Below are 286,063 nucleotides of genomic sequence, written 5' to 3' on the forward strand. Positions count from 1 at the left end.
ATATTTATCAATGGGTATTGGAGTTAAACATACACCACATTTGCTGAGTGGTGGTTTGAAGTGAATAAGCAGCATGAGTCTACCGTAGGTTAAAAAGTGATGGGGGGAAAAACAATACACCCTCCAATGACAAAGCCACACAATTCCACCCTGTATCCCAAGACCACAGGCGGTTTTCAAAACAGGAGTAAATCAAAAGAAAAACATATATCATCAGAGACTTCACACAACTTGATGTTCCACTTAATCAGCTTAATTATCTTGCGTGAACCCATATAGCATGTGTTTCTCAAAATAACATACAGTCACAAGATAGGAAGCAGCAGCTTTAGATGTGCACTCCAGAAACTCATCTAGAACTCAACATCTGGGGCTCAAGTTTCATATACAAACTTTACGTGGTGTAATCAACTGTGACAGTAAGCCGGTATTTGTAGATGATGTGAGTAAATGATTAATGTTTTCTCCTCTGAGTTATATATAATAGACTCTGTAAATGCTGGTTTTGTGGGTAAAGTCATGCACAGTTGGGTACGTTTGGGATTCTCTTTGATGTTTTTCAAAAGCAAAACGAATTTAAGGTTGATTCTAAGTTCCTTAAATTTCTGTGTTTTCTGTGCTACCTTTGAGCAAACATTTCAGCTGAGTCAAGGCATGGCTTTGACAGAGACCTGCATCTTTTCCACTCAAATGATCAGTTTAATATACAGTACAGACCAAAAGTTTGGAGACACCTTTTAATTCAATGAGTTTCCTTTATTTTCATGACTATTGACATTGTAGATTTGCACTGAAGGCATCAAAACTATGAATAACACATGTGGAAATATGCACTAAACAAAAAAGTGTAAGACAACTGAAAATACCCCTTATATTCTAGTTTCTTCAAAGTAGCAACCTTTTGCTGTGATTACTGCTTTGCACACACTCTGCATTTTCTTGGTGAGCTTCAAGAGGTAGTCACCTGAAATGGTTTTCACTTCATAGGTGTGCCCTGTCAGGTTAATAAGTGGGATTTCTTGCCTTATAAATAGTCATAAAAATAAAGAAAACCCATTGAATTAGAAGGTGTGTCCAAACTTTTGGTCTGTACTGTACAAACCAGAGATATTCAAGAGGCTGGTGATTACAATATGTGTCTATGACTGAATCTTTTAATACATGACTTTCATTTCTAATAAAGAACTAACAGAAATACAGAGATGGTTCTTCATGATACAAAAACTGACTGATAATTAATTCAGACATTGTACATTAACAGGTGTGCACTCTTACTATTAGTTTTCTTTTAATGTGTATGTATTTTTTATTTTAATAGGGTACATGTTTATTAATTATTTATTAATAAATTATAAAACAATTTTCCGTTGTGCATAGCAGATTGTTTATACATATGGAATTGAAATTTCAGAAAAATATATTGATTTTAAAAGAGTCATTGTTAAATTAGGTTTTGAACTTATAACCTAAAGTATGTCTATGTTCTATGACAAGACAGCAAAGCATCTGATGTGAAAATTCGAAGTTGTGTTATCAGAGACTTGAGGCTTGGCTTGGACTTGAAGAAAAGCACTTGTGAACATCGCTTCCCCAAGAAATATAATATCTACTTCAGTGTGGTTGTGTACTTCAATCTAAAAACAAATTCATGTTACATGTAGCCAATTTGCATCTGCAGATGAAGGTCATTTGAAGTAACTAAGACTCGAGTCAATCTTGGTCATCTTTTTCAGGGTCGTCAAGAGGCCAAGTAAAATTTCTGATCAGTTAAGAACTGATACATTCTGCAGCACGACTCTTTATTTTAATGTAGATATGTGATGTAATTCTGCAGCACACTGACATATCTGGGATAGAGTACTGAGATGTGGCGCTGTTCATCATTTTTAATCTTTGAAAGGTGAATATTCCTAAACTTGATGCTGCTCTGTGAAAAGTTTTCAAATGTAGAAGCAATTTGGACTTAAGACTTATCTTACAAAACGATTCACAGGTGTTAACAGCTGCAAAGATTACTGTGAAGGACTCTGAAATGTCAAAAAAATGGAAGAAAAAAAAAATCCCGCAAGGTGTATTCTGTTTTTGCAAATATGCAATACTGACCCCATCTGGTCATAGCTGATATATTTCTATTATTATATTCCTCATTTTTGTTTCACCCTCCAATAGTGGACAGGAATACTGCTATTACAATGAGACAAGTAAATTAGCTAAAATTATTCCTTTATCTGCAATAAGAGAATTACATCGTTGTTCGTGCCACATTCTTGTATTGATACAATTCATTGCAAGTGTAAACACTGTGGAGTCACGTTACTGTTCAGGATGGAGACTGATTTTGTGTCCGGGTTTTGGTATGAAATGTGCGAATCAACTCCAGAACTAAAGAGTTTGTGAAAAAGCTGGTAGCAGAGTGTCCTTATTCACAGTGACAAATAAAAATTAAAAATGTGATGTGTTTTTTTTATATGGCACATGTAAATAACTTTAATTGGATTTACATGCTAATTGTCAAGCTTTAAAATTTGGCAAGAAGATTCATATTTGTTCTTCAGAATCCTAAAAAGTCCATGTCTTGGCTTATTTCTTAGATTTGGAGTTCTTTGAAAATACTTCATGTTTAATGTAGATATTGACAAGTTTAAGTAAAATGTGATTTTCTCTTGGCTGACCAATAAAGGTTGATCAGGAAATGACCTTAGGTCAGATTAGCTCCACATGAATGACCTGCTATTCTGCTGTCTTTGACATTTTATTTTATTTTATTTTATTTTACAACATATGTCTATTGGTTATTTCTGCATTTTAATACAGACAAACAAGCAAAAAAGAAAGAGGCAGGACAAAATGCCATACAGTAACATCAACATTGACATTAACATTACCCCAGATCAGAAAAAAAAAGAAAATAAAAAGAAAAAAGGAAGACACATTAATGCAATATATTATGTAAGGCTACGTGAAAAAATAGCAGAATTATCCAGACCAGTATACAGTATAAAGGGATCCCAAATATTATGAAATATATTTTCTCTATTGTGTAATCTACTAGTTTGAAAGTCCAGCAACACATATTCAAGGACAGTCTGTTGCCATTGTGTTTTGGATGGAACTGTTATCCAGTTCAAGAGTTCACATTTCCTGGCACAGAATGTAAGCAACCTGTACAGGTGTTTTTCACAGTTCTTAAGGCTGTTGTCCGTTACTCCTAGTAACATATACATTGGATTACACCCAGTGCTAATGGAAACATTTTGTCCAACTTTTCCTTTATACTGAACCAGAATTAGTGAATTTTCCTTCAGGACCAAAGACAGTGAGTTATAGTAGATTTTTTGACATTTGACATTTTAAAGAAATGGGCCTTAATGTGCCCCCCCCCCCCTTCCCTCCCCCCCTCACACACACACACACACACATACATATATATATATAAATATATACACCTATCCGTTAGGTGGATTTCCTAATTGAAATCCACCTAATGTGAACTTTACGCAATTGATTTGAAAACTACATTTAATGTGGAGAAACAGTAACTTTTCTTTGATCTCCCCACTGATGACAGAACCAGTCAGCCTATATCTGAGACTGAGTCCAACCACCCTCCAAATGAGGGATTGCAATCTATCGGTCATGATCCCTGTCGCAGGGCCATAGGTGAGGGTTGGAGTGTAGCCAGACGGGTACATTGAGAGCTTTGCATTTGCATCATAAAGACATAAGGATTCCTTAGCACTGAGAAAAAAAAAGATGTCCGCTATTTTTAACCATGGGTTAAACTGAAGAGGTGTTCTCAGCTGATGGGCATTTTATTGATTTTATAAACCTAATGTGATGTTACCAAGGCTCCTGGTAAAATATATCCTGGGTGTTAATCTACACATACACTGTCCAGTATATCAAATGGTCTGTCGGAAGCAGCTCTCAACATGTTTAGCAGGCTTTTTTTTTATGTGAGTGACAAAAGTCTTAAGTGGATTGCCTTTGATAAGAAAACCTTGGCCTGATGGCTCAGAAATAAAAAGATGTTCTCTTGTGTTGCATTGAAATTTTCTCCTCTAATTCTTTTTGTGTTATCTGAATAGAGAAAATTACTGCAGCTTTCTGGTCAGTTAACATCTGCAGTGGCAATTTTGAAAGACCAAAAGAGTGAATTGGAGGCACTGCAGCCAAGCATAAAGCCTGCTGAATAAAAGATTCTGTCAGTGCTGTGTTCCTCTGTTCAGGAAAGACTCGTAGCAGAGCTGTAAACACACTCTCTCACGAACAAGCCATGACAGATGATATGAGAGTTGATCCTCCATGTGTTCCTCCACAGCTCTTCATTTATGTCTTTTCATCTTTTCCTGGTTAAATCAGTTGGGGCTCATCAGAGCTGTGCTATCACCACGCACGATGCAGTAGCAGAAAATAAAACGTACACAACTTGAATTTGCATAAATGTATATCCAGTCGATGTTTTTGTGTGATTGCTTAATTGCTTATTTTTTTAAATCTAATAGTCTTCAGTAAAGCTTATAAACATTTCCAGTGAATACTAAATTTCCACTCTCTGGGACAATAACGGCTAATTCTATTCTATTCTATTCTATTCTATTCTATTCCACGTTATCTCATTAACTCTTACCAGCTCCTTTGTACAAAAGGACGTCTTTAATCATTCATTCAACAGCATATTTTTTTTATCACTTTTCCATAAAGGCCAAATTGATTGTGGTTTTGAACAAAGAAAAAAAAAGAGATTTCTTAAAATTGTTTACTATTCTTAATGAACTTAACATTTTCCTGCACCTTATGCTATATGGTGCCAATGTATGAAAATGACATTGACCTTGTTGGATTGGCTTTATTTATTTATTTATTTATCATTTACTATTTTATTTATGTACTACGTCACTGAAACATTTTCACAGCCCTTAGGTGTCCTTCATGTCAGATTTAACACTCAGGAACAGAAACCAGGATTTGTTGCTGTCCGTTTGTTTGCTGAGATAATTTGGCATTTTAAGCTCTCTAAGTCAATGGACGTGCCCGCATTGAACCTGAATGGATTCTGATTTCATTGAATTTGACAATAAGAATCTGGAGTAAATGGGAAGGCATTAGACTGAAGAGGATTTAATTTGACTAATAATTGTGTTTGAATTGGACCTGTTTACTTTCTCTGCACAATCGTTCAGGATGACTTTTGTGTTGAATTAATTTAAAGAGAAAGCTAATGAAAACAGAGCAAATAAATAAAACATTCATTTGAAAAATAAAATCAGTTTTCTTCTGCCAGAGTAGTTGTTCCAGTAAATAGTATAAAGTTGATCCAAATGGGACTTCTGTTTTCTGACAAAGCTCAATGGGGACACCATCTGGATGAGATAGGATGTTCCAACTTGGAAGATCTGTAAAGTCTTTTACGTTTGCATTTTTTGATTGGAAATACTCTTTGTCTTGAGTCAAATAAGTTCAAAGTAATTGTAAAACTATGTGAATTATTACAACTCTTCAAACTCTTTAAGATATGTAATATAAAAATCTGTATAGGTGATATAAAGCCACAGACAAAAAAGCCAATCTGCACCATCCTTAGACACAAATCCATTGAGAGACACTAAATATATGATCTGACTGAGCAACAGACAGAAATATAGTTTCAATCATATTACTAGTTTTTGGATGGTTAATACTCATAGTTTGTTAAATTCGGAAGAGAAATAATTTTATTTCTAGCATATAACTAGAAGCTGCTCAGATGTGCACAGATGCCCAAGTTGATGACATGACTGGGAAGAAAACAGCACAACAAACTCTATGATTTACCAGTAGGCAGTCATGCACCTGTTCTTTTTTTTTTTTTTAAGCAGCGTTTTTTCTGTGTTTCAAAGGATAAAAAGGGCATTCTATTATTAATATGGCATTCTCTCCCTCTTCTCTTGGAAACATTATTCCTCTACACAATGTTGTTTCATGTTCTGCTGCAATAAGACGACGCACATAATTTCACCTCAAAAGCTCCATATTGTTTTTTGTTTGTTTTTTTTATTTGCTCTCGGAGCAGATGGCGGGATGCAGATCTCTGCTGCTGCCTGTGGAGGTGCTGATGATGTAGTCAGTTCATCTGCACCAGAAACCAGGAAAGAGCTTTTCCCAAACAGTACAAAGGGAAAGTTAGGAAGAAATACACACCTAGTAATTACATCTTATATCATACAATAGTCTCAATAGAAAAAAATTGGAAACCTGACCATGCTTACCATATCTACAAATATGTTTTATATCTCAAGTCCATTGCACTTAAAGGTATAAATATACTTTGCTCACATAATCACCACCGACATTTTCTGTTCAAAATGCATATTTCCCTGTCAAGTCTATGAATTTAAACAGCCAGATCAAATAAATTGCTACACTGTTTGCAGATAAGAACATCAATGGCAAAAGTTTTCATAAACCTAAAACTTTCTCACATTTTGTCATGTTAGAGTGGATGAATGTAAAGTAACGCATAGTAAGCGGAAGCAAAATAATTACTTTCAAGTAGGGTGAATGATTTAACAATTCTGTTTCATTCTTTAGTTCCTTATTACAAGCATCTGAATGTTTAGGTTTAAATCATTGGGCAAGAAATGGGTAAGGAATATTTTAATAAAATCTGAACTGATTTGCATAAGATGACACAGAAAGTTTAAATATAAGGAGAAATAAGTTCATTTTCACGGAAAACAAAGAGCAAAGTAAAAAGCTGAATGTGAAAATGGCTGAGTCGACGTTGAATGAACTACATTCATTAAACACTAGAAGTGCTCGGTCTACTATTCCACCCACTTCTCTTGTTCATTTTCTGATTTATTCATTCCATTGGTTTCAGTCGCTCTCCTCTCTCGCGCTCTTCAGTGAGCAGTTTAGATTTGAAAACAGAACCAATGCCACTGAGTGGGCTGTCATATAATCTTGTTGTCTCTCTGATGCCATCTTGCATTTCATCCATGATGCTGTGTTTTAAAGACTTGCCTTCTTTCAGACCTTTCTTTTTCATTTTTAATGTCACATAAAATCTTAATAAAAATACATTAAGGTTTGTGGTTATAGTGTGACAACATGTAGAAATTTAAAATGCTTATGAATACTTTTATAATGCTCAAATTTACCAAAAGAATAATTTTTAGAAACGTAAAGCCTAAGAGCTGTCTGTATATCTGTGAGTGGTGACATTATTGCCCTAAGTTAAAAGAAAGAGTAAATTGTGCACACACACACAAAAAAAACTGTAATTACTTTTATTAAAGGGACTTACGTATATCCACAATTGTGTTAGAGGTGAGCAGTAGTTCCTTAAATTTTTACTTTTTTCCACTGAGTAAAAGCAGAAGTTGGAATTTGCAAAGTTTTTCAGTGGATTACACCACTGCAATAAAAGATGAATTTCTCTGACATTTCTTTCCCATGGTAGCCAATAAATATGAAGTGCAGTCTCTGCCAAGGCCGTGCATCTTCCCAGAACCTTCAAAGCCTTGAAGGACTGAAAGATAATTTGGCAGTAACGCTTCAAGTCTGATGTTGACGTCCGTACAATAACCTCATAGATGGATGCAGAGCGCAGACTATCCAAATGAGAGTTCTGGTAAAAGATGAAGTACATTGGCATTAGGGCCAGGGAAAAATATACATTGAAAAAAATGACAGAAACAAAACCTGATCCGGAATTAGATTATAGCTTTTACTATTAAAATGGTTTTCATATTTTGTTATTTCAGAGTACATACAGTTTTCCCAATAGCCTTTTTATATCACAGATAAAGCAGAAACATGTTTAAGAGCTTTTTATTAGTATTCAGTCTCTCTATTGCATATCATTGCTGAGCTATGGAGCTCATAAACAGGATTTGTCAACTGGATCCTGATTTAATTACTTAAGTAACCAGGAGACATACAGTACTTATGTAGTTGAGACAATTTCATCTGAATGTTCAAGAGGATACAAAAACCTTTTATAGTGATGGAAGTTGTTGAAGAGTGCAGCAGGTCTCTCATGGGGAAATAAGTTGAAACCTCCAACAGATTTCTTAGATCTGGCAGCTCAGCCAACCTGAACAGGAGGATATAAGAGGCTTTGGCAAGCCAATAATGGCCATCATAAATGAGGTCCAGAGGTACTCTGCTGAGATAGGAGCGCTCACACCCATCAGGCCTTTATGGTACAGTGGCCAGACAGAAGCCATTCTGCACTAAAAGGCACATGAAAATCTTTCAGTCTAGCACTCTCTTTTACAGCTTAAATTCAGCAAGCGCTAAAAGAAAGAAAATTACAAATGAAAATGTGTTTTTAACCCCCAATAGAATAGAATAAGCCCTGTTTTATCCAAAAACATGTTTTGTTCTTCTGTTGTCTTAAACATGAACTAATCTGGAATTATGCTGGAAAGTTATGTTTTCAAAACTATGGCTTACAGCAAAATAAAACCTCACAATTCAGTTTCTCAGAAAATTAGGCTACATAAGAAAATAGAACAAGCACTTATAAATATTACATTCTGACCTGCTACTCCTACAAAATCAAAAGGAATACTGCAGTTGTCAATGTGAAACAGGAGGATAAGCCAAGGAGGTGGTAAGGACCTTTTTTTGCAAATACCGCCACATGAAAATAGTCTAATAATCAAAAGTTGAGTGGAAGAAAAATTTTGAAAAAGGTGAAAAGGCAACATGGATCATCACAGCTGTGAAGGATTGTAAACCAAATTCCAGTCTGGAGTTGCTGGAGTCACTGCAAACAGCTAGTGATTTATTCTTAACCCTGTCTGCTGGGAAGAAAAATAACCTTACTGGTGTTCAGTTGACCAAAGTTTTCTTTTATGATAAAAGTAAAATTCGCTTTTCACTTAGAAAATCAAGTTCCTGTTGTCTGGAGGAAGAGTGAAGAAGTCCAGAACACAATAGGTAGAATAAATGCAGTGAAGTTTGCAAGAGATAAGAAAAGGCAGAATACCTACTATTCTGAACCGGAAAGTTTTTGTTCCTCTACTTACATGGAATATAAAATTAATGCACTGAGCACAAACCTGTGATCTCTTAAAATGTCAAGCGGGTTGCTTGTTCTGAACAAAACTTCCATATCTGAAGACAAAATGTCAGGAAAGTGTTCTCTCTCCAAGATATTGTACTCTTGTCAACATGTACCAGAACAATATGTGTGTCCATTTGATCAATCAACATAAAAAAGGAATGTTTAAGTTAGAGTCGCCATATTACATCAATTTTGGTTATTTGTTAATGATGCCATTTTTTTGGGAATTGTTCACAAACTATTTCAGTCATTTCATTAAATTCCATTTGGTAATATTTGTTCAGTCTTTGCTGTTATTTACTGTGACAACAATATATAACTGGGTTCACAGAGAGATCCATTTAAAGTATTAATGTTTTGCTGCTGTTAATGTTCACATACACATATTCATGCATCACTACCTGTGTAATGAAGCCTAGGCGCAAATTCAAACTGGAAGACTCTTTTATCCCCACCGGGACCCATTAATTGAAGCGACCTGCCCACAATCGTCGACCTATCAACGCTGGACCAAGCCACGTCACGTCCAATCATCGACCAAGTCCCAGCTGATAAGGACCTTCATTCATGGCGTCCTTCGCTCTCCAGCCGAGCTCAACCCACCACCACCCCTTCTCCTCCATTCGCCCGGTCCTGAGGCCCGCACCCTTCTTCAACCTCCACCACCAGTGCCCGGCCCTGGGGGATGACGTTCCTAACAGCATCGGGAATGCTCATCTGAAGCCTATCGCTAACGCTGCGATAACCGTTATCCCCAGCCGGTGCCCGAGCGCCAAAGACTTTAAATTCTGTTTGTCAATAAACTCTTCTAATTGTCTTCTTATCTCCGTCTGAGTCTCTCCAGATTGAAATATTCTTGTATTTCTTTGTGACCATTTGTGATTGAGCTGAAGTCTGTCTCTGTCAGGATATTCTTGTAATAAGTCTTCTAATATAAAAGGATTATATCAAATGGTTTTAAAATAGCTGTGCGCTGATGTTTCCCAGCCAGTCTGCTGGAGCTTAAATGATTCTGGCAAGCAGAGTCTGAGAAACTTCCAAAGGAAAGGTGTGCCAAGCATGTAGAGGAAATCCAGGAAGACGTTAAACCACCTGCTGCCAGAAGGAAAAAAAATGAAGAGTCGGATCACTTACGCAAAGGCAAATGTACGTGTGAGAACATTTGAATAGCCCAAGAATATTATGCTTTTACTCCTGAAAACATGTATTTATTTCAAAATGTACACTGAAAAATTTTTTGTCAAAGCTCTGAATTGTGTACTATCATTCTATAGGCCCCAGGTATGCAGTTTATTAGGATACTGTGAACACAAATCCTTGGAGAACATAAAAATTGATCTCAAATTTAATCTCATAGGTTATTTCTTCAGACTGAAAGTTTCAACAGAAGCTTGGACTGAATGACTAACTGTTATCCTCCAGAAATAATGTATGGGTTAATGTTGTGAAGGTTGTTCCTAAAAATAAAGAAAAAGAAAACATGAAAAAATGTGTTAGTTATAGGAAGAGCGGGGGAGAAAACAGAGAAACAACAGGAGAAATAGAAGGGTAGCCTCAGTAGTGCTGAAGTTAATCCTAAGCTAGCAATTTCTTACAAACGCAGAGACAACAAATATGAAGCGTGAAAGGCTCCCAAACGTAATACATGCAGAAACAGAAAATAGGTGTTTTAATGTGCCTATGCGTTAGAATAACTCAGAAATATCCCAGTAAAGAAAACTTAGATCAAATCCAGAGAGTATAAAATGCCAAACAGATCCACGGAGTGAAGCAGAATATAATTTTCCATGGCACCAGAGTGAAAACTTAAGATCATACAAACACTCCAGCATAATTTACCAGCCGTGATGTGAAACAATATTTTCTTAAAGTTGTCCATGCCAACCCCAAGAGAATGCCACCCTAAACAGACAGTCACTTTGCACAGATTAAAAACTGCCACTGGTTTAAAGTATAAGAAAGGTTCCCTGTGGAGAAGTACATCCATGAGCATGAGAAGTTGAGTAACCTTATTTTAAACCACCAAAACCTGTTATTTGATCAAATAGAATATTTGGTCACTGTACACTTGTTTTGGGTTGCCATAATGGAATTTAAATGTTTATTTTATTTTATTTAATAATGCTCATAAGAATTTTTTCACAACTGGTTTTGACAACAGTGCAGTCTTTATTTATAATAAGTGGTACCCACAGACACATTGGAGCATAACAAGAAAAATTGAGCACATCCAAAACACTGAATGTAACAAAACAAAGAAAACACCTAGAATTAATCAAAAGAAGTATAAACAGATCACAAAAATTGATTGAAAGAGCAAGGAAGGTTTCTGAAGCCCTTTTTACAGCTTTGAGCTCAGGGTTTATTATAACAATGATCCATTCCTGGCAACAGTGATTGGCGGGAAACTCACAAACAACATCAAGTATTTGCTGAGGAAGCCTGTTATGTTGGTACACGAGTCTAGAGCTGAACTCTACAGTAGCTTTCATTCAGCCACTGAGCTACTTTACCTTTTATTGGAGAACATTAACACATTTGCATAGCGTATCTGGTGGAGGACGCTCACTTTGTTTTTATTGCAGTTGCAAGAGCTTCCCAGTGAAGCCTATGTTTTGGATCTGGAAGCAGCCACAGTGAATGTGATTACATCATTAAAGCATCTACATTTTCCAGTATACAAATATGTTTGTGCTGTTGAATACAAATGTGCTTCTAGTGCAGTTTCATGTGTAATGTGTTGCCACAATTAACAAGTAGTGCAACATTTAAGGATTTGTCCATGCAACAACCTATGTAAAACAGATTTTTTTTTTTAGTTAAACTAAAATAAATTATCTAAATGTGTTCAAACTGAGAACAGATAAAATACAAAATAAGTTAGATCTTCTGCAGTCCACCTGGTGGTGGAAAAGTAGCACCATGTCAGAGCAGACTTGCCAATTAAGATGTGGACAGTAAGGAAGTATAAAGAGAAAGTAGTGCTTAAAAGGACAAGTAAAACGATATCATGACTAGAGTTACTAGTGTTAAGTTTCTCGTGAAAAAGGATTTTAAATAGGGTGCCTGATTGTGAATCATACACTCTTAAATTTAGTGCGAAGCTGTAAAAACAACAATTATGGAGTGGACAAAAAGGTAATATTTTGTGGCAGTCATACTTTTACACTCACGCATTCTCAAAAGGTGAAATCCCAAACCAGCAGTGACTTATGTAGAGCCAAGCCTTTAGCCAAGGCTGGTGATATTGGAGCGACCACCAGGGGGTGCTACTATGCGGTGGCCAGACCTACGAGGGATGTTGTCGTCAATCTGAGCACCTACGGTAAAAAACAGACAAATTAAAATATATATATTAGCTACAAAAATCAAAATCTTAACAGTTTAGACAAGTTTTTTATTAAGCGGACTTCTGTCCAGTAATTATCAATAACCTATCAATTTACCGACAGTTTATGTATGCCATCACAGTGAGTTAGCGCTAACTCAATATAGCTTGTGTAATATTAAGTTTCTATTTTGTATAGAAACCGGCCCAACACAATTTAAAAAACTGGATAGATAAAACTGATAGCCTCCATTATTTCTGTTGTTTCACTGAGAAAACATCTATAAAAGGAAATAGTTAATATATTGTATCTCCCACTCATAAACATTTGAGTTGTTTTAAATAGCTAAAATCAACTAAATCAGGAATTCCATTTAATTAGCTGTTCGCTGCTTACAACTTCACTTACAAAAAATTCTGTATAAAAGATATAGAATTGTTATTTATTGGACCTGAAAGGCTGAAGTTGGATTGGTGAAGGTTGCGTATCGGTGGTGGTTGGTGAGAGGTGGGTGAAGTCTTAGCAGACGGAGAGGGGGTGATGTATTTGGGTGTAGGAACAACATCGTACACAGGGCCATCATATATCCCTCGGGTGACACCCTGTTTGCTCTTTACCTATTGGAGAAATATCCTCAAAAATTAGGAAATCTAGGACAGGGAAAACTGTTAATTACTCAAAATCACTCTACATGATACAGTTAATCAAAACACTGCAGTGGTATATTTCTTTGCATTTCCTTTATGTATTAATCTGAAGATCACTGAGTAAACCATGGCATTTTCTGATTACCATAAATATGCTAGTCTAAAATAATGCAAAAAGTTACTACTTCAAATTGCACACACCAAATTCAGCAGATTTTATTATCTTAATGTTAGCATGTCTTAGTTCTTGTCTCGTCCCTGCATAGCAAAGCACACTAAAACATTTTGAATGGAGATGCAGTGGTGGGCCGTCAGGGCCTGCAAGGCCTTCTCTGCCGGCCTAAAAATATCTGAATCACAGACAGATGTTAATTATATTTTGTCCATGAATACGTATTAAATAATTCCAAATGGTCTGTCCACTTCCTTTCATTGCTAGCCCCCTGGTTGCGCTGCTTCCAGACGTGTATTTTCATATTTAAGCATTTAACCAATCACATTTCAGCCACTATTTGTTGCCAGGGTCAAAGAAATCTGCCTGGAGGCCTTCACAATCAGTTCTGCGGGCCCTGTAGCATAAAATAAATGTCAATCAAACTGTTGCTTCAACCAATCAGATTTTGAGTTGGCGACACCAAGGCCCTCTAGCAGGCGTAACGTCAGCGTATTCACACGCTCTGATTGGCTAGTCAAAGCGTGTACTAGCCAGAGCTAGCAAACTGCATCTGTAGCGAGCTGCACAAGCAAAGATATTGTTGTGTTGATTTAATAGCTGTTTTGTCAACCCACAATGGGTGAAGGAGGAGAAGAAATGGATTTGGTTGGAGATTTACTGTCAAAGCCATTTTCAAGACGGACTTTTCAAGAAAAGCTGGACATTGTTAAGCAAGGTCGGGCAACTCCGAAGCTAGCGAGCCTGTCACAACCGGGAAAAGGATTTGTCCGCCACTTTCAGTCTACTAACTAAAACTTATGCCAGAAATACGACAGGGCAGGCTCGACTTTCAGCATTAGCTTCGATGGCGATAGAAAAGGACTTCTTCATGGAACTGAAACGCACGGATAATCTGCACAACAGAGTAATTGAAATCTTCTTGAGGAAAGAAAGGAGGATGGATTTTGTGTACAAATAATCAGGATTTTTGGTGAGTAAAATGTTGCTATATTCCTAAATAATATTGCAATTTTATCAGGTTATTTTTGATGCTTTTTTTATGTGTGTCGCAGCTGTACCTGCAGTAGAAGTTTTATAGCCATAAAATAGTTATTGAGGGTTGGATTGATTCAGACGGAGCACTACTGAAGGCCTAGGCGTGAAATGCACGGCCTGCCACTGTGGAGATGTAATGCCGTACTTACAGTGCTTAAGATGCAATCAATGTATAATGAATGCTATTCCTTTTAAAGCTCTATATTTTACCTGATTCCTACACTTGACCCGCTGGTAAGCATAGTCAGGGAAGGGCTTGCGTGGCAGAAACCGGCCAGTGCCCTGTTGAGCCTGTAGTTTGCCCCCTTCGTAAACTATCCGACCGTGAGTCATCACCAGTGCTGGGCCACCACGGCACTCCAGACCCTCAAAGATGTTGTATTCTGCAGCCTGTATTGGAAAAGAAAAAAGGAATGTCTTCCATCTTGCTTTAAAGCATGCATTTTGACAAAGGGGTGAAAGCGATAGGGGGGAGGGGATATTGTGTTAATGCAGGGAACGTTGAGGGGTGAATGGGGGATTAGTCAACTCCATTCACCCCTCAGGCTGGCTTCAGGATAAGAGGTCTTTTTAAGATCCAACATGCAGTCTGAATACATTAAAAACAGCATTGTGTTGCTCCGCTCAAAGCAGATTTGCATGTTTAAAGGGGTTCTGGTGAAATATTTTAGGCAGCTTATAAAAAGTACATTTTCCACAGAATACTCTTGCTTCATAGTTGTAGTGTATTGTTTCCTTCAGGCTTTTATATAGTTTTCGATTAAATATTTATTGCACCCCAATTTAAGTAGGAATAAACTGAACTTCCCTTGCTAAAGCTGTCGCAACCACATTTTCTGATAACTTACTGTTCAGACGGTTTAAATTTCTATTTCCCTTCTTAAATAATGAAAAGGTACAGACATCTTTAGAGTTCCTTTAACCAATTCAATTTGTTTTCCTTGAATGCATTTTAAAGCATCCGTGGTGCTTAGACTAAAAACATTTTCAACCCCACAAAAACATCTAACCTCTGTCTCCTACTTCTGGATCAGACTTTGTTCAGTTAGAGACAAGTAGGTATGTATTTTTACATCTTTTGGTATTTATTCATATTCTTACTGATTGCTGCAGTTTGGCTGTGATGGTTTTCACACTGTCAGGGTCCCATATGACGATATCAGCATCAGAGCCTGCGGCTATGCGTCCCTTACGTGGGTACAGATTGAAGATTTTTGCCGCATTGGTTGACGTGACTGCAACAAACTGGTTTTCATCCATTTTTCCCATGGCCTTAGTATGAAAATAGGTGAATTTAAAGAAGGTTACACACAAAATAAAAACCTTACAGTTGTGAAGAATATACTGAAACACAAAGGGTGTTATTGCTCACCACAGCCTTATCCCAGACAAAACCCATTCTCTCCTCGACTCCGTTGGTCCCCTCTGGGATCAGGGTGAAGTCTTCTTTGCCAATTGCTTTCTGGGAAGTGCTGTACGCACAGTGAGCGCTCCCCACCACCTGAAGGTCCCCACTGTAACAGGGAGGCAAAGAGATCGATGGACAAAATCAGAAATGTAGTGTTCCTTCTGAAAGTATTCACAGCCCTAAACACTTTCACATTTTGTCACATTAGAGTCGCAAGCTTCAATATATTTTAGCTGGTAGTTTTGTGAACAACTAGGTGTCAATATGTCCTATGTTTACTTTTCATTTTGATGATGAATTGAATAGTAAAGAGATTAAAACTTAGGATATACTTTAGCTCTGCTTTAAATCACTCCACAACTGTTTGTTCACCAATGTTCAATACCTGAATTTATCCTGGGATTAAATATCCAGAACTGTAGGTAGAGAGGAAGCTGGTCGTAGTAGATTTTGTTTAGGTGTGTAAGAGAAAAGAGGGCTGAGTACACATCAATGCCACATTTTGAGATTTGTATTTGTAAAAATGTTGAAAACCATGTGTCATTTTCCCAGGATTTTTACAATTACACACCACTTTGTTTTGATGTGTTGCATTAAATTCCAACAAAGTACATGTTTGTCTGTATTTGTGATGGGACAAAATGTGAAAAACCTTAAGCGATTTGAATACTTTTGCTGTGCACTGAATACACAAATTCAAGCTGATTCATCGCATAAATTGAGGAATTTTTTTGTATGTTGGCCACCAGGTGTCCTCATAGAGCCTCTGATTTAAGTGAATGTCAGGAAGAGGTTTGCAACATAAAATCAGCCAGCTGAACAAGTCTGAATAGTGCAATGTAGCTGCAGTGCCAACAGCAAGAGTATCATTTAATGCATAAATATATATTATTTTGGAAGCAGCAGAACACAAACACTTACTTAATCTATTTTTTTTTTGCACAAGACAGCAAACTCAGAGCACTTGGTTTAAAGTAAAACTCTGATGACAGGCATATTACTTAACCCTTAATTACAGTGATTATTGTTTGATCAGCATACTAATGCCAAGAGAGTGCTTATTACAGCAATAATAGTCCTCATTGAGAAATGGCAGAAAGTACTCTCGTCTCTGATGAAGAAGCTAAGAATATACTCTTTTCCCACTATCAGAGTGACAGCATGGAACTGCCTCAAGAAGCCGGAGATACACATGAAGTGCATAACAGCAGTGTGGAAGAAAGAAGAAGAGGGAAAACAAGAGGAGGAGGGAGGCACTTGGTATCCAAGGCAACAGATGATGAGAGCTTCTAGGCCCTGTGCTATTTATGGTATTGGGGACAGACAAAAGTGTGCAGCTGGAAGTTGCTGGTGGGTGTGTGGATGTCTGGGGTGAGAGCAGAAGTGGGTTTCGTCTCATGCCCTTTTCCCCTTCCTATAGTGGGATTCTAACTTTATATAATACTATATTCTGTATTGTATTTCAGTTTGACCTATTTCTAAGTGAAATTAATGTTTATAAGTAAGTCTTACTAACCTTGATCATCCCTGCCCTTTGCCTCATCACATGTTTTCACCTTTCCTGCATCTGTTTCAGTTTGTCACTGGCATTAAATATAATGTCTATTATACTGTATTTAATGCATATTAAGTATAATACACTTTATATTTAATATAATGCCAGAATAATTTGGTATCTCTTTTTATGTCACCATATTAATGCACAGTTGACATTGTGGTAAAGTCTTATATTAAAAAAAGAAAATGAAGCAGACCGTTACTAACCAGACAAACCAAATAGCTCTGCCCATTAAAATGCATCACAACTGATTCCCTCTTACCAGGCCAGTAGTGTGTGAAGGTGGTCTGGAGTCGTGGGATCAGGACTCAGTGGCGGAGATGTCACATAAGCAGCTGCCTTGGCCCAATTCTTGCTCCAATAATGAGAGCCATCGGTTGCCAAGCTTGCTGTGATCGGCTCCCCAAAAACTACAGAACCTTTAAGGAAGGATAAAAGCAGACACTTTTGAGAGCAACGAGTGGTATACTGCTAGTGTTAAGACTACAGTACCCTTAAAAAGTGTATACATCTTTTGAACTTTTATCATTAAATTTCAGTAAAACACAGTTCCTTTTTTATTTCACTGAGAATGTATGTGACAGAGCAGCACAAAAAAGTGTGTAATTGTGAAGTGGATGGAAAATTACTAGCAGAAATCTTTAAAGAAAAATAGAACACTTCCTCGGTTGCCTGGCCTTTGGTTAGGCCTTTGTAACACATGCATTTATCTGAATTAGGAATATCCAGCTCGAGTCTACAGGGGTGTTGGAACTAGAGTTGGAGAAACCTGATCTAAACCATTCAATTTAAACCGATTCCATGGCATGATGCTGTCACTAACATGTTTTACATTTAGGGAGGATGTGTTCAGGAAGGTATGCAATATTCTTTTCCCAAAACGCATATTCTTCTACATCTTCATTTTCATAATGCTGTTTGTTCACTAATGTTCTTTAAGCATATTCTGATTCCATCAAGAAACAGAAATTAACAGAAATTAAATTACACACCAGTGTTAGTCTATCACATAAAATTCTCATGGTATGTATAGACGTTTGTGGTTGTAATGAAAGACGATATGACAATCATTACTACCTGACCGTAATAACCTGAAAATAAGAATAAATGAAATAAAAGAAAAGTGTACCTTTCCTCCGGGCTTGAGTGATAGTGTCGGCTGCACTCTTGCTCATCACTTTGGTGATGTAGACGGGACAATTCACACGGTTTCCAAGAGTAATGGCACGAAACACTGCTTCAGCTTCCAGCTTTATGAAAAAAGAAAGACTTTAGAGTTTTTCAGTGAGAGACTGTTCACTGAACTAATACTAGTAAAAAAATTACCTCTTCAGGTCGACTCAGAGGATGGCCTTCAGGGCCAGTAATTCCCATCTCCAAGATTTTTCTCTGTTCCTGAAGCACAACATTTGTAATTATTCACATTCTCTCCTGCCACTCACAACATTGTGCAGTGAGTACTAAGTTCTTTTTAATCAATTAATCAATCAAGTTTATTTGCACAGTACATTTCAGCAGAAAGGCAGTTCAAGGTGCTTTACATAACAAAACCACAAAATTGCAAAGTTATAAAGAAAAGACCATGCAATCAACTATTGAACAAACATTATATTTTGATGACTGTCGTTACCAAAAAGTACCAATGACAGTTTTAATTGTATTACATAAGAAAGGCATTGAAGTTTGAGACAAAAACTTTGCTTCTGACAACACTATCTTCGAATAGTTTCTACTCCACATGCCACTTGTTTCATATAACATCTCAGTATGGCGATTGAGTTGACAAACATGCAAATAATATTTATAATTGCTCTTTTATTCATTTAAAATACTGGTTTGTCCTATTATAAATCACACTGTTAGCTACAACTCTTATCACTGCTGCATGCAGTGATAAGCATGCAGCAGTGAAAACCATCACCATTACTATCTTAATCACCATTACATCATCATCATTAGTATATTAAAAGTCAGCACTACTGCCAGCCAAAGATAAAACCTGCCATCCTCTGCAGCAATAGTAGCAGAAATAATCCTCTGATTCTCCTTTTGAAAGATGGTGAATTACATAACATGAGTATTTCTCAGCTATAGGGGAGAGGGAGGCTGCAATCTAGAATCTGCAGTAGTCACCTGTTCAATCAGGTCTCCGTTTTCAGCATGAACCAACACCACAGCGCCCAGCTGCTTTAGAAAGGAGAAAGCCTCATACAACTGAAGACAGAGAAAAACAATACAAGGAGGTTATAAAGTATTATAAACTCGGAGACCTACAAAATAAAAACATTTTATACATTACTGAACTTGTGAGTATTTAATTTGGGTTATGTCATTAATTAGAAATCCTACCTGAGAATCTGTCATCTGGTACAAATCTTTATAAGCCATGTACAACTGGAAGGAGTTGATGCCTGTCAAGACAGGATATTGTTTGATAGTGAGCAGGTGGGAACAACAACAACAACAATTACGACATACAGGTAGATCAATAAATCATAATATCATCAAAAAGATAACTTAGTTCAGTAATTCACTTCAAAAAGTAAAATCCTACCCTGCTGCTAACATACAAAACATGATATTTTTGAGGGTTTGTTCCTGATTATGGTTTTAAACAGATGAATAGTCAAAGTTTGTCAATATATTTGAACATTATGTATTGCTATTAAAGCAAACTGGGCTTCTTTAATACCTAAGGAGAGCCACAAACCTTAGGTAATGCTCTATTAAGACAAATATGGTTAAAAAAATACATAACAGATAACATTATTATTACCCCAATGATCGGCAGGTCATATTATTTCCGCATTTTATGTTATTTAACAAAAGTAGTTTAATTGTGTTATACAATGTCTGACATTTTTGTGCAAAAATACTATTTGTGTGTCTGTGATTACATATTATTTTTACTCAAAACTATTACAGTTGAAAATTATTGTTCTAGCTCATGCCTAATCCATTCTGATCAGATTTATGGTGCATCATTTATGACTAACATATGGGCCTAATAATACAGCACAACTTCACTAAAAAGAAACACAACACATTACTTTGGATGATCTGCTTTACAGCTGTACGCAAAGTAAAATGTTTGTCTTTGCAGAGTAAAAAGGATTACGAGAAAAGCTGCACAGTGCCACTAAAGCAGCATTGTGATTGAAACCTTCAGATCTCCACTGTGTCTTGACTGTAAGAGGATTGAGCATTTTAGCTGAACTGTTTCTAAATAGATCCCTGATGTTTATGAGAAATGTCTCCTAACCAAGAATTATGTGAAGAATTGCAGTAACAGATCATAAAAAAGTAACAAAATCAGCTGAATACCTTTGTCCTGCACCAGCAGTTCCAGCTCATCCTTAACATTCTCGTTCCACTGGGGGATGTCGACGTGCAGAGAGTAGTCACAGCAAGCCTTTTTATCTGCAGCCTCCTGCCAGTGCTCAAACGCCTCCAGCAGACTGTCACCGGGCTGAGGGGTCACGTGATCCACTGAAAAGGAGGGAAATATTAACGGTTATGATGGGAATTAACCTCCTTGTGATATGCTGAGCTGAAAATGTCAACACTCACTGATCATGGTGGTGCCGCCAGCAAGTGCAGCTTTGGTGCCCTGAAGGAAATCATCAACAGGCTGCGTGCCAAGATAGGACTTCATCAGGCATGTGTTGACGTCTATTCCCCCTGGTATTATCATACGACCATTGGCTTCTATCACCTTAACGCCACCTGGAACAGCCAGGTTCTCCCCCACCTGCCTGCAAAAGATGTGTGAAGGGGAAAAAAAGAATGAGGGCGAGGAAAGAGAAAAGCAGGCATATGAAGACAGTACATAAAAGTAATGGGCTTTCACGAGCCCATTACGGAAACCTATGAGCATCGCAAGTACTCATACTTCTTGATTTTTACTCAGGTTTTGGTTAGACAAAAGGAAATACAGCGACATATGATGGAGGCGGCATCATGTTGTGGAGTTGCAGGGGCGTGGAAGCCGGTCAGAATTGGTGGGTAATCTCACATAGCACTCTTCAATCGACACATTGGTAAGGCAGAACTGCAAATCTACCTGTATGAATCTCCACCCAGCATGGCAGGGAGAACATTAATCAGAAAAGCACCAAAAGGCCAATAGTAACTGTGCATGCACTTCAGAGATTCGCAGCTCTTGATGGGAATATGAGGTTAAGCTGGTGATTATATTGTTATAACATGGAAATATTCAAGAGGCGTAAATATTCTTACACTCTCCATTAGTCTACACAGAGAATAAGCAGTGACAACTGAAGATATTGTTCCTTGATACATACTGAATGATCCCATCCTCAACGTAAACGTCTGCGTAGAAAGACTGGTCATCATTAACAACCCTACCCCCTTTGATCAGTAACTTTTCACCCTGCAGGAAGAGCAGATCAGAGAGACAGGGAGGAGGAGAGACGAGAGGTTCAAACAAGTGTTGGGATTTAGATATACTGTGTTGTGCAATCATTTATGTAACAGCTATGTATATAGGAAAATTGATGCAGTGCAACACAAGATCAACAAAAGCATGCCCTAAACGAGCTATACATGGATAAAATGCTTGGCTTGAACCATTTGAAGTCTGATGTAATAGTTGTAGAATTTTTAAGCCTTTTATTGAATGCTCCGAAAAAAGACAAAAAAAACTTTACTTCTCCAAATATCACGTGCTTCTGGTTTTTTTGGATAATAACTGGTACAATATTTATGTATGACTATGCATTTACCATTTATTCCCAAACCAAAAAATATATGTTCCATATGCATCTAAAACACAACACAATTTAACAGGCTTTATTTCCCATGGTGGAGCTAGAACCTTAGCTCTTTAAGAAAGAACTCATTATCAAGGTTTAAAATTTGAAATATGCAAGAGAAGCTTTTTTCCGGTCATACTAGCGTAAACACCCTGTTCCACAATGGAGGGTGCCTGGCAAGAGTATGAAAAGATGCTGGGTCTCCATGGTAACCAGTGATTTACCCGTGGTTTCACATGACGACACCCTCCATGAATATCATCCTTTATATTTTTTAAAGGAACAATAAATCCTCTCTCTAAATAATAACAGCCCATGTTTTGATCAAATGTGTGACATATACAGTTATAGGACGATGCCTCACACCAGAGCTGATTTACTTTATTCCATGGTTTCGGCTCTCGATCTTTCCCGTCACGTCAGCTGCTTTAATCCCACAAGCGACAGGATTATGCAACACTATCCAAGCTAGAGAGAGACTATGAAGTGTACTTTATTAGACAGAGGGGGAAACTGTCAGCTATATATCTTCAATTCGCAATGAAGCAACATATACTGTACAAAAGGCCCTGGTGTTCTTTGCCATTCACTAAGAGTTTAATCCCCTCTCTGCCTTGTAGCGGGGATTTGTAGGTCTCTTACCGTCTGATGGGGGATGCAGTTATTCCCCAGATAGCTGCTCTCAGACATGCTCCCTCCGTCTCCTCTGCCCCCCTCAGGCGGCCCAACTCAAAAGCGGATCGGGCAGCGTCCAGAAGCCCCGGATATGTCCTGGATGGATGCGCCTCCTTTGACTTTCTCTCACTGTGACTTAGTTTAGACTTAATTGTTTCGGTGGACGCAGAGACGGAGAGCCGTGAAGCCACCACCGTCCGACCGCGTCTGCTTGCGTTGCGCACGTGAGTGACAGATCGAGTGACGAGATCGAGCGTGGCTTTGCGCGTGCGGGCAACGGAGTTACACGCAACAACTCACCTGACAGCAGAGCCTGACCAAGGCTGAAAGAGGCTCTGGGCAGCGTTTCATTTCGGGGGCTCACTTGTATAGTCCGCCACACTCTCTCAAGTTTCTTATAGTTATACTTAAGCTCTTTACATTCTGCATTTTACTGACACCTAGTGAGTCAATGATAGGTTATTGATTCCAAGACAAAATGTATTTTGCATGGTAAATCACTTGATAATCAGATGAATATCAACTGACTTACTTATTTTTCCTCAAATCAATGGGGGTTTGGGTCTGGCAACACTTTTTACAACTGCTAACACTGCTATAATAGTATAATAACTACTGCAATGAAGTTAGTAGCACATGATACTTTACTTCTTTCCAGAATGTAAGGTCTATTTAGCCATTAAATGTTTAATTCATAATCAGTGCATAATATTGTAATATTTGAAAACATGATTACTTTGTAAAACCAAATTTAAGTATGAAAACCAAATGTTCTTACAATTTGTTTTGTAGTAGTTAAAGTTTAAGCATCCATATTTAAAAAAAAAAAAAAAAGCTTTTGCACACTAATTTATTTATAATCAGTTAGGATAAATCCCAATGTGGAATTATTGTAAGACACATCCTTCACATTGCAGTTACTAACTAGGAAGTGTTTACTTTCAGTACTTTCTCTAGATGATAGCTACAGAAAATCTGCAAATTTTCAGACTGTTCCCACTTGAAATTACAGAAGATTTACGGGTTGTTTTATTGGTGGTCTATTAAGTCACTGAATCCAGCATTTCATTAATAGCTGCTACTGTTTGCAAATAAATGTGGAAAACAATACATAACCATGTTATATAAAATGCTACGTAATTCAGATTGTGCTGTTGCCACTTGCTGGGTTGTAATTTAGAAAATACAATAAAAAAAAAAAAGTAGGTCAGCAAAGTGTCAGCCTTTATTTGTAGCGAAGGTTTTGAAGATGGGACAAAAAATATTTATACAATATATATATTTTTTTAGTTATTTTGTGAAAGTATTAAAAGAAATACGTTTTAGGTTTTCCCTTGCTCTCCTCTACATGCATATTTTGATTTCCATGTACAGATTCTGTTAAATTAACTTCAAATTGCGACTCTATCAGAATAACTTTCAATATATAAAGATTTTCCTTATATGTAAAACTTGCATGGTTTCTAACATGTCCTTTGACAACTTCATTTCACTGTCTTTTCTCGGAGCACTGACAAATTTCACGCAATACCTCGAGTTGCCCAGCCTGGCAACACAGAAACAGTACCGTGGGGGGTAATGTACCATGTCGCTGTCCATTTCAGCACCACATATGTAGCACCTCTATCTGCAGCCTGCATCTTTTTAGGAGGGAGGAGGGTTCTTAAAGCCACGCAGGCGTACACTAAAATAAACTGCAATGCAGAAAATAGCTTATTATTTATGCAGATTGAACCATAGAATAAAATATAAGGAGAATATATTTATTTTTTTCTAAATAAAAGTGATTGAAATTTCTTCTTGCTTGAAAAAAATGGCTTTTCTAAATACTGTAAGGAACCAATAGGTCACCAGGCACTTTAAGAGGCATTAAGTGCTTTCGGCCTATTTAATGTTGGTCAATTGTATTTGGTGAAAAGCAACACAAATTATCGCCATACCATTTCATTAGGGCTTTCCTTCTCCGATGTAAATCGTACTTCCACGCCGCTCCGAGCATCATCTGCTTCCCCGCTCGGGCTGCTCCTCGATCCTTCTCGAGCCTCCCCGGGTGTCTTCCCCACAGGGTCACCGGTCTCCAAAACCCTCTCCCGGCTCCCGCTTCTCGGGGTGCGGCTCCCCTTCCTGCCCACCGCGTAGTTGTCGAAGTCAATGGTCTTGCTATCGAACGCCCCTTCCACGGAACTGAACATCCCGAAGGATTTGCGCTGGTTCGGCCCGGTGGTGATCGGACCGGCGAAGTAGACCGGCAGCTCATCCTCCCGGTTCCACTGCCTCCTGCAGTCAGACATGATGGTGGCTTCTTCTGTCTGAAGCGACGGAGACAATTCTGCTTTTTTTTCTCTTTTTTTTTTTACGTCTGTAAGCGGGTCACGGTCCCGCCTCTTCAGGCAGGCGCACTCATTAAGTGCTGTGATGTGTGAAATTGTTAACTAGAATATTTTATTTTTATTTTTTCCACACACACCAGTGATAGTGAAGCTCTCCAGTTTAAAAACAACTATTGGTTTCGGTACTTGAATTAACCAAATAGAGAAGATAAATAAAAGCACCAGAGGTCTCCTGTTCTCTTGGGTTGCGGATTAAAGAAGCATGTGTTTAACCCATATCTGCGGGCAAAATGGGGGATGAAGTGATCCATGTGCTTTCTGGATGAGTACGCACTGTGCAGCTAGATTGCTTTAAGTGACCAGAGAGCAGGTCAAGTTCATTCAAGAGGAGATTCCGCAGTGAGTTAAAAATAACTCTACTGCTTTGTTGACTCCAAATGATGTCGTCTGTAATACCCTAAAGCCCATAAGAATTTAGGATTGATAAATAATACCCTCCTTTCAAAAACAAATGTTTTAGTCTTTTAAATGTTACAAATACACTCCTCGGCCATTTTATTAGGTACGCCTTGCCAGTACTGGGTTGATAACCACACAGGTTCAGCAAATTTATTGGAATCACACCTAGGATGCAAATCTCCAGTTCCACCACATTCCACAGCTTCTCTATTGGGTTGATGGTTTGAACCTTGTGATATATTATCTTGTTGAATGCCATCAGAAAATGTGCACACTGTGGCTATAAAGGGACACCAATATGTCAAGAGAGTACCCCCCACACCATGAAACCAATGCTACCAACCTGAAGTATTGATTCAAGGCAAGATGGATCCATGACTTCATGTTGTTTACATTAAACTCTAACCCTACCATGAGAGTAAATGATCTGTCAAGAAGAGACGGATTGGGCTTTATTACTTGAGAAAGAATAGATCCGTGTTTTCACCAAAATGCTGCATATGTTCTATAAGTGTGGTTTCTGGTAGCTGTTTTTTGAGCTACCAGAAAAATGTTTGAAAATAATTTTTCCCCTGCAGTTACAGCATTTTTTTTTCCTCTACATGACCGCTTAGATAAATATTGTCTTTTGTCTTTTCCAAATTTGGGAATGGTGAGCATGTATGCGGGAAAAGGGCTGTAAAAATTGTTGGGTTTTAATCTTCCAATATGCTTCAGATTGTTTAGCAACATTTATTCATGTGTGAGAATCAAATCTCCCCCCAACTTGTCCTGGATCAGTTTTTACCCACTGGTGTTTTGTGGGGCGGAGCTGCACTTGATTAAATTCACAGTTTGACCTTAAACCATAAAATCTCCTTAAATAGTAACTGTTGCCAAGCTTTGAAGCACACAACTCTATCTGAATGTGGTGACAAAAAATTACAAGGATTAATAGTTGCGGGTATATTTCTGGTTTGTCTCTTCAAAATGGTGGAAATTTTGTACAAATGTGGAGCTCAGACATTAAAATAATTAATGAGATTCCACAAACTGCTTAGGACATTCACAAATAGGTTCACATAACTTATTAATTATTTAATAAGTTGCTGTTTTCTTTGCTGTTCATTGGACCTTCTAATATTGGAGAGCCTATTTTAGGAGTGGGCGGGTCATAAAGTTGTGATGTTGTTTATAGACTAGTCTGACATCAGCCTGTGAGTGTCTTCTTACTGGGAGCCTTCTTGTACAGACAGAACATGGAATCAAACATATGAATCCAGGAGGGCTAATCATGAACATTTAGTTGGTAAGTACTTTTTAAAAAAATAACATTGTGAGAGCAGCGTTGGTGCAGAAGTAGGTGGTTTACAGGCACTTTTATTAATTTGTGAAGTAGTGTCTCAAATCTACTACATACCTGTTCAACAAATTAGAATATTATTGACAAGTTAATATTAATACTCAATTCACTAAGTGAGACGTATTATACAGCTTATCTCCACACAGACTGAATTTCAGGCCTTTGTTTCCATTAATTATGATAAATGACATTTAATATTAGAATATTACACCAGATCACTAAAAATACATTTTTATGCAGACACGTGAATGTAATGAAAGCATATAATTACTGAATACGACTGTACATCTTTCTAAATTATATGTATCTCCCAAAATTCTAAACAGACTGTTTTTGTACTCATTTTTATATAGAATATGCACCTCTAACTCTTAACTCTAACCCTTGTTTATTCAATAAAATGTTAATTATGTAGTCAAAAATCCCTTGCTTGGGTAATATTTCTTACCAAAACAAAAGATTCAGTAATTAAAAAAAGAAGTTATTAGAGTTAAAAGGAAAATTTTATTCTCAAAAAATAATCTCAAATACTCCACTTATTCCATAGTTTAGCTGTTTCATGATTTTCTTTTTTAAAACTAAAAACATTATTTCATTATCTCATAAAACCTTTTCACACTCTGGATCTTCATTTATCTTCCTGACTCATGCTTTTGAATGTTCCTGAGTCTTTTAGGAAAAATGGAGAAGGATTCTGGGTCTCCATCCTCGTCTGTCAGCACCACGGGTTCGTGCCCTGTCCTGAAGGGACCCTCACCAGCTCCTAAACAGATTCCTTCTCCCCCTGCATCTAATAAACCTGCTGCACCTTCTCAGCCTAACAAATCAACATCTCCATCAAGTCCCGGAAAATTATCTGATTTCTCTTCATCATCCACACAAGCTATTCATTTGGATAAATCAAAGCCAGTGTCTTTTGCTGAATCTGTGTCCTCAGAACGTTTGTCTGGTGAGATAACTGAAAAACCTCAACCAGGTTCTTCCAACACGTCTGTCTCCAAAACAACAAGCATGTCATCTTCTGCAAAGTTTGAATCTACCTGTCCTGGATCACCTTGCTCTGGCTCCAACACTTCCCCCTCTGGAGCTACTTCCACAAAACGCAGCTTTGCCTCTGTGGCTAAGCAGGTGATAATGCAGGAGAGACTCAGGAAAGCAGAGGAAGAGGATGCAAATGATGAAGAAGATGGTGAGAATCCACTCAATTTCAGTTAGCGACGTGTTAACAAAGACAGATCATTATTAAGTTTATATAACAGTGAGGTGGATAAAAAATCTGCCACTGGGCCGTCATAAAGAATCCATTCTACCAAGTTTACTGTAGTTATTCATTTAGATAAATGGGAAACTATTTGGGCTATACAATTTTTTTTAAAAAAAACATCTCACAAAAACTATTAATCTAAGTCAAAGTAATTTTTGTTCATCTTTATACATTGGAATACTGTTATTGATCATGCCTCACCATTTGACCAACATTTGCACACACCGATATCAACATCATAGTTTTTTCTAAAGAAAAACTCACTTGTAATTATGTTTCTGACTGAAGTTGAAAGATTGTTTACAATAGTCTTTGCCCATTTCCATGCATACATACTTACCAGACTAAAATATATCATTACTATAATATCAAATTTTTACAAGTTCAGGCTAATTCATTGATTAATTTTATCACCAAAACAACAATTTTTCAGGATTATTTGAAAACACTCTGATAGTCTTTCTCAAAAGCTTCCCATTACATTTCCAACGGAGGTCTAAATCTGTTTCTGTATTTGTTATTTATATTTATGATGAAACTAAATCAATGCCAATAGAGTGCCATTAATATGATCAAATATAAGTCAAAACATTTCCCAGGGGTGCATGAAGAACAAACAATCTAACCAGAATATGGTAAACTATGCAACTAGTAAAGATGATCATTTGAAAGTTGGAATTAAGTATCCATAAAATTCATGACAATTATAAAAAGACAAAACAAATAGAGATTAAAACCAAAATTACATCTCATTTATAATGACTACAAACATAGTAGTAAAATCAAGCTACATCGATATAAAAATGCAGATCTCTTTGCTTTGCTTACTCGTTTTAAAGTGATACCGTCTACACCAGTCTCTGGGTGATAAGAAGTGACGTCTTTTTAGACCAACACAGAAACACCTAGTAGCAATTCACTTTGGTCAGTTTATCTAACACCCATGCTTTTGGACTGTGGGGGGAGGCTGAGTACCTGTAGAGAACCATGCATGCTTAGAAAAAACCCATAAACTGCACAAGAAGGCTCAGACCATCATTCTAATCCAGGGTCAATTTCTTGTTTAAAGTACAGTGATTCTTATAATATGTTATAGTTGGATACAGACCTGTGATACAGCTCATGGGCTTTATACATACGAATCTCTGGCATCTGAAGAAAAGACACCTTTGCGATGAAGCACATTCCAGAGACAGGACCAGTTCATATAATAAACATGTCCTGATGTAATATTTTAGCTGTCTGGTCATCAAGTTGCTCAAGCGCTTAACTTTAATCACATTATAGATTCTCAGGCCAGACATGTTTAAAGTTTCACGGATTCACATCTACTCCACCTTTCAGGTTTTTGATCTTGCGTTACAGGATGCTTATCTGACACAATTTGATTGTCACTTAAATTTCAGTCCAGAATAATCCATGCTTAGTAACACTGATACAAGATCAAACTACCTATCAGCTAACTCATGAAGAAATAGTTTCATAGAATTTACTTCAATGTCTAATAACCCTGTTTGTTGCCATTTAAGATGAAGAACTAGAAGAAGACGTGAGTGTGGCTCAGATGGAGGAGAAGGCCAACACTGGTGATGCCAGAGCTCAGACCCGGGTCTGCATACACACACAAACATGCGCACCCATGTACACACCCTGACCGACACTTGGTATTGTTGTCAATCTCGCTGGATGACTCAGTGGTGGGGTGTTTCTATTTCTGCCACCTGCAAGATGATCTCTGGATTCCAGTTTACAACACAACTCTTTCCCAGCTGATAAATCATTTAAAAAAAACTTGTTTGCAGAATCTTCTAAATTTTCACAAAGTGTCAAATACTTAAATTGTGAGTCACAAAGAAAACTGAAAGGCTGCAGATTGCTTGTGTTTTTCTATGGATAATTATCTTTCAGACACGTCTTTGCATACAGATTACAATAGGACAATAGTTCTATCAAAGTCTCATGTATTAAAGAATCTGTCATACCCTATAAATATGTGAATCATTGTTTATTGATATTTAGGTAAATGTGGTCTGGTTTTGTTAATTTATCTACGAGACTTGGTAACACTGTGTGAAATGATTTTTTTATCTGTTTCAGAACTCACTGAAAGGCAGAGGGCAGATTTGATGACAACTATGTGAGAAGAAAGTTATGTAAAGATGGTTAAGATTAGAAAACAGACACTTGATATGTCCTGGAGTGCTCAGCTGCCCCTGTTACTTAGCCAAGACAGAAAGACACACAGCAATGGGACTGCAGGATTTTGGGTTTCGAATTCATTTCTTTATGTGGCTCTGACATTGGCAACATTGGAACAAAACAATTAACCATAAAAGTTCTCCCTTTGCACAACCTTTCATATGTGTACAACGTGTTAATTGAAATCCTGTGGTGAAGCAAGAAACTGTAAACCCTCTTCAACAAGAGTAACTCTCTCTCCCCCTTTACCTTCCAGTTGGGTCAGCACTTCTTGATACTTGCTGAAGACAAAGACCCAGATCTCAACAACTGCCTGGCAGTTAACTGGCTAATCAAAGCAGCTAAACAGGGAAGAATGTCCGCAGCGAGACTTCTTCAGCGCTGTTGGATCCAGAAAAAAGGAGTAACTCCAGAAAATGAGGCTGACATGCGCAAGTTGTCAAAAGAGGGCAAGTTTGAGCTGGCAGTACGCAAAGCAGCCATGATGATGTACTGGAGGCTCAACCCAGACAGGAAGAAAGAAGTGTCTGTCTCTGAGCTGCTCCAAAATGTCAGCCAGGTCAACGCAGTGCCAGGTAGGTGACAGAAACAGTTGCAGAATATATAGCAATGCAATATCAGTTGTGTCTGCTGTACTCTTTGCCAAGTAATGTATCATACTATTAGACATTTTAGATATTTCAATGTTCGCAGCTGTCTTCAAGTATCCCACTGCATGCCCAGATCCATTCATTAGATTTGTGGGTATTTCTCACCAGCAGGGGGCACAGCAAGCAGAATCCCTGTTCCTACTTCAGGCCAGACCCAGAAAGTATTAGAGAGCATGGTCAGCACTGATGGTAAGTATACAAATAAAAAAACATTCAAGAAGCTACAGAGTAGTATGTGTTCTTTTGTATAATTGCATATTATGGACTTCACAGCCAAACAGCTGGTGGACCTGGATGACTTTGTTGAAATGACGAAAAAGTATGCACAAGGCATTGTCCCTAGTGTCCCTCAAAATGGAGGCCAGGCCTCAACAAAAATTGAAAGTCCTGACCTGCTGGATAGAAAAGGGAAGGTAAGGCTGCCTTTTTCCTAACAAATGCTTTTATATGTAGTATTTGTGTTAGGATGACAAACACAAATACTGTATACTGTAACCATACTGTTAGGATGTGTTTGTGTGATTATGTGTCAAAGGACAAGTCTGGGGTAGTTCCTAAAGAACATAAGAAGGTCCAGAAACATTCTTGGAGCTTTGGTTACAGTGGGATGCTGCCGGACGCCAAGCAGACAAATGCCATGAAGTCACACCTGATGGTAAAATGACTGGGAGAATGTGTAGAGACTTTATTTCTTTTTAATGAATTTCACTTTCAAACTCTTCTGGGTTTGTACATGACACTTTCCCTCTTCTTTTCTTCCTGTCCACCTCAGATGCTGCAATACCCACTTCATGCAGTTATTGAGATGAAAGAGCACCTCTTTGACTGGGCATCAAGGGCAGGCGTCCAGTGGTTGAGCACGCTCATCCCTACACAGCATGTCAACGCCCTCATTTTCTTCTTTATCATCAGCAACCTGACTGTTGACCTGTTTGCTTTTGTTATACCCCTGCTTGTCTTTTACCTCTCCTTCACTGCCATGATTATCTGCACTCTAAGGATCTTCCAGAGTAGCAAGGTTAAACTAAGACTTTCCTCTTTCATGATGGTGTATGGAATTCAAATGAATTAAATCAAATAAATGGACAAACATTCTTCTTCTTTCCAGACATGGGAGAACTTCAAAGCCTTGACATCCCTGCTGACTCGTTTTGAACCAGGTCTTGATGTGGAGCAGGCGGAGACCAACTTTGGTTGGAACAACCTGGAGCAATACCTTTACTTTATCTTTTCCGTCTTTTTTGTGATTTTCTCCTTCCCTGTTGCTGACAAAAAATGGATCCCTTGTTCTGAGCTCTCCACCGTGGCAATTTTCTTCACAGTTCTCGGCTATTACAGCCTCAGCCCAGCTGCAGCAGCATATGCACGTCGTGCAATCTTTATAGAGGTATCTGATAGAAGGATTTAAATCACACTTTTTAGATTAACTGCAAGTGTATTTAATGTTTATGAGGTGACCTTTAAAGCAATTATCTCACATTTAGATTGAACATTTTGCTTAATTTCTGTTTTAAGTTAGACCGTGCTTTGTTTTTTACAAGATGAGAAGTTATTCGGTTGATTGGCCACTAGATCAAAAATACTGCTGTACTCTTTCCATTCAACCTTAAACCTATTCACATTTGGTCGCAATAGAGCCACAAGCCATGTGTTCTAGTTGTGTTTTATGTGATACATGCATAGTTTTAAAGGCTCTAAGAGAACATTGGAGAATAATAAGTACCATAAAGACCAATTGAAAAAGCAGACAGGGCAGGGATCACTGGGTACCTCACAAAGTTCTATTCAGTCCATAATCAGAGAATTTAAAGTATAGAAAACAACTATGAACCTTTACATTGGTACCTAGACTGAAAGGCACAGGAAAGAAGCAACGTAAGGGTTGATAATAACCTTGGAGGAGCAGCAGAGATCTACAGTTTTAGTGGAATAATCTGTTGATATTTAGAATGTTAGAAAGGCTCAGTCCAAGTCCACACCTAAATAAAACAGAGAATCTGAGGCAAATTTTTGAAATTGAATATTGTGCTTTTATTTTCATAGCAATGTATTACTAAAATATGATTGTTTGTTCATCTTAGGTAGCCTCAAATCTGTGTTGCCTGACACAATTACTGCCAGAGGATATGACAGGACTTCGTTTTCTTGGTCACACATTTACCACAGTGCCACTTGGGGAATCTGTGGTACTGAAACTCAGCATCCCCTGCCTTCTGTATATCTACCTTTTCTACCTGTTTTTCAGGTGAGTAGAGTTTGACCTGACAGACAAACCTATTATGTGTACTAAAAATTGCCCTGCGTGGTTTGCCATTACTAATTATTTGCATATTTATTTCTTTCTTCTCACTGTAGCATGGCAAGAACCCGTGGATTTCGGGGGACCTACTGCTTCCTGATCCCATATCTTGTATGCTTCATGTGGTGTGAGTTTTCAGTGGTCCTCCTACAAAATTCCTCTGCTGTTGGATTAATCCGCACCTGCGTGGCATACTTCCTCTTCTTGTTTGCACTCCCAGTTCTGGTGTTTGGCCTTGTCATCATGCTCTTCATCCAGCTGTTTAAATGGTTCATAGAACTAGAGCTGACAAAGATGATTGTGACCCTGGTGATATGTGCAATTCCCGTCACTCTGCGGCTCTGGACACGGTTCAGTATGTCAATTTTGGATGTTCTGCGCTCATTTACGCACTGGGGTCCAGTCAAATTCATCTTACTCTGCATTTCCATGGTGATCCTGTTGTTTTCGGTATATGTATACCATGCAGAGGGACAGAAGGTGTATAACTCTACTCTGACATGGAACCAGTACAGCCAGGCTTGTGGGCCTCCAGCCTGGGAAAGCAAAGGCATGGCCCAGACTCAGATCTTCTGCAGCCACCTGCAAGGGCACAGAGTCACCTGGACTGGACACTTTAGGCACGTCCGGATTGCTGAGACAGAGAACGGTCCACAGTCTGTCATTAATATGCTGCCAGTGTTTATTGGGGACTGGATGCGCTGCTTGTATGGTGAGACATATCCCAAGTGTGATCCAAAGAATACATCACTGGCAAACTCAACGTCAGCAGACAGTACTTTGTCAGGTCCAGTTTCTCTGGCCACACTGCTTAAAATGCAAGAAGAAGAGGAGTTGTGTCAAATTAAGGCTTTAGCCAAGCACACCTGCCACGTCAAGCGTTTTGACAGTTATCGATTTGAAGTGACGGTCGGAATTATCCAAGATGGAAGCTCAGGAGCAGAGGATGCAGCGAGAGATATTATTCTTATGGCCAGCAATGAGTTTAGACAAGTTCTGCTCAATCTGAAACCTGGTAACATAGTAGAATTCAGTACTAAGCTGGATGGACGTTTAGGAGCAAAGGCTCCGGCCTTTGAGCTCAAAGCTATCCACTGCCTCGACTGTGCTTCTTCATGGCTGACTGGAGGCAAGCAGGTGAAGATCGAGAGAGACTTCAGGCGTACAACAGTTAGAGCCTTCAAGTTTGCATTTGACTTTTTCTTTTCACCGTTCCTGTCAGCAGAAATCCGTACCTGAGATTAAACAGACAACAAGAAACCTGAATCTTTTCTTGTGAAAGGATTTTTAAATATAATTGAAAATCCTAATTGGTTTGTGATTAAGGAATAAGATGCTTTTGGAAAGAGCAACATTTTAAACCTTAAGTCAAACCTTTCTAAGTTTGCATGCAAACTTGTTATGCAAACTTGTTATGCAAGCAATCTTGTCATCAGCATTAGTGCTGTAGCTAAGCTAGTTAAAGCTGCTAATTAAATCCTTCCTCCTTCTACAGAGAAACATTTGCAACCACCGGGTCTTATAACAGCTGTTTACATTTATTAAGTAAATATAATAATTTAATGTACACTCCATATATAGACATATCAACTTTATCATTACCAAAATGTAAAAAATTAGTAAATTCATAATTACATTTAAAATCTTTTACATGATTAAAATAATAATATTTCAAATGGTTCTGATAACCCTCAAAACATTTTTTTTATTGTGTGGTGTAGTTGAGACCTCTGGAGAGCCAGAGATGGTGGGTGGACATGTGTTTACATTAAAACATTACCTTAGTTGAAGTCAAACTTGTCAGAGTAATGATAATGCGATCTTTATCAAGCAATGTCTTGTACTATGGAGCAATGGTGGCAACCGAAGTAGGAGTTCGCCCTGCAAGTAGTTGATAGGTTGCCTGTTTGAGACACTGCCCTTCTATCTTTGTTGTTGGGTCCTTGGGCAAGACACTTTACCCACCTTACCTGCTGCTGGTGGTCAGAAGGACAGATGGTGCTGGTAAGGAAGCCTTGCCCCATGGTAACTGGCTACAATCCAGTAGCTAGTCATCATCAGCAGAATGTGAATGTGTGTGTGAATGGGAATGACTGATTACATTGTAAAGAGTCTTTATTATGAGCTTTCATAATAAAAAGCTAAATAAGTCTGATGTCATTTCAGTTAATTATTTAATATATCTGGAATCTGGACTGATGCTTAAGAATTTGTAATGAAATATTGAGGTGGTTATATAGATAACAGGTGACAGACATATGAACCTGAACCTTTAGTTTTGGCCTTGTGTTGATTATAGAATATCCATAATGGAGTCACATTTGTACACCTGTATTTAAACTGCTGAATTTTTTGTTGAAATACCATTAAAAATAGTCCAAATGTTTACTTTCATAACAATGAACACTATATTTAATCTTCTGGGCCAAGATTTAATTCTAAGTGGTTCAACATTTACTAACAACAAAGAGCCAAATTTGGAGTCTTGTTCTGTATTAGAATAAAAATATGACCCATTTAAGATAAACACCCAAACAGAAATAGACATGTTTTCAGATAGTTTTATTAATGCACATTCCTTTCATCCATGAATAAGGTTTTTGTACATTTACATCTTTTTTTAGTATGATAGATATACACATAAGAAGCACTGAGTAATGGTATCATGCTGCTGCTGCTGCTGATGTTGCTGTGACCCTAAACTTAATGTCTTTCCCAGCTGAATGGCAGTGGATATGACAGATTTACAAGTCACTCAATGACAACTTAAGCCATTTTGTGTGTGGTTTCTCACATTTGTGTTGAGCTGCTATAAAAAAAAATAATAATAAAAACATTTAATGCACATTTGTGTCCTTACTCAGAAACAGAAACAGTAAATGTACTGACAGATGTGAGAAACTGTTGCCCATTCAAAGCTCAGGTTTCAAAAAGATCCAAAATTGTTCACCACTTCTGCAATAATTTTGTTTCTCCTCCATATGTGGTCAACATGCAGACCGCTCAATAATCCTATCAGGACCAAGGTCACTTGAGAACAATGTACTGCACCCTAGGAAATAAAGCCATTCCACATCTACACGCTGTGTACCTATAGCTTTCATTTGTCGCAACCCAGAGCAGCACGCGGCACTGTGAGGTATCAACTATGACAACAATAATTCCTGTGATACACTATGATAAATTTAGACAATAAGAAGTTTTTGGACAGTAAAGATCTTTCAATGAATGCATATAATGAGCTATTGCACTGATGATGACCTCTGACCCTCGAGCGCCCTACAAATAAGAACAAAACAGTTTTCAGCTTTTATATAGCTGAGTCAGGGTTTTTTTTTTTTTTTTTTATAAACAATGTGCAAGTTTTCCTTGATTGTGAGATCCCTTTTTAAAATGTGCTTCTATGAACAAGGCTCATTTTGATTTTCACACATTATAACAGTTACATTTTTGTCTTATTCACAGTAGTTTGCCAAAGTAATCATAAACCTTGAACTTTTTCATCAATTTGTCATCTTACACCCTCACATGTCTATGCATGTGAAGAAACAACACAAGATAGTGCATGATTCTGAAATGAAAGGGAGAAGATGCATGGTTTTCAAAAATATATACAATTAAAAATAGTTAAAAGTCAGCTGTCCATTTATATCAAAACCATTTCCTTTTATATTTTTAAGTGAAACAAAGTGCAGTCAAATGACTTCAGAACTTCTCTAATCAATAATTACACTCCCTCTGTGTGCAACGCAATCTCAGGAAAAATCCAATTGCTCTGTGAAGGCCACAGAGGGTTGTTAGAGAGAATAAACAGCATCAGAAAGACCAAGAAACAACTAAGAAACATACCAAAGATATCAGTAGTAAAGAAGTTTAAAGTAAGGTAATCCAAGCTTTGGACATCCTATTGAGATGTGAGGAGTATTATCTAAAACTCTAAACCTAGACAAGATATCTGACCAAGCCATAAGAAGTTCTGTTTGCACTTTGGTGCAAACAATGTAGGGGACACAACAAATGTGAAAAAATGGGGTTTTGTCACATGAGACCAAAAATGAACTTTTTGCATTTTGCATCGTGCAAAATGTTGGACGCAAAAACAGGTAAGAGTTACTGTACATACAGAGCAATCCTGTAAGGAAACTTAACAGGCTGTAAAAGACTTCAGGCTGAGGTGGAGGCCCACCTTACAGCAGTAAAATTACCCTAAAAAACCAAACAGGGCCATCTTAGAATGGTTTAGTTGAAAATAAATTTCTGCTAAAACAGATCTGTCAAAGAATTAAGTCCATTTAAATATCTGTGAGAGGACTTAAAAATCAAAGATCACAAACACTCTTTTTACTACCTGACTACGTTGAAGCACAGAAAAATTGGCAAAATGTAAGTTTGTTGATGTGCAAGGCTGGTATAGATATACTTACATCTATAATTGAAGCAAAAATGCTTCTTCAAAGCATGGATTCAAAAGGGCTGAATTTTTTTTTTTTTTAAAAACCATGTATCCCATGCCTTTCACTTTATAGACATGCATTGCTTTGTGCTAACCTTTCACAAAACATTGGAGTTAGCGGTTGTGACATGACAAAATATAAAAATTTTAAGGTACCGAACACTTTCGCAGGGCACTATTTGTTTGAATATCATCAGCCTTTATCTGGGCATAAGTAGGAAACACAACAAAATACTAATAGTTGCATTATACTTGATTCACCAAGCCCTCTCCTCCATCCAAAACTTTGAATGTATTGCTACACAATAATAACCATGTTATAGATATCATAACTTTTCTGCATGAGATGCTCATTTACAGTGTACACAACAAAATCTGTTTGAAGCAAAGAGGTACTGTCTTTAAGAAATCAACACAGATATATACAGCTAACTGTAAAAAGTGTATATGTTACCTGTCTATAGAAAATTATCATGTTTTATAGCAGGAGTACCACTGAACTGTTGGTGATATTTATCTCAATGTGAACAGATCATGTATGAATTATGTGTATAATCTCCAAGAGCACTGCTCTAAAGGAGAGTATCAATAGCTGTTGTTATTCAGCAGAGAAAATAAAGATATTGCAAAGAAACATTCACTTACACCATTCCTAACATTCCACATTTTAAAAAAAACAACTTTAAATGCAATGTCTCGTAAAGTCATCCAGTTATGTCAGGAGCATCACACATTTCTTTACCGAAGCGCTTTCCGTTCTTTCCGTGAAAAGAGTAGATTAGTGAGCGGTGCAACACTGTGTGATTAACAGCACTGAGTCATTGCAGATGGAGAGGTGTCCCTGCACCTTCTTCACTGCTTCTGCAGAAGGAAATTACACAAACATCTTGGAAAAGTGGGAGTAGAGTGCAGCAAAAAAATGAAGTCCCAATTGCCACTAGAGACATGAGCACATCTCAGGGCTGAAAAAACTATTAGACACCATTCCTCAGTTATTAACTTCTTTTAGATCAATAATCAGTCTTTTATTTACTCATTAAGAATAAATCCCAATTTTCAGAGGCTGCATCTCTCACATGCACTCCTTAAACACTGAAATTGTTTCAAGTTTGCGTTTGCATTCCTGTTACTGCATCTGCGCGTCGGGATTGACACGATCCTGAAAGATGTATAGGTTGTTGGTGGCTGCAATAGCAATTATATTCTCCTCAGGGTGCCAGGCCATGTGCAGGATTTTCTTGGTGAAGTCCAGGCTGTCGACGCCTACGTCCCCACGGCGTCGCTTCCCGCCCGTATACACCCGGCGTGTCCGCAGCACAGCCCGAGGCTTGCTGTTCTCCCTCCATGCCTCAAGGGTTACGCCCCGGCCCGTCTCCCGATCGAACATCCGGAAAAAGCTGTTGTATGCCCCCGTCATGATCACACTGGGTTACAGGAGAGCAGGAAGAAAGATTTGTCATGGGCCAGAGAAGAGAGCAGCAAGGAAACCTGGAAGATTGATCTGATGTCTCCAAAGACTGTCTTCAACATTGATTGAGATGTCAGATAATGTCAGAGCCAGGCGATTAGTAGAATCACAGTGATTAGCACTGACACATTCATCTAATTTGCTTTTAAATGTAATTATTCTGCAAACTGTCTCCACCAGTCAACACTTACCTGTCTGAGCTGTTCCAGACACATTCAAATTTATCAAAGATGCAATCATTCTCATAGAGGGAACACAGTTTACTCCTCAGGTATTCGTGGACCTGGGAATGATAAAGAGTCAGTCAGCCACCGCATTCAGAAATCAGCATACGCAGAGCTATAAAACAGCATCATTCCTACATCATACACCAGATGGGGGGCATCTGAAATCAAAGTAGTATCATCTTACTTGGTAGGTTTCAACTGGGCCTTTGTCCATATTCAAGTCCCACACCTTAGCAGTCAAGTAATCTCTTGTTAGCAGGTAGCGCCCACTGTGGCTGAACTTAACATCCGACACAGAGGAAATAATCTCTGAGAAGAATGAACGGCTTCCGGGATCTTCAGGCTCCTCAAAAACTTCACAAACACAGTGCAGAGATGTAAACAACTAATCAGTTACACATATACAGATTTTTTTTTTTTTTGGTTTTCTGCCTGGAATTCTTTATCCCCTCTTCCATTGTTTACTGCAATAAATTTTTTTATTTACTGTACAAAAACATGCTCACGTTTGGTATGTCTGTCACAGAGAGCCGAGGCCCTCATATCGCAGAGGCGCAGGGTCCCCTTGCTGCTGCTGTACACAAACAGATGGCAGTGGTGAGGGTGGAACTCTGCTGCTGTTATCACCTCTGTCAGGTCCTCCATGTTGGCAGGTTTGATGTCTACAATGTCTGAGAAGAAGTTCCATCAAGAAAAATAAAAGCAACAAATAATGTTTTGCTATGACATGAATGTCATTTCTTTTTGATCCAGACTTTTTTATTATAATTGTTAACCTTAAACAACAACCAAATAATGCATCCCATTCAACTCTAACATGGCTGCACAATCTGTTCTTCAGTTTGTTCTATTTGTGTTGTAGTGGTCCTACGAGGCTCAGCAGAAAGTGTACTGCTGAGTGAATAATTCAAACTAGTCTTCCATAGATGTGTCTGAGATTTTCTAGGTCAGCTTCCATTTGAATGGTAAAATACCAAAGGCAGCCTGTATAACATGCTGCAACCTGCAATGATATCACAGTGTGTGCGGCACTCTTATCAAAACAAACACCCCATGGTATTATTACCGTATTATTAACATATAAACACAACTTTATGATGGGTTATTCTGCTAAATGTGGCTATATTTATAATAGAATGTGGTTATATTCTATAATAGAATAGAATAGAAACATAATTTATTGTTCCACTGTGGGAGAATTCAGGTGTCTGAGTAGCAAAGTGAATTACAAATGGAAATGTAGATTACAGAATTATTAAATTATAGGATACCTTACAGCATGAATGATTAAGTCTTTTCAAAGTGAGAATTTCGGCACATTCAGTAACAAAATTTGCTGTACATGTTGTCGCACTTGTGGTTTATTCAAAATGTGACTAACAAGATTTAGTGCGCACAGCTAAGTCAAACTTACTTATATCGCACATTTAAAACAACAACTGTTAAAAATGTGTAATGTTTGGGATAACTGTTTGTGCTTGTCCAGAGATCGTACCAGTTCAGAAGTTCAGGAAAATACAAAGGTGCTGCTAACCTTTGCAAAACCTTGAAAAAAGAAACAATTTTTGTAAATAACAATCATGTTAAAAATTTTTTGCTATTTATCATTATTTATTGTTGTTAATAATGTTTAATATAAATGCATATTAATTTAAGTGGAAATGTTACATTTATTAGGTTGATTAATACCTTCCCGTTGTCTTAAGAGACAGAGTCCTGACCCCATGTGCACTTTTACAAGGTTTTTTGTTTTGTGTGTGTCGTTTCGTAAACTGACAGTCTGACAGGACACCCCCTCGTCACTGTCCGACTCTGACTTTGGTTGTGGTTTTCCTGAGCTCCGCACGGGAGGGTTAAACAAAATTAATTGGTTACTGTAGTTTAAACACATCTGTTGCACTGATTTTGCTTGTCCAAATGGAAAAGAGATACATTGGTAAATTCTGAAGATTAATGTTAAATATTTATCTCTTCTTCAGTGAGAGATAAAGTGTCAAATAAAGATCTGAGATAATTTCCAAAGTAACCAATAGCAGTTTTTTGTAGTAACTTGGTAAATCAAATTACTACAATCATTTTGTAGTAATTTGGGTAAATTATAAAACAAACCAAGAGTGCAAAGGATACTGAAACTACGATCAGTGATGTCCAGATGCCACATATTGATGCGGAGGTCATCAGCAGACAAGTAGGTCTCCCCATCGCTATTGACGGAGATGGAGTTGATGTGGTATGTGTGTCCATTTGCAAACACCCGCCTGGGGCGAACTTCTACCATCAGATCTGTTGGTTTCAGCACCGGCACCTTAAACAGAAAGTTAAAGAGTCAAGATGGAAAAAATGTATGCAGATGAGAAAGGATGCACAATACATAAGAAAGGGCAGAACTAAAGAACACAATACACAAAGCACAAAGCAAGCTGTTTTTGCATTGAATGTGAAGCTAATACAAAACTACACATAACAGTAGGTTAGCATGTGTGTAGGGGTGTGTGTGCTTCGGTACCCTCAGAGAGGTAATGGTGGAAACATCCTTGATTCGTCCCTCCTCATCTTTCAGATTGTATCCTTCTGGTCTCTTGTCTCTCTCACTGACCTTCCACAGTTTGACGGTTTTATCTGCGAAAGGAACATAGCACATTCTCAGCAGTGATATGGAGTTTGTTTAAACAAAGCTGGCAGACCTACAGTGCCTTAAAAAGTATTCACACTGAAAATTAATTTGAAATATTTATCTCTTCTTCAGGGAGAGATAAAGTGTCAAACAAAGATCTGAGATAATTTCCAAAGCAACCAATAGCAGTTCAGTCATAAAGATTTTATTTCAGTCACTACCGACGATTAAAAGACTTTACGCGCTGTGGGAACATAGCTGTGAAGTTTGAGACCAATGCTGTGGTCTTTTCCTGTGACATTTAAAAAGCTTTCTGCAGAAAATCAATGAGATTTCCTGTCAGAGTTTGATCTGTTTCTTACCATTGGTGGAAAGCAGGAAATGTGCGGCATTCTGCTGCGGCAACCATCGGATCTTGTTGATCTTCTCCTCTATCTCCAGACTCTTCAGGTAATCAAAGTCAGGTTCGTGACTCTGAAACGTGCTGTAGACGTTGTACTCTCCCGAGTCCCCCACCTCACCTGCCTCCTCTGACACGCCCTTGGACTAAAAAGTGCAGAAAAGCAAGTCAGAAACCATTTTTTTGCCATTTGTATTGATGCATTATGAAGACAGTCCTGCATGCAGAGAGTTAGCAGTACAATAAGGTGACCTGACCTCGGTTTCTCTTTGAAAGATGACCACTCGGCCACCTTTATCCCCTGTTGCCAGCAGGTCCCCTGTTTGGTTGAATTCCACTGTAGAGATGACATCGGCTGGAAGGGACACAAGGAAAATGGCACCAGTCACTCAGGATGGTGGTTAAGATAAACACATAATGACTAAGAAGGATACGAAGACAACTAAGTCATAAAGCGCAAACAGACATGATAGGCATGGCAACAGACACAGGTATGAGATTCTTATGGTATGATACTCTCAACTAAAAATACCAGGATATCATAAACACTATAATTTTTAAACAAAAATATATGAAATGATTTAATAGTCGTTTTCAACACAATAACTTTTGCAACCAAAGATATTTCCAAACATTAGAATTTGACTATATTGTGAAGGAAAATTAGATGATGTTTCTTTCATTCAGCTGACTCACTTCTGTGATTCAGCCAGCCAAATAAAACTCTGGTCATTTTACCATATTCTCTGTCATCCCATTACCAGGAAATTAAGTCATATGAAAGGTAAATACACTTCCACATATTTACATGATAATGTCAAAATGTATAATGTAATTTAACTAAGGAGCACTCAATTAGCTTCCATTCCATTAATGACTTGGTAATTTGTGAATTGACATATTTTCAACCAAGTTTGCTCCAGACAGCTGGAGAAACGTTTGGTCAGTCTTGCTCTTCTTGGCAGGAAATATAGGGAGCTATATTAGAAAATTTGAGATATGCTGAAACTGTAGCTTTTTTAAGATGTTTAGATGTCTTGATACTGTTCCATATCTAGACCCAAAGGTCTGTGTTATTTGCAACTGGAAAAATGTCCCAAAACTAAAATTTTGCTTTCCTTTAAGGAAGGACAGCAGAGCAACAAGCCAAAAGTAGGAGAACAACAATATGTTACTCAATGCTCTGTAGTTTCTACAGCTGGAGAATTCGGACATTCTAGGACTTCTGTTGGCATTTAATTAAAAGAACTTTAAACCACAAGAAAAAAGGCATATAATGTAAGCAATTTTTCCAAAACATGCTACTAAAAGATAATGAAATACCCTCACGCTGATAGCCCATGCCTGGTTTTCACACAGTGATTTCAAACAATCAATTGGATTTTTGTTGCAGGCAAGAGAAGATACACTTTACCCACCTTACATGAAGCAACATGTGAGGAGCAGAGAATAACATTGATCTGGGAACCACTTTCTGGTGGTGTCTCTTATAAACCTAACCTAACTTATAAAAACTGTAAGACAGATTATTTTATGAGTTTTGGCATTAATTTTCTCAAACAATTTTATACCTTAATACTGAGCCCTGAATATTAGCTGCAATACAAATGAAAAGGAGAAAGAAGGTAAGTTTCAAATGTAAAGAAACATGAAAATAACATGATCACTGTGAACTCTCCAAGTCATAAAAGAAAAATCTAATTTCTGCTAAACATCACATCATAAATATCCACAAGTAATTTGAGAATAAGTTTCAAAAGTAATATCTGAAATCTAACCACAAAGTGGTGCCATCATGTTCTCCCAGACAGTCCTATTAACCCGTTCAATCTGTGATCCCCACCGAGAGAGCACTGACCCACCTTCTGTGACGTAGTCTCTCAGGAAGGTGTGGTTGATTTTGGGGCTCTCAGCGTCCTCGCCCATCTGAAGAAGAGGGAGGGTGGCCCGCCAGTTCGCCCGTCCTGAGGGGAAGGGTCCAATCTGTAATCTCTCTTCCCGCCCAGGCTCCGCCCATGCTGCTGGGGCCTACTGAAGCATCCTGAACCGAGGCATCCTGGGAAACCGGACAGCAAGATGGAGAAGAAGGGTGAGGAGGAGAAAAGAGGATGGAGAAAATGGGGTTTTAAGAGGACAAAGTGAATGGAGAGCCTGAAGAGAAAGATGTTTTTGGAAAGAAAAGAAGAACAAGAGTCCACATGTCAAAAAGTGTCAGAAATTTACTTCCTACATTAGATAAGTGTAAATGGGTTGCCAAGGCCTAACTGGTGCTGGAGTAAACCCATGCACTGAGCAGAGGAGCCATGATAACAAACAGCTCGAGCACAGACACAGAATACGAGTCGTTGTGCTGGTTTCAGTAAGCATGCAAAAATTTGCTCAGGGTGAAGACTGGGCAAATATAAATGCATTCATCCACTCATTCACCCAGAAGCTATGTCAGGAGTAGGAAATAATCTCAGGGTGTGGTATTCCTTCCTCTTATATCCGAACACACACACACACCCACACACACACACACTTTACAGTCAGATAGTCCTTGACGGAGATCAGAGGAGAATGCAATGTCTTGCCTGTGCTGCAGGAAGAGAGGTGGAGGATGGGGGGACAAGGGGGATCAGGCCCCAGCTCACCTACCAGTCTGCCCGCTGCTGCCGTTCCTGCTGGAGAGTGTGTGTACACGGCCCTCTGCTGCAGTGTGCCCCTGTTGAGGGAAGGGGAAAAGGAATAGATGGAGCAAGGATGGTGGTATGAGGAGGAGAAGCAGAGGAGGAGAAGAGAGAGAAAAGACGGAGGGATGGCAAGGTGGATGGAGGAGCGCTTGCTGCCGATGGTGTGGATGTGATCCTGTGCAGCATCCACCGATGTCATGGCAGCCTCCTCTTGGAGCAGCCTATCACAGCACAGCTGTCACCGGTGGATCCGCCCACTGCAGGTGGTGGGGAGCGCAGTTGACCAGCAGGGGGAGCCATTCACTGGTGAGTGCTTTATATGTAGTGTGTTGAATAAGATAAGAATTATTATAAGGTTTTGACTTTTTTGATCATAGATTTGATTTACACAGTTGATCCATTCTGATTGTAAAGAGAATAAGAATTTACATTTGTTGGTTAGTTTTTAGGTCCCGAAAGGCAGCTGAAAGCTGAAAAAGATCACCCAGAAAGTTTGAAAAATGTATGTTAACCCTATTTAATTTAGTTTATTTTGCACTCCATACTCCTGATGTATTTAGATGTATAATGCTTTCATTATAGGCGCTTGTTTCTGACAAGGCATATCTTAATGTTTAATGAAACTTTGTACAGGGAACCTACATTTTGAAATAAAAAATATTTATTTGTTATATTTATATATTGATTTTTTTTGTCACGTAATATGGCAAATGTGTTACTAGTGCAAACTAGTACTTTCAGTATTTACACTTTGCCAATAGAATTGGCCATGAAGTATGAGTAGGACGATTATTTACATTCAATTGTTTGTCAATAGAGCTCTTCTTAGGCTATTGTATATTTGTTCAAAGTGATAATTTTTTACTCAAATGATTTTGTGTATGATGACATGCTTAACATGTGCAAATTGCTTTACTTTCCTTTATGTTTTCAATCTAATTTTTCTAGTTATTTTTATTGGTGATCATGGTATACTGCAACAAATGTTATTTTGTTGGAAATATCAAAAATATATTTGCAATGAATACGTTCTTGGTAATTTGGTCACAACTTAAGCGAAGGTTTATTTAGCATTGCATTTATTAGCTTTCAAATTAGCTAGCAGAAGATTCGAAGCCTGTTCAGCGATTTCTGGCTAAAATAGAATCATAATTCCTATTGAAGCAAAGCCATCAGCTCTAAATCAATTAATGTTTTCTGAGCTGAGGTTTAAATCGGCTCCAAGTATCTAAACCTATGGGGCCAGACCGGTTAAATTAAGGTCAGGGGATTACCTTCAGACATCACCCTGCTTCCTGACACGTCATTAATCTGATCACTTAGCTGGTGTTTCCCATTTGTTTGTCTTTACGTGGAAGAAACCCTGAAGCGAAGGAGTCCATGGAGCCTGACAGCGGTACTCCCGGTGCGTCTCTGCCGGCTTCGGAAGTTGCTGGTCCAAAATGTTTCCGCAGGACAGAAGTGATGGAGTCTCTTTCCGTTCAAGGCGCAGGGTGGCTCTCTTCCCCCCTGTGGAGCCCCCGCTCCAAAGCGAGAAAAGCGAAATTAGACGGTGAAATGTCAAGCGACGGAGCGTGGCTGGATGACCACTCGGATTTTACCAGCGCGTACTTTTCACGCAGAGCGTCAGTGTAAGTTTTTGCTACTTCTGACGGCCGAGTGTAATTAATAACGTTTAAAATATTAAATAGAATGTCCCTTAACATTCACACGGGTATACAAAAGTATGGATTTTACTTTATTGTTGAAAGCTGAACAGTTTCTCAAAAGAAAAGGGTGCAAAACTCGATATTCTTAAAAACATTGTGTTTCTCCCAGCCAGTATCTGTTCTGGCTCCGCTGGTCTGGAGCTCTTTCTACTGCTCCAAACGGATCCACAATGACACCCATTACGCTACTAATGACTATAGAAAACGTTTAATATTTTATCAGAAACAACAAAAACTGGGCATTTCTCTCCCTGTTGTACTTTCAAACTTGGTAAGGGGTCTGTTAATATTAACACATTATAATACTGTGTTGGAAAGATTCAATGAGAAATTTTGCATAGTTGGAATTGTGGGGGGAAAAAGGAAATAATTATGACTGCAACTGTGAAAAAGTTTAATTGCAAGTCAGCCATTTTGGATTTTTGAGGTCAGAATTGATGTGAGGAGTCAAAGATGTCCCTCTTGGAATGCAGATTTTAGGGGACCCTTGATTTAGTCTGTTTTATTTTTTCAACCTTGAACATTTCTTCTTTTTTTTTTCTCAATACAAATAGAACAAAATGAAACTATGTCCTTCGACCAACACAAAGTCCCAATAGAAAAAAGATAGAAAAGGAAAGCTTTTGTGTGTTTATTTTGTGTTTATGACTGAAAACACCAGAAGAAGGCCATGTTTTGTTGTAATACTATTTTTGAAATGTCTGTTCAGACGGTAATATTTGGAAAACCCTACTTGTTATAAAAACAAGTTCCCGCTACTTTTTTAGGGGAAACTCTAACTTATTAGGGTTAATCAATTAATGATCAATTAATCAAATTATTTTTGATTAATTGATTTATCTTTTTCCCATTTCTTAAACTATGCTCAGCACAAGAGGCTCCAGACTTCTTTGCATTTGCAAGTTTGATGTCCATCACCTGTGCAGCTCCTGAATCAGCCAATGTTTACTAGCAGCTGTGCTTCAGTTGTTTATCATTACTTGGCTTCCTGTGTTTGATTTCAGGATCTGTGATCCTCAGGCAGATATGACACCAAGGTTTCTGAAGAGCATGGGAAACCTGGACATCATCTCCCACAAGGACAGATGTGACTGCCAAGTTTCTCATGACCTCCATGACCCTCTAATGATGGCTCCTCACCGCAGAACGTCTGTTCCCGTTACTCCAATCCTTAGTGCTCCTGATAAGACGGATTGCTCCTTATGGCCTTCAGTTTCTCCCTGTCCTCCCATTTGTCTTTGCTCCAACAAGTTGCCCTTTGCTCCTTATGCTCAGCCTTCAGTGGCTCCAAATAGTGTGTCCTGTGGCCTCGGAGAAGGCTGCCCATGGATGATAGGGCTCCTGGGAGGAGGGCTGAGATGGATGGGATCTGTGGCAGAGCTCTGTCAGGGAGCTCTCAACCATGCGGGGGAGCTGCTGGCTGCTGAGGGTGGTGCCCTTTCCCTTGTGAGAAAGGTCTACGGTGGAGAAAGTGATTTAGAGGAAGTGATATCCTTGACAGCAAATGGGTGCAGCCAGGCACACCAGAAAATACTGCAGGGTGTCATGGAGCTGGTTTTGGCTACAGGATCACCAATAAACCTAAGAGATGCTCAGAAGGTATTTTATTTTGCATAGTACCTTGAAAAGGTTTCTGTACCTCCAAACGTTTTCAGATTTGGTCATGTTGCACTATAAAAATATAGCAGCTTACCACAAAGAAAACATGTGGAAGAAGCTGCTTTTTCACATGAGACCAAAAAATTTACTTTTTCAATTGCTGTTTGGTGGAAAACCATCACTGACCGTAACCCTTAACACAACATCCCCTCTAAATATCAAAAATAGGATCATGGGATCAAAAATACTTTACTGATCCAATAAATGTTAAAAATTCTAACTTTGACTAGATCATTAATCAACTTAGCTGTTCATAGACTGAGTTTAAACTTTTTTATGTGTAACAAATTATTTAATTTAAAGAACCACCTATAGTGGTTTATATATATATATATATATATATATATATATATATATATATATGAGTGTAAGCATTTCATTTCCTTACACTCTCCAATTTGGGTTGATCTATCACACAAAATTTTATTGAAGTTTGTGTTGTTATGTTTTCCATGTGACATAAAGTGGAATAGTCATATTCAAGTTTGGAGTGAAAGATTTAAAATCTGAATTAACCCTATTTATGAAGATCATAAAGAGTTAGCCTCATGTGCCCTCTGATTTCGCGACATGTTTGACAACATGATCGTCTCATGGCTAGTGGGAAGCAAGTCACAAAATCCCAGATGGTGTAGCTGCTTTTAATCCTTTTAGACATAGTCTACTGATAAAGTGGTTTGCTAAGCTGAAGTAATTAGCAATTATGCTGTGCTTTCAGGGTGGCACCATTTGGCTCTAACCAGGTTTATTCACCCAAACATTCACTTAAAGCTGTTCCCAGTAAATATGTGAACAAAATAGATGCTGTACTTTCCTTTTCTGTAAACCAAACACTATAAATATACTGACATACATTTGAAGTTCTGTGTAATAACTATACTTGAAGAGGGTTTAGGAACCAAACTGAGAGTCTTTTTCCCAAAAACCTGCAGTGATGCAGTAAAATGTATGATTTACTTGATGACATTTGCACAGCCACCGTGAGGAAAGGTGGCAGAGGCCACCAAAAGACTTACATCTGATGCCCTCTCCAGCCCTCGTCTTTATGGCCAACGTCATTAGGGATGAGTTATTTCCTGGTACAGTTAGAACACACGTAATCCTTTGTCACGACGGATATGGAAAGGTATTCTAGCAATTCTAGCTATTCCAGTTATGGATCAGTCACAAGCATTCAAACTGTTGAAGTCCTTTCACATTTTGTTATTTTGCAACTACAAACTTCAATGTTTATAAGCTTGATGCTTTTCATATTTTTTGTTTTAGATAAAATAGGGAAAGTGGGGTGTGCATTTGTATTAATTCCTTTTGAGTCAATATTTGTTTGTGCTTATTTTTACCAAAATATCTCAATCTCAGCCAAATGAGATAGAGTATATGTGAACATCCATTTTTAAGCTTTGCCAAATGTTTTCAATTATATTGAGGTTTGTACTTTGACACTGTTCTATTCTAATGGAAGAATATGGTTTAATCTAAACCATATTTAGGTTTACTTCAAGGTTTGCCCAATATTTACCACTCCCCGTCAACTATGTACAGCTTCTCTGCATAGAGCTGTACAGAGAAGTTGTACAACTCCCAAAAGCATTAATTTTTGTGTTTGACTCCCAGATAAAATTCAAGTTAAATCCATCAGGGCTTATGGTTGTTAAGTGTTCAAAGCCTTTGCAAGGCTCAGTGTGCCTGCATACTGTCAAAATGTTTCTGCATGGAGGTTGGTTAATAAGTAATATATTCTGTTGCCAAATTACACAAATATCTAACACATGCATTTTTTCTGTACCTGTCTTACATGCATATGTTTTTAAAATAAGTGAGGCCCTTGGAAATAATATTGTAAGACTTGTTTTATTTGTTTACTTCTGCAGGATCCCAAGTTCAAAGTAGACAGTAAACAGTGCCTAAAGATTAGGACAGTTTTGAGTGTTCCTATCAAGAACCACAGGCGAGAGGTAACATTCATCACAGTTCTATTTGTGTATTGATTTTGCGCCTGAAGTTCTATCAATACTGCATAACAATGACTTATGTGATTTGTGTTTTAGATGTTGGGTGTGGTGGTAATGATCAACAAAAGAAAAGGCTGTGATTCCCATCCTGCTTTTACCTCCATGGATGAAAAGGTGAGAAATGGAACCAGTGGATGAGAGTCTTTGTTAGAATATGTATCAATTCCTGCCTGGAAAAAATGTTTATTAAATTTTATTATTCAGGTAACATCCAATCATATGGATGTGTTGGGGATGGTTCTGGAAAACATCCAGCTGTATGAGAGTTCAAGACAAGAGGCTAAGCGCAGCCAGGTAGCAACATGACATCTGTTGTGTGTTGACAAAATAAATCCCTCAATGTGCATGCATACTGTATATTTGTGTGTCTGTTAGGCTCTGATAGAAATGGCACAGGTGTTATCAAGGGAGCATCATTCTTTTGAGGTTCTGCTGAGCAAGATGGCCGCCACAATCATGCCTTTCACTCATGCTCAATACTGCACTATCTTCATCCCCAGTGACCAAACCTCAGTCACAAAGGATGATCAGGTTGATCTTCTAATTAACATCATATTTTGCATTTTATTAGTTGTTTGTTGTATCACATGTCAGGTTTGTATTATATCATACAACATTGTATTTTCTGCTGCTTTCTGGCTTTTACCGTAGATCATATTCTCATGTGTGATACACTTGGAGTGTGAAGAGCTTGGATCAACTTGCCAGATCTACAGAAGGTATGTCCTGCAGACAATGAGACCTTTTGACAATTTAACATCTTTCATTTTTAGATTTTTGGTTAAAAAAAGAAATCATGTGTCTATATATTTTAGGGAGCATGACATCAGTGATATAGATTTGTCACATGCTTGTGAAACAATGAGGGCTACAGAAACTGTTAATATGGCAAAGAGCGCTGTTGAATCAGAGAGGAGTATCGTCTGCTGTCCTGTGAGAAATGAAAGGTCAGAAAACGTTATTGGTAAGTTTCTTGAGTTTATATATTTATCACTTACTTTTATCTAAAATGATTGTTGAGTGATGATAAACTTTAAAGTATAGTTTGATCAAAAAATGGACAAAAAACAGACATAAAAATATGTCTGTTTTTAACTGGTTTTTAAAAAGACAACAAGTCACTAATCTGAAGTCCTAAAGAAGAGTTCCAGATTCTGGGAGCTACTGAACAGAAGGCTTTCCATTTTGATAACATGGACTTTCATGGCCTCTTCTACACCTTTACAGATTTATTCCCAAAAAAATTGATATTCACTGAAAATTCGAGTTCTTTTAACAATTCAAATTAAAAATTAGACTCATATTTGATGTAGATTCATTACAAAGAGAGTGACATATAACAGGAGCAGCATGATTTTCTGCTAAAGACTGAAGACTATTAAACATCCTGAGTTGCTCAGTGTCTGTTTTTCTGTCCTTTAGCTGTGTGCCAGCTCATAAACAAACGGACCAGAGACTCAGATGAACTGGAACCCTTTAATCGATATGACGAGCGACTCCTGGAGGATCTGGCTGTGTACTGTGGCCTGGCCTTGCAGTATGCTCAAGCTGTAAAGATCACTGAAGTGAGAAGGGCCAGCATAGAGGTTACAGAAGAGGTAAGAGACTGCTGTATGTTGTCCTCTTAGTCACAGTTTTCAGGTTGCTCCTAGTGACATCATTCTATCTATGAAACAAATATAATCCTAAAAGTTGTTTTTCAGGTCTGGTTTATATCAGTCTGGAAAAGCCTGGAAATTAATTTGAATATTTTTCAGGTCTAATGGGTCTGTGAAAAGAAATTACAGTATGCCCTTCCTTGTTTCTGTCTTTAATTATTTTTTGCCCTTCTTTTCCTCTTTCCTACCTCGTATTATTCTCTGCCCTTCCTGTTTTGTGTCCTACGTCCCCTCTTTTCAGGAAAGATGCACAGAAATATGTTCTTTCCTTCTTATATCCTTCTCTCTTTCCTTCCGACCTACTGTTCTGCTTCCTATGTGTCTATGTACCCTTCACCCCTTTCTTTTGTCATGCTACTCTTCCTTCTGTCTTTCCCTCCATCCTTAGATCTTTACATCTTGCCTTCCTTCTTTGCTTCCATCTTACCTTATTTCATTTCTTGTTTCTACATCACTTCCTTGTCCTTCCTTGTTTTATTCCTTTTTATTTTCCTGATGTTCTTCGTTGTTTTCTCCCTTGATTCCTTTCTTCTTTCATTTTTTGTTTCTCTATATAGTTTTCTACATTAAGTCTGAGATATGCAAGAAGATTGTTTTTGTGTCTGGTCAGTGATTTCTGTGTATGTTTGGCTATAAATTCACTAAAGACCTATGCCTTTTAAGAATGTTCTGACAGCTTTTAGAGGAATGCCTAACCGTTTAACCCTGGATGGTACAGTAAATGTGCTCAGATTAATCCATAAATTTGCCATACAGAGGTGTAGTTTTTGGCATTGTTGCCTCTCTTCATGATATGAAATATGAGTTTCAGAACGTTTTTTAATTGTGGTTCTGAGTATTAGAAAAGCATGTTTCTTACTTTGTTTCTAATTTTTTTAATTTACTTATATGGATGTTAATCTTGCAGATTCTTGCCTACCACCTCACTGCAGCAGAAGAGGACATTAAGGCACTGCAGGTGATTTCTTGTTTTGCTCTATCCATTCTTTCTTTCAAAGTAGAATCTACATGTTGACTGATGTGATATTTACAAAAAAAACTACACCTGACAAAAACACTTCCCACTGGCTATTAAGCAATGCTTTTTGATTACAAAAATAAAATGCACATTTGTTTTTGTGTGGTGGTGCTGGTTTTGCAGGAGACCACAATCCCATCAGCAGAATCACTGAATATTTTGGACTTCCATTTCTCTGATTTTGGCCTACCAGAAGACGCCACCACTCAGGCCACAGTTCGAATGTTTCTGGACCTGAATTTAGTGCAGGACTTCAACATTGATTACAAGGTATCTGATCTGCTTTGTTTCTATTAAAGCAAGCTTTATTTGTAAAGCAGATTTCCTTCTCTCTAAACCATAATACCAATATGTCAGTTATCTTTCTTTCCTGCATAGAGCCTTTGTCAATGGGTCCTCACTGTGAGACGTGGCTACAGGAGCCACCTTCCTTATCACAACTGGAGCCATGCACTGAGCACTGCTCAAAGTATGTTTGCTATGCTCATGGCAACAGATCAGCTACAGGTGAGTGAATGTATGAGTCACAGACTAATAAATATGGAGGGTATTTTTATATGTATAATAGTGTGTGTACAAGTGAAGTTAAAAGATGATTTTTTTCTTTGAATGACACTCACTGTATCCACTTTGACTAATTGTAAACTTGGACTGTCAGAGTTTACCATCAGGAGAACATTAGCCATTTTGAACATAAATCTGGTTGAATAACAGATGCGGCTTTGTCTGACTTTTTTCTTCTACTTTATTTCTATTGTTTGAAGAGCATCTAAATATTCAAATGTATTTTTGGGTCATTTCTTCAATAAACAAAGATTTAATGCAGTTATTATTGATTTACATGAATTAATAAGATGCAGATTTAGACAGCTGGAAATGGCAGGGAGTTTCTGGGGGCGGGGGGGTCTGATGTAAATAACATAAATAAAACAACAGTATGTATGTTTTTGCTCATCTCATTTGATCAAAATGTATACAGACTATACACAGAGATTGGCTCAAACATGAAAAGGAAAATATTTTCTCATACATGGGACAAGAAAAATTAAGCTGATTATACTCAATTATTTTGGTCTTCATACCTTCCTTTTAATGTCTTTGTGTCTCAGAAAAATTTTTCTCGGCTGGAGATCTTAGCATTGATGATAGCCACCCTGAACCATGACATTGACCACAGAGGAGTTAGCAACTCCTACATAGAAAGGTGAACTTTTTTTCATTCAACTCATAATTTATTTTTCAAATAAGCAGTGATATATCATAAATACTAATACTTCTTAAACACTTTCACATTTTGCTACATTATTTCTACAAAATTGAATGTATTTTACTGGAATTTGATGTGATGATGACCAACACAAATTAGAGCAAAATTGTGGAAGAGAAATGATTGCAGGTATCCCTATTAAAAAAATCTGCATAAATCTATATATTCTAAATCATAAATGCAAATCTGAAAACAGTGGTGAGCATTTTCATTGATCACCATGTTCCCTGACAGCCATAAATAAGATATTTGCAGCCAGTGAAGTTTGCTTGAATACCTTAGTGAGAAGCATCATGGAGATTAAGGAACACAATAGACAATTCAGAGAGAAAGTTGTTAGAAGCTTAGAAACATTTTCCAAAGTTCAACCTTCTATAGATGACTGTTCAGTGCAGATGACTGTTCAGTGCAGATGACTGTTCAATGTCTAAAGCCAAGACATGGAAGATAGTCTACAAATGGAGGACATATATACACATATCAGATGGTACTTAAGATAAATGCAAGAAGATCTGTAGAAAAATTAAAGGTGTGACTGAACCTGGTCATACAACATGACTATGACAGAAAACATACCTGAACATGTATAAAAGGCTAGCTCGAAATTATGAAATGGAAATTTATGGTCTAAGATGAACTCCAGGTCTTGATTTAATTGAAATGTTGGGAGATGTAAAACAGACTGTACATGCAAGAAATCTCTCAAACATCTCACAGCTGAAAGTGAGGAATAGAATAAGCTGACCTCAGAAGAATGTCAAACACTTATTGACGCCTATAAGAAGCATCTCAATGAAGTTTTTTAAATTAAAGTGGTAAAACTAGCAATTAGGGAGAGGGGCGTCCTAATTTTTTTCTCAGCCTCAGCTAAGAAATGCATTTTTGAGAAAACTTGTTGAACCCTGCAAAAGATTTAAGACCGTTTCAGAGGATCACCTTCCATCAATACTGAATTGCCAAAACCATGTGTACCCTTTGTCTCCACTTCACCATTATGCACTACTTTGAGTTGGCTCAAAATTGACAAAATGTGAAAACATTTAAAGAATCTGGATACTTTTGAAAAGCATGTTACGCTGTGTTCTTTCTATCTTGTAGGTCTCAGCAGCCTTTAGCTCAGTTGTACGGTCACTCCTCTTTAGAGAACCACCACTACAACCTGTGCATCTTCATTATGAATAACACCGTAAGATCTGATCTCCTTGGGGGTTTTTTTCCATTATTTTTTCAACCTTTTTAGTTGTCTCTTTTTAAATTATTTGTCTTCCTCTCTTAGTCTCTCTCTGATTTTCTTCTAGGGCAGCCAGATCCTCAGCAACTTATCAGATGAGGACCACAGATCTGTACTGCACATGATCAAAAGGGCAGTTCTTGCTACTAATCTTAACATCTATATGCAGTATGTCTGGAAAAAAATTGTCAAAGTAGGAAGCGGTCCGGCCTTGTATGAGAAGAATTCTAACCCATCATAAATTCCTTTACTGTGCTATTTGTAGAAGAAGAGGAGAATTTTTTTCTCTTGCTGAGAAAAGCAGGGTGAACTGGAGGAGTGAGAAACGAAGAGATTTGCTGAGGTGAAAGTGAAGATAATTCATTTGAGAGTAATTTATAACTATGCGTATAGTAAAAGAAAGTGAAGAGTTGTCTTTTATGTTATTAATTTACCTGACAGATCAATGCTGATGACAGCTAGTGACTTATCTGCTATCACAAAGCCTTGGCCCGAGCAAAAAAGGGTAGGCCTCAGAAAATTCTAATTACGTGAATAAACACAGTCTTTTTGATTTACTACTTGCTTTTACCTTCATTTCTTCTCCTTTCAGATTGCCAACCTTGTTGCCATGGAGTTCTTTGCACAAGGGGACAAAGAGAGAGAGGAGTTTAAAACCAAGCCTATTGTAAGTTGCACTTCATCAGGAGTTTCTGGTACAGTAATACTGTAATACAGACATTACTAACAAAGCTTGACAAATTTTTTGTATTGTTTTGTGGTACAATCTGTTAAACAGTTATTTATGAGATAGTATAGTAAACTGACAACATGGTGACTGTACTTTGGACAAAACTGAGTTAAAAGGATTTTTATTGTTGTATTTCAATGTTGTTTGTCTGATAGAATATGGATGTATTCTTGAAGAATACATCCATATTAGAAGCTGGTTTAACTTCTTCCTCATCAGGACGTAATGGACAGAGAAAACAGCACCCGTCTGCCATACATGCAGGTTGAATACATTGATGAGATCTGCTTCCCTCTGTACAAGGTTTGACATTGCAATTGATGTTTTAGGTACAGTGCTTTGCTCAAGTATGAGTCAAACTAAAAAAAATTTTTGTTTGGGTTATATTGTAACTACAAATTTCAATTGATTTTATTAGAAGTTGATGTAATAGATCAAAACAAAGTAGCAAATTTAATGAAATTGTAACTCTGGGTGTGTGTTTCTTAGTTGTTCGGATGGAAGGGAAACCTCTGGCCTAGTCTGAAGTTTTTTGCAGCCTCTGATGGATTTCCCCCAAGAATATACTGTATCTAGCTCCATCCATACTGAATCTAGCGCCATCCATCTTCCTATCAGCCTTCCTGCCTCTATGTGCAAAAGCATCCCCGCAGCTTGCTGCTGCCACAGTAATGTCTTAAAGTGAGGACTGAATGTTTAGGGGACGTGTAGCGTTAGCTTAACTTTACATAAAAAGTTTTGCATGCCAGTCACAAAGTTTGAGCTAATTGGTTTATAAAACATTGTCGGTCTGTCACAGAAAATTCCGATAAAGATTAGGGTTGCATTGAGACAAAATGTAGAATAGTTCAATAAGTATGAAAACTTTTGTGAGGAACTATATGTAAGTAAGATCTACACTCTTGTTACTTCACTCTAATTGAATCTTTACTTACCCATCCATCCTCTCTTTCTCTCTCTGTGTTCAACTCAGGCTGTGTCAAAACTATTCGACAGCTGCTCTCCATTGGTGAATGCTTGTAAGAAGAACAGAAAAAACTGGTTGCATCTTGCTGAAGGCACACGGGAAGAAAAGCTTGAAGAAAACTGCAGTTTATACTTTGAAACTGAAATACTTGAAGAGGAAGAGGCAGAAAGAGGAGCAGAACAATTGGCAAAAGAAGAAAACACATGATATTTTGAAGCATTTTTTGGACACATCAGAACTGAAAATGAATCTGGAACCCATTGCCAGTAGGCTGATTTTTATTCCTCTACCTACACCTGAATTTTGAGCTACAGGAATCTATAACAGAAAAAAAAAAAATTAACAAGTTTGTATGTGCTTTGATGCACTTTAAAATTGTGAAAGCCCAGATGACAATTACTTTGGCAAAGTTAATTCACAACATTTGAAGTAATGGGGGGGATGCTTCTGGATGTATTTTAAGGCACAACTTGGCACACTCTGAGTCCTTGTGTGAAATTATGTAGAAATAAGAAGAAATCGTTCAAGATATCATGAACAGAATTGAAGACTTGTTTGGTACAATTTCCAATTATTCAATGTGTCACATTATTGTAATCAAACAACTTTATGCAAGGACAAACACCATACGAATTTGCAGCCACCATACTATTTTGGAGTGAAACAGTTTTTTTGTCCCAGACACAAATGTGTTTCGGTGTGAAATGATCAAATCATTCCCAGAATAAAAGCAGAAGACCTTGTAGAGATGCAAACTGAAGCTGTGAGAGAGTGTCATTAATCATTTTGCAACGAGTTATTTACAAACATGGCAAACTCTTCAAAACACAAGGATGTTGAGAAATAGCTACAAATGTTTTGTCTCCTATTTTAAAAAGTGAGATTTATTGTAGAGATTCATTTCAAGCCTTTATTTGTGGTCAGTTTTATAATTAGAATTTGAGTGTTACATAATATCAATTTTAACAAAGCATTTTTAATGTATACATGTTAGGTATTGGTGATATTATAATCATAGGGAAGACTGCTAACTTTACACATGTCCAGAAGACAGTCATTGACACCCTCCACAATGAGGGTAAATTACAAAAGGTCTTTGCTAAAGAAGTTTTTTTTCAAAAAATGTTGCACCCAAGTGTATTGACAAAAAATTGAACAGAAGGAAAAGTGTGATAGAAGACGATGCACTAGCAATGGGGATAGTTGAGAGGATTATCAAACAAAATCTATTTAACAATTTGGAGGAGCTTCACAAAGACAGCACTGAGGCTGGAGTCAGTGCATCAAGCTACGACACAAACAAATCCCGGACAAAAAAAATATTGGACTTTTTAGAGATATCCTACATTTTATTATTTTATTTTTGTAGATGTACTTATTGATATAAATGTATACATATATATAAAATTATTATGAATATATAAAAAGTATATATAAAATGATAAAAATTTTCATGAATTCGCTCACTGCTGCTGCGGCGTTATTGCAATCCTCCATCCCAGTGCAATATTTTATGAGGAAAAAGTACTTACCCGAGCCAATCTGTTGGGGGCGCTGCACTTACTTAACTTAGGTTGCTGCTCCTTCGGTAAACCTGCTGAAGAAGACAACGCCAGAGAGACAAGAGGAAGAAAATGACAGGGCGCGCAAAAAGAAAAACCAAACCAAATCAGGTAATTTTAACCTCCTTTAACCACATTTGACTGCTATCTTAGCTATCCTTGTAGAAGATGGACTTACGAGGTTAAGACACATATTGGTTATGAATACAAAAATACTGAAACTGCATCTATTATTAAACGCAAATGGCAGAAGTGTGTGATGCGCTGAGTGAGCATCAGCGGTGGGAGCCAACATGGCAGCAGCTTCACTGCTCATTGGTGCTGCAGCAGCACTGGTCACGTCATCTTAATGGTGCTTCACACACTGTTTCACACTTGTTCGTGTTGATAATTACTAGATAGTCTCCCTTTTTAACTAGCTAATCTCGTCAATTAGCCTGTTGGATTGAGGTAGGGGGACGTTGCCATGGTTAATGTTATTTATCAAAGACTACGAATGGTCTGTTACGAGCTAAAACTTTTAAATGTATTAATACGTGTTCATAGGCTTCCCTCAACTCTTTCTAAGAAGCTCACATATCGGGTATATCAGAGTTTACTACTCTGAGCGCAGAGAGGCTACAGAGTTAAACCTGTAGTGTCTGGTATTTTGTGTGACAGACGAACCAAAGTGGCAAATAATAATAAAGTGGAAGGAAATAATGAGTGGTTTTACAAATGGAACACGTTCGTGTTGATACTTATTAAAATCCGCTGCGTCCGGCTGTCTTTAAACGTCACCTAATTAGTAAGCAGAGTCCACCTGTATGTAATTCAGGCTGATTGTTAGAGTGCCCTTTGACGGCTGGAGGTAGAGAAATGATGCAGACCAACCAGGTGTTTACTCCTAACACTGTGCAGATGACAGGATATGCAAAAGAACCCGTGTTCAGTAGGTTATGTGTGGGCTGGCAGAAGCTCACAACGATCTGGACCACCAGCTTTCTATAGTCCGCTACACTCTACATTCACAAATGACAAAAAAACCCCAACAATATCCAAACAATCAAACTTATAAATATTTTCCAATATTGGGAAAAATACCGATATTAAAAAAAACTGATTTCAGATTCTTGAAATGCACACCTCCATTTTCTTTGTTTTGTGAAAGGAGAGAGTCATCAAGCCTTTTTCATCGACTTTACACGTTTGTCCTACGGTGAGTTAATCTGTTGCCTAAAACCCTCCAAAGTTCATTGAATGTTGTGGTTGAAGTGTGAAAAAGTTTCCAAAAGTTCTGGACGCCATATAGCAACAAAACACATCCAACTAATTTAACTGAACGCATGTCATTGTGGATTTCTCTGCTTCTTCATTAGGAGTCACGCTCAGCCAATGGACAGGTGAAGAAAGCCCGAGCTGATGAACCTAAAGCTATGCTTTCATCAAGAGTCGACGCAGAGCAACGTGATGAGTTGGCTCAGCTGTATGGTTTTCACGTGCCAGAGGATCTGTACCACTTCTGGGACTTCTGCAAGGAGCTCAGTCCTGACAGCCCCTGTGGTATATGCAGTGATTAAATGCAATAGTTTATACTTGTGCTAAACCATTATTTTGCTTCTCTGGATGTTGTCAGAGACTCTGTCATTCTCCACAGGGTTTTTGGAATTAATAGTACTGCTGTACTACCATAGCCATTATTATTTTATGATGACTTGGACCACTCAAGGCCCATGGGCCAAATCTGGCCCGCCATAGCTTTCTACGCGGCCGTCGTGATATTAGTCTAAACATTAAGTATGCTTAAATATCATGTTATTAATCAAATCAATGCCGTTTTTATCTGTTTAATGCCAAATTACATCAATCAGTTCCTCCAGTTTTTTGAGAATTATTGTTGAAATTCACACAAAATCAACAAATTGCCACAACTGGCCCTTTAAGAGTATTCATAATATTAATTTGGTCCAAAACCAAAATGGGTTTGACATCCCTGACTATGTAGAAGCAAAATGATTTTAAAGATCCCTATTCAGGTCATATTTTCAATTCATGAACTAAATCTGTTCTTTACTCCTCACAATCAGCTGAAAGGGTCAACAAACAATTGAAAGCATAACACAGATCTGAAAAGAGGCTAATTCCTGAGCATATTTTTTTGGGGGTGGGGAGGAAATCAGTATGCTGTTTTATGCAAGTCTAAATTTAAAAATCAGAACTAGAAATTATTTTAGCTTCTCTGTCTGTGATCTTACGCTGATTGTCTCAATACACTTTCGATTAGGTGCCGTGAAAGACATGCTGGGTCTGCAGCTGGTCGGCCCTTTCGACATTCTGGCAGGAGCTAACAGAAATGCCAAGAATCCTCAGCCCAACTTTCATCTGCATTGGAGGTATTTTTATGACCCGCCAGAGTTTCAGACAGTTCTCAAAGGGAGTGAGGATACCCAGCATCACATGGGATACTACAGGTATACGATTTTACTAATAAAGTCTCGTAGCTTTGCAGAAATTATTATGTTGGCTAAAGTGAGACCTATGAGCAGAATAAGTTGTAATTATTTTAACTGTTCAACTGTCAAAACATCAGAGATAGCCCAGACTCTCTGCCTTCGTTTGTTGGGGAAAATCATGCCAAGAAGGGCTGCAACATAACACAGATGGGAGACAACATCTTTGCAGCTGTTTAGTAAGTAAATCACATTGTTCTCCATTTAATCAGCTGAGAAAAATATGTGATTTCATACGGTTTGTTTTTCATATCTATTTCTGTCTTTGAAATACTTCTCTTACATCTCATCTCTAGCCTGTATTTGCTGAGGAAGAAGAAAGAGAGAAATGGTAAAAGAGCAGAAGAAGAGGCTTTGGAAAGCCTGGAGTCGAAGCTGAGAGACAAGGCTGAGACGTTAGGCTTTTCTTTAGAGCAGAAGACCAAAGTCATGAAGCAGCGGGACAGAAAGGTGATTCTCAAACCAGGTTCTTTCATAGTCTAAAAAGTATGGAAGACTATTTTTTTCCAAACTCTTTTCCTTATATTGTCTAAATACTGCATCCATCAACCTTTTCTTACACTATCTATCCATTCTTTCAGATCTTGTTCATTCCTTCCCTTTTCATGCCTTCTTTTTCCTTTGCCTCATTACTCCAAACTTTCCAAACCTTACCTGTGCTTCCTTTCATTTATTCATTCATTTGTGTTTGTCATTTTCCTTCATTCATCTGTTTTCTTTCCTTCCTATTTTCTACTTTTTCAATTTCTTCTTTCTTATTTTGCCCCTTTCCTTTTTGCCTCTGATCCTTGCTTTGTTTATCTTCAGCTTTGTGTCCTTTCTTTGTTTCCTCCTGTGTTGTTGACCACAGCTTCCTGCTTTTTCTCTTCTTTCCTTTTTTGCAGTACCTTTTCTATTTTGTTCCCCTCACTCCTTGCTTTTTACCTAAGAATATTAAAATACTCTCATAGAAATAACAGTGGAAAAAAATATAAATATCAGTTAAAATTCTAATACTATTAATTTTTGGTTTTGCAAACATAAAGCGGTTTCATTGTCACATTAAATCAGAATTCTTGTAAAGAAAATAAATATCACAACAATAAATGATAGTTATTCCCAGTCATTAAAAGCCATATGTGTACAACCTTTAGAGCTCAGATATTAATCTCCTTTTCTGTAACACTGCAGGTTGTTACCAAGACCTTCCATGGTGCTGGTATTGTTGTGCCTGTGGACAAGAATGATGTAGGATACAGAGAACTGCCAGAAACAGATGGTGACCTTTTTTTTCTTTTAATTCTTTCTTTGATATGTTCTTTTTATGTGAACTTTTAAATGTATTTCTTTACACATCTTTTGACTAGCTGGTCTCAAGAAGATCTGTAAAGCCATTGCAGAAGCTCGGAATGATGAGGAACGTGTCAAAGCCTTTGGACCAATCCAGGAGATGATGACATTTGTTCAGTTTGCTAATGACGAATGCGACTATGGAATGGGCTATGAACTTGGAATTGACCTCTTTTGTTATGGATCGCATGTGAGTTGAGTAACAGCAACCCCATTACAACCTTGGAGTAATAATTTACTTACAGTTTAGATAATTGTTAACCTCATGTAGCATTAAAGTATTGAAAAAAATGTCTCTGACATAAGATAATAGTTTGAATTTCACTAAGCCACTAAGTTGTTAATCTTGTTCATTTTTTTTTCCTCCAGTACTTTCATAAGGTGGTCAAGCAACTTCTACCAATGGCCTACAGCTTGCTGAAAAGGAATTTGTTTGGGGAAATTTTGGAGAGCCATCTCAGCAGTCGCAGCCATGACAACTTGGACCAACTCTCTGCGCATTAAAATAAGACTCAGCAGTCCATTAGAAGTTCTCATTCTGGTTCCTATAAGCTTTCCTGCCATGTACATTTGATTACTGGTGTTTGTCATGGTTAATGCTTTTTAGTGATTCTGTTGCTGCTGTCGTTTATGGAATCATTTCAGTGATATATTGTTAAATGTGTAATAAAGCCTTTTTATATTTTTAGATGTTTGTTGTCTCTTGGTATCTTATGCTCGCTTGGTGAATACTTCATCTAATTGGGTAGGGAAATTTTATTTTAATACATTGTAATGGAAACGGAGGGCAGTGTTGAGTGGCCACATCTAAAATGAGCTTCATATTTGCCATCAAAATTATTGACTGCAGATGTCGTAGTGTCCCATAGTCTCCAACAGATCTGCCTGTTCTTTACAGCAATCAGTATTATGTTAATGGGTTTACTTTTTGCTTTGGTGCACAATGTCAAAATTTTAAAATTTACTTCAAACAGTAATAAACTTTAACCATAAAATATATGTGCGGCTGATTTTACTGTAGTGATTTTGAATTCAAGTAAGTTTGTTCCCAATCTGTGCATGAAAACATACTTTTTCCCACCAAAAGTGGCAGTTTAGTTTTCATGCAATTATTGGGCTAGAAAAAATCAAATTTTGTGGAGTGCAACCAATCACTGGTACATCAATACATTTTTATGCTTTATTATAAAATGTTCAGTTAAAAAAGAACCAAATATTTTCAAGTGGGAAAATCAAGAGTTATTAATGTAGCTCAACTTCACAATCCACCATGATTGCCCAAAACTATTGATGGCTGCAGTAAAGAAAAGGTCTTTGTAAAAACTAGACTGCAAGTTCATTATGTTTTGATGGAAGATGTCTGAAAACAAGCTTATTACAAATAATGTTTATAATTGTGCTGTCTTCAGTTGAATATTGTCAAAAATTTTATAAATTGAACAACCTGAAATGACCCATAAGTAATGACATTCTTACTAAATTCTAGGTAACTTAAAAACTAAAAGATGAAGTTGTTACAACCATTTTCAACATTTTTTTTTTCTCATCAGATATCTCCATTAAAAACACACTAAAAGATTAAATAAAAATCTAACTTTATTAGATTTTATTTACCAACTCCACTTTAAAGATTTTCTTACAGCAACATTGTATCATGATCGTTTTAAATGAATTTATACCCCCTTGAAGGCACGTTTTTTTTCTATGCTTTCAAGATCTTGGTATTGATCTTGTCAACCTTCATTAAATATGTAGCTTAGTGAAGAATCCCAGGCTCCGTTGGAGGTTGAGAAATACTAAGATTGCACAGGCTAAGCAAGTCCAACTCCAATTACAGTTTGAAAAGTGAACTCATAAACATTTTGTAATTTTACAATCACAAACTTCACTGCACAGTAAGTGGCAGTCTAACACCTGAATAGAGAAAATACAAAAACACGCTAAACCAGGATGCCATCTTGCTGAATTTAAGCAGCTGATAATGATTTTTTTTAAATTATAAATCCAATTGTTTTACGATATGCAAAGCTCTAATTTGTGTACAAACCTTAGTTTCAAACAAATAGGCCAAATAAAAGAAAGTTAACTACATAAAAATTCTAGGTTCCTTGACAATCGAAGGGCGTTAACGAAATGTCCGATTGTCTTGGAAGGCAGCACGAATCCTGCAGTTTCGGGAGAGCGCATCAGAAGGAAGCGCGTTCACGTGCGCACACACGTACATGCGCAGGCTCCAGCTGCACACCGGGAGCATCCCTGCGCAGAGAGAGCGCTCTCCTTGCTCTCACAGTCAGGAGCAATCGCTTCGTTTGTTATGTTTTTTTTTTTTTCACATTTTGTCATCACACAGAATCTCACTGACGACGCAGAATGATGCGGGGCCCCGCCGAGCTCTGTGCATGCTGAGGCCCGCACACATCCACCTTGCACCGGCATAAAGACCCTCACTGACCGCACCGATATTTTTTACTGGCAGTCAGACCAAGACGGAATGTCAAGCAGCCCTGAAGGAAGTCGCTCCGGGGGCGGCGGCTGCGCCTCCGACGGAGACTCCAAACGGGCCTCCTCGAGCAACACGTCCCCGGAGGGTGGACCTCCACCGCCGCTGCACCAGAACCGCATACGGCAGGTGGGTGTCTGTCCGTAGTCTGCTCTCTCTGCACTGACCGGCCCAGTCAGCCGTGTAAACATCTCTGCTGATGCTCTGCGCTTAGGCAGGGCTCTCCAAGGCGTTGCCGTGTGAGAAAACACCATGATCATCCTCGAACTCACTTTGCTATGTAATTAGCTGCTAATAAAACGGCGGATTTGTTTTGTAGAAGACGTAATTTCTTTTCACAAAATACTTAAATTGAGCTGCTTAAGTGCTGCTTAAGGCAATTAAAATGGGCCGTAGTTTAGAGCCGTGGAAATAAACATCTGCACATCTGCAAAATACTTTTTTAAAAATTACGGTAGTTTAATAGTGTTCAAACCGTGGTTTACTGTAAACATGTAGTTATTTCACACTTGTCACTTATCCGGACAGTCAGAATTTGGGTTATTTACTTTTCTGTCTTCATAAAGCAAATTTTAAGCTAATCCTGTCTGGGGACTGAACTGGAATAATTTTATAAAATTTTTGTTTACATGTTTCCCTCTGTTCTTGTCGGGATGCACAGTCTGTTTCGGCATGGTACATTATTTGTGTGTGTGTTTGTGTGTGTGTTTGCCCAATGGTGGTTATTGCTCGCTGCCAGAAGGGGCACCTTCTACGCCCCAGCCAGAATCCAAGGTTGTCCTAATGCAAAACAAAACAAAAAAAAGCTCTGAAATTGCTGATTGTTTTCGCAAATAGAATAAAAGTTTCATAAAACTTAAATTACATTTTCCATGCTATCTGTGCAGTGTAAAACAATCAGTCTAAGTATTTCAGATTTAGTGCCATAGTTGATCTGATGTAACCCCAGTTGCTGTATAAGAAGTGTCATAGTGCTTTACAGAAGCAAATCTGATAACAACTTTCGCCATTCATGGTGTACAGTCATATTTTCTTTCAATGCTTACATTGTACAGAACACTGGTGGGCGACACTACTCCCCACCAATAGGACATGCAAATAAACAATAGATAACTTGTTTGGGTTTGGGACACAACTGAAAGATAAAATTTTAACCAGAAAAAAAATGCCTTCATAAAAAGTCCTGAGCTGAACTCAAGGCTTTCTTCCCTGGTCAATGAACCATATTGCCCAAATTTAAACTACTGTATGGATTAACGTGTTGGCTCATGAGCGGAACAGCTTTGCTTTTGCTGAACGTTTAATGATCATTGTCAAGACCCATGTTATAGGTTAGCAAGTAATAGATCCATACATTAATTTATAATAAAGGTCAGATTTCAGTCAAAAAAATAACTTAAATTGAGGTCTTTCCATTAGGCATCAATTATTATGGCACAAATGGAGGCAAAGTGTGCCAAGAAAACCTTAACCATACTATTCACCAAAACCACCAGTCAGAAACATTGACCAAAGGATGATACATCCATTTTTTCTTGGCCTTTACACCCAATTGTGATACTAACATCTGAATGTTGCAGCTGAAACCAAGTGTAATCTGTCTAGTCAACATTTTTCCAATCTGTTATTATCCAGTTTATATGAGCCCTTGCTCAGTTTGAACTTCAGCAAGTTGTCCTCACCTCCTTCAGACACTTGATCTGCTGCCATGAGATTGACTGAGTTGCTATATCAATCATTTGAACAGGCATAGCTAATAAAGTGGCAGGTGAGTGCACGGTTTTGTTTGCACATTTGTAAGTCCAGTAAAAATGTAATTCTCCCCAACGGTTAGGGTACAGAAAGATTGGACCATGTCTAGTTCTCATTCACTCTTGATTGTGTAATCTGCATGTTTGGCTGGTGAATGTGAGCCAGGAGATGGTGAAGGTTTGCTTCCTCCCTCAGTGCACTCTCTGAAGCTAATATGATTTCAGTAATGGGATCTAGTGCTCACACACAGACACACACTTTTGGCTCTCATTACAGGGTGGGGTTCTTAAGATCAGACCCATTGATGGATTGCAATATCAGAAAAGAAAAAGCATAGTCATCTCTACCCTGACAGGTGTTCTGGTGAACTCCTGGGAACCGGCAGCTGGGGCATTTAGTTTTTGTTTCTTTCGTAGTAAAATAAACTAACTCAACATATGAAATCCTTTATCCAAAGTTGCTTTTTTATGTTAATGTCAAGTGGAAGAGCATCTCTGGAGGTCGAATACATTAAAGGAGTCAGGCAAAGTAAAAATGTCAAAACAGTAAAACATCTTGGTTTGAAGCTTGGAATGGTGATGCTTGGAATAAAGTAGGTCATAAGCTGAGTAATCATGTAACATATAGGAACATTTAGTGAAATATTTAGATAACTTTGTAGGAATCTAAGGTTATTCAAAAGCACTAAGATCAAATTTGTGTAATTTTTCTCTCTATCTTACGTATAGATACATTTGTTCTCCCTCTATTAACTTTTATTTGGGACTCTCTCCTTTGCATGATTTTGATTGTGTTGATATTACCTGGTTTGCCTGCAGATTTCATTTGGGACAGAAGAGTCTTGAGGAATTTGATTCTTTTCAGGTGGTGAAAATCCAATTTTGGCAGCTGATGCTGTTTTATCAGCGCATGAAAACAGAGCTTAATATGTGGGCAGATTACATGCATTAAAATAACTATATCCACCCCTTTTACATATGGTCATGTGACAATGACAAACTTTAATGTGTCGTATGTCTTGATCTAACAGAAAATAGCATATTGCAATGTGGAAGGAAATCAGTTAGAAATATAGAGCATTACACAACTGCACTTCTGCCCAGGCATGACAGTCCACCTAAACTGTCTGATCTGGTAACTCTGGAGGAGCAGCAGAGATTCACAACTCGTATGGGAGAGTCTACCAATAGAATACTTATTAGTTGTATGCTTCCCATTTGTAGTTTCTCACTAGCTACGTAGGTGACGCAGGGGTGGGCTATCCTGGTCCTCAAGGGCCGGTGTCCTGCAACTCTTGGAGGTCTCCCTGGTCCAACACACTTCAATGAAATAGCTGAATCACCTCCTAAGAGCAGTCAAGTTTTACAGAGTCCTTCTAATGACCTCATTATTCGACTCAGGTTTGTTGAATTTGAGATCCATCTAAAAGTTGCAGGACACCGGCCCTCTAGGCCTAGAGTTGGTTCTCTGTGTACAGTTTACCCACTGTCAGCATAAGGAGGTGTGCATTTTGACTCAATGACCTCCATTGTTGTAATTTAAAATCTTTTCTTATATTTTTAAGAAAAGGTCCTCTCATCAGACATTGGTGACCATGCGAGAGATGTTCACATTTTCTTCAGAAAATTGTTCAGCAACACCGTAAAATTCACCTTGTCATGTCTTGAATTTGAAGTGAGTATTTTTAAAACGAAACTCCAATTAAAATATTCTTCAGCTTTAGCCTTTTGGTTTTGAGTGAATTAGGTGAGACATGATTAGATATGTTTTTGCAGTGCAGGCCAGCATGTGAAGGTTCTCTAGCAGAAAAAGGAAGGATACTAAAATAGAGATTTCATTAAAGCATAATGTTGACAGGATGTCTGCTTCAGCTAAAACAGCTCTAGTATAGGTGAGACAAAAAGAGAAAATGACAAAAGAACACGTGACACGAGGATCTTACTCGCAGGTCTAAAAATACTGCCTGTCTCTAGTGAAAAATACCCTCTTTCTATCTGAATGTATCCACATCTCTGAATGGTTCTACATTACTGGGATTTCTTCAGTTTTTTTTCAGTTCTGGTGAAAAACTATTTTATCTACTCTGCCCTATCTAAACAAATGTGTTATGATTCATCACTTCCTCTGACTGTGAATGTGACAACATACTCATTGAGAACTAACTACCCCCGTGGTCGCAGCTCATCTTGCACTACATTCCCTCTACTATTTCTGGCCATTGTACCATTCATCTTTTCTCCACCAGAGCTGTAGATGTTCTCTCACTGCCCAAACACGTGACACTTTACCCCAGATTTCTCCTTGTCGTCCCAGCCATCATTCCTACCCATCTCCAGTTTCCCTGCAATGTATCCGCCCCAACATAGAGGTCCCGCCGCGCCAGTGGGTCGGCTTACGCTGCAGCCTTTGACATTTTCATCCCCCTCTTTTTTCTGCCTCCCTGTCTGTAAAATTTTTTATTTTTCTGTATCTGCCTGCTTATCTGTCTGCCCGTCTTTTTCCACTGGGAGTGGTAAGATGGGGCTGTGCAGGAAGGGAGTACTAATGGAGTCATGGCCTTCATTACATTACTTATGGGCAACTACATCAATACACCCCCACATTGGACTGCATCTGTCTTCCTGGATAGTGCCTAATAGAAATGTTGGACTGTAGGTTGCATCTTCAGGTGCAGTTTGAAAGAGCTCATCTTTAACCATCGTCCAGCATCATACATTGTGTTACACATCAGATTAATGCAGCTCTTAGAGCACTTTCCTGATCATAAATGCTTACATAGACACCTGCAAAGAACCACAATCACTCAACCCTTCTCCACCCCCCACCTCTGCATCTGCAGATGTTTACCAAAAGCATTATAATTGCTTCCTGTAAAATCTAGCTAGGGTGCAGCAATGTCTGCATTCAGACATGATCCGTGTCTCCATTTAGTTTCGGTTTTAATTTATACATATCTTCTACATCTTAAAAATAGTCCTCCTCCTTTTAATCAGTCATAGTCATGTACATTTCTTGAAAGCAGAAAAGTCCCAGAGATTCACTAGTCTGAGTTTTTACATCTGATTTTGGTCCATATTGACATATCACATGGTTGCTGCACATCCATCAGATGAACTCCATCAGATCCCAAAGATGTTCTTTTGGTTTTAGGTCTTGTTGGTATGGAAGCCTCTGGTGTACAGTGAAGTTATCATGGTCAAAAAATCAGTTTGTGTAGCCACCTTATGGCTATGTCAGGGTAGACTGGTCAGAAAGGGGTTAACTTAGAGTTGCATGGTATTTGGAAAACTCTTGATATCTAATAATGTTGGTCAATTTTAACAATATGACTTGGCATAAATAAGCAAATACCTAACTACGACATTAAGTCTTTCTATGCTCATGGCAAACAACCTTGTGACATTTAAAGTTACCTCACTCCTACCTCGTCCCCATTCTGAAAGAGTTGCGGCTTCATCAAGTGATTTTCACCACAGTTTTGCTCCTAAATGCAGTTGCTGCTATATGTTTGGTGGATTCACTGTGTTAATAAGCAATTAAAAAGGTAGATGTAATTACGTGGTTGTTGAGTGGATGCCAAAAACCAGTGTGCTACTGCATCATTATTAGTTTACCCAAGTTGTTGCTGCTATTATCACGTGCCTTTAGTAAATATCGCTGCAGACGAAGCTAAAACAAAGCACTTATATATTCTGTAAATAACCATATTTGGCTCTGAAAGCATGGCCTCATGCAATCTTCATATAACAGTCACATGGTGTTTTCTGGAGTTTCATATGTGTGTTTACATGCAATGTAACGCATGAGGTGTGTAATGGTGATAAGACTAAAAAAAGAGCACTAGCATTCGTGCCCCATTTCCAGATCTACATATAGTGCATCAGCAGATCTATGTTTGGATACAAACAGTGTCCCGACTCTTCCTTTTGGTCACTATGGTACTGCTTATCTGGCTGGTCTGTCCTACTTTTAAACCGACAGTCTCTTCCTGGTTCACTTTAAGGATAGACAGAGCATCTTTTGAAGAGTCATGAAGTGCTGGGTGCCTCGGTAAAGATGTGACTCTTAAAAAATCAGCTTTTATCTGAGCATCACAGTCTCATACTGAAAATCAAGAAAGACCTTTTGGGTTAGGGTTAGATGGTACCATTGCTGGTAGCCCATCTGTTAATACTCCATTTTGTCAATAACACAGGACTTAAGCAGTAGTGAGAGTAGATTATTTATGCTTTTACCAATCAGGCAAAAATGTTTAGAAACCCTTGTCAGAAACAGAGTCACACATTTAGGGTGCGTTAATGCTCACCTCATATAAGATGAAATATCTATCTGATTTCAAATTACTAATGTTAGCTTGCTTAAATAGTTAGCTTAGTACGCACTGAGATTACATGGCACCTGTTTTTGTTCACATTTGGTTACCACCTTTTATATCTTTGCAAATTTCTTAGCTGTGTTTTTCCTAAATCACAGTGAATGAGAAAGATGCAGCTAAATTATAACACTTAAAAAGCTGATTTTCTTTTTGATATCCAGTCCAGCCCTGTCGATTTTTTATATACGTAAAAAAGTGTTTTTTATACTTGAACATAAGCAGAGTGTCAATGTGAAGAATTACATTCTCAATGTAATTTATGCTTTTAAAAAGTGACACCCAAAAAAAAAAAACCAGGGCTCACAGCCGTCTACAAACTCTGGTATGTGGAAACATGGCTCTGGAATGGAGAAAACATAGGGAACTGAATCAAAACTTTATTTCAGCGTACGCACTATATAAACAACAATAAAATATTTAGCTAGCTAAATTTCTGACCTGAAAAAATGTCAGTGTAACATCATATGTACTGGGAAAAAAATCAGCCAAATCCAGATTTTTGTAGCATCTAACCAGACCAAAACGCTGCACCTCATTTGGGATGCAACAACTCAATGGCTGCTGCATGATCAGCTGTCACGATGAGTCCCTCTGACCAGAGAGAGGATTTAGTGACAATTGCACTTTTAGTGCATTCAAGTACATCTGGATTGTTTAAATACTGTAAATAATATTTATTCTCAAATGCCTGTACTGTCTGATAAAGCAAATCCTAAACAACATTAAACATTTTGAAATGGGTTCATTGTTGTATCATCCGTCCGTCCTTCTGTCCATCCATCTATCCATGCATGAAATTAGCTTTGACTTTATCTGTGCCCTCTGTCCTGCAGAGGACAGCTGTTGTTGCATGGGGGCAGTAAGAGGCATTTAGAGGTTAATTATTCATCATGCCCTGATGACGCTGCTTCCAGTTGGAGAGAAGTAGAAAGGGGAGAGAGAGTATGGGCGTGGCTGGTGATCAATGTATTTCTCAGAAGCTGAGCCCAAAAACCTTCCATATAAAAATCTCTCATTAGCTCCTTTCCATGTTTTCCTTCTCTGCCTCTTTCCTTTGGCATCAGTTTTAAATTTGTGAAAGTTAAATTTCTTTTTCTAAGAAAATCTCTTTGTCTGGTTTTTTAAGAGCTTGAGGCATAAATGCAGATGAATACATGGCAGCCGAACATCAGCCTGCCTTTTTCAGATGAATATGACGTAACCGAGGACCTTGGCTGTTGGAGAATGGTTTGCAGTGTACCTGCTCTAGATTATTTTTATCCCCATGCTCTTGCTGTATATTTATAGATGGATAGATGGATCCCATTATATATGATGCACTAGCATCTGCTAATTATAAAAAATTACACATTCTTCTCCCTTTCTGAGACAGTTATATTCAGTGCATCTCCTTGTTTTATTTATTTTTTTCTCAGCAGTACCAGTCTGAATGTGCTCTGCATCAAATTTCAGGTCACACGCTTCGTTCTTCAGAATACATTCAACTTGGAGTGAAATAATTTTTGCTTCAATACCCTCTGTGATGTGATGCTTTACGGAAGCAGCCATAAAATCAAAACAGATGCGCGCAAAAACATAATTTGTTGTGCTGTCTGTTGAAAATGTAGGTTTAAAAATAACTTGGCCACATATTTTAACAAAATCCCAGATTTTATACACAGTAGTAGATCTTATTTTACACTATACAGTTATATATTGTGTAGTGAAGTGTGCTTTCACTCAACTACAAAAACACAACTTGATGAAGAGTGATTCTTTATTGCAGAATTTCACAAGGATTGCACTGATTGTTTTTGTGCATATTCAACTGTCCCAAAACGAGTAAATGCCAAAATAAAGACAGATAATATCAAAGGAACTGTGATCAGTTGGTTTAACCCTTATGTGATGTAATCAGAGGGGTGTGTTTAAAAGCTTGTTTTTGATAGAATAAATTAGATTTTCTTTTAATAACTTAAAATAAAATGGCAAAAAAAGTGAAACTCATCATTCACTGGTTGTAAAACTATAACTAGTGAGCTTTTTTAGTTAACCAAAAATTCCTGGCTGCAGCTTTAAAGCTGCAGAGGGTAACTTTTACAAAAGCATGTTTTTTACTTTTTTGTTGGAACTGTTACTAATCAAGCTTATCTACCTCCTCCCTGTGGTTTTACTGTCATCTGTAAAAACACACTGCTCAGTTAGAAACAATAATGCTCATGTACACTCTGTTCATACTGTCCCTTTTTGCTCCAAAAAATGGAGTCTGCTGTAAAAGCACAGGTTAATTATTATGGCTCCGATGACAGTGGGTAAACAGCTTTTCTGTAAGGTTAGGTTTTTCCTCCACCATTAGCAGAGCTGCAGAAAACCAGCAATCTTGATTTTGTATTTGCTTTGCAGAGGAGAGTTAGGAGTGGTTTCATGAAAGAGACTGACAATGCCAAGACACTCCTCCAGACTCCGACTGGTTCTTTCTGACTGGGAGCGGTTTGTTTCTGCAGATGGGAGTCGGATCAGAAAGGAGGCAAAGGAACTCTGGTTTTTAAGAAATTATCTGTTTCATATTATACTATCAAGACAGTTTTAACATGTCAATTAACAGTGACAGTTTTAAGAAATGTGTGGAAAACATATTTTTTGTAGAAAATTACCTACTGCTGTTTCAAAACAATTGCTGCATAATAGACTTACCAAGGACTTCAAGAATTAAATCAGTTCTTTTATATACGACCTGTTTTTTTCTTTTCCTCTTGCACCGGTTTCTAGCATATTGAGTTGTGATGTCATTAGTTTATGCAATGTTTGGGTTTCATGAGGATGGATTTTTCTGTTGAAGGCCTCTTTCTCATCTAATTACTAGGAATGGCAAGCTGACATCATCTGTTCCCAGCAGACATGCTGCACTTCAAAGAGCATAAAATAGGAGTTGCCATGAATTTGAGCCTGAGTGGGAAATAATTCATGACTTTATGTTGCTAACCATTTGCATTTTAAGATGCATTTAAGAGTATTTATTGTTATGTATATTTCTAGCAATTAGTTAATGTAGCTGTGTTCTTGTATGTCTATCTATCTGGTTGTTTATGGTTGCTGCAGTGAACAACAAACGGAGCTGATTTTGTTGCTGTTAACTAAATCAGATTTTTTTTATCTGGTTATTTGACTTTAGACATTGGAATGTTTCAGTTGCAACGAGAAATAGGGTCTTGAATTTCTCCTCCTCTAGTCTACTTTCTCTGGGCATATTTTGTTACACTGTCAAGGTTACATATCCCCATCTCAACTAAACCCCCCCCCAGCCATCCTACGTCTCACTGTCCTTACTAGCTTTGTTTGGGTGTGGTCTGGTCTGGATTCTTGATTGCCTGCTCTTTGTGCTTGCTATTGAATTTGATTTTGCATGATTTTATTTAGTGAGGAACCAGAAGGGGGAAGAGGAGACATGTGTGATCCGCTTTATTGCTGTGACCTTTCTTAAGCAGTAAAAATGCTAGACGATAACTTGACATTACTCTATCCATAACTCACCCTGTATTTTGTCCATTTGGTCCTCCAGCAGCAATTAGTTTTGAAGCTACCAAATTTATTAAATGAGGCCAAAACCTCAGAAGCTTCTGAAAGATTGATCAAAATTCACAAAAACACTCTGAAGCCTTGTCGAAAGCTTTCCTAGAAGAGTTACACCTGCAAACAGTTGTCTAGCATTATATTGAACTTTGAAGATATAGATTAGGATAAGATAAAGACAAACCTAAGTTTGTCTTTACACACAAACTTAAGTTTGTGTGTAAAGACAGTTACCAGTCATGACATTTACTTAATTGGTTTTTCAGTGTGATTACTTTTTACATTAGCGGTTATACCAGGATTGACTTCAGCATAGATCTTCTCTCTCTTTTTCTTGTAAATTTTCCTTTTTTGATTCTTTTCCTTTAACACTTAACTCCAAAAAGGAGCCTGGGAGCCTTTCTAGAAAAGCTGAAGTGTATGCAGTGAGTTGATTTATTAGTTACATATTTTCTGTGGGTTAGAATGACTATCTTTTGTCTGGACTTTTTGCCACTGGAGAGATTTCACATTTCCCATAGAGAGTGAAGAAATCAAAAGAAAAACTAACAAACAAAACATTGTGATGTCACTTTCTTAAAGGAAAAAGACTGTGGTCTGTTTTTATGTTTTACCAACATAAGTAACAGCAGATCTTACTCAGTTTAAGCAATTACATTTAGATATAAAAAAACAATATTTTTAAGTAAGGAACAGTTTGCACATGACTTGAAGTTATAGTCAAACAATTATTTAATCATTAAGCAAATTACTTGTTTCATAAAGAAAGATAATCAGTCCATCTAATGTACAATCCATTGCTTGTGGCTCAACACGGTTGGCAAGGAAAATCTCTCGTCAGCACTGCAGCTCTATTAGCAGGCAGACAAATAAACAGCTGCCTCCATAACATTCTGAACACTTTGAAAACAAAGGCAAACAAAGTCTTGTAGTAGCACATAGATTTGTACCTTTTATTACTCTTTTATGGCTGGTTGGGAATCATTTTCATAGCACTGTTTTTGTGGAATTCTTTAGATTATGATAAATTAGTTCTTGTAACAGAGAGACAAACATAAACAGCAGCAAGGTGCTTGTTTATGCACAATCGATCAAACTGTGCAGAGACTTGTTTAACTGCTACCAAAGCTCATGAAATAATGTTAAGAGACAGCAACCAGAATTTTAAACCTGTAGCTTAATATTTAAGATATATAAATCTATATAAGAAGAACATGTTAGTTTCTTCCTTCCTTTTGATAAATAACCTGCATCTGTAGGTGTGATAAAGCCCTTGGTTGCATAGATTTACAGTTTGAAACACTTGTAAAGTACAGGGTTGGTTGAACATGCTGGTTCTTGCGTTTCTCATCTGGCTATCAGTCGAGTCTAATGGACCAAATAAAAGCCTCTGGATCTATAAACTGGACAGCAGAGCATTAACTCACTTCCCTAAACCAAGAGAAACAGAAGCTCATCTTAGCTTTCGCTTAGAATCTCCTGTCAGTGTAATCTGATTCCTAAATGGACAAAAACATATGCACATAAAAACACACACACCCTACTGTATTTGTATTATATAATATAGTCTGTAATCGATGGAATTATCCATTTTTATTTAGTTATATAGCTAAATCATAAAAGTCATTGACCCAAGCAAGATGTTGCTTTGAACATGAAGCAAACGCTTATGTTGCTCTATGTGTAATCCGCTAAAACACAGCTCTAGTGGTTTATTTAGACATGGTTTTTCTGACCAATGAAGCCTTTTAGAAGAAGAGTGACAATATTGTTTTAAGTCAGTTTGACACAATAGTTCAAAACAGGATTTAACTGTACTATATTTTAGTATGTTTTATAGTTTTGCTCTTGACTGCTCGATTACATTTTAAATCAACATATTGCATTAACCCCTCTTGCCAGCAGAGGGTGCTACAGGAAAAGTGTGCATAAAAAGGTTATGCGCTCTTAAGGACAGTGCCACTCCTTATGAGCGCACTAGAATAAGATATTTCTACCAGTGGTGCTACACTGAGGTATGATTCAGCATGTCTGTCTCATGCATTGATTTCTAGCTGGAAGAAATGTTGCTGCTGCAACTCACTCACAGGAGTGATTTTAACATTGTATGAAAATAAGGATGAACTTACTGTTCAAGTTGATGATAGAAAGTGTGAACAGAAATAGACGTGTGAGAAGGTGTCTCTGTCCTTTGTGCTGTAATTTCAGACTTCTACCATCAGCTGCATTAATGGAGAGAGGCCTTTGAAGCAGGCTGCTGGTGGTTCATACACATGCATGAACTGTAACATTGTGTTTTATTACCTGCTAATATGAAATGTGCAAGGAGCTAATGTGGAAAGATGCGTCTTGGCGCAGTTGGAACTGCAACAGTGAGCTGGCTGTTCTCATGCACATCTCCGTTGACTGTAGGTCACATATTCACTAACATTCACATTAAATGCTCAAATGTTCATGCTTGATGGTCTCACACACACACACACACCCCCACACACACACACACACACCCAAACACCGGAGTGGATTTACAGCTAAAGCTGTTCATACAGACTGAGATTTTCATGCACATCTGGTCAGGATAATTTCTCTGTGTGTGTATGCGTGTCTGTGTCAGAGTGTGTGTTGTGGTATAAGGACGGGTCTTTCTTTCATCATTCATCAGCCCTTCACAGTTCCCATCCTCTTGGTTGTTCTCTTTTGAATAGTTACTTTTCATTTGATTGTTTCACTCTTTGGTTCTCAATGCCAGGACCTTCAGCTGGAGAATACAATTTTTTTTGTTTAGCACAGTCTCATTTTGGATCTTGTATAAAGACAACTGAGAAAGGGAAAAAAAAGAACAAGAATTTGCATATAATTTTTTAAATCAAAAATAAAGTTTTTTTATTTTTGCAATAATTTAATCCAGAGTTTGAATTTTTTTCTAATCAGAGCGAGGGTTTTTATGGAGGAAAGCCCTATTTTAACTGTAGGTTAATATTTGGGAATTTTAATAACACCTACAAAGAGAGACTTTAGCAAAATAACATTTCTTGTGGCAAAATCCTTTTTACTTGGGACGACAAAAAGTCATAAGGGAGAAGTCATGGCACATGCTGCTGCTCATCTGAAGAAAGCTCGTGAGCTTGAGCAACATCCAGAATATAGAGCTCTACAAAAAGCCAGGGAAAGGCGGAGAAGGAAGCGGGAAAAGGCTAAGCGTCAGGTAAAATCTTTGCAGTTGAATGTCTTTTTCATTGTTGAGTTCATGTTCAGACTGGCTGATATTTAACTTGGTCTTGTTCTACAGGTCAGTACATACAGTACATGAGCTCTAGGTGTTTGACCATAGGCTATTTCCTGTTTATCCAACAGAGTATTGCAGCTAGACTTTGGCCAATATGGGATTTCAACGGTGTGATAACCTTTAATAGAAATACCATGGTTTATGTGGTACAATATTAACAGAAAGATTTAAAACTAAATTATGTAATGTAATCAGATTTTTCCCATTTAAGACATAGGCAATAATCATTCTTTTGTTTATGTAATATATAAAACACAAATTATGTCTAGCATGCAGCCCACTGGCTTTTTGCAACCTTCGTAATGCTTTTGTTTGTGTTGAAGAGTCAGGTAATGTTGGACTCTGTAAAAAGTACTTTGCCTTGTTCTTTCTTTGAAGTACAAGGCAAAGAAAGCCGCAGCACAGTCTGTGGCTGTGTACATGATGGAAATGACATCATCCTCTGGTGTCCATCTGATCTGAGATATATGTTGATCAGCTGAATTTTATGAATATATCCACCCTTACTGTATCAGTGTTCAATATCACAGTCAAAAGGCAACACTTAGACGCACTATGTGGTGAAATATTACAAATACTTTCTTTAATGTCAACACACAATATATTGTATATCATTAGGGGCTGAGATATCAAAGCTCACAAAATAAGACGGTGGGGATATTGTGTAATGGCAAAGAAAGAAAAGTACCAAGAAAATGTTGATTATTCTTTGTGATAATATTCAACATATCATTGCAATTTTTATCATGAGTGTCACCATTCGATATTTTCTTGATATTGTGCAGCCTAAATGCTGAGGATTTTGCCCAACAACTTTGCTTGGATTTAAAGTACCAAATGAATTTAAATAGGTGAAGGCTTTGTGTTGTAACCTATCGAGTTCTTTATTGTTTTTAGTGCTGTGAAGGTGTTTACTATGTGTGAGGTGTACAAATTGTTTTCCTGTCTAGTTATTCCAAAGTCTGAAAACTTTGCTAGGTAACAGCTAATGAGACATGCAATTTGCACATGTACCGACCCCTGTAGTTCACATTTGTGCGAAGTTGTACATGGAAAACTAAATAATCAAAATTAAATACAAATAACCTTCTTTTGGTGACAAGCTCATGTCTCCCCTGCACAATTCTTGTGTGTAGGGAACACCACAGACCTTGCAGTCCACATTCTGATTCAAACCCCAGCTGTCACACCATCCCCCAACCCTCCCAAACCCCCACACCCCCAGTAGCTAACAGCAAGGGGCTGGAGACGTGGTAGAATTGACGATCTATAATGATAAAAATAGCAAAAGCAAGAGCGACTGTGACGGTGAAATGTTTACGTGTCGAGTTGTTAACCTGCAAAGAGAGAGACATAGAGGAAGGCCAGACAAGACGAGCCTTGGATGCATGCAGGACGCATATTAGACAGAACCAAGTTGAGGAATATGATATTTACAATATGGAAAAGATTGAATGATGTCATTACTAAGAAGAAAGGATGATTTTGACTGACTTCAGCGTTTGGACGAACAATCTAAGTTGTTTCTGGCGGACTCATGCTGGGAAGCAAAACAAAAATGATTCTACCTAAGGATGTAAAGTGAGCAACTTCAGAACTAGACTTCCATGGACTGTTTCAGCAACGTGCTGTGTTGACGTTAGTGAGGGGGATTTATCTGTAGGTGAAAAATTTGATCATAATGGGTAATTCAGCATCATGTAAAGCCTGTGGATCAGATAAAACTTTAAAAAGTGATGGGAGTGAAAGTGACCCAAACCAACAATCTGAATACTACAAATATGCCGACTCTCTGCCTGAAGAGGTTGATTTCCAGGTAAGAGAAGACAAATTTTGGCTTCTGCTGCTGTAGATGTTTTTTTCTGGTCTGTACTGACAAAAGTTCTGCCTATTTTTACCTGACTGCCTCTGGTGTGTTTGTCTGTGTGTTATGACCTCGGTAGTAAGAGGTTTGACTTCTGACCTTACACAAGGGCTTGACCTCATCTCCCTTGTGCTCTGAGCGTACACCTTCCTACTTAGCATCCAACAGAGCCTCAGTGGCACCACCACCCCTTAACAACTGAAACAAGTTGTAGTTTGCAAGAAGCAATGTTTGAGACACAGAAAAACATATGGAGGAAGGTGCCCTGTTCAGATTTGTTCAGAATCAAATGTTTTGGCCTGGTGGACATTACCTAAATGCTCTATTCCCAGCATAAAATATTTTAGTAGGGCAGATGTTCCAGCAGGACGATAATGGTAAATGTACAACCACATGTACAATGAAATTATGTAGACATAAAACATAGCTAAAAGTTTCAATGGTCCAGGTAAAGTCTGGACCAAAATCTAGTTGAGAATCTGAGGCAATATGTAAAAATTATGACTGACAGACGTTCTCCCTCCAGCCTGAGCTATTTTGTGAAGAAGAATCTAAAAAATGTATTATTTGATGTGCAACACTTGACAGAACATACCTCAAAAGATTTGCAACTGTAACTGTAGCAAAAGGTGTTTCTATGGTATTGACTCAGTGTCTCATTTCAGATTTGCATATTTACAAAATTTAGAAAACCATCTTCCCTTTTGCTCCCACTTCACAAATGCTACTGTATATTGTTGTAATTTTGCATGAAATCTCAATGTAATACATTGAAGTTTGTGGTTGTTGCCTGACAGAATATGAAAAAGCTCAGAAAATATGGCAGCTTTTTCAAAATGCTGGAAGTAAAACTTTTATACATCTAGGTTGTGTAAGTTCACACTTTTTTCTGATAATAGGAACTTAAGCGAATACTCCAAGTCTTCAAGAGTTTTGAACTTTTAATGTGAGAAGAAAATATGTGTATGTTTGGGGGTGATGGGAATGCGTGTGTTGGTGTGTGCGTGTTGCTCATTTGAGCAGATGCCTCATGATTAAATTTAGAATGGCCTACTCAGACTTATCTTATGGATCTCTAACTTCTGCAAAACTGCTTACCTCCTCATTTAAAGCAATGGTATAATGTAGGCATATGTAAATGAAAATGATAGAAAAACAGAAATGTCTCATCAAATCAACACAAGTGTATATAAAACTGCTATTGCAAAAGAACTGCCTGGATCTGTTATCTCATAGGCTATAACATTTAAAGTGCCAACCAATCATATGTTAGTGTTAGCAGCATATTTAGTTGTATGGACTCTCAATACTTTTAAGGACAACTACTGATATAATGATAATGACTGAGACGCTAAAACTCACAGGAGTGATTTTAACATTGTATGAAAATAAGGAAGAACATGTGGGTTAACCTGGAAATTTATTGCATTTGACAACAATATTGGAGACGCATTTTTCTAATATTATGCAGCCCTTAATAAAAATCCTTGCAAGTGTTTTTTTTTTGTCTTTTACACCATAAAATAACATATAAATGCAAAAGTAAAGATAATTGTTTGCTCGTTAATGTTAATTAAAACAACTCTGTATCTGTCTCTACAGTCTGACAGTAACACCAGTTTTCTCCGGGCTGCCCGAGCCGGAAACACTGACAAAGTCCTTGAATTCCTCAAAAATGGAGTAGACATCTGCACCTGCAACCAGGTAGGAAAACTTGAAATGCCACAACTGTTTCACAACATTATATTGTGTTGCTTTGTTTGAGGTGCATAATTTTACTTTTTCTTAATGTAGCCATAACTAAAACCTGTTGATGCATATTGCCCACATAGCATGTGGGAAGCACTTTGTTACCACCTATTGGTCAGAGATATATTAAATTATGCCTAATTTTGCTAATTTTCATACTAAATAATTACATTCAAATTACACTATATTCAATAAAAAAATTATGTTCATTTATCTTTAATTTATCAGCAAAATCAAAAGCATTTTTTGAAAATAACCTTTAAGAAGCTGTTATTGGTCTGATGTATTATTCTAATCATAAATGCTTTGTTTTCATTAGTGAATATTTTTATATAGCATGCTTAAAGCATGCTTAGATTATAAAGCAATATCTCAAGTGTTGAACATCTCACAGAGCACTGCTCAATCATACAAACACTGACACAACATGGTCCAACTACACATCTATCAATCAGAGAAAAGGTGAAAAGGCTCATGGTAGCTCTGCAGGAACTGCGGAGATCAGGTGTGAGAATATATCAACAGGGCAACTGTTACTTATGCACAAGTCATGTAGGGGACACCGCAGTTATATGCACAGATAAGAACAAACTTTTTGTCCTACATATCAAATACTATATGCAATAGAAAACAGATTGCACATGATCCAGAACTCACCATTTAAAAATTTAAACAGGGTTGGACTGCTCCAATGTAAAACAAAAACATACAGTTTGATGGCTACTGCATGTTCATAAAACTTGGAAAGCTGACTTTTTTGCTGCTGTTTCATAATTTCATCAGAGAAGCTACCTTTGTTAATACACACCCAAACAAACGGTGCCATTGCTCCCAAACACATATCTAAAATTTCATCCCTCCACACACCCATTTCCCCCACCAATACGAGCAGTAAGGTTCTGACAGCTGCTCTCACCCCTACTGCCCACCCTTATTCGAATTCCACTCCGGAGGGGGAGCGTTCCAAGGGGGTCAAATAGCTCCGAATACAGCTCTGTCAACCCCTCTGTGTCATTGTGATTTGCAGCAGTCATGAGGCGTCTCACAGGGGGATACCGCCTGAGCCTACGTGAGCATGTGTGTTGTGCATGGGAGTTACTGCCTTATGTTCCACTTTCATGTTGCTGTTGGCCTTTTATAATTATAACGTGAATTAATTCTAATTATTTATAAACTGGATTGTAATTAGCTGGTAGCAAGAAAGTACAGATGCCCATCCATTGTTTGTTGCCATGGGCAGCAAGGGGTTACTTTGCACATTAGGAGGGGTGGTCGACTACACACAAACACAAGACCCTGCAACACGAGAGTCATGCCTTTAAAATTATTTCCTTGGGTCTGATGACCAAGTGTTAGATGTTGTCAGGTGACTAAAAGTATGAGTGACATTATAAGGCATATCACCACATCAATCATCTTTTTTGATATGTTTTATTTTTTGACTAGTTTTATGTTTGCTAATCTACATATTTATTTTCTTTAGAAGACCAACTTTTGGATCACATTACCATAAAATTTAATATCAATACTTAACATTGGATTAGGGCTTTAATCCTGATTCTTAAAGTGGCTTTAATAAGCCACCATAGAAAAAAAAAATTTATTGTCTGACATAAAATTACATAACTTTTCATATTTTAAGTCATATAGGATTAGAAACATTATTTGTATTTGCTAAATATCTTTGAATTTATTTAAACTGAAAAGCTTACCTACATTGTTTTAAATAAAACATTTTAGAAATTTGTTTTAAACATTTGTTACACCTTCTCACAGTAGTGAGCTTGAATCTTTGCCCACTCCTCCTGGCAGAACTGGTGTAACTGAGTCAAGTTTGCTGCTTTGCTGACACCCATCTTTACAGTTTTGTCTATTTGTGTTGCAAATAGAAATTAGTATAGTAATCCTAACTGATGTAATTATTTAAGCTTACTGAGAAAAAAAACTTGCATATAAATACAGTGTATGTTAATATCTGGTTTCAGCCACAGCTATTCATTATTATGATATTAAACACCACTGCGGTGCGTCATATTTTTAATTAAATTGATTTCTTTTTGTTTGCTTAGTTATTTTTTGCATTTTATCTAATAATATTATTTTGTCTAATGATAAAGACAGTTATGAATTCCCAATCACGTAGTTCTGAAAAAAATATTTTACTCATTCTGTACAATTGCTAGATACTCATAGAAGCTGGAACCTCAGCAATGAGTTCATTAATAACCGAAGGATCCGGTCCTAGAAAGCAGCATCCCTGCATGAACCTAAAGTCTTGTGCCAAACGTAGGGGACTTTCCAACTTAATAAAAGAGAAGAGATTTATTCCTAGCCTGCCAAAGCTACCGTCACCCTAGGATGCCTTTTGCACTGATTGGATGAATGAGGCAAACAAATGCAACCATTTTTTTGAGAGAGGTAAATTCATTCTCCTTTTTTTAAAACAAATTTAAAATTGCTAGAGCATTTGTGGGCAACTGAATCTATATGAATCAGCTTTATTTGCTTGAGCTCTTTTGTTCTACATTCTTACTGTCAAATTGAACAGACTTTCCCTCTAATCCACTCCAGCGTTAATCCTCGGTGAGTGATATTGCTCTTTAATCTGCATTTCCTCTTTTTACCGCCATAATTTTATCCCCATGTGACACTCGAGTGCCTAAAGCAACCCCAATTAACTGTGACCACTTAAGTGTGATCATAACAAAGGTCAGCGGTCAGAAGACAGATAAATATTAATCTGTGCTGGACGGAGTTTGTCCAAACTGGTGATGCTCACTGTCCATTAGCTAAATGAAGCTTTCACTTACAGCTCAGTGCAGTGAGGAAAGGGGGCTTTAGATCAGTCTGCGTGACAGAGAGGGTGCACATATGTGTGTTTGCTGGTGGACTTGCACTTTTCTCCTTGAATACATAATGGCTTAAATGTGATTGAAAGACTATAATGAGTTTGCAGTCTTTTTTTTTTTTTTTTAGCTGAGTCATGGTCCGCCATTTTACAACTGACACACGATGATTAAACCTCTTTTGTCGTCTGCAATATTACCAAAGTATGGCGTGTCCACTGTCAAAAGATATGAACTGGATAAACAAAGACAATGTAACATAAGGAAATGTTATGTGTGGACAACTGCATTTATGTTTTGCTTTAAGAAGAGTACAGCTCGAGCTTTAAAGTTGTTTTTTTTTACTTAGTAAGGAAACCTTTTCCTCTAATGAATGCCCCACTTTTTTTGTTGAAATGTTGGTATAATTTTAGTCACTGCTAAAAATTGCTACACTCTATGTTTGTGTGTGCCCCACATGCTCCCTGTGACAGTGCAGAAACTTGACTCTCCTGTTGGCTGTTTGGCATTTGGCAACTTGGGTAGCTAGAGTGAGATGCGTGTCTATTTTTTTTTCATTTGCCAGTGTATATTTGCAAACACCAAAGTTGTGTAAGACATACGCCCTTAGCAACATAACAGTTCCTCTTCTACATCAGATCCACCAAAGAACCTTCAGTACTGACTGGGTACTGACCTCCTCCTTCTGTGATCTATCCGACATAACCTGCAGTGGTGAGGAGAGTGGGTGCAGAAAAACTTAAAGGAAAATTAAACTCCATCGCATTTAAATCCATGTTGGAGTTCCAAATAATACAGAAGATCAAAAGGACAATCTGGTGGAAAAGGAATATTGAGCCTGAGAAGACTGATGATTTAATGAAGCACGGAATCTGAAGTGTGAACTGTACTTTGCCATTGTGTCTCAGATTGAAAGGAGCACCAAAGAGAATGGAGGAAAAGCAGGATGAGGTGCATTCTTCTCTTGGTTTACTAGTCTCAAAGAAGATACGTGTTCATGTGTGAGTTGTGCAGAGTGGATAGATTAGCTTTAAATTCTTTTATGAAATATCCAATTTGTTTAGTTTGGTTTTAATTAATTTATTGTCTTACTGTGCTGTTGCGATAGCACTGTTTGATGTATGTTTGTTTGTTATATAAAGTTGATCTTTACCTTGACTAAGAGATTTTATCTAGTCATAACTTTCCAGAGAGTTAATCTTTAATAATCATGGCTTAGAATGTTTTTAGACAATTGAATGTCTTGGTTCTCTAGAGGATGACAGTAGAACAAATTCTTCTGTGGGTTTTATATTGTCATTTATATATCTTGCATGTCTAAAATCGACTTGGAGGACTGTTAATAGTCACATAGCATAATGGAATGTATTACTGCCCTGTAGAGTCAAGTTAGTTTGCCTTATTTTGCAGAAATGTTGAGTCAACAAATAGCAGCATCCTTTCTAAAATAAAACTCTAATAATCCCATCCAAAATGTAATATCTGCAGCTGCATTCTTCAATTTCAGTATTGGTAAGTCAAACCTTAACAAAAAATAAAAATCCAATATCATTCCCAAAATTCTGATCAAGATATCTGTGGATGCCACATTAAGAAATTTTACAATGATTACCAATCATGATTTCTATATGAGAAATATGATATAAAAAGTTTCAAAAACAAAACTGAAAACATGTTTTTCAGCCTTCCTACTCTCAGCTATTACAAAGGAGACATCACATTGCATATAGCATGTTTTTACTGTAACACAATGTTTCTGTATTTATAACAACATGAATGTTTTTTTTACTGCAGAATGGTCTCAATGCATTACACCTGGCAGCTAAGGAAGGACACAAAGATTTAGTAGAAGAACTGCTGCAAAGAGGAGCCTCCGTTGACTCATCTACCAAGGTACGCTTATGTTGTGTTATTCAGTGTTGATTCTACAGATATATAGCACATGTTGACTGCTAATTAGTAATCACATATGTGAAATTTAAAAATGGAATGTAGGAAGAGAATATTCTTTCCTTTCTGCATTTACTTCAAGTCCCCAACTTCAAAAAGATCAAGTGAGTTTTTACTTGGATGGTAGTTCGTATTTCACATTCAGTGAAACAGTGTAAGTGGGATAACCGTAGCTGTGTAATATGCTGCTTGGCAATCTGTTCACTATGAGCCACTGAGTAGACAACATGAAATCTGTCACTATGCTGCTTGTGGGCGTGAACTGGCATGTATATCTGTGTGGAGTTCTTCACATGTCCTTGTAAATGAATGAATAAATAAGGTTTGATTCATGAAAAGGATACATTTAAAGGATCACGTTTTCCATGTCCAAAGAATCTGACTTTTAACTTTTTAATATATAATTCATTTTTCTCTGTCTTTGATATTTATGTTTGTAGAGCTGTAGCCTTTATAAGTATTAACTCTCTCAGTCTCTGTTGTTTAGTTCCCCCAATTTACTACTCAATTACGTCAACTGTGACTGGTTGTTGCCTTGTTAAGCAATATACAGGGCTAGTTTGTTTATAATATTATTTGCTTTAATTTAAGTAGAAACATAACAATCAGCATAGTTATCTGTGAAATAAGAAAAAAATACCAATAAAATTTGAATATTTAATCTTTATAGTGTTATATGATAATGTTCATGCCATATTAAATAATAGTTCAAGTTAAAATTAACAATACTAATTGTTTTTTCATAGAAATTCTATTAACCAACATAATCAGGATTATTCTGAAATGATGATTATTTCAAATGATTAATCAGTGAGTTTGGAAAGATATCCATATATGGTTTCTGGTTAACAGAGAATTGCCTTCTATTTACTGGGCTGAAAGAGTAATGGCTAAAATTGTAAAAGCAAAATAATAATAATTACTGCTCCTCACAAAAGAGCATCAGTTCTTGCACATCACAAGTTTTTTTTAGTTTTTTTTTATGACATCTGTGTCTTTTAATTCAAGTGTTCCCATACTGATTAACTGACTACTTTTGTATTCCACTTTTGTGATTTCCTGATCCTTTTATGTTTTGGTTGTTTCATACCCGATTTATTCTAGGTATAAAGTCTACGGTGAGAGATTAGGTACTGATAATATTTCCATTCATACCAAAGTTGAATTTGAAAGTTGAAAATTGTATTATATATTTATTCTTTTCAGGTATTCCCTCAAAAGTATTTAATTTCTGTTAATTGATTGTGGAAATAATACAAAAAACACACAAAACAGGAACTTTAAAGTTTGGGTAAATAAGACTTCTATTTTTAAGAATCCTGAATCATTATATTAACAAAATAATATGCTATGCTGCCCAAATTCTTCGGCAGAATTTTCATAATTTAATGGCTGAAAGAAATTGAGATCACCTATTGTTTCTGCTTTGCAGAAAGGAAACACCGCCCTCCATATTGCCTCATTGGCGGGGCAAAAAGAAGTAGTGAGGCTGCTGGTGAACAGAGGGGCAGATATCAATGCTCAGTCACAGGTGAGAGTGGTAGAGGTTAAATGTTATTAATGAACAAGTGGGTGATGTCAATGCTAATGTGTACTTGTATCTTAGGTGTGTGCATATACTGATGTGATGTTTCTGTCTGAGCAGAATGGCTTCACTCCTCTCTACATGGCGGCTCAGGAAAATCATTTGGAGGTGGTGCGGTACTTGTTGGAAAATGAAGGAAACCAAAGCATTGCAACAGAAGTGTGTATATGCTGGAAATTTATTTACGTTTTCAGTTATTCACATCAAATATTTAGTTGTAGTTAATTCAGCTTTCTTATAAATTAGTTTCACCAATATTTTTTCCACTTTTTATTGCTTTTGCAGGATGGCTTTACCCCACTTGCGATCGCCCTCCAACAGGGTCACAACTCGGTGGTCTCGCTGCTTTTGGAGCATGACACCAAGGGTAAGGTCCGCCTACCTGCCCTGCACATAGCGGCCCGCAAAGATGACACCAAGTCTGCTGCCCTCCTGCTTCAGAATGACCACAACGCTGATGTGCAATCGAAGGTATGTCGCAGAAGACAGGTAGATTTTGGTCATGGAATGGTTTTTGATGATTGTAAGATGAGTATATTTACAAAATGAACTAACAGAAGCAGGCAGGGTGTAGTGAGCAGTGCTTTACAACAGGACTTTTCAAAGAGTGGGATGTAGCCACCTGGAGGAGTGTGCAACATGAGCAAAAAATAAATAAATAAGTAACTCAGAACATTTAGCCAATTTCACGAAGCCTATGGCTGACAGATTTTTAGTGCATAAGGCTATGGTGAGTAAAGACAGAGCCTGGGCCAAACAAAATAAAAACAAGGAAGTATGACCAAGATTATTTGAAGTTGTAAGTTTGTTCTCTAAGGGGAACAAACAAACATATGCCAGTTTAATTCTTAAGACCCCTTGTCCTGCTCTTTGCCCCCTTGTCTTTGTGTGTCTTGAGCTTGTGTTTTATATTACAGTGTGAAGTCCGTTCCCTAACATTCCTACACCCTATTCCTCCTTTCTTTTTTGATGCCTCCTAACCAGATGATGGTCAATAGAACCACAGAGGTATACAGACTCGCCACCTCTTCATTTGATTTTGTTTTTGTCACCTATGGCCATCTCTTTCAGCTCTCTTATCCTGAAACTTCCCCAAATTTAATGGAACTTTTGTGACTTTCAGAATTCCTGCACGTCACATTTATGTACCGTTAATATGGATGCATGAAGGTCACACACTGCATGGCTAATAGAGAAACACTTGGTGTCTTACTTGATCCAAGAGAATGTTTGTTAATGAAACTCTACAGGAGCTCACATCACATTTTATTTTTTACCGTTAAAGAGGTTGAAAACTTTTTAAATGCCATTCTTTATTTTATAAATTTTTAATTGAACACTTAGCGGTAGCGGTATTTTTTCATTGTTCATGCTTGTTTTTATCAGGAAAAAACTTATGGCATGTGTACTTTCAGCATGTTATTATTGCTTTTATTCTCTGAAATACTTGGTTTATCTTTAAGTTAACTGTGTTTCTTAATTAAATTGCACCATGTCTATCAGAATGGGAAGGTAAGGAGCCAAACATACTCTTAGTGTGTTATGTAGATATGTTGGAGCTTTTTAATAGGATTCATTTGTCTGTCCCTGCAGAAATGCAAAGTTACTTTTTGTTGATTTTTTTAAAGTTCAGAAATAACAGTTGTAATTGTTGAATATTTTTAGCTTGCATGTTTTATGTCCAAGGGTTTAGCATGCAGAAAGCATTGCATGAGGTATTTTGGCATATGCTCCTTTATTGCGCTTCTTTAAGGCCAGTTTGTATTTTGACAGCATGCATATTTGTCATTACACTGCTTCAGCTGTCAGGATTCTTTTCTTTACCTACTTATGATAACTGCACTCATTCCGTTCTTCTCTGCGTTCTACCTGTCTGTTGCGAACAGAGTGGTTTCACTCCCCTGCACATCGCTGCTCACTACGGTAATGTGAACGTCGCCACTCTGCTGCTGAACAGAGGAGCTGCCGTTGACTTCACAGCACGGGTACAGTCTCAGTTTCTTTTCCTGAGCATCCTGTCTGTTAAGCTCTAGAACAGCATGTTTAGAGCAAAACATTAACTTTATTAGAAACCAATAAGTGTATTTCAGACAGGAAATGGGTTGAGAAATGGAGGATGTTGGGGAGATGCATCAAAGGTTCTGTGGTCAGAAATCAAGCTTTCAATGGCTGCAATGAGAACTAATAGTCCATATGGACGACCCACTAAATTGCTTCACCAAGCGCCACACCATTTTAGATGGATTGTTTTTATTCTTATTTGAACTTTTGTCATGAGTATACCCTAAATGACCAGTGGTCCAAGCTGCAAAGTTATATGTTGATTTACAGTACATTCATCTCATGCAAATTGCCACATCAGAATGTGAATATGTAAGCTTGATTTTATATTTTAACAATGTATTTAAAATATTGTGTTGATGGACCAGAGCAATTGTACAGAAATGTGTGTTGTAATGCAGTTTTAAAGACCCGTCTGGCAATTGTGATGAAAGAGTCAATAAAATTATCATACTCAAGACCGAGTAATTTGTTAATGATTGGCATGCCCAGTAATGATGCTAATTTGCAACGCACCTAAATTATTATTAAAATGTACAATACAGACCAAAAGTTTGGACACACAGTTGTGTCCAAACTTTTGGTCTGTACTGTATATGTGTTGTATGTGATATATTCGACTCAACAATGTTTTACTCAATTTAGCTTTTGCTTGGAAGCAAAAACAAATAGTTAAGTTTGTTATATAGTTGAAAGTAGATTAAGATAGCAATGGGTTAATTTTCATAAACTGTGGCATACATCGGTACCTATGTCCGGCTTCTTGTAGAATGCATATATAAGAATGTGTTCTATTTTTGACAGTCTTATTATTTTTGGTAAAATCTTATTTCTGTTTCCTCCTTTTTCTTGTTAGAATGAGATTACGCCTCTTCATGTGGCCTCCAAGAGAGGAAACACCAACATGGTGGCTTTGCTGTTGGATCGAGGGGCTCAAATAGATGCTAAAACAAGGGTAAGACGTTAATGAATTTTTTCGACAACAGATTTTATTGAATAAAACCTTATATTTTTGATACTAGCTTATAGAAATCATTGTTTCCACAAAATGCTTCTCAAATTTTCATTTGCTGATTCATTATTCATGTTTGTTTTACGTGATTGTTCAACAGGATGGTCTGACGCCTCTACACTGTGCTGCCAGGAGTGGACATGACACGGCCCTGGAGCTTCTGCTGGAAAGAGAAGCACCCATTTTAGCTAGAACCAAGGTAAAATACTGCTGTTCCTTTACTGTGTCCGTATAGGCATTTTCTTTGTCTTCTTCTTATTTACTTTTTGCATATATTCTTGCACCATACAGAACGGACTGTCCCCGCTGCACATGTCGGCTCAGGGAGACCACATAGAGTGTGTGAAACTGTTGCTGCAACACAAGGCGCCTGTTGACGACGTTACACTCGATTACCTCACGGCGCTGCATGTTGCTGCTCACTGTGGCCACTACAGAGTCACCAAGCTCCTCTTAGACAAGAAAGCCAATCCAAACGCCAGAGCACTGGTGAGAAATCAAATCAATATGGAGGCTGTCTTAGATTTTATGTAAGCAATAACTGCAGAGGAATAACAAAACAATTGTCTATTAATTCTCCCTTTGCCAGAATGGATTTACTCCTCTCCATATTGCTTGCAAGAAAAATCGAGTGAAAGTGATGGAGCTCCTTATTAAATATGGTGCTTCCATCCAGGCCATTACTGAGGTAAGTTTCTGCATGATTTTTTGGGGGAAAAAAAGTGCTTGTTCACAACTCTGTGCACTTTCACTTGATGCCAGTCTTTGCTCTTTTACCTCTCTGTCTTTCACATCCCAGTCTGGATTGACACCCATTCATGTAGCAGCTTTCATGGGTCACCTCAACATTGTTCTGCTCCTGCTGCAGAACGGAGCCTCTCCTGATGTCCGCAACATTGTGAGTTGTGGTTTTTACAAGTTAGTGGTCGGTTTTTCCTTCATCTTAGTGTTTTAATGTTACTAAATGTTGTGATTTTGCACGACAGCGTGGTGAGACAGCGCTCCACATGGCAGCACGAGCAGGTCAGATGGAAGTGGTTCGCTGCTTGTTGAGAAATGGAGCCCTGGTGGATGCTATGGCCCGGGTGAGTCGTTTCCCAATTTCATCACTTTACTTTGCTGTAAAACCATAATAGTGTTTCAAACTCTTACATTTCTTGACGTTCTCCATATTTGATATTTTAAAGACAATCCCTACTTTGTTTTATTTGTTTGGTTATGTGACAAACATACATAATGTAGAGCTTCATTGTGGAGAGAATAAAAACTAAAACATTGTTTTCATTTTGTTACTAATAGAAATCTAAAAAAACTGAGTGAGCATTTGCATTTTCCCACTGAAGAAAACCATCACCATAATATGATGCTGCCATGCATGGTATGGTAGTGGTGATGTGCAGCTTTAGTTTGTGGTCACAGATGGCATTTTACATGTATCTGACCAGAGCACCTCCCTCCATGTGTTGCAGTGTCCCTACATCGCTTTTAGCAAACTGTTAATGGGACTTTCTATGGCTGTTTTTCTGATACATCTTTTTTTTTGCTGCTTTTCCCAACAGACTAGATTAATAGAAAAGCAGATGGCCTCTTAGTTGTTTGATTAATTAATTAGCAAGCATTTTTTATTTGTTTTATTTTGTACTGGTTTATCACATATAATCCCAACAAAATACAGTATCATTACGACCTTTAAATGTGAAAGAATGTTTTGCTTCTAATATTCTGACTTTGCTAAAACACATTCTCTCTCTTTCTCCATCTACCAACAGGAGGACCAAACACCCCTACACATTGCCTCTCGTTTGGGTGAAACCGATATTGTCCAACTGCTCCTGCAGCACATGGCCCACCCGGACGCTGCCACCACCAACGGCTACACCCCTCTTCACATTTCAGCCAGAGAGGGTCAGGTAGAGACAGCGGCTGTGCTGCTGGAGGCAGGAGCCTCGCACTCGCTGGCCACCAAGGTGGGTGGAAGGTGGAGGATGATGTCTGCATACTGAGACGGTACTCAGCATGACGAAAGAACAATATGGAAATAAGGATTTTCTCCAATTCATTTTCCACAGAAAGGATTCACTCCCTTACATGTAGCAGCCAAATATGGAAGCCTTGATGTAACTAACCTTCTCCTTCAACGGAAAGCACTTCCAGATGATGCTGGGAAGGTGAGCATTAAATTTACAGCTGCAGTTCAGTAATTAGTTTGCATTTCTAAAATACAGTGGATTATTTTGCAGAATATTACTCATTATGATTAATCTAAATTTAGATAATAAAACTGCAAAGGTAAGTTATTCTGTTTTAAATATAATTTACTAGAATGCCTTTTTTCACAGAACGGCCTGACTCCATTACATGTAGCAGCTCATTATGACAACCAGGAGGTGGCTCTGCTGCTGCTGGATAAAGGGGCATCACCGCATGCCACTGCAAAGGTTAGTAAAAGTCACATGGTTTTCAAATGTAAATGTTCTGCAGCAGTTTATTTCATCATGAATTGTCAATCTTCCATCTTGTCTAGAACGGCTACACTCCACTTCACATTGCAGCTAAAAAGAACCAGACCAACATTGCTTTAGCATTGCTGCAGTACGGAGCAGAGACCAACGTTTTGACCAAGCAGGGAGTCAGTCCCCTGCACCTGGCAGCCCAGGAAGGACATGCTGAGATGGTCAGCCTGCTGCTTCGCAAAGGAGCTCACGTCAATACAGCAACCAAGGTCCCATACATAATAAGCTGATCCTGTTTGTTTTATTTACTGTTTGACGCATCCATTTTGATTGCTGTTTCTCACTGTGAGAATCTTGTGCTTTATATGTTGCAGAGTGGACTCACTCCTTTGCATCTCACAGCCCAGGAGGACAGAGTGAATGCAGCGGAGGTTCTGGCCAAACATGATGCGAACCTGGACCAGCAAACTAAAGTACGAACACACTCTTTGATGCACTAAAAAACACAGTAGCAGACAAACTACAGTAGGGGATGTGATGATGTAGAATTACACATAAGCTTATGTGTTGTCTACATGTTCTTTGTGTGTATTTCCACTACCTTGATTTAAATGTAGCTGATGTTCTTAGTTATTCTTAATTTCCTAAATGGAAAAAGTAATTGAACCTTAAACCTAACAACTGTCACAGATAAAGTAGAAGACTTTTAAGGTTTAGTGGTCTTTATAAGGTCAAACCACAATATCTCAATTGCATCCATGTGTAACAAGACACACAACTTCCAAAATGTTCCACTGTGGTCTCTGTTGGTCCACAGAATAGCTTCCCAGAATTTTGAGATATAGGTATCAACATTTTTAAGAGTTTCTTCTTTTTACTTGGTTTAGCACCCAAGCAGAATAATCAGCCATGTCTGGAAATTATTTCATCCTGTTCTCGTTCTCCTTCCCTTTGCAGCTTGGATACACTCCTCTGATAGTAGCATGTCATTATGGAAATGTCAAAATGGTTAACTTCCTGCTACAGCAAGGTGCCAGCGTCAATGCCAAAACCAAGGTAGAAATTGTTTGGGGTTTATATGTATGAAGAATAAAAACTTAGCTTAAAACAAAATACACTGACTTTATATTCATATTTGCTTTGTTGTGACAGTAAAGCCTTTGAATGTAATTGTCCTTTGTGTTTTTGTTCTGGTTTACAGAATGGTTACACACCACTTCACCAGGCAGCACAGCAAGGGAACACACACATAATTAATGTTTTGCTGCAACATGGGGCCAAACCCAACACAACCACAGTAGTAAGACTGAAATTTATGCCTTTCATTGACTCTCATATTTGGTATTACATTGATAATCCCACATACTGCTGCTTACTGATAATATTAATCATGATTCTGTTTTTTAATATTCTTGCCCCTTGCTCTGGCAGAATGGGAACACTGCTCTGTCCATTGCCAAACGCCTGGGTTACATCTCTGTGGTTGACACGCTGAAAGTTGTTACAGAAGAGATCATCACCACCACAACTGTGAGTTTGTGCTATCATTACACATCTGAAGCAAGTCTTTAGTAATCTAACCTTTGTTTGATGTACCATGCCTTCTCTGTGTGTGCCATGGCAGACGGTGACAGAGAAACATAAACTCAACGTTCCAGAGACCATGACAGAGATTCTAGATGTATCAGATGAGGAAGGTGAGTTGCATCAAAAGTCCATGTAACGATTGAAACCTAAAAATGAATTTAATTAACCAAGGCTACAGAGAAGATACAATCTGTGTTAATTTTGCCAGACAGAGAGGAATTATGTATTTATCAAGACATGCATTTAAAAATATATGTCCCATAGTTTTGAAGGTGGAAGATGAAGCATTTTCTGAGATGACAGTGACACTGGAAGGTACTATATGCTCTGTCAGCATGGTGTGCAGTGTTACATCAATTTTTTGAAGATAAACAAAATGGATTTTTAGATTGCTAGGCCCTGTAATACCTGGATGTGTTTGTTTTTTTAAGTTCTTTATATATTCACTTTTCTTCTGTGTTTATGACCATAATGCCACAGTACTAACTGCATATGAATTTACTATTGAATTAGATTTAACTATGAACTTGACAACAACAGATTATGGATTGTTTTCTTGTAAATTGGAGCATGAACTAATTTATACCAATTATATCTTTTCATGAGGTTTGTGTGATTTGAAATCAAATTTGGGATGACCACTAAACTTTATGGAATGCTCATAACTTAGAAGAAATGTTTGGCATTTGAAGAATAAGGACTTAAAACTGTGGGGGCATGCTGATGAAACTGGTTTGAGCTTTGTGAGAAAAGCTTTATTTTAACAGCAAATAATTTATCCTTTGTAGCATCCACTAGGTCTTTTTGCGCTACAGCAACATCAAATTTCCCATCATTACCAGTTTAAACATTCATTGATTAAACAGTCAATAAAAACAACAGTGTTAAATGTGGATAAAAGTAATAGTCCCAATCATATTTTTGTTGCTTTAGATCCTGAAAGGTTGTGCATTAGAGTACATAAATATTTCAGACACTGGTTAGTAATAAGATAACTAGTAATTCACATTATCATTTTTTCCATTATATGCTTAACAGTATGATTCTACCTCTGTCTCCAGGTGAGGACACAATGACGGGGGATGGTGGGGAGTACCTGAGAGCAGAGGACATATGGAAACTGCAGGACGACTCTCTGCCAGAACATTATCTGGACAGCTTCAGCTATATGAGCCACAACTTCGACAGGTGATAAAAACTGTAAATGCGGAATGAGAACCAATGCATGGAATGCCATGTTCCAACTATAGTCAAAAATTTTGGCTTTCCAACAGATCCCAGCACACTCCTATTCACCAAAGCTTTCATCAGAGGGAGGACGTTCTCTTCGAAGACATACTGACGAGCCACCAGGTGGGGGAACATGTCGCAACATCCTGCAAGCCTCTATTAGACTGCCTTTTTAAAAATCCAGTTGACCAGCTGATGTTTGTGTTTTAGGTATCAACATTGTCTAGAGAGAACGACAAGGAAACTTTCCGACTGAGCTGGGGTGCTGAACATCTCGATAATGTCATGTTGTCTTCCAGTCTGCTGCACTCAGGGTATAGGAACACACTACTTCACACCTAGAGATTCCCATGACTTACTGAATTTATGAAACTTTATATTGTTTTGATGTAGTTTTACAAAACTACATCAAATATATTCCTGTTCATTTTGTCAAAGTGATTACAGGATTTTCTCGGCCAAGCCATACACTAAAATTAATGTGTTAGCTTACTTTGCATCATTCTAACATGAGATCAATACACTTAAATACACAAAGGTATTTCTTAACACCAAAGAACAAGCTTCAAATACCAGCACCATAAGAACATTTATTTTAAAAAATGACCTAATGAAATGGTTCTAATTTTTTATTTAAATGTTCCAAAAGCAATACATGTCTCTACATTTAACCCACTCAATATCTAACAACATTACAACCTTTAAGTAACAGAGAGAACAGTACTTTCTATTAAAACATTCATTTAGCAATTATACATCTAGAGAGGAAACATTTAGATCTAATATAACGTTAGGGTTCTGATGTTGTATCCAGTTGCAAATGTTTGCTTTATTTTTGTATGTACAGCAACATGTGCAAAGGCCTGTCATATCAAAGCAGAGACTCAAACTATGAACATTACAAAGCTATGTTTCCTACCAACTCGTCAGGTAACCCAGTGCTCTGATGTTACTGTAGGGAATCACAGCTTCACAATTAATGTGCATGCAGTTTTAAAAGCATTTCTGCTGTTGACCGATGAATATTAAACTGGGTCTCAAATTTGGACCCAATCTTTGGTGAAAACGCCCCAACTTCTGTCCTAACAACATGTCCCCAGCATCTGGATTATGAAATAACCAAGCAGTTTAGATTTTTGGTGTGCTCTCTTTTTTTCTTCATGTACTAGTACATCTCAAAAAATTTTAATATTGCAATATTTCCTATCAGTCACTTCAGAAAGTGAAAGAATCATTTTATAAAGATTCATTACACATAGTAAAATATTTCAAGCTTTTGTATTTTGCAATTGTACTAATTGCAATTTATGGCTTACATGTAAAGAAAACCCAAAATTTAGTGTCTTGCAAAATTAAAATATCACATTAGACCAATCAAAAACAGATGTTTTAAGCACAAATGTTAGGCGTATGCAAAGTGTGCAAATTTCAGGCAATTCTTGGTTGGGTCTTCTCTTGCAAAGTAGCACAGAGGCGATCGGATTTTGACACTGTAGGTGTGATGGCAGCTCAGATTGCTTTAATAACTTTCTGCAGATCATCTGCCTCGTTGGGTCTGATGTCTCATCTTCCTCTTAAAGGTTCATATAGGTCAGAGGAATTTGAAGGTCAATTAAGAACAGGAACACCATGGCTGCCCAGCATTTCCTGGTATACGACTGCATTGACTGTGGACTTCAGAAAACACAGTGTACCAACACCAGCAGATGAAATGACACCCCAAACTATCACTGTGGAGAATTCACACTGGACTTTAAACAACATGGACTGTGTGCCGCTCCACTGTTTCTCCAGACCCTACGACTTTAATTTTCAATTGAAATGCAGAATTTATTTCGAAAACTAGGCTCTGGACCTTTCCACTGACTGTCTTCTGGATATGTCACAATCAGTGGAGTATGTCAATTATTTTTGACACAGTCTACCAGAGTGAGAAACTGTTTGGAGGCTCAGGAAATCTTTGCAGGTGTATTAAGCTAATTTGCTGATTAGGGTGTGACTTCATGTGTTTCCATAATTTTTTTTCATGTTATTCTAATTTTCTCTGACAGTAAATTTTGGGTTTTCATTATCTGTAAGTCATAATCATCAAAATTACAAGAAACGAATGCTTAGACTATTTTATTCTATGTGTGATGATTTTATATATGAGTTTCTCTTTCTGAGATGACTGGCAAGAAATATTGCACTTTTTGATGTGTGCTAGTATGCTTGTGTGTATTCTTGTGTCTGGTTGGGTTTGTATTCACTTTTACTCATTCTTTATTCTCTTTTTCTCTTGTTACTTCTTTCCATTGTCCTCTTGTGATTCTGTTTGGGTGTCTGTGTGTCACTGCTGTGTTCTGCTTCTAGCCGTTCCTCTCCATGCCTAGACCATGACAACAGCAGGTGATACTCTTGATTTTGTGCTTGTATCTTCAGTCCAGTTTAAATTACACTCTCACTCCCATCCTATTTTTGCATGGTTTATCTATGCATGGGTTTATATGACCTGGATTTAGGTTTAAAAAAAAATACTATAACTGTGGGGGGGGGGGTTTATTCTTTGAGTTTTTTTAATCTATAAATCTGTGGATATATGGTTGAAAAATACTATTTATATTTGTAGTACCTATAAAAATAATTTCTATCTTATGTTTATTTACAAAGTTCTCATACACGAGTAGTAATCAGTCATTTTCAAGTATAAAAACATTCAGAATTTAAAAATGTCGTGCAAGAATTTCCCAGTTTTTGAAGTTACAAATATACAACTTTAACATTTTACATAGACTGCATAAAAAAACAAGCATGACCTGTCTTTCTTCACTGATTTTTGTATCGTTTTCTTCAAGGGCAGAAGTGTTTTATACACTTAAACTGCTACACCTTCAAATTTGGAATAGCCCAGACAATTTCTGATAGGCTAACTCACAAAATATTACTTAATCCAAAGACCACCTGTAGATGTATTTTAAGACACCTGTTCTTCCTCATGTGACATCATGAAACTATTTAAGAAGGGTATTGGGTTTAACTGGTAAAACAATTTTATGTTTTATGCAAAGTGAAACAACTCTTCTACTGACAGGCTGAAGAGCCACTTGAAGTAAAAGCTATTTCTCCAAAAGCAACATCAAACAGTTTTCACATACATTCCAGGGACATATCTTAATTCTTGGAGTCCTGTGCTCTCATGAATCTAATATGAAAGTTTTTGGCCCTAATTACCATACATACATTTGGAAGACAAAGGACAAAAAATGGACAAAAACCTTAATCATACATAACCATTTAATTATGTCTTGTTTCCTTTGAGCTGCATGGTATGGGTCGGTGTGGTCAGGTCCACTATTTTATGTTCAGGTGTATTCAGGAGAGCATTTCCACCACCAGTTGGACTCTCACTCAAACACATGACGTTGTGACTTGGTGCAATGAAAAACGTAACACACTAGCATGTCTCATGTTTGTCACAAGCAAGGATGCTTTTCCGTCCCCTAATCAATGGACTGCTGTGTGATGCACCTGTCCATTCTGTTCCATTCAGCGGAAATTGGATGTAAATGACAACAAAACCAATGTTACAGAAGGGCCATTACAGAGACCTGATAAATCAGTAAATTCAGAGCTGAAAAGGTTTGTGTAAGCAAGGCAGCCTACAAACATGGCAGGGCAGTTTTGTCGGCATAAAAAATTCCCCCAAACTACTGAAAGAACCTTGTTTAAGGATTTCAAAAACGTCTCACAAAGGCTATACAGTTTGAAAGAGAATACAAAAGAAAATATTTGAAACTTCTGATTTTTACCTAAAACAGGAAACATCTAGTCTCATATAATCTAAGATGGTAGTACAAATAAAGTCATGTGAGTTTTATTCAGTATATGTAGATATGTGAATTTGAGCTGAAAATCTTTGTTTTCCCATTTGCTGTAAATGTCTCTATTTCTCCTCCATTCAATTTGTTTGCATGGAGATTTACCAACAGAGTAAACAACTGATGGAAATCTTATATATAAACTCAGTTTGCTCTTTCCTGGGCCCTCTATCTGTAGCTTCCTGGTTAGCTTCATGGTAGATGCCAGAGGCGGAGCTATGCGTGGTTGTCGTCATAATGGCCTACGGATCATTGTGCCACCAAGGAAGTGTTCGGCACCCACCCGCGTAACATGCAGACTGGTTAAGAGACATCGCCTGGCTTCCATGCCCCCCATGGTGGAGGGAGAGGGGCTTGCTGGTCGCATCATCGAGGTCGGACCGACTGGAGCTCAGTTCCTGGGGTAGGTGAATGTCGAAGTATGTAATGACCACAAACACTCAGATTTGACCTTCACAAAACTTTTGCTCCTTTTGTTGAATACCTAATAAAGTATAGTTGACAGACCTCTTAGATGAACAAGGTGGAGAGCAATGCTTCTCTTTTTTTTTTTTTGCTTTATTTTTGTGGAGTAGGAGAAACTGCGCTGTTTTTCGTTCTTTGGTTGGTTGGAAGGATATAGCTAATATTTTACTAATTAACCTCCTGTCATGACTTTAAAATGTTAATTGTTTTTTGTTTTTTTGTTGTTTTGGCAATAACGTTATGCTCAAAAAAGGTGAAAACTAGGTTTGTAATTTAATTCAGTTGAATTCTTTGAATGGGAAGTCACTCCAGGCATCCCATTCAGCAGCTCTTACTTCCAGAGCAGCTGAAGTAAGAGCTGCTCTGGAAGCTCTTACTTCAGGAGAGCTTCTGAAGTAAGCTCTTGTTCTGAAGAAGACAAAGAAACAGAACCAGATAGATGCTTTTGCCTAGCCCAAGTCTGATATACTAGATCTGGGTTGTGTAAAATGTTTTTGTGTTTGCTTTGTCACTTCTGTATATTACTGCATAACATTTCTACAAAGGTTTATGTGTTTTCCTCTAAATCCATTAAATGCCATGGAGCAATCAGTCATTTTGTTAAAGCACTTCAAATGATTCCAGATTCATAACGAGGAACGTACGGAGATTCCATAGCCAGTAACAGCAGATTCAAATTATAACTCAAAATTATCCTGAGAAACCGTTTCTTCAACACCAGACACCTAGTGAACCTTTGACAAAAGTGGAATACTTAGGAAGCTAAGATATACTGTTTGTGTATATGTTGTCAACATTATGTTGTGCTATTTTAAATGATTATTACTTCAATTTTTACTAGTTTAAGATGTGCTGTTTAAAAGCCCATCTAGAGACAAGTGCTGCTAATTAGCTCTTGCTATTGCACTATGACGTAAACATGTTATGTTCAGTTTGTCTGTCGTTATGTGTATGTCCCTATCAAATAAACTTAAAAATATTATATCTTGAATGCTTATTTCGTATTAATCAAAATTTCAAACTTATTGTTGTGATGTTCCTTTTTTGTTGTTTTAATATGTTTGTGGGATTTTTTCATTCTGATTAATCATCACATAATAGACTTCAACGCCTGGGTTTTCAACTTCAATCCTTGAGAACAATTGCTCTGCAATTTTTAGGTGAATTTCTGACTCAAATGAATGTTTCACTAAAAAACCTTTTCCAAACTTGGTGACATGCTGAAGAGGTAATTCAGTCATTTGAGTCAGGTGTGTTGAAAGAGGAATACACCTGAAAGTTATAGGACAGTAGCTCTTGAAGGCTGAAGTTGGAGACCCCAGCTTTATTGTAATTGGGAGTAAAAGTAAATACGGATTATTTATAATTATTTTGCTGGGTATATGAATCACTACTGTGGTAAACATCAAGAAACCTTTCACTTATTTGATGGAATTTTTCCCTTGGATAGGTTCTTTAATTCATCTTTCAGAACTGATTTTTAAAGATCGTGAACCTGAATTAGACTCATAACTTATGCAGATCATTGCAAATTAATCCACTACATGTATCTATGTGTGTGTTTGTTAGAATTTGTGTATTTGGTTGCATGAGTATGCTCAGTGGTGTGGTGTGTTCAAACTTTTCTTCTTCACTCCTTCCTCTGTGCTGCGTGTGGAATCAGTAAGCTCCATCTTCCCACTGCTCCTCCCCCTCTGAATGAGGGCGAGAGCCTGGTCAGTCGCATCCTGCAGCTGGGTCCTCCAGGAACAAAGTTCCTCGGGTAGGATCATGGGACGGGGGACATCCTACCACCTTGGAATCCTGGTCACATAAGCACTCATTCTTTCCCGCTATGATTACTTTAAGATCATCCTTTTTTATTTACAAAGTGTTTAAGTTCTGTTTCTTGATTTTCATTCTTTTTTTTTTACTCAAAACAGTTTCTTGTTGTGAGAGGATCCTGGGTTGCTCAGTTATTTCCATGTCTTTCTTAGTTGCATTTGCTTATCTCATATGGAGTTGATGCTGTCCGTAATCTTTCTTTTTAATTATTTCTTATGATCGTTTTAGCATGAAATCAAAATTCCTCAAACCTACATCGTGAATTCTTTTTTATTTTATGTGTTTGTTCATAAGATGGCTTATTTAACATTAATTGTACCTACATCCAAAAAGCCCTGTCAGACACCTATATTTTCTAATTAGATTTTTTCTCTTTTGTTTCACCTCTTGATTCCACACCAGGCCTGTGATTGTGGAGATTCCCCATTTTGCCGCTCTTCGGGGCACTGAGAGAGAACTTGTGATCTTGCGGAGTGAAACCGGAGACAACTGGAAAGAACACCACTGTGACTTCACTGAGGAAGAGCTGAACCAGATCCTTAATGGCATGGATGAAAGTAAGAAACAAAGACATTAATCCATATATCCTTTATTGAATGGGTAAAGAAAGTAAATACGAAGGAGCACCATTTGTCTCCACCTTTCATAGAGCTTGATTCCCCCGAGGAGCTTGAAAAGAAGAGAATTTGCCGAATCATCACCAGAGACTTCCCTCAGTATTTCGCGGTGGTATCGAGAATAAAGCAGGACAGCCATCTGATTGGTCCAGAGGGTGGCGTGCTCAGTAGTACCCTTGTGCCCCAGGTTCAGGCTGTCTTCCCTGAAGGTGCCCTCACTAAGAAGATCAGAGTCGGGCTACAGGTGCATTTATTTAAGGAGCAATTGTCTGGTCACTATATGATTTATGGCTACTTTGTGTTATCCACTAGGACAGGGGTCACCAACCTTTTTGAGACTGGGAGCTACTTCACGGGTACAGAGTAACACGAAGGGCTACTTGTTTGATATGGACATAAATTTTCTTGGCTCAGCCATTATAATAAGAGTATATGGTATATGATTGCATGCTGCCTGATCATATTAATGTTAGGGACTACTGACAATAGTTAGCAGTAATAATTTACCATGCAGCTATGGTTAATTGCTATTATGTGATCAGAAATTCTTAGTTCAGAGTTTTCAGTTTGATTCCCTTTTGGAGCTTTTCTGTGTGATTCTAAATTGCCCACAAGTGACTGAAGAGTCTGGATTGGTGCAGCTGAACAGATTTAACTTTAAATAAAAAAAAGAAACGTTATTGTATTTTGTTATTATCCAACCCTCTTTACTACTAACAAAATTGTGGAGAGAAGAAAAAGTTATTTTGTGCCACAACATCTTGTATGTAGCGCACATCAGTGTGAGTCTGTGGGGGTCAAAGGGCACGCGAAAACTTAAATCTGATTGGTCAGTTTGCTTTTTCTGTGAGCTAAAAATGATGAGTGGAGTTTGAATCTCCCATAGTTCTAAGATCCCACCTGAACTTTTTACAGTGTGCAGTTCTGGCGAGTCGCCGGTTTATTAGCTTTTTTTTGTGGTTTCACAAACTTAAAAGCTGACGGGTCACCAGCTGGCTGACACCAGCAGATGTCGGAAAAAAAACTGTCCGACAGATTGGAAGGTATGTACAAAAGTATCACTGCACCTGACCTGCAAGAGCACAACCACCTCTCTCATCATGTGGCGTCGCACAAAAGCCGCACAAACCTAAACCACTAACACTGCAATGGCCAGGTTTTCGATTTCTCCCCAGAATGGCTGAAACAGGGCCAAAAGACCCTGTCCAAACTGACGACTGATGGCTCAAATTAGCCTCCATTCATCCATTTTTCTATGCTTCTATTCTTCAATTGTAAATGTGGTCGTTGACCGTCAGGCCAGAAGGTAGGAGTCTGAATAGTCCATGTTGGGGGTGGGTATCTATGATACCAACAGGAGATCAGATCTCCTGTAGGTAATGCTCTTCAGTCTAGTTTTGAAGCATACATGAAGTGTTGAAATAAAGCTAAGAGGGTATAAAATGACAGTTTAGAAATAAACTAACCAAATTAATTGTGTTGAAGTCGAAGTCTAAGGAACAATTGTGCAACTGTGAGATGCGTTGAGGCCATTACCAGGGTACTTAAGGGTACTTAAGGGTACTTAAGGGTACTTAGGCCATTTGGCCATCTCTAGCCGGAATAGGAGTGTTGTCCAGGTGGACTACCTTCGGCCATTGCAGTGCTAAAGCAGCACACCCTTTTTTTCGTTTTACACAAACGATGCTAAATAATAAAGACATGGAAGCGAAGCCGACCCGTGTGATCCACGGAAAGAGGAGGATGTTGATTCCCAGGTTCAGGTGGTGTCAGACGTCCAAAGGAGGAGAAGGTGAAGCAACAATGTTTGCTTAATTTCTACTCTTTTGGGGAACGTTTCGACTAGATTAAATTGTTTAACTCGCAGTCTTAGCGCGACGCTCAGGAAGAGCAGCAGATGTCAGCCGACAGGTGACCATCAGCTCTCCAGGTCGGGAAACATCAAAGAAGCTCAGAAACCGACGACCCGCCAGAACAGACACTGTAAAAAGCTCCGCCGGGATCCAAACGACCGCTCTTAGAACTACGGGAGGTTCAAACTCCTGTCATTCATTTTTATCTTACAGAAAAAGCGCCAAGCCGCAAAATAAACAAAAGCAAACTGACCAATCAGATTTAAGCTTTGGCGTGCCCTTCCCCTCCCCCCACAGACTCAGACGTTCGCTACGTACAAGATGTTTTGACACATAAGATCTTTTTTTTTTTTCTCCACAATTTTGTGAATTGTAAAGAGAGTCGATAATAAAACTTACAGAAATTATTATTTTCATTTTTTACTTCAAGGAAAATCTTAAGGTAGGCAGAGTGGGTGCAGCCGTCCAGCTGCAGGCGCTGCTGCCCTCCGATAAAATCCTGCAGGCGTCTGCGCAGTACTGAACTTTAACCATAGAAATTTATGCATAAAGCAATTAATTTTAAATCTTTTTTGTAATTTGCTTTTAAAAAAATTCTAATATAAACAAATGTTATTAATTCAATGTAAAAACATTAAATTAAATAATTTTGTTGGCAGTGCTCCCTAATGACAATGGCTATTTTTAGAACTTGCTCTGCGGGCGACTGACAAGGTCCCCTCGGGCGACCAGGGGCCCGCGGGCACCGTGTTGGTGACCCCTGCACTAGGAAGTATAGGTCAGTATTTTTTAGCTTAGTTTATAGCACTATGAAATTCAGAATATACAACCAAAAATACCTAAATACCAGGCAAAAATCTTTAACTACATTTGATGTAGTTAAAGATTGAGACAAATTAACTTTTCAGATCCTATAAATTGCTAAATTTCTTTATGATGATGCTTGCCTATGGTGATCATAATATTTACCTGCTTGTATGCACACATTGGCATACTGCCTCCATATGCTGTATTACCATCGGTTTCTACAGTTTACACTGTGGAGCAGTAGTAAACCACTTCTTGTTTACAGAACACTATTAACACATTTTCCGTCTCTATTTTTAGGCTCAGCCTATTGATGTGGAGCTGGTGAAAAAGAGTCTTGGCAACAAAGCCACTTTTAGCCCAATTGTTACATTAGAACCCAGACGGAGAAAATTTCACAAACCAATCACCATGACGATTCCAATCCCCGAGAGCTCCAACACCGATGGACCAAATGCCATGTTCAGTGGGGAGACCCCCACTTTACGTTTGCTCTGCAGTATAACAGGTAACATGGCAAATAATCTGAGCTATTATAATAAAGTTCTTGAAATTATAACAACTTAAAACCTGTTAAAAAACATCTGTTTTATATATTGAACCACAATCTAAGCTATGATTTTAGGTGTTTTAACCTAAAATCACAACCTAGATTGTTTTATATTTATGTATGAACTGTTGTCTTTGCTTTTATCCATTAAAGCAAATTCTTTTTATATAACCATTCTATTATTAATAGCATCAAATATGATGTAACACCTCATGTAACTTGTTCTATGTTTTAGGTGGAACCACACCTGCCCAGTGGGAAGACATCACTGGCTCCACACCACTCACCTTTGTTAACCAGTGTGTTTCCTTCACCACCAATGTTTCAGCAAGGTAAATTGGTGTCTCTTTTGAAGGTTGTTGGTGTGGACTGAAGTTGTTTTGTAAGCTCAGTATGCTTCCTTATTTAGTCTTCTGGTTACTAAATGCTGGTTACTGACAAATTTGCAGGTTCTGGCTTATAGACTGCAGACAGACCCAGGAGTCTGTTAATTTTGGGACACAGCTGTACAGAGAAATCATCTGTGTTCCCTACATGGCTAAGTTTGTCATCTTTGCCAAAACGCTGGATCCCATTGAGGCACGGTTGCGGTGCTTCTGCATGACAGATGACAAGATGGACAAAACCTTGGAACAGCAAGAGAACTTCACCGAAGTAGCTCGCAGCCGAGATGTTGAGGTGTGGTTAATGAATACATAAATGACGAAAATGTTTGAGAAAAGAAATTATAGAAGCCAATTTTTATGGTCAACTAAATACAACAAAGATTTTTTTCCTAATGTTGTACTAAAAGGTGTTCATGCAATTGAATAGAGCAAAGATGGTGTTATATACTTTTCACATATTATCATATTATCTACAAACAGGTGCTGGAAGGAAAACCCATATATGCAGACTGCTTCGGAAACCTTGTACCCCTTACCAAGAGTGGACAGCACCATGTATTCAGTTTCTTTGCTTTTAAAGAGAACAGACTGGCACTCTTTATTAAAGTATGATCATACAAACAGCAAACATTTCTGAAATGCCTGTTTGGATCGCTATGAATGAGTCTTAAATTCAATGATGTCTTCATTGATCAGACTCGTGATACTGCCCAGGAGCCCTGCGGACGATTGTCTTTCACTAAAGAACCACGCACATACCGAAGTCTTCATCACAATGCCATCTGCAACCTTAACATCACTCTTCCAACATACTCAAAAGTGAGTGTAAATATCTAAAGTGAAACAATTATTATTGGTTTATATTCTAGGAATGCATAACTAGAAACAATGCAATCTTTCTGGTAGTATAGAGACTTAAATGTTTTTTTATTCTCCTTAGGAGTCTGACTCAGATCAAGATGGGGAAGATGAGGTAAATTAAGTGTTTTATGTACTGTTTTAAATTAAAAAATATTAAATCACAGAGCTATAACAGTGACTGTTAAATTCTTTCTTTTCAGAGTGAGAAGAGTGAGAAGAAATGTAAGTTTTTATTCAGTGATATTTATTCCAAATTTGAAAATGTATACATTAAATTTTTAGACAAAAACAGAAAGATTAGATACATGCCTTTAATTGAGACCAAATTTTGTTCAGTTATTTCTTGTAAAGAAATCTATTAAATACTAAATATAAGATCAGTCCATTAATTAACATTTCATTAACTGTTGGTAGCTAAATATGATAGAATAGTGTGAGAACCGTGCTTCTTGTTTGGCTCCACTAACACAGTGTGTAGTAACATGTTTTTTGATGGCAGCTATGCTATGGCTGTGTTCCCTCACTGCAGACTTTACTAACCCTCTCCATCTCTTAGCATTTTTCATTTTTCACTGATTAGATTTTTCTAACAGCCAATCATTAAGGTCAAAACAATACTTTTTCACTTTGGCTTAAAATGATTTTGATTCATTCAATTTAAGAGCTTAGTCAATTTAAGAGCACACTTATTTTGTGCTAACAATATATAAAAAGTATTCATTTTGGCCTCTTTTTGTTTGTTTGCATCCATTTATCTGTTTTATTAGCAGCATGTCAAAAATATGTATTTGCCCTACCCAGAAATTCAACCCCAAAATAAAAAAGCTTTCAAATCAACTCATAAAATAAGATTAAACCAATATAGTAATATAAGAAAAATTAATGTTACACTTACTTTAAATGATTTTACTGCACACTTCATTAACCTGTCACAAGACATCCTGGAAGATACTTGAATGGCCTTTAGTAACTGAATTACATTGAAATTCTCAGGTTGGACTTGCAAAACACAGTGGCAATACTCAAATCTAAGGATATTAGTAAAGTGGAGTTCTTTGTGCATAAGCAGTGGGCTAAGAAGCTAGTGTCTGACTATGCATCACGTTTGCAGCAGATCATGATGACCAAATGGTACTCTACCAAATATGCTTTTTATAAAGGAATTGAATAATTTTGAAACTATGGCAGTCATTCAAAGTTGCTAATAATGAAACTTTCTTTATTAGCTATGCTGAGCTGTTTAAATTATTATTTGACCTTTTATTGTAAAGGTTGTATAGTTTGCCAAAAAAAAATAATAATAATTGAACTGACATATAATCTTAATTTGTATCTATGTTGGATTGTTGTTGTGTCCAATGGCGTTAAAGTAAATGAAGAAATCGCCATTTAGTTGTTTAAAAAAACCCTTATTTTTCAATTTTCTCTAATTTTTGGTTGATTTTAATAAACAATACCATCTTGTTTGTTCTCTAATTCCGATTATGTACAAAAATTGTATTCTAGCTAACATCACACATTTTATCTAATCTTCCTTGCACTAAATGCTAGCTGCAAGTGAACATTTCCCCACTTTCATTTGTTTTATTTTACATTGCAATCATTTCTTTGTATGGGCCATAAAGTCACAAAACCATAACCTTTTTCAAATTAGCTATTGTCTAATATACATCTGCAGTTCTTCTAAATAAAAATATAACTATGCTTTTCACAATACGTATCAATATATGATACTACTTTTGTCTTGAGCTGAAATTGATACTTTAAAACAGCAAATTACCAATGACTTAAGATTGCTTGGTTTATAAATCACCTCCTTTTTCAGTTGCACTGTAATTCTCTTCAATTCATACTTAATAATGCAATGTTATAGTGATACATGACTATTTCAAAAGTAGGCTTGACGATGTTTGTTAATCTGTCGTGTCTGTTAATTTCACATGTGGGTTTCTTTGTTACATTCTGTGCTTTTTGTTTTGTTCATGTTAGATTCCAAAATGTGTAGAAAACAGATTGTCATTGTTCTTGTCCACATTTTACCTGCCTTATTTTTTTTTCTCCTGTTGGCTTTTGCTTATGCTGTTGCTCCTCTTTTTTTATTTCAAACCTTTCTGGACTACTACCCTGTTGGGCCTTTTTTCCAAGATTTTCTTATCTTCTACCCTGTCAGACTTCTTCTTTCACTGTGAACTGAAGATGGATATTTAATGGCATTGTCTTGATCACGATTTTCTAATGTCTCTCTTTCCCACTTGATTTGTCCCATATGTTATCTTCCCTTTTTGGTTATGAAACTTTTTGTCTTTGAAGATGATGAATCTGAGTCTACTGAGACATTCTCACTGAGAACTAATCAACCACTTGATCCTGCAACTCTTGCAAGTCCAGACATTCTATCAGACATATCAGATGTCAGAATATCTGCAGTATTTCCAATAGATGTCTATGAGGAGAGAGCTAGAGCTGTAGTGTTTGTTGAAAAAGAGTCATTTGCTGAAGTGGAATACTTTAAAGATAGATCTGAAATGACTGGAGAGATTCAAAAAGAGAACCTTATTTATAGCAGTGAGTCAGTGAAAGAAAGAACAGCCATGGTCTCAAAAGTCAACACAGCTATGGGAGAAAATTTTGAACCTGCTGTGAGACATAGTTCACAAGAAGACCTTGTCCAAGGCACATCTGGTCAAGGTACTATATTGCAAACAACACTACATAGCAAACAACGTCCCCCAAATATCAAAAAACCTATAAGGAAAAAGCTTAGAGAACGAGAGCTGTCCAGGTGTAGCAGCTCTGAGGGGGAGCTGGAAAGGGTGAGCTCTGAGGAATCTTTGGATGGTGAAGTTATTCTTGAAGAAAGCTTTTCAGCTAGCTCAGTTATTCAGCCCCCTGTTTCTCCTTTAATTATTGAGACACCTATAGGGTCCATAAAAGACAAGGTTAAAGCTTTACAAACCAAAGTTGAACAGGAGGACATGCAAAAAACTAGTCAAGGTGTAGCATGTGCAGAAAAATCTTCCATTGTTCCAATGAAACAAGATGATGTCATGCCAGAACTTCCACAAGTTCCCAAATCCCCTAAATCTCCTAGATCTCAGACAGAAAGATTAGAGGAGATTATGTCAGTGAAGGAGATAATGAAAGCCTTTCAGACTGGACAGGACCCATCAAAATGTACATTTGGGCTTTTTGAGCATAAGGCACCACTTTCTTCTCATAGTGAAACATTGAAATACAAGCTTTCAGATACCGAAGAGACACTTGGAACAGAGCAGAGTCCAACCTATGAGATTCCTGTCATTTTCAGTCAACATGAGGATGTGAATAAAATGGACAAGATGGACATGAGAGATGAACAAGTTAGCTCAATCAGAAACACTACTGAGAAAACCCTGTTGATATCAGAAAGACCTTCCAATGGTAAAACAGTAAAGTTTGCTGATACAGTTCAAGATGACTTTGGAAATGATAGCCCACTGGTAGAGTGCAGAAACAGAGAGCTGCAAGATAAAGAGACACTGTCTGTGAAGGATCGGATGAAAATATTCCAAACAGAACAGGATTTCCCACAAAATACCACAGGACTTTCACAACACATAGCCATAGCTTTTTCTAGCACACATTTTGCGTCTGAATCTGAATCCCAGGACCATGCTCAGGGCCTCACGGTTCTTAGTCCGCAAAGTGACAGCACAGAAGATCAAACACCAAATTTTGTGGGATGTAAATCTGAGAAAGCAGCAGTTTCAGACGGTTCTCTTTTTGGAAAAACAGTTCCACGTCCTGATTCTGTTAAAAGTGAGACAGTACATATCTGTTCCCCAGGTGAGGAGCAAGGTAAGCCCACTGTGTCTGTGAAAGAACTAATGAAAACATTCCAGGACTCTTCAGTTGAACATGGACACATTCAAAATATTAAAACCAATGATGTTCCAGCTCCTCAAGCACAAAAGGATATTCCAACCATTACTTCAGTTCGCCAAACAGTAAACAAAGAGAATGAGTCTAAAAGTGAATCTCAACAAAGTTCTGATGTGACCTATTTTAGAAATACTGATGAAAAAATGGAGAGGATTGATTTCAATGATAAAAATATTAGCCTTAAGAAAGAAGCATCAGATTTGTCAGAGAAAAGCCCAGGGAAAATGCAGTTAGATGGATCCTTCTTAAGCACTTTTAGGGTTTTATCTGAGGAAACTCAAATCAGCCCAGATCGCAGAACTTCTGAGGACTTCAGTGCTGACATAAAGGCTGAACTGGAAGAAAATCCCGAATATCAGCTGTTTAGGCAGACTCAAACAGTTTCAGATGTCAATTATCAAGTGTTGGTCCTTGAAGGGGACGAATCACCTGATGACTTTGACAGTCCTTGCTATGTGGGAGACATCAGTTCTGACCTTCCTGGGACACCCAAGGATGAAAACTTGACTGAATCTTCAGAGAAGAGTGTTGATTCCTCTTGTTCTAGCTCAGGAGAAATACAAACTTCTGACACCCACCAAAGAAGAAATGAAAAGACTTTTAGTCTTTCAGTAAGTGAAACCAAAGAAGAAAAGAATATTTTTGGGGCAGCTGAGGCAGATATATTGGCTGACTATGAAAGCAAAATACTTTATAGACAAATTGACATAGAAGAAAAGAAAACCATTATCAGGGAGCCAGGACTTCAAGATATCCAGACAGAGAAGAAAACATCTTACCAGGCATCAACAGCAGAAAAGGACATGCAAGGGACACTGTTGTTAATGGGAAAAGATTTTGATCAGTGTCCACAGATTAAGTCTTTTGAAAAACATAAAATTGATCAGGAGTGTCAAGAAACAGATGTACATGAAGAAATAGATGAAGACACTTTAGCATCACTAGCTAATGAAAACAAAAAAATATTGATGGGTGAAAGAACACAGATTTGGACAAATGAAAATATAATTATGGCAGCAGGTGACAAAAGAAAAAGTGAACTGGAAAAAGACCAAACATCTGAAACGTTAAAAGATTTCTCAACAAACTTTTCAGTCAGTGATGGTAAATTTTCCCCATACAAGGACAAGACAACATGTCAAATAAAAGAAGATCAAGATAGTGAAAGTAGTGCATCTGAAAACATAACAGAGGAAATTGGCCATTCAACGTTGATACAAGATTACAAAAGAGAAGGAGCAAGGTTACAACAATCTGAAACCAAAAAGAATGTGTCAGGTATGTCTTCACATCTCAGTTCTGATGTTCATGAATACATTAAAGAAGAACCAGTGGGAAGAAAAAGCCATCTGGAAGATGTTCTCCATGAGAACTTCAAAGAAGTAAAACTGTCTAGAGATCATTCAGAAGAACAAATTGAGAAAAAGAAAAACTCCCAGACTGCTGTAATTTCACCCAAAGAAGAAAGAATAATTTCAGTTTTGGAGACTCCATGCCAACAAATTCATACTGAAAGACAGATATGCCCAGAACATTCTGTATCTGAGAAGGATATGACAGGCATGTTATCACATCTCAGCAGTGACCTAGAAGAATATCTCAAAGAAAAGCCAGTGATGAGACAAAGTCATTCTGAGGAAGATCTAATAAATGATCAATGCAAAGAAAAAAAGCTGGTAAGAGATTTTTCAAGCGACAAGCTAGGCAGAGAGGAAAACTTGGAGACTCATGTAGTTCAAGTCAAAGAACAAATAGTGTTTGAACAAGTTTGTGATAAGAGAAAAGGAAGCCCAGAAAAGCCATCAATAGAGAAAGATATGTCAGGCATGTTGTCACATCTGAGTAGTGACCTGGATGAATATGTCAAAGAAACGCCAGTGACAAGACAAATACATCTTGTGGAAGATCTGGTAAGTGAGAGCTGCAAAGAAATAAAACTTGCAAGAGATAATTTAGAGGACAAGACTGAGGAGAACGTAAATGCTCAAACTGACCAGGTTGTAGTCAATGAAGAGACTAAAACATCTGACCTGGAGGCCAAAATTGAACAAGTTTATATGGAGAGAAGAGGAAGCCCAATAAAGCCAGCAATAGAAAAAGAAATGTCAGGCATGTTGTCACATCTGAGTAGTGATCTGGATGAATATGTCAAAGAAATGCCAGTGACAAGACAAATACATCTTGAGGAAGATCTGGTAAGTGAGAGCTGCAAAGAAATAAAACTTTCAAGAGATAATTTAGAGGACAAGACTGAGGAAAGCGTAAATGTTCAGACTGACCATGTTGTTGTCAATGAAGAGACAAAAACATCTGACCCAGAGGCCAAAAATGAACAAGTTTATATGGAGAGAAGGGGAATCCCAATAAAGCCAGCAATAAAGAAAGAAATGTCAGGCATGTTGTCACATCTGAGTAGTGATCTGGATGAATATGTCAAAGAAATGCCAGTGACAAAACAAATACATCTTGTGGAAGATCTGGTAAGTGAGAGCTGCAAAGAAATAAAACTTGCAAGAGGTGATTTAGAGGACAAGACTGGGGAGAACGTAAATGCTCAAACTGACCAGGTTGTAGTCAATGAAGAGACAAAAACATCTGACCTGGATGCCAAAATTGAACAAGTTTATATGGAGAGAAGAGGAAGCCCAATAAAGCCAGCAATAGAGAAAGAAATGTCAGGCATGTTGTCACATCTGAGTAGTGACCTGGATGAATATGTCAAAGAAATGCCAGTGACAAGACAAATACATCTTGTGGAAGATCTGGTAAGTGAGAGCTGCAAAGAAATAAAACTTGCAAGAGATAATTTAGAGGACAAGACTGAGGAGAACGCAAATGTTCAGACTGACCATGTTGTAGTCAATGAAGAGACGAAAACATCTGACCTGGAGGCCAAAATTGAACAGGTTTATATGGAGAGAAGAGGAATCCCAATAAAGCCAGCAATAGAGAAAGAAATGTCAGGCATGTTGTCACATCTGAGTAGTGACATGAATGAATATGTCATCAAAAAACCATTGACAAGTCAAAGTCATCTTGAGGAAGATCTGATAAATGAGACATGCAAAGAAATAAAACTTTCAAGGGATGATTCAGAAGACAAGATTGAGAAAATAGAGAACCTTGAGACTGAACCAGTTGTAATCAAACAACAAACACAAATGTCTGTAATTGAGAATGAATTTGAACAAGTTTATGTTGAAAGAAAAGGAAGTCCACAAAATCCGACAATTATGAAAAATATGTCAGGCATGTTGTCACATCTCAGTAGTGACTTGAATGAATATGTCAAACAAATACCGGTGACTCAACAAAATCTGCCCGAAGAAGATCTGGTCAGTGAGAGCTGCAAAGAAATAAAACTGATTGATTCAGAGGACAAGACTGAGAAAATGAAAAATGCTCAGATTGACCCAGCCATAGTCAAAGAACAAACAAAAACATCTGTTTCGGAGGCCCAAATTGAAAAAGTTTATGTGGAGAAAGAAGAAAGTCCACAAAAGCCAATAATCATGAAAGACATGTCAAGCATGTTGTCCCATCTTAGTAGTGACATAGATGAATATGTCAAACAAATACCAATGACAAAACAAAGTCTACTTGAGGAAGATCTGGTCAATGAGTGTTGCACAGAAATAAAACTTTCACGAGATGATTCAGAGGACAAGCCTGAGAAAATGGAAAATGCTCAGATTGACCCAGCCATAGTTAAAGAACAAACAAAAACATCTGTTTCAGAGACCCAATTTGAACAAGTTTATTTTGAGAGAAAAGGAAGATCACAAATGGCTGTTATTGAGAGAGATATGTCAGGCATGTTGTCACATCTCAGTAGTGACCTGGATGAACATTTCAAACAAATACCAGTGACAAGACAAAGTCATCCAGAGGAAGATCTGGTAAATGAGAACTGCAAAGAAACAAAACTGGCAAAGGATGATTCAGAAGACAAGCCTAAGGAAGAGGAAAATGTTAAGGTTGACCAAGCTGCAATCAAAGAACAAACAAAAACATCTCTTTCAGAGCCCCAATTTGAACAACTTTATGTCGAGAAGAAAGAAAGTCCAAAAAAGCCAATAATCATGAAAGACATGTCAAGCATGTTGTCCCATCTTAGTAGTGACATAGATGAATATGTCAAACAAATACCAGTGACAAGACAAAGTCTACCTGAGGAAGATCTGGTCAGTGAGAGTTGCAAAGAAATAAAACTTGCAAGGGATGATTCAGAGGACAAGACGGAGAAAATGGAAAATGCTCAGACTGACCCAGCTGTAGTCAATGAACAAAGAAAAACATCTCTTTTGGAGGTCCAATTTGAACAAGTCTTGATGGAGAGAGAAGGCAGTCCTCAAAAACTAATAATCATGAAAGATATGTCAAACATGTTGTCATATCTCACCAGTGACCTGGATGAATATGTAAAACACGTACCATTGTCTCAACAAAATCTGCCTGACGAAGATCTGGTCAATGAGAGTTGCACAGAAATAAAACTTTCACAAGATGATTCAGAGGACAAGACTGAGAAAATGGAAAATGCTCAGATTGACCCAGCCATAGTCAAAGAACAAACAAAAACATCTGTTTCGGAGGCCCAGTTTGAACAAGTTTATATGGAGAGAAAAGAAAGATCACAAAAGCCAGTAATTGAGAAAGATATGTCAGGCATGTTGTCACATCTCAGTTGTGACCTGGATGAATATTTCAAACAAATACCAGTGACAAGTCAAAGTCATCCAGAGGAAGATCTGGTAAATGAGAACTGCAAAGAAACAAAACTGGCAAAACATGGCTCAGAAGACAAGACTTGGGAAGAGGAAAATGTTAAGGTTGACACAGCTGTAATCAAAGAACAAACAAAAACATCTCTTTCAGAGGCCAAATTTGAACAAGTTTATATGGAGAGAAAAGGAAGATCACAAAAGCCAGTAATTGAGAAAGATATGTCAGGCATGTTGTCACATCTCAGTTGTGACCTGGATGAATATTTCAAACAAATACCAGTGACAAGTCAAAGTCATCCAGAGGAAGATCTGGTAAATGAGAACTGCAAAGAAACAAAACTGGTAAAAGATGATTCAGAAGACAAGCCTGTGGAAGAGGAAAATGTTCAGGCTGACCCAGCTGTAGTGCAAGAACTAACACAATCATCTGTTTCAGAGGCCCAATTTGAACAAGTTTATATGGAGAGAAAAGGAAGCCAAAAGAAGCCAGTAATTGAGAAAGATATGTCAGGCATGTTGTCCCATCTCAGTTGTGACCTGGATGAATATTTCAAACATAAACCAGTGACAAGTCAAAGTCATCTTGAGGAAGATCTGGTAAGCGAAAGCTGTACAGAAGTAAAACTTGCGAGTGATGATTCAGAAGACAAGGTTGCGGCTGACAAAAACTTGCAGACTCATGTAGTTGGTGTCAAGGAACACACACAAGCCTCAGTTTTGGAAACTCATTTTGACCAGGTTGATGTTGTGAGAAAAGGAACCCCAAAAAAGTCAATGACTGAAAAAGATATGTCAACAATGTTGTCACATCTGAGAACTGACATAGATGAATATGTCTCAAAAAGTCCAGTGATAACAAAAAGTATTTCTGATGAGGACCTGGTCAGTGAGAGGTGCAAAGAAATTAAATTGGCAAGGGATAATTTAGAAGAACAGATTGGGGAAGGGGGAAACATTCAGCTGGCTGCATTTGGAGTCAAACAAAAACAACAATCATCAGATTTAGAGAATGAGTTTGAACATGTTTACTTTGAGAGAAAAGGAAGCCCACAAAAGCAAGTGACTGAGAAAGATATGACAGGCATCTTGTCCCTTCTCAGTAGTGACCTGGATGAAAATGACAAACAAATGCCATTGACAAGACAAAGTTATTCTGAGGAAGATCTGGTCAGTGAGAGCTGCAAAGAAGTAAAACTGCCCAGGGATAATTTAGAAGATAATTTAAGTTTAGCTGCTTCCTCACATCTCAATATACAAGGGTCTTTTCAGGTTTCAAGTACTCATAGCACACTAAAACGACCATCTGATTTAGACAGCCTTCAGACTCAGGGGTTTGATGACTCAGATCAGGAATCATGCCATCAGGATTCATTAGAGGCCAGTCCTCTTATGGAAGACAGATCATCAAAGAAGTCTCCTGATTCCATTGAGCCAAGCCCCACTAAAGAATCTCCATGTCAAGACTCTCTTGAAGGAAGTCCTACTCAACCAAAGGAACAACAATTTCAAATGCCAGTACAGACAGCTGTGTATGAAGATTATGCTTCCCAGCTCAAAGCATGTTTTGCTTCTGATAAAGCCATTCATACAGATGAATCTGGCAACACTACACACGAAAACATAACTGCAATCCCACAAGTGGATAATAAAGTGATGGATGATCATTCTCCTAAGTCTACACATGAAGTAACTGGTATGTGGTCAAACGAGAGTGTTCACACACTCATTAGGCAAGACTCTCTTGGTAGTAATGACAGTGAGAATGACACCACCAATAAACAATACACTCCAGAAGAGGAAATGTTTAAAATAGCTGTAAAGATCAAAACATTTGATGAAATGGAACATGAATCCAAAATGAAGAAAGACAAATTGTTTGATGCCCCTTCTCTATCTGATGAAAGTGCAGTGGATCTCAAATTTGACCCAGCTGCAAAGGCTTCCTTAACAGATGTGCTACACCAAAGCTCTGAAAAACAAGTAGGAGAACGCTCTAATCAGCCAGTTGAAGATTCACTGTATATAATTACAAGTCAGAAAGAGGAACCTGAGAGAAGTGTCTCTGTGCCCCAAGTAGCAGAAATACATAAAGACATGACAGAAGGTGCGAGTTCTCAAGTAGCAAAAGAACATTTTCCCTGCACTGTGAGAAATGAACATACCTTACCCAGTGGCTTTGCAAATGAGTCAGTATTGACACATGATTCGGAGTTTTACAATAACCCCCAGGACTATGAAACTATTGAAGTAGAAGATGTCACATTATGTTGCCAGTTGTATGATAATGTGACCTTAAAGGAACATACTGAGGGTGAGCAACAAGTGCCTCTTGATGCTTTGGAGGACACAAAAACACCTGAAAAAATAATTGTGCAGACACCAGGTGGGGAGAAAAGCCCCAGTCCATTTCAGTTTCAGGAAGGAAAGCTATTTGAAATGACTCGGGGTGGAGCTATTGATATGACAAGAAGAACTTTTGATGAGGAAGAGGAATCATATTCATTCTTTCATGTCGGGGAACATCCTGTTGAGGAGGCTGTTTTGGAAACAACTGTTTCAGACACAACCCTTCAAGGGACCCCAAAATCAAAGGTAACTCCATATATCTGTGCTGTAAATTCCAGTCCTGAATCCAAAAGTACCACAAAACCCTCTCTTGAAAAGTCAAAGCTTGAGAAATCGCTTCAAAATGTTGATCTGTGCAGCCGTACGGACACCAAGCTTGGTTCTCCAAATGCTTCTAAGACTTTTACAGATATTTCAACAGAGGCTGAAAGTCTCAAAAACCTTGGGCTGGGCTATCTGGACAGCACAATAGCTGACCTTCAGCTAGACACATCTGCTGAATCTGAAAAGAATTCTTTAGATTCCTCATCATCTGATGATGATGAGCTTGATGAAGATGAAGACCAATGCTCAGTCATAGAAATGAGATATCATCAACGCTCACCCCCACTCCTGGATTTCAAAGAAACCCCCAACGATAGAGAGGAAATATCAGTGAGAGAACCACAGCTTTCAGAGCTTGTTCAAGTTCGAGAAGCAGGAGAAATCCTAACTTTTAGTCGTAGAACTAGATCTGAGGATAACACAACTAACGCCTTTAGTAAAGAAGGTAGGAGTTATTCTGAGAGTAGTCAACCCTCTAATATATTAAGTATTCTTTCTTCCAAACCTACTACCATTATCCAGGAGAAAGCTTTGGGTGATTGGATTTCTGCAAGTTCTCCTCCAATAAATGAAACATCTGTGAGGTCTTCTTTAGAGACCGATGAAATGAGCAGCACTAGTCACATGAGTTCAGATTCTGTTATATTTACATATGACATCCCAGCCTCCCAAAGTTCAGATTCTGATGGCAGTCAGTTGCCAGTTGTACATCCATCCTGCGGAACAGAGGATGTGTTTGAGTCCAGGCCTGCCTGGGATGACACAGTGGAAACTCAGATGCAGAGAATCGGTGATGATCAGACTCCAGAATTTACATCAGGTATGGTTTAGATGAATTAGGCTTTTGGTCTATCGTCTCTCTTCAGCAGCGAGATCCTTTTTTCTCTTTTAGAGAAGATTCTCTCCATTACCCATTTACTGTTATTTTTTTAACATTGGGATTTATTTCCTCCATTTTATATTGTTACCATATTTTGTTTGTGTCCATGTGCACATGGGTAATAGTGTATTACATTTGATAAGTTATTGCTGTGTCTGAGGACAAAGCAATTCTAAGATTGAAATTAGAAAATTTTGATACAAGTCTATTGCAATGTTGGGATTATGTACTAACAACCCACTTTTACTAATGTTAATCAACTCAATGAACCATTTGTATATATTGACTGACACATTAACAACACTGTTTACACTAATGGCCGAAAAGCATGTTTTGTTTATCTGATTAGGTAGTAACTATGCATAAGCAAACCAAGTTTTGTGTTATCATCCATATAGACATCACATGTCCTCATTGACTTTACAGCCTATAGCATAGATTCCTCAGGAAATTACATTTTGTATTTATCCAGAATGATATTTTATGTAATGTGTTTATACTGCATATACTGTTAAAAACAGTTGGTGTCTTCAATAGCTGGACATCCCCATTTATGTTTTGGCTATGATTGAATCTTTTAGCTGACTGGCAGGACGACACTGACCGGAAAGAAGAAACATTAGCAATCATTGCAGATCTTCTTGGCTTCAGCTGGACTGGTAAGCCATTCATTTTCTTCAGCTTACTGCTACAAAGAAACGTTGACAATGCATTGATAACAAACACAATAGATTCTTTTAAAAAACATATTTATGGATTCAGTAACATAAATGGAGCAGGGCACATTAACCCTCTGCTTTATTAACTAAACCTAACTAATACCAAATTAAGGCCCAGTCCCGTTTGACATCAGTACTGCTTTAATTCTTCATAGACATTTACAAAACACCAGAGTTTTTGGTCCATATTCCATCATAGCATCATGTTGTTACTGCATATTTATTAACTATACAATTACCATGATATTCTTGTTCCACCACATCACATACTCTATTGGATTGACAGCTAGTGATTGTGGGTCTATTGGATTACTGTACACTCAATGCCATGTTTAATAAACAGGCTTGAGAAGATTATAACTTTGTTAAATTGTGTATTATCCTACTGGGAGTAGCCATGTTGTAGATGAGTACATGATGGTTATAAGGAATGGAAAGGGTTTGCAACAACATACTGTCCATTTGCACCAAGGGACCCAAAGTTTGTCCAAAAAATATCTTCGCACCATTACATCATTACCAGCAGCCTGAGCCTTTGTTTTGTGCCTTTTTGTCCATGTTTAAGCTTTTCTTTCTGTTGTCTTGAACCAGTGTGCTCATTCTTCGTTAATGTTTGACATCAATAAAGCAAAACCAGCTGTTTCTACAATGCACAGATCAACCGTCTGGCAACAACAACCATACCAGCTTTAAAGCCCCTTAAATCCCCTTTCACAACCATTCTGATGCTCAGTTTGAACTTTCCCAAACAGCCTTCAACCTGTGTAGAAACTTAAATCCATTAGGTTGCTTCCATGTAATCTGTTGATTCATTATTAGTGTCAACATACAATTGAATATATGTACCTAATGAAGTGACCAGTGAGCCAAAAGTTGGAAAAAAGATGTTTACGTACACTGTGGACTTTTCTTCACTAATATTGGGTCAAACTAAATGTTTCATGTTTTAAGTTAATTAGGTTTGGCCAAATTATTTCTATACTCTAAATACTAGTCATGAAAGCCCAAAAGGATTTTGGAGAAAAAGTTTACATTCACTAAAATATTATGCCTTTAAACAAATTGGAAAAGCCCAGATAAAAGTGGCTTTGTAAGCTTCTAATCCTTCTGCTATTTTACAGCATTTGAATTGATTGGAGGGATATCTGAGGATGTATATATAAGGCAACATCTCAAACACACTGCTTTCTTCTAGGATATAAAGGAATATTAAAATAAATCTTTCAGATTATCAGAAAAAGACCTATGGACCTCCAGAATTCTGATTCATCTATGCATATAATTTGTAAATGGCTGAAGGTGCCGTTTCATCTGTAGTATGCAAGTAAAAAGAATATGAGAACACAGAATCGTCATAATTTAATTTTTTTCTAATTGTTCTGGCAATTAGTAACTACAAATAGAGAACATGAAATGTTTAATCTGATTTAATGGCAGTCAGTGAGTGAAAATGTTTGTTTTCATACAGTGTATTTCAATGTCTACTTTTAAAACAATGTCTTATCTATGTCCACATTACCAAACCAAAACTCATTGTATTTACTACAGGGATGGCTCTTTAACCTTTTTGTCTGTTTCTTTGTTTTTAATAACATCAGAGCTGGCAAGGGAACTGGAATTCAATGAGGATGATGTTCAGCAAGTCAGAACAGAGAATCCTAATTCCCTGCAAGAGCAGAGCCATGCCTTGTTGCAACGATGGGTTGAACGGGAAGGCAAACACGCTACGGGTATTTGCCTTTAAAAATTGTATTATATGTTTTAATTTGAACATTTGTAGTTGGGGGTTTTTTGCACAGTTATTTTTACAAACTTTAGGCACTGCACATTTAAGACATCAGAAGCCAGATTTATTAATTGGAAGGGTCTTGTTGCTTTACTGCTCAAAAAGTTATTTTTTCTTCAGTTATTTTTTAAGTCAATCTTGCCATTATTAACTGTGTGATGGCATAGTTAACAATGTTCCTTCTAATGTGAAAGAACATGTGGTTTCTTTGTCAATGAGAATGCTGTAAATAAAATTGCTAAACATTGTTAATGTGCACCAAACAACAAAAGCACTGCAAAGGCTTATTGGAGTTGGTCTATCATTATTATTTCCTGGCACCTAGTGAACACATACAGGAATGTTGTTTCTGTTTTATTACTGCTAGGAAATTGTCAAAAAATGATTTCTTAATTCATTATCCACAATTCTTAATATTTTAACAAAATTTCTGTTTTTCTGCAGAGGGTAGCCTGATCAAAAGGCTAACGAAGATCAATCGCATGGACATAGTCCATCTTATTGAAACCCAGATGAACAAGTCAGTTCAAGAGCAAACATCAAGGACATATGCAGAGATAGAAAAGACTCTTGACCACAGTGAAGGTAACAGAACCTTTAAGTCATTTCAAACACCAAGCTCTATATGTGTGTTAACATGTACTCTAATTCCGGGTCTATGTTTTCCAGTCTCAGTAGCTCTATCTTCAGTGCAAGAGGATACAGACAGCCCAAGAATTGTGAGGAGGGTAGAGTCAGACCACAGACCACCCCCAGCTGTGTCTGAAGAAGACCTCTCAGTTGCCTCCTTATTGGATATTCCTTCATGGGCAGAACCTGCAGGACAAACTCACTCAGAAAGCATGCACGGGGACTTATTGGAGGAGCCCGAAATCCCACAGTAAATCAATAATTAGAATTATTATTGACTCAGCAAAATTGGTTGGAATTTAAATGTGAACTGTTTCTACAGACCTATAGTATATCATTTAAGAAATCCAGTCAGACCCAAATATACAATTATTCATAGAAATTCAGTGGAGTGGCCACATTGATGGGAGTACTATAAAACACATTTTTGTTCAGGTACTAAACAATAGTTATTTATTGAAAATCTGAATATAAACGGTGTCATTAGTTAAAGGTAATATTTACTACTAGTGAAAAATACAGAATGATCTTATTGCTATGATCATACATATTAGTTCACTAAGCCTAGGTGGGTAATATACTATATATAAGTACAACTCAAAAAATTACCATCTGTTGATGGTGTTGACTAGGAAACATTTGCTTTGGACTTGTGTGTCACAGTATTCTGGATTCTGGAAAATAAATCTGTGACGGAGTGACAGGCTAACAGTGACAATGGATGATTTCTAAGCTCTGTTAGAACATGCTCAACTAACTAGCTGTTAGCATCTTAAAATTTTAAAACGCATAAGTTTGCAAGACAAACGTGCAAACAACGCAAGACAACGCATTAAATGTTTACATTAAATGTAAAGTTTTTCAACTTAGAATAATATTGTATTGTTATGATAAGCCTATTGTGGTCCATCCCCTCTCAAGATCTTAATTTTTCATTACATTTCCAGTTCTTATCTTTTAATGATGTTTGAATCTTGTAATCAAAACCATGTTGTTTTGGCCTATTCTTTTCTCCCAACAGTGAACTGAACCCTAATCTGTGGACCTCAGAGGATGTGATTACACAAGAATCCACTAGTCACTCAGATGAGCAAGTAAGTACACAAGTCAGTACAAAAGAAGCAACCTTGAAGAGCCAAGCATCTCAGGTGAAACATCAGCAAGTTTCAAGTTGTAATGAAGGTGATTGCCTCCGATCTGGCCAAACCGGCCTCTCATTCAAAGGTGACTGTTGTCAAACGTCACTGTTGATGCAGCGTGTTTGTAAGGATATGGAAAGCAAGTCACCTGAAGTTATGAAGGCACCATTATCCATATCTATCAGAGACTTCAGTTTGAGCCTGTCTGAGTCAGATATAGCCGAAAGTGACTTTACTGAGCTTTCTGATGAGTTCAACTGCACTCCCCTGCTTGGTAATACAGACGTGACTAGAACTAGCCTAAGAAGACTCTATGAACCAGTGTCACAAACCATGGTAACACAGTCAACTCTGGCTCAAGATGACACAGATGTAGCACAAAAAAGTAGGTCATCTCAGAAGGAACCTGATGATGTACTACGTAGTAATTACAAGATTCCACATGTTTCAAGTTTGGATTCGGACGTTAAAGCTGTCAAGTCATGCAAGAACAAAAATCCAAAAGACCAAGTACAAATGGATGATATACCCTTCATTGATGAAGATGACATTAAGTCAAGTGAATCTGTTTTCAGTTCAGTGAAGAACAACATGGTGAAATCTGACAAAAAACTGGAAATTCAAACTATTATGCCATATAATCATCAAAAGAGTAATTGCATTCGTTTGACATGTGACTCAACTGATAGATATACTAATTTATGTCCTTTTCCAGAATATAAAGATACTGACGTTAAATCTAAAACATCCCACACTCCTGAGCTGAATATTACCCCTTCAGGTTTTTTCTCACACATTGAACCTGAAAATGATAGAATAACTGAGACTTCGCAATCTGTTGTTTTAGATTTCTGCCCTTTCACTCCTAATTATTTGGTGTCCGAGGAACAGCATGACTTATTTTCACCGATTAATGAAGCAGACCCTTTCAAAGCTGATATGTGGATGACAAACACAAGTGTGTCCAGGCTGTCATCTCCTGAATCTGTCATGTCAGTTAGTGATTACAGAGCAATGTCACCTGATTCTCCACTAGGTACCAAATGGTTTTTACCTGCAGACTTTTCCAACACATGGGAAGGTTGTCGAGAACTTTCTGCAATGTCTGACAAATGTAGCTCAACAGATATTAATCAGATTTACAATGAGAACACATTGCACACTCAAACATCTGAAGATAAACAAAGGATTTGCCCAGAAGAGTTCACAGTGCCTGTGATTTCAGCTTCCTATTTTTCAGAGTCTTTTGAGTCATGGAATTCCTGTAGGCCACTGTCCTCAAACTCTCAAGCAGCTAAGCTTTGTGAAGCTGTTTCAGATGTTTCACATAAGAGGGCAGAAAGAAAAACTCTGTCACCTGTGTCTTTAGAATTTGAAAGTGATGATACTTTAATACAGTTTAGATTACTTGATAGAAAAGAATTTTCACCAGAATTATTAACCTCTAATCAAGGAGCACAGACAGATTGTAGACCATTTTCACCAGAATCTCAATCCTCTCAGTGCAGCTTCTCATTTCTTGATCTCATGTTCTCTGAACCAACTCGCTCCCAACTGAGGAGCCAATACTGTGATTACTTCTTACATTATTCAGGAGAGAACCAAACATCCCCACCAACAATCAAAGGTTTTCATGCTATTATGCCCAGTGAGGAGGTGTATCCAGATATATTCTTGACAAAACAATTAGAGAATTCAGATAGTCAAGCTCCAACAAACTGGACCATGTCAAATGGCAATCCTCCATCATATTTTCCATGTGTACAATACAGTGTTCAGAGATGTGTAAATATAAAATCCTCTAGAAGTGCTCCTATACCATATCTTAATGATTGGACTGGAGATCAGATAGAAGAAGAGGAAAAACAAAGAGCACCTGAGGCTCATGACAACATAAGTGAAGAAGCGTTTTGTGAAAGTGAAAAGTTAAAAACCTCATATTTAAGAAATGAGAAAATAAAACTCCAAACACCAAAGAATAGAAAAGAATCTAACATGTATTTCTGGAATTCTGTTCTTGAGCCACAGTCCTCTAAAACGGTATCAGTACTTGGTCAAGAAGAAAATGATGTGGCAAATATATGGCAAACAGGAGGCATGGATGCGCATCTAGAGGGAGACTCTACAGAAAAGAGAGCTATAAAGAAAGACACAATAGCAGAAAAAACGAATAATTCTATTGAAGAAGCAGCAGTTCAAAAACAAATAAAAGTCTTTGAGCTGATAAGAAAACCAAAATATGTCTTACATTTTCAGAATACACCCGAAACACTATCTAAAAAAAGATTATCATTACTTGAGAAAAATGAGGCTGAAGAAAGTGTTACCAATTTTAATCCTACAAAAATGATTGAAGAGATTGACAGCAAAGTGCATTCAACACTCTCTTGTTCTCCAGATTTAGATTCCAAATACTCAAGTAAATTGGTACCTTTCTCTCAACACAATACAAATACCGCGCTTTTGACATATGGACAGTCCAAAATTTCAGGTGTAACAGTAGTTTCTTCTCCACTGCTCTCTACACTAAGACCTCTGACATATGCAGAAGTTGTTCGAGGTACTTCCTTTAAATCTCAATCAGAACCGTTGTCGGATCTCGGGGAGTTGGATTCAGAAGATTTTTCATCTACTTTCCAAGCAGAGGAGCTATCCAGCCCTCTAACTGAGGATGATTTGGTATCTGAGTTAAGCAGACATTCTCCAGAATCAATGGGATCTTGCAATGACTTTAGGCTGGTGTCTTCAGATTTGCCAATTCCTGATTTCCGATATTCTTATGTTGAGTGCAGTGGGGAGTTAACGGGACGCAGATCATTTACGCCAGTATCTACATTGTCAGATTGGGAAGGCACTGAGTTATTTCTAGAAAGTCTTTTTGAGGACAGCAGACGAGAGTCCCCTCAGTCAGTCGTGTCAGACTTTGAACTGGATATGTTATTTAGCAGAACTTTGTCCCCAGACTCTTTGTCTTCTGATTTGGATTTTTCGCAGCTAAATGACTGGTTGGAAGATTTTAGAGCATCCTCACCAGAATCTGTAGCAACTGGGGAATCTCAGACTTGTTCTCATGTTTTTACATTCCGTCATTCACATGGTCAACATTGTAACTATTTCCTACAGTACCCAGGAAATAGGCCACTGTCACCTCTTTCTATACTTTCTGATGTAGAAGACTCTGACTTTTGTCTCTGTGACATGCTTGTTGACAACCGAACAGATTCACCAGATTCACTTCCTACACAGTCTAAACAATCAGGTGTAGTTGTTTCTCCACTGCTCTCTACACTAAGACCTCCGACATATGCAGAAGTTGTTCGAGGTATTTCCTTTAAATCACAATCGGAACCTCTGTCTGATCTCGGTGAGTTGGATTCAGAAGATGTTTCATCTGCTTTCCAATCAGAGGAGCTATCCAGCCCTCTAATTGAGGATGATTTGGTATCTGAGTTATGCAGACTTTCTCCAGAATCAATGGGATCTTGCAATGACTTTAGGCTGGTGTCTTCAGATTCGCCAATTCCTGATTTCCGATATTCTTATGTTGAGTGCAGTGGGGAGTTAACGGGACGCAGATCATTTACGCCAGTATCTACATTGTCAGATTGGGAAGGCACTGAGTTGTTTCTGGAAAGTCTTTTTGAGGACAGCAGACGAGAGTCCCCTCAGTCAGTCGTGTCAGACTTTGAACTGGATATGTTATTTAGCAGAAATTTGTCCCCAGACTCGTTGTCTTCTGATTTGGATTTTTCGCAGCTAAATGAGTGTTTGGAAGATTTTAGAGCATCCTCACCAGAATCTGTAGCAACTGGTGAATCTCAGACTTGGTCTCGTGTTTTTACATTCTGTCATTCACATGGTCAGCATTGTAACTATTTCCTACAGTACCCAGGAAATAGGCCACTGTCACCTCTTTCTATACCTTCCGATGTAGAAGACTCTGACTTTTGTCTTCATGACATGTTTGTTGACAACCGAAAATATTCACCAGATTCACTTCCTACACAGTCTAAACAATCAGGTGTAGTTGTTTCTCCACTGCTCTCTACACTAAGACCTCTGACATATGCAGAAGTTGTTCGAGGTATTTCCTTTAAATCACAATCGGAACCTTTATCTGATCTCGGTGAGTTGGATTCAGAAGATGTTTCATCTGCTTTCCAATCAGAGGAGCTATCCAGCCCTCTAATTGAGGATGATTTGGTATCTGAGTTAAGCAGACTTTCTCCAGAATCAGTGGGATCTTGCAATGACTTTAGGCTGGTGTCTTCAGATTCGCCAATTCCTGATTTCCGATATTCTTATGTTGAGTGCAGTGGGGAGTTAACGGGACGCAGATCATTTACGCCAGTATCTACATTGTCAGATTGGGAAGGCACTGAGTTGTTTCTGGAAAGTCTTTTTGAGGACAGCAGACGAGAGTCCCCTCAGTCAGTCGTGTCAGACTTTGAACTGGATATGTTATTTAGCAGAAATTTGTCCCCAGACTCGTTGTCTTCTGATTTGGATTTTTCGCAGCTAAATGAGTGTTTGGAAGATTTTAGAGCATCCTCACCAGAATCTGTAGCAACTGGTGAATCTCAGACTTGTTCTCACGTTTTTACATTCCGTCAGTCACATGGTCAGCACTGTAACTATTACCTACAGTACCCAGGAAATAGGCCACTGTCACCTCTTTCTATACTTTCTGATGTAGAAGACTCTGACTTTTGTCTCTGTGACATGCTTGTTGACAACCGAACAGATTCACCAGATTCACTTCCTACACAGTCTAAACAATCAGGTGTAGTTGTTTCTCCACTGCTCTCTACACTAAGACCTCTGACATATGCAGAAGTTGTTCGAGGTATTTCCTTTAAATCACAATCAGAACCCTTGTCGGATCTCCGGAAGTTGGATTCAGATGATGTTTCATCTACTTTCCAAGCACAAGAGCCATCCAGGCCTCTAATTGAGGACGATTTGGTATCTGAGTTATGCAGATATTCTCCTGAATCAATGGGGTCTTGCAGTGACATCAGGCCCATGTCTCCGGATTCGCCTATTCCTGAGCTCAGAAATTCTTTTGTTGAATGCAGTGTACAATTATCAGGGTGCCAATCATTTACATCAGAATCTACATTGTCAGATTGGGAAGGCACTGATTTGTGTCTGGAAAGTCCTTTTGAGGACAACAGACGAGAGTCCCCTCAGTCGGTTGGGTCAGACTTTGAACTGGATAACATTTGTAAAAGCAGGACAATATGTTCTGATTCATGTTCCCCATCACTGACATATTCAGGCGTTTCTTTGACTTTTTCTTCATTGGTTAATTCTACCAAACCTCAGACATTTACAGTTGATTTTCATAACAACCAAATTGAGAAGCCTGGATACTCCTTTCCTTACGAACATCTATTCGTCAACAATGCCGCTTCCACCTCAACTTTTCAACCCTATGATAAGTATTTTACTTTTCAACAATCCCATTTAAAGAGCAACATTCTACTTATTTCAAAGTTGCATGATCCTTTCTATAGTGGGCCATGCTCTCACTGTACCTTCATGCCTCCCAAGTCTCTGTAGTTTTTCTTTGTTTAGCTAAATGAATATAGTCCTTTTCATCTTCTGAAAAAATACATTGCCCCCAATAAATTGGTCCAAGTTTTTAAAATATGTTTTTCATGCCGTTTTGTTTGTGCCACCAATTTTAGTGTGTGCAGTTACCAATCTGTATGAGGAGGTATGCTGGTCTAAGCACCTATATCAATATGAATACACAATCATTTGAGCATTGTGGATTAAGTCACACACAAGCCCACTCAATAGTATTTTGTCATGCTCTCAACTCTGACCACTTCATTTTTACCTGTTCTCGGCTAGCTGGCATGGTCCTGTCTCTGCTTTTTGACACTTCATACCTTTGCTCACATTTCAGAGGTTCTGTGAAAATACTGAGTTCAATGGTATTAAGAGCAGTCAGTCATAACAAGCAAGTCAAAATACTGCAGCAAATTGAAGAAAATATAATAAAATAAACACTTGAATTTTGTAATCTAGGAATATTTAGTATAGTACTTCAAACTATTTTTGTATATTAATGAAAACTTTTTAGATTTTACTGTAGATTTTTGGAAGAAGACCAGTCTTTTTCTTCAGCTATTTTCATATTTTCAGACTTGATGAAAAACATCTACTTGTATTTTCAGATGTATTTTTCTCTAAAAGTTGACAGTAAAGGTATAAAATATTTATCTTACATATTATATATGTGTTTCTTAATTAAAGTACAAAGAGTTTTCAGGAGCTAGAAATAATAAACTCCTTAATAAGACAAACATTTTTACATGTCACATAATTGCTAAAAAAAAACCTTTAAAATATTGCCTAAAATTCACCATACTTGTATGCTTAAGTAAATATTTCCAGCGTGCCAAATTCAAGTGTTTCTTTTACTTTGGCTATTTGGTATTTTGATTTTCTGATTGTTTTTTGTATTTTTCATTCCAGCAAATAGAGCATTTTCAAGGAATACTCTGATTGGATGTAAAAGACCACACTGGTGATGTGATTTATATACTTACACCTGAAGTTGTGAATGCATTCTCTGGGTCGAGCGTGAGCAAAGGGCATGCAAACTAGAGTTGTCAGAGGTTAGTGTGTGCCATAACGTTTGGTTGAACTTGAATGAGCTTGTTTGAAAGTTAAAGGAGACACCTCAAATTACTGTTCATTTACAAAGATATATGCTTTCAGATCAGCCTCACTGTGTGCTTGGATTGGTCACTACATGCTCATGTTGGTGGCACAAAAATAACTCCATTTTGGTATGTTTAATCTTTTATCCTATAATTTTTAAGTCCCCAAATAAGGTCACCAAAGTTACTATGTCCATTTTTGAAAATTAAGAAACAAATCCTTCCCCAAATTTGATACATGCAGTCAGATGTTTATTCGGACAATGTGCAACTGGCTCCACCAGAGCTCTCACAGCATGGCACAGTTCATAAAAAGTTGTGTGTCATTTGAATGTGTTACCCAAAACGCAGCCACTCCCAAGTATATGGGGCTCATCACTCCAACATCTGAATAAGATGCCAACATCTCCTCTGATAGCCGATCGATGATGAGGACCCTGGCTGAAATATGAATATAATCTCATGTTGCGATTTATGTTTGTCGCCTCCATCGTTTTCAATGATTTCTCGTGTGAACAAGTTTATTCAATTGCAAAAATAGTGGGAAATAGTAATACAGTGAGACAAAAGTCCGTTAATTTGGAAGTGAGACTAATATGAAGACTTATGTGAAAATAAACATCTGAAACATTTGCATATTTACTATTTTTTAATGTGTGGCAATTAATTATTCAACATTAACCTCATAATAACATAAACCAGAAAAATTGTAGGAATTCTGTGATGGAGAGAGTCATGTGATCATTATCATTTCTTGCAAGTTATACTAATTATACTACTCATTGGTGGCAGCAACCACCAAGCCATGTAGTGACCATCAGTAGCAACATGCTGCAGGTGTGGGCTGTAACAGTAATTATCGGTCTACTTTTCAATGTGCTGTCAGAACTCTTATCTTGACACAAGTTATTTCACTGACATCACTTGTTAGTGGTTGCTTTAGTTTCAAGTTGAATCACATGCCATCTGTAAAAGCAAGAGAGTTTCCTCATGCTGGCTTTGATGTACATGGTCAAGCAAAAAAAGACTGAGTGAAAAACCGTCCTTGTGTGGAGAGTGCCTGACTCTAGAGTGCTTATTAGGACAACCTCTCCCTCAAGATTTCTCCTCAAAGGAAATCCCATGTTCAAAGACAACAAAAAGATCCCTTGGTGTTGGTAAGAAAGCACAAGCACTTGTTTGTTCATGAGTGCAGTGTTGGTTTCAAATTTTTTTAATTTAGTGGCACTATAAAAAGTCATATTGCTGATGCTTCTTGGGCATTTAACAAGTAAAGGCTTTATTGTCTTAGTGTCGCATGTTTGCTTTTCAACCATCAAGACGATTCTTCAACGTAGCGAAACTAATCTAAATCCCTATGACCCCATAATAATTGAGAAGAGCTTCAGTTGTTTCATTCTAGTCTTTAACTGCAATAAAGGTGTTAAGTGGCAACAGGGGAAAGCATGTGTTGAATGACATTAGCTTCTGACTGAAATGTGTATGTTTACATTATATTTAAATTATTTATCCACACAGTATTATTTAGGCATACCTCTCCACTGACACAAATGATAACTGCCTAACTTTTTCTATCTGATCTCAAAAAGGATCTTTCATCAAGATTGCTTGTTAATTATTCTGGTTTCACATAATGCAATTTGGGTAAAATATGTTTGTGTGTTAGTGAAGGGGTATAAAGCTCTGCTGAAAAGGAGCTGTTTTTCTGTCTTTCAGATAAGTATAAGAACCACAACAGACAATCCTGATGCTATAAAAGCTGTGTTTTATCATTGTACATGTTTTGCTTCTCGGAAACAACTTCATATAAAACAGCCCTGCCACTGCTAGTCATTCTAATTTTAATATAAATTTATTTGTGCCCTTCTGTAATGTGGAAAACCATGGCATTATGCAACCGTTTAAACTTCTGTCTGACCATCTATCATACTAGAACAGATCTCTCCAATCTGACAGAAAAATGCTGTAAGAAAAGCTCAAAGGTATAATCTTAATACTCATGCATGTTGGGCTACAAATAAATTTTTAACATAGGCTTAACTCTTGCGCTTTCAACTACAGAAAGCATTTTAGCTTGAGTGTTGATTCCCAAAGGCACTTCAAAATGTATTTATGCATCTTTTCCCCATTCCATTGTATTATTTCTTTCAGGTATCATCTTCAACTTTCAAGACAAATATTTCTCAAGCCCCAGAACACAACAATGTTGATATGGGACAAATTCAGGGCATGCAAACAGAGACACTTTTGTTGACACATGATTCAAACAGAGTAGTAATAACATCCCACAATGAACCTGTGTTGGACGTAGTGAACACTGAATATGACATTACATCGACCAGCCAAAGTAGCTTTCCACAGGGAAAATATAATGAGTCAGACTCTGAGACTCTAGAATCACAAGAAAATTGTGATTCTGTACTTACCATCAAGTCCTTAAACTCTAGCCCAACATCACAGAAAAGTGGATCTCCTCAGCTTGATCAGATGTTTTCTGATTTGAAGGACATGAAACTCAAGTTATCACCAGAAAAACTTGATTCACATGCATCAGAGTCCTCTGATAGCAGCCCCGATGAGAAAGAAGCTTACATATATACAGAACTTTCACCTGAAGAGGAATACCCTACTGAAAAAATAGATAAAGTCAGTGTGTTTCCTGTTCCACAGCTTACAGAAGGTATTGCAAATGTAGGACAATGTCTTGATACAAAACATGCGTCTGAGTCTGACTCTGACATTCATCAAGAATTGAATTCATCACCAACTGAAGCTCCGTCAATCCCTGAAGTTCATCAAAGATTTGGTGAGGAAATTCAACAGCAAAGCTTTGGACACTTTCAGTCCTGCCAAAGTATTCAGAGTCTTACTGAAACATTTTCTTCATCGAGAGACACACTTGAGAAAAATCTGAATGACTTCAACAGGAAAAACCTTATGACAAACACCTATTCAAATTGCGAAGTACAGTGCCTACCTACACAATCTTTAGAGTCAACGGGCACAACAGAAGAAACCTCTGCTGAGACTAACCAAGATCAATGTTTAAGGGAGGGAACCTCGACTAAAACCATATCTGCCCAGCCTGTGTCTGATTTTACTCCTGACATAGCTACATCTTCGAGACATTTCAGCTTTGATGAGCTGATACCTTACCCCTCTTCCAGGAGTGTAGAAAAACTTTCTGATGAGAATGGGTATGAATATTTTGCCCCTGAATCTCCTATATTCAAACTCAAAACTGAAACCTCCTCATCAGGCTCTGATGAGGAGTACACCAACCCACTAGAAGCTGCAGAGATCTCCTCTGCTTCAGGGACCTATGCCAGGACCCCTCTCAGAATTGCTGATGGAGCACAGTGCAGAAAGGACAGTCCAAACCTGGAATACTCTGACATGGAGTCTTTTTTTGACTGCAAACAAGTAGTGTCGGATTTGTCAGAGAATGAACTTGATGCACCTGAGACAACTGGTAGTGCAGGTCCAGCTCAGCATCAACTCGACACAGGGACACAGGAAAAGGCAAAGCAAAAAATGCTCCCGTCTTCTGGAAGTGAAGATTATGAAGATGCTCTTTTGGTTCATGAGTTGTACAATCAGGAACTTGAAGAGAGCAGAGAATCACTACATCACTCAGAGACATCAGATGAAGAATTCACTCTATGCAAAACTTCTCTACCTTCTGGAACTTACTATACTAATAAGTCTCCGCAAAGGGTAAGACGAGCGTAAAAAAGATCATCCAAGTTTTTTTGTTTTTTTTTTACCAGAGCTGAGTAATAATGTTCATTAGCTTTGCCTCATGAAGAAATGACTGCTAACCCTCTGGCTGGAAAATTTTAATCTACATTTCGCTATGAACCACATTTATTTTATTTCCAATTTAACAAACCCTAACTCAGCATGTGTCACTGCAGCTTTACTTAGCAATGTCACCTGGTGATGAATTGTTCTTTCAAAATTTCAAGCATGACATTTTTCCAAATGTTTTTTTTTTTTTTTTTGTTCGAGTGCTGTTATATCTTCCAGTGTAACATCCAACACACTGGAAAGTGCATTATTCCACTCCACTCCCAGCTTGCTTTGCTACAAACAAAATCTTTATATAGGGGGACTAAATGAATTGATTCTGAACAGATTTGTATTGCTTGGTCAGGAGGTCTCTGCAGAATTTGGATCAATATCAGAAAGTTCAGATGAGGAGTTTCTGACCACCAGAATAATACGAAGGAGAATTTTCATCAAGGTATCCGATTAGGCATGGCTGATGATGCGCTGATTTAGCATGGAAACCTTGACTTTACTGTTTTTCTCTTCCAAATAAAATGAATGAACATGTGTGTTTCAGGACTTTAACTTCCACTTTGTTTGCACAGATGGCTGAAGGTCTTGGAGGTGTTTTATTCTGCTGTGAGCACGTCTTTGCCGATTTCTTTTGACAGAATAACCCTTAATGTTTTGTTGCTGTTTCCCTAATTTCCCAAACTTTTCTTATGAACCTGAAATGCAAGTACTATGTTTCTGCCCTATGTGCTGCCAAGTGCGGTGATGAACATACAAACTCATTCTGAAGCAAACTGTCCTTTCTGATTGACAATTGTTTTGTTTCTCAAACAGGTTGATGAAGTAGCTCACCTCCCTACTCAGTCCGTGACTGAAGAAAAGTACCGAGATGAAAATGGGCATTTAGTTGTCAAAAGGGTAAAGCTGTTTTTCATTTGCTCTAATTTCTGTTGCTTTCTTTTATTTAACCTTTTAATCCACTCCAGGGTTTTGTACAGCTGTTTCAGTGTGTAGTGTTGATTAGATGTCATCATGTTGCCTTTTTTGATATGCAAACAATTTTCTCTCTCAGGTTACACGAAAAGTAATCCGCAAGTGTGCTTCTGTGGATGGTGAAGAGATACCGTCAGAAGGAGCTTCTCAGGACTCTTTGACTGTAGCAGACGAAGATGGTTATTCCAGGATGGGAAAGCGGACCGTACTAAAAAGTGTTGGAGACCACACAGAGGTGCATGTACTCTCAATATCTATAAAGTACCCTTAAAAAGTATTTTTCCCCTTTTAGATTTCTTGTTTATTTGATTTGTTTTCACATTTAAATTTTTCTGAACTTAAACTAACTTTGCCCTATGAAAGAGGGTAATTGCTTGTTCAAATGAGGAACAGTTTATTTTGGCTAGCTTTTTGTCTTCAATAAATGAAATTAGAATTTTAAAATGCTGGTTGTGTTTACTAAGGTTATCTTTGTCATATATGGAAATTTGATTGATGATCTGAAACATTTAAGCGTGACAAAAAAACAATAGAATAAATATGTAAGGGGTCAAATACAGTACAGACCAAAAGTTTGGACACACCTTTCTAATTCAATGGGTTTTCTTTATTTTCATGACTATTTATAAGGCAAGGAATCCCACTTATTAACCTGACAGGGCTCACCTATGAAGTGAAAACCATTTCAGGTGACTACCTCTTGAAGCTCATCAAGAAAATGCAGAGTGTGTGCAAAGCAGTAATCACAGCAAAAGGTTGCTACTTTGAAGAAACTAGAATATAAGGGGTATTTTCAGTTGTTTTACACTTTTTTGTTTAGTGCATATTTCGACATGTGTTATTCATAGTTTTGATGCCTTCAGTGTGAATCTACAATGTCAATAGTCATGAAAATAAAGGAAACTCATTGAATTAAAAGGTGTGTCCAAACTTTTGGTCTGTACTGTATTTTTTCTCAGCACTGTATGCAAAAATTATATTAATATAACATTTACATTGATAGTGCTTTGCAAAGGATTGTAAATATACTGATAATATTTTATGCTGACTTAGGTCACATTTTTAAAAAGTGAAGGCTTCCTGTCGTCCAGGCAAGAAAAAGTTGATTCAGGAAAGAAAACTGTAGTTGAGGGGGAAAGGAGAGCAACTTCCCAGGGAGGTCCGTCTTTGGCCTCAAAGCTCCCATCAGCCCAGAATTATTCCAAACAGGTTTGTAAAAAACTTCTTTATATTTCTGAAAATAGATCTTGCAAACTATATTGATCTGTGATGGAATGGCAACCCTGCCAAGCTATAACCTGCATCTTGCCATGTGACCCATGAACAATCTTGAACAAATAGGTGGGTCTTAGCAATGGATGGTTAAAAAAACAAACATGAAAAAAATGACAAATTCTTAAGTTCAACTTGAAAACACAATCAGAAAACATTGAGCTTCCTCCTGTAGTAGAGAGAGATTGCCCATTTCAGAAAACATCTTAACAACAGCATGTAAAACTATTTTGAGCTAATCTGCTCTCAGCAGTTATTAATTATTGGTAGTAGGAGCAGATAGAGGCACCATGAGTGTGACTTTGTTGTCACACTCAGGGTGTAACTGATATATCTGATACTGATATATCAAGCAGTTGCAGATATATCCAAATTCACATTGTTTTATTGCAGATTGGAAACTGAAAAGCATTAGACAGAAAAATGTTTACATTTCTCTGGTTCTTTCAATTTTATCTTTAAACACCTCACTGATGCTGAAAATATCTAAATTTGAGTGTTCTTCCCACTGTAATAGCTAAATGTAGCTGTTAGCACTTATATTTAGTATCTTCTTATTCTGTATTAAGGGCCCACATGTGTAAAGGTTCAACCCACAAACAGTGGTGGAAGGATCCGGGCAGCACGAAGACGTCTTCATTTCACAATTGGAGGACCCAGGAAAAGATCAGTTGCCTGTGATCAATAGTAGCAACTCCACCAGGTTTTTCACTGCTGCCATGAAAATGAGGACAACAATAAAGACAAAACAGAGGTGGAAGAGCAACTGAATGACTATCTCTCTCCCCAGATCCCCAGCTCTGTCCACGCTAAAGTCCCTGCTAATCCTATGCATTAGCCACATGCAATCCCAGTGTGCACCTCAGAGACACCACAGTCTTCCCATTTCAGTTCTGGAAGATTTTGATTCATTTTTGTTTTCCAATTTTTTATTTATTTATTTTTTTTGACATTATCAAACCATGATTTTTAAAATTATTTTCTGAAGTTGCTTTGCCTTTTTATGACCAAAGAAAGCCTTCTGTTGTTTCCTTATTGAATAATTCTTAATGTCCAGGTTGTTGTAGTTTTGCTTTGAATACGTGGAAGAGCAACAAGAAAACAGATGATAAAAACAGGGGAACACAGTCCAAGGTAAAGAACAACTTACCTTAAAATAAATTCAGCTACTGATGTCTTCATTAGGGGTTCAGAATTAAACAAAAAATATATAATTTACATCACTCTGGCTGTAACATGCTTCTTTCACCAACAGTTTGAGTCCTTTTCATTTTTTTTCCCCTTGACTCAGGTGGTCAGGATGTCACAAACAGAAAAACAGACTGTGCTGACACAAAATGTAACTGCTGCTGTCGTGTTTCGTGTAGACTATGTGTACTCTTGTCTTTAGTAGCCAGAAACATATATTATCTATTATATGAAAATAGCTGACATCTGTAGCTTAGAAATTAATAATCACTCACGTGAAGTAAAACTGGCATGGCTAATCAACACGTGTCAGTGAGATCCCGGCTTTGACTGCTTTGCCGCTCTGTGGACTGTCTTTCAGACTTCTTTTTCTTTCCTCAGTGTCTTTTTATGTGTAATTACATTTGTTCCTTGGCTTTCTGATATTGACTCATGAGCTATGGATGATGAATGTGTGCTGATCAAGCTGCAGCAGTGGTGACTGGTTTCACTAGAGTTTTGCGAGCATCACCACTTCTAAAGCTATTTAAATTTCAGGTATCCATCAGGAAAAGAAAAACATTTACACGTCTGTGGAGCATAACCAGGTATTTGCTGAACCATTTAATGTAAAAGCTTTATTAGCTCTCTTTTTTTCATTGAGAAAATATTTAATTGAGTGGATGAGTGTGTGCTTGTTTATTTTACATAAATCGCTTTTGCACTCCTGAATGTCAGGTGGGAACCCCTCCACGCTTTTTGTGCACAGGCCACAAGGGAACAGTAAATGAGCAGTTTCATTGCAGAGGGTTGCGGGATGTGGAGGATGATGAAATGACACAAGATGGCTGTACGATGTCACTGTGCTTACCTGGGACATGTATATCACTCTCACTGTTTACGTTGTGATTTCAAGAAAACATGCAAAATAGTGGAAGTTCACTGTGACAGGTTTGCTTTTAGTTTACTGAAACAGCATTGGTTTTTTTTGATGACAGTTATGTGCATATACAGCTCATAATTAATAATTATCTACAAGGGCATGAATTATTGTATTAAATTTCAAACAGACTAAAAGTAAATGGCTGCAGTGTATCTATGACTGGTAGAAAATAAAAACCTACAAACATACCGTGTTGGAACTCGACCATACATCTTTGCACATTCTTTCTAATTTGCCCAGAGTCCTGATACAATCTTCTCTTCACTTCGCCCCACAGCTTTTCTATAGGCGTGAGTAGGAGGTCGGCTTTGTGAAGAAAAAGTGTGAAATGTTGCTGCACGGTTTGACGGGGGAAAGAATAGCGCCATCTGCTGGACAAATATAATAATTTTAGAAAATGATAGAAAATGGCCCTGAAAGAAATCTTAACTGAAAATAATGCATTATAGTACCTCCAGAAACTGAGACCAGTTTGCAAAATATACATCATCTGGCAAATTCAGGTAATATATATTTTACATAGTCAACATGGGTTGAAAATTACATATTAAATGGCACAAATGAACCAAACTTTTCTTAAGCTTTAACATGGTAAAGTATGAATTACAGATGTTTTAGAAGGTAACTATAACTGTGATTCCCCCCCTCAAAGTAAATGTGCTTAAAATAAATGGATATAATTTTTTTTAAATCACAGTGAGATAATGCAGTTACCCTATCTGCAATAGAAATTAATTTATTTTTAAGTTTTTTTACACATATATTTGGAGATTGCCAACAAAGTTGTTTGCATCCTATAGAAAGGTACAGTGGAATCTGTGACATCTTTTTTAGTATCTACACTACATCATATTATATTATAGACATATTTTAAGTTGCAAAGTGAATCTTCATCTTGAATAGGTTCTGTGGCATGTTTAAAGGACTAAGTGTAGGATAAAAGTTATACTGCCCTCTGGTGGCCATTAAGCGAGTTTCAGCATCAGGTTCACAAAGTCCTGATATGGCTTTAAGGTTTGGCAATGGAATAAAAGTTGATTGGCGACCTGATTGGGGTGTACCACGCCTTTGAATCTCTACAGACAGACCCCACTCCACAGACAGAAAATGCTGAAGTTCACCATAAATTTATGGCAGATTTTTCTATGGCAGGTGTATTTTAAAAATAGAATCTGCAAAAACTAAAGGAATGAGAAACTAGAACACAAGAAAAATATTGCCATAGTGCATAAGTTGTTCAGTGTTCACAGCATGTTGGAGTACGACGCTTTTATTTCTGTTTTGAGAAAGGACTTGCATCAAAAGACCCAAGTGTGTTTTTAAATGAGTTGTCCTCTTGGAGCCCAATTTGTCAAGAAAAGGTGAGTGAACGTGCTCACATTTCTGGCTAAGAACAGCCATGAATAAGGAGTAGAATTAAAACATATTGTAAGAGCTACTTCTTCTAGCAACACAGACTCAGTTTGAAAATTAAATCTTTGCAGGTTGACTGAATAACAAAGTGGATCAAGAATTCTGGGTCTATAGCACATCCTCAGATCTTAACCATGTTTAAAATCTGTGGTAAATTATAAAAAGGCAGATCAGGAGAAGCTAATAAACTTATTAACTCGAATAAGAAAAGAATGGGTCACCATCAGTTAGGATTTAGACCAAAAGTTAGAATTTCAGAGAGAAATGTTGGAATTTAAAAATGTATGATAGTTTTATATTTTAGGGAAATGTACCATGAATAAGAACTAAAAATGTTATTCACCGAACAGATGTAAATACATTTGTGACTATGCAATAAATGTTTTAATTTAATAACTATAATTTTATAAAATGTTAAGCTGCAATTCGATTTGCAATTAATGAAATTAAAGACCGATCCTTTATTACAAAAGAGCCAACTGGCAGTTTGGGAAAAAAATTTATTATCATGACAATATTTCAAACTAAAGCCGGTTTTCTCATAATAATGGTTACATTACCGTACCAATCTGGAGTTTACAGACACTTATCTGAAAGCAAGCTCAACTATGTAAACATTCAGATCTCCCAAATCAAATAATTTTACCTGTTCTTTTTAAAGGGGGAATGATTACACAGAGTACACCTTTAATAGATTTTAAAAACAATCAGGTGCACTAGTTCGAATTTGTTGACTTTCTCTGATTCACAAAGAGGCAAAAATTACAGATACAGGCTCAAGTAAGTTAATATTTGGGTAAATATCTCTACACAAGCAGCCCCATGACCACATGTTTTTTGTAATTAGGCCTTAACATAATTCTGTGCACCAGCCTTTTTCTGATTTAAATAGATGGCTTTTATGGGATGGGCCTGCACTATAAGCCTAGACCACTAGAGTTGAATAGAGTTGAGGTCAGGGCTTTGGGAAAGATTCTCTAATTGGAGCATCCAGTTTTTGATTCAAAATGAATATGAATTGAATTCTGAAGACACCATGATGCTGCCACCATGTATGACAGTAAAGTGTTATTCAGTTTTAAAACCCATAATCCTCTCGCAACCAAATCGCTCTATTATTGTCTTCCCTCATCATAACATTTTCTCCTGCTGAAAATTTGCATGTGTTTATTTTGAAGAAAGGAATTCTTTCTTAGCGCTCACAAATCTATGGTGATATTAACATCACTTAATTATAAACACCAGCACCGGCATTCATCCATCTTTTGGCTTACGATGGACGTAAACCAAAAGATGGTTTACGTCCATCTTTTGGTTGGCGTACCAAAAGATGGACCTTGGTTCATCCTTGGGTGAACCAAGGATTCCCCCAGTAATCCTTGGTGATTCCTATGTTGTTGCTGAACATCCTAACCAACTTCCAGAAACTTGTTGACTACAAAAACCACCTGAATAGGACAAAGCTTATTAACTAACCAAATATTAACAAAGGTTCATGTATATACAATTGAGCCTGCATCTATAGATTTGACACTTTGTTAATTAGAGAAAAGCCACACATTAAATATTGTGAGCAAAATTCTTCTTTACAAAATTCATTGTTGTTTGAGACAATGACACCTTTAAAAAGGAAGAGCTTAATTTAATTTGGAAGATCAGAATGGTTTAAATGCAACATTAAAAAACCCAAATCAATGACATCTATGCCAATGAGGAGTGTAAATCAACTTTTGACTGGCAATGTTGCTTGATTACCATATCTCGAGATAAATAAAGAATATCAAGTTAAACTCAGTTTTAACAGATACACAGCTGTTCTCATTCTCAACACCTGTATATTTAAAATTCAAGGGAATACATAGATCTAAATCAAAGAACGCACGCATTTTCCACACTAAGGTCATACACAACAGTAGCTCTACAGCAGAAAAGCCAATCAACCAGCCACACAGGCATGAGTTAAAACCCATTTTTCATCACACTTTTTGGCTGATATATTTATTTCTTAAACATGTTAAGCCATCCATTGCCATGCTGGCAACAGGTACACACCATGTAAGGAGTAGTGCAATGCACTGACATCATACTTTTTGTCAAATGAAACACTCATCTTTTCCCTTTTGAAAAAGAAAAGAAACCAGTTGGAGATAGCAAACAATGTGGGCAACAAAGACACTATCATTGTTCTGCCATGGTGACACAGATAGCCAGCAGAAGCACTGCTCAACATAGAAGACATCCCAGCTTCCAAGGCCGTCCAACTATTCACCCCACATTTTCCCTCCAGTGTCATCTGGTTGTCACTTGATGTGACTGAAGTTAGATGCCAGGGCCTTTTCTTTGTCTTTATCACATGAATTCTCTCTCTGCAGCTGGCAAAGCAACAGGCAGGTATGACAGTAGAATGACAACAGAAAGCCGACACACAGGCACACGATACAAGTACAAACTGTGAAAAATGATCTTGTGTTCCTTTCTGTTAATTTTTTAATACAAAATGTAAGTGGTACTTCGGCAGCCAACATTTTATTTCCCTCCTGTTCAACATGAGGCTTAGATAAGACATTTTTTTATTATTATTATTTTTTTTTTTACAACACTTTCGTGACACTGGAGGACATTAGAAACAGTTTGGGACAGGACTGATGCACAACAATAACAAATGCAAACAAGTCAGTGACTGACAAATTAAACAGCAGATATTTTTAGTTTCATATGATCTTACTCATGGTAACACTCCCCTCCCCCACCATGCACTACACAATAAATCTTGGATTTTCATATGTTACATATATGCTACATTCTCTTATTTCTTATTTCACTGATATAAAGGCAAACATATCTCAATGCAAAGTGTAAGCTACTCTGCTTTTCTTTACATTTAAATTAGTACTATAGATTGAAATCTGACAATTTAAACAGTATGACAGCTCATAGCAAACAGAAATGTAGCTCATAAACTTGATTTTACAGAAATTCTCAAGTCTTCTGATAGCAAGAATAGCAGATTCAGTGTTTGTTTTTGTTTGTTTTCTTGTCATCAACAATCACGTTGTATATACATCACCAGAACTAAAGCAAGCTCAATTTTTGAACATTCTGATCTCCCAAATGGTTGTCGAGTTGCACACACAGAAATACACGTAAAAATACAGAACTAATCTTCAGGAGAGGTTACAGTAGAGAAAATTTTAAACATCTCGTTTTATATTTAAAATGCATACCAAAAACGTTTAAAAAACAAACCAAAAAGGAAAAACAAAATGTTCTCAATATGTTTGTTTCATAATGTCCAAATACAGTGTGCTGCCACCCAGTGGTGGGTTTGGATATTGTCTGTTCAGAAAATACCATAACAGTAAAATGTAATAATGCTTGTATCCTGTGCGACGTCACGTCCTTATGGAAGGGTCAAAGGTCTAAAGAGCTGTCAGGAGGATTGGCTAGTTGACTGCTCCACTAGATTTTTTTTCACACACTGATATTCCATTAACTGTAAGAAAAGACAAAAAATATAGGACTTAAAGAGCATAAATTATTCACTGTTATTCCACAATAACTATACTGAAAATATGGTGTAGCTTTATACGTACTGCCATCAAGTGCAGATACATAAATAATATTGATCAGTTGATGACTGCACAGCCATTTTAACGGGAAAATTTGGTAAAAAAGTTATTAATTTGCACTTTTTGAACCTCTTTTTACATCAGGCTAATTGGGAAAATCATGTTTGTAATACACAGATTACAAAAAATGCCAATTTAAATAATCAAATAAAACTAATGTATTGTGGATTTTATTCAAATTCAACACAAAATCTAAATTTTATTGCCAACTTCAGTAGGCAGTTATTGAACCTAATAGATATCTTCACATATTGGTAAATCAGGTGAGGCCTCAGACCCACTTGATGCCACGAATCAAAAGGTTCATTAGTTTGTACTTTTTTCAGTTTGTTGTGTTCTTTCATAAAGACACAGAAATAGAAAAATAACATTGTTTTCATCTATTGGCACTGTATTTATATGAAGAAAATATTAAAACGTTGGGTTTCCAAACAGGAAAGTGACAGATTTATTCCATTAAACCTGAGCTCAAAATTCAATAAGGGTGCCAATAAGGATGTAGAAGTCTGCATTATGACTCTTAGTCATAGAGCAGAGGCAACATGCATCACAGTATATAAAATTACTTAATTATTATACTGTCAATTTTTACTTGCAGTGTTTTTTTCTATTTTTACAGTGACATGGTTATATAAATATGTTCCCATTTCCATACTTCTGTCAAGTCATGTCATGTTTTTTGGGTGCTTCATGCAACATTGCTAAAAGTCATAACTTTAAGGAATTTCGTTTTTTACAATCGGTGCTGCTAACACAACTGACAGTGGAAGTGATCCTGTTGGTCTTTTGTGTCCTTCAATGCAAAATCAAAGGTTTCTTGGAGAAAAATTGGACCAAAATGAGATTTTCAAGCTATGATAACCTTTAGTAAAAACTATTAGCTGCAAGGTGGAGTTATATTATTAGAAATTTTTAAAAACAAAATACAATATCTAACTTCTTTTAAGTATAAACAGAATAGCAACAATTATTCTGACTGCTGATTAATATAACATGCATATTAATATTGTTACATTTATTCATTAAATGTCTGATTACATCCAGACATCAATAAAACAACCCCTGACTAAATTTATTATTCAACTAGAATTGCATTCGAATGTGTCTTTCCAATTTGTGAGGAAAATGTGCTTAGTCTTCTTTTAGCCAGTAGAGTTCAGTGTGCAGCAACACGAGGCAAAGAGGCGACTCTGCACCACTCTATGCTCAGTACAGGTTGGGGAAACTGGTTATTCTGACTTAAAGTCCTACGTACCCTAGGAATGTGACAGATAATTTTAGCGGCTCAACTAAATCTTTATTCATTATGATTTAAGTGAAAATATCTCAGTCAATGAAAAAGTTTCCTATGGAACCTTAACATATTTCTGAAATGAAATATGTGCTAATATAGACACTGTTTATACATACATCCACCCTTTTTAGGATGAATTAAGATGATCATGTATTGCACGAATTCTATTCTTTCAATTGGTATGTGTGTCCTTAGCTAAAGTAAGAGTCTTGTTTATCGATTTCTTATGGCCTCTTACTGAGAGGGGATGCTGGGTGAGCCTGAGCGATGAAAGTGAATGTTCTGCCACTTTCCATCACGACGTTGCCACACACGGGTCTCCTCGGACTGCATGGTACGCGGCATGCCACTCCCGTCCATGTACTGGGTCAGCCGGATATAAGCAATGCATGCAGCGTTTTCCCCAATGAGATGCACGTGTGGGTTCAGGAGGATAGTGTGCACCGGCTTATTTCCTTTAGACAGCGCTGTGAATGAGAGATTACAAAGAAAACACGGTGAGTAAGTAATGTGGAAATCCACTTTTTCTCCATCACTTACAGGTAATCCATTATAATGATCTAAAAACAATTTGAATTACACCAAAAGCTATACACTGTTTCTTCCTTGTAGTACAAGCTAACAGTGTGTGAGGAACCCAAGTCTCCATATGTTGATGTTGGAGAGCGGACAAACAGGGGCTTGCCAAGTGATTGAGGTTTCTGGGACATATCTGGTTTATCTGAACTATTTTTACCCGGGCTGAGAACATTCTGCCATTTACGGCAGTCATTATTCATGAGTGAGTTTTTGCTCCAAGGTTAGTTCATGCCCTTGCAGAGTGGGAGCAAACACAAATAGCAAAATGATCAGACTAAATATTGATATTGAACACTCAACTGAAGCCATACAAACACCCTGAATTCATACTTTGTCAGTTGCATCCTCTCCTACACATTTTGTAGTGGAACACCTTAACTAATAATTTAAAGTAAAATGGAAAGATGTATTATAAGTGTTAGTTGCTTGGCTATTTTTAGGTAATCTGCTTGCTTTTGCAAAAACTATCAGTAGCTCCTTCATGCTGCTCCAGTTTGAGCAGCAAAACTGGGCAATCGAGGAACCTATTTACAGCTAACCTGAATTACTTTCTTTAAAAGCGTGAAGCAGGACACTGGCAGTGAATTTTTAGCACAGTTGGCGCTTCAAATGAATTCTCCCTAAGCATTATGCACTTATTTTTTTATGAGGTTAACTTAATTAAAATGCAGCAAAAATCTGTGTATGCATATAGAGGCTAAAGGTTTGGGAGCAAGATAAAAGAAAGTCAAACAGAACAACATCACGTTTCAGTTTACACTGGCTTCCTTAAAAACATTATGAGTTCTAACAAGATTGGGATGTATTTACTGCACGATCCCATTGCTTTCACTAATATGTACCATTTTACACAGTTTACATTAGGTATACACTTAGAAAGAAAAGATAAATAAGGGAAAGCTGTTGTTTTAGGGTCGAGAATATTCATAAGAGTGCAAAAGTTAAACGAAAATCCAACTTTTCTTTAGTTTTTGTTTGCAGGCTTCTTGTCATCTTTTGGTACTTCTTGTTTCTTTCTATTTCTGTTATGTTTACAAGATTAATTCAAACAAGTGCTTTGAGTATGTAACTTTTGTCAGTTCCCTGGCTTTAGTTTCATCCCAATTAAAAACAAAGAAAGCGCTCCACATTTGGATTTGTTACGAGAACGTGTGCAATAGCTTACATCTCACTAATGTAAACCACCACAACAATTTATCTTTTTGTTTGAAAACCCAATAACCATCGGCATAAGTCCAGTAATTTGATGGAAACAAAACCGCCTTCTAATTTTTCTCCATTGTTCATGTTAGATGCAGAAACTTGGTGTTCTGTACTGCAATGGATGTCATTGGTGACAAAGAAAAGCATTTGCAACTTTTACAAATTACCTTTAATTTGTAGTACAAGCCACCAATTTGTGTTCTGTAGAAAAATGTTAATAATAACAGCTAATGGTTTTTTTTTCTTAATTGCCTTGAACACACCATTCTCAAAGTAGAAGCGATGGAAGTCATGTCCTTCCACCAGATTACCCAGGGCCTCAGGCTCAAAGGACGTCAAACCAGGATCACAAATCTTCCTGTTGTGTATAAAAAGGGAGTCCGTCATCAGAAAATGGAGGAGGCAGCTGATTACGAAAGGTCAAATATTACTGTGCATATGCAAAATGTGAACTTACGCATAGGCTTCAAAGTCTCCATTATTTATAGACTCAATCAGCTGTTCGGTAACTTTTATAATTTCCTGTTTACGAGCTACAACAAGAAAAAAGAATGGAATGTTTAAAAAAAGATGAACAAGTAATTTTTTTAAGCAAGTAATGTCTTAGTGCAGATAGACAGTTTGGCGTCAAATAGCATTAAATGAGTTCTAGTCTACACGTTTGCAAGATTTCAAAACAGGTATTAGAAATGGAAGGCGCTCAGAAAACCCCAAAAAATGTTTCAGTATTTATCTTATTTATAATAATTTATGTTTTCTGAAGAGAGAAAAGAAGAAGGCCTCCCATGACTAATAGTGACATCAGGCAGGAAAAAAAATGCAGGATGACGGGATTTCTTTCACCCAACAAAGCTCAATATAGACATACAAACCAATGCTCAGATGCAATGTAATTACTACAAAACTAGCTGTAACTAAGTAATATTAACAATTACCTTTATTGTTATTGGTGCAGGCTGGGGGATATTGAAAAAATTACTTAAATTGTGCAACAAAAGAGACATGTTACAACAAAAAGTGCATGTAGGTTAGTCGTCAAGCTTCATTTCTGTCACACATGAACAACAACACTGAATGTATGAATGCATAATTAAGTGAGCAATGCACACGGAACTAAAGTTAAATGAAGATAAAACATGAAGTACAAGGCACACATATTCAGAGTTTTAAATTAAGAGCAAAAGAATAGAATAAAGAATTTATTTCATTAAACTGGATTCAAGGAGCAAATATTTAGGAGCAACAAGAGGATCTTACTTAAAGTGATGGGGTATGAGAAGTACTTATGTATTTATTTATGCAAAACTACAGACTATGAAACTTGAAATGATCTGGATGTCACAATCACAGGATCTGAGACACTTCAAACAGAGAGGTCATGATCCTACAAAGATAAATGAAACAGGGCATCTCCCCTTTTGCAAAGGGGACTTACTCTGAACTGAGGAGGTGGGAGTCTGTCCCGAGTCAGACATCTGTGAGGAGCGACTCTTTGAACTCAAGACCCCGCTCACTAAGCTGCCCAAACGGAGGGCTGACAAGATTGCATGAGTGATGAGAGTGCAATTTTGTGTCCAGTGTTTGTGTGTTTGAGTAGTGGGTATGACAAAGACAAACATGTTTGATCAGGAAAGGAATTTACAGAGGAGATAAAATGACGAGAAAGAGGGGGAAAAAAAGTGTGGGGGGGATTAAATAATACTAAAAACATAAATGTTAAAAAGGCATGCATCCAATTTTAAAAGAACAACATTTCCTTTTTCCAAATACCCAATTGCATTTGTTACCTTTCCGCTAACTATGTGGCAACACAATCAGAAACCCCAACTGAGGATTGATCAGTCTGAAATGATGAGTACCGGCTGTTATAACTGGTGTGTGGTGAGAGTCTTTCCTACCTTTTACATCTTCATCCTCAATGGTGGTGTTGGCACTTTCAATGGATTCCTGGAAAAAAAAAAAAAAAAAGAAAGATATTTGTTCTAACTGAGTAGGTCAGAGTGCCTTTGGTAAAGGAGAAAGCAGCTAACGCAGAGAAGAAGAAAAAAACTGCTGGGTTGTTTTTTTAACCCAAATGTTGGGTTCATTCTGTCTGGAACAGAAGTTGGGTCAAAACATGGGCTTGTTGGGCTAGAAAAAGAAATAAAAGAACCCTGATCAATTTTCACAGATCACCAGTTTGAGTTATACCAGGACTCAATCAGACTGAACCTTTATTGTAACTTTCATTTGAGGTGTTTTTATTTTTGCTTAAATTAATTGTAATTTTTTTTAGTAAGTAAAAATACCACATTACTGTGGAATACTCTGGAGGAAATCCTGTTCAAAACTTCCGCTATAAGTAAGCAGCACTGAATACAATTAAAGCCTTTCACCTTCGCTTTATTAAGTAAATGTGGCTGATTGAAATTTTTTATTGTTTATCTAGTGTTAAATTATGACAATTAAAATTCACCTCTGTAGTAATTTGGAACCCAATGGAGAATAATGGGGGAAAAAAATAACTGGCTGAATGTTTTGTCTAATCCAGTTTTTGTTAGCAAAATACAATCACTTTAGATATAATATAGCAGATATAACTTACAAAAATCTTGCTATTTAATTATTACTCTGTGATAAATTATTTATATGTTACATCCCTTTGCCATCTGTGTTGCCTCATAAAACATTTGGAGACTTGCCCATGCAAGTGGGTGGGGTCTAAAAAGTTGAATGAGGCTCTGGAGCTGCACTTTACAGAAGCATGTGTTAAACATTGCCAGTTTATCCAAATTTTAGGACTGAAACCCCAACCCAGTAAACTGTGTCAAAGACCTATCCCAGCTCTGGGGTATTAAATCAACTTAGGACTGGAAAGATCCTTATTTTTTGACCGTGAATTGGATTAGCCAAAAAACAAATTGGTCAGCATTTAAAAAATTACTGTCATCTTCCAGTTTGACTCCTTTGTCACACATCAGGTGGACTGAACAACTCCATCCACTGAAAGTCCTTCCTTTCTAAGCTGTTTGGTTGTAATGCCTCAGTCACCCTGAAATTTAAAACTATAGCTGTTTTTGTATATTGATGAATTTTGAGATTTTGTTATACCTTATTTCCATCTACAGGGTTGTGGATCACAGTTGTCTGTGGCTCCTAAGGAGAACAAGAGAATGAAGAGCATGAGCAAACAGGTAACAATAAATGGCACAGACATTGTCCATGAAAATGTTTTTGTGTGTATTTTTTGTGTATAATTTTGAAATTTAAAACTATAGCCTGTGTTAGTCATCACTGTCTGTCTGCCTGCCTATGACATCAATGTCTTTTTTGTGTCTGACAGGGTCCTGTGGGAGTAATCAGATGTCTGGGCTTCTGTAGAATAGATCCTGATGATCCCTTCAGTCCCTCTAATCACTCACCCAGATACATCAGCAGCTTTTACTGTATTTGTGTGAGTGTGCTCTGTGTGTGCTTGATAATGAAGACAGACAGGAGGATAGAGAGAAAAAAAAGACCAATGTCGTGTGCCTCATGTACATGCGTAATCAAACCGTCAATGAATGAGGGAAGAGAAAATCTTTCACATCATGCAAAGCGCTGGTCACATGGCCAGACACAGAAAGCTTATAAGCAGACACTACGCAAAAGCCACTAAACAGACGGCCAAGGAGCAAATACCATCATACTCCTCACAGCCATGCACAGGCAAACTATGTCAGGAACAAATCCTCAGTAATGCAGATGTGGATTCTAGTTTTATATGCACAACTGGTAGGAGTAAAGAGACATGGAAGTTAGCTGAAGAACAGTATGAGGGAATAATGAGGGGACAAGGAGAAGAGGGATAGGCTGGAGACTTGAGGTAAAGGTCGCCCTAATTAGAAATTTAGGACGGTATGTCTAAAGGATTATTGCTAAAACACATCTCAGTTTTAGACCAACTAAGGTCTACACACAACATGTATGCTCTGCCAATCAATATAAGTGAAAAATACGTCAATGTGAAAAGTTTTCACCTTTCATGGCTTGTTGTGTCAGAGATTCTGGACATGCTGTGCACTCAAATTATTTAACATACTTTATAATTCAGGAAAAAACTGGCTACTTGGCATGACTGCTGTTTCATCTCATATTTACTACCCTTGAATTTGTCAATATTTTTGCACACCCCGTTAAGAATTTGAATCTAGTCAAGCTGCGTAGAGATCAAGCAACAGAGATTGTGAACCTGTACCTCCTCCAATCTGGAAAATGAGTTTTACACCTTTTAGTAAAAAAAAAAAAAAAAAGGTGTGGATGTTGATGAGACTGATGAATGTATATACCAGTGCAGAGGCAGGGCCAGTGTCTTTAGGACTGGTCACTGTGTTGGCTTTGTTGTTGACCTGCAGGGAGTAGTGAGGGGACATGACACATGTACGCAGTTTTTGAACTAGCACACCATATTTTCCAGCTATTTCGAAGAGATAAACCCAGCTGCTCTACCCCAAAACATGTCACCTTACTGTTACGTTAATCACATAGACTATACCTTTATTTCATGACTTCATCATGTTTTCACCATGTTAGGCAGTCAGATACACAGCTCAACAAAAACAACCTATCAAGGTTGTATTCTCATGTTTTGAGATCTCTGACAACCACTGGCATGGATAAGAATTTGCTTTGACTAAACCTGCAGCCCTGCAAAACGACAATAATAAAGATTCCATGAGTTTAATGTGCTGAACTCAGTGAACTTGTTGCCACGAGTGGATGTGTAAAATCTGGAAACATAACTTTCTATTTCCCTTATAGTGATTAGAAATGATCATTAAGCACAGTAGTTAGTAAATCCCAAAGGCTTTTCCTTTAAAATGAACACTGTAATCTGAGTTGGACATGATTCTAAGATACAAGTTCTGATTTTCAAGGAAAATAGAGCACAGCACCTAATACAGTATTGGAATGAAGGGCAAAGGAGGAGTGGGTCAAATAGAGTAAAATTAAGCATCAGATGTTAACAGTAAAAAAATAAGTCTGCTAAACTGACTGGTATGGAAGTATTACTAAAACAAATTGTGTTGCAATCTAAGAACTTTCTTTATAAATCTGGGATTGTGGAAGGACAAAAAACACGTTATTTCCACTGTATTGTATTTAGAATGTATTAATTTATTTCAAACAAAAAAAAGCAACAAGTAGGACAAAACAGAAAACTTGTATATATAACTGAGCAAAAAATAATAAGTTTACCAAAACTTATCTCACCCACGCTTCATTAAAGAGAATTTAAAATTTTGCAATCACATTAACAATGAACTAAAATGTTTTATAAGTCTGTCACTGAAAAAAGTATACTTTCTTTTTTAGTTTTTTTCTAAATACTGCACAAGTTTAAATTCAAAATAAGTTGTTTTTTTCCCTCTTTAAACTGCCCAGTTTAACAAAAACATCAATACAAAGTTATACACGTTAAATATGGATCTTTAGTCCACTCCAGATATTCCTATTAAGACTCGGAGAAAGGTTGTAGATTGGAGTTAAAGATGAGTGAGGGAAAAGAAACACATTTTAAGTGGTAAACTTTAGTGATTCTTCATTGTCATCATTCCACAGACACAACTACTTGATAACTAATAGCCAATTAAAAGGAAAAGGACAATGGATGACAACTACTGGGTGAAATAAAAAAACATGAGTACACGCAGAATTTTCTCACAAACGTCTAGGTGTTGAGATCTATTTCTGTCTTTCCTTCAGAATACAACATACTGACTTGTGGTAGATTCAATACTGTAGAAGCTTTTGACCAACATACAGTTAAAATGAAACCTGAAGTGTCCACTTTCATGTCTAAAAATTGATCTGTCAGGAAATATTTTGGAGGATATTCAACATTGATATTTAATATTTCCTAAAATATGGAAACATCACATCAAAGGAATAAAAACATGGTATATGACTAATATTATTTTATTCTATGAATAAAGTGCAAAAAAAAAAATTTCAAGCATGTTTTGCAAGGGAAAATGAACTTGAGTAATATCCTAATTGATCTGAGAACTGTTGAACTAGTCAGCAAAAATCAAGAGTTCATCACTAACGTTTTCCCAAAGAAGGATGGATTTCAGGTTTTCCAATATAGCACTTATTCCTGCAGATTTATTTGGAAATAAAAACAGTTTCAAAGAACCTCAAGCTGCCTTTCTACAGTTTAAAGACAAGTCTAAGTCTAAGTCTAAGTTATTTGCAAATTTTCTGGGGACGCCAGCTGATAATCTTCCAATAAAAATACACCCACCATATATAAACTTGAGGTTAACAAATGGGTTTCTTTTTTTTTAGAAAGACACACAATGCAAGACATTTACAGAGATCGGGATGGATTCCAATGAAAAAGAATATTTTCTCTAAAAAAGTTAAATGTCAGCCATTTGCCAAGTTGCATCAAATCACAGGATAATGACTATCAAATACAGAACGACATCTGTATAAGTATATATCTGAAATACAAAATGTCAAAATGGCCAAGTATAAACCTAATGAAAATTGTGTTTGAGACATTAATCAAAAAGTTTATTTTACAAATAGCTAAAATTCCCACATGTAAAAGACCAACCAAGTCATACACAAAATAAAATCATACATTATTTAATCTAATGTTGGCTGTCTAAACAACTGAAATATAGATTGTATTTAGTATTTCCCCAAACATTACCTCTGCACATTCTTGTTTTTGTTCATTTATGGAGGTGCATTATGTGTTTTATGTTGTTCAGCTAAGGCTGTATGCACCAAGAATCAGACAATGTAACCAGATTTTTTTTTTTTCCTTTTTGGATACATTATTATTAAAATTAAAAATTAAATTAAAATTTTACATTTGGCATGTTTTCAATATTTTACTGACTACAATACAGGTGTAGGCATAATTTCCTCTTAAAATTTGTGTGAAGGTGGATTTTGCCCTTAAAGAGAAAAAAAAACCTAAGACATCCTGGGGATAAATGTTGTACTGTAATAACCTTTAGGTCTGGGTAATACTCCAACGCACTACTGTTTGTCTGTTCTGCAATTCTTTAACTTATGAGTATGTTAAAGAGCATATGCCCTTTTAAGGTAAAATGGTCCTAGCACTGACATAATACTGTAGCATTTGTAATTTGACCTCCAGATCAGCAAGGGTGCCATGATTTTTTTGTAAACAAAGAAATCAGTGGCATAAGAGCCAACTTAGAGATTCAAAACATACATTATACAGTATTGTTTATATAGATATAATGCAGATGTGGCAGCAATGACCTGATAATAAAATCATTTGATATCATGCTATGCTATGCACATGCTCTGTGTGGAACCAGAAAGATTTGGTCATCTCAGACTGCCAAACATTTGAAGTAGCTCCAGCAGCAAACCAGCCCAGCCTATGCCATTTTCAGATTAATTCAGCTCATACTGTATATTGTTAAACACTTAAACTGTGCACAGACTTTTCAACTGCCAACTTTCACCCTGAGATGCTCAATAACTAAGTATGCAAGAACACAGTAACCCACTGTAAATTTTGCACCTTTTATCCAACTCCACATTTATTTAACAAGGACACATTAATAAACCAGACAGCAGATGTGATATAGAATATTATATTTCCCAAAATGAGCTTCATTTAATGTTGTTTAGACACAAAAGTGTTTTTAGATTCATCAGCACACATATTGAGAAGTAGCTGATGACAACTGAAGTGCCAAACACAGTGACCCAGCTTCAAAGCATAAACAGAGAACTCCAATCTAAAATGAACACCTATTTGAATTAAAAAAAATACAGACAGAATTATTAGCTGGAGTCTCTTAAGAAACTAATAAAGCTTGCAATGATGTCAGCAAATGTATCACCATGTCTGGTATGGAATTTCAGATTGGGTCTTAAATATAAAAATAAACAGACAGATCACAATAGAGGCCCTGTACCGTACTTTATATTATAAGGACTACCAAACACATGCAACATAATAAATTTAGGAAACATACATAGGAGAAAGTAAATAGACAATTAAGTGGACTAAACTTAAATACTGTATGTGCTCTACAACTAGCCTTAAAAACAAGCATTTTTCATAGCTTATACTGACTGTCCCATAGTTTTGTAATCAAGTGCATAATTAAAACCATAAGGCCCAGGCACAATTCAACATTCCATTCAAAACAATGCAAAGAGAAAGAAAAGGGCCGCCGGCCTCTTCAACTCACCTTAACGCCGTCTGTTTTTTTGTTGAGCAAACTTTTGGCTGCTGCATGTGCCAAGAAAGAAAGCAAAGTTCAGAATGAGGATTCATAAACATAGTCCTGTGCCTGAGGCCTCACTAACATGCAGCAGGCATATTTAACCATCAGTGCTTAGCTTTAATTTACATGTGCAAATACAAGTGCAAGAACTATAAAGTTATACTACAAATGGTTCTAATACCATTATCACTTATGCAAGGCAGTTATCCTACTAGAGTTTCATTCATAAGTAAGGAACTGAAGGGAAGGTTGTAGCTGAGTGAATATAGTTCAGGTGAAAAGATGACTTAACAACAGTAAAAGACTTACATTCTTAAAGTGACATACACATGCACCAGAACCCCAAACGTTCAACTCTATGCACCAAGACATTGGCTGGAAATCTGAATTAGACAAATCAGCTTGATAGGCCCTGGCTGGTGACTGGCTTATCGTAAAGTGAAAAAAATCCTGTATTTTTCCATTTAGATACGACGTAATATCAAAGGGTAATCAGATTGCAGTGACAGCAATACTGAGGAAGTAGAAATATTATTTTAAAAACTATTGGAAGCAAAACAGTCTGCTATGGAGAACTAAACTTTTAAGAGTACCGGTCATTTAACTGCTTTGCGATTTTAAGTGCATTCTTTTGCACTTAACTTTGCTGCTTGCATCTGGCAGCTGCTTGCAACTGGACTTCTATCAAATTAACATGGACCCAAACAGAGCTTTAGCAGTTAGCATACTTTAGCAACATTCAACAAAGTTCTGTTTTATTCTTTTCAGCTCCTCAACTTCTCTCTGTTAAGGAACATGCCAATTTTAGCAATGTTGTTAGCTATTTGGGGATATCCGAGTTGTGGTTAGGGTCCACATTTTCAAGAGAAAGTAGGGACTTATGTCTTTGGCTAGTTATGCTAATGGTGCTAATCGTTCAAATAATGCTAGTCGCTATCAGCTCTCAGCTAGAATTGTCAACTCCATAATCAAATTTTGTTTGTTGTAAACTATTACTAAAACATTATAAATCAGTACACACTCACTGCAGGAACTCTAAAAATTTTTTTTTTTTGAAAAATATGAATTATGGCCATCGAAGAGGAATCAGACTTATCAGCAGATCAGATATTTACAAAACTAAAGATCATAAACTGGCCACAAGTCTCTGACAGGTGCACTTCTATTCAGTACCATCCCTCTGCTTTAAATATACTTTTGTTTATACTTTGTTTTTAACTATTAGTAGTATATTAAAATTTATGCGATATGCTGTTCTTTGTGAAGTTCCTCTTTTTAAATTTTCATGGTGCAATACTGGCTTTGTTAAAAGAATAAATGCAAAAAAAAAAAAAACGAAAGAAAGAAATTGTCTCCTTGCATGCTTCACAGGCTGTTAGGACAGAAGGAGAGCCTTAAGATAAAAAAAATTGGTTGGATCCATCCCCACACATTTCCTCATCATCCCAAACATCTTACCTCAAATGGATACCACAATCCAAACACAGAAACGGAAATAAAAATTGAAAAAGGGAGGAAAATTGTGAATATTAAGAGACACAAATGTGTTGATGCAATTTACTGTAAAAAGTGGAAAGTGAAAGTGGGCCAACAAAACCCAGAATATTAGTGACAGGTCAAAAGAAATACATGCAAGAGAGAATATGAAAAAGCAGAAGAAGAGTGACTGAGCAACAGCTGGAGAGATAAAGTGAGATGAATCTGTTTACCACTGGCCAAAAATCATCCCTGCTCCATACAGAAATATATTAAATTCCAACTCCAGCATGCATTGAAGTCAATCAATCAAATTGAGTTTTTATAGAAAAATTCCCATCATAAGTGTAAAAAGCCAACTTTCTCTATGTGAGGTTGTTTAACCTCATCCAATATGTTTAATGTCCAAGATACATTTTAGAAACCAGTCATGGGGCACCAGGCTGAGAAAAACATACCTGAGAAGTTTCTTGTGACCAGCAAAGTGGTCAATATTGCTCCCTGCAGTTACAGAAGAGGACAGAAGGAGGAAATGGCAATGGTCAAAAAAGAAGATAGGAAGGAAGATTGATTAGGAGGTTTCAGCAAGAAGAGAAATGCTTAGCAGCAGTGCCGCATTAGGGATTTGGAGACACGTCATCATTTTGAGGTTACTGTGAGATATCTTGGGAGAGACTGGGGAGGAATGGGCAGATGAATTACCCAGCATAAATAGAAACATCACCAATTGTTTGACTGCAGTATCACCTTGAGTTTCCTCCTTGCATTAAATTTCTTCAGGCACTCCACAGTCTCCTGCCTGTGCATCATGGAGGCTACAGTGGACCGTTGCTGCAAGGAGGAGGGAAAACGTATAGAGTTAGAAAAGGGTGCAGACAATGACACAACTGAATCAAGACCTGTATAATTATTCATCTAGGTTTTATTGAAACATACGCAGATCCAGGGGTGTTTGAGGGCCTCTGCAGCGGTGATGCGCTTACTGGGGTTGATAGTTAGCATCTTGTTAATGAGATCTTTGGCCTCAGGAGTTACAGTGTCCCACTCTGGGGATGGAAACTGTTAATAAAAACACAGGAGCGTTCAAAGCTCTTGTATCCAACACAAAGGTAATATATTTTTGACACTTTTGAAACTATAGAAAGATCTAGATGAGATGGAGAACTTGTTTCTTTGACTAAGTCACTGTATGTGAAGATCTGGTTGCATATACAAAATCTTTGTACAATGATCTGTTTATATTCAAAAACCACAATGTTTATGCACCAAAAGCAAACTATCAAAGTCGTCTCAGCCAACTCTCAAGGCCTAATAAATTCTAAAGATGTTTAGATTGTAATTCTTTTTTCTAAAGAATTACGACAACTAAAATCAACAACTCAGTGAGAGTTGGGATTTCCAAAACTCCCTGAGTGTTGAAAATACCAAAATTCATCCATCTCAGTTCCTGAGTAAACCAAGGGTCATTACTGGGCCATCACACTTCTATTTCTTTAAAGCATCTGTCAGAAATGACAGTAAATTCCAACTATGTCATTCTTGTGAGTGGGAAAGATTTGTAATCACAGTTCATAAGAAGTACCACTCACTGTATGAACCACCAATCACAAGCCCAGAGGCAGTCATGTACAGTAGCTGTTTATTGCAATCAAATCATATTCTTAAGTTCTGACTGGTAAACTAACCCAGTAAAAAAGAAAAACAGAACTTGTAGGAGATCATCAAAAGAAGAAATATGTTGCTCTTGTTGCGTATCAGTAATGAGTAATGAGTAATGTTCATTTGTGACTTTGATCTTATGTGAGTGTGTTTGTCTGAGGAACTTGAAGTGTGTATACATAGGGACAATGAACAATAATTATCTTTTTGTAAATGCAACAAAATGAGTAAAAAGGCTAATTTTCATCTGTTAAAGCTGAAGGACCTGGAGAGAACCCTGTATGCTCAGCAAGAAAATTAAGAAAAGCCCTGGTTCTATTTCAACCCAGAACTTCTTGGTGAAAGGCAATAGGGCTAACAACTGAACGAGCTTGCAGCCTAGCTCAAGATTTAGCAAGTAAAACTAAAAGCTTATGTGGAGCCGTGCCCACATGATCAGTCCTGCAAATCAGTTCACCTTGGATAATGTTACCTTTCGGAAAGCTTGGAAAGAAAGGCAAAGTGTGGGAGGGAGCTTGACGATAACCTCTGAGACACTATGATATTTTTAACCTCTCTTCCTGACTAAAGTAACAACAGAGTAGATTTTATTTGGTAGATATTTTTATCAGAAGACATTTTGATCTTCCAAAAATCTGGATTTTGCCATAGTAGAGCATCATTCTCAGAATACTTTTAGTAGGAACTGCAATGTAGTTTTAATGTGCTGCATTTCTGTAATATTTTCAGGTTTTATTACTTGCTAACAACAAAAACAGAAATAGGTTAATGGGAGTTGTCTGATGGTGAATCTGGCAATGTGTGATATAGGACATGTGACTGCCAAGAACATAAATTTGGTAAACAATTTACAAATCAGACACAAATGTTTTTGTTTTTTTAATTACATTATGCATGATACATAGACATTTTTTTTAAGATACTATGTTTCATTGGTAAACATAGGTTCTGAATATTGCAGCAAAGTAATTTTAATTTTATTTTTTCCTGTCTGAATCTCTCAAATACGATGTTTTAACTTGAAAAATACTTTTTTGAATCTCGGTTATGTATGATGAGAACATCAGTATGTCCAAAGAAATGTCTACAAATAATTAGTGTTTATGTTGTATTTTCATGTAAGGAACGTATATTTGTGGACACTCACATCATAGGCCCCTGCCTTGATTTGTTGGTAGAGGCGATGTTGATCTTCATCCCAAAAAGGAGGGTAGCCCACAAGCAGGATGTACAAAATCACACCTAAAAGGAGATCAGTTGTAAATAAATAAATAAATAAATAAATAAAAAGGCAATAGCATGGCTACAGCCATAGAAGCCAGTATTGATTCAAAAATTATACAAACACAATTTACACTGCAACAAAATCTGGACAAAATGTGACGTTGTAGAGTTGCATCACAACAGAAAGCCACTGGCAATGATTTAGCTAAATCATCAACTGTATTCAACATGTAAAAGTGAAAACATCTGAAACTTGTTTACCACAGGCCCACATATCAACTGGTTTCCCATAAGGGTCTTTCCTCAGGACCTCTGGGGATAAGTACCCAGGGGTGCCGGCAAAACCTGCAGAGTTTAAAAGTAGAGAGGGGGAGATGTAGAAGGAAATATATATTAAGTATATTTCTTCACTTTGGAAAGCATCATGAGAATAATTTGTTTATTCACATTGCGTTGAAAGGGACTGTGATGAAACACATCTGCTGTGGAAAGCTTACTTTGACTGCTGTGTTGTTTTAGTTGAATACTGAATTGAATATACAGGAGGGTTAATTTGGTGAAGTGGGTTTGGATTCCTGGGAAAGGATGTGTTCTTACACAAGGGACAACAGGCTCTGATTTTAGAATTCCCCAGAACCCATTTTAAAAGATATCTAGTACCATGACAGAGTGAGTGAATAAGAAATACATATTTCAGAAAATGCTTTTGTTTTGATTAACTTTTGCAAAGAGACAAATTTCACAGCAATTAAATAAGATTGGAGGCAAGTTCTTTTTTGTAATGGTGTAGAAGGACAGAACAAGTCTAGGACAAATCACAAGATTTGTTTTTGTGACTTGTAAAATTAACTCGAGACCAAGTCCTTGTCTCATGTCCACACCTCTATTTTTATATGACACTGAGTTATGTTTCTCATGGACTTAAACCCTTTTCCTGTTTCAGAGTCTGGCTTGGGGAGTTTTGTGAATTATTAACGTAAAAAAATGATTGACAATATAGCTGAATCATTCATCAACTAAAAGTGGAGAAACAGATGAGTGGATACTCACCAAACCATGCCTGTTGGTCCCCCTGTACCTCGATAGCCAGCCCAAAGTCAGCCAACTTGACCGCCGCCCCCTTCAGCTTACTGGCCAACAGAAGGTTCTCAGGCTGGGGGGGGCGGAGTCAAACAGGTTAGAGGTGAGAGGTCAGACGCTCAGGGATCATGCTGCCCACAGACACAGATCTAAAATCAGATTAGCCAAACCAACACCTAATCAAAGCTATTAGGTCTTAGTGACACTAAACTGCTCTTAAATCAGTGTCTGAGGCAACTCCCTTTCTGTCACACAGATGACAGAGACACAAAACGTGCACAGGACTGACTCTCAAGGTGACCACGGACATTTTCTGTGCTGGAACTATGGACTTGTCTCCTGAGCCTCATGGATTAAGAAAGAGAGGCTTGATGAAGAACGAGTGTTCTTTCTATAATGCCATAAATATACTGATAAAATCCATGAGTGGGAGCAAAGCCCACAGCGAGGAAAGATAGATACAGGGGAAGGAGTGGGGTAACAAGAGGCGTAAAAACATGACTCAGCCACATATATATAACTACAAACACGTTGGAGACTGGCACAGTTTAGTAGAATCAAAGATTTTTATGAGCCCACAGCACACACACACACACACCCACACACACACGCCTTTTCTCAAAAACACACATACAGTGGAGCAGAAAGGTCTTTGCTAACCTAAGGCCAGTGAGACAGTGTGCTCTAATGAATAATACATTTGTTAACATTTACAGACTCCAAACACAGACAGCCTGCAAAGCTGGCGGTTTATGGCAGACATACAGCTCACCGAGCACAGACACTCACATCAACACATACATTTACATAACAGTGAAAGAAATCTTGATATTATGAGGCACATATAAGTTTCACCATTTCAGCAAACGACATCTTTCCCAACAAATTCAGCAAATTTAAAATCTTACAAGAGTTACTAACTTTTGAGTTTTCTTTACCCCTAGATCTAATTGTCATCACATCCTACTTCTAATTATGCTGATTCTCGATTACTTCTGTTCCCATCAATACCTTGCAACACAATTGCAGATAATCATTAAAAAAAAATCCAACGACAATGCTCAAGAGAATATCAGTTTTCAGCAAGAAGACAATTCTTGACTTTGGCATTAGCAGAAAAAAATATGACAATTTTTTTCTATAAGGAACAAGAGGAAGAAACGGTAGCAAATGAAAATGCACAAACTTTCAAATGTTCCCATTGACCCTGACTGGTGATTGGACCATCTGAAACTTAAAAATACAACCATTTTTCAGTGACATATCTAAGCACCACAGGGTCATTCTTACAACAACACATTTTCTGGAAGACAATGCTGACAAGTGAAGAAGACTCAAAGCTCTTCAGGGTAACAGATACAAAAAGTAAATGTGTAATCAGATCCTGTGGCATAGACCACTTGTTTGAGACTCTTATTTTGAAGTGCAAAAGAATGCTCTGGAGTTGTTACCCTGTTGGATTGACAGGCCTGGCTACCAAAGATGTCTTTAGCTGAACAACACTTGGTTACAAAGTTTTGAGGAAGCCCCCGACATATGTGGAGGTATTTTAGGTACTCAGAACAAAAAAGAGAGACTATGACAAGGTTTGAACCTTTACTAATTTTGTGCAAAATCCGCAACCATATGCTTCAAGGTTTGCTGTCTCAGCTAAACAAAATAGCTTATTTAAAGTTTTTCATTTAGTCTGGATTACTTTTTTTCATCCGAAGTCAAAAATATAAAAAACTAGACTGATTAAAACTGATAAATCACGTATATATTTTACAGCCACTGCTCTTTGATAATACCTCTGTTCCCAACATCTGTTATGATATGTTAATAATGATTTGCTTAGGGGATGAATGATATTAGTAAACCTTACAATATGTGATTAGAAAGGTGAATGGTGCAGTAACATGACTTGCGATGAGTGAACAAAATATTAAAGTGTCACTGACTTTCTGCCTTGTGTTCATAGCAAGCAGAAAACAAATGATGAGTAGTCCAGCATCCAGCTTCTAAAAAAGTAATTATTTCCACCTCGGCAACAACGTTTTACTGGACAAGTGACTTCTGGCCAAAATCTCCTGTTTCGGCACGGAAACAACCTGTATGCAATTTCTCAATGACTTGGTCACCTCACCACCTCATTGCCATTAAAAAAACAAAACTTTAATTGTCAAATATACTACAAGCAACATACTGTGTAACCCCTAATCTACTCAGGTGGGAAGGCTAGGGGAAAAAAAGTATTCTGAATGCTGCTTTTAAAAGGTTATGCCTTATAGTTCTTAAAGAGAAACAGCAATTGGCTAAAACAATAGCAGCGAGTTTAAAGTCTTAGAAAAACCAACAGATTGGAAATAGAGCCCAAAATGATGCATGCCTAACAAAAGTACAGGAGTTTCTAAATCTTGTCCCCTGCTTCATATTGTCTGAGTTTGCAGCAATGCCTTTGGTCATACAAACCTTCAAATCCCTGTGAACAATCCCATTAACATGGCAGTGATGGACACTCTCCAGGATCTGCTGTATGCAGTGGCTGAGGAAAGAGAGATGAAAAGAATTGTGAATGGAAGGATAAACCACAGAGAGAGATGGAAGTAGGGAATTACAGGAGGAGGGAAAGTGATGAAAAGGGGAGAGTGAATAGATAATTTCATAAAACTCTGCTTTTTCCTCATACAGTTTACCTGACTGAAGACAGGATAAATGACAAGAAGACCTTGCACATCACATTCAGTCTATGAAACCACATTATAAGGCCAACGCCATATGGCCTGTACGGCAAGAAAGCTAAGACAAAACAGATGTACACTCTTTCTGTGCATTTCTCTGGGGAGGCCATCTTCCAGCACAAAGCTGGCACTATAAGCTAGGTTGGTCATGATGAATACTGCAGGCTTTATGTCATTAATCATTTGTATAAATAACTCAAAGATGCCTCAGAGAGAAGGCAGCTGTACCATACCTCTGAGACGGCCATATGTGAACACACAAACACGGCCGCACACACAATATTCCCTATTTTAGCAGACAAAGATGCATTATGATTGCTATGCTCAGCAGAGTGTGTCTGTTGGAAAGCATGTGGGGGTGTATGTGTGTGTGTGTGTGTTGGGGGGACGTGGGTGCTACCTGGCATCAGCTTCACTGTAGTACTCCCTGGCTACGATGTCCTCAAACAGCTCTCCGCCTGTCACCCTGCAGGGACACAATGACAACATGAGTTTGTCGTGATCTCGTCCTTCTCATTACAAACTGACGGAGAGAGTTTACTTGTCCCTTATTTGTACTTATTTGGCACGCATAGTACCTGTAGCTAAAGTTAAACACGAGCAAGCAGCACAGTTTCTCAGAAGTACTAAGAGGAGATTAAAAGTGTCCCAATTGATTAAAGTCTCATATGTATAAAGTAAATGTATTGGCTTTTTGCTAAAGTTACCAGCAGCAGTTCATTGTTGCTGTTTGAGATTGAAACAACCACCAAAGGAAGCTCAGATGATGCAGCCTGATTTATCATGTTTCATGTATTTATTTAAGCTAAAATTTGCTGCTTAGATATTCAGGTCAGCTTCTTTTTCTGTTTATTAATAACACGGTATTATAACTTGACATCTGGAGATAAAATAGATAAATGAAAAGGAGGATCTCTGCAATTTCTCAGCTTAAGATGGGCAAACCTTTGAGCTTTTATCCTCTGAATATCCTGCACTTTCAAATACCCATTAGGATGTTGGATACAGATACTTATGCAAGTCCACAGTTATACAGTTGTCTAAAAAACTCTGCAAAGAAGTTAGAAATACTTTTTTGTTGTCACTTTAATCATTTACACCAAAATATCATAATAACTTTTTAAGTCCATATCACTCATCTCTACATGCACCTTGTCTAGTCTCTGGTTTTCCTAAATTAAAAAACAATTCTGCAAATTAGAGCGAAAATTAGAGTTACAATAAAAACCAATCATACCAAGTAATTTTCAAGTGGTATTATCAAACGAAAAGGCCATATCTAATATTCAGCTTACTCACCAACCTATCATAAAAGCATCCGTGGAATCCAGTATTGTCCTCCAGTTAGACTCTCCTGGAATAAAATTACTGATAAACTCTCCTTTGTATCTGACCGCCAGATTCCACTCTTTCCATTGTGCTCTGTTAGATAATTCCCTCATTTTCCCCGGCAACAGCATCAAATGTCCTCTAATGTTCTAACTTTCATCACAAGTAAAATTGTTGTTAACAAGTATAAATAAAAACGTCTTGTTGTGAAAAACCTTATCATAATCAGCATATGCTTTCTTCAATAAACACTTATCAAGGTTGTTCTTTGCAACCTCTGTGTGTTTGGTAAAAGAGCTCCAAAAGGTGTGTTTTAAGTGAAAATAACACTGGACAACACAATAAGAACAAACCCACAGAGAATCATGCATTGAGTTTACTTGTTTCAGGTGGAATTTGGTGTTAGTGTAAATGTATATTTACTTCTAAAGCATGGTTTTTTCAAAACACTTTTCAAATGCCCTCCCCTATACAAGAATGTCTGATTTTTGGTTAAAATGTACAGGAAATATTCCAGGATGGAAAAAGTTTCCAAAACCTTAATGTGGTTATCAAAGAGCAAACCATATCAAACCATTAAAGTAAAAAAGAAAGACTTAACATCTGTAATTACTGCAGAGCCAAGTCTGACAAGTTTATTCTATGTTGTTTGAAAACCTTTGGGTCATTTGGCAGAAACCAGTTCGTTTAGTCTCAAGATGTTTAGAAATAACAAAATCTCTAACAGCATCTCTGAAGTATTGTTTAATCTCATTCAAGCAACGAAACGTGCAAAATGGGACTGTGCTGGAGGGTGTGTGAACAGATAGGCAGGAGGAGTTTGTTACTCACAGATCAAACACCAGATAGTGGAAACCCTCTTCTGATATGCTGTCATGGAGTCTTACTGTGGAGGAGATTTCACAAAAACATAGTCAGCTCACGTAGGAAATCAAACAGTGATAAAGAAAGAAAAGCCCCAATTCAAGTATCAAATGTGGAGCTGTTTGGGAAAAGGACTTTTCTAAATTTAGGAAGAGTTTTCAGTTAAAGCTGTAGTAGGTAACTTTTATGTAAATAAGTTTATTTATAACAAATTTTTAATTGTCATTGTCCTGACCGTATAATAAGAATGATAATAAAAAAAATTTAACTCCTTCCAGTGGTCCTACTGCCATCTGCAGAAATCATTGCTCTCAGTCATAAATAACCAATCAGAGCCAGGAGGAGGGTCTCAGGACTGTCAATCATGCTTCTATACATGGTATAGAAGCATGTACTTCTATACATGCCACCCTCCCAAAACAAGATGTGAGCACTGTTTGAGAGATGCTCTTGAGCAAACTGACAAGCTTGACAGTTTGCTGCAACTGTGCTGAAGTTGGACAAGCTTAATCGCCACACAGGAGGTGTTGCGCAGCAGGAAGCAAGGAAGAAGGTGTAAGTAGTGTCTACGTGAGCTTGATTGACAGCTTTAGCACCTACTCCTAGCTGTGATTGGTTGTATTTTTGCAGGTATCTATAGAACCACTGTGAAGAGGCAGATGAGTTCAGATTATCTGTCTCATATGATACCATGAGGACACAGTTTTAACAAATACGTATTTATAAGCTATCTACTGCAGCTTTAAACTGTTTTAAACTGTCTGCTAAACTGTTTTAAATTGTCTGCTATGATAGTTGCACATGTCTCACTAAAATGTATCTAGAGTATCAGAAATATTGAGCTCAATGTGATAATAAAGAAACAAAGCATAAGAAGAGATACACATGTTCCATCAGTGGTGTAGTGAGGATTGAGGAATCCAAGAGGTCAGAGATTTTTAGCTGGAGGTTCCTTAAATCTTTCTAGAAGATTGCACAGGCACAATATCATTAGATACTCAAATACAGAGACCAATTCACCCACACAAATTCACTCTCCACTTTTATTTTAAAGAAACTGTCTCGTAACTGTGCCTCAAAGATGAATAGCCATTGCAGATATCACAAGAGACCTGAGGACAAAACGGGTGTGTCCTGGTGTATTTAACACTCACCGATATTCGGGTGCTTTAGTAAACGACAAATCCTTGCCTCTCTCTCCAGCTTTTGATGATCTAAAAGAAAAGCAGAGGAGACACAAACACATAGACATTAACAGTATTTCTCATGCTCCATGATGATTGGCTGCAAAAATGATCCCACATGAAGCTGGCTCCAGCTCATGTTTGCCTCAGTGGAGGACACAGGACAGAGTTAATGTCACTGTCAGCGTGTTTATGTTGAGTCCGTCTGCGCGTGCTGGCTTTGCATCATCCTGCTCTTTTGCTTACTAGAACTGAGAGGCTTGACAGAAATAATGTGACCTGATATGTGCTTGGTTACATGCCACACACAGCAACATAACAGCACAGTAAGGGGCACAGTAAGCTCAAAATGACTGCTGGCATGTAAGTTGACAAATAGCTGAGAAAAAAAAGTGAAATATACCCGAAATGACAGGTAATGTAAGCATGTCAAGGTTGTTGTTAAGCAAATGAAATGGAAAGACATTTATGGACAGTTCCATTTTGATCAGTATTATGACATTTTCAGATTCATTAATTGTTCTGGTGATTTATGTAGAGTGAGTGAGGATTCAGTTTTAATTTTTTTGCTATATAGGCAGGATAAATCTTTTTCATCTGCTTTATGAACAAATGCAAGAATACTAACAGGACACAAATACACAAAAAGATCACAATCTAAATGTTGAAATGTTTGATAAATTTGGACATAGACTTGGTTACTGGTGTCAAGGTTCTCTGAGAGAAAGTGTGTCAGAGTTTTTCTCCTGCTTTGTGGAGCATAAAGTGACCCAGCGTTGCCCCTCCCACACATGTTGCTGCAGACTGATGGCCAGTAGGCTTAAAGACTAGAGTGATTTCTGTATTTGCAATAAAACTAAACAATTAAATTCTATAGCTATAACATTAATGATAAATATGTTATTTTACCATCACAAGAAAGAATTGTTGATTTTCTGTTTTTACTTGATTAATCTATGACTTTTTTTTGTTTTAGAGATTAAACATACTTTTTATTTTCCCACAGTTTTGTATTCAAATGTTTTTATTAGTCTGCCATAATAGTCTAATCTTAACAGTTTTATTTCCATTAGCTGCAAGCAGAAATGCATTATATCTACAGAAATAAAGGCTTGCAAACGTTACTCTGTGTGCCATAAATCTATATAATGTGTGTCACTGAATGAATAGAGTTTCTGAAATAAATTAACTTTTCAAATTTATTGAATACAACTGTATTGTGATGCCATTTGGAAATCAGTATTCATAGTCGCTCGTTGCTAATTTTCTGAGCCGTCAGTCAGATGATTGCAGAGACAGAGCATCATCTTGGTATTTCCCACACTTGAAGCGGTCAATTTGTCTCAAATTGGCTTTCAGAGCTGTCTTCCACATTCCTGCTGCGTTGAACTGAGGTCTCCTGAGTTTCCTGTTCTTGGCTGATGTTGGTAGCACTTGGTGTGGTTTTCTGCTGCTTTATCTCAGTTGACTGCTAAAGTTAAAAGTGTACATTCACAAATTGTACTCAGCATAATGGGTGGCTATTTGAGTTAGCATCGCCTTTCTATAATTGAATACAATTCTGACCATTCTCTTTTGATCTCCCTTATTAACAAGACATTTTTATCCACACTGAAACTAACAGCCATGCAGTAATTAGCAATAACTTCCCTTTCTTCCCTCATACTCATGTGCAATTTGAACTTCAGCAAGTCGTCTCTAGATGTGAAAGCATATTGAGTTCCCGCTATCCGCAAGACTTGATCAGATGTGCTTACTAAAGTGTTTGACGAACATATACTCCATATGTTCCAGTACATCATCCAAAACTTTACACTGGAGCTGCGGAGTAATTAAAGACTGGAGACAACAAGGGTGAAGATGAAGAGAAAAAAAAACAGGAATAGCACAGATAAGAGGATAAAAATATAATGGAAGGTTTTTCAATTATTTATTTAAATATTAAAGATTAGAATAGGATAGAAATTCTGTGCAACCTAGTAAAGTTATTACTGCCCCAGTAATGTGCATTTGGGCATCCGTGCAAAATTCTATCCGTCCTATTCAGCCTTTATGCCAACCCACAAACCATTTTCACACAGCACCACTAGTTTTGTATAATGCACATTTCTCTTTAATTTCCTACAAGAGTAATTAGTGAAAATTATTTTCCAAAATAAGACATTAGTCCTAAACAGTAAACGTTATATGTTGTTCGTAGCACGTGTCAAAGAAAACTTTTGAAATGTTAACACATTATGCCATGCCAAGAGGAAAACACTAAAAAGTACAGAGGTGACTGTGTGGCTGCCTGGATGCAGCACAGCCCCAAACAAGATATGGCAACCCAAGCAGGCTCTCACATCTCTCTGCAGGGTGATTACCGTACACTGATTTCATCTGACTTTATGAACATAGAGCGACACACAAATGTGTCTGTCAGAGAATACCCCAGTCTACTGACTGGACTGTGAGTCACAACAGCAGTTGTCATAATGAGTAACATGCTACGGTTTTAGAAGTGACCCATTTCAACTTTCCCCCAGGAAACAAAAACCAAAGAAAGAAAAATATAGCAGCAGGTGAACACATCCATACTCAAAACATGTAAGACAAGTAGAAGGATTTTTTTCTGTTCTTTTGTCAACAGATTCAAATCTGAAGCAGAAGAGGAGATAGTGGTTTGTTTTTACATTCCTTACCATGAGTGAACAATTGTGTTGTGACACACAGAAAAAGCACCAAATCACAAAAACATTATTTTAGAAATATTTTTTTCATCTCTATTTAAAAACATATAAACCACAAAACAATGTTAACCCAATCAACCTAAAAACTGCTGCTTCAGACCACGGTGGTTACATAAAATAGGGCTTAAATTGGACACATTACCAATTTTGCTTTCTTGATGTTGGCTCTACAAGTTTAGTGTTCAGTATAACACTGCAGTAGACGTTCTGGTAGAACATTAAAGCCTGTAAATATATCCTGAAGTGGAGGTCTCTCTTGACTTCTTAATTCGATACAAATCCAAATTAGTGGGTTTTGAAAACTGAAGTGAACAACTGCTAACACCCAAGAGACACCAAGGTCAAAGCAGACTTCTGCCTCTAATCTTAAATACATCAGGTGTTTGTCCTATTTTATGAACCTTTAAACCACCATCACATTGTAAATATTACTCTGACAAACAATTTCCATGTTCTACTTTCCAATGCACATTTCAAACAGGGAGATTGTTGGTGATGAACTGCCTCCTACCTCTATTTACTGTGTAAACAACCAATGGCTTCAGTGCTAATGCTGACCAAATGCAAACATGATGAAACTTAATAGGTTCATAAAATAGAGTTTCCATAAACCACAAGAACATTCTAGAATTTTGAGTTTTTTTCATGAAGGTAAAAAAAATCCACCATTTTCTAGTCTCCTTTTGGACTAGCCATTACCTTTGTTCCAGGGCAAACTAATTTGAACTTATACCTAAAAAAACAATTCTAACTGCTTTCACTGCTTTTAACACAACCTCACTTAAGTATCCTAAACCACACTTGTGCCTTAGAAAAATCATCTTGTGAAAAGAAGCATAATATATCTATTCTGTAAAGGCTTGCCCTCACTCCTGCACATACAGCCTAATACAGCTACTTTGTGGTGCTGCAGATTTTCCATATTGCCTGTGAGGACATGTCCATTTAAATAATATTTCACTGTACTGCCAAATGTAGACGAAAACAGACGAGCACAGAGCCGCAGACAGAGCCTGAAACAAGGACAGCTCAGTTGACGGTGTTTTATTAACATGACCCTCACAGCAAGGTCACTAATTGCTCTCTCAGTCTCACTATGTTACTGAAAAGTACTTATTTAGCATCTCTCCTATTCTATCTGTCTCAACCCTATTTTCGCCTGTAAATTTCCAAAAATCAGCTGGATTGACCCCAACTTCGGGTTTTCTTACATGAGTGACAGTTATTTTCTCTGTTACGTGAAGATTTGTGCCTTTGGTTATTTTTATGTGCTGTAAGGATTTTAAGCTGTCATTGGTTGTGAGAATATAAAACAAATTACCTATATTTTTTATCAAAAGCTGTTATCTGTTGGTCTGAGGCACTTTGTGGAAAACACATTCTACACATTGAGGATTTATCAGACATTTCGGGGGGTTTCTCTGACTTGGAGCGTTAACACACATGGCATTTGCTGCTGTGCTCACCAACAAACTGCACACTGCAAATGCCTGTCACATGAAAGCCACACTCCTCCTCAGCATTTTCCAACCTTTACTTTCACTCTGCTTTCCCTTCTCTCTCTCCCTCTCTCCTTTCTCCACAGGTAGTACACCTCCTAGCTGGCTGGACATCTGTTGTCTAGCAACTCCTGCACCAATCAGAGCGTCAGGCCTCTCGTTCTCCTCTGCAGTGGAACCAGCCTTGCATGCAAATGGCAGACATCCCGAGAGTTTTCATGCAACTATAAAACTCTAAAGAACATCGGGCAGAAAAATAGTTCAATAGGTGTCATCATCATACAAGCTTTTAGTTTGAATTCATCTGTTTTTGAAATGAGATAAATAACTCAAACTGTCACAAATAATGCAAATAAATGTTCAGCTCAATTCTGGAGGCTATGTGAGAAAGAAGTGCTAGTCTGTCCATCCTGTCTGTTGTTAAAGCTGTTTATCTATGCAACTTGCCTTTTCATTGAGAAAGTCCTTATTCAAAAAAACAACAAAGAAGAATTGGGTAACTTGGATTAGAGTGTATGAATGCATGTGAAGATTTTTGGTCGACCCAAACTTTTCTTTTATATTTTACTCTAGTAAATCCCCTTTAATATAAACATTGCTACTGTAAGCAAGTCTGAAATCTGCTTGACACTGAAACTGCCTAAACTTGATAATGTGTTGCAAGTCAATGACAAAAAAGCTTTAAAATATTTAGGTGTCAGTGCAAATGTGCAAGCTTGATCCTCAATGCGGCAGAGGCTTTGAGAGGCACTTTGCTTACGTTTGTTAAAATCGACAGCTGGCTTTATAATTGCAGTGCCTTGCAAAAGCATAAAACCTTTGTTTGACTTTTTTTTGTTTTTTTACGTTTTTTTATGTTGTAACTGCGAACTTTAATGTACTTTACTGGATATTTTTTTAACGTTAAACCCAAGAAGTCTCTGGTAACTCTGAAGACTGGCAAAGATCAAAAGCTCAGATAGAAAGTTCAATTGACATAAGACATTTCAGCCATTTACTTATATAGTCACCCTTTGTGGAGTACATAATAAAACAGCCATTTATAGAAAGTTATAAGAAATCCTGTGTCAGTTTTCCACAAGCCATGTGGGGGAACAGCAAGCATTTGGAAGAAAGTGCTCTGGCCAAATGAGACTAAAATATGAGACTGTAATATGAAAAGATGTGAACAATTCAAGGGTTATGAATACTTTTCAAGGCACTACATAAGGCACAGATGTTGATCTAATCCATTCAGCTGCAATCACTTGGTAAGACTTTAAAACTTCAGTCTCATTAAGCCTGACTCAATTTCTGTGTATTTATATTTTTAGTTTGCAGTGGGAATGGCTACTTAACGCTTTTCTCTTCAATATTGAATTTAGAAATCCGCTGTGATCTACAATACTCAAGTACTATAACAAAGAAAATATTTTTGGAGAGTTTTGTGTCACACTCACTGCAATCCTCTGAGGAAAATTGTATAATCTTGTTCTCAGGAATACATTTTTGTGTTTTGTTTTTAAGAAATACATTTTCTTAAAGTCATGAAACTGAGACCCTCATAGTGAATTATTTACTAAGAGAATTGAAAAGGAGCCATTTGAGTCTTTGTGAACTTCACATACTTCCTCCCTGACACACCACAGATATTGGAGGACTCCAAAAGCAAAACTTTAAATACATTTCTATCAACTCATTTAGTCAGTCATGATGATGTGGAAGCGAAGGCCACAATGCTGATGGCAGCCAGAAAAAGAAAAGTAGTAACCAAAATTTAAAGAGGGAAGTAAAGTAAGTGATAATGGAAATAATATAAAAAAGAAAAAGGAGTTTCCCCTGATGAACTGTCACTCTTACTTCCCACGCAGCAATCAATGATTTTCACTCAAACTATACTTCATTATTTATTGCAAAAATGAGAACAGCAAGTTCATGTCATGACATGCAGTGTCCATTCAGTCTGATCTGTTCTAACTAGACAGAGTCATTATGGTCTATACCTGGGTTATCAAGTTTCTCACAGGTAGTCTGGGAACCAACACTTCTGACTCAGCATTAGGCCATTAATAAAATTCTTTAAAACCTTGAAAATGGAGGAGCTTTCCATTCTTATTTAAACCCTTCCTAAGTTACAGGGTGGAAATACACCAAGCCTCATGAGTGTAATTGTTGCTGCAAAAGGAGGTTGATATTTTTCCCAAGATTATACAAAGTACAAAAAAATCATTCTCTAAACTTTCACTAACATAAAGTAACCTTTTTGTCTCTCTATAATGGACATAGTAAAAGTGTTCACAATGAGTAATTTTCCTCTGTATACAGTGGGATAATTTCTTTGAATCTGCAGTTTTTCCCTTTGTTTATTCTGAAAAAGCAGAAGCATTTGGGGTTTTTATCTGTTCATATGCCATGTTCCACATATCACAACGGATTTGTGAAATTCTTCTCCATCTTATTCAATGTGAAAGTTTTTTTCTACAATAAGTGGACACTGCTGCATTGAGTTCTTTCCCTTTTTTCCACATGATGGCACAGTTGTTGACATATTAACACTATTATCTGGCACAAGAAGGTCCTGGTCTTAAGTCCTGCCTGGGATGGAGGGTTTCTGTGTTGAGCTGTTCCACTTCCTCCCACCGTCCAAAAAATTTAAGTTAGGTTACTTTGAGATTCTTAATTTTTCTGAAGTATTAGACCAAGCAAGTTTGTTTATTATCTTACTTTCTTTGGATATTAAAAAAATATATATCCATGCAAATCTCCAAATAGTCTTTGGAGTTCACTAACTAACTCCAAAGTGTTGCAATGACAGTGTTTCAAAACTGACTTCCCCCCCCCTCTCAAAACAATCATTGCACCATCATCTGCATCATGAGGCAATTTGAGAATTTCCCATGCAGACCCAACCAGCCAGCCTCTTCCTCTTTCAGTTTCCTGAAGGCTCACATGTGCAGCTGTTGTGCAGGAGTGTATTATACTGAAGAGTTCGATTTCGCATCCTATATATCCAATAAGCCAAATCAGGGAACAGAAAAAGAGGGTTTAAACATAAAAAGTGAATGGAAAAATAAAGAAATAAAAAAGCAAAGCAGATCAGTGACATCATTTAGAATATGAATAAAATAGAGGTTTCATAACAGGTAAGTGTAGCAGATGCTGTTATACCACTATGAGAATGGGCACACTGGTCAGCAATGATAGAAGGGGAAGACTATTAAAGTAACCACTTGTTACAGCCATGTATGCTGGATCTCATACAGGAAATTTATGGGAAAATATCAATGTGGGAGGAACCCGGGGCAGAGGGGTAAAATACAGTTGTTTCCCTGTTAAAACTGGAGACTTGACAGGTATGGGTTTCTTGAAAATTACAGTGAGCTAATCATCTGTCCATAAGGTAAGGAAACTAAACTACAGATCACAAAAATGGTCCCATTTTACTTTGGATGCATGTTTAACACACAACCACTGAAGTCACAAGCTAATCTTCTGCCATTCAAAGGCATAGCTGCAAACAGTGCAACAAATAATCCATCTTTTTAAGTCACTTGATTGACTTTCTGCTATCATAATCAAAAAAACAGCCAGTTTTCAGAGAAACACCACCAGGACTATGATGGATACCAAACAGTTCCAAGTTCAATTCCAAGATTTGACCGTTTTTGATACTTTGAATTGCTGATCTGCATGAGTTTACTTTGGATGCTTTCTTGGTGTGACATTTCAAACAGGCTGTAAACACTCTCTGGGTTGGCCTCAGTCAAAGTATACCTTTAAACAATAAACAATAAATCATATCCTTAGTCTTAACTGTTACACTAAGGCAAATCCCAGCCACGTGTAGCACAGCAGGTTAACAGAAATGCTGTCCTCTAAATTAATTAAGAGTTTTAATTAAAAAGATTAAGTTAGGCAAATGTAACATCCTTAGTGGGCAGCAGCGGAGCAATCTTCCTCCACACAGTTATATTCTTCAGCTTACAGAACACAGGGGCCTAATAAAACCATTCAAAAAGCAGAGACACCGTCACCCTCGGCTGGTTACCAACAGAGGAAGAGTTATGAAACCAATAACTCCCAAGCTTCTCCCTCTCTCCTCCCCCTGAAGGAGAAACAAAGGCAGCTGGTGTCAAAGATAAAACTGCTCCAAGAGTATGCCTGTGAGTACATCATGGGAATGTTTTGTTATCGTGTTCAAGTTTAAAGCAGACACAGTCAAATATGTGAAATAATTTTAATCTGAAGAGGATAGTTTGAAGACATCCTGACAAAATGACCAAGAAAAACAAGTAGGCACACAAACACTTCTGTAATTAAATACAGAGATTTGCATGCATAAATCAGGCCATACTGTGCCTTGTTAATATGTATGAGACCAACATTGAGCTAACTGTTGTGTGCTGCAGGTGAGGAGTATCTGCAGCACAGAGGTAATAATACAATCATCAGAGTATTACAGGTTCACTTTGAGAATATTGTCTTTTAATGTTACAAAAAGGACAGAAGAAATGAAACAAGGGAAAACTGAAAGGATACATGCTGAAGCTCCTGTATATAGATCCCCTACCTTAGTCGAGGTTCAAGTCAAACCACAATGATAATTAAAATAAACCATTTATTCAAAGTGCAATTTCAAAGAAAAAACATATAAACTTGTATTATAATTGTAATTTTTATAATTATTTCAAAAATATTTTCAAAGTACTAGAGATTTTTATGTTATCTTAACAGAACTTCACAGTTTAGTACATGTAACAGATGCTTGTTGACATTTAAAAGTTTTTCATAAGTTTAGTCAAGATGCACTTTTCTAAAGGTACACATTTTTTCATGCTAGTTCATATTAGTTTCAATCTTATTTCTGGTCAGAGTGAAAATTCTATAAAAGTGCACTTGTTCCAGGGGACTGATAAATTACATTAAACCCCATTTAAATACCAAATTTTGTCAACTTGAGGTCTTTTTTAGAGATCTTACACGATGTGAAGTTTTCATATAGCAGTTTGCTTTTCCTAAAGTTCATAGATAATTTGCTTATATTTCCACTGTACCCACAAAGCTGCTTCAGTTTTTACCTGCTGCAGAAAAAGTTTGCATCATCAGAATCATTGTTATTTACAGGCAGATATTCATATCTACAATCCCACTAACAATGCAGAAATTCATGAAGAAACATCTGGTCGCAGATGTAATCATCTATGTCAAACACGTTTTGAACATCTGTGTAAAAACACCCAGCTATATGTCATGTCTTTTATCTTGTATCAGAAAATTCACACTAAGTTACAAAGTTTGCATCCATCATTTCAACAGACAGACGAATGTCCCACAAAAACAAAAAGACACTGATTTCCTGCAGTTGTTGAAATGCACATTTCAGTAATTACGACTACATAGGTGCTATAAATGGGCAAAACTGTGTTCGCATAGGAGGCGGTGCTGAAAATAATCTCCCACCTTCTGATTGTAAATGAGAGGTGTAATATTTCTAACTCCAACTTGTGGTTGTGTGTCATTAGAGAAAAATAATATTTAAAAAAAATAATGCCTAATGATTTTTTATGTAAAAATATTTGCAACATTATGGCAGCAGGATTCCAAAATATTTCAAGTGCTTTAAGTTGCCATCTGTTACGTGTTTATCTTGTGCTTCACCTTTTTGTCATATTAGTTGCCGTTACCACCTCCAGGCTCAAGGTAACTTTTTACCACTTGATATGCAACCTACTTCTGACATTATCTCCTTGACTCTATGGAAACATATGCTATCCTGCGTTCTGCATTGGAGGTTTCATCAATAGAAGATCAGTGCAATGCCAAGCACAAAGCTGTAGTAGTCAATATTAGTCAATAAAAAGGATTGCAATCAATCAGGCTATGTTTTGTTGTAGCCTGATTTCAGAGAAAGTAAAAGAAGACATTCATATAGGCAGAATGATCTCCACTGGCTACCTGAGCAACTCACCCAACTGAAAGCTGTAACAAACATTACAGCAAAAAGAAATAAAATTCTACTACCACTAAATTTAGCAGTTGTTAATTCGGTATTATTATAAACTTTTTTTCTTTTTCTGACTTAAATAAAAAGCAGTTAACTGAGTTAATCCCTTTTTTATTAAGTGAGGGGTCTAAACGTGGGTCAAAACATGACAACATGGTATTTTCTATCAGAGGTTATCATGCCTTGAGAATGTTATGCCAAGATGAAAATTACCTTTTAAATGAACATCACATTAGAATAATTATTTTATTAATAGCACTGTAAGAACATTACACAGTGGCAGAATAACAGAATAGTTTATTTTTTGTTGAGGTCTTTTATAAAATCCACATACAGCAACACTTAAAGAACAGATTAATTGCCATGGGGCCAAACAAGGAGAAAAACTAGAGGGAGGACAAACAGCGTACAAAGAGACATTGGGAGCACATGGTGTATAATTAAGAAAGCTGTTTTTGAAGTCTATTAGGCTTATTTATCATGCTGTAGGTTCTTTACTTACAGAGTGAGTCACCGAAGGGCAATTTTAAATGCAACAGCTGCAATTTTCATTTCCAGCTTATAGTTACAAGACTCTACTTTCCTAAAGATGAAGATATCCTTTGAAGTCAGGCCTAATTCTCCGGTTGAGTCTGCCCTCTAAAATCTACCAGAATGGGCTCCCAATATTAGTCTTTCATTAAGACTTTAGATTTAGGTTTGTGATTTATGTTGGTTTACAACCATAGATTTGGTATCCCTACCACTGAAGCCACAAGATAATCTTCAGCCACAGCAACAAATAATGCAAAAATGAATCTGTAACCAAGACAATTCAATCGACTGACTTTTCGCTATCTTACTCAATATCAAAAACGGATTTAAAGCAACACCACCAGGACTAAGGTGGATACAAAATTGCTTATGCATTAGATTTACAGTTGTACCAGAAACAAGCAAATAGTTTCCGATTTGAGACAGTTGACATTTGACTAATTGCATTAAAATTGTTACATTCTGTGTAATTAATAAATCAAAATTAACATGTTGAAATACAGTCCCTAAATGAAAGTAATTAGATGATATGCTATAAATTTTACATATTAATGACATGGTATAGTAAGACCATGATTTACGCAAAAGTATACAGTGAGAATCTCTTTGCAGCCCATGCCTAGTGTTATTATTTAATCATTTTTATGTACCTCAATGTCTCAAGCTGGCAACAGGAAATGTCTGAAAAGCAAATATCCATATGCAAATTTCAAACCTGAATTCTTCTGTCCAAAAAACTCCATCTCATCTCAATTAAATTTTTGGTATTTTGCATGACAATAAATGTTTTCAGGTTAAGAAGCAATTGAAATGATAAATTGTCAACAAATTGCACGGAAAATACATTGGATACAATTTGCTGGTAACTGACATATTGTATATTTATACAGATTTACAGATTGTGCAGAGGTACATTTCCCAATGAAAGGCTTTAACTGAAACCAAAAACCATGGCGTCGTTCAAAAGATGGAATAGTTTCAAAGCCGTGTGCATGCACATGTGTGTGTCAGATAGAGACAGACAGCATGAGAGCACGACCAGCATTTATTTTTAGCCTTCAAGTACCCAGTGAGTCATGTGATTCCCCTTCCCTCCTGTTTCTCCAATCTCCATCTCGTTCCATCCCCAACGTTCATATCGTCATGTCTCTGCAATCTCTCATTTTACCTCTCAACAAAGCAAGGTGAATCAGACCAACAGTGACTTAATACAAATTTAAAAAATAAAAATGGGGAGAAAAAAAACAACTAAATCTGTTGCTACCAAAAGTCTATTCTGACTGAGGGTTAGTTTGAAAAGAAAGATGACGGTGAAAAGGAAAACGTTTAAGACAAATTCACAAATAATTTTGTTTTAATAAAATCCAGGGATTTTTCAAATGCTGTGTCCAAACAAACAAGGCTATGATCCATTTCTGTTATCGTGCAATGCAATAACTATAAAATTGAAATGAACAAGCGTTGTCTTTTATATATTCAAGACACTTAAAAGCAGATGAGGGTTTACAGGCATGCACAAGCGACAGCACGGCAGCACACACCCACACATGCACAGCACACCACCAGCAAATATAAAGTGACAAGAGATGGCAAGCAGAGAAGCAGTGACAGGACACCGACACAAGCATGAAGGGAGAGTACAAATCAACTGCTGTGGGAGAACGTCTCAATGCATGAACACAAAAACTCAAGTACTGACTTGCCATCTTTTCTCTTATTATCTCCCTTTTTCGCTGCTTCCTATCATTTTCTTCCCCTCTTGCCATATTCTCTTGCCCCCTCTTGTTCTCTGACTCATCTACTGCTCCTAATGAAATGCTGCGCAATCGGGATTGTAGATTGCAAGAGAGTGACCAGCCCCAGCAGGACCACCGCACATACGTGCCCACACGACAGGAAATGCATACAGAGCTTTGATCTGCCCACATTCCAGCCATCAGTCCTATCTTAAACCTCTGTCAATTCCAGATACTGACACACACGCCTGCAACTGCATATGGGTTGGTGATGGGGGGTTGGGGCAATGGCTTATGATCCTGCCAAAGAGACTGGAATCAGAGTTGCAATTCTGAAGCTTATCATGTAAAGCGGCTAAGACTGTATCTGACGCGCCAGCATGTCCTGTATGTAAACCTTGAAATATACACACACAAGCAGACAGTGTGTGTTTTTAGAGGCAGACACACATGCACAAGGAGTGAGATTATTCTTCACAGTATTTTTGGAAAATCTGTCTATGCAAGTGGTGAGACACCAATCCGTCTGCCGAGGTGTCCGTTACCGACTGAGCAAGCGAGGGTCAACATGGGTAGAACAGAGAAATAGCGAGAGTAGTCTTCACACAAAAAACAGGACAGCAGAGCAATAAGAGAGAAGACATAATGGAAGAGAGGAAAAATGCAATGCAAAGAATACAAAAAGGTACAAAGAAGTTTTCTGTTGCTATAGACAAAAAATATATCATAGCACTGTTTTAAGTATTGAAGAGTTTTAACAATTACCATAAACTGCATCAAACTAAAAAAAAAGTATAGTCTTTAAGATAGCGTGTGTTTACTGGGGCATGGCGACGGTGCCCCATATATGGCGGCCTTAGGCCTCGATGCAGCCATCACAGGTTCCAGTCCCGGCCTGTTGACCTTTGCCACATGTCTGCCCTCTCTCTCAAAAACACCTTTCCTGTCTCACCACTATCAAATAAAGGCCACTAGAAAAGGAAACAACCTTAAAAATAAAAAATTAAGAAGATAATGTGTTTGTAGAATATTAACAGAGCACAACCAGAACATAATGCAAAAAAGTTCAAACTATTGGTTTCAATCTCTTTTCCATCTTGCAAAAATCCTGAAATAACGGTGGCCCCACATACCACTCGTTAAGCCACATGCACCGTCTGTCCTACCAAACTTTAAAGTTTACCTTTATTATTATTGATATTTTCTGTTTTCTGACAAGTAATTGAAGTTGTTTTATTACTCAGCACTATACTGGGTTTCATTTGTTAATTCAGCAAAAGGATAAGTGGTCTGTACCTTTTGGTATAAACAACATGGAAGCATAAATTCAGACTACTGCTGGTGGTCTAACAGTATGAGGCCATCTCCATCCCTTTGGGATCACAGTGTACCCATCTTTATATCCTTCCAGCAGGATAATGCACAATGCAACACAGCTCAAATGACAACAGTGAGTTCTCTGTACCCCAGTGGCCTCTACAGTCACCAGCTCTGAATCTACTTTGGGATGTACTGGAACAGGAGATTTTCATGAAGAATGTGCAGCTGACAACATACTGTAACTGGGTGATGCTATAATTTAAAATGAATTATAGCACCTGAGAAGGGTTTCGGACACATCTATGCAATGAAGAACTAAGGAGTTACTGAAGGTAAAAAAACAGCCCAACCCAGTATTAGCATGGCATGCCAATCAAAGTGAGAATTCAGTTAACATAAATATTTGAATTATTCCAGTTATTTATTTTTGAAAATGATCTTTAAAGTGCCTATGTTTTTGACTGAACAAGTATAAGCACGTTTCCATAGTTAGCAATAAAATGCAAAGCAAGAGTTGTAAAAATTCACCTTACATATGGATTATATACAGCCATTTAAAAAGTTAACAATTTTAAAATCATGCTGCTGCACTGACAAAACCATAAGTCTAACATTCTTCACAAAAAATAAAAAGAGAATGACAAAAATACAGATCTTAGAAGAAAGAGTGAAAAACACTAATACCCAAATTAGAGAATCAGCAAAATTTCACCACAAAACTAATATTTACCTTTCGTCATTTTTTTCAGCAGAACTATACTTCTGAATGTACAGCAACGCTTTTGACACTTTTACATTGTAAATCAACCAAGTTTACAATGAAATTTATTGTCTTGTTATGTTCAATTCACATATTCCTTAGACTGCTCTCTATTGGTAGCAAACATGCAATAATTTATAGATTTAAAAAATGAGAAGGAACGCTGCTGCAAAACAAACCAAAATCCTGTTGAAGCCTCAAGTTGTTGCGATTTACCTAAAGAGTGCGCTCTATGTGAGAACATTAATGGCAAAGAGAATGAATGAAACAACTCCTTAGAGTTTTTGTATTTTCTTGCACTGTTTGTTTTTTCTTTTTTGGTATCCCCTAGAGCAGGTTTTCTCAATTCCGGTCTTCAGAGACCACTTCCTTGCATGTTTTACGTGATTTTCTTCTGCCACACACCTGACTGGAATAGATGGATGATTTACAAGCTTCTGCAGAACTTGATGGCATGCAGAGGATGTCATGCAATCATTTGAATCAAGTGTTCTAAACCAGAGACACATCTAAAATATGCAGGGCCCTAATCCCTGAGGATTGGAATTAAGGAACACTGCCCTGAAGCTGTCCAGTGGAAATATTGTAAAGATGTGTTAACAGTTCTACACATAACTATCTAATATATCAACAGAATGCAGGAAAGATATAGGTTGTAAACAAAACTTCCAGAGCATGCAGTGCCGCTGGCATGTCAAGGCAGCTTGGGGAATGCACGAAATAGATGCCAGTGAGCCATCAAGAGACAAATTAGTCATTCAATCATTCATCAGAATGCCAATGTATTTTTTATTTTAATGTAAAACTTTTAGCTATACAAGCTCCTCCTGCTAACAATAAAAAAAAGTTTGAAAGACAGTCAAAGATCCTGGTCCAAATTTATTTGTAATGGCTCATCGCGCAGCCGAACATTGCACTGTATTTTCCTAAGAAAATAAAATCTATTTATGTGGATAGTACTGACGGTAGCTTTATAGGGAGGAGTATTACGCAACATTGATTTTATTTTTTTTGCACTTTATGCCAAGTAATACTGTTATTTCCTCCTCAAACACATACCTGGAGAGCTGCTTTGACTCATTAATACATGTTTGAGAAAGCCTTGAATCTCCCATGGCAGCTATTCGATGCGTATTTACCCAACCCTCCTCCTTGGAGCTTCAGTCTCCAACTGAGTCCCCGCCTTCAGAGCATCCCTCCCCTGCTTCTCCCCCATACAGCTCCACCAGACTAGTGGCAGAAGCAATTAGCAAACACCTGGAGGAACTGTGCATCTGTTAAGCTTATCATTCAAACTACAATGCTCCTAAGAACAGTTGTAAAATGCGTCAGTGGTTGGAATGGAGAAGCATTGCTGGGATGACATGCTGAAGTGGGAGTGTCAGAAAAGGAGGTAATAAAAGAGATGTGGGGGACCAGTTGCTGGGGTCTTTAGATCAAGGAACCCCCACCTCTTCCATTAAAATATGATTCTATTCTCTTTCCTATTAATATTTTGCTTTGTTATTAAAAAGCACTGTGTTTCATTGTCCATGTTAAGTTGAATATTCATACATATGCTGGTAACTATTCTGGCTGAGAGTGAAATGAGTCTAGAAAGGGATCAGTTTTTAACAGGCAGCTTAGGGCAGCTTTGGGTCCTAAGGTTCTGTGTTGAAGAACGTAAGCTCAGTAGAACATCGCACGTCGTGTGACGCACATCAGATTTATGAATGTTGCTTTGTAATTTCAGAAAAAGGAAAGTAAAGAAAATTTACAACCACTGTATGTGTTGACATCACTGTTGTTTGAGTGTGCAATAGAGACAGGCCAATTTCAAGACACCAGAAAGAGATATGATGTGAAGTAAAATTTCTTTAAAATTGCTTTTGATATATACAGTATTTTAGTAACTGAAGGTAACAGTTACTGTTACTGTTACATTACAATGAAGTAACTATTTGCTTGGAAATTACATTAAAATACCTTTAAAAGCAACATTAATGGCAAAGTAACTAATATTTTGTATGAAATGCCAAAATTAACATCACCCCAGAAGTATGGTAAATATTGTTCTATGGCAACGGCAAAAAAAAAAGGATTATGAGAATTGGCAAAAACAAAGAAGCAAAAATAGAAGTTATTTAATTTCTGTCGACATGTCACTTGAATGAAAGTGGTACATAAAGTAATGGGCTTTGATTTGGTGCTCAGCATTTGTACCTGGATAAAAGGCAGCCTCGTCTTCTATAAGATCTCATGTGTTATAGTGTATATATCTGTTTTCATGATTCAAAATCCTGCAGTTTTCCAGATTCAACCTTTAAATTCTCAATCACTTTCAGATGTTTTCCAAATATAAAGTACAAACATTTTATATAAAGCTAAAATTGTTCACAAAATACATTTTACTACCCAAGACAAACCACATATTATGAATATAAATCTCTATATTTTATTTAATGATTCAGATTTGAAGTTTTTTGTACCATGATTTCAAGGTGACAGGATCTTGACCTCGTTTTGTTGTGATAATGCTTTCATTTATAATCTGGAGATAACGAAAGCTTAAGTTTTTTGTTAAGAATAAAAACAGATTTTATTTTCAACACCTCATCTTAATAATAACTCCAGCATGAGTTTTAATAACAATTTAATATTTCCCATTATCTTGACATAAAAGCTCAGGCTGACTGTCATAATACTATGTAATGTAACCATGAGGCACAATTGCCTTGAGCTTTGATGTTGAGAAAAACTGTTATCCCTAGGGAGTCATTTGTTTGGCAGTCAATGAAATTAATGCAAATTATCATTGAGGCTGACACTACAATGGTCAAAAGAACATTTGTATCTTTTTTATTACATTTTATTTCCACCTGTTCTTAGGATGTCATTGTCTCAATATTGAGAAAATTAAATCTTAAGCTTGTTTTTCTTGTCACACGTTTCATTATCTCATCAGGTCAATAAGATTCTCAATAATTGATTGTTCTAATTGAGACTTCAATCTCATTACGTTAGAAAAAAATAACTTAAACTTGGTTTATAATCTCATACATATCTAAGCACAAATTCATGAGCTAATGGGTGACATATTTGTATTCCTGCTTCAGATTATTCTGTGTTGTAATGAACAATGAAACTGGGTGTAACACTCATCTTTGGACTGAAATTGCTATCTAATCGAAAAAAAATTTGATTTTTCTAGAGTGTGGGTGAAAATAGAGCAAGGATAAAGATATAAGCCACAAATGATTCACCATCCTCAATTTTGCATTCTTCAAAAATGTGTAGAAATCCTGGGGTTAAGAGTAAAATAGAAATTTCTGGTTAATAACCCATATTATCATCGTCATTCCAAGTCGATGGCTTAAGCTTCATTTTTCTTTTCTGCCCTCTCTGCTCTCTGTCACTCTCAATGACAACACCCGGTAGGTCACACAAGATCCTCATTTAAATGGGGGCATCTGTACCACTTTTGCATGTGCCCTTTGTGTTGACTGTGTGCAACACACTCACATACTGCGCGTGCAATTTGTTCTTTGCTCATGCAATTTAGTGTTCTTCCCTCTGAATCGTTCAAGATAAGGCCCAAAGTGTGGTCAAATACTTTGACCACACTTTGACTACAAAGTGGCCAGCTTCATCCTCATTCAGCCTGAGGAAAAAGCTAGGAAGAAAAAAGTCTTAGTTGTCTGAGTGCTCTGGTACCAGTCCATGTTTTGCACAAAAAACCAAGTGTTGGCATAAGTGGACTCTGACAGAAGAAAAGAAACCTTAGAGGCACAACACTCCACCGGTTAGTATTCACAAATAGGTTGGGTCATGGCTGTGCTTGTGCGTGCACATGTTTGAGAGTGTGTCTTTATGAGCTTGAGTATGAATATGGGTGCGTGTGGGGGTGCGTGCGTGTGTGTGTGTGTGTCCCAAGCTTGAGGCAACCAGGCCAGCGGCTACAATTACAATGTGAAAGAACTGGGTCGGCTTCGCAAGAGATCTGCCCCTGGGACGACAAGACCAGCTAGAGCCCTGAATCAATACAGAACACATACACACATCCAAGGTTGTGTGTGACTAAATTTTGCATAGGAACTAAAGGACAAATAAGAATTACACAAATAGGAAGGAAACCAATGCATCAAAAGTGCAAAGGAGCAAAGAAACGATGACATATTACTGTTCATTGCTGTTCATTGTTTCCTTCTGCAACCCAGGGAAAAAAAAACTACCAACATTCAAACTCAAGGTAGATGTTTTCCTCACTGCCTACATGTCTGATTGTCTGTCTATCTCTCAGTGACATTAACAATACCTGCACCCCCTCATGTGATCCCACTCTAACCTCAAGCCCACTCTGAGAGGGAGCATCATTCAGAGTCTATTAACACTTCACTGAGTGACAAGCAGAGAGTGTTTCTGGTATTCATGCAAAGTGTGTCCTTATGTATTTTTCTTACATAAATGTTTGTTTTTCTTACCTCTGGCAGAAAGCTTCTTGGTGTTGATAATTTTAGCAGCATACTCCTGTCCAGATGAAATCTTCACACACCTCCTGACCACAGAGAATGCTCCCCTTTAATTAAACACAAACAAAATAAAATACGTCAGCGATGTGTGTTTGATGGAAAAAAAAAAAAAAACTGCCCACTTGAAAAGCGTTCATGCCAATCTGACGCTCTAGGCTGAATGAAGTTTCTGTTACTGATTTTTCCATAGGCGTTTGATGGCAGAATCAAACAGTTACAGGTCAAAAAGAATGTCAAAGGAGTTCAAAGAAGAATTTGTTGCAACCAACTCAAGCAGAGAGCTAGTTGTGAGTTAGGCGACCAAAGAGAAGCTATGCCAGTTAGCTTTGCTTTGATCCTTTGAAGAAAGGGAAAATGTTACAATTGGGGTCTAAAAGTCACATTTTCACCATCAGAAACAATGAAAACGTTCACACACAAAAAAAACTTCAACAATATAAAAATATACAACTACAGAAAACAGATGGTGAATGAAACTGGTGTGGTATGGATGCATCTCAGCCTGAAAGGCCTTACAGCTCACCAGTACTTATCAAACTAAAAAGAACAGATTTTTTCCAGTCAGTGAACACATCACACCCGAGCAGAAATACTGAACAAATAGCAACACCTTTCAGTGTGGAAGTTTTCACTGAGGTTGGAAAATTAAAAATCATTATTTTACAGCATAGCGAGGTGTTTCCTGCTTATATCAGAAAAAGTACAGAAGGCCTAAAAAGCTACTAGTTTTCTGTGGAGACATGCCTGCCATGTCTGCTGATCATTCAGGCTTTTACTTTTAAACTATTTTGGAGTTAGACTTTCTAGATAATAGAAGAGCTGAACGCATTTTTTAAAAAGTTGGTTTGTTTTATCCTTTTGAGCCTTCAAAGTTTGTCATAAAACATTCTGGATTTGGAAACGTTGGCAGAGTTAAGCTATGGATCTTTATTTTTTTAAGGGAACATAAAAGGGACTAATGCTAACAGCACTAATTACTCATTTAAAAGTGTACAAAAGAAAGCTTATAATGACAGATCCTTTGTCATTTTCTCTTAGTTTAAAAAAGTAGTAAAAACCTTTTTTACACTGCCTAAATAAATCATTTATGACTGCTTATGACAGAAAAGCCAGTAACAATATAACCAGAGCTCACAAGCAGAAACGGTCGCAGTGGGCCCAGCCGTACATGAAGATTAATTTTCAAACAGACTTGTTCACTGATAACTGCTGTGCAACCCTGGATGGTCCAGATGGACGCAGTAGTGGATTGGTGCTGGATGGCCACCACATCCCAACACGGCTGTGACGTCAGCAAGGAGGTGGTGGAGTCATTGTTTGGGCCGAAATCATGGGGAGAGAATCATTGGTCGGCCCCTTCAGAGTCCATAAGGTGTAAGAATGACCTCAGCAAAGTATATGGACTTTCTGACTGATCACTTTCTTTCATGGTTCAAAAAGAAAAGAGCCGTACCTTCAGTAGCAAAATCACCCTCATGCATGACAATGCACCATCTCATGCTGCAAGGAATACCACTGTGTCATTGGCTGCTATGGACATAAAAGGGGAGAAACTCTTGATGTGGTCACCATCCTCCTCTGACTTCAACCCTATTGAGAACCTTTGGAGTTTCCTCAAGCAGAAGACCTGAGGGTGGAATCCAGTTCATATCAAAACAGCAGCTCTGTGAAGGTATTCTGACATCCTGCAAAGAAATTCAAGCAGAAACTTTCCACAAACTCACAAGTTCAATGGATGCAAGAATTGTGCTGTGATATCAAAGAAGGGCTCCTATGTTAACATGTAACTCGGTCTGTTAAGATGTTTTTGATTGAAATAGCTTTTGATTTTAGTACATTTGACCACTTAATGCTGCACATTCAAAGAATGACCGTTTGCAGTTCTTTATAATCCATAAAATGTTTAGAAAATCTGCTGTGCATAATAATTTGGAACAGTGCATTTTGAGTTTTTTATTTTTGACAAAAAATACTGTTCTCATGGGGAGTTTTGTTCAGTAAAATTTGATTTATACTGTAATAGTTCATGACTTGAAAATAATACTGACCATCATTTGCATTGACCATTTAAGGAAATCTGAGAAAATATCACTTGCATAATAATTTGGAACACAGTGTAATAGAATTGGCTAAAAGTGTTATCAGCATGGCAAAGTCTTGCACAACTGGAGGTTGGAAACGCTCATCAGTATGTTTTACTGACTTAAATATCTCACCAGACAAGAGAAACAATAATATGATGAAGCAGCTAGTTATCGATTTTCAAAGTTAGAAGGAAACAACCTTTAAAAAGTTAAGGGGCAACAGCTACAGACAGGCTGAGGTAATAAACCTTATAGCCTGTCTGAGGTTTGTTAGCCAAGGTTACATTACACTGTTGAAATCAGTAAACAGAAGTGTTGTCATACTGTTGCTTAACTTGTCTGCAAAGATAATAAAGCAACTGCAATAATTACTAACAGATATTAATCTACATAAAGTTGGATCTTCAGCTGACAGTAAGCATTTCGGGGATTGCCTTTGACATCAGTCAGCACAGTAACAGGTGAAAAGTGATATGTTTGTCTATCAAGTGCAGAGGTGAGCGCTGCATTTCATCTCACAAATTTACTTGCCCTACAAACCTTCTGTACACTTTTTTTAAAATAAGTCTCCGTATTGTTTCAGTCCTTTTTTGTTTTGGTGTCAAGGTCATTAACGAAGATCAAAAAACTAGGTCAGCTATATTTGAGGAATAGAAGGAGCACAGAGCTGCATCTGATGCAGCCTTGGAAAGATTCACCCATCTTATGACTGCTAGTCTCTGCAGTCATGGAGACACCTTTAGCATCCAATATTCCTCATGACCTGAAATCAATCCTCACCTATGATTTATTCATTTTCTGGGATCTGATAACTGAGTTTATTACAGCCATTATTTTATTTGGTGAAGGATGTGTAACAAACTAAATCAATAATTGTTTGTGCAATGACTTGTTGATAAATGGTGATTTTAACCATTGTTTTATCTAACGTAAATGAACATTTTGCCACAAAACAACCTCTAATTTAGTACTTATTAAGGAAAAAAATCATAGCATAACCAGTTGCATGAGATTTCAAGTGAATAGATTGTTATAGGTGGATCGATAAATGGTCTGTGCTTGTACAGCACTTTATCAAGTTCAAAGGAGCCCAAAGTGCTTCACCCTACATTCATTCACGGTCGCAAGTCTGACGGATCCTCTGATCGGCATCAGCAGGCAAGACAGATGAGTCTAACTCAAGAGGCAGACAGAGAGGGACTTGAACCAGCAACCCACTGATTGTGGAGCTGAACACCTACCACTGTCGCCACCATATGAAGGAGAAATTCTACAAATATATTGGCAACTGCAGCAACTTGAAAATCTATTAATGGACACCAAGCAATACTGGTGAAATCTAACATTTTGTGGGATAAAAATGTATAGAATTTTCTTTATTGACTTTTATTGAATTGGACTCAGTGTTGGCAAATACCTAATATTAACTTACTAGTATTAACTTACAACTCTTGATCTGGACATCCTGAGTACATAACTATCATATTATTTTAAGACTTGAAATTATCGATTTCCTCCGAGGTTTTAGTATGTTTTCAGCAGTACATCAATTTTATTTAGACAACATTGGCTCTTTGGATTGTAAATGCTGCTGAACCTTTTTACAAGGGGAAAAATTGCTGCAACATTGAAGAAATTAGGATGACGAGCTGCAGACAGTTTTGAGAGGTCAGTTCCTCAAACAGTGAAACAGAGACTGCATTATTTTGTGTCCCTCTATTTTAGCTGGGAGTCAACTAGCTGCAGACACGTAGGACTCACGGCTGCAGATCAGGAAGCACATGACAACAATACATAGAGGTCCACACCTTTCAAGGAATAAAGACTTACAAGTAAGCAAGACTTTTAAAAGCATGTACAACAAATACCTGCTGTGCACAAAAAGAAGCAGGCCAAATTTTGTGACTACTAGCCTAATAATGTGCTGGGTCCCGTTTTGCTCCTAAAACAGCCCGGTAGAATCCTGAAGTAGTGTTCTGGTAAATGGCACCAAGATGTTCTTTAAGTTGGGGGAGATGTGAAGTGTGGCCTTCCAGAATCCAGACTTGTTTGTCCCACACATTCCAGATGCTATAGATTTGATTGAGAGCTAGAGAATTTGAAGGCCACATGAAAACCTAAAAGTTGTTGAGCTCCTTAAACCAACCCTGAACCATTTTTGCTTCCTGGCTAGAGCATTATGCTGGTGATAAAGGTGATACTCATGATGGTCCTGGTTCCCTGAAAGGATGACTTGCTTTTCCAATACTCCCTTGGTAGGCCGAGTCAAAGTTGAATCCAAGGGCAGGATCCAAGGATTTCCAGCCAAACCATCGACTTCCCCTCCACTGGCCTGTTCTCTTCTCCATGCCCCCTGATAACATTTGATAGATACTGACCTGTGGAGTCCTAGAACACCTTACAAGAGATGCAGTTTTGAAGACATCTGAACCACGTCATCTAGCTTTCAAAATCTGGTGCTTGCCAAACTCATTCAAATCCTCACGTAGGCCTTTCTTCCTTCTTCTAACAACCTTGAGTACAAAGTGTTTGCTTAGCATATTATGCTACCTATCCAGTGTAATTGGCGGGTAATCACTGCTATGCACCTCACTTTTTAAAAGTCATAATGTTTTGCCTGATCAGTGTATGCTGGTATGTGCGGATGGTGGCCTGTAGCTCTGTCAGAGGAAAGGTGAGAGTTCCCTTGCCGGGCTCTGATAATTGACCACGGATCTATGCTTGGCTAGGGAGTGTGTCATCCCCAACTACAGGAGAGCTGTCGCATTCAGTGTGTGTATTTCTGTCACGCAGGAGGGGTGATGGAGGTAGAGAAGGAGGAGTGAGTTACCATATCTCCTTGCACACACACACGCGCGCACACACGCCGATGCACTTGTCATCCTGGTTAAGCTTTTTAGCAAAGGAGTCCCGCAAATATCCAACTGCAGCATCAGCGGCTGTCCAAGAGGGAGGAAAATGACGCCACCCTGCCGAACGACATGAGCACAGAGCGCAAGCAGGGCTTCGGATGCTGGGATTAAAGCAAATAGAAAGCAATTACACTGGCCTGCGTGATGCACGCGCGCACACACACGAGAGCGCATATAGCCTCTGCATCATAGGTTAGGCTATTGGATGAACTGTCAGCGGCGCGCACACGCACAGCACACAGACTCTCCAGCATCGAAATCCGCGCGTCCCTAAAGCAGAGCGGCCTATTGCGTAACAAGCTGAGATCTCGCTGAGGGGGAGAATGACAGATGATAAAAACAAAGGAACATGCGTGCTTACTTCCCCAGCTCCTCGAACAGCTGATATTCGTCGGTGAATCGCGTGCAGATCGTTAAGGCCATCCTGAAGCAGGTGCCACGGAGTGTAGAGGGGGGGGGTGTAGGTGTACAGAGAGGCGGATAAGGTGCACTCACAGGCTCCACAGAGTCGTCAATGCCGCTCGGTTTTGTACTGAACGTGCAAACCAAACAGAGGGATTCATGCACAGCGAAAGCGCATCAGCAGGATCTATGTCTACTGGAATCTGCTGCAAGAACGCTGCCAGCGCGCGCGCGCTTCAAAGGTTATTTTCCCCCGGTGTTTGGTTATTTTCTTCACATCCAGCGGCTGGTCACAGCTCGTGGACGCAGCATTTTGTGTGCATTTCGGTGTCTTCCGAGCGTGTTCGTCCTGCTGCTGAGTGTTGTCTTTATGCACACATCAGACGCCGCACTACCGCACCTACCACCAACTGTGCGCTCGGCCCCGCCCCTTTGCCTGCATCCTCTCTCAGGCCAATGGCAACGAGCAGTCTGACAAAAATAAAACACGAGGAATATGGAGGGAGTCATTTTATTTAGCTGTAAATAAAATGACTCGAATCAGAAATAATCAAAGCTACAAATCAGAAATAATGAAAGGCATTTTCAAAAGGCAAATTCAGAAAAGCTTTTGCCGGATTATTGCAACTAATGAGAGAAATTATGGAATATAAATGTGCAAAAGAATAGTCAGGATTCATGTCCGTAGTGTAAGCTTGTTAATTTTGGATGATTGGCTAAGCAAATTACCATTACATCGCAATATAGCAATTGCTAACAGATAATATATTGTGGGCTTTTCTGGGAAATTTATCATTTGTGCACATAACAATAAAAGGGTAGAGACTATAATTCATAGTGTCTAATTTCTAATGCTGTTTATTTGTATTTTAGAGGTCACTGTTAAACCAGATTACAAAATCGTTGCTAGAAAGATAACTGTCAGCTGGTTTCATAAACTGAATTTGTATTATCCTGAAATTGAACCTGTCCATATAACTTGAACTGAAATTAGTGTCAGTGCAATTAAATAGAACTAAGCCTTTTCTGTCCATTCTAACTGAATGTAATTATATGCTAAATGGATTTGGCGTGTCTGCATTTTTCACCCAAGCCTGGCTGTATGTTTATTAGAATCCTTTAGAGGACGGTGGACCTCTGCCACTCTTTGCTGTTTTGTAGTTTAAAACAGGTTTTCTTCCAGGATTGCTCTTCATTTAGCTCCATCCATCTCATTAACACTGATGCTTCCACAGCCCTGCTGTAGAAAAGCATTCTCACAGATTCTCTTCAGGATGGATTTCATCAGTTTAGTTCATCTTGTTTAATCTTATACAATGAGGGGGAAAAAATTGTTTATACATTGTGCAACTACCCAGTTTCAACTATTTGAGACTGATTGATTTAATAAGCCAATGGTATATTTTACATAGCACTAAGTTCAGTACAGTGTTTTGCATGATGAAGTATCCCTGCTTTCGCCACACCTAACTTAAATTGCTGATTTATATTTAATTGTTGCATGAGTCTGCCTATCATTTCATCATTTTAATCAGCTGTGTTCATTTTGTTTTCAGACAATAACCTAGCAGCTCTGAAAAACATTGGGAAAATCTATTTTGATTAATGGCACACTATTACCAATATTTATAGTATATCAGCAAAACCTGGTGAAATCTAAATGTTTAATTCAGTAGTTCTATGATCTGTTCATCTTTTTAGATGGCCAACCTCACACACACAATTTGATAAAGATGCCGTCTGACACTAGTTATATTTGCACAAGCAAGATATTCAACCCCTGTTGTGATCACAACTACTGGTCTGTTTGTGTTTGCATCTACAAGTTGATGTAGTAGAATAACTTTAAAAAAACAACAGAAATGCATAACTAAAATAGTGAACCTCTCAGTATGGTTTTTGTGCCATTGAACCAAAAAAATAAGACACAAAGCTAAAATCTGAAACCTTGAAATCACAAATAACATTTAGACAGCTGTGAGAGGTTTTGTACATTTCGTAGTCCTGTTTTTAAGGATATCTCTCTGAAGGAAACCTGTAAAAAATTGCCTGAAGAAGTAAAAAAAATTTATAACTATCTCAAGTGCTTCTGTTATAAGCAGGTTGTTTTTGATCAGACAAAAAGGAGCACAACACCATACAGATGTCACAAGTTAGCTTGCCCAATTTTGGAGAAATAAATCACATTACTACTTTATATCAGCTAATGTTTTTTAGCTGATATAAAAACTTCACTGTAAAAGAAAATTAATAATTTTCTGTCAACACAATTATACCTCAATTTCTGCAGGAGTTTGAAAACAGCTTAAAAATTAGCAAAAGAACATAGATTTTATAAAATAAAATTCAAAAATGATAATTTTTGAACAACTCCTATTGCTGGACCAGGAAACAAACACAAATCAGTTTAAAATTTATATTACTATATAATGTTATTTCATCTCCAACCATGGAAGTACTTTGTTATCTGAGAGCTTTTGTGTCATAATTGGTGTTTGACGATGAACCCAAATGCAGATGACTGGAGGCATAGAGTAAAGGACAGAAAATATTTAAGGAAAAGGAAATACAAAAATTTACAAAAACCACAAGAGCCAGAGAAAAATGCAAAATAATAAATCCATAGCTATCCAGAAACAGATGTGAGTAGCCACAAGGAGCATACAGGCAAAGGAGAGGGGCAACAAAAGGAACCAGCAAGGAGTGGCTGAAAAAGAGAAGCTTATGTACTAGGAGGTTGATTGCTGAAACAAAGGACCAGGCTGATTGGCGAACTGAACGCAGGTGTGAGGGGAGAGAGGAGAAAGACAGACTGAGGAGAAAGAGAAAGAGAGAGAGAGAAGCACAGGGGACTAGAAAATAAATCTAGCACTAAAGAATAATAGACACAAGATATAATTAAACTAGAGCAACTAAGAATAACTAGAAGAAGTAAACATGACTAAAACCACTAAGAAGAACTGAGCTAAAGTGAAGCTGAAACAAGACTAATCTAATAAAAATAATAAATAACACAGAATAATAATGAAACGAAAATAATTAGGAAAGGACTGAACTGAAGTAAAACAAAATCATAGTTGATTAAATACAAGAAGAACTAAGAAACACAGAAACAAACAAAACCCAACTAAACAGCCCAAGATCATAATATTTTGATTAAATTTGTCATTTATGGTGTTCTATGTATGCTTTATTCTTATTTTTTTAATATTCCTAGCATGATTATTACAGGGGATTTTTCCTGTATACCCATTCTAGCTATTTTCCCACAGTCGCTCTAGTTAGAACATGTCGTCTTTCTCACCAGTATAACAGGTGGACATTCCCATGAAGGGTTTTGTTGTATTTATTATTAAATAGATGAAAAATGTGCCTCAGGGATTTGGGAGTTGAACCCAAGGATGAACTTGACTTGTGGAGGTCCACAGTTCTCTTCCTTATATCATGCCTCGTGGATTTCTCTTGATTTTTGCTTGCTGTCAGACAAGAATGCGGTCTGTTTTATTGTGTGCCCTTAAAACATTCACAGTTGGGCCTTCATTTAATTCAAATTAGTTATAGATGAACTTATAAGAAAAGCCATGTAAATTTCTGAATTTCAGAGAAAATTATATATTTAGGCAATTTCATCTGTTTAGCTAATTAGTTTGGTAAACCTAACTGTCCTAAAACAGCAAAAGTTCAGTCTGGATTAATTTAAAATGTTGAGAATAAAACAGTTATGCATCTTTTTGTATAGTGTTTGTAAATATCGGGTTTCAAATGTCCACCATGGATGAATATGTGGGAAACCACATAGTTACTGTGATGTACAGTTCATGAACTTTGATTTTGTTCTACTTCTCCAAATATGGGAATCTTGGTGGAGTATGCAGTTAGAGATTTTAAATGAAAATCTGTTGGCTTGTTTTAGAAAACCAAAAAAAAGGGTCAGCAGTGGGTCTTTTGACAGGATAATAACCCAAAAGTTATAGCCAACTCAAAAAAAACAAAAAACAAATACTTTGTCAAACCAGAACAACTGAAAAAAATATGTTTATACTCGTTCTTGGTGGTGAGTTGAAGTGAAAAGAGCATCAGGACTCTGGAGAATTGAGACTCCCGGTTCTCAGTTTCTGTACTCCAACTTTGAAATACAAAATGAGAAAACTAAGTGCTGGCAAAACGGGGTTGTACAGTAAATATTAACAGATGGCTCACCAATATGTAGTATGCACAATTTTGCATAGAACAAATACATGTACTACTAGAAACAGAATTTTTTTTTCAAACTTTTCATAATTTACTTATCCTGACTAGGGATAGCTATGATATCTTGGATATTTTCAACATGTAGGAAAATACTTCTAATACATGTAGAAATAGCTTCTATTCTTACTAAAAGTTAGAATTTGTTTTGGTTGCAAGAGTCTGACAAGCCCACAACTAAGACAGAATGCACTGACTCATGCATACTGCAGGTGGCACACTTGTTTGATATTTGCCACACCGCTTCACACTGAAGGATATTTGAAAGAAATACATGTAAAATATTTCCATTTAAGGTATTTATTTAAAATTTTAAATAAGATTTACATTTTATAAATACATAGATAAATAAATAGACATAAAAACAATAGTGCAATTTTCCAAACTTTCTACATACATAAAGCATAAAGCATACAAAGAGGGGGTGGTAAGTTAATAAACAGAGCGTTTGATGCAAACAATTTGAGGACAAAGATGCTGTAGTTTTCAGCATCAGGTGAATCAAAGTTTAGTGACCCATCGTCAGACCAGGCCAAGCCTTTTGATTCTTTGAAGTCGTTGCCTTTATTCATTTCTCCTCATCGTTTCTTGCTGCAGAGAAGAAGAATCAGAAAAAAATTATAAATATTTTGTGGTTTGAACTCTAGACTTTAAAATTGTACATCTGTATATTATATTATATTACGGAAAGGTTCAAGCTAAATCTTACTTTGACATGATCCTCTGAATTATTTTCTTCACCCACAGAGCCTCAGGGTCCAGGCAAACTTCTTGGCCGTTCTTTTTAAGAGTGGCACTGCAACACAAAGTGAAAACAATGAGTTTTCATATACCAATGCAATTACAACGATAAAAATCATCATCAACATCATCAGAATGAGGCAGGAAATTGGTTCTTACATGATCTCAGTCTCCTCGCAGTGAGAGTTGGCAGGAATCAGCTCCACTTTCTCTATGTGGCGCCCTATGGGTCTGCTCTCAGTCTGGATGCAGCGGCAGTGCAGCTCCACTCCTAAGCTTCTCAGGCTCATTCCTGTGTGGAGATTACAAATTAATATGGTCACAAAGTCCAGATAAATCCCAGTCCACATAAGCAAAACTGCCAAAGGAGTTATAGTTTTATAAACTAAAAAAAACTGAGGCTTACCTTCGCTGATGGTGGGGAAGGTCAAGAAGATTAAGATAGAGAGGGTAATAATGTTGCTTTTCCTCATTTTGGCTTCAAAAAATTCTGTAACTAATTCACTTGTGAGAAGGGATAAGAACTTTCTAATAAATATTTCTTGACAACAAAAAGATTTCTTCTATTCTGCAACAGACGTCTTTCTCTCTGTTCCTCTTGTCCTCTGCTCTTCCAGGTTTTGCTGCTTTCTCCAGCTGCTGTTTGAATCTGGCGGAGAGAAGTCCCAGCTTTTATTCTCGTGGAAGTGACTCACTTCCCCATGCCAGAGTGTTGTGCAAGACAGGAATCACAGAGTGGGAATTTACGCTGCTTCATTTCACTGTCTCTCATTCAGACCTGTCACAAGGAAAAACACAGACTGTAATAACTGAGTAATGCATAACTGCTTTTTTACATATGTCTATTGTTTTGTTAGCATATTGTACCTGTGCACTGACAAATTGTGTGTATTAGAGTACAATTTATAATGGTTTGGTAGATGATAGATAATAAAAAGAATTATACTTATAGCATGTGGATTAATGGGGGTGAATGATAACTATCTGAATATCTGCTGGCCTGCTGGCGTATCTATTACTCCCACTGTCATATCACATAAATCTTCAGACTGTATAAACACATGTCTTCGACTGAGCACCTGCAGCACCTGAATACCAACGAGAATACGGAGAGGGAAATCATTTTGGCCGTTATAAACCGTTGACATTTTTATGTCCTTACAAGCATGATTTTGCAAGAAGATTAACAGACTTATCATCAGTGAATTTATCAAACTTTGAATTCCTTGTGCTTGACACTTTTAAAACAACACCAGGCTGTAAGCCAGAAACTTTCATGTGAATAAAGCCTGAGACTAATTCAACAGGCTCCGACCCGTCTGTCCCGGCGTCACTGCATCTACTTACTAAACAGTCTTGGGTAACTTGGGGTCAAGGAACGATGTCTTCTGGTATTGACACAACAATTTATCATTTATTACTGTACTCTGAGTTATTTCCAAGGTATGATATGCTTATGTTTGTGACTTCAGTGCCTTTCCACTATAATCCGTCCAAAGCTTTTTCTTATTTTGCTACATTGCAACCACAATCCTCGGTCCACTTAACGGTGCCATAAGCCTACACAAACAAATGAAAAACTGAGAAGTGTGCTTTTTAAAAATACATATTAAAATTGTTGGCACATATCTTTTCTGTCTTTAATCTTATGTCCCTTAATAAAATTCAATGTGACCATCTGCTTTGAAAAACAGCAAGTTGTGGAGAAGTTCAAAGTGTGGTTTATTCTCATAAATCAATATACAACACAGAGCCTTGTTCAATCAATCCAAAAATGAAAATGGCATGGTCCCTTACTTGTCTACGCTTAAACCAAATTAAGAATCTGCAACAAAACTTTAACATTGCTTTTTAAAGACCCTCTCCAATCTTTCTGAACTTGAGCTACCTTACAAAGATAAACCTCAGTCTCAAAAAAGACTTACAAGTATAATTACAATAAAGGGTTGTCTTCTGCATCGTACTGTGTAAGGGACTGCCACTCTTTCACTCTTTTCAGATTTTAAAAAATGAAAACCACAATCATGTCCTACTTTGCGTTGTATTGGTCCGTTATATAAAATATAGATAGACTACAATTTATACTTGTAGTGTGATAAACTGTGAAAAAGGCAACTGAGTGTGAATATGCATTTGCATGTGTGTGTTGTTTACATTTTAATTTCTTGTAAATAGGAATTAAATATATCTGAAAAAGAAAGGAAAATAATTTTTCATCCTACATCTCTATCTTTGGTCAGCTTTGACTTTATTACACAGAAATGAAAAATGGATATGGTTAAAACATGCGGTTAAAAGTGAAAGTGATTTGGTTAAAAGTGAAACATGTGATGAACACTGGAAAGTTATTTGATTTTCAGCATTTTGTCCGTTGCAGTTGACATTACATCATGTTCATCAGGTGAGTTAAAAGCAGCATGTGACCAGCACAAGACAGAATGAGACACATGTTCATTTTCACTGCTTCCTTTAAAAATCAGCTCCATTTTTGGTGAATTTTCCAAAATCAGGTTATTATTAAAATGTATGTGTAAAAATATTCAGGTTGATACCAAGTTTCTTTAGCACAAAACATTCTTTTAAATTATATTAACAATATTTCTTATTGCATCATCATCCAGGATTTACACACACACACCAACACACACACACACACACACAGACATACCAAATGGGGGAAATAGACTTGACATCCACATGTGATCACACAGGAAGTAAGAAAAACTTTTTCTTCAAGCACTGTTTGCAAAAATGGGATATTCCTAAATTACGCCTCAACAAAAGCCATTAACAGGTCAGTATCTTATTGTACTGCTAATGGAAGTGATGTGTTGGAAGGAATACCTTTTAAAAAATACACAAAAAGAATAAATCTTTTCACTCTGCATCCAGTATCATGAAACAAGTTTTTCATATTTTCATAATTAGACCTTCTGGGAGACAACAATGATGCTTCATTCCTCTTGAAACAAATATGTAAATACAGCTTCATATTTGGATGACTTTATTGCCAAGTCTCTTTGAATCATGAACTCTGAAATTAACTGAGGAAAGTGAGAGCTTTTTGTGGCTTCCTGGAGGAGTTGATGATGCATTTGTGGAGTAATTCTGGTAGACCTTTCACCTCTGGGAAGAGGACATGGGCACCACTGCTGTACGCCGGCTGTAATTGTGAATAATATTGTGGTTCATGGCAGTCACTATGCTTTAGAAATTTCATTGTGAGTCAGTGACTTTTTCACATCTGTTCTTGTACAACAAGTAAGTGATTTCTTCATTTTTCTAGTATAGCAGGAATCAAATGTGGATGTGGTAAGTGGGTTTCAACACAGCTTTCCAAAATCATGTTTAATCAAAGTTATTTCAACAAGGGGTGAATGATTTAATTGAACAACTAAATCTGTTGGGCAGGAAATATTTATGTTAAAGCCAAACTTTGTAAAAAAAAAAAAAAAAGCCTAGAAACTTTTCATCATTATAAAAGGGAGAACAAAAACATCAGTGTCTTCCAAAATAATGTCTAATTCAAACTAAGTTACAACAAAACAGAGACATCTTTAACTACATTTTTGAAACTTGCCAATATTTCCATCCATGCAATTAGTTTATTTAACTAGATCAAGATGGCCCTCTGTGAAAATCTTTCCCAGGCCTCTTCTAGATAAAAACTTTTTTTTTCTGACACAGGATCCCAGAGCACTATAATTTGCAGATTTGTTTTCAGTTTCAACTTAATCAAGGAGCTTCTTTGTGTGCTTGTTTAGCAAGATTTGTAGATAATCAGAAGATTATACTAAAGAGTATTCAAGTTGTATTTTTTGTTATTCTTCTGCTTGTTATAGACTTGGCACACCCAATCTAAAATGTGCATTTATTCCTATTGTAGGTAAAGCCTTGAGATTTATTTATTTATTTATTATGTTGTGAAAATTTATACATGCAGAAGAAATCTGACTGGTACCAGACATTTTTGTAATCAGACTAACATTATAGAAAGACAACAAATGCTGCAAAGCCTTCCTTGACATGGCAAAAAAATAGTATTGGTAATATAGCAAAAATATTGACGCCCCTTGAATTTTTACACATTTCGACAATGATGTATCACAAATTATAATTTATCTCATAAGGGCTTAGTTAGATAGGCTAACTCATTGTAATGCTAAATGGGTAAATAGGAATTTATGCATAGTTTTACACTTTCTATTAGAATATTGTGAAAAGTACAGCATGTTTTGGTAAACTGAACTTCAACTCTTAATTAGATAAGAACAGCTGAGAAGCAGTAAAGAGAAAAGGTCAACACAGCCTACTGCTCTGCTCTGAAGGCACACAGAGTCAAGCTGCAGACACTTCTTATCCCTCCCCCAACAGTAAAACATTCCTTTCTCTCACAGTTGTGGATGTACCATCAATTCCTCTAGTATGCAGTGTGCTGATACAAGCTTTTCCATAAAGGATTTCCTTACCCTCACATCTTCTACAAAACACAGGTCACTAAAGGGACAGACGTCCAAGATAAAGAGTGCACATAATCTCACATTCATCATCCTGTTTTCCTATTATTCTTTTCCTTTCCTGCTCACACAAAGGTGTGGACACTTTTCCATAAGCATGTAATATAAAATCATAAAATTCCACTATCAATCAATCAATGAACCAAGTTTGTTTGCATAGCACATTTCAGCAACAAGACAGTTCTAAGTACTTTACTTCATAAAAACACAAACAAAAAGTCATAAAAACATCATACAGTCTGCAACTGAGAAACCAGTAACAATCACTATGTTGATCAATGTTCCAGTGATTATAGGTCAGAAGCAACTCTAAACAGGCAGGGGTTTAGTCTTGATTTAAAGGAACTTAATGTTTCAGCAGTTTTGCAGTTTCCTGGAAGTTTGTTACAGATTTGTGGTGCATAGAAGCTGAATGCTGCCTTTCTGGGTTTGGTTCTGGTTCTGGGGATGCAGAACAGGCCAGAACCAGAAGACCTGAGAGGTCTGGAAGGTTGAAACAACCACAGCAGATCAATGATTTATAAACTAAAAACTGAATTTTATGGTCAATTAGTCCTTCAAATTCTCACAACAGGTCTGAATTTGCATTAAGTAGTTTTTACATTCAATCACCTCAATAAAATTGGGTGCAACCAGTTCAGCCAAGTCAAAAGTGCACTACTTAATCACACTGAATCCCACCATTCTGTATTGGCCTTGGTGTTTTCTTAGAGAATATTTATTTAAAAACAAAATGTATCATGAAGACCGGGCACAGCAGGTAGGTCAGGGATGTGGAGAAGTTAAAAGCAGCGTTAGATCAAGAAAACAAGAACTATGCCTTTGAACATGTCACATAGAAATGCTCAATCCAACATCTCACTGGGGCAAAATATAAAATTATGCCACTCTTTTCAGCTTTTTGTGCAAAAAATGTTACAAATGTTACAAACCACTTATTGTTGTTCTTCCACTCAACACTATTGCACTACTTTGGTTTGGTCTATCACTTTAAATACCAAAGAAGTTTGTATTAATTTGATAAAATGTAAAAAGGTTTACAAGGAAATGCTTGAGTATAGTGGATATACCTCGTACACTTATATGTCTCTATCTTCTTAGGCGAACTGGTTTTTTACGCCGTTACTGTTGCCTTGTCACATAGATTTGCAAATGAATGCAAAGCCTAATATAAAATGTGCACAAACAAGAGCTGGGAAAATCAGGAATGAGTCATCAGCTTATCGTCACGTCTTGTTTTCTCTCTCTTTGTTTCTGTGTGTGTGCAATGTTGTAAGTATGTTTTGTCTTTCACGTGTCAGTTTTTTGCAGTGTGTTTACAATAGCTTAAATTCAGCTGGAGCACGGGAGTGACTGGGGTTAATATAAATCCTTTAAACACGAGGAAGTGATACTCGACTGAAAGCAGAAGACAAGCGTGTGGGAATTCCTGGAAATCTGGAGGAGTTTATGAAATAACCCACGGCAGGCGAAGAGCAAAGGAGGAGATAAAACATGGAGTTTTACTGACCCGTGTTCTGAAAGTGGACAAATCTTGGATTCAGGTCAAATTTCTGTGGGTGGGAGACCAAGCAGCATGCATATGTGCTTGAATGTTAACTGTCATGTCTGGACATGCATGCTGTCTTATTGTGACATAGCACTGTTAAGATAAAAAGAGATATTATATTCAGGAGCCAGAATTTAGATAGATGTCTGCATAACAATAGCTTGGGTTCGCATGTAGTTTAACCAAAGCAACATTTACATAAACATAAATATATCTGGAGTCTCCTGAATCCAAACAATGTAGGATGTTGCAATACAGCTGCAGGGGAACAGTTGCTTCAGAGCTGATTTGTTAAAGATAGTTTACCACTAAGAACTCATACATGCAACAGCAATGACTTGGTTTAAATTGGAAAATTATTTTTTGTGAAATTAAATTATACATTTAAATGTGTTCCTGCTGTGCTAAACTTTGCTGTCAAAATCTCAAAACCAAACACAGACTGACCGCCACACAGCTTGAGCTCATTTAAAAGGAACCAAACTGTCAAATGCTGAAAATGTATTCCAGACAACTCTTGTTTGACCTGCAGTAAAAAAGAAAAACTCCCCTCTTCTCTTAAAAGAGCGGAGGAGGCACTTATAAAAAATAATCAAGTGCCTGCAGAGCAGTCTTGCAACACACTCTACTGCTGGAAAGGGAACAGGCAAGCTTTTCATTTTACTGTCCTTGCATTTATGGGAGCCACATTAAGGATTAGATTTGAAACTTTTAAATTCACTCTCCAGGCAGATATGTCTCCGAGCACTGTTGTTGTGGCCATCCTGGTTTTCCTGACCATACATGAAGGTGAGTCCATCTGTCAAATACATGTTTGTATCCATGTCAGCGATTTTCTTGTGTAAAGATATTGACTTTCTGACTTTATCTCCTAAAACCTCAGGTAGTGTTGTGGGAAATCAAGTGGTGAATCTGCGCTGTCGTTGCATTACCAAGGAGAGAAAGCCCATTGGCCGTCGCATAGTGGCATTGGAGGTGCATCCTGTGAGCTCCCACTGTGCAGAAATTCAAATCATGTGAGTAATTCAGGAAAAGTTGTTCTGCACACTTGCTGAAGCAATTGGCAGTATTTTATAGGCCTTTTTGAAAGCAAAGGTCCTCTCAAGGTACTTTAGTTTTTGATGTCTTGGATGTGTCTTTGATCCCACAGAGCAACTCTTAAGATGGAAAAGCGAAAGGTTTGCCTGGATCCAAAAGCTCCATGGGTCCAAAAGGTGCTAAAGAACAGGCGTGCAAGGTAAGTGAGCTCACTCTGAACAGAAACAATAGTCCTCTGAAGTGTTTATACCACTGGCAAAAAGTCAGGCTTTTGATTTTTAAAAAGTAGACCATGACAAATCAATTCAAATAAATCTTCCATCTTGAATGTGATATTTATTGCATAGTTTAATTGGAAAACAATTTCAGTAACTCGATTCGGTAAGTTAAATACATCATATTTAAATAAATATATGAATCATAATTTTATACATATAGTAATTATGATGACTATGATGAAAAATATATAATATCCAATAAATGAAAACATTTTTTCTGGATTGATGAAAGATAAGTTTAATGCCTGATGAAATGTTGTTCTCATCAAAAGGTATTTTTAATCTGCCAAACAAGCCTAATCAAAACACAAATTTTAATTCATTGACTGTAAGTTTGGGGAACCTTTACAGAGTCGGCTAACACCGGCAAGTTAAAATGATTCCTGCCAAAGAAGACTGAGAAAATTTATTTATTTTAAACTGACTTAATAGTATTTAGGATGCACAATTATGTAACCACATCATTACAGTTTTTATTTTTAGTGATTTTTTTCCTGGATAAAGATTTCCTAGTTTTCACTTGAACTGTACAGGATGCATGTTAAATAAAAGGGGACAAATATTTGAAATGATTTATCATGAACCCATGATTTTTCTTTTTTTTTCTTTCTTTCTTTTTTTTTTACATCACAGAAACATGGACTTTAACAGAAATGTGTAAAGTTTTGAGATACAGTTTGAGAACAGAGTTGTTGTTTTAAGGCAATCATTAAATGGGACTGAGTGGAGAATAGGCATTTGAACCTGCCGTATGAGAAACAGGCTACAACAGAACAGTTATATGACACCTTAGTCTTAGCTGCATGGCAGCGCCAGTTTTTTATGAGTTACCTATTCATGCTTAGTCACAGATTTGAGTAGCGTATGATAAAAGAGAACATGTACGTAGTTTGTAACTTTAACATTTCCGGTAAGTTGCAATCACTGCCAGATGAATAAAGCTTGAGCCACATTCCTACATAATTATCATTACAAATTATTTGTAATAATATGTGTGTCACATGGATAGTTTTTGAGGTAACAATACTTATAAAATATAATAATTTCTTTCTTTATAGGCAGAAAGTCCAAGAACAAACCTCCAAAGCATAGATTTTCATCATGGAAGCTTTGAATGTAAACAGGAACAAAGTTTGCTGTCTGCAAGAACTGACAGGCCAGAGAATGGATATCAGGAAAAGAAAATCTTTTCCAAGAAATATTACATGTCATTAACAGCGTCTTGTAACTTTAAAAAGCTATTCTGTAAATAATTAACATAATTCTAATGTGAGTCATGTATAAAGAATTCATTTCAAAAATCAAACTTGTTCATGTGTAAAGTCCTTTTCCTCTTCATATTTTTTTCTTCTGAACTTAGTTTCTATTTTTGATACGTTGTGTACATGTTGAATTTTTCCCATCACATGTATCGAAAGAATAATTGTGAATAAACAGATTTTTTTACCCTAATATCAAGCTATGGTTTTTTATTGAAACATCTTGGAAATGTTTTTTGAAAAATATATAAAAACATGTACATTTTTAAAAGCTCTGGTGCAAGTACATAAATTCAGCAATGTCAATTGTAAAGATCTGCATTAAAGTGCAGCATCTCTGCAGCCACAGTTTGAGCTAGAACTGCTTTAAATACAGTAGACAATTTTTCAAGTGCGGTTCTGTTAAGAGGTTAGAAGAATCAAATATTTTACAGAAGAAAATGGTCTTGGTGTCTTTATTTAGCATAAATCTGGATTAGTATGTCCTGAAACCTGACTGAACATAAGACCAAGGGCCAAAGCCAAAACAGGCTTTTAACATATTAACTTCAGAAGATCTAGAAATCAACCTTATAGTTGTTAGCCTTAGTTAACAACTATAAGGAACTTAAGAGTTAATAAACTCTTAAGTAGACTTCAGCCTTGCATTGGATGGTTAACATAGAGGAATGTGATAATTTACACAGGAAATGGAGATTGCACCACCAGCAATGGATCTGTGGGAAACATACTGAGAAAGTACACACAAAGCATTTTCAGTCAGAGTGAATGTGTGATGCAAAAGTAAAGAAGTGTAAAATGTGAGAATATTGTAGAGGTTGAGTGAACACATTTTTATAAATATATAAGATCTGTAAGCAGGTAACCACTTTCTCACAACTAAATATTTACTCATATTTTCCACAGCTGCTTTCAAAAAGATAAGAAGTGAAATAACCATTTTCTGTTGAGCTACACTGTAAAGGGCAATAAGATTTTAAAGATTTTTTTAAATATATATACATAAAAATAACTATAAACTAGAAAGGGCTGCACAGTGGTGCAGTTGGTAGCACTGTTGCCTTACAGCAAGAAGGTCCACAAGCAAACTTCCACATGCAAACTCCGGGCCGATTCCCGGCCCAGAGTTTGCATGTTCTCCCTGTGCATGCGTGGCTTCTCTCCGGGTACTTCGGCTTCCTCCCACAGGCCAAAAACATGCCTGTCAGGTTAATTGGTCTCTCTAAATTCTCCCTAGGTATGAGTGTGTGTGATGATTGTTTGTCCTGTCTGTGTCTGTGTTGCCCGGCAACAGACTGGTGACCTGTCCAGGGTGTACCCTGCCTCTCGCCCAAAACTTTCGCTGGAGTTAGGCACCAGCAGCCCTCCTGAACTCACTAGGGACAAGGGTGTACAGAAAATGGATGGATAGAAACAACTTTGTTTTTGGTCAAACAATGCCATATGATGGCAAAACGTGGGCACTACAAGGAATTTGGATTATTTTAAGCAAAACGCTCTCTGCTTCACAGTCCTTCAGTGAGCCTAAGGACAAAACCAAATGTAGCTGCTAATGCTGATATAGGTTTCTCTGCTCTAGGGGGGAAAATATAAGCAAAGTGCATGTTTTCAGTCCAAAATGTAGTATGCTTCTGCAAAAACTAATGGTTTAGCGTTGAAATAGAAACTAATACATTTTATTAAAAAGGAAATAAAGTATACATTTCTTATTTCATTTACTTTCATAGGACTGGTTGGCGTTATAAAATCAATCCACCCACTGTCTTCCATTTATCCCGGACTGATACATTGGGTCACCTCTCCCCAGCTATCTACTCCTGAGGTATCCCATGGAGTTTCCAAGTCAAAGACACCAAATATTACACTGAATCAAAAAAAAAAATCTGTTTTCATGTGAATTTTGATCAAAAACATTTATATTAAACTAACTTTCTATCGACTTAAATTGGTAATAAAATATTACGACAAAAACAAGGTTTTTAATCATAAAGGTGAAATGTAGACAACACTTACGATGTAATCAACCGCTGGTGTAACAGTAGAGAAAATTTTTTGTCTGCCACTCATTCAGAAAAGCATTCCTACATATTCAGTAACATTATAAATCTATCTGACTTACTGTTTAGTAAATAGAGGTAATTTTAACCGTTTTCCTGACACTTCCAGTTAAATCGGAGAAAAAAAGAAACATGCAACTGTTCCTTTCAGTGCAGCTCAGCTCAGGTTTACTGCAGATATATGACTGCAGATTAAGAGTAAATAAATCTTTATTATTCCCATGTGCAGAAGAAGGGCACTTGGAATGAGGAAGTCAAACAAGGGTTCATAAGCAGAACAAACACAACGCCACACTGCCCCCTGCTGGTCACACCACATATAACCGAGTGCGTCATTTTCTTTTTCTCCCCTCGCTCAGACAGGAATTTATCATTTCCATAAGTATTCCCACAATTCTTTCAAATAAATAATATTTTCAAAAAACAAAACCATAGACACAAAATGTGATTAAATTTTTTGAGAGTCACATCTGATTAACCAACAATATGTGTCTATCTATTGTCTGTGTTCATGTTCATGTATGTTTATTTTTGTTGTTGTTGTTGTTTTTGTGCTGCTGCCCCGGAAGATTATAGAATTTCTTAAATTTGCGTCAAAGAATCAAATCAATTCAGGTATGTTTTTGATGAGGGAAAATCATTACAACATGATGTAAAGATCAAAAAGTCGATTTTACATAACACCCTTTAATTTCTCTGCTGCAGTGATTTTTTTTTTTTGTCTTGCAATTATTCTTAACATAAAATTGAAATCAAATCAGTTTCGTATGAAACTCATACATTTTTAAGGCTTGTCTTTTGATATATTTTGTAGGTTAAAACAAAATTAAATAACCTTGCTTGCTTTTTTTTTTTTTATGTGTTGATGGAAAAAAAAACATTGTCTTTCTAAATCGACCTTATTTGCGTCGTGCATAGTAGTTTTTCGTGTGTCTCTGTTGTTGTTTTGATGGACTGGTGTCCTGTCGAGGATGTAGTCTGGCGTTTGTTCAGTGATTGCTGGAGATAAGAGCCAGTTCCCCCTGCAAACTTGCAATAATAAACGGACAACTGATGGATCAAAACATTCTTACATGACAGACAGATGGACTGTCAAAGGCCAACATTCATAAAAGAACCGTCTCTGACTACAGCTTCCTTGCCTTGAAATTGCGCGTGCGCGCTCGTGTGCGTGCGTGGAGTGGAAGAGGAAGAAGGGAAGGGGAGGTCGTAAAGGTAAACGCCCACTTTATGGAAGCGGAAGATGGAGATCTGCGCTCGCCTGCTGCCGTAAACTGGAAGCCTATTTGATTCTGAGCTCCATATTTCGGTGGCACATCTGCAGTCATGATAGGCTGCAGTGAACTGCTGCAGCGGCGGCGGCTGTGAGGAGACTCTCCGCCCGGCATGCAGACATGGAGCGCTCGGTAAACAGCTGTTGGAAACGTCGAGCCGACATGTGTTGATCCGTCGAACTATGGCGAACTGTTGAAAGGTAAGGTTTTCAATTTTTCATTATTTGTAGCTAATTGTAGTTGCGCAATAACTAGCGGTATCTTTTCGCGCTAGCTACCCATCATTATTTGTATTTCCTTGATAGAACTATCAAACTTTAAAGAAAACAGGATCTGGATGTTTGTTCTCAAGCAAACAAAGAACACAGAGCTTGCACTATTGTTTCCTCTCTAAAATAACACAGTGATGGTATAACCTTACTAATCAAGTATGTTTGTTTTTATTGTTTGTCTAAGTGGTTTCCTGTTGCTTTAATTGCGTGTGCCCCTGTCTCCAGGTGTCTCTGCTGCCATGGAGGTGGGTAGTCTCCCCGTGGAGCTGTGGAGGGTTATCTTGGCTTACCTCCCCCTCCCTGACTTGGGCCGCTGTTGCCAGGTGTGCCGTGCCTGGAGGGAGCTCATCTTCTCACTTGATAACACCCGCTGGAGGCAGCTCTGCCTGGGCTGTCCCGAGTGCCGGCATCCCAACTGGCCCAGTCAGCCCCACCTGGAGCCCCCGTCCTGGAGGGAGGCCCTGAAACAGCACGCTCTCGCCACCCGCACCTGGACCAGAAACGGACAGGAGCTCCAGTCTTCCGCCTGCCTGCTCTTTTTCCGCAGACGAAAGGATCGCAGGGTTTGGCATGTGGGCCCTGGGTATGAGTTTGAGACCCTTCGAGGGGCTCTTGGTGTGGTGGGGCCATACGACCGTGTGTTCCTCCATCCAGGGGTGTATGAAGAGCAGGCGGAAGTGGCACTGAAAGTGCCTGTGGAGCTCGTCGGTGTGGGGCGACTGGGTGAAGTGGCCCTCCTGGTTTGCATTGAGCAGCAGTGCCCGACTGCCAGGCTGTGTAACCTGGTGTTTATGCCACCCTGGTTCTCCACTGTTGTCTACAAGGTGTTGTCACACAGCTTGTCACACTGCGTCTTAAGAAAGTATTCACACCACTTAAAATTTTTCACAGTTTGTAACTTTGCAGCCACAAACCTTTCTGTTTTGTTGGGATTCCATCTGATTGAGTAACAAAGTTATTCATGATTGTGAAGTGAAAGGAAAAGGATACATGGCTTTATATTTTTTGCTTTACAAAAATAATTGTTCGATTCATAGATATTAACTCATTTTAGATGCTATTAAATAAAATTCAGTTCAATCAATTGCCTTCAGAAGTCACCAAATAGTAAATAATCCACCTGTGTATAGTTTAATCTCAGTAGAAATCCTGCGGTTCCTTGAAAACCTGAGATTATTTGAGAACATTGTGGAGGAGCTGCAGATGTGCACATCTTATGGAAAGTCGTTGACGGGACAAGTGTGTTCTATTCTGCAGATCTTTGCCTTAATGGAAGTGTGGGAAGAAGAAAACTACTAGAAGTTCTGTTCAAAATTGGCAATGTTGGGGAAATGGCAAACATGGATAAAGATGGTTAAATGAGAGCAAATTTGAACTTTTTGGTGTATATGAAAAATGTTGTATGTTGTGTAAAAATTAATGCTGCGCTTAAGTTACCTCGGAAGTCGGATCCTGGAGTCGAGTTTGACTTCAGATTGAATTAAGAGTTGGGATTTCAATGCCCATAAACATTGTTTGAAGTACCTCTTACAAACAACATTTTAAACTTGACTTTCTACTCATTTTCAATGTACAGGAGGCAATTATTGTAGATGGACTCTTACATGCGTATCTTATAAAATAAATATATTTCCACGACATTTTTCTACTGTTAATACGAGAAGCGGCCATACTGAAACTCAACGATAACCTTACAAGTCATAACTGAGGGTAGCCAGATTTGCCACCCACTTGAACGTTCCATTTGATATTTCCAACTGGGAAGTCAAAACTACCCAATTCTGATAACAACTGTAACGCAGCATTACACTGCACAAAACCTGAAAACATAAGCTCAAAAGAGGACATGACATGGTGTGGTGGCAGCATCAAGCTGTGGCAAAACATTTTTTAGCTGTGACATGGTTGCATGAAAGAACCGGTGGGGAGATAAATGGAGGGCAATACAGGGCAGTTCTGAAGGGAAACTTAGAAGCTTCAAAATACTTGAGATGTGGACAGATGTTCATCTTCCAGCAGGACAGTGACCCTAGACATAGAGCCAGAACTGCAATGGTTTATATAAATGTGTATTTATCCTAGAATGTCCCAGGTCCGAGCAATCCAATTGAGAATACGTAGCAAGACTTGGAAAATTGGGAGTGAACACAATTGATTGCATCACTTTTTCTTTTTTTTAGACTTTTATCTGTAAATAAAAATAGAAAATAATTGAACACTTTCCTTTCACTACACAATTGTAATGTTGATTATTTTTTGCAAGTACTTGCAACACTAAGAATCTTCACAATTATACTATTATCTTTCTTGCTGAGTGTGTCTGACTCTAGCCAATTTTTGTCCTTGTCCTTCTCTAGACATCATGGGGTCATGTCCAACTCGATAACTGCAATTTTGAGGGAGCCCAGCTGCAAATCCGTGGTCCTGGGACGTGCCAGGCTCGATTTTGCTCCTTCTCCCAGGGCAGCTCTGCCCACTTGCTGGGTGTTGTCCTCAGTTTGTTGGACAGCTGTGATTTCTCTGGAAGTGACTCGGCTTCTGTGACTGTGGAGGGTCCTCCGGCATCAGAAAGGAACTGGGCTTGCAAGCACTTGGCTGCTCTGGCTAGGTCATTCCCGTCTCAGTCCAGCAGCACTCCCAGAGGTCATGAAGGCAGCTCCAATGATAAGCCCGAACCTCCTGGTGGTAATGTAAAAAAGGAGAACATAAGCATGGAGGACTGGAAGAGACGGACCGGTGGAGATGCAGTGTGTCAGGGCACAGTTATTGAAGATCCCTGGAGTGACGGTGAGCACAGCGATGGGGAGGAGGAGAACCAGGAAGGAACTAACAACATCAAGAAGCTCTTTACGCTGGATTACAAAATCCTTTATGACCACCATGGGCTATCCCATTTACTGAAGCCTCGGGCAGATGGCTCTCTGCCTCTTGCCTCCTCACCCGACCCTCCATCTGTGACCCCTGAACCTCTCACCCTGCAGCAGGAGCTAGACAGGGACCCCGAGGCTCAGATGCTCGCATCATCGATTCTCGGCTGCATCCTGAGGCGCTGCGTGTTTAGGGACGGGAAAGGGGGTGTACATCTGTCGAACTATGGGCAAGCTCGACTGGAGGAAAACTTGTTCCGCAGCCTGAACTACGCCGTCCGGTGCATCCAGCATTCCACAGTAAATAAAACCTTGTTCTTTCCTCTAATAAATCTGTAAAATGCAGTGGCTCTCAAAAAAAACTACACATTCCTGTTACAATGCCAGGGTCTTTCTGGTATAAAGAAATTACATAACATAAAATGTTTATTCTGTGCAATCTGACTGAAAAATCTAATTTGTTTTGGGTGGGGTTGTAGAAAAGGTGCAATAACCTTTAATAATTTTTGCACAATAAAGCTGGAAACTGATCAGTGAGTGCTAGCCACCATTTATAGGTACATTAGTCTGGTTGCATAACTGTTCAAGCCCTTAATTTAATACTTCCTGATTCAATTTCCTCATTTAGTCTTATGAAGTTCACATCATGTATATTGATTCTGTTTAATCCAAGTTAAAGTTCAGCTACCCTAGTTTGTTCTCCTGACTTTACATTTACCTGCTTTAGCTAGAGTTATATTTTGCAGGCAAGTTACAAAGTAACAATGGGAACTTGTACAAAAATATCTGTCACAATAACAATCTTCAACCTGAAAAAATTTGGAGCATCAGCAACATTAGAAACATGGATACTTCTAAAAAATCTTTATAAAGACAATAACATCTGTATTCTTTGTGTAAATGAACCCAGGAGTCGGGATAAATTAAGTATTTTGCTCCTAATAACAGCCCGCCTGCCAGATTGGAGCCATATGGGAATGTTTTTGTGAGAGGCTTTTTAGAGTCTAAAGGAACAAAACTTTTAAGTATTTGGGCAACATTTTCAAAAATGTTTTTTATAAAAAACTTCAATGGGCATAAACATCCAATTCCCAATGAAGCATGATGGTGGCATGATTATGCTCTGGAATTACTGTTATACAAAGAAAACTTTGTTCTATCACTAAAGTTATGACCAGTTCCAAATACTAGTATTTTTTTACCCAAAACCTTGAACTGTCTGCTAAAAAGCATCTCTGTTAGTTTATGCACTTTTATGCATCTAAATCTGCATAATAGTGACTTCCATGATGGGAAAATTTAAGCTTTGGTCTAACCAGGGTCGAGGACTAAATCTGAGAGAAATCTGTGGGGGTCACCAGAAGAGGGCAAGAAGAAGAGATTTCCTCACAAACTTCTAGATCTGGAGAACTTTTTCATGTCAAAGTGGGCAAATGTTGCCAAATGAAGATGCAGAGTGCTGATGGTGAGAAAATTAAATCACAAGTTGGTTCAGCAAGGTGTTAGGTAAAGGATGTCACACTTGTAAAATAATGTTTTTTTTATTTTTTTAAACAGTCTAATTGTACCAATGTTTTGAAATTAAAATTTTGATATCATGATCTAGGTTTTTTTACATCATAAAACCAAAACATTTTACCAAAGATGTGTATGCTTTTGAGAGCCACTATATTTCTTTACACATTTAGATTTCACAAGTTATTTCCAGGAGTATATCAAGTTAAGGCACTCGTATCATTAGTAATTTAGGTCAGTTTCCTTCTCAGGCTGTTACTTGAGCTGCCGCTTTGCGCTCTCTTTCCTTAGATTGTGATGCTAAGAAACGAGGTGTGCGAGTGCCGTGCTTCAGGTGTGTTTCTGCGCCTATCTGCTCAGGGCCTCATCGCAGAAAACAACATCCACTCGAATGGGGAGGCTGGGCTAGACATCCGAAAGGGAGCTAACCCCATCATTCTGGTAAATCTGATACCACCTTGTATTAAAGTTAAACTTTTTATTGACAGGAACACTTGCCAATTGAAAAAGAGTCTCCCTGGTGTCACCTCCTTTATTTATAAGTACTGAATCTCCACTAAATTAAATTGAGATTGCTGGCAAAAACTGAACTTCTGAATTTCAGACTGAAGTTCCGTCTTTCTTTCCACAGTGCAATAAGATACACAGCGGTTTGCGTTCTGGTGTTGTTGTTCTTGGCAATGGGAAAGGTTCAGTTCGGAGCAACCTGATCTATAACAACAAAGAAGCTGGTGTGTACATTCTCTTTAGCGGGAATCCAGTGGTGAGGTATGTCAGACTCTATAAACATCCATCTTACCCAGAATTGTTTGGCTCTTATTCCCAATGTTTGGATATGGTTGTGTAATTACTAGCCCTCTCTTGCATCATGATTTCTTCACTCTGGATTTTTTCCCAAGTGTTTTCATTCATCTTCAGTCATGAAAAGAGATTTATACTTCCACTTTTTTAGGCATGTAATTTTCAAAGAGTTATTAACACTATTGGATTATTTGACTCTACACACATGGACTTGAAATTCCATTTTAATTCTATTTTAACTTTAAGAAGATGTTTTGCAGCTATAACTGCTTCAACTCATCTTGGAAGTTTGTCTGCAACATCTAGGAGTCTGTTTATGGAAATGTTTAACATTCTTTCAGCAGAGCATTTGTGAGGTCTGACACTGATGTTGGCTCACAATCTCTGCTCAGATTCTTTGTCAGATAAAGGTCAGGGCTTTGTGCAGATCAGTCATGGTTTTCCACACAATACTCACCGATTTGTGTCCTTTTGGGCCTGTTTTGAGCACTGGATGGCAGTCGTGCCAGAGCAGCATGAACGTTAGGAACCTAAAATTGTTCATCAGTATTTAACAAAATATTAACAATTTAACAATTATACTAATCATTAGTTCTCAACTGATGTTACCACCATTTTTACCTGTCAAGTCTGTCACTTTTATTTGATATAAGTTGTCTTATAATGAAGCATTTATGACATGATGTACAGACATGGATGGAATATACAGTTTCCAGGGTTGACAACACAATCTCTGGAAAAACATTCACCCTCGCTATTCCCATATGATTTAGGAAGGAAAGTAGCAGCTAGATGCTGTTAATTAAAGCATCAACTAACAATGTACGAGTGAGACTGCTTCTATTAACACAAGAATTTTAGCAGTTTGCTAGACTGGAAGATACATGTGTGTTTCAACACAATGTCAAGAAGTACGGACATCTTTAGGTTAAGGAATTAACTCCGGTTTTCTGAAACAAGAGTAAAGTATCTCACTATGGGACACGCCCCCAGAAGCTCTATTACATTACGCCAGTACTGACTGGCCGGTAGAAGTGACGTCGGCTCCAGGAGGAGGGACTTCCTCCCAATATAAATACCTGACGTCACGCAAGTGATCTTCAGTCTTTTAAGCACACCTCTTCCTTGCTCCAGACAACGAGGGTGATCTGGTGAGATACCTCACTCATGTTTCAGAGAAACGGGGATTAATTCCTTTACCAAAAGTTCTCTTTCAACATTCATTTTGGTATCTCACTGTGGGATATGGCGACTCTCGTATTGCCAGATAAGCTTACTCGAAGACCAAAAGATGCCTCCTGCAGTTATCTAAGTGTGAATCCCACGCCCAGAACTGTGTGAGCCAGAGTTGGTGCCGTTCTACAGACCTTCACTAGGTCTACAGAACCTAGTGAAGGTGTGAGGAGTTGCCCAGCTGGCAGCATCACATATGTCCTCCAAGGTATACCCTGAAACAGTGCCCAGGATGAGGCCATGCCACGAGTGGAATGGGCTCGTAGACCTGCAGGGGGTACAAGGCCTTTACTCTGATAGGCCATAGCAATAGCTCTGACTATCCAATGGGAAAGGCGTTGCTTTGTTAGAGGTTTCCCTTAATGTGGTGAAGCCCATGACACAAACAGCTGCTCAGGTTTGCGAAAACCGGCTGTTTTCTCCACATAGATCTTTTGGACACTGGCCAGAGCCGTCGTGCACCCTTCATAAACTGGCACACCAGAGGATGTTGCCCCATTGTTCTGTCTCCAAACCCTACATGGCAAGCTGACATAGCTGCCAAATGCACTTTGACAGTAGAAAAAGCCAAGCCTTTATCCAGCAGCTCTTGTAGGAGTGTCAGAATAACTGACACAGGGCTCTGCATTGCACCATACATGGTTTTTGCGCACCAACCCTCAAATGCACGCCATTTTCCCTCATATGCGCTACGAGTTGAGACTGCTCTTGCGCTCTGAATTGTGTCAATGACGTTCTGGGGAAGCCCACTGGCCGCCAGATTCACCCTCTCACAGGCCAGGCCCATAGAGCTAGGCGTTCCGGATGAGGATGAAATATTTCTCCGCGTGACTGTGTTAGGAGATCTCTGCGGAGAGGGAGCCGCCACGGCTCGCCCTGCAGCGACTGGAAAATCTCTGCTAACCAGTGCTTCCCCGGCCAACGGGGAGCTACCAGGATGAGTGAATGTTTCCTCTCTCGCACCCTGGCGAGGGTAGGAATAATAAGTTCTAGCGGTGGAAAAGCATACAGGAGAACCGGCGGCCACTCGTGTGCTAGAGCATCCAGGCCCAGCGAAGCGCCCTCCTCGGTCAGGGAGAAAAACCTCGGACATTGAGTGTTCTCCTCTGATGCAAAGAGGTCTACCTCCACCTGACCGTACCGCTGCCATATTTGGGTTACAACCCCGTTGTGGAGTCTCCACTCCTGGAAGCGGGGATTGCCTCTGGACAGCAGGTCTGCACCCCTGTTCATTACCCCTGGCACATGAGTGGCTCTCAATGACAGAAGGCGTGAGCTGGTCCAGACTATCAGTCTGTGTGCCAGCATGTGTAAATGATGTGAGCGCAGGCCTCCCTGCCTGTTGATGTACGCAACCACTGTTATATTGTCTGTTCTGGTCAAAACATGGTGCCCTCTGATAGAGGGCAGAAAATGTCTGAAAGCCAGTGTAACAGTCAGGAGCTCCAGTTTATGTGAGCTGTCCGTGTTTACGAGCTCCACACATCGTCTGCCATCATTCCCTCATGTGTGACTCCCCAGCCAGTTAACAAGGCCTCCATGGTAACAACCGTCCGTGACAGGATGGTTCCCATGGCAACGCCGGTGTTGTGGAATGCGATGCGTTTCCATGGACTTAGAGCGCGTGCGCATGTCCCAGAAATGATCACTTTCCGGTGGGCATGGCGTGTTGGGTTCAAATTGAGCGATGCTACCCACCGTTGAAACTGTCGCATGTGCAAATGGCCGAATGTGATGACTGACAGTGATGACGCCATCAGACCAAGCAGCCTGTGGCACAGCCTGAATTTCACGAGTGCGTCTCTGTGAAAAACTGCTAGGCAAGCCTGGAAGGCTTTCAATCGTTCTGCTGAGAGGCGAGCTCTGAACTCGTCTGAATTCAGGGACATGCCGATGAAGGTGATTGTTTGCACTGGGGTTAGGATACTCTTCTCCCAGTTTATTGTGAAACCTACACTTTTTGTTGCTAAAGTTGCTGCAAGACATTAAATCATGGGATGTACTTACTTTCTACCTTTACTGTAGCTTGATAATCAAGTCTACTTTAAAATTTGGAAAGCTGCAGCATAAGGGACTGTTTGTTCTCTCTGCTTGTAGTGGAAATTGCATCTTCCAAGGCCAGGCAGCAGGAATTGCTATAAACGAGAATGGCAGAGGGCTGATAACAGGTTTGTGTGGGTGGCTTTGCACCATTTCTTTATTCACATCAGCAAAACTGGACTCGTTATGCAGATATTATGTTGTTCCTTTCCAGAAAATGTGATAAGAGAGAACCAGTGGGGAGGAGTGGACATCCGCAGAGGAGGTGACCCAATACTGAAGAACAACTACATCTGTTATGGCTACTCCGACGGAGTGGTGGTGGGAGAGAGGGGGCGTGGACTTATTGAGGGAAATCATGTATACTGTATGTCCTTTCTTGCCTGAAAATGGTTGCATTATATGGAGAGCATATCATTTTAGACCAGTTTGCTTTCAAACACTTTCCTCCTTTGATTTGTTTAGGTAATAAAGGTTGCGGTGTGTGGGTTATGTCATCCAGCCTCCCCCAGCTTTTGGGGAACTACATCATTCATAACTGTATGTACGGACTGGCGGTGTTCTGCAGGAAGGATCCGGACAACATTGAAGCCAGGGAGGGGAACTGGCCTGGACAGGAAGGGATGGGTGGAGATGTGGGCAATGGGGAAAGGAGAAGAGTTGAAGGAGAGGCCAGGGAAGGGCAGGAGAACTTCAATGAAGAGGGGGAACTGTTCGCTTGGGAGAGTGATCTGGACAGCGAGGATGAGCGGCACTCTGCTCGGCGCTCTATCAGCGTGGCGCTAATGGAGGGCAACTGTGTGAGCTTCAATGGAGGTACTAAGCTATGTCACATAAACATGTAAATAGGTGCATGGCTAAAGTTGAAATGACATCTAAACTATTCTACGTTTCTACGTATTCTACGAGCCATTTTTCACAAAATAGCTCGAGCTTTGTCAAATTTGATTGAGGTTGTCTGTGAAGACAAATTTTAAAGTCTTGGCACAAACTCTCAATTTGATATACGACTGGACTTTGACAGGGTCATTCTAACACATCTGTGTTGATCTAAACTATTCTGGCTGTATATGTGGAGTCTAGGTCCAGTTGGACTCCTGCAGTGTGAGGCAGTATTTTTTTTACAAGATTGGCCTCTTTTTAGTTCCAGCCTACTAATAACTGACAACCTTCACTGTCTCTGTTACAGAAAAGCATCCACACAATATGAAGATGCCATCACCGTGTTTCAAAATAGGGATGGTGTGTTTAGGTTTATGCATAATGTAGTTTTCTGCCACACAGTATTTTGCATGTAGGCCAAGCCTAATCAGAAGGTTAATCTCCTGTGGGTTTAGGAGAATGGTTCAAAACCATGTATCATTTTGTATTTTTCTTCTTAGTTATGCACAAGTTTGCATTGGTCAATCACATAAAATCTAATTAACTTTGTTGTAATGTGACAAAATGTTGAAAAAACTTCAGGTTCTGAATGCTTTCTTACAGCACAGTAAAGTCAGCCTTCACAATTCTCCTGTTTCTGTCTTTCTGTAGCGGTTGGCCTGTATGTGAAGAGCAGCGAGGCCCTGAATGTTTTTGCAAACCTTATGAACAGAAACTGCGGCCCGGGCGTTGCTGTGCTGCAGAGCACTCAGCTGACCCGGCTCGTTACTAACTGCATTGTTGAAAATGACCGGGGTGGCGTTACAGTGGAGAAGGACTGCAGAGTGGAGCTTCGCGGTAACGGCATCTATGAAAACAGTGGCCACGGTGTCAGGTTTAGTGGCAGCGGGCAGATAGTGGAGAATGATGTGGTCAGTAACTGTGGATACGGCATCCAGGTTTCTGCAAGCACCGATATTAAGGTGAATTGATCTGTTAGACTTATTTCAGAAAAACTTTGTCTTTCTGCATATAATGTGAGTTTTATGATTCTCGTCTCCAGGTGGTTCGTAATCGTGTCCAACCAGCACAGGGTTGTGGTATTGCTCTGCTGGGCCCAGTAAAAGGTGTCGTCCATGACAACATCCTGTTTCAGGGTCATCCAGAAAACAAGAAACCACTCCTACACACAGATGCTGGAAATGAAACCTGCGTGTTGCGTAACAACAGTATTCTAAGGTTTAATAACAGGTAACCAAGCAACTGAGTGAAAAGCAACTGTCTTGTTTGTTTTTTTTTCTTTTCTTCCCATGTAAAAATAAGCAGCTCCTGCTGGTCTTTCATAACAGTGATATTTCAGTTGTACAATTTTCTAGAAATTGAACACTATAGTATGAGTTTTCTTGTAATTTATACCCGCAGCTCTTCCTCTGTTCCTGAGAGATGGTATATGGTAGCTGGCTTAAAATGTCAGGATATTACTGTAAAGCTAAAGACACAAAGGAAAAATGCAATTTTCAGGTGAAATTTAGTCGGTGTAATAATGTTCCATTTCAAACAAAGGACTCAAGTTCTTTTAAATATATGTAATTTCTTGAAAGGCTGTTCATAGAATAACCTCTAAAAAAACTCCCTTTATTAATTGCTGATGCATTAATAACTATGTTTGGGTTTGAACAGCAGAATTATTTTTTTTTTAAAAAGCTTGTAAAATGCTAAAATCTAAAGGCATTTTTTGGCAGTCAGAAGTGCCTTGCTAAAGTATTATATGTATATGTTATATATATATACGTATAAGTATAGCTATAATATTTTATTATTTTTTATTTTAATGGTCAACCTTTTGGGTTTAGGTAATGAATTAAAAGATGTAAACCAATATTCACACGTGAACTTGAAAAGATAATCCCAAACAAAAATCACACCAAACAAATACTATGTAGTTACTGCTGTGGGAATGCTTTTATTGGCCAGGAAAATCTAAGCTGGTCTGAGTTCATCATTGAGCTAACTGCTGGGCAATCCTGAATTAAAACTTTAATTTGAGGAAGCAAATATTCTGAGATTGGGGCAGATCTTTGAAATCCAGCAAGATGACATGCAACCAGTAATGCAATGGAATTGTTGGAGCACTTTAGCTCTCCGTTCAGCCTGAGCTTGGGCTACTTTATGAAAAAGGTAAGGACAAAAACATTAGTCTCTTGTAGAGACACCCCTTCAAAGACTTCCAGCAGTATGGTGACTTCAACAAAGTATTGACTGATACTGACTGAAAGGGTCTGAATAAAAATGCATGCCACACTTTTGAAAATTGAAACCCATGAATAATTTCCCTTCCACTTCACAAGTATTTACTACATTATGTTCTGTCACATAGCTCCAAATAAAACAATGACGTTTATGGTTGTACTTGAAAAAAATGTGAACAAAGAGTATGAATATTTAAATCATTCGCTCAACAACGACAGCTAAAATATACTGAGATGTTTCCCAAATAGCAACGGTCTAAAAACAGGAACTAAAATCACCTTCATAAGTCCCCTGTAATTTATGCTTCTTATTTCTCTCTTTATACGTTTCAGTGGTGCATCTTCCCCACCATGGGTTCTAGAAAACCCGCCTCCTCGCCCTCTGGCCAGCTCCCCTACAGGGCTCTCATCCTCCCAGTATCCTTCGCGGCTTGGGATTTCCGTGACAACCAGAGTTGGAGCTGCCGTAGAGAGCGGATGTCACAGCGGCAGCATGTTCTGCTCCATCCTGTGAATTAACGGCCAAGCATGCAAAAACTGAAGTGTGTTGCTGTGGGGTCCCAAACTGGTCACTTTTTACCTACCGATAATCCAAAAGAAGTACTGACTTTTTCTTCCAGGATTCATGAGATCACCTTTGGCTCTGTATGTAAATGTGATGTTTTTTTTTATAAATTAAGGAAAATTTTACAATAAAATGCCTGCACACAAGGTTTTGAACAAAAACTCATCCAAATATCAACTGCATGTTTCACTGAAGCTTTATCTTAATGGTCTTTCACACCACAGACTTGTTTTTATCATTCTGCTTTTAATAGTTTCTGTTTAGGATGTGCGCTTTAATAAATCCCAGTAGCAGGGGAAGGCTTTAGAAATTATAACTCATCTGGTACAAATCTGTGCCTTTTTTGATATTTAAAAAAAAAAATCTACAATTGTAGCAGGGGGGTTTGGAAAGATGATCGTATGAAGTGAATATGCAACAACAAGCCAAAATTAAGCTTCTGCCTCTTGCACAGTGTGTTGTTTTAAGGTGAGTTTCTGGCTTCAACGCCCAACACTCATTTTCTTGCAACCAAACAGAAAGAAAGTGTGCAATATGGCTACGTTCACACTGCAGCCTGAAGTGACCCATTTCCGATTTTCTTTTTTTTTTTTTTGCCTTAATGTGACTTATGTCTGTTCTTTTCATCACAGTCTGAACAACACAGATTGAAATTCTTTGAAAGCGACCCAAAAAAATCAGAGTTAGGTCACTTCAAGCTGCAATGTGAATATAGCCTATGTGAAGTCTACAAATGTGCCTATAGAGTAAAGCTGGATGTTAGGTCATCTAGAGGTTGTTTACAGCTTATTAGTTTTTACATCCTCAACAGTAATCATGAAAAATAAGATGTGCAACTCAAAGTTTCCTCTTTTCTCTTTTGTCTACAAAACATAATAAATGGCTCTTGTTTGTGATGTTTCCATTTCCTGCAGTCCTTTCATCTTTTCTTATACTTTAATGCATCTTCTTCCGTTTCCGTTGCTCGACAAACTTATCGTACTTGACCAGCGGTAGGGCAACAGTGGCCTGACTGTGGTCGTCACTCAGTGCAGCTTCATCCCTTTTGGCTCTTGCTGGTTTAATCAAAGACAGTCCCATTGACTTTGCAATCTCGATCATCCTGTACATAATATGAGGGTCAGAGATTTTATTTAGGAAAAAGAAGCATCTTATACTAATACTGTCATAGTTTAAATAACACTTTTTAAAATGTAATGATTATGTTGACTCAGATAAACAGTGTTGTTAAATGTATTGCCCCCTTATCAATTTCTTCTATTCTTGCTGTTTTGTCAGAGTTAAATGACTCAGGCCGTCAGACAAAGACAACCAGAGTAAACAGAAAGTGCAGATTGTTTATTAAGGGAAAAACTATCAAAAACAAATTTGCCTTTTGTTAGAAAGTAATTGCCCCCTAATAATTGATTGTTCCACCCCAGGCCACAAAAACTGAAACATTTGTGAAAGCTGAAGTCATTTATATCTCTGAGGAGGAATCAGTTGTTTTATTTCTGCCACACTTTTATTTTTGTGAGCATGGACTTCTTCAGGTCATGCAACAGGATCTCACAATCTGATGTGATGCCATATTTTGACTGGGAAACATCACAGACGTTTGACTGGGTATGATGTTCTTTTTTCACATTTTACTTCAGATTTAATGGACGCACTTTTCAATAGGCTCCACTTTTGTCTAATGAGCTTTAAGATCTCAGGGATTATCAAAGTGCTTTTAGGCAAATGTGAGGTAGGCTTTGGTGTTCTTGTCATCAGTGGTTTTAGTCATGGAGCTCTCGCTCTCCCATAGCTTACATTTATGCCTATTTTCTTTTTCGTTGGTGAATCGCAACAAAAAAGATATTCTGGATCTTCTGTGATCTCCTCAATGAGTTGTCAATATGCTGTTGGAACAATCTTTGTTTATACATGGCTTTCTAACCCTTTTCAATTACTTTAAATCCACATGAGATAGCTTCTTTTCCCTTAGTAAATGAAATAATTTGAAAATGTACTCTAGTACTTCTATGTACTCTAGTAGTGCTGATAACAAAATCTGTTCGATCTGAAACATTTGAGTGTGGCAAAAAAAAAGAAGCAAAATCTGGGTGCAAATACTTTTTTCCAGCACTGAAAATAAAATCAACTCACTTGGCTTCGGTGATTCCCAGATCACGATGCAGTAATGAGAGGTCAGCAGTCATGTGTCCCATGTGCAGCAACAGAGCCAGGCTGTACGCTGCTAATTTGGCACGCATTGATGTTGATACCATGTTCTGCACCCTAAACACGGGAGGGGAAAAAATAAAGATAAAAGATGTGATTGGGTTATTTATTTAAAACAATCAATTTTAAAGTCAATCTGAAGTTTTTTTTTACGGGACAAAACTTTCTGGTCGAAGAATTGGTGCAAAACGACGACAAGTCAAGCTAACCGTCACTTCACCATCATACCTCCCATTGTTGAAACTCTCCACAGTGAAAGTTCTGAACAGCTTGATATGAATGATGCGAGGGCAGCCTTCATCATGTCCAACTGTACACATAAAGAACAGAGAGCAGAATTTATGGCAAAGAAAGTTCTAATAACTTTCCCCTCTGATGATTCAGCACACACAAGTAAAACTTTCTAGAGAGTTTTTGTGACTCAACTTCGGGAGGAAAAGAACATGTTTTACTTTTTAGAGTCTGAACATTGAGTCAGAATCAGGTAGGAGGATTAGACAATCCCACAGCTGAGTCACAGTAACATTTCAGCTGAGTTTTCCCAAAGAGTACTCCAGTGATTTTGTGCTAAATTGCCAAAACATCTTCACACCAGCTTAAGATCCTGAGTGCTTTGCTAAATGTTTACTGCAACAACTTCCAATTTTTCTGTTTCCCCTTCAACTTTGTTGAAAATGTTCCAGGCTCAGTCACAGAAAAACATCCCAGAAAATAATGCTGCCATTACCATATTTTTACCTTAAATGTGAATTTTACATTTCCTTTGCTAGAAAAACATTTTTGAAAGGAGTGACAAGAAATCACTTGTCACAAGGTACATCTAAAAACTTAGATGTACCTTGTCAGCTGTTCCAGCTACCACATATCAGACAAGTGGCTGAATGGTCATTCTCTTTTATTGACTTATTTACTTGTTATCCATTCCTAGAATGATTTTACACTTTAATAAATGGACAGTTTAGATTGTCATTTTCATCTAAAATATTTGTCATTTTTATTAGCTTCTTTGGAAGTCAATGGAGTGCCCACATTTGTTGACATTTTGTAAATAAACTTTTTTTTTAAACATCCGTCTCTCTTCTCTGACAGGTCTGTACAATCCCTAATATACCTTTATAAAGCCTGCTTCACAAAGAGCAGAAAAACCTTCCGGTGTACAGTGCATAAGAGTAAAAGCAGATACACTCACACTTGCGTGGGATGTTCTTCTGACTCGCCAGTTTGAGGAGCAAAGAGAGGTAAAAGGCGCAGCGTGATATTCTCTCTCTGGCTTCACCTTCAGATGGCATGCTCTCTAAATGCTTCACAACACTCAGTGACCTTCAATCAAGAAGTAAAAGTGAAATTCATCATGCTGGAAAACACTCTGCTAAAGAAATTTCAGGCATTGTGAGCAACTTGTTGCCCTACCCTCCTTCATCCCTCATCTTCTGCAGCTCCTCCTTGGTGAGTGCTGCCATCTTGGATCCAGGCTGCTCCAAAGCAGCGAGCTCGACTGGACTCAGGACTGAGGAGATTGGTCAAGGGTGGAGAAACCCTCCACTGTAACTCCAGATATAAAACTATGGTTACATTCCTAAGGATTTACACACAATGATCGGAAGCAAATAAAAGATACGCTCATCAAATGGATAGACGTCTTCTCGTTTGCCTGCGTTTGGATTGCAAGGAGGCAGGTGGGACGCCAGGGTCTCTTGGGACTCTGTCTCAACCACTTCCTGCTGGAGGGCTGAGGAAAAAAATGAAAAAAAGTATCCAGTAACACAGCCACCATGAGAAATGAGGCTTGAAGCTCTTTTCTCTCTTTACTGATTTTTTTTAAGACAGAGGAGCAGTTAGAACCTCACCTTCCAGACCTTTCTTTTCAATAACAGAGGTGGCAGCTTTAGCCACTGCGGTCTGCAGGGCATTGCTACCCACCTGGTTTAGCCTGCGGGAAGCCAGGGCTCGTTTCTGCTTGTTGGTGCCAAATGCCTCAATCAACATGTCAACCTGAAGACAAAAGGAATCAGATTTAAACATGACTTCTGTCTATTAAGTCATTATGGTTTAATTAAGTGGGAGAAGAAAAAAGAAATCTGCGTACCTTGTCTCTGTAGGATTGAGAAGTATTCTGAGGTTTGGTAGTTGGTGTCTCTCCTGGTGTTGAAGGCACAATAATTAAGCTTTTTGAACAGTTCTCAATGATTTTCAAAGGAAATGGGAGGCACTGATGTTACAATCAGTACCAATGTGTGTTACTGTTTTTACCTGGGATAACAGGCTGCATGTTGAACAGCACAGCGTTATGCACCTCCATTTGCATGGTCTGTTTGTTCAGCACTCCAACATAATATCTGGGAAAACACCAAACATTATGTTTAAAGCTCCTAACCCAACTTTACTACAAAATCACTCAGAACTTTGAATCACAGACATTTTTCTAACCACAAATGTAGTTGATGGAAAAGGATTAAGAGTTTTCAAAAATCCTTAAAAATTTTAATCTGGAATATGTCAAATGATTCTGTATTAAAACCCTTTGGCAGAGTAAACACCATTTACTCCGATGTTTGCTCTTCCACCATATTAATGTCAGGTTACCATTTTTGATTGGTATACCTCCTATGATGTCATCAACATAAATAGACCCAAAGTTTGTTGTTAAGTGGAAATCTATTCTACTTTACCCAGCTCATGATTATTCTGTGTACATTGGTTAGTGGAGAAAATACACCACAGGATAGCATCTTTAAAAGCGACATCTGCAGTAGGAAAACCTCCAACACATTTCTTTTAGAACAAATATAACTGTATTTACTTGCAGAGGCTGTTGCATTTCAGAGATCCCGCTCCAAAATTCTGACCAACATAGCTCAGTCTGTTTGATTCAGCAACCTCAGCAGAAGAAAAAACATGATACGCATAAAAATCCAAACATCACAACCTGGGTGTACAGAAATAAGAAACCCATCATCTTCCTCACCAGTATCCGCCTGCTCTTCTTCCTCGGGTTGTTCTCATCTCTGTTCTTGTACATGCTGAAATCGAGGCTCTCTGCATTGGTGACGCAGCCATTGGAAAAGCGGACTGTGTGAGAGAGACATTCAGAGACTAGTTGTTAACCTCTGATGCAACACATTTGAGGAGAATAGTGCATTTATTCATGGGTTTGAAGTCAAACTGCAGCGAGCGAGGTGCAGTTTGCCCACGTGTGCGCGCACTATTCCCTAAACACGGTCTCTAAATCTCACACAACACTAAGCGACGATGTCGAAGTTAAAATTCCGGTTCAACGACTTTATATGTAATAACTGAGATATATTCACCAATAGCTGCTTTGTCGGATTCAGTCTCTTCTCCACAGCACACTAAGGAGCAGGAGGCAGCCATGACAGTTGTTGTGGGGTTTCTTCTTTTTTATTTATATAAGGCGGTGTTAAATGTGTTACTGCCATCTAGAGGCGAAGAAAAAAACAAAATCTGTGTTACTATCCGGTGACCGCACTTGAGATTTAGCATGTGTTTTTCTTTTTAAACCGTTCTTACACCGTCAAAAAAGGGTAATGTTAGGGTCAGTACAGCTGAAAACTGGCAGCTGAAGTGACTTGGAAAAAATAAGGACAAGCACCAATTTACAGCCTTAAAATAAAACTAAATCTAGATGTTTTAATAATAAAGTCATAATAGGCATACACTATTGTTGACTGAAATACAATATTACATTGTCTTTATCTAATTTTGACTACTGAAAGAAGACTACAATGGTTTCCATTTTTCAGAGATTTCTCAAAAATAGAAATGAAAGATCACTTGGTCAACTGAAGGCTCTGCATATCTAACCCAGACCAAAATTTAGTCAGCAGAAACCACTGAGCAGCTGAGCTATTCTGTCCATAAAAATTTGTCCAACTCCAATAAAAAAAAAAAGCAGAGTAGAAAACATCCTGACTGTACAGAGCCGGCCTAAGGCATAATTAAACAAAGCAACTGCTTAGGGTCCTCAGGCCTTCAGGGGCTCATAAATGCTTAAATTTAACGCATATCTAGATTTTTAACATATTGTATGTTTCTTGAGAATGAGATGACAATGCGAATAAATTTCATTTAATTGTTTCAGCACAGCTAAATTAAAATATTTTAATTTTTTTAATATTCCTAGTTTAACTGTTGTGTTACCATAACCACAATCTCATGCTTTGTTATCTCTGTGTTTCAGTTCAGTTTGTTCACAAATATTTCTCAGTGAATAATAACCAATTACCAGTGATAACTTTTAAGTTCAGCTAATTAAATTTGACTTATGGAGATTATAGCTAGTTAGCTAATTTCCATCTCTAGTTACAGTCCTGATAGTGGTGGTGATGTTCTTAACAGGAAGAGGGGTTACTAAATCACAACCTTGGGCCAGCCCTGTGGATGTAGATTTAGTTCTCAGTTTACTGATATAACATGAATTCACAACAAAATCAGTTATGTGTTACTTGTAACAAACCCAAAGGTTTCCATCAAATCTTCACTTCCTCTATCCTGAATCTGCGTCAGTGGCAAATAAACAGCCATCTCCCTGAAGAATCCACTTGAGGAAAATTCATAAAGTTTTGAATCGCTCTTAGTATGACCCCTACCCTGAGACCATTTTGCCATTGGAGTCCCGACTGGGAGTGGAATTCCATGGCAACTAAGGTATCAGGATCATTGGGGTACTCAAACCCCTCTACCACGTTAAGGTGGCGATTCTCCAGAGGGGAGCAAGTCCCATCAAAAGTAATTTGATGAGACCCCCCATCCTGAGCAAGCACAGGGCTAGACTGGAGAGGAAATCTCCCTTTAAAAAGGAAGAAACCTCTAGCAGAACCAGACTCAGGATGAGCAGCCATCTGCCTTGGCTGGCCAAAGAACAAGAGGACAGGAAAGAGACAAACACACAGCTGGATCCAAATGGGCTGAGAAAACACAAACCACAAAGTTATTTGCAATATTAATGCATATGTACATCATGATAAAAGGGAAAATCCACATAACAGAGAAAACATGCTAACTTTACACAAAATGGAATGGAGGCTAAAATTACGATTTAATCCTAGTTACAATAAAATGCATTGACCTAATAAATTCAGTTTATTACGTCAAAAGGGAATATTGTTATAATACAAGTAAGTTAAACCACCATATTTTCCTACATGTGAAGGTGAATCAAACTGAACATTTGTTTAAGTAATAATTATATTACAATTGTTAAAATAATTATTTCTGCAATCTTGTACAGCATATTAAGTTTTTCAGCCATTATCTAACACACATATCTTCGTGGGGTTGCTGGTGACTATCTCTAGCAGTCAACAGGCAGGAGGGGTATACTTCAACACAGAGACAAACACACACACTTACGTGTGTGATGTAGGAATTTAAAGAGAATCAATGAGAATTTAGAGGACTGTGGGAGGAAGCCGGAGTACCCGGAGAGAACCCACGCAGAAACAATGGACCTTGATTCCAACTCAGGACAGTATTGCTGCAAGGCAACCGTGCCATCAACTGCGGCACTGTGCAGCCATACTCTGAGTTTCCCTTTTTATATATTAATACTTTTATCTTTATCTGAACCTACAAAAAGTACTACTTAATGTCCTGCCACTTTGATGTTTTTACAGCTGAATTTCCCTGCTGAAATAATTTTCTATTCTAGTCTATTCTATTTATAAACTTGTATCTCATAATTATGAAAAAAATGGAAATCTGAAACAGCCCAATGATAGAAAGATTAAAATTCAATTACAGATATTCAATTTGATCACAGTTACAAGGCAATGCAGCTAAATGCAGTTCAGAATTATAAAATGCACCAATAAAATATAAGTTTGCCCCGTTACCAAATGAAACAACTATTTTATATCCTTATGTTCAAATTTCTCTTCTGGTGCCTATCTCCAGCTGTAAACGGGCGAGGTCTCCAGGTATACCCTGGACAGGTCGCTAGTCCCTCACAGGGCAACACAATGATATGCAGGACAAACTATAATACACACACCTAAGGAGAATTTAGAGAGACCAATGTACCTAACAATCATGTTTTTGGACTGTGGGAGGAAGCCGGAGTACCCGGAGAGAACCCACGCATACACAGGGAGAACATGCAAACTCCATGTAGAAAGAGCCCGGCCCAGGAATCAAACTACAAGGCAACAGTGCTATCCACTGTGCCACTATGCAGCCCTATTCTTAATTTTCTATCCATCCATTTTCTGTACACCCTTGTTTCTAATGGGGTCAGGAGGGGTGCTGGTGCCTATCTCCAGTGAACATTTAGGGCGAGAGGCGGGGTACACCCTGGACAGGTCGCCAGTCTGTCGCAGGGCAACACAGACAAACAGGACAGACAATCATACATACACACACTCACACCTAGGGAGAATTTAGAGAAACCAATTTACCTAACAGTCAAGTTTTTGGACTGTGGGAGGAAGCCGGAGTACCCGGAGAGAACCCACGCATACACAGGGAGAACATGCAAACTCCATGTAGAAAGACCCCGGGCCAGGAATCAAACTACAAGGCAACAGTGCTATCCACTGTGCCACTATGCAGCCCTATTCTTAATTTTCCTTTTAATATATTTTTAATACTTTTATCTTTGTCTGAACCTACACAAACTGCATGCCTCGATGTCCTGCCACTTTGATGTTTTTACAGCTGAATTTCCCTGCTAAAATCATTTAAATATTGAATTCTATTTATTTCATGTGTTTATGCTGTGTAAATTGCATCAAATTTTTACTATATGAATTATATATAGTAAATATAGTTTAATCAAATTAATTTGAAATTTCATTCTGATGTTTCCAGTCTGATTCCCCTGCACCTGTCTATACCTACTACCCTTTATTCGTCATCTCCTTGTGGAATCTTTCCGTGAACTCGGAAATCATAGAGACAGGTATACCGCAGATGGCCCCAGTTGCTACTGATGTGTAACTTTATGTAGCTAAAAGCCGCTCTTCTGTGGCTCTGTAATGACAAAATGATATGTTAGCTGAATATCAAATCAGTAAAGCTAAATAGGAAGTTTAATTACCTTCATTCATTGTTTTGATATTGCAAAGCACAGCAAGATTTCTAATATTGCATGAATATTTTCCATTTTGTCATTTAACAACCACAAATTTCAACGTATTTGATATTTTATGTGACAGACCAACAGAACATAACACGTAATTGTGAAGCAGATGGTGATGAGGTGAGGGTGGTCTTCATTAGCAGATGGACAGAGCTGTAAATACAGACCAGTCCTTGAAGGAAACCTGCAGAAGACTTAAAATCTGGGTGGACAGTATGACAACAACCCTAAACAGCCAGCAATATAATAGGAAGGTTTAGATTAAGCACCTCAAATGATAGGTATAGTCAAAGTCCAGACGTAAATCCAAATCAGAATCTGGCAAGACTGAAAAAATAAATTTTTTAGATGCTCTGTATCCAATTTGACTGAGATTAGCCTATTTTGTTTTCATGTATAATTTTCTATCTGATTCACAAAGATGAGCTGCTTTCTGTTAGCATGTTTCTGTTATCAAGTCCCAATAGAATACAATAATGTTTGTATTTTTAACATTAAAACACTGAAAAGTTCAATGGCTGTAAATATGTTGCAAAGTGATTAAACAAAGTAGATAAGAACGTAATTTAGATAAATGTACCGGTAGCGCAAAGGTCTGAAGCGGATTTTGGTCCTTATCATACAGAAAGGTTCCCAGAGGACTCCACTCCTGTCCGGACTCCCTCATTCCCTGCAAAACAAAATTAGACAAATATCTTTATAAATATCTCTGAAAGTTAGACTGAGTGTTGCTGTTTAATATTTAGATATCTGTGGCTTACATAAACAGAAAACTCCTTGGGAGCACTCCAGGTGTCACCAGTCAGGGACAACATTTTAGGCAGGTGACCCAAGGAGACATGACTGATGACAACTCTGTGGGACAGGGCGATGACTAAATGTCCCTGGGAACCTTCAAAGGCCCAGCACTCTCCTGGATTTAGGTGAGTCCTCCCCTGAAGAGAAAAAGAGTTCAAAGTTTCAGTGGGATGTTAAAAAATAAACAAAAAGACTTCTAACTATTGCATCACATAGAAATACCATTCTGCTTCATATTCATGTTACATTATGATCGTAGTTCAGTTCATACCTGAATTACAATGTTTGGGGTGACTGACGGTCGCTGTATTACAAACCCAAACCAATTCACCATTTCTCTTTGGCCAGTATGTACGGCTAATGGCATCCACTCTAAAACCTTTGCTCCTGTTTTCAAACACACACAGAAAGTGAATTAAATCCATATAAGCTTAAAACATTCAGTCAGATTTATGATAGTAATGACTTACCTTGTGATTTCAGTGCAAAGTTGGGCAACAAATCTGCCGATGGAAGTAGGTAGTCCATTTTATTCTGCAGCACAACCAGTACACCCTTCACTTCCTGTATTTGTCTTCCCTCATCTTCACATCCTGGGACAGAAACCTAAACACAATTGAAGTTAGATGTTTGGTCATATCTCTAAAGAGGACGTTCATATATGGGTTTTGATTAACAGAAAGCTTACTGCGTTTATGGTGGGGGGTGAAGAAACCGGAGGTTCCCTCATCAGAGGATCAATAACGCTGGTAAATCCTAAAAGAGAAGGGGGAAGGTGACAGGGTCAGTAACACTGCTTCCAGACAAAAGACTTTCTACAAAACTTAGAAATGTTGGTGCTTGGCTGTTTGTAGAAGAAAATCATTTACCATAAAACAAGGCGAAAAATATGACGCTGACAAAACAATGTTTCAGCGTGTACATCACTATGGCCCTGTTCCAGCTGCTGCTCCTGCTGCAGCTGATGTTCTTTCCTAAAGAGGTCTCTTTTGCTGTGTGGTCATAACGGCGGTATTTCCACTTCCTGTTCAGCCAAGGTAGAACAAATACAATATGTAAACAGATACATAGATTAGAAGACATTTAAGTTAAATATCCAAAGTTTTTTGCAAAAGTATTCACTCAATTAGTGAGAATACTTTTGCCATGTTTTGCATTGAATGTATTTGTTAACTGATCTCACCTGACTCTGGTCTCTTTATAACACACCGTCGGTGATCCATCAGGGTTGTAGTATCCAGATGATTGCAATCGAACACTTCGTCTCGACATCTCTAAACTAAAACGGAGACATGGGAAGTTGGTCAGTGACTCTAAAACAACACGTCAAATATGTAACATAACTGCAGAGTTTTTGGTCAGTTTCAACACCTGCAAATCATTTGTGAAATATAAACTGATTTATTTAATATTTACAGCCATGCCAGTCATAGTGTTATTTCTGACGATAAATAACAGTCACTGATCTTTACAATTTCATATGAACTAACTTTAAACACAGAACTTGAAATCAATTGCTAGAGCCATTTTTTCAGATTTGCTCTTTCTCACCATTATCAAACATGCAAAAAAACTATTTTAAAAAATATTTTTCATCTTTTCATAAAACAAGAAAAGAACTATTTCATCTTAAACTAAAAAAATCTTATTTCTAACTGGCTGTCTTTCTTAACATATCACTAGCAATTCTTCCAAATAATTGTAGTATATATTTTTAAAAGTGTAGTTAGTTATTCCTACTTGATAAATATTAAAAGAAAAATACTTACACTGACTATATATTAGATATAATCACTGAGTTTTGACTGAAAATAAGTAAATCTCTCTTCAACGTTTTTTGTGTCACTTCTCTGAGATCTGCAACAACAAATGAGAGAATTCTGACAAAAATTCCTCCTTTGTTGACAAAATTCTAGATTCTCATGTTGTTATGTTACCATGGAGTCCGGTATCATCAAACGCATATTAAATAATGGAATTTATGGCTTAATTTAGCACAGTTTTAAACAGATAAATTGATTCAAATCTCTCTTAGCTGACATATATTTGAATTTGCATGTGTAAAATAAATACATTTTCTTTATTTTATTAAATTAATTTATATTTATATCGAAATGTTTTTGTGAGGTGTTTTAAGAGCTTATTCTATGTACCTCATTTTAAATTTGAGCATCTGTCACTCCAAAGGTGTCAGTGGTTCTGTCCAGAAGGCAGACATTTCTGTTTAAACTATACTTTTTTATATTCTAATTTTTGATGAGTTTTTTTAATCTGTCACCCATAATCATCAAAAGTGTATAATATAACGGCTTGATATAGTTAACTCTCTTTATAATAAATATATGTATTATATACAGTATATATATAATACAAAAAGTGAGAATGTAAAAGTGAGTGACAAGTGTTTATTTTTTATGATGTTCAAACTAAAATAAAAATAAAAAACTTCTGATTCACTTGGGAAAATAGAAAAATGGTAAATAAATTCAAACTTAATTCGTTATCGTTTTAATTTATTGTGTTATTATTCCACCTTGGGAAAAGAGTGCATGATATCAGCGACACCTTGTGGTAAAACTGTGAAGGTGCAGCACTACGGCTTGGCGAGGTCGCAGGCTCGGAAGTGAAGCACAGCGCCATCTTGTGAGTCTGGCTGGTAAAACCGTCTGAGTAACCAGGAAATTGTTAGAAATCATTGTACACGCATCCTTCCGCCAACTGAGCGGACGGCTATTAGGATGAAGACCGTGGCCTCCGGCGAGTGAAACAATATGTCCCCCTCGGTTTGAAACCAACGGTCAACGTGACACCGCTCAGCCAAACCAGCCGGATGCAGAGTGAAAATCTGGTAGGAAGTGGACCACCGCAAGGGAAGCGTGTTGTTGCACGCAGCAGTGAAAATGCTTGCTGGCGGTAGATATATCTGAGGGGACATTTTGTTGGGGAAAGGTCTCGGCACAGAGTGACGGGTCTCACCGGAGAACAGAATGCTTCTGTGGCTAGCAGGCACTTGACTGGTTTGCTGTTAGCTAAATTTAGCATCTCCAACTCCTGAACCGGACTATTTTCTTCCCATTGAAACCTCATTTTTAAAGACAAAAACCGGTAATGTATTTCTCAGAATCCCCCTTTTGTCTTTTAAAATCAACAATATTCGTTTACATCGCTTTAATTAAGTTAATTAAGTGGTAATTCACTTGCTAACTGCTCTGTAGCTCATCTGTTATGGGTGTTATCAGTCGGCTAGTAAACTACATCAGCTTTGGTCTAATTTTCTGATTTTTGTATTATTTCACCCATTAAAACATACATGTATATTGTCGCTCGTTAAATGAAAGTCTTAAATGTTTAAGGTTGATACAGAAGAACATATCTATTAGTCATTAATGTCAGATTTTTCGACATCAAGCTGGCTTTCATGTTTGCAAACCCTTACTGAAATATGTATTTACTTCTCTATAATTAAGTCTTAATGCACTTGCTAACTGTTCTGTAGCTGATTATTGTATTATTTTACACATTAACCCATAGATGTATATCGTTGCTCGTTAAAGGAAAGTTTTTAATATTTAAGGTGTATACAGAAGAACATTAGTCGTTCATGTCTCAAACTCCAGATTTGTAGTGCTTAGATAGGTATTTTAAGACAGACCCACTAAAAGCAGTGCAAAATTGTTAATTGGAAGTGCAATGGCAGTATTTTTTTTAACAAATAAAAATCTGTGAAATGTGCTTTTGTATTACTATTCAACCCTCCTGGGTCGTTTTTTGTTGTTGTTACAATTAGGGCTGTCTGCAATATATATGTATTTTTGTATTCTACCAGCTTTGCACGTCAATAAACTAAATTAAATTTTACAAATTCATGACAAGTGCATCATCTTCCACATGTTTTGTGGTATTCCCTGTTTGACTCCATATCAACTTCTGCTCGTTTACCTTCAAATCTGCAGGGAAATGGATTTTCCCGGCCACTTTGAGCAGATCTTCCAGCAGCTCAACTATCAGCGCATCCATGGCCAGCTGTGCGATTGTGTCATTGTGGTGGGCAGCCGACACTTTAAGGCTCACCGCTCGGTGCTGGCGGCCTGCAGCACCCACTTCAGAGCACTGTTCACGGTTGCGGAGGGAGACGCCAGCATGAACATGATCCAGCTGGACAGCGAGGTTTGAACTTAATCTGTGACAGCGTCGCAGATTATTATTGCGTCATAATGAAACCGCGTTTGGTTGCAGGTGGTGACAGCAGAAGCTTTCGCTGCTCTGGTGGACATGATGTACACGTCAACACTGATGCTGGGGGAGAGCAATGTCATGGATATTCTTCTTGCTGCTTCGCACTTGCACCTGAACAATGTGGTGAAGGCCTGCAAACACTACCTGACCACACGGACGCTGCCCCTGTCCCCCTCGTCAGACAGGCCCTCCCATCACCACCCTCAACAGGAGCAGCAGAGACACAGGCTGCAGCAGCAGGTGGGGGACTTGGGGGCTAACGCTAACCTCACAGCTTCAGCTGCGAATTCCAAGCTGCAGCGCTCCTTCTTGCTGCAGCAGCTTGGACTCAGCCTGGTGAGCTCTGCTCTGGGAGGCATGGAGGAGGATGGCGTGGGCAGCAGAGTGGTTGATCAGAGAGCCTCCTTCCCCACACGGCGCTTCCACAAACGCAAGCCTCCTCTAGGGATGGGGCTTTCAGAGGAAAGACCCAGACAGAGACAGCGGCCCTCGGCCCCCAACCGGGGTCTGTTGGTAGAGAGTGGGGTTAACGCGGAGAGAGAGGACGGAGTGCTTCTGTCACCTGACTCCCACAAGATGGGGGATGAATCCAAGTTAGACGGTGCGATCACAGGGATAGTGTCAACGCCTCAGGATGACCCCCAGATGCCGAGTCAGTCAGACAGCGGGCACTGTGAGGACGAGAGGATGCAGGGAAGGGTGGGTAAGGAGGAGGACATCAGTGACCATGACCATCAGGATGATGAAAGAGTTGGGATGAAGATCAAATCAGGAACAGGGGATGAAGAGGCTGAAGAGGAGGAGCAGAAGGTAAAGAGATGATATCAAGCAATAATAAGTCATGGTGTGTTCTGTGTGACTATTCTTGTTTCATTTTGCTTAGATACACTAGTCATCAGCATGAATTCCATTTAATTTAGGCTATGGACATAACTTGGTGTTCTGACAGGACATTAATCTAAACACATAAAAATAGCTCTTATTGGTTAAAGCAGAGTAATGTTAACTTGCTAGAAACTTCATCTCTGCTCAAAATCTGTAAACTGTGCTTTTAAGCACTGCCCTCCATGGGGGGATGTATATGATTAAGGTTGTATGTATATTGTACATTTTGAAGTTGTAAGTCATACAGTCATGTTACATTTTTTTTCATTATTCAGGTGGTTGTCAAGCGTGAGCCACTAAGTTCGCCTGAGCCAGCAGATGAAAACAGCGACGTGACATCGCAGGCAGAAGGCAGCGACCCGGCTGAGCCCGGATGCCGGGAGGAAGAGGAAAAGGTGGAGCTGAGCCCAGAGAGCAGCGACCGCAGCTTTACCTCTGACCCCCAGCCCAGCTCCGAGCCTCTCCTGCAGTCCAGCTCGCAGCTGCTGCTCAAGAGCAGCATGGCTGGAGGAGCCGGCGTCTCTGCAGGTTACGGCTGCAGCACCGCTCTGAAAAGCAAACCCGGTTTTAGCATTCCCAGCTTCCTTGGACCGAAGGATTTCAGGAGTGGCAGGTCGGGGTTGGTGGCTGGAGAAGATAGCCTTCCCAACACGACGACTGGAGGTGCACATCATTTCCTTCTGAGACAGGAAACTGCCACACCTTCGGGCTCTGCCTCCTCCTCTGCTCTGCAGTCTGGAACACTCAGCGCTGAGAGCAGAAACAGTTTTGGAGATAACCTGCAGCCAGACTCTCTGTTCCTCCGACCACTGCATGACAGTTTAGGAAACAGTAGAGCCAGCGGAGGGGGAGCCGGCGGGAGTCGGGGAGGTGTAGATCCCTTTGCCTTGGACTTCCAGCGGTCCAGTCTGGGCTTTCATTCACTGGGCCGCCCCTCAACCGGAGCAGGAGGAGCAACGGCAAACAGTCTGGGTTATCCAAGTTACAGGCGCATCGCTCCAAAAATGACTCCAGGGATGGGCGGAGAAGAAGCTGTAGCAGGGATTCTTCAGGATGCCTCTTCCTCCTCCTCCAGCCTGGCTGGTCCTCTGCTTCTTAATGAAAGCGGCGGGTATGAGATGAACAGCGGACGGCCCACCTCCCTCCCACCACACCTCACACGGGCGTCGGCCGACGTCCTGTCGAAATGCAAGAAGGCGCTGTCAGAGCACAACGTCCTGGTGGTGGAAGGGGCTCGGAAATATGCTTGCAAGATCTGCTGCAAAACTTTTCTCACCCTGACTGACTGCAAGAAACACATCCGAGTCCACACAGGAGAGAAGCCCTACGCGTGTCTGAAGTGTGGGAAACGTTTCAGCCAATCCTCGCACCTGTACAAGCATTCCAAGACCACATGTCTGCGCTGGCAGAACAGTAACATGTCCAGCGCACTGCTGTAGAACGACTTCAGGGGGGAAAAACAAGGCGTTGCAATCAGCGACGGGCTCAGTTTTAACTCTTATAGTCTCACTTATTTTTTTGTCAGAATTGTTGGATCATATCATCTGCTTTTTTCTAATAAATCATTCCTGATCTCTGAAAAGATAAGGATCATTTTGTTATCATACATATTGTTTCTGCTCTTCTAGCTCTCAATTTGTTTTTAAGGCTTTATTCTTAAAAAAATATATAAATAGGTTTAATCCATTGCACATTACTGTGCATACTCTCCTGTATAAATATCAGGGGATTATGGAGAAATGTATTTTTTCGTAGGTTTAGATATCAGAACTTAAAACGCCTTAAAACTATTTGGTTTAAAAAAAAAAGTTGATCCGCTCTGATGTTTCCAAGATTTTAAGGAGGACTTTGAATTACAGCCTTCACCTCTGATCAACTCTTCCCATACTCTAAGTCCATTCTTACTGAGTCTTGTCGCATGCACAGCAGTCTGTACTCTTCCATACAGCAGCTTGCAAAGACTTTATACCTCCTGTACCTTTTACATCTTGTAAATCTACAGCCACTATCATTATTTTATTGGGATTTTGTGTGAAACAAAGAAGTCATATTTGTGAAACAGAAGTTAAATAACTTTTTAACACGTTTTACTAATGAAAGTCTTTGTTGCGTGCATTAATATACGTTTGTCACTTTTTCTTAGTAGTGATATTTATGAAGTGCAGATGTAATTGTTGTACAGTCAAAAGCTTGACCTGTCTGAACTGTTGAGTGCTACATCTCGTATAGAATCAGCATGGACCTCCAGTTCTCTTTGTTTCCATTTGCAGATGAAGGATTGAACAGAGCTCTAAGATGTCCAAAGCTTTGGTTATTGTTTTATGACCAAACTGCTTTAAACTTCTCCACAGATTTCTCCCTGACCGGTCTTCTATATTTGGTCATGATTTTATTTCTTCACTAATGTTCTCTAACAAAACCTCTGAAGCCTCCACAGAACAGCTGCATTTATCTGGACATTAAATTATACTCAGATATTTAATAATTAGATTCAGAAGGCAAATTGGCTGCACTGCATTTATTTAGGAGTATCAAAATAAAATGTACTGAATAAAAATGCACCTAACACTTCAAAGTTTATCACCACTTGGTGTTAATTTGTCACATAAATCCCAATAAATATGTTGAAGTTTGTGGCTCTAAGGTTTAAATGTTGGAATCTTCAAGGGGTATGAATACTTTTTGAAGGCGCTGTACACTTTGGAGAAAGTACATGTGCTCTGTGTGCCAGATATTTATGTGAACATGAAGGTGGGATATATGAAACAGATCAATTTACTTGTTGAAAGTTTCAACAACAGATGAAAACTGTATAGTCAACAACTAATATGAGTGGATTTTAGTGGTTCACTTACAAGAACAGTGGCTTAAAGCATTTCTACTTGATTATCTCTTGATAATCGCTAATAGTTTATGTAGTCATATCCATTTCTAAAACTGAGTTAATACCCAACTTTGCTTTTATATTTAAAGATTGTTTTGCTTTTACTAGGATTTGCAGTTCATTGCCAATCACTGATTGGTTTGAGAAATGAAAAACTTTACATTTCTCTCAAATCTCAGCAGTTTGTGTTGGACAGATTTACTTTAGAGTAAAGTTACATTGTAAAACAAGTACTAACTAATATAAAGTATTAATGGTGCCATTTTTATGAGTTTCTCTGGAAACCCCACTGTAAATAGATTCTTTTAGTGTAAAATTTTCCAGTTTATTTATATTGTTGTTTATGACTAATGTACAAAAGTTGAGCTGAGATCCAAAAAAACATCACTTACATAATGCTGTGATGTAATGCTGTGTTTACTGATTTAAATGTCTTTTTTTGTTGGATCGGAGTTTAGTGCATCTTTTAATAGATTCTTTGAAAAAGAAGAACATTTCTCACTCAACTGATTATCAGTTTGTTTGCTTCCACCTCAGAGTTGGCTCAAATCATTTACATAATATCTCTGTTACTGTACTAGAAGTCATTTTTAAAAACACTCATCTCTTTTTTCAGTTCTTGAAATGTAATCAAAGCGCTTAGACAAATCAATCAAATCTTTGTTATGTATAACTAATATGTTTTCTGGAATGCTAAGATATGTATAATTTATTGATCCAACTTGTCCAAATCTCTTGTGAGGCAGTTAGGGGTTGGTATGAAGTTCTCATGGTATAAATATTTTCAGTAGAAAAACAGTTTCAAGGTTTCAACTCCACCCAGCTCATTTCTGTACAGCTGTAGCTGTAAAACATTGTTACCTTAATAAGAATGATGTAGATTTCATACATTCTCTATTTTGTATTTTTTTAGGTTTTTATGTAATAACTGGAGTTATTTAGATTATTTAATAACAGCTGACTATGTTTTCTGTGTAGGTCAGGACAAAGTGTTCCTATCTCTTTTCAGCCAGCTGATCAGCAGTTCTCTGCAGCAGCCAGAGAAAACTCTGCTCACTTCAACGCTTTCTTTCTGAGTTTGCATCATAGAAACTATAAGATAGAGAAAAAAAGATTTGTGGATACATTGCCACTGTTTAAAGCCTCAGTTTACCTCATTAACAGGAAACCGCTCCATCGCTACGTTTATGCTAGGCGTCATACCCAAACGTTCAGCCTTACGTTGTTTTTGGGGGGTTTGGGGATTTTCCAGCAAGCAGGCAATTATACAATTAACTCATCCACAAAAGTTAAATCAGTGAAGTACTATTTCACAGTTAATATTTTTGAAACAAGCATATTTCTTCATTAGATTTTAAAAAAAAACATTTACATCCAACGTGCTCAGATCTAATACTTCATATTTACTGTTATTTACATTAACAATTTAAAAGAAACAAACTTGCTGAGAAGAACTCTGACTATCAGATTGATTTATATCAGTTTGGCTTCTTCTGTTGGTTTTAAATAAGAGTAATGTCATTGGACTAGACTGTTTATTGTACAGTTCTGTTTTAGTGAATTAAAAAAGCAAAAACAAACATGTCTGTCTGTCTATATTCTTAATCACTGGATATATTGTGATGTTGGTCATTGACTTTAAGCTGGTCGGCATCTTATAATAAAGTCGTTACACTGTCAGCTTGTATAGTTAAACATTTTTTATTTAATTTCATGAGACATATTGGCACCTTGTTACAGAAGAAAAACCTGGTTTTAAAAAATGAAGCTAACACAAATTGTCAGATTAAATGTTTCTGAGATATAATCCAGTGGTGACGTTGCTGTTTGGTGTGTGAGTTTAAAGTGGCAAGTGATGGTTAAATGTATGATGTAACTCAGTAACATTCTTGGGGAAAAAATGTTTTCTTGTAAGAAATAAAGAGGTGATGAAGTGAAGATTTCAATCTAAACTACTTTCACTTGTTATTAGTCCTACTGGTGTGTTTTTTTCCTAGCAGCAATTAATGGTTTATAAACTTTCAAAACTGGGCACTTACCGTATTTCTTCTAGTTTTAATATTGCAAATTTAAATAATAAATGCCTTAAGCTCTCCAGCTTTAAAAGCTGAGTAATTGTTTGTTTTCCTAAATGTGAAAACAATTATTTTTATTTATCTCACAAATGCTGTTACCATAAAATGGTAAAAAAAAAAAAAATCATTGTCTCTGATGTGTGAGAAAGTTGTAAAATATGTTGATTTGTTGTACAGACTGAATAAAACATTGGCTCTGTTGGACATTTTTTGGTGAAATTCTTATTTAATATTCTGTAGTTAAACTTAACAGATATGAACCAATTCCAGAAATTCTGAGCAAACCTGGAAAAGTCTCATTTGGATTCAGAGGATAAACAAAGAATTTCTGAAACAGCCATTTTACATTTATTTGCTTAAACATCCACTTCCTTAATCACAACTTTAGTATTTGTCTAAATTTAGCAATTATTTGTATTTTGTAGATACTGAAAGATAAATCCACACTCATTTCACTGCTTTTCTGGCATTTAGACCCTGTGATATCAAGGTTTTAAACCTGCTTAATTTTTTTTAGCGTTGCACGAAACTGGAAATTTGTTTACAATTCTTTGCAAGACGTTTTGTTACATGATCTCTTTTGCTCCAGACTTATTGATTCATGACCCTAAGTGGGGTCCTGATCCCCACTTTGGGGGAGCTAAAGGAGAGCTGATCCAAGTTGATGTAAATAAACAAAGATGCAGTGCATTTATCTGTGCAGTCGAATGAGAAGCCATACTCTGGGTTGTGTTGTTTCAGGATATATGACATTTGAGTTAAATATTTCTTACACAAAAGAGAAGAATGCAATAAAACAAACTAAACAGCGGAAATATTTCAATGGAAAAATTGAAGTTCGCCAAAACTGAGATCCTCTGTAACAAGTCTGTCCTCACAGCTTCAGCTCTTTGATCATTGGCTGGCTCCGCAGGCCAAGCAGGAGGTTGTTCGCTGCCAGGGCAGACATGGCGTTACGGGTGCTGTAGGACGCACTTGCAATGTGTGGAAGAATCACTGCAGAAGAAAGTTAAGACATATGATTGACAGTAAGTAAGGAGAGCATTGAGAGTAATTCAAGCTGACTGCTTTGACAAACTCACCGCAGTTTTTGAGAGTAAAGAGTGGATGGCTGGTGGGCAGGGGCTCAGGGACGGTGACGTCTAATCCAGCTCCGGCTATCTGCCCAGTGGACAGCGCTTCATACAAGTCCTCTTGATTTACAACCCCTCCTCTAAAGTAGCAAAAATGCAGTATTTACTGACAGAAACCAACATGGACAATCGATTTGATTATTAAAAGCTTTAGAACACCATTGTATACACTATATTTAGGGATTGTTGTGTACTGCCTGTTCTGAGGTCACTCGGTGTGTGTTGATCAATAACATTGGGGTACCTGCTGGTGTTGATGAAGATGGAGGTATTTTTCATTTTTGAGAAAAGGTTCTTGTTGCAGATCTCTTTGGTCTCCGGTGTTAGAGCACAGCATACCGACAAGAAATCTGACTGCTTTGCCAGCTCATCCAATGTGACTTAAAGAATGAACAACATGAAAATCACAATATCATACAATGACTGATGTAGATGCACATTAATACAGTCCCATCTATGTATTTCTATTACTATGTTTAGACAGAGAAAACTTATGGGAAAGTGGGACTACAAAGGGTGGGCACACAACCAACAGATGAAAATGTATTGCCTTGAACAAGTTTTCTATTGCTTCTATACTTCTATACTCAATGAAGAGTTGGCGTCTAAGCTTGCTACTAAGCACGGGGAGAGAATTCTGCACGTTTTGTGTCGTACTGCACACTGATTTTCTGCATTTTGATTTTCTTGAACATAATTATCTGGGACTGGATGTCTCCTGGTCTGTTTGTTGTTTGCATTTGGACTGCCGGTTTTGTTTGTGCAGTTTACACGAAGGTCACATAGTTTTACCTCCACTTAGGGAATTGCTTGTTGAGCGATGTTGGAGAGTGAAAAAAGGCAAAACAAATGATTCTAATGAAACTGAAAAGCTGCAACTTTTGCATTTAAACAGAAGCCAGTGCTTCTTTTACACAGGTATTATTCATAAGCTTATGTGGCAACACTCCAGGTATAGCTCCAAATGAATTCAATTTGAAATGCATTGCACAGAACCAGACCTCTGCCTTCATAGCACTCTTTCTCCATAAGGAGAAAGCAAATTAAATTCAGTCATATTCAAAGTACAGGGAAAATATGAACTGTGAACTTATTTTACTATTCTTCGTAATGCTTAGCCTCCTCTCTCTTTTTTTTTTTTTTTTTGCAAAACTCCACTCCAAAGGCTTGAGGTATTATCAAGAAAAATACTTTGAAAAAATCCCTAAAGTGAAAACAGGCCATAAGTGCCAATGATCCACATATTACCATATTCAGCATTGATGGCCTTGGCCAACTCAGGTCTCGGAGCCACATCTGTGTAGATGAACTTTTTCACTTTGAAAGGTGCCAGCCGCTCTGCAATAGCCACACCTGGACAGCAAACAGAAGAAAACATCAACGTGATGAGTTTGGTGATTATGAGATGATCTTATGTAAATTCGTTGTGTTACCTATTCTTCCAAGACCAAGAATTCCCACAGTGCTGTTGGCCAGCTCGTATCCACACAGCCACAGAGTTCTCCATGTGCCCCAGCCGCCGCTGACACAAGTTGCAGTTGAAGATGGTTGCTTAAATTTGACTTAACTGAACTTGGGAATATTTTCTAAAAAGATGTGTGCTGTGTGGGTGAGCTTACGTCTTCGCTTCATGAGTTGCCTCTATGAGTCTCCTGGATGTTGCAAGCAGCAGAGCTACAGTTAACTCTGCAACTGCATCTGTCAGGACCTCAGGGGTGTAACCTACACGGATTCCTCTGTTGAGAGACACAAATGTACACAACTACATGAGCATGTTTCATTAAAATAAATCCCACGAAATGTATACATATAAGGACCTAACAATTAAATGTATTATAGGAAAAAAACAGATCACCTTTTCTTCAGCTCCTCCAAAGATAGATGATCAAACCCCACTGACATAGTACTGATGACCTTCAGGTTTGAACCTATAGGAAAAACACATAACCACCATGCTTTTGTTTATGGATTCTGCAGTGTCTTGCAAACTGATCCACAGCCATTGAATCAGCCCTAGATCAGAGATAAAAATGTAGGGAACTTTAAAGCAGTGCTGTTATAAAACAATATCTAACTATTTGAGCAACTCGTGTAGCAATGTTCAATTTTTCAACACAAAATAGTAAGAGGAGTGCACAGCTCCCAACCAACCAAAATATGGTTCTCAATCTCTGATGACAGGCCAATCAAGTTTGTGACATGAAAATTTGGGAAAAGGTTTGATGGATTTGAATGCTTTTACGTACCTGCAGCATCCAACAATTCTGCATCAATCTTTTCAGTCAGCACGCAGAGGAGACCATCCACTCCTTTCACTTTCTGAAGCAGCTCTTTCCTCGGCACAGGGACGTCATCCGAGTCCCACAGCTCAAACTGCACCCTGTGTGAAGAGAACGCAAAGCAGAGCAGTTATTCGACAACTACTGAGGTTCTCAGAGCATCAAACACCACTCTGAGATTTTACTGATAATCTCCTATTTTGATGTAAATAAGATGCAACTGAGGCATATTAGTTATGAAATACATTGAAACACATTTATTCAGAAATGCTGTGTGGAAATATTATTTTATCTGCCATATCTTTATCTTATTACACTGAAGGTAACCAATAGAAGTCCTCCAGCCTGTTGCAGGACTCCTTCCTGACTTACTGTCCAGAATCCTGGAGGATCTTCAGGCCTTCAGATGGGATCTGCCTAGTAACATAAACCCGTGGAAGGGTTGACATGTCCCTCTGTACTTTAGTTGTTGCACCACTGGTAAAACTCAAAGGAGCAACAGCAATCCTCTGTAGCCGACGTAGTGCCATGCGGCTGCTCAGCATTGCCAGTAACTTGCAGATCTCTGTAAGGCGAGGTGTTTCTTTTGGAGTTTAGAGTCTTATTGCAGGGAGGCGTTCATTTCTGGCTGCAGTTTAGGAGGAGGCTCCCATGTGTGTTCGACCAATGTGATCAAAGGGAGGATGCCTCAGAGGTTTTGAGGTGAAAGGTAATTTTTTTTTTCCAGACCAAAAGAACACAATGTTTGTCCAGATTTCAGTGAAAATGAAATCTATTTGCATTGCAATGGGAATGGAAATCAAAACAGACACAAAAAGATCCGACAATTACACACGTTCAAACAGTTATTTGGGTTTGTTAATTTTTTTTCCAAAAACAGTCCACCAAATTGAACTCAGTCAGATGTAAATGTTTCACTTGGCTGTTGACCTTTGTTTCTTTACACAGGAGAGTACCCAAACACATTCTGTTCTTCTGTCCAGCTCACCCTGGATCAGTGATGTCCTCCAAGTCTCCCAAGAGCAGTCTGTAAAACGTATGGTTTGTTTAGAAAATAGAAACAAACCTATTGAAATAAAAAGAAAACATTTTTATTATAGTGCATTAAGAAAAATAGAAACAATCAGGATGAGGGGACGAAAGCCAGATTAAAAAATTATATTGATAAAAACTTGCAACAAAGGTGTGTCATTATAAAAAAAAAACATCAGCCTGTTCATTTTTATTTGGGTTTTATTTGAGTTCAGAACATAGCATGCTTACATGCTAATTACATAGCATGTAAGTAGTAGTTTACACTACTTACATACTATGTAAGTAGTAGAAACATAAATGGGATACATGGGAAAAGCTTTCATATTAGGGGTAATGTGTTGCTATTAAATTATTGTATAGGGATTTTATAAGAAAGACCAAGGCAAAATTTTGCATATTTGTGTAGTAAATAAAAAATATTTGAAATAAATTTTAATTGAAATAATTTCATATTTTGTGATTAAATACTTTATTAAAGACAAAGTTAATTAAAATCTTATATTAATATAATCATTTCACTTTGCTGTGATACAAGCTGCACACTATGAATTTGTTTGATCTGTCAGCCACTATCAGCTGTATGTCAGTGTTACACAGACGAGATGACTGGCCTGTTAATGTGCAGTTTAGCCTACCCACATCAGCCATAGAGACAGAGGCTGCAAACAGGAAATGATTTAATCAGGGGCGTCAAACTCCAGTCCTCAAGGGCCCCTGTCCTGCAACTTTTAGATGTGCCTCTGCTGCACCACACCTGAATAGAATAATTAGGTCATTAGCCAGGCTCTGGAGAACTGATCTACACAAGGAGGAGGTAATTAAGCCATTTCATTCCAGTGGTTTGTACCTGTGGCACATCTAAAAACTGCAGGACACCGACCCTTGAGGACTGGAGTTTGACAGCTGTGATTTAAGTAATATTTTAGTAATTCTATTTCAGCATACGATATATGTTTGCGTTATTTATAACTGTTCTATTTAAATCATGAATTATGAACATGTTTATACAAAAAACAAGGATGTTTAATTAAATTCGTGTGTTAATCATTTTGAGAAACATCAAAACAATCTGAACTTTCTCCCCCTCCAAAAACAGTCAGAAATAATCTACTAGGAAATCATTGGATATTTTGAGTCACGTGATCAGCGTAACCCGGAAGCACTTCTCGTTTTTAACCAGTCACAGCGATTCATTCGAAGCTACCCATCGCGCATACTGTCAGGTACAAGCTTATGCTGTTAAATTCTTATTATCATAACAATTTTAGCAACATATTTGACACACTATATTACGGAGGTTTTGTTTCCTTAAACAGTTGAATAATTTGGACAGTTTTGTGTTGCCTGGTATTTCTGTTCCCACTTTTAACGAGTTTATGATAAGTCCTGTTCACCGGTACCTCACCGGGAGTGACACTCAGTGCTAATGTAGGAGCTAACGTTGAGTTTCAATCAGCAGTTGTCTGTGTATTTTAATAAAGTGCCGGTTAACTTTATTTTAATGTTTCACGGTTAAAGGGCCCTGGAGCCGAACACGTTGTTCTGACTCGAGGCTCGGAGCCGCGGCTACTGACAACCAGTTAGCCACGTAGCTAACCTGCAGTTGGGCGTTGGTTTAAAAACAGAGCCGCAAAATGCCACAAATGTCACGTTGTGTCTTCCTGTTTAGAAAGAGTGGAGATTTTTGAAACGACCGAATCGTCACCCCTTCCCCTCTGAGCATGGCTGCAGACCTGATGGAAATTGACGACTCACTGTACAGGCAAGTGCAGTGTGGTGATTCTCTCATTAATTAACCCGAAAGCACAGATAACATGGCGTGGCAGTCGGGTCAGGATATGACAGCGCACTTCACCACACAGCAGTCCGTGATTCTCACCTTTTCTCACACTTTCTCCTTCTTCACGATCTCCTCCTGTTCAGCCGGCAGCGGTATGTGCTTGGAGACAGTGCTATGCACCAGATGGCCCAGTCCTCAGTCTTTCTCAGTGGAATGGGAGCACTGGGAGTAGAGATAGGTGGGCAGGGAAACATTTTTTTTTTTTTGTAAATTTTTTTTTTTAATACGTGCATAACCATCACTAACTGCATTTGATTTTACTTTTGTGTTTCCTCAGCAAAGAACATAGTTCTGGCTGGTGTGAAGGTAGGTAGGATCTTGTACTGTCTAGTGCTCAACAAAATTGTACTATTATTGAGCACCAGAGTCAGATCTGAACCTTCCTAAGTCTCAGATTTTTGTTCATGTGTGTTTTGTTCAGTCTGTTACTCTTCACGACACCAAGAATTGTGAAACATGGGATCTGGGATGCAACTTCTTTATCCACAATGAGGATGTTCTGAGCCATAGAAGCAGGTAATGTGGACAGTAGTGATATGCGGTTTCAGTCACAAGTTTATATCCACTCATTACCTTGAATTTAATATTATATTTTGTCATTTTAAATATACATTAAAGCTGTTCATTTTTGGATTTAAGTTTATACATCAACAATTTAAATTAAAATTAAAGAGAACACTGACATTTGACCGCTTATCATATTAGAAAAGGTAGTGATTCATGAGTTTTCAGAAGGTTTCAGTGCAGGGATACTCCAGATGCTGAATGTTAGCATCTAGTGTTTTGTATCAATGTCCTATTGTGAAACCCACTTATGACCATTTTTTCAATTATTCAATTATGGAACGTCGTAAGCTTTAATGTTGTTTTTTTCATCCTGTCATCATTTTTCCATTTCAATGTATTGTTTTGTTTTTTAGTTGTTTTATCTTCTTTGTATCACTTAAAACACTTTGAATTGCCCTGTTGCTGTAATGTGCTATACAAACAAAATCGGCCTGCCTTGGCTTTGATTCAAAAAATTTAATTTGGACTAGAAAGCGTCAGCATTTAAAAATATCTTTTTAGTTAATGTTTTGACTTGGTGCAGCATTTCAAGAGAATTGTTTGACGTATTTCAAGTAAATGTTTAAAATACCACGTTATAGAAAATATGTTAAGTCAGTATTATGAGCCTTTTAAATACATAAATAAGATTTAGTTTTGTTGTTTGGAACTTGGTAGTAAGGCTTTGACTCCCCACAGAAGGTCCTAACCATAAAGAAAAGCAAACCAAAATATTTGTTTGAGTAGTTGCCGTGATTTATTATTTTTTTTTATTCAGAAGCATGGCTTATTGGCCAAGTAACTTTAAACAAGATCTGCTCAATCATAATCTGAGGCAAGAGTCTAATATTACACATGTTAACTAAAATTAATGCTTCTGTTTCAGGGTGGAGGCAGTGTGTCCTCGGGTTGCTGACTTAAACCCATATGTCCAAGTTGACATGTCCTCATTGCCCGTGGATGACAACACTGATCTAAGTTTTCTCAGAAAGTATCAAGTAAGTTAATATTTAAGAATCTTGTCTCAAAAAAAATAACCATTTGAATATGTTTCAGAAATCTAGTCTTAGAAAATAGTTGCTAAACACTCCTGCTTGTGATGAAGGAGCTGATTTGTAAATGCATGTGTGGGAACACTCGACCCACCTCCAGTGGTTGAGATTTTCCCTACTTTTTATGGGAAGTGCTATACGTTTTCTGGTTAAATTCACAGTAGTTTCTTCTGGAAGAAAGAAAGACAAATTAATTGCTTTACACTTTGCATTTGTAAGGTAATAAAATGCTGTTTGTTTGAATAGTTTTGAAGGGAACTGTCAAATCTGACAGCACAAGATATTACCATAAAGGTTTAATCAAAGTATGTGGGAATTATCCGTTTTGACTCGTTATTAGTTAGTACTGTCAGTTTCCTTGTCCTTTAGTTTAACAACTCCAGGTCTTGACTCATTTAAATTAAATCAAGATTGTTGTCCTCTGTCTGCTGCAGACAGTTTCCTACGTTCAATTCTTTACTGTTCTGTCCACTGCAGTGTGTGATTTTGACAGAGGCCAGTTTGAACCTACAGAAGAGAATAAATACATTCTGCCACTCACAGCAACCCCCCATCAGAGTAAGTTTTAACTCCATCAATATAACTTTGTTTGCTTTATATGTATTCTGCTGCATTTTAACTAAACCCTGTTGCCTTGTTTTCACCAGTTCATCGGCTGTGACGCTTACGGCATCTGTGCACGCATTTTTTGTGACTTTGGGGAAACGTTCGAGGTGTCTGATCCCACAGGAGAAGAGCCCAAAGAAATTTTCATCCAAAGTATCACTCAGGTAGCGTTCATGCTGTTATATTGTGTTCACGCAAGAGGAAGTCTGGCTGATTCTGAACTTTATCCACTTAAAAACAAAAAATCTCATTGCAACTCAGAACAATCCTGGGATTGTAACCTGCATGGACAACCACCCCCATGGCTTACAGACAGGCCACAGTGTTATCTTCAGAGAGGTCCATGGGATGGTAGCACTCAACGGGACTGTACGGCAGGTCACAGGTATCGTCTTTCCTGAGTGGAATAGTTTTGGTGTTGAAATATTTAAAATGGGCAACAACAAAAAAAACTGAACACACTTGTAGTTTGACTGCTGGCATTGCTGTAGCTATGTCTACTGGATGATGTTGTATAACGGTAAACTAATAAAAGCTTTGTGTTTTATATTTTTGTGGCTGTGTGTGGTATCAGTACTTTCCCCTCACAGCTTTGAAATAGGAGATACATCACAACTTCAGCCATATGCACATGGAGGCTTCTTTGTAATGGTGAAGACCCCTAAGACATATTCTTTTGTGAGTAAATATTTTACTCTCTAAATATTAACTTTGGACAAAAAAGGTGAACAGTAATTAAAAAAACAACCTATTTACTCTATGCCTTTTATGTATTACAGGAAACATTAGAGCGACAGCTTTGTGATCCTCAGGTTCTGATTCCAGACTTCAGTAAACCAGAGGTAAGAATGGAAAGGAAGCTGGGAAGCATATATCTCATATTGGCGAATTCAGGCGTGACTCTGCATTTAATGCCATTTAAAGATTGTGTGCACTTCTGTGTTAAATTAAATCATGTATTAAACAGTAACTAAGGTGATGCAGACCTGGATGAGCTGGGAATTAATATGACTGTGATTCATATGCTGATGAGTCAGTCTCTATACAGTTGGTTTACAAAAATGTTGGAAAGTTTGGACTTGGATCTATCTGGATAAGTATGGCAGAAGAAATCAGAATATGAAAAATATAAAATTTGTTGCTAAAATGTGGGTAAACCAGAAGAGAATCACTTCATGCTTCAGTAATGGTGAAAGAAAAGTGATGCATATATGAACACTAGGGTTATGCTTCTCTGATCTGTAGCCAATGTGCCAAATGATCTAATGCATTTTAGATTAGATGGAAAAAGAAATGCCATACATCCTCATCCATCTTGATGCACTGATTAAACGGGTCTTGTCCAATAATCTTAGTTCACATTTTTAAAAACCTCACTGACAATCGACGGAAACAATGTCCACTCGTCCATCGAACATCCTTTCCTCAACTTGCAAAACAAGCTAAACCAAACTAAGCCTGGTGTTTATGCTTTAATTCACATTTTTGTTTTCTACCCATCAGGCTCCGCTACAAATCCACGCTGCCATGCTGGCTCTGGATAACTTCCAGGTCAAGCACTGTAGACTTCCTAACATTGGGTAAACAAACTTTCTCTGGGTTTTTGTTCTACCTCCACTGTGATTTCCTGCTCTACATTCTGTAATTCAGGTTTATGATAAAAAATGAATGTAAAAAATGCACAAAGAGAGATAATAAATTGTTATGCTTTCATCATCATCAGGTGCTTACAGGATGCTGAGGTTTTACTAAACCTGACTGAGGAAGTGAATACAACACTTTTGAACAAAGTGAGCTTTTAGTTCTTTTTTTAGATTCTCAATAATGCATTCTGATTCATTATCAGCTATCTTTCTTCTTGTTTCAACCTCCTTCATCGTAGGTTCCTGTAAATGCTGAGGTGGTGCGCTGTCTGTCTCGGACGGCCAGGGGAACCCTTCCTCCGTTAGCTGCAGCTGTGGGAGGAATAGCGAGTCAGGAAGTTCTCAAGGCCATTACAGGGAAATTTGCTCCACTGCAGCAATGGGTAGGAGATTATTTCAGAGGCCAAAAGGATCTTACTGACAACTTGCCCTGAAGGTATACTCAAAGTCTTTGTTAATTTGACCCGTTCCTCTCCAATTGTTCAGTTTTACCTCGATACCATCGAGTTGGTCAGGCCTCTTCAGTCTCTTGCTGTTGAGGAGTTTTTCCCTCGAGGTGACCGCTATGATGGATTACGAGCCTGCATTGGTGAATCATTGTGTCTTGAACTACACAAGCTCAGGGTTTTTATGGTAGGCTCTGGATTTATCAGTATTATTGCATTAATTGCAGGATGTTTATGCCAAATAATCCTTAATTGTTTCTCTTTCTAAGGTCGGCTGTGGTGCCATAGGCTGTGAAATGCTGAAAAACTTTGCCCTCCTTGGTGTCGGATTGGCAAAAAGCTCTGGAGAGGTGGGCGTCTTCACATCACCCCTCTTCTTTCTGAACGCATTGCCTTCATCTGCTTATGTAATACAGCTTTGGTGAATATATATTTTTTGTGTCGCATCCAAGGTTTGCGTCACAGACCCAGACCTCATAGAAAAGTCTAACCTGAACAGGCAGTTCCTCTTCAGACCCCATCACATACAGGTTAACGGATGTCACCTTTATAGTTTCTACATGAGCTAATATCAAAAGCTAAATTAATTTAACTCCTTGCCCCGCCTTTGCTGTCTCAGAAGCCAAAAAGTACCACAGCAGCAGGCGCCACTCTTGACATCAACCCAGAGCTGCAGGTGGATGCTCACCTAAACAAGGTGTGTCCAGCTTCTGAAAACATCTACAGCGACTCCTTCTACTCCTCCATGAACATAGTGGTTACTGCGCTGGACAACGTGGAGGCGAGGAGATACGTGGACAGGTTGGTTTGAACTACAATCCATTTTTAAAGGAAAGGAAATGGTTTGTATATAGCAGCTAATATCCACCATACTTTTGTCCGTTTATTTCTTGCGTATTACTAAACACACACCGCTGAGACATTTTCAAGGTTTTAGCTAATTTTGATGTATATTTAAGAGCTACAAATAAAAGACACGTGACTTTTTCTTTCTGCTGCCTTAAAAGGATCCATGATTAGCTGTGACAGCAGCTTTTTTTTTTTGTGGGCTCTAGTGTCCCTTTTTCCAAAGTAGGCTGACAGGAAAGGGGGAAGACGTGCGGTAAACGTAATCGGGTCCGGGAGTCGAACCCGCGATAGCCGCGTCAAGGCCATGTTGCCTCTGAATGTGGGTCACGCTAACCCCACCGCCACCACGGCACGCCCCGAAATTGTTCAATTTTAAATGTAATATTTTTTTCATGTTGCATTTCCAGCCGCTGCGTGTCCAATCAGAGACCTCTCTTGGACTCAGGCACCATGGGAACTAAAGGACACACTGAGATCATTGTTCCAAGCTTAACAGAGTCATACAATAGCCATGTGAGTATTATTTCCTGGTCATGTTTGTTTTGTATTTTTGTGCTTTATGTTCTGAACCATCTGTTTTTCCTCTCAGAGGGACCCCCCTGAGGAGGAGATCCCGTTCTGCACCCTCAAGTCTTTCCCTTCGGTTATAGAGCATACCATCCAGTGGGCCAGAGACAAGGTCTCACCTCAATGAATCTGATCATTATTTTGCTACTGAGACTATTGTCTAATGCTTTTTGTTGTGATTTTCTGGTCTAGTTTGAGAGCTCCTTTTTCCATAAACCCTCCATTTACGACTCATTCTGGCAGACACACCCTTCACCTGATGTTGTGCTGCAGGTGAGATTTAATGCTGCACCCGTTGTTTTCGTGGTCGTTTAGCATCACTGTAAATCTCTGTGCTGTGTGTGTGTGTAGAGGATGCAAGAGGGGGAAAGTCTGGAGGGATCCTTTCAGGTCATTAAGCTGCTGAGCAGACGTCCTGGTCAGTGGAAGCAGTGTATCCACATTGCCCGTCTGAAGTTTGAAAAGTATTTCAAAAGAAAGGTGTCTGGTCTCGACCTATAGATGCATATGAATGTTTATAAAGAGGTTAAAATGGAGAGGCATTTTAACCCTAATATTGTTTCTGTGCTGCTTACTATCCAGGCCCTGCAGCTCTTGCACTCATTTCCTCTGGAAACGAGATTAAAAGATGGAAGTGAGTTTTTGTGGCTTTTCTTTCTTTATTAAAATAAAAATATTAAATGCATCTACAGAAAAACACATTTCACACTTTGTGCTTTAACAGGTTTGTTTTGGCAGTCCCCAAAAAGACCCCCCACACCTATTGATTTTGACTTGAAAGACCCGTCGTGAGTAGACTTTTGTGTGTTTTCTTGATATTTTTCATTTCTGTCATCAAAGCCTCACCCTCTTTTTTTTTTTTTTTTTTTTTCCCCTCAATCAGGCACTTCACCTTCATCGTCAGCACTGCCCGTCTCTATGCTGAGGTTTATAATATCGCCTACTCAGAAAACGTAGGTCACATACATTTGTGCTTGTATTGTCAAACAAATGTAATTTAAATTTAATCGCTGACTGCCTGGACTTTTTTGGTCATCAGGATCTTTCTGAGGACACTGTGACCAGGATTCTTTCTGATGTCAAAATTCCTGAGTACAGACCCTCAGAGAAAGTAGGTTATGCTTCTTAGTTAGCTTCATTTCTGTCTGTTAAAAAAAACGATAATTTATCTTTGCTCTGTTGTTAGTGTATAGAGACGGATGAGACTGCTAGGAAGCCCGACGCGACAAAGATGCCTCTAAGCAGCGAAGAGGAGAGGGAAGCCATCACACAGCTTGAGCAGGCCATCGTCACAAACAAGGTCACACCAGGTGTGCAGACAAACTTCATTCAGCTGATGTGCAAAAAGAAAGATGCTTCCTCCTGTTGTTTTGATCACATCCAGTTTTTTTTTTTTCTTTCTCTTTTTTTTGCAGAAGGATTACAGATGAGGCCCCTTCAGTTTGAAAAAGACGATGACAACAACGGTCACATAGACTTTGTCACGTCGGCCTCCTCCATCCGAGCCCGGATGTACTCCATCGAGCCGGCAGACAGACTGAAGACAAAACGCATCGCTGGGAAGATCATCCCCGCCATCGCTACAGCAACCGCTGCCGTGGCGGGACTGGTGAGTAAGCTGAAAGGTATTCAAAGTAAACCTGAAAAGTATATGTGTTTAAAGCTGCTGAAGTAATTTAATTATTTGAGCAAACTTGAACTTGAGTTGAGTTCTTGTTTGCTCTAATAAACACTTAACCTTCATGCCTTGCATCTGAATTGAGTACTTTTCATAAATTAAAATTTGGCTGAATGGTGACAGCATAGTTATTATTTTTAATGATATAGGTGGCACTGGAGTTGATCAAGGTGGTCGGTGGATATGGATTTGAATCTTTCAAGAACTGCTTCTTTAACTTGGCCATTCCAGTAGTGGTGCTCACGGAGCCCGCCCCAGTTAAACGGACGCCCATCAGGTAGAAGCATCAGTAGATTTCCTCCATCATGCACACATTACCACCATGGTGATAAACTTAGAAATCACAACATAAGCATTTTTGCTAATACAGGATGTTACCCTTTAATGAATCTCACCTCTTCATTCACACCAGTTTTTGCTAAGGTACTGAATGTGACATCTTTTCCAGGAACAACATCTTCTTTTCTATTTGGGACTGTTGGACTATCTTCGGCCACGAGGATTTCACTCTCTCTGACTTCATGAATGCAGTGAGGGTGAGACATTCTTTTGCATAATTCAGCTCTGTCTCAGTAGTTGCAACTTTACTTTTTAAGCCCAACAAATATTTTCAAACTCAACATGCAGCCATCGTCCTTCTCCTGCCTGATACAAAGTTTAAGATTTTGACCCATTCTGATTTTTTTTTTTTTCCTATTCAAAGGAATATTGAACAGAAAAGAAACATCAGATAATTTTTAATTGCACAGAAAATAAAGTAATATTTGTTAAGTGATGCATTTATAAACTAAATCTGGAGGCATTTCTTAGTTTTCATGCATTATTGAATGGGGGAGATGGAAAATCAATATAGGAAAAATTGTCTGATTGAGATCTCTTGCTGGCTGGCTGATTTAGTGTTTCCATACTTTGCAGTTACTCATTTTCAAACATAATAAATTTGACGATTTCATGTTTTTGTAGGAAAAGTACGGGATTGAACCGAGCATGGTTGTCCATGGTGTAAAGATGCTCTATGTTCCTGTGATGCCTGGACATTCAAAGAGACTCAAGCTGACGTAAAGACTTCACTCCTAAAATGTTTCTATTTTACAATATTCTTTCTTTAAAGCTTTTATCCTCCGTCTCCCGCAGGATGCAGAAGCTTATCAAGCCATCGGCGGCCCGTCGCTATGTCGACCTCACCGTATCATTCGCTCCAGAATCAGACGGAGACGAGGACCTCCCTGGTCCTCCTGTCAGGTACCACTTCAGCCCGGAGAGCAAGGCACCCTGACAGCTCCAGAGACGTCGCCCTCAAAAACCTATGGTGTCCTTATTTCTCTTACTTCAAGCACTCTGTTATACTCCTCCTCCCTTCCCCCTCTCCATCAAGAACAGAAGCCTGGTGGGGACAAGAGTTTTCCCTTCAGGTTTTGATTTGACTACGGCAAAACTCCCGGCCCCAGCACAGCCCCACTACCATCTCCCCTCCCATCTCCAGAGCTTCATGCAGCAAGACAGACAGGCGTTCTTGCTGCACAAATAGCCAGGAAGTTAAAGCTGCTTAAGTAGCACTTATTATTGTACCTCTCTGTACATATGTTCTGGTTTTTACTCTGAAATGCACAGCTCTGCCTGTGTTGATGCCTTAAATGATTTTTTTTTTCTTCTGATAGCCAATTTCTTCATCTGCCTGGCTCAGTTAATCCTTCCCTTTGGCACTCATTACTTCACCTTACTCTTTAGAAATCAACTGTTGGCCACTCTTGTGTTCATAGAAACAGATCAAGCTGTTGTATAGTTAAAGGGGTCCAATAAGCCAGTGACAAAATGACCAAAGATGCTGACTATAAATGTGTCTCCAGATGATTGTTCTTTTCGGGTCATAAAAACAATGGTGACATCACAACAGTGTTTAAGAAAAATGACCATCTACACCGCCATGTGCTTTGTCACTGGAAGATAATTTTACCACACTGCACTTCAATCAAATGATGCAACTGATGTGAGGGAGCCAGTAACACTCAAATGTAGCTGCTGGTCTTGCCCATCTCATTATTTTCTTTTCTAATGACTGCACTGACAGTGTCCTCCATGTTAGAAAGTAAAGTCCTTTGGGTAAAGATGAGCAGATGTTTTCATACTTTGTTTTAAACACATTTTTCTGGAATATATTGTTCCTCTTTATCATTGTTCATAGATGTTTTCATGAGACATGTATTTATTTACTTGTTACTAATTTTTTGTGTCAAACTGAGCCTCGTGTTGATGAGCTCTGTTGAGTCATGGTGCACTGGTTAATTGTTGGCGATGAGCTGAAAACATTAGTGTATTTACTCCTGTTTTGTTCCAGTTGGAGGCTGCATCAAAGGACTTTGAAATTATCTATACTGGCTTATATTTGAAGGCATATCTTAGTGGTTCTGAATGGAGTTCCAACTTGATTAAAAACTTGGGAGGACGAAGTCAAAGGTTGTCTGCTTTTTAATGAAAATACTGACCTGAAAACAGTTCGGAGATTGGCTGCGTTCCCATTCATCCATTTAACGTTTTTTGTTTTAAACAAGAAATGTCTATTGGAGTTTATAAGTATAAGACAAATCTGTTTTGTTGAGAAATAAATGATGTATGTTCTTGTGAAAGCCAGCTCAACCTATGGTCCAATAAAATGTGACTTCAGGATAAAATCAAGAACAAACCTGGTGAGTCTTTATGATCATCCAACTCAAATAGCAAACATTTCCAATTCATCACATCAGACGTCCTCCATGTTAGTGTGAAAGATGTACCAATCAAGCTTTTTCCTGGTCAAATACCAGTTTTAGTGATTCTTTTGAGCTTTTGACTTTAAATCCAATTTAGTGTAAATACTTAAAAGACTGAAAATGAGAAATATTTTTGTGTATATATAGCCAAATGATTGGTGCATCTCTGTCAGCTTATAAAGCACATACAAAATTAATGTAGACTTTATGTACAAAATCAGATTAGTCAGATGTCGCATCTCATCGTCAATATGATTAAAAAATCTTTTGTGCAGATGAAAGTATATACAAAAGTTACAAAGCAGCATTACAGTTCATTTCATCATTTAGGATTCAGTTTATATATCGAGGTCCTGCAGGTTTCCCCAACTGGGTCCAACTTTGACTTTGGCTTTGAGCTTCACATACAGCTTCACTGCTGACTCCATCTCCCTTTTGACTATCTGTGCAACCTGGCGAGAAAATGTCAGAAAATAAAGCATCCTTCTGCTCTCCATGTCATAACCCAAACAGTGCTCCTAATACCTGTATGAGATCCTGTTCTGTGGTTTCGTAGATGAGCTCATCATGCAGCTGGAGGACAAAATAGGCTCCCCTGAGCCGAGACGTCCCAATTCTGCGGTGACCGTGAGCTGGAGGGGGAATTACAAATTGAGGTTGATGGTGTTAAAGGTCACAGTCTGAAAGTGTAAATACGAAAAAAAAGGAGGAATTGTGTGAAGTTTACCCGAGTGTGTGTGTTGATGAGACAATGGGGCCGCAGGATACGTTTTTCGTAACCGTTTCTGGATGTTGATGGTAGCCAGTTTGACGATGTCGGCTGCCGAACCCTGCACCGTCGTGTTCACCGCCTGCCGCTCTGCCTGAATGAATGGCACAGGAGTCGAGAGGCAAAGAAACAGAAGTAAGCTTTTTGTGTTATTTTACCACTAAGCCTTAATTGTCAGGTTTGCTCACATGAGCTTTGACGTGTGGATTCGTGCTGGAGATCCCAGCTAAATATCTCCGGCGGCCCATCAGCGTCTGAACATAGCCGTCCTTTAAACACTTCTTTACAGTCTGTTTAAGAAAAGTGTTGATCCCTGAAAAACGAGACAGAATGCTGGTAAGAGGGATTTGAAGATATTTGAATTTATTTTCATTCAACCAGGAAGTCTTCTCATATGAAAAGAGGCAAGCATTTTTCAAAAGAAACTAATTATAAGCAGAATCAGTCTTGAACATGTTTTACATCTAAATAACAAACTCCTCTTATAATCAGTGACCAACAGGTTTCCACTGTCATTTTGATTATTTATCTTTGTTGATGAGCTCTTAAGTCTCCTCATCATCACCCTAATCTTTAGCTTCCTCCACAGATTATCATCTATCAGATTCCAGTGACTGGGTTGCTTCAAAGATGTTATTGTTCCATCCAGACTGAAGAAGACTGTTGGTCAAATTGGCCGAGGTCAGTCACTGGAATGTGCCAATACAGTCAACTTCAGGTATTTTTTAAAACCAGAAGGTTTCTTTTTAAGGTCAAACAATAAAAATACAATTTAACCTCAACATGTCTGAGTCGAGGTGAAACTTTCAGGTAAAAACACAACAAACTCATCATGCTGCGAGTCTGTTTCACTACTGAAGGTACTGGTGGTTTTTACATGTATGGAATAATGAGGACTACGACCAATCTTATTAAACTTCTCCTCAATACAAAACCTATATGGGGCAGAGTTGAATCCTGCAACAACACAATATCAGGAAAACTTCAACGTACAGTAAACGTATCCTGTTTATTTCTGCTATGCTGCTCAGTAGTGTTGCAGATGTCTCCATACCTTTGTATCGTGCTTTGAAACTCTCGATGTAGCAGGCTGCGTCGTTCTCCTCTACTCCCATTTGCTCCCCAAGTGACTTTGCTCCCATTCCGTAGATGATGCCGTAGCAAATCTTTTAGCAAAGAAGAACGCACGATCATCAGAGGTTATAAAATAAATCATCACATCCCCACATCTGCTGCTCTCCGTATCCCAACCTGTTTTGCCTGCTGTCTGAGGCTGTCCTGCACAGACTCTGGGTCAACATTTTTCCACTCAGCAGCAATGCAACGAAACACGTCAGCTCCTCCATTCAGCACCTTGGCAGCACACAGTGCGTCAGTAAGTTATTTGTTAACAATTTTATTTATTATATTGTTTTGCTACACCGCTGACCTGCAGGAGGCGCTGATCCTTCGAGAGGTGAGCCAGCACTCTCAGTTCCAGTTGAGAGTAATCAGCTGCCAGTATCATTCCTCCTTCAGTTTTATACAGGAAAACATGGACAATTAGGGTTGAAACAAAGCCACTGAGAAAATGTCTACATATGTCATGAGAATACAGCATGCTGATTTAAACCTGAGAAGGGAATAAATGCATGTCTCATGCTGACGGAGAAGGCCGGGCCTTGTCCCGCAGCTGCAGGAAAAGGAGCAGCAGAGTTTCTCCTCTTTCTGTAAACACAGAAACAGATCAGTCATCTTCATTCCTTCCTGTCAATGTCAAATAAAACCCATTAAATCTGATTTAATCCGTTTTCTTAGGCAGCAGATGGAACTACCAGGAAGTTCTTGTTCATAATTGTGAACATAAAAAAATATGACAATGTTGTTTTAATTAATGGAGACAGACTCTTATCTAAAGAGAGAAAGTTTTACATGATTTAAAATTATGTGAAAGGTTAAAATAACAAAAACACAGGAAGAGAATTAAGGGGTAAAACAGGTACATTGTGCCTTTTCCTCCTAGATTACTATCTACAAAACAGAATAAATCCTGGATACAAACTTTTAAGGCTTTTACCTTTAGCTCGGTGCTAACTAGCCGCCACAGAGACAGTTTCTCTCCCCAGGTTGATCCTCTGTGATCAACACTTAACAGAGCGCCAGAATAATGCCATGCATATTAGCAATAATTCAGTCTTGTAAACCTCATTTATAAAAACACTGTATGCATACATATTTGCAAGAAAGGAAAAGAAACTTTCACTTTTTATTTTCTATTTTTTAATATTTTAAATATTTTCACTGAGAGCAAAGTGAAACTGAAGTCAATTTTCTTGCTTCATGAATAAAACCGATTCTGATTCTTAATTACTTTCATGAGCAACTGTGGCACTTGGGTCAAAAGTGGTTGTCCCAAACTGATATAGGTCTGGGCTTTGACTAGGCCATTATGCATTGATCTAAATCAATCTTTTGTAGCTCCAACTCTGCTGCATTTTAACTGATTCTCTCCCCAGATTTTCACCACAGTGCAGAGCACTTTATTCCACACTTTGCCACACATAACCTGTGGCAAAATGAAAATGAGATGTCGTGACTTTTCTTCAACAAGAGACCTTTACATAACAGCCGTATACATATACACAAGTAGGCAAAATGTGAAAAAGGATGAAAACTACTGCAAATCACTGGGAATGAAAAGCCAGGAAAACCGACCTAGAGTGCACCTACCCCAGTTTGTTGGGCATCTGGAAGCCACCCTGAGAAGGAGGGCTTTCTCCGACCTCTGTAGGCATGCAAATCTCAAAATCTTTGGGGACGTTCTGGATGTTTGGCTCAGTGAAGCTCACTCTACCTGAACATAGGAATCTGGTTAAATCCATTGGTTAGAATGAATAAAAGTTGAATAAAAATGATTCATAATAACCAGGTTAAACAGTCTGGTTTCAGTGAAGCCTTGTAAACACAGACGCTCTGTGTTGCACCTGTTGCCGTGTGTGTTTGTGCGATGGGGTATATTCTGTCCATATCCAAGGTAGGATGATACTGCTTCTCCCTCTGCAGGGGAAACACCACTTTAGTCAAGGCGTTGGTGATTCTCCGCCACTCCAGGACTACAGCTGGCAAAGGGTGCAGGGAACGAAGTTTTTCTAAAACATCCTGAAAAAGGAAGTGTATATTTTAGAACTAAGACTTCTTTGCTTCAAGCAAAATCCAGTGAATTTGATTTAACGAAGTTGCCTAACATGATTCAGGCAGTCAAACAAGATATTTTATACATCTTAAGACAAACAAAATACGCAGGTTTCTAATCTATAGCATACATACAGCTGAAACCAGACGTTTGCATGCACTGAATAAAAAGATAATTCTTTTTTCTCACTGTCTCAAGTTAAATCAGACCAAACCTCTCTTGTTTTAGATCAGTTAAAATCACAAAACGAAGGGACTTGAATTCCAGTAAACTATTGTGAGACGTTTGTGTGAGCAAACTCAAAACATTTGACCCAAATCACAGTTCAAAAGCTACCAAATACTTAAGAAACTTATGTAAACTTCTGACTTTAATAAATAGTAATAAGAAATAATATTGAGTCTGATTCAACATTGTTACAATTTGTCTCTTTAGATTAATATTTCTACATAAGACAATTAAAACAGTAAACCCCAATTTACTTTTCAGTTTAATTTAAAAGACAAAAAGGATTACTAAACAGTTTCGTAGCTAATTGGTTTCACCTTAGTAGTGCTGAACTGCTTCCCAAGTCGTACTCTGCCGCCGCCTCTCCTGGTGTAACCCAGAGTCTTCTTATTTCTTGGTCCACTTATGTCTCCGTTTGGAGGCAGATGAAGCTCCAAAAACAACACCTATCGTGACAAGGTAAGAAAATACGTCATTAAATCCTCTGGGGGTTTTTTTTTTCTTTGTTGATCTATTTGCATTTTACTAAGTCAGCTGGGGAAGATGAGAAGAGTTGGACCTGTGCTATGTCGTCAACACTTGTGAGGGAGAAGGTGTGTCCAGCCAGGCTGTAAGCCTCAGCTTCCAGCGCCGACAGTTTGGCCTGCATCACATGTTTTTGTCTCTCACACTCCTCCACGCTGAAGCCAACGCCGTTCAGTTCTAACAGAGCCAGACAAACCTGGGAAGGCATCTCTATCCTCCTAAACGCATCTGACAGAGTCATATAGGATTACTGAAAACCATCACTGAACACCTCATTTTCACCACTGGCTTTACAGACGCAGCATTTCTACCCAGTGTGCCGTCTTGCTCCAGCAGACCGGAGAGATGGTTCATCACAGCATGTATGAGGACGCTCTTGGTTGCAGCCCTGACTCGAGGACAGTGGGAAAGTGCGTTCCCGAGACCATCCAGCAGGGGTAATTCTTCGGGACAATAGACAGTCACCATGTTGGGAAGAGTTCTTTCCTCACTGCCAGGATCCAGCAGCCAGCAGGCAACCTGGGATGGACAGATGCATGATTATTTACATTCCTTACAATTTCCCTCTGAATTTGATTCCAATTTTTAAATACTAATAATAATTCCAAAGATGAAAAAATTATAAAGTCCAGAAGAAGACTAGGACACCACAGTGGGAAAGTTATTGGTTAATAAAAAAAGGGGGACTGGAGAATGTGCTCCAATTACAGAGGGGTCACACTCTTAAGCCTCCCTAGCAAGGTCTAATCAGGAGTCCTGGAGAGGAGGGTCTGTCGGATAGTCAAACCTCAGATTCAGGAAGAGCAGAGTGGGTTTTGTCCTGGTCGTGGAACACTGGACCAGCCCTACACCTTCAGCAGGGTCCTGGAGGATTCGTGGGAGTTCGCCCTACCAATATACTACATGTGTTTTGTGGACTTGGAGAAAGCGTTCAACCATGTCCCTCGGGAAGCCCTGTGGGGGTTCTCTGGGAGTATGGGGTACTGGGCCCTTTGATAAAGGCCGTTAGGTCCCTGTATGACCGGTGTCAGAGTCTGGTCCGCATTGCCGGCAGTAAATCGAGTAAGAGTTGGACTCTGCCAAGGTTGCCCTTTGTTACCGAATCTGTTCATTGCTTTTATGGATGGAATTTATAGACACAGCCAGGGTGTTGAGGAGATCTGTTTTGGTGGCCTTAGGATGGCATCTCTGCTTGTTGTAGATAATGTCGTCCTGTTAGGTTCATCAGGTCGCGATCTACAACTTTTGCTGGAGTGGTTAACAGCCAAGTGTGAAGGGGCCGAGATGAGGATCAGTTTAGTTTAGTTTCTATTCGTCAAATAAAAACAGTACCTCCATATTTCAAGAATCTAATGTTCTACTAATGTCGAATATAATAGACAGATATGGAAATTCTTGTCAAAATTAGTTTCAGATGCTTTCATGCAAAATTTCTGGGGTTTGTTCCTGCCAGATTTCCTCTCCTCATTTCAGTTTTCAGACATTTGCTAAATATACTCTTAAAAGTTTGCAGTAGCTGTCCACTCAGAAAACCAACCCTAATCATAACATCATGAAGACCAAGAGCAAAATTGTTGTTTGGGTTTAACCAAGTATTGACACAGGCAGGCTCAATACAAATGCATGACACACTTCTGAGAGTCTCATTTGTATAAAAATGTGACATTTTTCTTTCACTTTACAATTTCTCCCTATATAGTGCATCACAACCAATCCTAATAAAAACAGTTGTTTCTAACTTTTTACTTCTCCCACCTTTGGATCCTCACAATTTCCCTCCAGGCTGATGCCACAGCTCTGTACCAGCCTCTTGTACACCTTGATGATGTTATACACGACGGCCACACGGCCCTTGAGACGGGTCAACTGTCCGCACAGACAGACCTTCACCTGCTCCAGCCTTTCCCTTACCGGCAGAGCATCATCGAGTGGAGGAGGAGCCAGACTGGAGCTCAGACCTGATGGGGATCAGACAGCTTCAGCTATGGACACATATTTATAAAGGGGGAACTTTGCGTCAGGGTGCCTGTTTTTATCAACACCTTTTCTCTGCTCCTGCTGTAGAGAAATATAGTATGCATCTCTGGCTCCCCAGCAGACAGAAAGTCCAGTCAAAGTAAGGCCTTCGGTGTCTCTTACTGGAAAACCATCAAGCTTTAGATGAGCTTCTGATGCTGAACAGGAAGAAAATGCAAAAAATAAACATTCTTAACAAAGACTATAAGAGAAGATAAAATATTTTCTTAAACTTTTTGCTCACCTCTCTTGTGTTTCCCTCCTATTTCATCCTCAGGGTGCTGCCCGCACTCTCTCTTCTCGCAAGCCAAAGCAATAGAGAACCGCTCTTTTGTTTTCCACTCTTTAATGAAAGTATCAAAAAGGCGTCTGTCGCTCGCCACGTCTATGATGGAAAAGCTCCCAGAGTTGCTGCAACAGATGGAGGCCTCCTGGGACAGCTGGAGAGAGAAACCCTCGGGGCTCAAAGAGGACTCGGTGTCAGATGGAGGTCTGGGCTGGGGGGACGGTGGAGAGGCGACACTCTCTGGAGGGAGGCAGAGGTTTTTCTGCAGTCTGCTATCAAAAAACGAAACAGCCGCCTTCAAGTGACTGTTCGCAGCATGGGATGTGGTGCGTTTTTCTTGAAGATGGTTTGAGGGCGTCGACTGTTTGAGAGGCTGAGCGACGACAGGTGTGTGGACAGAGGAGGTGGTTAGTTTCACTCTTGGTGAGACAGGGGGCGTGGCCTGCGTTGGGGGAATAAGGTCACCGGCAGAGCCTGGTCTCTCTGTGACCTGTACCGTTTGAGAAGCGTCAGGATGTTGGGATTTTTTCCTCTTTCTGTCCAGATGTGTCGCTGGACGGGGTAACTCTGAAGCATCTGCTGTGGTTGAAACAGCGGCACCTGGCTGGTCAGACATACTAGGCCAGCGGTCAAAGATTTCCTGTAACCCAGGGCTGCAATAAAAAGCACTTTCAGGTGAATTTTGGACAAGCAGGTGTTTGACAACTAAATTTTCCCCGTTATTTTCTTTTTCTTCATTGGTTTTCTTTTCAACCTGCTGTGCAGTTTTGCCCTCATCTAAACCTTTCTCAGTAAATTGTTGATCATTTTGATTGCAAGGCTGATCATTGCCTTGTTTCTCCTCGTCAGACTCATTTTGGGATTTTAAAATCAGATCTTCATCTTCGTTTGGTCGCTGCAGCTCTTGGTTTTCTTCAGTTCTCTCTGCGTGTCTCGGTAAACTCTGCCTCTCCAGAAAGTGTTCACCCACCAAGAGCGAGTCCCCCCACTCGGACAGATTGAAGAAGGACTCGCCCCACTGGACCGCCTCCTGCTCCTCCGCCTCCTGATTGGCGAGAAACTCACTGAGTCGCCTCTGCTGGGCTGACGGAGCGGGACGTAGGCTAGGAGATTCTTCTTCACCTGCTGGTTCAAGTACCTGGTTTGGTTGCAGAGCCTCCAGGAGAAGACTGTCGTACATGCTGTCGAACAGGAAGCTGCTGCTTCTGTTTGGACTCTCTGCTGCAGCCTCGTTATTGTTAGGGAGCCGATTGTCGCGTGTGTTTTGGTCTTTATCTTGGTCGTTTCTTCTTCCAGCTGGACTGGGAGCTATCTGAAAGACACCAATGTCATAGATTTAATGATGCTCAAAATGCTTCCAGGCATTTATATCACACAGAGCCTTGCAAAGGTATTCACACCGCTTCATATTTTCCACATTGTTTCATTACTGTCCACAAACTTTAATGTATTTCTTGGGGTTAAATGATATTTTAATTGGTTTTGTAAAAACATATATTTGTAAATAATTTAATTAGATGGGGGTATCATCTCACATCATATTGATCACTGATTTGTGATTTGAATCAAACTCATATAATGACAGATTTTGTGATTTCAAAAAACATTGCATTGTCATCCAAACAAACCAAAATGATATTGTATCATAATAGAGCTGCTGATTTAGACTTCTAGTACATAATAAAACTTTTTTTTTTTTTAAAGTTTAAGTGGTGTGAATACTTCTGGAGGTCACTGGAAATGATGCCATTACTTACTTTGTGGTTTGTGTTAAGGATGAGCTCCAGTTGGCTTTCTGTCACAGAAATATTGAATCTGGGAGACACTGTCTGAAGGCCTTCAGCTTCATTTCTTCTGTCATGTTCAGCTCCCTCTACTGAATCCTCCTCTTGTACCCTCAGCGGTTCTACTCCCTCATCTGTTTCTGCAGCTATGCCACTGAACTCATGCTGAGCTATAATTCTTTCTGTCTGAGTGTCCAAGTCAAAGCTTTTGCTGAAACTTTCTTCTTCCACACCATCCTGCCCCACTTCATCAGTCCTACTGCCTGCGTACAGCTCAGGAGATGAAAACGTATCTACCCCTCTGGCTTCGGTTCTTCTTCGTTTGGCCTCGGGAGTGAACAGGGGAGCAGAGGTAGGAGAAGATGTTGACAGATCTGCATGCGTAGGTGTAGAACTATCATCTGACTTTTCTTGAGAGGTTACAGGCGTTCTGTTTTGGGCTTTTGAGTGTAATCTGTCAGCAGGCTGCAACTGATCCTGCAGAGCCCGATCAGTTTGTATTGACTGGAGGATTTTGCTTAATGCGATCGAGTGTTTTAGTCTCCCTGGCTGCAGAGGGGATGAAGAAAAGTCTGCTTTTGCTGTGCTTTGTTGTGGCTCTAAGCGAGAAATCAGGGGTCTGAACCGTGGGGCCGGGGTTGGAGAGGATAGGGGCTGAGCCTGAGGGGGCAGCTGAGGGAGAGGGCTGGGAATAATGTCAGCAAGCTCTTGTGTTAGGCTCCTTTCAGGAGCAGGGGTATTTAAATGGGGAAGATTTGCTTCTCCAATTTGTTTGTTTCCTTTATTCATCTCTTCTTCTTGTATTTTGTTTTTTTCCAACATTTCCCCTTTGTTTTCCTGTTTTTTCTCTGCATGTTCAGCATCATTTTGGCCTGATGTCTTTGGTTTTGCTTTTATTCTTTCGTCAGATCTTTCTACTAGAACTTCACAGAATTCAGATTTCATCACATCTTGCTTCATTGTTTTTCCTTCTAACACGTCTTTCCCATCAGTAATCCTTTTGTCGATTTCTGCATCTCTCCTAACCTCCTCTCCATGATTCTCACTGACTTTCCTCTTATCCCTGCGCTTTCTCGCTTGATGCTTTTTAGTCCTATCTGTTGGTGATTGGTGTGGGCTGACGTAAGAGGCAGACGAAGCATCTGAATCCCCACTGGTGTAATCGTCAGAGCTACTTTCAGAGGAGGACTGTGGAGGAAGTATTGATGGATCCCAGTGAACTCCAAGCTGAGCCAGGTCCTCTTGAAGGAGGAGCCTCGCTTCAGAGACGATCTCAGCAGCTGCTTCCTGTTCTGTCAGAGCCCGTCCACCGGTGACCCACACACAGCGCAGGTTCCGCCTCTCCGCCGCCTCCATCTCGCTCTCATCCACCGCTCGTTTAGAACTGACAAATTAAAGCTTACTATTAATGATTGTTAGATTAAACATAAATTTGTTTATTTTTTTTATTATGTGCTTAGATTTACTTTATGACTCTGGGATTAATAATGTTTTCTGAATCTTTGATCGTGCTTGTTGATGAAGCTGTAATTAATTTCAGGTATTGGGATGGGTCAAGCAAAACTGGTCCGTTCTCAGAAAAGAAATTCTAATTCACAGATGGACAATGTGAACTTTGTGTATACAATGTGAACCAATTAAATCTCAACATTTTGCGTTGAGATTTAATGGGTTTCTTAACAGAATTACATTTGCTCTTCTTGGAAAAATACCAGCATTCTAAAAATTTTATAGAAAATACATAATCCAGTCTACCTCTTGAATGGGATGGCGTTCCTTAACGCTTTCTCCACGTCAGGAACTGTGGCCCGGGCTACTTCAGCTACAGTGCAGAGCCCCTGGGCGTAGAGCGCTCTGGCTCGCGTTGCGTTCAGAAGGGAAATCCGAACCAGATCGACGAGCTCTCTCTGGACCCCAAAGCTCAGCCTGGTCTGGTACTGAGACAACAGCAGCTCCATGTTATGCCAGCCCAGACGCTTGCAGAACACGGTCACCATTCCTGAAAGACGACAGCGGGTCTGAGAGTTTCACACTGAGATAAATGTCAACAATCCTGACAGCGAAATTATTCAGCTTTTCAGTGTTCAGGCAGTTTTAACATGGCAAGAAACCACAAATGGTGTACAGTCATAGTCGATACATTAGAATAGTCCAGAGTCAGATTATGAAATACCTTTTGAAAATAGTCTTTATTATGAAACAGTGTTTTTTTTTACTGTTCTGATTATTCTAATCTTCAGTATCATAGTTTTCATTAACTGTAAGCAGAAAATCATCAGAACTACCATGAATTCACACAATGAACTGGTGGGTTTGCTTCTCATCAAGGGACTGGGTTTATTCCCAAACCTGCCCAAGAATACTACAGTAAACAACAAATCACTCTACAATGATGATCTATACTTGTTTATGTTTTCATTATGTAAAGGGCTCTGAATTGTCTTGTTGATGAAATGTGCTGAAATGTGGCCTTGGTTTATTAAGCACTGCAAATATTCCATCTTTGTAATGCTGGGCCTATAAGTAGGGATCTCCTCAGCCCATTAGGAAACTGCGGGCAGTTCTCATAAATCAGAAGTAAAAGCAGAAACCAACAACCTTTGAGCAACTTAAAGCAGAAATTCAACAAGATTGAAGCTGCAGTCAAAAAACCTGTCAAAGAAAACACCTCTATAAGAACATTGAACATTTAGATATACTGTTTCACGTGCACCTCATGTATCTGCAAATGAAGGTCATTAAAAGATCACACACAACAACATTTAAGTCACTTCCCAGACATTTGGCTGTAGCTGCAGGTAGCACATGTGGAAAAGTGTTTCTGATCCGTGTTGCTGCTCTCTTAACTAAACCCTTGTGTAGAGTTTAAAGTGATATATTTACATAGTGATCATGAGGTTTACAAAAGGCACATGACAACACTCAAGTATGTACCTGCATATGTGGAAGCAGATTGCTGGAGAGACTGCAGCTGTCCTCGATTGCAGTTGTACTTAGAAGCAACAGTTCCCAGAGGAACTTCGCTGACCAGATCCTGGAGAACAAGGGTTGTGAAAAACCTGAGAAAAGAGCTGAAAGTTAGGTTCAGTAGAATTTTTATAAGTTATCACCCATTAACCTTGCTGCAGTTTATTTTATCATAAATATTCTTACATTTACTTCTCTTCTCTGCAAAATCAGCTTTTAAATAGGCGCTTTACCGTTTATGAATGGCCATCTGTCTGAGCTGCTTTTCAGTCTTGGCAACAAGTTTGCCACTGACAGATCGTGCAAGAAAGCCTTCCTGGACACCAACCAGCTCCGCCACTCTCTTCATCGAGGAAGGCATCTGCTCCCACAGGCAGAAAAACTGATACCAATCTATTGTAGTCCACTCCGCATACAGTGGTGTAATCTGAAAATTTAGAAACAGGACTTTTATGGCTTTACAAAGAACTCCTTTTTGTTGCCTTACAAGAAATATAAGTCTAAAATTTTACCACAATTAGCAGAATGTGATTTATTCGCTGCTAGGTTATTTCATGCATACCAGATACAGAATGTGCAAATCATTTTCGAGTACGAATCCCTTCATTGCCCGTTGGAGGTCTGCAAATATTCCCAAAGCCTCTGGAGGAGAGAGGGATGAAGAAAGAGTGGCAGCACCCAGTTGGGTTGGACAATACTGCTCATCTGGAGGTGAAGAAACAGAACCATGAAAATAATTAGAAAACATAAGAAAACTCAAAACCATAAGGCTCAAGCTGTGATGATAAAATATGTGAATATATTTCATACTTTCAACTCAAATTTGAGTTTTTTTAGAGTAAATTAAAGATTACTGGAAGTTTTCTAAACATTTTGTGATAAATTTAAAGAATAAATCTAAATTTAATAAGATTAGTAAACCTTGGCATTACCTTGCCCATCCTGTTGAATACTAATAAATTCATTTCCCATCAGCCATTCAACACAAGCCTCAATAGCTCCTTTGCTGGTCTGCTCATTAGATTCGGTCTTGTTGTCACTTTTCATGCTGGCAGCTAAAAGGGAGCATGAGGCGTACAACCTCACATCCTGTGGAGAGCTGGCCACACCTCCAACAATAATCTGAAAGAAGGTGGTTTCATAAAATTAAGCAAAGAAATTTAAACATTTTTTTTTACACATTACAAGCATATGTTTTAGTGTATGTTTTTAATTATGTAATAGATGATTACAAAGCAGAGTATTATTGTGAAGAGTAAATAAACACCACATTTTTATTGCTAAAAATCTGAAAGTTAAGGTGTGTAGAAAGGCTTGAAACTGAGGTGGAGGTTCAACAACACTAAACATACAACCAGAACTATAATTTTAGATCAAAGAATATTCATTTGTGAGAGTGGTCTAGTCAAAGTCCAGACCTAAATTTAACTGAACCTACAGCAAGAGTCAAGAATGGATGTTCTGTAGCCAATTTGGCTCAGCTTAAGCAATTTTGTTAAAATAATGGGACAAAATTTCCCACAGGGCAGAGCTGGTAGAGATTTATCTTTCTCACTGCTTCCCTTGCCTTTCACTTTACAAAATCCATAACTTTGTATTGACATGTTAGATCAAAATTCAAATTAAATGCACTGAAGGTTGGGGTTATAGCGTAACAAAAATAAGAGAAATGCAATGTAAGATAAATTAATTTCACAAGTTTGTTGTGTTATTACACAAAAGGGAGAAAATGCTTGAGTCATCCATTGTTTTCTTTATTAATATTAATCCTACCTCCAGGATCGCTCTCAGCATGCTGGTGGTTACACCCTCGCCTTCTCGTCTCACCAGGCAGCTGCTGATTGGCTGAAGAACTCCCCTAAGGAGACTAATACCCTTTTGACGTTCATTCTGCTTACACACAAGCACACTTTCACCTAGAGGAAAAGAATAGAAACATTACTATAAAAGATACTTCAAATCTCCACAGTATCAAATTACTAGGCACAGTGAACTTCTCCCTGTTGAGATACCTTTGGTGTCCACTCCTTTTCTCCCTGCTCGTCCAGCCATCTGATTGTATGTGAGCGGGTCCAGCAAGCGTCCGTTAAAAGTTGGAGTTCGAATGATGACCCTGCGAGCCGGAAGATTGACTCCAGATGAAAGGGTGGAGGTGGCAGCCAGAACTCTGATCAATCCCTGACGAAAAGCTCCCTCCAGCACATCCCGCTCATCAAATGTCAACCCTGCAGAGTGAAACTTTCTTAATCACAAACTAGACAGGTTACATTTCAGCGTTGATGAAGGACTGAGTGTTCACCGGCGTGGTGGAAGGCCACCCCCCATGGGACAGTGCACTGTAGGATGGGATCAAGACCAGCTGGAGTTCGCCTCAGCTGAGCTATAACATCATCTAAGCCCTCTGTATCTAGACACACAGGCTGAGGCACAGCTTCTCCCTGAAGATCTGGAAGAAATAAAACGCCACCCAGAAATATTGACACTTGTCATTTAAGTAGAATACCAAACTCAAATAAAAAATAAAAAAAACGGGTTAAACATTCACACTATAACTTAAACACTCCTTCGTCATCTAAGCTTGTTTTATCTAAAAAAAACAAACACACAGTAACTGATAATATAGAGTGATAGTTATTGTATTTTTAAATACCTGCATGTCTGAGGTTAAAGAATGCTCTGGCGATGGTATCAGCCAGCTTTTCACACCAGTTCTTCGAGGGACAGAACAGCAGCACAGAGTGGCCTTCGTTCACAGTTTCATAACACAAGCTCACAATATGATCGTCGTCACCCTTTAACAGAGTCATACGTGCACAAGCATGTAATGGCTAGTCAAAAACAACCAAATAATGCTATTACTAAAACAATTGGGATGTATCATGACATATAGATCATTTGAATTTTGATTTGACTTACTCTTAAAGAAAGCCTTACTCTTAATATATCTAGTATATCTAGCATATAATCAGTTAATTTGAAATTTGGTTGTAAAATTCAATGTGAATAAAACTGTTTTTTAACATTTTTTATAACTATAATAGTTAAAATGCCTGCAGAAGAGTCATAATATATGATAATTGTGATTGGTTACAAAGATGTAATATGACTAGATGCAAAAGCTGCTAACGTCATTCAGTAGAGGCTAGCTTTGCATCAAAGAAGAGGGTCAAAGGAACATCGCTCTGAAAAAGGCTGAATGAAAAATAACTCACAACATTCTATTGTGTCGTCCATCCCACCCAGGTTACCTTAATATTAAGAGCAGGGGCAAACTGTCGAACCACGGAAAGGCTCTTGTTGTATATGTTGCATCCCACTTTGAGATGTTCCTGCAGGGGTACAGGCCTGTAATCTGTTTGGTATAAATCTGCACTCAGCCAGCTAGCCAGCAGAGAGAGATTTGGTAAAGTGGCACTCATACCGATGATCTGTACGCCCTCTGAAAGAGACCTGTAGGACTGGTTAGCATTAAAGTTTTATAAAGAAATGCTAAAAAGATAAAGTGGGAGACACAGACCCTGACGTGTTCTGCTTCTGTGCGATGTAGCGGATTTTGGTTAAGAGCAGTTCCAGTAGGTATCCCCTTCCGGAATCTCCAACCATATGCAACTCATCAACCACCACCATGCCTTGCAAAATAAAAATTATTCAATATGTCATTTTTACGATGCAGTGATGATGAATACATACAATAAAACCTGCAAAAAGAAAACTTTGTACTTTATTTCAGCATGTAACTGTTTTATTAAATATATGAGTTCTTATGTCTTTATACACTGTAAAGCAAAAAATTTGCTTAATTCAGCATGTGAAAGTAATCTAAGTAAGAAAGGTCAAATGTTGCAGTTTCCTTGACTTTTAACAATTCAAAATGATCTGGGACAGGTATATTACCTAGTAGACCCATGCTATTTTCTTCAATCAGTCTGTTAATTAAAGAATTGGCTTTTTCTATGGTGCAAACAGCCACATCCAACGTGGTGAACCCTCCTGCAGCCGAAGTACTCCCCATGTAGCCCTCCACACGAATCCCAGCCTCTTCAAACACGCTCTGCAGAGTAACAGAAACAAAAACAGAGTTAGCTCCAAAAACATACTGAAATTAAAAATAAAATGCACAAATTTTCCCCCTCTCCATCACCTGAAGGTAGTGCATCTTTTCTTTGGCCACAGACACAAATGGCAAAATGAAAAGCGCTTTTCTTTTGGTCTCCAGCACGCGCTTCAGGATCAGCAGCTCCGAAACCAGAGTTTTGCCAGCACTGGTGGGGGCTTAAATTAAAAACACATTGTGAGATAAAATGAGAAAAGTGCCCTGTTCTGGGAGTTATACTGCAGATAAATATTGCTGCCCTCACCAGAGTACACAAGGTTCCCTCCATGCAAAACCTGTCCAACAGTGAGGCACTGAGCCTGCCATTCAAACATCTGAGTGACTCCGTGTTTCTGGTAGCGCTCTAGAACAGGCTTTGGTAAGCCCCAGCTGGATAACAGCAGCTTTTCAGCCTGCTGCTCAGGAGCACACAAGGCCACGCCTGTGGCGGAGATCAAAATTGTCACGGCATGATAGAAATTTATACTTTTCAAAGAGGTTTTAAAGATTTTATCTGTAAAGTGGTCCTCTTCTCTAAAAGCTCCTGATTTACAGAGTTCTCCAGTTTTTTGGTTCATTTAAATAAAGTTTCAGAGGTAATTTGGTCTGTCTGTCAACAGAATCTGCTTTAAGACTGTCTTAATTAGTCTTTTTGGTCAACATAAAGTGCCTTGAATTCATATACTTTAAACTTTTTCACATATTGTCATAGTACAACTACAGTAAATTTAAAGTATTTATTGTGATACCAAAAGAAGTGATAAAAAAAAGTATTTGACAATTGACATTTGATCATTTTTCTCAATAAATTGGCAGTGATAGAACATCACTGTCGTCAAAGAAACTATGCAGTTGTTAACTAGGCTACTTCATGACACAAAATTCCTTACATAGTTCAATTTTATTACTATGCAGCACACATTAACTGCAATTATTAATATTTTCAAAGACATTCATAATTACTACTGCTCTCATAGAAACAGTGGGGAGAAATTAAAATAACAAACTGAACAATGCTTTCAGTCTTGGGCTCAACTGGAATTAAGACTGGACTTTGACTGGGCCACTCTTACACACATATATGCTTTAACCGAGTATCTCGGGCTGTATGCTTATGGTTGTTATTCTAACAGAAAGTGAATCCAATCCATTTTCATGCAGCCTCTAATAGGTTTTCTTATATTATTCTCCTGTATTTTTGCTCCAACTGTCTTCACATCTGATCTGATCAGCTTCTCATTCTCTGCCTGACAAAAATATACGTAAATGAAGTGTGCAGATGTAATGTGACATAATGTGAGAAAATTTAAGTGAATACTTTTTCAAGGCACTGTGTTATAGCAAAGTGGCTCTCATTCATTTTCTGCATCTTAATGATTAATATAGCCTTGTTCAATGTAAAAATAATTTTAAAAAAAGATCAAAACAAATGAATGAGCACAAGAATTAAGTAAAACATAAGACTTCAACACTGCACCTGGTGGAGGAAGTGTGTCGCTGAGCATGCTGAGCTCCAGGCCGCTGGGCACTGTGAGTACAGATGCAGACTGATTCTGTAACGACTGCTGAAGTTTGGCCCTTCGCCTGGCTGCTGCGAGGCGGGTAGGACTGAATAAAATATATTTTGTAGATACATCCAGAGATGGATTGATGTTCTCACTCGAGTTAGCTTTCTTATCACTGGGAGGAGAGTTTCGTCTTCTGAGTTTCTGCCTATATTTAAACAAAGAGAGCAGGAAATGTCAGTGAGACGTCTAAAATAAACGTAAAGCAGAATGGTATACCTCAGCTAAGACTTACTTGCTGGAGCCGTCTGCTTTTCGATTGTTACTTGTTTCTATACAAGGCAGAGTGCAGACAGAGGCAGAGAGATGATTTGAATGGTTATTCTGCTGGTCTCTCTGAGGATGGTCTACTTCACCAGAGTCCTCACTGAAAAGAAGCTTCTGAGCCAGGTCTTTGCAGTCAGCGCTCCATCCTGGTCTGTTAGAATCCCCTCTAGATCTACAGCCTCTCTGCAGAGGATCAACCCCCCCATTTGTGCAAGGAATAGTTTCCCGGTCCTTCATCATTCCAGAGTTTCTCTCCATTTTGCTGAGTGCGTTCGGTGTAGTGGGTCGTGGAGGAGGAAAAGGATCTGAAATGTGTTTTTCCTTAACATCCCTTTTAACTTCACCCTTAGAAAGATCAACAGCATCCATAACCTGTAGCATTTCTTCGTCAAGAGTTAAAGTGGAATCGCCCAATGGAAGAGGAACTGCTCCACCCTGACAAAAAGAAATATTATGTCTTCCTCGTCTGGTTTACCATAAACACATAAAGGAATGGGAGAGAAAATAAGGCCATGTCACTTACCATGAGGCTACATTTATTCATGCTTATAGGTCTATTTGTTTTCCCTGATGTTGTCTGCAGCAGCATTTCTCCGTCCAGTGGCTCATTGTTGCCTAGGATGCTGTGTTCACAATAAGTTCATCTTAACAGACATAATCAGATATCAAACTATTGGCTGTTTTCAGGCATCAATCACAATCAGGACTCAAGATTTCAGCGATCTGCACGTACCTCGTCTTCTTCTTGATCTGGTGCTGTCCCAGGTAACTTTTCTTTTTCAGAGAACCCGAGGTCATTCTGAAGTTTATCTAACTTCAGAATAACTGACCTGACAAGAAGCTCTGCAGCTCTTTACACTGAATTATAAACTGTAACTCATGTTGTTGAAAGAGACAACAACAAGTCTCGTTTGTTTTGGTTGCTAAGTATAAACGCTCCGCTAGGCAGAGCTAAACAAACATTAAATCAAAAATACCGCCGGAGTCCCACCCCTGTGCTCTACTAAAACTGTCCGACTGAATCTTGGCTGCTCTTTGCAAAGGTTCCGTCTAAAGTCCTGCTTTTTATGGATATTAACAATAACGCATATGTGTTAATATAATAAATACGGATAATATAGGTACCAAGTGTTACAAACTCAACCGCAGTATTAAAAGAAATTAATACTTTACAATTGATATGTTATATTTTATTATGTTAAATTGTATCATATCATATCATATCATATATCATATCATATTATATTATATTATGCTAATGAAGGGTAGGACCAAAGAGCAGAGAGAGAAGGAGGACGTTTTAATCATCCACTATCTCTAAGCCTGGCTTTCTAAACTTAAAGGCAGTCAGAGCAGCAAAAGCAAATGAGGTGGATTAGCAGTACTTGCTAATAACTGATGATGTTACCTAGGACATGTTACTGTGGAATACCATCTCTGCTGACAGAATATTGAGCTGTAAGCATATAGTGATTATCATGAGACTGTAATACACCAACAGTCTTCTGTCTGATTTGTTGCAAGACCGACTGCTACAGGAGATCCTTCCCGCCCACAGTCATGATTGCTGCGGACGACTCATTGAATGCACTACATTTAATTTTAATTGGTAAGAAATGTGTAGAATTTTTTGGATTTAATAATGTCATTTTTCGCAATGCCCTATAAGAGGGTATGTTCTGACATTCTGATTCTGGGAACTACTTATACAGTGTTACTTCTATGAAGCAACACTGTCGAGTTGCTTCATAGAAGTCAATACAATATATTATTTGTATCTCGCTGTTTTTCATAACTTCTAATCGACTCAATGCTCTGTTGGAAAATGGGCAGACTGGAGCGGTCCATTAAACAGGCTGCCAGTAATCCTCACAGTCCAGGCGGAGCCTCGTTCCGTCTAGCTCTGGGCGTGAACGAGCGGCCAGTGGGCGCGCCCGCTGCGACGTTGGGGAGGCTTCAAGATGGCGGAAGCCTTGACAACTCAGGAGCAGCTGGTAAGGGTTTCTAAGCGATTTTTTTCCCTTCGCTCCCTTCTAATTTTCGTTGTGTATACATGTCAACGTCCGTTTCATCTACGGCTGACCTCATTTAAGAATATATGTTATAAAATAATTGGTTCAAGGAATAATAGCGAGGTAAACAGCCGTGGGCCGTTCGTTCGCTCGCTCTTCTACACTACTGACTCCCGTGTGACTGACAGGAGTTAGCATGTGTGTTAGCCCGATGGCGTTTTGTAGTAAAGGGGAGAAATTAGCCGGCACTGTGTCAGTATGCTTAATGACCCTAAATTAGCGTGGCCCAATTACACGTGTTCGAGATGCGTATACTAACGTAACAGTTAGGCTTGTACCATTGTCTCTGAACTTGTGTATGGGTGTTTTTGTTGGTTAACGTTATAGATCCAGCCACCACATGTAACCTAGCCTTTAGCTAATGCTAACAGCTATTGTTGACTTGCCTGGAATCACCTCAACAGCTGCTTTGGTGGAGTTTAAACATTTACAGGAGCTAAATTCTACAATTTGGAATTATACATTAGTGTTAGCTTTACTTTAATTCTACACAGAGTCGGGCTAGAAATAGACCCAAATCCACCTTAACAAGCGGCGGTTTGTGTTTCGGATGTGCTATCATGAATTCGCCGAAATGATAGTCGGGTTCCTAGAGTTGTTGTTGCTGTCGCTTTCTATTAAAGTTCTTGTTTTTGACATTGACGCCACATATCAGAAGTCTCGTTGCATTTGAGAGAGCAGTGTTGTTTTTATGATTGCTTGCTTTGCTCGTCATCTATTGTTACTTGACGCTCACTCTCCCGAAACTTCCCAGATTTACAGATAACGTTTTTATGAGTAGCATCATCTCTCATTACCTGTGGCATGAATTCGCTTAATGACAGCTGAGCTATTCCTGGAGTGCATATGACTTGTTGGCCTCTTTGATAATCCTGTGAGTGCTGGAGAGCATTCTAGGAAGTTAAATAGGTTAGCTCTTTTACAACTCTGATGATGATTATTCTTTCAGAAAGCTGAAGAATATCGCAGCTTGTGCTAGTGGGCACAAGCAGCGAGGCCCCTAAGCTGGCTTTATGTGTGGCTCACTGTCCTTGCTGTATTCAAACAGCATTTTAAACTGTGACAACTAGAATAGACCCTCAAAATGTTTTACATCCGAAAATCAATATGGCACAGGGAGATTTTCCTACCAAACAATATTTAGAGCAGGTCCTCACTCACTCTAAAGACATGGTTTAGCAATCACATCAGTCTATATTTTCAGGGAATAGTTACCTTTTTGCCCAACTAATGAAATAATAAATACAATATTTAGCTTTAAATAGTCTGCTCTTGAATGGCCTTAATTTTTCAGAAAGTTGAGCATAAATATATTTATAGAGTTTTTTTTCATTGACAGCCTATGGGTAATGTAGAAGTGTAAGTGACTTCAATAATTTCCATTTGCATGCTTGCTGGTTTTTGTTGTCTGTCTTTTTTTTTAATTGTTCACAAATAAAAATTGGATGAAGAAAATTAACAGACATCCAAATAACCTGAAACTCTGTTTGAAATTATACTTACACACACACACATATTATGCAAACATTATATAGTCTTTTTATCTTTTCAGAATCCAGAGGACACAAAATGCAAATTAGAACAAGTTTGTTTTAGAATGAATAGACATTTATAATAGCATTTTAAATATGGGTGCACCGATAAATCTGCCCCGATTTCCTTAATTTTGGGACATTGGTGAGCAGCTGATACTTGCATGTGAAGCCAATCTTATTTACCTCGGCAAAGGTCTAAAAGTCAACCACTGTCCTCTTTTGAATATTCAGTAGGTAGGATGGGAGCTTGACTCCACGATTAAATTTGCACCATTAAACGTGTACATCCTTTTTTAAAATGTGTTTTTAGGTAAAACATTGTGGTTTTGTCAAATTAAATGTTGTCTTAAATTCACTTGAATTAAATAACAAAGTCATCAAAAACAAATGTTTTTAAAGCACTGCATAGTTCTCTATATTGTATTCTATTTTATTTTGTTGTATTACTGCATAGATGAAAATTGTACATTATGATCATCTGCTACTTGCTGTCAGGGCTAAATCTGAGAATCTGAGCCATTTGGTGGTCTGCCAATACTGTTCTTTTTTTCTTTTTTTTGCTTTGAGTAATCCAACAAGTTTACCAAATGTTGAATGTCTGTTACTGTGTCAGCTTTGGTTTTTTGCAGTATAATCTTCTAGAGTAACCATCTTTCCATCCTGAATGTAGAATTAAACTTGACAAGACAAGAAGGTCTGGAATATGAGATGATTTTGACATTTCCTATTTGAGCCAGAATGTACCATCAATATGCAATGGGTTTAACAAGGCATTCTTTATTTGTTTTGCATGTGGAAAAAAATGTGTTCAGTGCAACTCTTTCTGCCTTCACATCTGAAGGATCAATACATCCTACTCTATAAATGGCAAACTGAGTGTTTTCATTCACACAAGCTGCTATCTGTATCATACACGTTACTTTAGCTCGAGATGTAGAAGGCTGATCTGTTTGCCACCCATTAGATTTCATCCTTTATTTTTCTCTGTTTGCTTCCTCCAGCTTTGCTTCAATTGATATCTGTAATTTATTCCCAAACCTAATGGATAATGTATCGTCTATTGATGATGTCTTCCATCAGATAGTTGATCTCTTGTTGTTTGTCAGGCTGTGGAGGAGTTCCTGAGAGAAGTGAGGAGCAGGGAGCACCCCCACAGCGCTGGGCTTGTCTCCCAGCCTACAGCTGTTAAGTTTCTTATGGCCCGCAAGTTTGACGTCTCCAGAGCCATCGATCTATTCCAAGCATATAAGGTATGCTTTGTTTCATTCCCTGTTTTTTACTTAATTGTACTTTCCTATAAAGTCCTACAGTAAGCTATGTTTTAAAAATATCTCCATTCAAGGTGTGCCGTTTTCTCAACAACAACAAATCCTAATCTTTCTAAGTGCAATAAGTGTTAAAATCAGTTCAGCAAAATATTTGTAAAATATTCCACTGACAAATAAATGTTTGTCAGTGGAACAGATCGCATGTTATGGTGAAATACTGATGTGTACTGCTGTTAGATCAGAACTTTTTTGTCATTAAAGATTGTAGGAAGTTTGTTTTTGATTACATACTGAGAAACTATTGATCTGTGGCGGTAGTCCATTATGGAAAGAATGGCCTGTGCTCCAATAAACTATAGTTTGTCATTTTAGACACTGATTGGCCTTGCACTCATGAACTGCACTAAACAATCTAGTTTTAATCAGGTCAAACTACATAGATGTGAGGCTCTCTGCAGATGAATATAAATATTTATTTTCCTCCTATGCACCAACAGTTGGCCCCGTTCTCTAAATCTGTGGTTCTGCCCCAAATCGGTCCATGAATCATTTGGTGACTGTAGTTAGTCCTTTTCTTTCTACTTCCAATAGTTTCTGCACACTTTCTTAAACCTCCACTGTGGGAAGTTAGTTGATCTTTTCTGTGTAACCCTAACTACATGCAGATGCTGTCTTTTAAATACCGAAGTGCTATGTCATTCAGTCCATAGATGTCCAGTCTCAGAGCTGATATAAATCCGTTTGATGTGTAGAGTGCCATTTGCACAACAATCTAGTTTTTCTACATCTATGTTCCTTCTTTTTTTTAATTTTTTTTTTACAGAAAGCAATCAAAATGTTTGCAGCCATAGAAAAATCCTTTCCTATGAAAAAGAAAACTTGTGTCTGCTGCCCTGTTAGTTTGAGTCTGATATGTGGTACCAGACCTATTAATAGCATTGTAGTGTTTGTGCTGTGAATAGCGTTTGCTTGCCTTTAAATATTTACTGTCTCCCTTTTAGACCCCTCATTTCTTCCTCTAATTTTCAAGAGCGTGTCTTTTTTTCATGTTTTAATCTTCTGTCGTTCAACACATCTTTACCTGCTTTAAAACAACTGCTGTAAAAAATACAAGGATGATGATGATTTTCCTCTGTTTATTCTTTGTTTTGATTAGAATACCCGGATCAAAGAGGGTATCATCAATATAAACCCAGACGAGGAACCCCTCCGCTCTGAGTTGCTAAGTGGCAAATTTACAGTCCTGGTTAGTATTAATGCAGTTGTTGGAGCATAATACAAAGGAACAACATGTGTCTTGCAGTTACACACCAGTCTAAAGGAGAAGAACAAGCTTTTAGAGGACTTTTATTATGATGTTCTCTGCAGACCTGACTGATTAACATGTGTAGAGCAATAGCATCATTTTATTTAATGTGTATTGTTTTTGTTTGGATTTTTCTTTATTTTTTTAATGACCTGGATCACACCAGCCTGGCCGAGATGCTAATGGTGCTGCCCTAGCACTCTTCACTGCTCGCCTCCATCGGCCAGACATCACCACCCACAAAGCTGTTCTGCAGGCCATCATCTATCAGCTGGATAAAGCCATAGAGAGGTGAGGCATCAATATTCAGTTCTGTGATCACACTTGGTTGTTGTCGAGCTTCTCTTTCATTTTTTTGTCAGATACTTAATTTATAAGATATTAAAATTTTCTGTTTATAATGCTGTTAAATATTTTTAACATACTAAAAGTATCTAATAACGCATAAGAAAAACTAAATGCAGGCATTTTCTGACATTTTTGCAAATTTGTCTTAGCAAAATAGCTCAAGTTCAGTCAGACTGGCGGCTGTGTGTGTGTGAATATCAATTTTCCAAGTCATGCCTCAGATTCTGAATTGGTTTTATGGGTTTCAGTTATATATTTGTAACACATGGATATGCTTTGATGTAAACCTATGGAGCTCTGGCTGTATGTTGAGGGTCATTATCCTGCTGGAAGATGAACCTCTACCATCAAGTCTTTTGTGGCCTCTAACAGGCTTTTTGCTGCCATCCCTTTGTGAACAGATCATTTCACTGCTAATTTATAACATTGAAGTTTGGCTAAATTGTTCTGTTAACCGTAGGATACTTTTACCGACCAGTGCCAGCCAGTAAAAGCTGTTTACAATCTTCTTTCTGCCATCTTTCACTTTTCCAAACATGATCTCATGAAGCATGTTGATACAGTGGTAAAGGAGGTAGAAGCAACAATCGGTCATTAAATATTATAAAATAAAAGTGTAGATGCAAATCAGAATATGCTAAAACAGTAATTTAAAAAAACATTTATTTTTATTTTTTTTTTTGCTTTTTTAGCCATTATTCTGTTTATGATTGCTTGGAACCAAAATTTTAAATTAAACTACTTCAGTCCTATGCTCTTCTTAGGTGATATTTGTAAATGCCAAGATTAAATAACATGCATCTCTGTTTGACTGATTAAGTGACTTCTAAATGCAGTTTGTTGCAGGTACATCTAAAAGTTATTCCCTTAATATATTGACTGCCTGCTCCACTGCTCCACTATATCCTGCCAAATAGTTTTATATAGGAGTATCAGGCTAACGAGAGCTGGATAAAAATGCATACCATAACTTTTTGCTTCTACTGGAGTTATGTGATACTTTGTGTTGGTCCATTTCACAAAATGACAAAATAAATTGAAGTTTGTGAACAGTGAGGAAAGATGTAAAGAGAAAAAAATTAATGGGGCATGACTACTTTTGCAAGGTGCTATGAACACATGTACTTCATTTGAAGCTAAACAACAAAAGCTTAACAGAATTACATAATTTTTTTCAGTCATATCTAGGTGATCTTTTTGATCTTGCTCTTTTTTATGTGACCATCTTATTCATTTATTTGCAGTTTGGAAACTCAAAAAGACGGACTCATATTTATTTATGACATGACAAACTCAAGTTATGGAAATTTTGACTACGAACTCTGTGTCAAGATTTTGAATTTGCTCAAGGTAAATATCCATATTTATTTATACATTTGTGTGTTTTCTGTAATGAAGAGCCCGTTTTATTTTGTGCGTCTCCTTCCATTCCTCAGGGGGCGTTTCCTGCCCGATTAAAATGCGTCTTCATTGTGTCCTCCCCACTTTGGTTCCGAGCGCCTTTCGCAGTTCTTCGACTTTTTGTCAGAGAAAAGCTGAGGGAAAGGGTGTGTGCATAAAATTTCCTGGGTTCACATTTATTAAGTCAGGTAATAGACTTTTATAAAGTATTTTTCTTCCTCCCAGGTATCTACAGTGAGAGCTCACGAGTTGGTCAGTCATATTCCAGTCTCCTCCCTCCCTGAGCATCTTGGTGGAACATCCCAGTACAGCCACGTGGCCTGGATCCAGTCCTGTGTTAACATGCAGTCCAACACCGCCCAGGGTGACACACAAGAACACGACACACATGACTGCGTGGGAAGCCTGTTGCGCTCCTACAGCTTGGACAATAGCAACGCAAGCATTGGTACAGTGCCTTCCCACACCCTCCAGGGTACTGAGCGAGCCGTGGCTAACGCCAACTGCTACGATGACAACAATGCTAACCCTCAGAACCACATTGTCGGTGTGGAGGGCAGGACTCAAGGCCCAGGCCAGTACCAACAGGGCTCCAACTCCAGTGCAGACAAGTCGCAGGGAAACCACCAGCACTGGAACGGTACGGCCTTGGGCGGAGCCAACACAGGCGTTGGTCCCAACTCAAACATGAATGGCCGAGCCCCTACCCAGTCAGACACTCCCCCCAACACACCGCTATCACAGAAAGCCGATGACGACCCAGCAGCTGGCACCACAACAAACCCTGCCAGCCGGTTTCAGAACGAAGCTGTGAAGGAGGAGGATGAGGACGAAGAGCAGGAAGGGGTTCCTCCGCTGCCTCAGAAAGCTCTGCCCCGCCCACCCAACCAGGCTGCATCGCAGTCCCCACCCCTGTCTTCGTCATGGGGTCCGGATGACGATGAGAATCTTTACACGGAGGTATCGGTTCATATGCCGGACCAGGGAGGAATGACGGTCCATCAGCTGGTGGAGTATGTCAAGAGGAAAAAGAAGAAGGGGATTTACCAGGAGTACGAGGACATTCGCAAGGAGCCTCCAGCCGGCACCTTCGACTATTCCAAGTAAGTCTCAGTCGGTTTCACTGTGTCTCTATCTCTGCTGGTTTATTAAAACTATCCAGACAGGAAGATTCACACCAGTCCATATTACCTCAGACTGAACTCCTAACTGTCTTTACAGAAAAATGTCAAATCAGATTAAAAACCGGTACAGTGATGTTCTGTGCCTGGACCAATCACGGGTCAGACTCTGTCAACTCTGTGATGATGAAGATGAGGTAATAATCTTATCCCTTTTTGTTATCTCTGGCCTGATTGTTTCTTTTATTTTCAGATGACTACACGTGAATTAAGACTCTTGACAAAATATGCAGATATTTAAAATTCTGTTTTCTGTTTCTGTTCAACATATTTTGCCACATTACCACCACAAACTTTAGTGAATTATTTATTTAGTTGTTGTTTTTTTAATAATACGATACTCTGAAAAGCACATATTGCCTGGAATTATATCTTTTATGTTTTGGGGTATCTCTTCCAGTTTTGCTCTTTTATAGACTGACATTCTTGCCCATTTACCATTGCAAAATATTTCAAGTTCAGTCAAAATGGATGGAGCTTTTGTAGAGATCAGTTTTTGCCATAGATTTTTGCTTTGCTTTTGCCCTGACATTGATCAGATTAGTCTGATGCATAGACATGCTTTTATCCAAACAATGTTTTTTAAGCTCTGTTTTAGATTCTCCTGCAGAAATCACTTTTGGCAAAAATATAAAAATAAAAAATTAGACCATTATTTTATGAAGGTGCTGATAATTTCTTTATTATTGCTGTAAACAGTTTCTCCCATCTCTGATGTGGATTTCTGCAGTACCTCCAGAGTTACTTTGGTCCTCTTGTCTGCTTGTCTGCTTAATTCTTTCCTTTCTTGTCATATTATGTTGGTTTGTAGTCGTTCAATTTCTTAAAATAGTTCTCTGTTCAAAGCTTGCCAAGAATTAGGCTAAATACAAATATGAATCTCTTCTTCAAGTTCTTTATATTTGACAACCATATATAATTTTTCTTCTGCTTCACAAGTACAATTTACTTTGTGGTGTCTGGTCACATAAAATCCCAATGAAATGCATTGAAGCCTGATTTTGTAACTTGACAAAATATGAAAAGTAGAATATAAAAGTAGAAGGGGTATTTAATAGTTTTGTACTACACTATAACTACATTAATCGTTTCATCAGAATCCACTATAGCTGTTTGTCACATCATCTATGAATCCATTTTTGTACTTTGTATAATAAAATATTTATAAAATGTTCATAAATAATAATGTTATTATTATTAATAATATTTTGCTGTTCTCCTGCCAGAGGATGTTGGGTTGTTACCTGAACCTGTCTTTTGTTTTGTTTTTGTTTTTTTCAGACATCAGATTACATAAATGCCAGTTTCATGGATGGGTACAAGAGAAGCAATGCCTACATCGCTACTCAAGGTTCAAAACTCCTTTTGTTTTTCTTTATGCAAGTTTTGTCAAACTGTAGACTAATATGTTGGTCCTGAGATCTATGTGACACAAGCCTGTTTAGTTGACTACTGTTTTAATATTTACCACTGTTGGAAACTAACACTCAGTGTTTTCAGTATCAAATGAACAGTAGAGATAAAAGTACAGAAGAACAATTTGCCCCGTCATGTCTTGGTTCTGAATTTACTTGGTTCATGTTTTGCTCAGGTAAACAAACAGTGATTTGTTTTTTTACTGCAGTTGATATTACTCACTTAAATAAATGTGAAATAATTTGTTGGTTAAAGTGGTGAGGAGAGGGAACTATAAAACGTGGCTCTACTAATTTTAATGTATTTTAAAACCTGGGTTAGGGTTGGGATAGTGTGTGGTGAACACACACACTACCACGTGTGATGCACGTGGAGTTGCACGTCTTGCTGTTTACGTCTCATGTATCTGAATACAAGCTGCTTTGTTGTTTTCCTCTCGCTAGCTTAGGGTTAACAAATCTTTCCAGAAATGTGAGCAGTTCCTGTTTGTAGCGAAGTGAGATAAGAAACACTGTTGGCCTTATCAATATTGGTCA

At 38.1% G+C, this 286,063-nt stretch overlaps 16 protein-coding genes across 54 annotated transcripts in view; 9 read left to right on the forward strand and 7 right to left on the reverse strand.

Annotated features, from left to right (window-relative positions):
- Positions 1-11,204: 11,204 nt before the first annotated feature.
- On the reverse strand, positions 11,205-25,000 carry crmp1 (collapsin response mediator protein 1). 2 transcript variants are annotated; one of them, XM_032563618.1, is made up of 14 exons: positions 24,601-25,000; positions 21,515-21,603; positions 20,781-20,965; positions 20,535-20,699; positions 19,560-19,621; positions 19,344-19,424; positions 18,537-18,605; positions 18,340-18,460; positions 17,473-17,629; positions 15,617-15,758; positions 15,346-15,516; positions 14,455-14,634; positions 12,839-13,004; positions 11,205-12,378 (listed from the first exon to the last, which is right to left on the reverse strand). In XM_032563618.1, exons 1-14 carry the CDS (start codon positions 24,949-24,951, stop codon positions 12,287-12,289), a joined length of 2,031 nt encoding a protein of 676 aa, XP_032419509.1. In that variant the 5' UTR covers positions 24,952-25,000; the 3' UTR covers positions 11,205-12,286. The 2 variants fall into 2 exon arrangements, with proteins under 2 accessions (XP_032419509.1, XP_032419511.1); XM_032563620.1 differs by lacking the exon at positions 24,601-25,000 and adding an exon at positions 22,628-23,382.
- A 1,651-nt stretch (positions 25,001-26,651) lies between these two features.
- Positions 26,652-37,691, forward strand: wfs1a (Wolfram syndrome 1a (wolframin)). 2 transcript variants are annotated; one of them, XM_032563521.1, is made up of 11 exons: positions 26,652-26,737; positions 27,468-27,980; positions 29,585-29,664; positions 30,511-30,829; positions 31,013-31,093; positions 31,178-31,317; positions 31,440-31,559; positions 31,677-31,922; positions 32,013-32,291; positions 32,986-33,149; positions 33,260-37,691. In XM_032563521.1, exons 2-11 carry the CDS (start codon positions 27,473-27,475, stop codon positions 34,440-34,442), a joined length of 3,120 nt encoding a protein of 1,039 aa, XP_032419412.1. In that variant the 5' UTR covers positions 26,652-26,737; positions 27,468-27,472; the 3' UTR covers positions 34,443-37,691. The 2 variants fall into 2 exon arrangements, with proteins under 2 accessions (XP_032419412.1, XP_032419413.1); XM_032563522.1 differs by having other exon boundaries at positions 31,016-31,093.
- Positions 37,692-38,256: 565 nt separating this feature from the next.
- Positions 38,257-45,250, reverse strand: ppp2r2ca (protein phosphatase 2, regulatory subunit B, gamma a). Of its 2 annotated transcripts, none has more exons than XM_032563524.1 (10): positions 45,003-45,250; positions 44,228-44,421; positions 42,623-42,720; positions 42,328-42,511; positions 41,858-41,970; positions 41,479-41,656; positions 39,858-40,022; positions 39,536-39,705; positions 39,316-39,407; positions 38,257-39,080 (listed from the first exon to the last, which is right to left on the reverse strand). In XM_032563524.1, the coding sequence occupies exons 2-10, from the start codon at positions 44,289-44,291 to the stop codon at positions 38,783-38,785; spliced, it is 1,362 nt and encodes a 453-aa protein (XP_032419415.1). In that variant the 5' UTR covers positions 44,292-44,421; positions 45,003-45,250; the 3' UTR covers positions 38,257-38,782. The 2 variants fall into 2 exon arrangements, with proteins under 2 accessions (XP_032419415.1, XP_032419414.1); XM_032563523.1 differs by having other exon boundaries at positions 44,228-44,516.
- A 1,185-nt stretch (positions 45,251-46,435) lies between these two features.
- pde5aa (phosphodiesterase 5A, cGMP-specific, a) lies at positions 46,436-58,042 on the forward strand. Its single transcript, XM_032562057.1, has 20 exons — positions 46,436-46,668; positions 47,751-48,345; positions 50,277-50,360; positions 50,454-50,531; positions 50,622-50,711; positions 50,793-50,948; positions 51,069-51,136; positions 51,233-51,381; positions 51,840-52,015; positions 52,983-53,033; positions 53,217-53,363; positions 53,472-53,600; positions 54,203-54,297; positions 55,459-55,546; positions 55,659-55,759; positions 55,857-55,934; positions 56,033-56,096; positions 56,184-56,258; positions 56,541-56,624; positions 57,295-58,042. The coding sequence occupies exons 1-20, from the start codon at positions 46,502-46,504 to the stop codon at positions 57,493-57,495; spliced, it is 2,676 nt and encodes an 891-aa protein (XP_032417948.1). The 5' UTR covers positions 46,436-46,501; the 3' UTR covers positions 57,496-58,042.
- Positions 58,043-58,849: 807 nt separating this feature from the next.
- On the forward strand, positions 58,850-63,356 carry hpf1 (histone PARylation factor 1). Of its 2 annotated transcripts, XM_032564255.1 has the most exons (9): positions 58,903-58,961; positions 60,001-60,048; positions 60,209-60,392; positions 61,114-61,300; positions 61,420-61,518; positions 61,636-61,789; positions 62,510-62,597; positions 62,686-62,858; positions 63,038-63,356. In XM_032564255.1, exons 1-9 carry the CDS (start codon positions 58,923-58,925, stop codon positions 63,170-63,172), a joined length of 1,107 nt encoding a protein of 368 aa, XP_032420146.1. In that variant the 5' UTR covers positions 58,903-58,922; the 3' UTR covers positions 63,173-63,356. The 2 variants fall into 2 exon arrangements, with proteins under 2 accessions (XP_032420147.1, XP_032420146.1); XM_032564256.1 differs by lacking the exon at positions 60,001-60,048 and having other exon boundaries at positions 58,850-58,961.
- A 1,459-nt stretch (positions 63,357-64,815) lies between these two features.
- On the forward strand, positions 64,816-139,193 carry ank2a (ankyrin 2a, neuronal). Of its 18 annotated transcripts, none has more exons than XM_032564236.1 (52): positions 64,825-65,297; positions 81,597-81,698; positions 86,384-86,482; positions 87,972-88,070; positions 88,185-88,283; positions 88,410-88,595; positions 89,109-89,132; positions 89,628-89,636; positions 90,011-90,109; positions 91,042-91,140; positions 91,298-91,396; positions 91,489-91,686; positions 91,787-91,885; positions 91,997-92,095; positions 92,184-92,282; positions 92,967-93,164; positions 93,267-93,365; positions 93,537-93,635; positions 93,722-93,919; positions 94,025-94,123; positions 94,608-94,706; positions 94,852-94,950; positions 95,082-95,180; positions 95,275-95,347; positions 95,502-95,552; positions 96,299-96,425; positions 96,512-96,590; positions 96,678-96,781; positions 98,820-98,855; positions 100,503-100,727; positions 102,453-102,551; positions 103,016-103,170; positions 103,263-103,474; positions 106,191-106,398; positions 106,676-106,772; positions 106,890-107,118; positions 107,307-107,432; positions 107,523-107,645; positions 107,767-107,799; positions 107,888-107,909; positions 109,998-119,825; positions 120,467-120,544; positions 122,203-122,334; positions 122,835-122,975; positions 123,060-123,270; positions 124,042-124,114; positions 132,988-134,553; positions 134,993-135,082; positions 135,454-135,537; positions 135,692-135,847; positions 136,666-136,821; positions 137,454-139,193. In XM_032564236.1, the coding sequence occupies exons 1-52, from the start codon at positions 65,160-65,162 to the stop codon at positions 137,466-137,468; spliced, it is 17,067 nt and encodes a 5,688-aa protein (XP_032420127.1). In that variant the 5' UTR covers positions 64,825-65,159; the 3' UTR covers positions 137,469-139,193. The 18 variants fall into 18 exon arrangements, with proteins under 18 accessions (XP_032420140.1, XP_032420136.1, XP_032420137.1 ...); XM_032564237.1 differs by lacking the exon at positions 64,825-65,297 and adding an exon at positions 79,515-79,946; XM_032564245.1 differs by lacking the exon at positions 134,993-135,082 and having other exon boundaries at positions 64,824-65,297.
- Positions 139,194-142,386: 3,193 nt separating this feature from the next.
- Positions 142,387-191,781, reverse strand: camk2d2 (calcium/calmodulin-dependent protein kinase (CaM kinase) II delta 2). Of its 13 annotated transcripts, none has more exons than XM_032562178.1 (22): positions 191,324-191,779; positions 185,919-186,013; positions 166,868-166,927; positions 165,681-165,735; positions 163,921-163,986; positions 163,252-163,324; positions 160,771-160,873; positions 159,982-160,065; positions 159,644-159,738; positions 157,774-157,896; positions 157,585-157,668; positions 157,296-157,338; positions 155,326-155,363; positions 151,420-151,479; positions 150,203-150,247; positions 149,011-149,059; positions 148,548-148,646; positions 148,048-148,068; positions 147,570-147,645; positions 147,376-147,470; positions 145,569-145,797; positions 142,387-143,900 (listed from the first exon to the last, which is right to left on the reverse strand). In XM_032562178.1, exons 1-22 carry the CDS (start codon positions 191,383-191,385, stop codon positions 143,897-143,899), a joined length of 1,659 nt encoding a protein of 552 aa, XP_032418069.1. In that variant the 5' UTR covers positions 191,386-191,779; the 3' UTR covers positions 142,387-143,896. The 13 variants fall into 13 exon arrangements, with proteins under 13 accessions (XP_032418069.1, XP_032418066.1, XP_032418071.1 ...); XM_032562175.1 differs by having other exon boundaries at positions 155,326-155,366; XM_032562180.1 differs by lacking the exon at positions 151,420-151,479.
- Positions 191,782-196,006: 4,225 nt separating this feature from the next.
- On the reverse strand, positions 196,007-197,016 carry cxcl8a (chemokine (C-X-C motif) ligand 8a). Its single transcript, XM_032561942.1, has 4 exons — positions 196,760-197,016; positions 196,513-196,645; positions 196,322-196,408; positions 196,007-196,203 (listed from the first exon to the last, which is right to left on the reverse strand). The coding sequence occupies exons 1-4, from the start codon at positions 196,824-196,826 to the stop codon at positions 196,191-196,193; spliced, it is 300 nt and encodes a 99-aa protein (XP_032417833.1). The 5' UTR covers positions 196,827-197,016; the 3' UTR covers positions 196,007-196,190.
- Positions 197,017-202,127: 5,111 nt separating this feature from the next.
- LOC116720852 (C-X-C motif chemokine 2-like) lies at positions 202,128-205,187 on the forward strand. 4 transcript variants are annotated; one of them, XM_032564314.1, is made up of 5 exons: positions 202,128-202,425; positions 203,148-203,208; positions 203,303-203,435; positions 203,570-203,656; positions 204,794-205,187. In XM_032564314.1, exons 2-5 carry the CDS (start codon positions 203,154-203,156, stop codon positions 204,825-204,827), a joined length of 309 nt encoding a protein of 102 aa, XP_032420205.1. In that variant the 5' UTR covers positions 202,128-202,425; positions 203,148-203,153; the 3' UTR covers positions 204,828-205,187. The 4 variants fall into 4 exon arrangements, with proteins under 4 accessions (XP_032420205.1, XP_032420204.1, XP_032420203.1 ...); XM_032564313.1 differs by having other exon boundaries at positions 202,128-202,414; XM_032564312.1 differs by lacking the exon at positions 202,128-202,425 and adding an exon at positions 202,437-203,065.
- A 2,935-nt stretch (positions 205,188-208,122) lies between these two features.
- Positions 208,123-221,630, forward strand: fbxo10 (F-box protein 10). 2 transcript variants are annotated; one of them, XM_032562802.1, is made up of 11 exons: positions 208,123-208,525; positions 208,823-209,421; positions 210,955-211,764; positions 213,340-213,420; positions 213,611-213,747; positions 217,111-217,181; positions 217,268-217,420; positions 217,519-217,869; positions 218,587-218,897; positions 218,978-219,165; positions 220,497-221,630. In XM_032562802.1, the coding sequence occupies exons 2-11, from the start codon at positions 208,837-208,839 to the stop codon at positions 220,675-220,677; spliced, it is 2,868 nt and encodes a 955-aa protein (XP_032418693.1). In that variant the 5' UTR covers positions 208,123-208,525; positions 208,823-208,836; the 3' UTR covers positions 220,678-221,630. The 2 variants fall into 2 exon arrangements, with proteins under 2 accessions (XP_032418693.1, XP_032418692.1); XM_032562801.1 differs by having other exon boundaries at positions 208,151-208,525; positions 213,271-213,420.
- Positions 221,279-226,305, reverse strand: polr1e (RNA polymerase I subunit E). The gene is made up of 12 exons (XM_032562803.1): positions 226,242-226,305; positions 225,899-226,002; positions 225,734-225,810; positions 225,184-225,269; positions 225,020-225,072; positions 224,781-224,925; positions 224,552-224,662; positions 224,344-224,440; positions 224,123-224,253; positions 223,162-223,243; positions 222,859-222,990; positions 221,279-221,830 (listed from the first exon to the last, which is right to left on the reverse strand). Exons 1-12 carry the CDS (start codon positions 226,303-226,305, stop codon positions 221,665-221,667), a joined length of 1,248 nt encoding a protein of 415 aa, XP_032418694.1. The 3' UTR covers positions 221,279-221,664.
- A 7,139-nt stretch (positions 226,306-233,444) lies between these two features.
- zbtb5 (zinc finger and BTB domain containing 5) lies at positions 233,445-240,770 on the forward strand. Of its 2 annotated transcripts, none has more exons than XM_032563639.1 (4): positions 233,445-233,932; positions 234,781-234,994; positions 235,064-235,873; positions 236,224-240,770. In XM_032563639.1, exons 2-4 carry the CDS (start codon positions 234,785-234,787, stop codon positions 237,385-237,387), a joined length of 2,184 nt encoding a protein of 727 aa, XP_032419530.1. In that variant the 5' UTR covers positions 233,445-233,932; positions 234,781-234,784; the 3' UTR covers positions 237,388-240,770. The 2 variants fall into 2 exon arrangements, with proteins under 2 accessions (XP_032419530.1, XP_032419531.1); XM_032563640.1 differs by having other exon boundaries at positions 233,445-233,675.
- Positions 240,771-240,826: 56 nt separating this feature from the next.
- grhprb (glyoxylate reductase/hydroxypyruvate reductase b) lies at positions 240,827-244,919 on the reverse strand. Its single transcript, XM_032563641.1, has 9 exons — positions 244,692-244,919; positions 244,287-244,420; positions 243,896-243,968; positions 243,660-243,776; positions 243,474-243,562; positions 243,289-243,393; positions 242,285-242,420; positions 241,990-242,120; positions 240,827-241,903 (listed from the first exon to the last, which is right to left on the reverse strand). Exons 1-9 carry the CDS (start codon positions 244,862-244,864, stop codon positions 241,782-241,784), a joined length of 1,080 nt encoding a protein of 359 aa, XP_032419532.1. The 5' UTR covers positions 244,865-244,919; the 3' UTR covers positions 240,827-241,781.
- A 1,595-nt stretch (positions 244,920-246,514) lies between these two features.
- On the forward strand, positions 246,515-257,034 carry uba6 (ubiquitin like modifier activating enzyme 6). The gene is made up of 32 exons (XM_032562078.1): positions 246,515-246,577; positions 247,024-247,116; positions 247,278-247,372; positions 247,472-247,500; positions 247,616-247,710; positions 248,627-248,738; positions 249,270-249,350; positions 249,440-249,562; positions 249,660-249,783; positions 249,973-250,076; positions 250,178-250,240; positions 250,902-250,978; positions 251,122-251,188; positions 251,281-251,424; positions 251,528-251,674; positions 251,757-251,837; positions 251,940-252,017; positions 252,107-252,288; positions 252,744-252,849; positions 252,926-253,015; positions 253,096-253,176; positions 253,255-253,383; positions 253,486-253,537; positions 253,628-253,691; positions 253,787-253,856; positions 253,943-254,014; positions 254,090-254,213; positions 254,319-254,512; positions 254,731-254,858; positions 255,030-255,117; positions 255,545-255,639; positions 255,716-257,034. The coding sequence occupies exons 2-32, from the start codon at positions 247,076-247,078 to the stop codon at positions 255,855-255,857; spliced, it is 3,078 nt and encodes a 1,025-aa protein (XP_032417969.1). The 5' UTR covers positions 246,515-246,577; positions 247,024-247,075; the 3' UTR covers positions 255,858-257,034.
- Positions 257,035-257,245: 211 nt separating this feature from the next.
- On the reverse strand, positions 257,246-275,985 carry polq (polymerase (DNA directed), theta). Its single transcript, XM_032562077.1, has 35 exons — positions 275,734-275,985; positions 275,524-275,623; positions 274,969-275,435; positions 274,646-274,881; positions 273,434-273,610; positions 273,217-273,347; positions 272,970-273,126; positions 272,593-272,704; positions 272,324-272,525; positions 271,726-271,867; positions 271,375-271,521; positions 271,088-271,300; positions 270,849-270,991; positions 270,008-270,197; positions 269,638-269,780; positions 269,309-269,502; positions 269,043-269,167; positions 267,864-268,107; positions 266,082-267,492; positions 264,283-265,636; positions 264,065-264,196; positions 263,778-263,980; positions 262,334-262,541; positions 262,057-262,250; positions 261,815-261,943; positions 261,061-261,235; positions 260,807-260,930; positions 259,710-259,804; positions 259,527-259,609; positions 259,349-259,450; positions 259,152-259,263; positions 258,286-258,410; positions 258,056-258,191; positions 257,854-257,960; positions 257,246-257,780 (listed from the first exon to the last, which is right to left on the reverse strand). Exons 1-35 carry the CDS (start codon positions 275,796-275,798, stop codon positions 257,667-257,669), a joined length of 7,992 nt encoding a protein of 2,663 aa, XP_032417968.1. The 5' UTR covers positions 275,799-275,985; the 3' UTR covers positions 257,246-257,666.
- A 920-nt stretch (positions 275,986-276,905) lies between these two features.
- The window catches only part of ptpn9b (protein tyrosine phosphatase non-receptor type 9b), a 13,661-nt gene continuing 4,503 nt past the window's right edge, over positions 276,906-286,063 (forward strand). Inside the window, exons 1-9 of the mRNA XM_032562079.1 lie at positions 276,906-276,994; positions 279,714-279,857; positions 281,032-281,121; positions 281,348-281,472; positions 282,774-282,879; positions 282,966-283,076; positions 283,156-284,033; positions 284,152-284,248; positions 285,393-285,462. Coding sequence (XP_032417970.1) covers positions 276,962-276,994; positions 279,714-279,857; positions 281,032-281,121; positions 281,348-281,472; positions 282,774-282,879; positions 282,966-283,076; positions 283,156-284,033; positions 284,152-284,248; positions 285,393-285,462 — 1,654 coding nt within the window. The 5' untranslated portion in view covers positions 276,906-276,961. The remainder of the gene's footprint in view (positions 276,995-279,713; positions 279,858-281,031; positions 281,122-281,347; positions 281,473-282,773; positions 282,880-282,965; positions 283,077-283,155; positions 284,034-284,151; positions 284,249-285,392; positions 285,463-286,063) is intronic.

This window comes from Xiphophorus hellerii, chromosome 5 (assembly GCF_003331165.1).
Source record: "Xiphophorus hellerii strain 12219 chromosome 5, Xiphophorus_hellerii-4.1, whole genome shotgun sequence".
In the NCBI taxonomy this organism is placed as follows: Eukaryota; Metazoa; Chordata; class Actinopteri; order Cyprinodontiformes; family Poeciliidae; genus Xiphophorus; species Xiphophorus hellerii.

Coding starts and splice junctions, on each gene's coding strand:
- polq (XM_032562077.1), bottom strand. CDS start 275,798: ATGACCTCGGGTTCTCTGAAAAAGAAAAGTTACCTGGGACAGCACCAG. Junction 272,526..272,592: donor CAGAAGCAGAACACGTCAGG/GTCTGTGTCTCC, acceptor CCAGTCCTACAG/GTCTCTTTCAGAGGGCGTAC. Junction 271,522..271,725: donor CTTTAACCTCAGACATGCAG/GTATTTAAAAAT, acceptor TATTTCTTCCAG/ATCTTCAGGGAGAAGCTGTG.
- zbtb5 (XM_032563639.1), top strand. CDS start 234,785: ATGGATTTTCCCGGCCACTTTGAGCAGATCTTCCAGCAGCTCAACTAT. Junction 234,995..235,063: donor TGATCCAGCTGGACAGCGAG/GTTTGAACTTAA, acceptor GTTTGGTTGCAG/GTGGTGACAGCAGAAGCTTT. Junction 235,874..236,223: donor CTGAAGAGGAGGAGCAGAAG/GTAAAGAGATGA, acceptor TTCATTATTCAG/GTGGTTGTCAAGCGTGAGCC.
- LOC116720852 (XM_032564311.1), top strand. CDS start 203,097: ATGGGAGCCACATTAAGGATTAGATTTGAAACTTTTAAATTCACTCTC. Junction 203,209..203,302: donor TTTCCTGACCATACATGAAG/GTGAGTCCATCT, acceptor CTAAAACCTCAG/GTAGTGTTGTGGGAAATCAA. Junction 203,657..204,793: donor CTAAAGAACAGGCGTGCAAG/GTAAGTGAGCTC, acceptor CTTTCTTTATAG/GCAGAAAGTCCAAGAACAAA.
- fbxo10 (XM_032562801.1), top strand. CDS start 208,837: ATGGAGGTGGGTAGTCTCCCCGTGGAGCTGTGGAGGGTTATCTTGGCT. Junction 211,765..213,270: donor GGTGCATCCAGCATTCCACA/GTAAATAAAACC, acceptor CTCTTTCCTTAG/ATTGTGATGCTAAGAAACGA. Junction 213,421..213,610: donor GAGCTAACCCCATCATTCTG/GTAAATCTGATA, acceptor TTCTTTCCACAG/TGCAATAAGATACACAGCGG.
- ppp2r2ca (XM_032563524.1), bottom strand. CDS start 44,291: ATGGGCGAGGACGCTGAGAGCCCCAAAATCAACCACACCTTCCTGAGA. Junction 41,971..42,327: donor TTTCCTGCTTTCCACCAATG/GTAAGAAACAGA, acceptor TTCCTTTCGCAG/ATAAAACCGTCAAACTGTGG. Junction 39,408..39,535: donor GCCCAGTTGAAACCTACCAA/GTAAGATGATAC, acceptor TATCATTCCCAG/GTCCACGAATACCTGAGGAG.
- polr1e (XM_032562803.1), bottom strand. CDS start 226,305: ATGGCTGCCTCCTGCTCCTTAGTGTGCTGTGGAGAAGAGACTGAATCC. Junction 224,441..224,551: donor CGTCTATCCATTTGATGAGC/GTATCTTTTATT, acceptor CAATCTCCTCAG/TCCTGAGTCCAGTCGAGCTC. Junction 222,991..223,161: donor GAGAGTTTCAACAATGGGAG/GTATGATGGTGA, acceptor TCCCGTGTTTAG/GGTGCAGAACATGGTATCAA.
- grhprb (XM_032563641.1), bottom strand. CDS start 244,864: ATGCTGAGCAGCCGCATGGCACTACGTCGGCTACAGAGGATTGCTGTT. Junction 243,969..244,286: donor AGAATTGTTGGATGCTGCAG/GTACGTAAAAGC, acceptor TTTTTCCTATAG/GTTCAAACCTGAAGGTCATC. Junction 243,777..243,895: donor TTGGAGGAGCTGAAGAAAAG/GTGATCTGTTTT, acceptor GTCTCTCAACAG/AGGAATCCGTGTAGGTTACA.
- cxcl8a (XM_032561942.1), bottom strand. CDS start 196,826: ATGAGGAAAAGCAACATTATTACCCTCTCTATCTTAATCTTCTTGACC. Junction 196,646..196,759: donor CTTCCCCACCATCAGCGAAG/GTAAGCCTCAGT, acceptor ATCTCCACACAG/GAATGAGCCTGAGAAGCTTA. Junction 196,409..196,512: donor TGCGAGGAGACTGAGATCAT/GTAAGAACCAAT, acceptor TTTGTGTTGCAG/TGCCACTCTTAAAAAGAACG.
- pde5aa (XM_032562057.1), top strand. CDS start 46,502: ATGGAGTCTCTTTCCGTTCAAGGCGCAGGGTGGCTCTCTTCCCCCCTG. Junction 50,532..50,621: donor TTACCTCCATGGATGAAAAG/GTGAGAAATGGA, acceptor TTTATTATTCAG/GTAACATCCAATCATATGGA. Junction 55,760..55,856: donor AATCTTAACATCTATATGCA/GTATGTCTGGAA, acceptor TGCTATTTGTAG/AAGAAGAGGAGAATTTTTTT.
- uba6 (XM_032562078.1), top strand. CDS start 247,076: ATGGCTGCAGACCTGATGGAAATTGACGACTCACTGTACAG. Junction 252,850..252,925: donor CAGAGTCATACAATAGCCAT/GTGAGTATTATT, acceptor TTTTCCTCTCAG/AGGGACCCCCCTGAGGAGGA. Junction 253,538..253,627: donor AACGAGATTAAAAGATGGAA/GTGAGTTTTTGT, acceptor GTGCTTTAACAG/GTTTGTTTTGGCAGTCCCCA.
- wfs1a (XM_032563521.1), top strand. CDS start 27,473: ATGGAGAAGGATTCTGGGTCTCCATCCTCGTCTGTCAGCACCACGGGT. Junction 30,830..31,012: donor CCAGGTCAACGCAGTGCCAG/GTAGGTGACAGA, acceptor ATTTCTCACCAG/CAGGGGGCACAGCAAGCAGA. Junction 31,560..31,676: donor CCATGAAGTCACACCTGATG/GTAAAATGACTG, acceptor TGTCCACCTCAG/ATGCTGCAATACCCACTTCA.
- camk2d2 (XM_032562175.1), bottom strand. CDS start 191,385: ATGGCCTTAACGATCTGCACGCGATTCACCGACGAATATCAGCTGTTC. Junction 147,646..148,047: donor CTGCACCAATAACAATAAAG/GTAATTGTTAAT, acceptor TTCTTGTTGTAG/CTCGTAAACAGGAAATTATA. Junction 147,471..147,569: donor GGAGACTTTGAAGCCTATGC/GTAAGTTCACAT, acceptor TATACACAACAG/GAAGATTTGTGATCCTGGTT.
- ank2a (XM_032564236.1), top strand. CDS start 65,160: ATGTCAAGCAGCCCTGAAGGAAGTCGCTCCGGGGGCGGCGGCTGCGCC. Junction 95,348..95,501: donor AGATGTATCAGATGAGGAAG/GTGAGTTGCATC, acceptor TATGTCCCATAG/TTTTGAAGGTGGAAGATGAA. Junction 102,552..103,015: donor CCAGGAACAAAGTTCCTCGG/GTAGGATCATGG, acceptor ATTCCACACCAG/GCCTGTGATTGTGGAGATTC.
- crmp1 (XM_032563618.1), bottom strand. CDS start 24,951: ATGTCTGACTGCAGGAGGCAGTGGAACCGGGAGGATGAGCTGCCGGTC. Junction 20,700..20,780: donor TGGCGGCACCACCATGATCA/GTGAGTGTTGAC, acceptor CCTCCTTTTCAG/TGGATCACGTGACCCCTCAG. Junction 18,606..19,343: donor ACGGAGACCTGATTGAACAG/GTGACTACTGCA, acceptor GTTGTGCTTCAG/GAACAGAGAAAAATCTTGGA.
- hpf1 (XM_032564255.1), top strand. CDS start 58,923: ATGACAGGGCGCGCAAAAAGAAAAACCAAACCAAATCAG. Junction 60,393..61,113: donor CAGTCCTGACAGCCCCTGTG/GTATATGCAGTG, acceptor ACTTTCGATTAG/GTGCCGTGAAAGACATGCTG. Junction 62,598..62,685: donor AGAACTGCCAGAAACAGATG/GTGACCTTTTTT, acceptor TCTTTTGACTAG/CTGGTCTCAAGAAGATCTGT.